Raw genomic sequence first — 283,495 nt, 5'->3', positions numbered from 1 at the left:
GCAATAGCTCAGTTTTCAGAGCCACGTTCCCCTCTACTTTGCAAAGAGGTTACCATGAACCTAATCTCCTCTGACTACAACCCAAAACCTTCCAGAAAGCCATAGCAGAGTCCCAGTCTTGGCTATAAGACTACAGCTAGAGACATCCTCTTCTGCTGCATAAGGTCTTTTTCCCATACATGTATTCAGGGGAGCTTGGCTTAATTAGTACTAATGATGAGAAAACCTACAGGGAGCTGCTGAATTCTGCAAGCAACCAAATATAAAGCGTACTGATAAAAAGCCACTTTGCTGCTGGGCGATGCTCTTCTGCATGTTGAAGAGAAGATGACGACAATCCCAGGGTTTCTATGCCAGATCCACAGAAGTACAATGAGCCAAAGCTGCTGCAAACAACTACCATGCAACTTAATGAGGAGTAGATTCAGTTTTTCCACAAACAGCATTTTAAATAAGCTGGAGTAGGAAAAACTTAACTGAAAGTGCCAACTGTTCAATGCAGAGCGTTCCTTATGACACTATTTAAAATTCAAGCCAAATGATCAGTCTGCCCGCTGCAGTATTTTGGGTAACCTATATCTATATTTGAAACCCAGGAGGTGCCATTTCACCCAGCTGGGCTGATACACAGTGGGTTATGAACAGCTCTGACAGCAGCCACAGCTCAGTGCCAACATTTCCAAGTACTAAGGTGGAAGAGGTTACAACTATCTAAACATTCTCATCTGCCTTCAAGTTTGGGAAATGTTTCCAGTAGAGAATCACTGAACGGATAAGGCTGGAAGGCACCACCGTGGGCCATCTGGTCCCACCTCCCTGCTCCAGCAGAGTCATGCCAGAACACGTGGCACAGGCTTGCATCCAGATGGTTCTGGAATATCTCAGTGAGGGAGACACCACACCCTCTCTGGGCAATCTGCCCCAGCGCACGGTCACTGCACAGGAAAGAAGTTCTTCACATTCAGGTGGAACACAACATAGCAGCTCTACCCAAGCTGAGGTTTGAGGGAGGAACCCTGCTCCACGACAACCTGTAAGGTGGTCTGAACAACAGCTCTGTTTTATCAGGATTACACCACTAAGTAGGAAGGAACAAAGTCAGTTGTGGTAGGTACTGAAGTGCCTTCTAAATATAAAGCCATTTGAAAGCTTGTTTCCAAGCCACCCTTTTGTTACTACACGAACAAGGATTTTGTTTCTTTAAAATTGAGCACAGCCAACTGTTGACAGAGCTGATGAGGCAGGGGAACAAATGGATCTGAAAGAGAGATCTCCATCAATACTGGGACTTTAAACAGTGCAGTCTGTCTGTAGGCGCCAATTCATGCTTCCTCCATGATTTGGCAGCAGCAGCTGAGGATGTTTGTCTCCAGCTGACCACACTGCCAGAGGTCCCATTTCACAGGACAAATCACCACCCCAAGCACAGCAACTCCAGTAACTCAAGCCTCTGCATTTTCCTGACACTGCCATCAGTTCTTCTGCCAGACACCCTGCAGAGAATCAGGAGGGACAGCTGGAGACAGTAACCTCTTTAGACAACTCAGCTCAATCCAACAGGCACCACCAGTCAGGGCACCAGCCTTCCTAAATATCAAGCTCATACACCACAGATGAGCCTTTCTCAAGGAGCCAGAGGATGGGCTTGGGCAATTAACTCCAATGAGCCTGCTGCCTGGTAATGACAGAACAAGGTTAAAACATCATTTGAAGCATTTTTCCTCTAGCTGACTAAACTGCTTCATGAGATTTGATGGCATTTTGAATCTGACTTCATCAGTATTTTTGAATGCTATCCTTAAGTATCTTTACTTTTTCTAAAGAATAGTTTATGCATACCCTTAATTCCACAGTCTCACAGAGAAGTTGTTCTGACCTCACCTGCACAAATGTATGCACACACTTGTATATAATCCCGTGAGAACATAAACATCACTTCATAGCTTATTCTGTGTTATTTATTACCTTATTCTACAAAACAACTATGCAGCACATAAATCCCCAGCATGTCTTGGAAACTGTCTTTATTAATGCAAATGATGACATATTAATAATCATGAGTTCAAGCCTTTTCTCCCGGCTGAGCTGCTTGTAAGGTTTATTCTCAGAATCATTTAAGCCCACACCATACATCTTTGCATGCTTTAACACACCACCTTATCATATTCTTCAACTACCTACCATTTCACAGGCTAACTTCTCTAGTTAGCTGGGAACAAACAAAAAAATCCAAAGGCATGCCAATGCTTTTCAGATCATTAGCTCCTATAAAATTCAGGCATTTACAACAATATGGCTAGAAAATTAAAAGAATACTGTAATAAGCTGCAGGAATCCATGTTCTAATTAATAAACAGGTTTGTGTCTTCAAGCAGAAACAAGCATTCACTGTATCAACACTCAATGTCAAATGAAAGCCATAAAACTGGGGGGGATTACATGAAATCCATCTTTGACTTTTACAAATGCTGTCAGAATGCAAACTCTGTGCATAAGATGCTCCACAGCTTTCATGGCTTGCCTTTCCAGCTCCTGAGGCCAAGACACAGCACTGTTGCCTGAGGACAGCCATTATCACACGAGCATCAGGAGGAACGGAAGGGCTGCTACCTCCAGCCTCACTGAAAAGATTTTCATCCTGAGCAATCAAGAGGGGCGGATGCAATGATGCAAGGCAATTTCCAATGGCACCATCCTCCCACCCTGGATATTGATCTCTCAGAGCACATTCCTGACACTACAGCATCCATTTTGAGTTCCTGCACTTCCACAAAACTTCTCTTCCAAAGAAAACCAATCCTGAATCTAATGACTACAACGCTGTTTGTAAGCAGGGATCCCAAAGTTTGCAGGAAGTAAAATACCCTTTGCACAGTACATGTCAAAGCCACATACAGTGTTCCTCCTTAAATTCCTTCCTCTTGAAACCTAAGGCCACAGGAAGATGCTCAGCAGAAAGTGAGGGCAAAATGTAAAATGTCTAATGATCTGATCACATACCTTTATCACAAGTACAGCCCCCAAGACTTTGAGGTCTCTAGTCCAATATCCTGGTCAGAGCAGGGGCAGCTCTTTGACCAGACCATGTTGTTTAGGGCTTTCTCCAGCCTGTTCTTGAATAACTCTGCGGATGGAGCTTGCACCACCCTTTGGGGAGCCTGCTCTAAAACTGGATTACCCCATGCTGCAGGCAGTGACTGCTACACAGCAAGACATGGAACCTCATTGAATAAACCACAAATAGATCCTTCAAGATATTGGGGGGGTGGGGGGGGGAAGCCTCAATAACAATCACTGTTCAAAACGTTTTGTTTAAAAGCCAATTCCCAAATTCATCGAAAGACTGCTCAATACTTTTAACAGACCATTTATGAAAATTCATAAGTTGAAATTCAACTAAAAAGCCTCATCTAATCGCCCGCAGATGGAGACAGGTTTGAAGTACTAAGAGAGCTTAATGGGAAAAAGATCTTCCTATGACAAAATAGTCTGAAATTAGTAGGAAAAAAATGAGGTCCCACTGGTGGCCATGCCACTTCCATTCATTAACCTCCCAGTTTCAAGTTATTTAAGTTTTATCCCTCATATTGATGAAAGAAAAAACTTCTCTCTGTAGCAACACCATGGTCACCAGAAGGTTTACTTTTCAGGTCAAGACTGGAGAGAAGAGCAAATAAGCTCTTTTCTGATGTCAGTCCCTGCTGGCACCAGCAGCCCGTCCTGGGGACTTGGATGGCTACATTACAGGGCTGAGTGTCCCTGAAGTCTGAATTCAGAGATCAGAGCTGACCCCTGAATAACCCTTTCACTGGGTACAAGTCACATTTAGCTTCTGCTCAAGGAACCCAGACCACAGCCATGAACTAGGAAATACATCAGTTCAGCACTCCAGAGAAAGATGGGAAAGTAAGGGAAAGGCTCTGCACTTCACTCAGCTCTAATTAAACAAAAATCCCATTTCAGCCCCAGACAATGTCTCATCTAGAGGCCAAAACTTCAGATGAAGGAAGGTAAGAGAACCACAGGAGAAGCACAAACTTCAAGTAGGTTCAGGGAATTATACTTCAAGTTTCCTTGGTAATTCTGCAACTTAATTTTCTTTATCCAAGCATTTCTCTCTCCCTTCTACTTTTGGGAACAGTTCAAATAAGACAGATTCATCCACAGTTTTGAGCTGCCACTTGTAAATAAGAGTCCATTTAAAAATCTATTTAACAGGCTATAAGAAAAATCCAGCCCTCCTCATTTCTCATCTTCTCAAGGAGCAGCATCTACTGCACTCAAACATAATCCTGTAAAGGATAAACCCACTTCCATTTCATTCATTTATATTTACCTCCAAGATAAAGAAGCACTGCTGGTCACAAACTTAATATAATGGCTCACCTAATCCTAGCCAGCCCAAGCATTTTAAAAAAAAAAAAAAAAAAAAAAAGAAAATTAAAAAAAGAAGAAAAAGAATTCTTGTGGTAGATACAGAACTAAAATGTATCTTGTTAAAGTCTGGATCTGAGAATTTATATGGACAAGTAAATTGTAGTCCAAAGTAAAAAAGGGAACAGAAAAATTAAATGGTTCAGTGACTACACAAAAAACTCGCTCATAATAGATTTTTTTCTTTTAAGCTCACCTTTGAAGAAAGGATTTCAGGTCATGTTACTGAAAGGGTGAACACAAACAAAAATGCAATCTTGAAACAGACTTAATTGTGCTGTTTGGATGCTACGAGATACCTCTTCACACCTTGGTCATTACTTAGAAGCAATGGAATAACGAGCAAGCAATGAAAAAAATAATGGACACTACAGGTAAGATGCAGTTTTTGAACACTGGATCATGATTTAATAGAGGAGTTCACTAAAGCTTCTGCAGCCAAAACCACAAGTTGTTTATTTCCCTCTCTGTAAATCACTGAGCCTTTAGATACAGTTAGCATCAGCTATCCAAAAACTTTAAAATGTCACTTTAAGATCTTTCAGAGAAATGGTAAACTAATCTAGAAGAATTTGAAGTCTGAGTCGATGACAAAAACCCACACAAAGCCCCCCAAACCACCGGAGCTGGGAATCATGGAGCAGGGAGAACCAGCTTTCTGATACCCAGCTTTCAGAGAAACATCTCGTTGTAGTACATTTCTTGGCTTTTCCTGTTCTTTTTCTCAAATATGAAAGACTGCCACATTATTCTCTAAGGCCTCTGACAGTGGTAAAGCAATTTTCTCCATAAATCATTGTAATGCTAACACAGCAGTTTACAGACTCATCTTTAAAAGAAAGCCTTTACATTTACTGCCACTGCCAGCAGAGAGAAGGAAAGTTAAGCTCTGACAGCTGTTCTGTCTGGGGGCATATTAAATGGAAAATTTATTCCTTGGCCCAATTCTAACAAAATTTAATATACTTGTGAAAACTGTGTAAATACTTTGTACTTAAGAGAAGTGAGTGCATTAAAAAGCCATTTAGCATATTGAGATACATGCACATTCATACTGCAAGCGTGCTGAAGTCCCCTGGATGTTCCAGCAAAACTGAGTAACCTGCAATAGAAAAGCCTCAAATGTTCTTTCTCTGAACGTTCTTCTTGATAATCTGTTGTTCTTGAAGAAAATAAAGGAAAAAGGAGAAAAGGTTGGAATTTTCCTGGTTTGTCTCCTCATTCCAGAAGGCAACTGGAGCTTTCCTGAACATTTAATCAGAATTTTTTTAGTTTATTTTAGTAAACATACGTATGTTTAGAGTACTTTATTAGTCCACAGTAAGTCCAGACATCCATAAACATTCTTACCACAAGGTCCTCACGAGGGTAGTGCTGCTGCCCAGTTCCAGGATTTTTTCAGCCTATTTGTACATAGTCTTTGATTACACTTTTCACCCTGTTAGCATAAACCCAATTTTATTTCACTTCTAAACACCAATGTTTTGCAGATAAGGAACATTTACATCTTTCTCCTCTGTGAACCTAAAGGTAATACATCTTAAAAAGCTGTTTAAGCCAGCAGATCTTTTGGAGTCCAGTCTGTGAACTTCACATAGGGTTAAAACAATCAAACCAAACACTCCTGTATTCTGTCCATCTGTAACAGCAGCTTATTTAAAAAAATATAACCCAGCCAAATTTAATTGCAAGGAAGTTTAACTTCCGGTCAATTCTACTTTTATTCCTAAGTATACTTAAAATATCCCTTTAAATACTTCCTAAAAAATTTATTAAGATTTCTTATGTATTAGTCTTGTATTAACTCGGTATTTAAATCCATTTGTCTCAACAGCAACAGCTAAACACCAAGACTTACCTTCTGCCATTTCATCACTGTTTCTTACTGCATGCCCAGGAAAACCTTTAAAGATCAGTGCAGTGGACCAAATAATAAAACTTTTCACAACACTCTAAAAGCATAATTTCACTTTATAAGTACCTTAATTTGGCTCATCTGTGAATACCTAAAAGCTGCTCTTACTCAGTTTCACAGACTCTCTGAACTTGAGGCTGTTAGTTTAAATGAAAAGAAAAGGTGAACAGCAGACTGTGCTGGCTGACACATACGATGTGTACATTCTCCATGAACGAATTCTGACTTTACAAGAACTCTTTGAATAGCCAGAAGCCAACAAGAAGAACAGGAGCAGCACATTCAGCAAAGCTACTTTACCAAAGCACTGAAGGATGTGCTCAGATGTGAACTGTCTTACTCAGCCTACATGCTAAAACCCCTAAAAATTTCTCAAACACTTTGATAAATAAAAAGCATGAGCAGGGGAGAACATTGACTTGGAAAACAAGTTATTTTTCAATAAAATGCACTTAATTACCAATTCTAAGATGGGCCTGGAAGAAGGCCTCACTGTATCTTTATTATAACAGTAACACACATACTTTCCAAACATATATTTCACCCAAGAATTAGGATGCCTTCGAACAGGAGTGTGATTTACTGTCCTTCCAGCATTTTCTAACCAAATACCACAGAAATGCTGCTCTTGCAGAATGTCAAGGAGAAGAAAGGGCAAAGGAGCAAAATCCAATCCGTGCTGAAGCTGGTAGCTGAGAAAGTTTGTCTACACTGCAGTGAGATTCCCATCTGCATTTCATTGCAGCTGGTGTGAACCCAATCAGTGCAGGTTAAGCGTACGTCAGATCCCTGATTACTGTGCTCTGACCCCGGCTAAGACGGACATTATACATTCCTGCTACACACTGCAGTAGCTAAGGAATCAATGCTGCTTTAAACAAAATGTCCTCTGTGCTACACGTGCCTCCAATTTCTTCACATAGTGCAAATTTCTTGGGGTCCCTCACCAAATACTCAAGCTCTTCTGTCACTCTCTGTGTGGCCCCTTTGTAAGGCACCAGATGAAAAGTGAGAAAACCCAAGTTTAATCTATCTATCTTGTCAACATAATGTTTTTTCCAAGACCTCACGTATGGTCTCCTTGGATTTCCTGCTCCCCATATATAAAGAAGGGATGATGCTACTTCTCTCAAGAGACTGCTGTGAAGCAGCCTTGAAATTAGTGAGACGTGCTTGCAAGAAGCTAGAACAGGTCCTGCACATATGCCATGCAGAAAGATTTCCTAGTTAACATATTCCCTCGTTTTTTCCACCCCAAGGAGCTCCAAGCACAAACTACCACAAATAAGCAAATCCCCCAGGGTAGGGAGAAACCAGTTTAAGATCAGGGCTGTGGCAAGTCCCAGCCTCTTCATGTGCTCTCTTACAGCCCGATCCCTAAGGGAGCGGGTTCATGGACCTAACTAGAAGAAACTGATCCTGTTGAAAGACAGTCAAAAGCATTTCACCAGTTATGTGTCAAAATTGGTCCACAGGAGGCTCAGATGAGCTTCAGCAGCAGTACACAGGACATGGCCACCCTGCACAGGTGGGATACACAGGAATTGCTGGCAAGAATGCAACTGTTGCATTGGCTTTCCCACAACCACTCCTCACTAGTGCTCGGCACCGCAAACAGCTTCCGAAGACCAAGACTTCAAGCAATCACAGCTAAAAACAACTCAGCTTTTTAATATTTGCCATTGTGATTGGATCTGTGGTGTAAAACCACCACGGATTCTTAAGACTACCAAACACGATGATTGATTTTTAAAATGCTAGAACTGCATCGCTTAGAACTAAGCTAGCATGAAGACAACAAGGCTTCGTACAACAGCTGCTGATACTGGCACCTCAAAGGTTCTGGATTTGGTCTTGACCAACACCAACAGGAATAAAAAGTACTGCTGAGGTACCTGAGTGCCATCACAGACCAACGACAGTCACAAACTTATCACACACAGTCACAGTCACACATTGGCAAAACGATTTTTGGGAAGCAAGTGCTAAGTGCAGCAGATGTACCAACAATAACTTGCTTCATATGGGCTATTAACTGAGCCTCAGCAGCCCACGTGCCCATGGCCTGCTGCCAGAGCCACAGTGTGTCCTACCTGGATACTATGCTGGAGCCATTGTAGAGGTCACTGGCGTAGGACAGCGTGGCCAGGGGCCGCACAGAATTGTAGCGCGTGAACTTGGACAGACACTCCTGGAACTCATCCAGCTGGCTGGTGGTTCTGCTGTCATCTAGAAGAGGCAGTCATATTGGAGGGGGCAGAAACAGAGCAAGGAGGTAAACTCAACAGTAAACAAAAAAAAAAAAAAAATCAAGGTATTTGTCTCCACGTGATGCTTGTTATTTGGGGAGGACACTTGGTCAAAACCAGGCTCTCTCTCACCTCTAGCATTCTCTGAAGGCATTATGAGCTTTTCAGACCACAAATAAAGTGCTGGGTGAACCTACTATGCTGAGAATCTGCCTAGAAGTCAAATACAACTTTCCTGATAAGCTCATTTATTTTATTCACATTCAGAGCCCATGGGCCATATAGATTATTAACAGAAAACCTTTAAGCATATCAAAATGCACTGCAAAGGACATGTCTAGTTTTCAGCAGGGGTGAAAGTATATTCCTTTCCCTGATCTGTTACGGTATGTTTACATTTGGTGTCAATTACATTCAAAATACTTTTAGCAAAAAATACTTCTCTTGTTATTCCAAAAGCAACAGAGCTAAGGGAGAAGCATTTCAGGGCTGGAGAATGAAGGCAAGCATGAAACCAAAAGGCTCCCTGTACTAGAAGTTTTGTGAAAATTATGACCTTCAGCAGACAAGGTGAAATTGAGCCAGCTTGAATAATGATGATATATATTCTGTGGGAAATGGAACAGTTTACTACAAAAGTTAAAAGTAAATTGCAGTGTAGATAGTTGAAAGTCATTCACTGACTTCTGAGAAGTCCCAACTTTTCTTGGTAGGAACATAATTTTGTTTAAAGCATTCTAAATTTCAGTATTTTGTAAGCAAGGAAAAATTCCTAACTTACAGCAATGCCTCACAGGCAAATCTGGGTTCCCAATACTGTCACATACCCACAGCCAAACATCAGGCAGCACCTTCAGGCTTCTTCACAACCCCCCAGATCTGCAGCAATTCTCATACTCCTTCTCTAATGCTTCCACCCTCCCTTTCTTTTTGCACCAGTGCATTTTAGGGGACCTACAGCTAACACTGCTGGTTTACAGGTACTGCACACCTCATCTCCTGTTCCACCCCAGCATCAGAGAAACCACCCACACACCCCCACCCCTCCCAGAGATCACATTCCACCCACTAGTTAAGCTAGCCTTATCAGCAGCATGAAGAAATAACAAGATCTACTTAAAGGCTTGGAAATACCAGGGTGAAAAAAGAGAGGTTGATCTATAAAAGCAAAATCCAGCCGTGATTTCTTGTGGGAAAACACAGAGAATAATCATTTCTGCACTCTGGTAATTCCTTGCCATCAGAAATTATTATCTCTACACTTACAGGCATTTTGAAGTGTCCCTTATATGCAGTGTTTAATGTTTCATCATATAAAGGAACAGTGAAGGCTAGTAATTAGCATGTTTGGAGTACTAGCATATACATTATCCATGGCAGACAGATGAAAAGGGGCAAAATGAACAAAGTGATGCTCTAAATTAACATCATCAGCACCTGACCACTACAGAAAAAAGCCTGAGAAGCAACACAAACATCAGTCAGCGTTTTTCAAAGACTGTTTTCTCTTTCAGCACTGTGATAGGGACAAATAGCTGCCACCCTTCCATTTCCCTCATTTAGAGATCAAGCACACAGACCTTCTATAATTTTTTCTCTATATGGGCCTGGAAAACCGAATATTATTTCTCAAGACATCTTCCCCTGGCAAAGTGCAAGGCCATTTGATAATTACAGTAATATTAAGTCTCCACTCCCTACTCGAACAATCAGAGGCACTTCTTGCAAAAAGCTTTAAATCCACATTAAATCCTATTTAAAATGTGTCAAAATGCAGGAATGACTTAGGAGAGGAAAACTTAATCAAGTATCATAGGCTACCCCTTATTTAGGAGAAAACCTGCCCTTGCAAATCCTCCGCTCTTGGTGCAGCTGACACATATGAATACAAAAAACCAGTTTCACTGCATTCATATTTATAGTTCCAATTATGAAGAAAGATGCCCTCTACAAGGGAATGCTGGGAAGAGCCCCATTTGTTATCCTTGGTTAATAACTTTTATTTTTACATAAACACAGTTATGCATCACCAAGATAGCACTGCATAACAACATCTCAGTGTGATCTGTGAAGAACTGCATTCTGCAAAGCACCTGCTAGCACTCCACAGGGATCTGGCTGGACACATGCAATGTGCTCCTCCAATATTTCAGATGCTGAAGTAACCTCCCAACGTGCTGCATTCCTTGCTAAAATAATTTTGCTGTGCACCATGAGAACTGAGTCAGCCCGTGCTCTGAAGTAGGTAAAAGATGTTAAATACTTCTAAGAGTGAGCTCCCCTAAGACATGCTGCAGCCTTTATATTTGGAGCCATTTATTAATGAATTTTTAAAGTTACTTTTTATTTATTTATTTTAAAGGGACAGAAACTAAATTCATGGAGAAGAAAAAAGCAGAGGTTTCTACCCCAGCAATCCTGCTGATCTGTTCCTTGGGAGGTTGGTCCTTGCCTTAAGTAAAGATCCTGTGGTGCAGCAACCTCTGCCTGGTTTCCTCTCGTGCCTAAGTGGTGTCTCCCACCCCCTGAGGGCTGGCAGCTTTCCTTGCAGTCTGTCACTCGATATGGGCTGCAGCTCAAAGCTTGGTGGTGCAAATCTCTTGCCTGTTGCAGTCCATTGCCTGAAGCTTTTTTTGCCAAGCTGGTTTGCCCTCCAGAGGGGCTACAGAACAACCCTCCTCACCCTCAAGACTATTTGACCCTCTCATTTCTTAAGAGGGTCTTGTGTGTAATTAAGACCCATGGATACAGTAGGCAACAATTACTCTAGCCGCTGTCACACTGTTAGTCAATTATGAATGAGGCAATCTAGGCAACTTTGAAAACAGCTTCTAATTCTTCAAAACAAGCCTTAAATCTAAGGTGTGCCCCATGGGACAAGAGCACTGCCGCACAGTCAGCTTCTATAGTCCAAGCTATTTGTTAACCAAGACACAATCTAGACAACAAAGGGTAACCTCCAAGTGTCCCCTTGCATGCTAAATACAGGAGAATGTATCCATTTATGTTTACACCTCTGTAGCATTTCAATAGCAGTGTTTTTAACTACTGGGTTTATACCACATCTAGTGGACAGACAACTCAACCTCTGCTTTCAGGCATTTTCATCTTCAGAACAGGCACCAGAGCAATTATTTATTGTAGGTTTTACCCATCACAGTAAGGGATTACAAAGCCATACATGTGCCTGCCAAAGTGACAGGATTAAGTGTTCCAAATTTAGCAACTTCAAAGATTGGTCAAGAATAGCAAAAGGGAATGATCTGAGTGACACAAATACATACAGCCACATTCTCATGCGAGGAAGAAGTGCGAGCTGCTCTCTCAAAAGCAAAGCTTTTCTGCGAGAGGTACCTGCCACCAGAAGTGGAACACTGCACAAGCACTCACCCGAGACACGAGTCATCCTGGTGGAGAAATAGCACTGCTCCAGGTCCTCAAAGTGAGCCGTGAGGCGCTTGCGTCGCGAGGCCAGCGTGCTGTTATACCACGGCTGCTTTTTGGTCTGAGGGGAGAAGGGAGAACACTTCAAAAAGTTAAAGCCAGGCCTGGGTTTCGCTTCCATAGATTTTACCCAATTTTAAACAATATATACGATAGGTTAGAAGTGTAAAATGACAATAAATGAAGAATCTTGGCACTGTCAACAGTTATTTCTTAGGGTCCTATGCTGCACCCCTTAATGTAACAAAAACAAACCCCTGCTTTCAGAACCTTAGCAAATTTAGTGATTCTGGCCTCACACACAGGACAGGCAATCCCAACCCTTGGGGAACCCTGTCTTGCATTTATTCAGATAGACAGCAGAAGCCATCTTCCAGCTTCACAAATCAAACAGACTCTACAACAAATACTCCCCAGATCCCTGGCAGACAGCTCATTAAAAGAGAAGGGGGTGTTTATTTTAATGAGTTACTGAATTATTTCTTTTGAAGCGACTCAGTAACTCTGTAAAACTAAGCAAATAAAAAGAGAAGTAAAAGACAGCATGAAGTTCAAAGGTTAATTGAAAAGAAGTTCATGAAAATCATCACTAAAGCCATTTCCCAACCTACCCAAACAGTAATAGTGAGAGGTAGGAGCAAAGGATTTAAACTAAGTAAGTAATCTTTCCTCCTGAAGGAAACACAGGACATGCAGTACTTACCATTTTAATCACGAGTCGTGAAAAGGAATGAAATCCTCTACTAACATAAGAAGCACAAAGAGCTCCTTGCTTTAATTTCTATTTAAGAAGCCTCACATACCACATCCTCAAAGCTAAATTTTAAAAGATTTAAGAACCATCAAACTCCCTAATGAACAACAACCCTGAGCAAGTACAAGGCCCATAATGCTACTCAATGGCACTGACAAAACCCACTTCGTGTACAACTCCCCCTCAATCCATGCAGGAGAACAGCCTGTTCTCATTACAGCCACCTACCAAGCCAACAAGAACAAAATCAGTTTACAGCCCACTCAAATTTTGTTTGTACCTGTACAAAAAGCAATCTAACATTCTAGGAAAAAAGCAAACCCCAAGCAGTGAATCCCCCAAGTCACCACTTCCCACCCGAAGCCACACACTGACATGGTGGCTCACGCTTGCCTGTGACAGCACCTATGGTCTTCACAGCTTGTTCACCCCAAAGCAGCTCCAACCTCAATACACAACACTGGGAAGTGCTCCTACATCAATACCTTTCAAGTACCATTTTCTAAAATGTTACATCTTTAAAAAACGCTCAATAGAACACTTCTGTAGCCTCCTCCTATAATTTTTGTGTGCCAGCCTGCAATGCCTCCAGTCTCTCTCAGCACATCAGTAGTGATGTGGGCTCGAGACAACTTCAGGCAAAGAACAACGGCTTCAGTCTCAAGTTAAGGCAAGCTGCCTGAGCCATGATGAGAGATACAACCCAAACCCACGCCTGATCTGCCAGATCAGTCCACACTGAGATGGAATCAATCACGTAAGAGTTTGCCTGCTGGGTCTCCCAAGAAAGACCACTCACTGGAGCAGGTCTCAGGCTGGCAACATGGCAACCCAGCTGTGCTGAGAACCAAGCAAGGGGCACTAGCCCATTGTCATCAGACCACCCCCAGCTAAACATTTCAATCTGCTCAAGTTTTGCCCAAAACCAGATCTTCAGTTTCTATGAAGCCTGCTCCGTGGCTACTTTCTAAGCAATACTGGGCAACAGGAGGAAAAAATAAAGGAAGAGAGAAAAGACACCCAAGCAATTTTTATTCGATGGCTAAAACTACTATGGTTGCCCTAGCTGAGGATATTAGTTTGGATTCCTCTGTTATCAAGAGTGATTTTACTGTCTGAACTCCATCAGATACTCTTAAAGAGTCCTCTAACAACTGTGAAAAAGCATCATAGCTGCACACAAGCTCCTTATTTCTAGCAGAAAAAAGGTACTGCCATTAAATACTACCTGCAGAATTGCCCAGGGCCTCAGTGACTTGTCCACCATTTACTTCTGAAGCTCAGCTTCTGGAAGAGAAGTGTCCTAGAGCTCTGTGGTATATAAATTCTTCCCTAACAACATGTCTGTGGGCAATGCACAAAGTAATTATATTGAGAAAGAAAGCTCTGCTGTCCATCCTAGATAACCCTTGCTGCCAGCAGTGCCCAATATATGATTTTTGCTGTGACTGACAATTAGGGAAAACCCTCCCAATTTATTTTATATTCTTAAAAATACTTTTATGGCAAAGTCTTCCTGAAATTAGACTACCTTTGAACAGAAGTGTTTAACTTCAAGAGTTCTCTTTGAACTCCCCATCCAAACATATATTAAAGTTTAATTTGAAAATTTGTACTTGAGAGCACAGATCTTGCACTCTTGAGGACAAGAAATCGCATTTGAGGACAAAAAAGATTATTCTCACACAAATAAGGCTGTCATACAGAATGACTAGAAAGTCTAGGTTGTTTGTTTTCTGAGCTCACCAGCAGGATAGCTATGCTATCAATTTTGGCTTTGAAATAGGAACTACTGAGACAAGTAGTGTCAGTGGAGAACAAATACACCATAGCACATCAGAGTCCTGAACATAAAACCCCCATCCACATTTCACCTGCCCTCTGAAATGCGGTAGAACTACAACACTCTGTTCCAGCAAAATCCTCCAAGGGCCAGAGTAGCAGGAACCACAAGCATTTTCCCACAGACTAATAGACGGAATTTTCTAATTACCAGTTAGTTACACAGCTTCAAACCCAAAACCCTGCATGCAAACATATATGTGCACCAGCTCAAAATCCAGGTGGTTTTTTCTTTACATCAAGTAAGATCCAACAGCACTTCAACCTGTTAATTTACCAGTTTGATGCTGGTGCGTGCCAGGGGCAGTCCACCACCACCAGAGAGCACCCAAGGCACAGCTGGAATGTGACCAACAGTCCATCTGCCCAAATGAAAACTGTTTCACCTTTTTGGAACTGTGAGCTGCGTATCAGTGACAGCTTCCCAGCCCAGCTGAATCCCTCTGAGCTGCCAGACTACAGCAGTGCTGCCTGGAATTCGGGAGGCCTTGCAGATCAGACAGTTTGGAGGCTGCCTGCCAAACAGCTCCATTCTATATGCAACTTTTTACCCTCTAGATGAATTTATAATGGTTTGTAAGGCCCTGATGAGGACAAACGATGTAACTGTGCAAGGCAGGTTTTTTTTGTTTTGAAAGTCAAGCTTGATCTACAGCTATTTAAGCCAATGCAAAGGGTCAGGGATTTACCTCCCTTCCCCAGGGCTGCCCACATGGGAGATGCAGAGCAAACTGTATCCCCTCTTCCATGGAAGAGTCAGCTTTAAGAAATAAGTCTCAGATGTCTAAATACATCACACAAAGTCTCTCACACAACTGGGCACAATCATTCCTACAGCTGCAGTTGCCCATACAACCAGTTAAAAGCATTTTCAAGGCTCCAGCTGACCGGTGCTCTGGAGATGGATGAAGGTGCACCTCAACCCTGCCCAACCTCCACATTCACTCTCCCGTCCCCCCGTGCAGACAGATATATTATCTTACCTGAGAACTGCCACTGAAGCCTGGAGGCTGGCTATACTCGGTGGAGTCAATAATACTACTGCAAAAATAAACGAAATAGTCTGCTTAAATCACTGCACAGCCATCCTTTATCATTTTTAACCTGTTTGCTATTCCCCCCTTGACACTCTGCAGCATACTTGCCTTTGAAATCCATTTTACAGACAGGGAACACAAGGTTATATTTTTTTGGGGTTTTAGGAGAGATTTTTTTTTTTTTAAATAGAGTTTTCCTAGAGCAGAATGCTGTCACACACAATTATGTGTAGTGCAGTCGAATAATTTCTAATTAGAATGCAAAAGCATATCTTTTGTATGAAATATGCAGCACAAGACATTCTGAAAATAACATGCTACCATTGGTTTAAAACTCCTTAAAAAAAATGATAGAAAAAAGAAGTTTAATGCTCTGGCATTTGAATCAACACTGGAAAGGGAAAAGCTAAAGAAATCAGTGTAAGACAGACACTAGTTTAAACAGAAACAACTAAGGAAATACAGAAATAAACTAAAAAACCAAAATACTGACAGCCAGGATTACTATTATTAGAAAACACTACACCACATTATAGTATCTATAATCACACAACACACCCTTTAAATCACTGTTTTAAAAACACAGCATAGACATGCAAACTCAGTGGAATTTAACTTTCAAAACTGCAGAAAGATCTCCTGATCCCAGCAGAAAACAGGTGGTTCAGTGTTCTTTGACATACAGGCAAAATTTCAGCTCCCACAGTAAGACACCAGAGCCAGATTAAAGCACATTTATCACTCAAATTCCATATACTTCCAGGACAGGTAAAGATTAGCATATTAGAACACAATGATTATGCAGAACACATTATGAAAATAACCATGATTTGTTTCTAAAAAATCTTTTCATCTGCCTTGCTTCTGCTGTGTCATTTGACTTGGACAGAGAAGAAACTATCTGGGCTCATTATTCTCATTATTCGCAGTCTTTCTTATGACATAACCTTAGATTTTAAGCATTGCCTGGGGAAGCTGAAGGTTTCTTTAAAAAGCTCCTAGAGCAGCGCTAGAGGTCCTAGTTTTGTCAAAGATGAGTGTACCTATTGCTGCTTATGTAACAGTTGCCAGAACTTATGTGTGAACTTGAGAACCTTGGTCATAAATAAATTGGTTTGCTTGAAATGCCAGGCAGGGCACCTGTAAATCTAGAAGAATGAACCAATGGTACAGCAGTGCTTAATTATTTCTCTGAATGTTTTCAAGCTCCCCTGTAAGTGGAGGGGAGTGGAAACAGAAGATGAGACATAACCACTGGTGAGACTTAAAAAATTAACTTGGAAAATGAGACTGATTTGACTTCGGTTCTAGGCAAGACAAAAAGCTGAAAACAAAGAAAAATCTGAGGGATGAAAATCATTATTTGCTGCAAGCTATTGTACGGGAGAAAACAGCAGAGCTGTTTCAGGCATGGCTGGGGACAATGAACTTTAAATTAGCATGTGGCTTCATGAAATAATGAAACAGGGACAGCAGATCCTGCCAGGAACCGCAGGAATAACACATTCAGCTGGAAAGCGATGAAAAAGTACTCCACTCTGAGACAGGTACAGCAGCAATTAACAGCAAAACACACAGACTTAGAGTGTCTGGTCTCGTTCTGCTGCAGGTTGTCTGGTGATGTAAAGCCTTCAAGAGCGCAGACGTCATCTCCCCAACCAGAGTACGAATTCAAAGACATTTCTGTGCAGTGCCTATAGCTGAGTTAACTCATGTGTGCTTGAATGTTTTTCCTTTCAACAAACACGAAGCAAGTAACCAGAAAATTACAGAAGTGCCCTCCAAGTTCTTCTTTAAAAGCTGTAACATCAGGTTCAGTTTGGAAATTCAGCTACACCGATATGACATTTAAAAACCCAGAACAACAACAACAAAAAACAAGGCAATCCACAGACTATAAATCCCATTACAGGGATGGGAGGAGGTAATTAGAACAAATGGAGGGGAAGGAGGATCAGGATTTCAATAACTGAGTCAGAGTTACCGAGCAACTCATTCCTAGACCAGAATTTTCCCCTCAAACTCCTATTAGGGATAGTTTGTTATTGCTATTAGCCCTGGATAACATCTCAGGGAAGCTTTTCATTCCTACCTTCTGTTCGCACCATTTACTGGGAGCACAAAGCACGCGCGCCTGTTCAGAAATCCACGCACAGAACTATTTGTTCTCTTCCCTTCTTCTTCCCCTCTTGTTCTCTATTAGTATACGAACCAAGCAATATGCAACGCTGTAAACAAGCACTGTGCTATTACCCAATTTAGTATTTCATCATCCCCTGTGTAGGCACAAGAGAAAACACGTGTTTCTTGCAGACAAGGATGTACTGAACATCATAGCTGGGCTAGGTTCTTTTGCTAAAGAACTTCAGAAGGAAGCTGGGGGGAGGCAAAGTAATTTCACATTTTGAAGATGTTAAGAATGGAGAGGAAAAAAGCTACAAACAATGAAAAGAAACAGAAAATTAATGAAGCAAGCCTGTGATTTAGAGGAAGCAGATGAATAAGGGCAAGTCACCAGAGACCAGATAAAAATGAATTCCAAAGAACTCTATTTTCTTGAACTTTAAATTCAAAGGCTAAAGAAGTTTTCTTCATCTCAGCACTAGTCTGTGATAACCTTGTACTATTTATAAGGCACATTAGGAAAGTGTTATACAATTATATTTCATTAGCAGTGTGCTAAGTATGTTAAGTTATATTTTGATTTAAATACACCATTTTAATTCACTGATAAGCTAATAAGTCTCCGCAAGTTCAATATAATTTTAACATGGAAGTGAATCCATCCCCAACTATGTTTGTATTTCACTCTTAGTGGCTCATGGCATCTCTAAAATGCACTTGAGATTAAATATTTCAGTTAAGAGAAGTGAAAAAAGTCAGCCTATTTTAAAACTCCAATCAGCTGTTCTGCAGCATTCCTGCCAAGGAGAAATGTTGCTGAGGTAATTCTTCAAAACTTACCCTTAATGTTGAAAATAAAATTAGTTTCAAGTGGTAGACATTCCTGGAATCTAACTGATGGTAATTCACACCAATGCAATTACTTGAATTATACAAAACTGTCGAGACAGGGTGGGGATAGAAGTTACAGGAGTAACTTCTGGCAACAACTGATGCCTCTTCAGACATTCCTTCACATACTGGTTTCTCTTTTACCACTCAAGGCTACTTCTCAATGCAGGAATGTCACCGAGAAAAAGCTAAGGGGTCTTCTAAAGCAGAGAGAACAAGGCAATCCCACATCCCCTAGCACACACCTAAATATGCAATTATCACACCCCTGGCATGTTGTACCAGGGGGAAAACCCAAAAGTTCAAGACACAGCCAGGATGGAGCCAGACAGGCATAAGAAGGCAGCTAAGAAAGAGCCCATGGTCTCTGCACCCATCATGGCTCCAACCCACTGCCACCTCCCAGCAGACCCCCAGGTGAAGCACACCAATCCACAAAGCACTACAGTATTTTTGATGCTATCTCACATCTTCAAAAGCAGGAACTGAGACTGACTGACTCCTAGGACATGAAATAAATAGGCATAGAGGAATATTAAGAAATTCTCAGTAGACTGAAACCAGTGTAGCTCTCACCACAGTCCATTCCCCCCTCAACTCTTTTATTAAAATGTTATTCCAGCCTTCAACAGACAAAAATGTTCTTTGGGGGCTTGTTTGTTAGCTTAGCTCAAGTAAGAGAGATACATTTTGACTCATAAGTACAATCTTCTGTTAAAAGAGAAAGGTTTCTAGGCCTGAAGGCATCCAACATCTAACATACCGAGCCCAATCGGTGCTCAAGTTTACCCCAAGTGTCAGTGCCACGGAGCAAAACCAATCTGTTTAATAGCCAATAACCAGAAAAGTAGCAGAACTTGACAAGAATCTCATCAGTTTCACAAAACTGCTTCTTAGCAAAACAGAATACCCCATATCAAGAAACACATCTGCACCCAAAGAGAATTAAAGAGGCACAGAAGAGCTGAATTAGAAATGCTGTTCCCATCCATTGTGACTGTATTCCCATCCTTTCCCTCAGGGCCAGTCAGAGCTTCACAGAAATATGAGAGATACTGCTCTCTGTGTCCAGAAATAGCATCTCAGTAGGAAATCCCAGACAATACTGCTGGGTTCCTCACCACAGCACCGTGTCTACATCTCTCTAGGGGAAGGAATCTGGTCGTTTTTTACCTCTGGGCTATTAGGCAAAAAATCTACCAGTACCATTTTGTAACAGAAACTGACAGTTTAGAGAACTCTACTTCTAAGAGACAGCAGAGATGATCACTTAACATAACTCGGCCCCGTTGAAATCAAGAGTTTTCTTGCCACCAAAAGACACACCTGTAAAGTAGAGCACTTCAAACTCTGGCACTTACAACTCGAATACAAGAAGCATCTGCAATATTATCATCAAGAAACCAGACTATGCAATATTCCAGACAAAAGTACACATTGAAATTAAGTTATTAGAAAGGCATTTCATTAAATCAACACAGACAGCAGATAAACAGAATCATTAGGCTGTACATTTTAAATTTTGATCTGAGCCCGTACCTTTAGCTATTCATGCTGACTGGGGAAGCCAGAGGACTCCAATATCACACAAAATTAAGACCTTTCATATGCCAAGCAGAACTGCACAATGTTCAGAAAAGGCAGCATATAAATAACAGTAACATTTTATTCCATAGCAAAGGCTTATGACTCAAGTTTACTAATTCACATGACATTTAAAGCCATCAGTTTTCCATGGCATATGGTTCAGAGCAGATTCTTCACCCAAATGCAGACTTAGATGGCTTTTTCTTCACTTCTTTGTTCACATAAAGTTTATACCAATCAGAAACAGAATAGGAAAATACTGTACAGCATTTAAAACCCAGTTTTGCTTGTCTTTTGGCACTGCTTCGAAAGCACTAGCAAGCAGAGTGCAACATGCACAGCTTGAAATGCAAGTTGAGTTGCAAGCTCCATACCTGTGTGAAGGTGAGGGAGCCTCGAACTGTGGCACCGTGCTGTCCTCACTGACTGGGGAGTACAGGCCGCTCATCTCCTGAAACAGAAAGCCATGTCACATCAGAACTGACAAAACACGCACGTTTAATACATGTGTTCACAGAGTACTGGTGTTTTTCTCATTTTACTCAGCACTTACCTAAAAATCTTTACTATCCCTGACATAACATTGATTTTCTTCAATTTTTTTCAGTTATCGTTCCAAGTGAGTTTCAAAAATCTTACAGCTGTGGCACTCAGTGCTTCAAGAGTGGCAGTTTTGGAGCTTCTACTCCAAAAAACCCAACAGATTTGGTTATCATCCAATTGCCTCTAACCCATCTCCCTTAAACACACAGAACAAGCAAGCTGTAACTGCATTTCTGAGATATGTGCAAACTTATCTAACAGCCTTCACAACTGGAAAGTAAAGCTGGATATGGGTCATGGCAAGAACAGCCACAAAGCAACAGGGCAAAGGTGGTGCCACAGACTTAAAAGAGGATCTATCAATCCTCTGTGGGACAGCTGCACAAGAGACAAACTTCACACATAAACTTGGCTTTGTCCATCCCAGACTAAGTCACTGCTGTGTACCCAGTGTGAGACTGTCTTTCATCTGTTTGGGAAATGGAAGCTATGCAGGATGCAGCAGCTCATTAGTTGAGGGGCAAAGCATTCTCAGGACAATTACTACTTGGGCTTTCAAATTCCTACTAGATGCCTATTAGTTGGTAGGTAGAAAGAAGGATATTTGTGACAAGAGAGATCCCAGGCTTGAGAGTTGAAAGGCAAGGTCACCACCACACCCCAGGAATATACCCCAGCAGCAGCCCACTGAAATGCCTGATTAAAGAGCAGAGAAGCAGGTAGCTGGATGCTCTTCTCTGAGGGATCCCACAGCTTTTGGGAACAGTTTCTCCTAGAGCTCAAGGCTTATTTTACCAGTCTGAAGAAAACATGCTAAGGTATATTTATTTCACCAAAGCCAAGAAACATTTAGGAAAAGAGGTCTGAAAAAATTCCAAATAGCTATCAGATAAATGGAAATTCTGGCAGTTGTCAAGTCATATTTATATTTTGCCAATTCATCAGCGCACGTATTAATTGAGGGAAGAAATCTCAAAAGCTTTTGGGAGGTAGTTGGGAACACATGCTGACTGCTCAAGGTGAGCAAGAAGCGAGAAGCAAACAGGCAAACTGATTCCCAAAAAGGTTTAAGGGAATGGTATTTTGAGAGGTGGCAGTCTGATGTATTCTGAAACACCAGCTTCCTACTCCAGGATCAAACACTAGAATGATTACAGGAAAGGACCAAAGAGGAACCTAAAGACTCAATGAAGACAGGATTGCATTGATGGGTTTACAAATTCTTGGAGAATAGTTCTTAGCAAAAATGTCAAGAGATTCCCATCATTAAGGAATTAAGAGAACTGTATCAGGAGGTAGCAGGAATCAGTTTTGACATGCAGCAGGAGCTGGTTTTGTTCCTGGCCAGTCTCTGCATAACAACCCTGTTGTGAATCCCCAACACCTCCCCATTTTAAGACCTGCATGCTGCTCAGATTTAAACAGCCTGTGCAGAACACTGCAACATACAAAAATCTTAAGTTCTGATCAATATGCCAGCTGTTGATTTCTAGCAACTACTCTAAAATACTTACTACTACAAAGAAATGATTATATAAGAGCTACCAAACTGCAGCCTGAACACATCAACTAAATGAACAAATTAAAGAAAGAGCATCATCTGTTCATTTTCCCATTACTGACTTAAATGCCATAAATTTAACCCAGCAGCCTCACAGCAAGGCAGACAGCTTGATGAAAATGAAAAATTGCCAGAGTCAGAACAATGTCTGGGCACCTCACCTCTACTCGTTTAATATCTTCTTCCAGAACACTTAGCTCCTTCTGGATCTGCTCCAATTGCTGTGGATAAGAGAATGGGAGAAGTCTAAATCAATCTGCACTGCACCAGCACCAAGATAAATTACAGTCTTTCCAGAGAGGAACCTGAACTATCTTAGCTGGTGTGCTACACAATTCAAAAGTCATCAGGCAGGAAGTTCAAATGCACAGATTAACCTAAGTGTGCACACAAACCACATTCAAGACAAAGCTTATTATTTTGAAACAATGCAAAAGGAGAGCATGAGGTGTTTTGATGTCAATCGCAGAGACCCACATTATCCAAAGTAATACTGTTATGCTCCTCTAACATCTCTCAGGCAAGGTGTAACTGGCTTGTAAACACAGAGTATAGAATCACAAAGTGGTCTGGGTTAGATGGGGCCTTAAAGATGATCTCATTCCACGCCCTGCTATAAGCAGGGACACCTTCCACTATCCCAGGCCTGTCCACCCTGGCCCTGAACACTTCCAGGGATCCAGGGGCAGCCACAGCTTCTCTGGGCACCCTGTGCCAGGGCCTCCCCACCCTCACAGGGAAGAATTTCTTCCTAATATCGAAACCCACATTCTTTTACTTTAAAACCATTCCTCCTTGAACTGTCACAATTAGAAAAAAACCCACCATGAACAACATGATCATTTCACCCTTCAACTAAAGACAAAATATTTTGCTAAAAGGTATTAAGACTAATTCTCATCCTAGCTGTTAACCTGTCACTTGCCCATTTAAACTTTGTCATTAAGTTTTTGGATTGGAAAAAACCCATTATGACCAGAGCAAGATTTGCTCCTGGCACTGAGCAAGCACCACGTGGTATCAAGGTATCACTTCTTCCAAAGGTGTGGTACTTACCTTGGATTACACCATAAACTCGAGTCAATTTGAGGGCTATACCTGAAAGGGTCAGAAGAAGACTTCCCCTCTCACCAGCCAACATTTCCTTTCCCTTCCTTGTGCCACATGCAACATCTTCCAGGTTTTCAGTCAGTCAGCAACGTGGCTTTGCTCACCTCAAGTTACTGAAGCCACAGACTTGACAACTGTTTACACCTAAGCAAGGACATCATCTACTTACTTGCTTATTCAGCAGGTAGGTCCCACCCCAACACCCACAGAGCCTATACCCAGCCCTGCAGGGCCCAAACACACACACGCTGCTCTGCGTGAGAGCTCCAAGTCTGGACGCAAACCGACAAAACTCAGCTCCAGTGCAAGTCTGCTTCACTGAGACACAGAAATGAAATAAATAGATGGGAGAACTGGAAGTCCACCTGACTCTCCTGAGCTCCCAGTAAAATTTACAGACAACCAGCAATGTGGCCTGTGACCAGAAGCATTTGCTGATTTAAGTCCACTGAAAGCTTACGCACAACACATTCTCCAAAGACAAAACAAATTTTTGTACTTTCAGCTTTACAACAGAATATTAAACTGCCCAAATCCAAAGTAACTAGTTTGGCAAGACATATTACTCTTAGTATGACATATTCCAAAGAATATCTGGCAAGCTACTCCTGAAAACTTATTCACTCAAGTGCTTAAGTTCAATCCTTTAAGTGTCAGAAGGTTTTGCTTAAACAAAAAAGCACAATTAAAACCCCTCTTATTGTAAAGCATTCCAAATATGTGGGCTTTACATTAGATAATCCACCATTTCAATTCTCCTTTTAAACACTAACAAAAGCCTCTGTCCCTGAAAACAGGAGAAGGAAGGACTGCTGGGCCCACACCTATTTCTAACATGGCTGCTTCTTTGGAATGAGATGACATTATAAATGCGTCCTAATCTCTGTACTCTGAAGGTTTCAGTTTACATTTAATTTGAGGCACAGACAGCAGAAGTTTAATGGTTTAGAACTAGACTGCCACAGATAATTTACAAATCACTACACCATAACAGATAATTCCATTTTCACTTTCGGAACCTACAGCAAGAATAGCAGGTGGTGCTGTAACTCCAAGATTAGTGGTAAAGCTAAGTGACACTTGCACAGCATGGGTCCTGCCTGAACTCAGCTCTAGCAAATACCATTAGTCCCCCACACTCATAAATCCCATTTAAAAAGAAGTTACAAAACCACTTACAAGTTCCAAAATTACAGTGAGGAAATCAGCTATTCTACAATGTACTGGCTCACAGCCAAACTGGACATCTGAAAAATAATTGATGATCGCTGACATCACATAAACAGGATACTTTTTATAGGAACAAGAGCAGAGACCTTTTATTGGCCAGCTTTCATTAACTATTGCACACAACCAAGAGCATGAGATCTGGGACTTTATTTACCAATTCTTCCTTCTAGTTACAACCTACCATAAACTTACCCAACAGTAGCAGCTCTAAAATACAGGCAAGAGTGTGTCATGCTTATTTTAGGAGGGAGTCTTCTCATGCCATCAACATAAAATAAGTTAATGCCCACACTGAAACCTTTGGGGTTTTTTGGTATGTTAGTTAAGTGTTTTAATCTATCAAAGACCTTAAATCAATCCACATTCATTCCAATTAAACTTTGAAAAATGAGACTACTGATTTATAATTGTCAGCCTTTGAGGGACATTTAAGGAAAGCTAAATGAATTATAGTTCTTGCAGTATATCCAGATTTAAGGGCCTTTAATTTAATTTTCACTATTGGGCACAGAAAGCAAGCCAAGTCCTGTCCCAGTGATGGGCAGAATCACGCCTGTCAGACTTTGGATTAAGTCAGCAAAAGCACTTCCAATGACCACTGAAATGTATGCTAAGAGAGAAGCACACAGTATGAACTCTCAGACACAGATGCTTTCCTAGAAATGAAAAGGCCAACATGGACAAGGAGAAGGTCCTTAATTCAGTGGTTAAACCTCATAATTTCAACTCCAGAGAGTGAACTACAATAAGCAGGTGTGTAACACTCTGGTCCCATTTTTCACACATGAGCATATGTACAAAAGAAAAGCTATGACCTCAAAACTTTTTTATAATCCTGGAAAAGGGATTTCAGACTTTCAAGTCAAGAAGCTACCAAGAACTTACACAATGCTAAACACCAGGTCAGGGTCATTTTGGTTTTGGTTGGCCATCTACTAACAAGCATATCTGGGTACAGCACTAAGGTTTCATCCTGGAGCTTCCTGTTTTTCCTGGAGGGAGAGCCTCTTGGGAGGCAGCAACTTCCTGCTTTGTGTTTGTACAGCACGGACAACAAGCAGTCCTGACTGGGCCTCCTGGTGCCAGTTCTAAGTGTTTGCAAAAAGCTAAAAGCTCAGCAGAGCCTCCCAGTGCCACAGACACAGCCTAGAAAAACGCACAAGGGAAGGAACCATACAGCCTTGACCAACTGTCTTTCCAATTCTAGAAAAAGCACAAACAGAACAGCAGGAGTTATTTTCTCCTTTATTTTTTGAAGAAATACTGCAAAATCGGCAGCACTATTCTAACAAGCAGCTTAAACAGCAGAGTGGATTCACGCTTTTTGGAAGCTCACAGCCCATATTATGTTCAGTCACACACCTTCAAGGCTCTGATCCAGACTCCCTGTGCAGTCATCACAATACACACCATAGGTCCACACGAACAGTGTCTATTACCAGAGGGAACATCATCTTCCCAGATACATAAAGCCATTGCACCAACCAGGATGGGTCAAAATGTATCACCTGCCCACCTGAGGAGGATAAACCAGGTAGTTGCTGTAAATAAACCCTTAATTCTGTCCCGTAACTTTATCCATCCAACTTCAGCCTCTTCCTACTTCTTGTTCTCCCACCAACTACTGCTCTTACAAACCACAGCATAAACTTCACTACCAGCCAACAGCTGAAACTTTTCTAAAGGTACCCAGTGGAATGAATTTCTATCTGTAGAATTCAATACCTCAATGACAATACACAACAAGATCAGTTTCTCTCTCTGGAAGTCTTGTCTGTCTCTGGGTTTTCTTTTCATTATTGCTTTGGATGCAGAGCCTTTTACAACATACAGGGCAACTATGGCATGGAGGTCATCTTCAGACCTTAGAGAAATTTTAGTCTTATACATTAAATCAAATATCACTTATTTGACAAAATACCTCTCTGTTACAATGTCTTTGCAGAACTAGAAGGAGGTGCAAGGTTTTTGTTTGCATGAAGACAGGAACACCTGAATCTCCACAAGTTTCCTAAGTGAAATATGGCATCTGAGCTTCTTAAACATGTGGACAGACCATCTATAACACATTATCTGCTGAAAATATTTCTTCTCTCTGATCAATACTTCCTCCAAATTATAAATGCTTCCTCATAACTGGGGAAAAGCTAACAAAAGCCTTGAGAATATCCAGGTTCTTTAACACAGAGAATTCCCAAAGGTAGGAGGAAAGAGATGCCTGGCTGATAAAGTGTGTTTTGTATCTTGAATTTTCCTCTCCCTCATTTACATCCTACAGTATGGAGGAAACATGCTCTGAAGGCTTAGTGATAGGGTCTGATAGAAAAGCCTGATGAGATAAGGACATCTGGGGCGGGGAACAAAGCTGCCTAAACAATTAGACTAATTGCCTTAGAGTCTAATACATCAGTAGTAGGTGCTACTTGGCTTCTTTCTTTGCAAGACCTCTCCACTGCAGCAAGGAGAGCCAGCTATTATATGCTGATACCACTATGGGAATTTTTAGTTTGCTGCTCACACATTCACTGTATCCTTGGGCTTCTTATCAATGCTTTTGGAGCTCACATCTCTCATTCAGCAACTTAGAAATGCAAATAGATTTAAAATACCAGGTAAGTGCAGTGGATAGGGACCAGATTACTCTAGCTATAAATTCTCCTCAGCAGTCCTGAAATGTAACCAAGACCACATGACAACAAAAGAGCATGACTGATTTCTGGTTCTGTCACCTCCTCTTGCTTACTCATTAGTTCATCCATGTGTGTACACGCAGAACACAAGACTTGACAGGTGAAGTGATTAACACAAGGTAATGACATCCCTGGAGAACTCATGCTTATAATTCCCAGCAATTATCCCATAATAACTCCTCTTATTTTTAGTATTTAACATGCTCACAATATGGAGCAAGTGAAGACAGCTGGACAGAGACATGCATTTGAGGGTGCGAAGAACAACGACGATTCTGAAATGCTGAGCAGGCACTCAGTGCCACAAGCCTGAGACACTTCAGGATTATTTTTCTGTCCCAGGATGTTTAACAGCTAAAAAACAGCCTTGTGCATTAGCAGACATGAAAGAGGCCTTGTTTGTTAGACACGAGAGACTTAATGCCACATTGTTAGAAAGAAAAAGCCCAGAGAACATAAAAATGAAGTGACATCTGCCAAGGGAAACATGAACAGACCAAGAGAATAGCACCTGTGTAGCACTTGATTTGTGATACTAATCATCAGGCTCAGTATTCTCCTTCAGTAAGCAATGGTGCTGCTTGACAAATACCATCAGGTAGCTGAGCTAGCAATATTTTAGCAGAAATTATCTGTATGATGTATATGGCAGTGTCCAACTACTCGGAAACATTCAAATCCTGACCAGACAATTAGCAAGGCCTCTTCTTTAAAGTGATGAATATTAAAGTGGGGAGAATTAACTGATATAATCACCTCTCTCACAAAGTGTTCAAGAGGAAAAAACATGTGAACATTTAGAATTAACAAAGTTAAATTTGTGAAAGCATTTATGCAACACACGTATGAAAACAAGAATTTTAAAAAGTCACAGGTTGCTGCATTTGGTTTCCATGGAAAACAGTAATAAACACCCACCACTACCAAGTCATAATATTTCATTATTAAACTTGACCTTCCAGACTTTTTGGGTTCTTAATTTCAACAGAAGAGGCTGCTGGATAAAAAAAAAAAAAAAACCAACAAAAATGCAGAGTGTGCATTCAATTAACTGTGCACACATATGGAAAGGCACTCAGCCATGCTAAGTTTGCCTTACAGACAACCAACTGTTGTGGATGATCAATAAATTCCTCCCCTCCAAAACTACCTGTTATTTGTTTGAAAAAGTATTTTTAAGCTTTAGGCATTTGTTTTCAACCTTTTCTAAAGTAAGACTTTTTTTTTTTTTTTTCCTATTACTATTGCCAAGGATTTGGGGTTTTTTGCCATATTGCTCTAGGTCAAAAAGAAAACAAAATACATAAACTTCAAAAGAAAAAGGACTTGCAAACATCTTTGTGCAAAGAACATGCAGTAAATTCCAGCTTGAAAGATCAACCTTTTGAAAAGTTACAAACAGATCAAAATAGCATTTCTAATAGAAACTCCTGCAGGTGTTGAACCTCACATTTATCTTCTAGAGAAATTATGAAAAGGTGACAAAGAGGCATTTGTCAAAAGACTTGACTGCACCAATATTCTGAAGTACAAGTCTAAGAGACAGTTTTCTTCTAGCTATAAACCTACTCCAATATGCTCAGAAGTCACCATTTCATTAATGCAAGAGAAAAAAAATACATAACTTATGAGTGAAGTAAGCAAGGAGGGTTACAGGTGGTTAATCATCTGCTCTGAACATGTTGTGAAATGTTGTACAAGTACACTAACTCTAAGGCAATACCTGTATTCACTTACAGAAGTACCTTAGTCCCTATGTAAGAACTTGCAGTATGCAGTAAATTAAACCTGTTAATAAAATCTTGCAATGAACAGTACTCAAAGAGGCAAGTTAGGAAGCAAAGTTACCATGTTCCTTTAAACATTTAAGCCAAAACTTAGAAATAAGAACTCAGGGTCATAAATAAAAGAATCTTTTTTATTTATTAAGAACTTATCTTCACAGCTATAGCTTACTGAGTGAAATTGCATTTACTAAAACCAAGTCTGAATTAAGAAAGGAAAAAAGGTCATGTTCCTCCCCATAGTAAGGCTGCTTGTGTGACTCACAATGATGTGCAATATACCACTGTTCCAAGGTCCACACATGTTCCTTGGGCTCCCTCCTCCATTCTTAAGCAGTCACCTCTCACAGCATCAAAAGAAACTATGGCGAACTTTGCAGCTCTGATAACCTTTACTGCATTGTTAACATGGTCACTTAACCCCCCCTTCTCACCTTCCAAGCCACCATCTCAGCCTTTCTGCAGTCTGGATACACCACCACTGTCATAACCCAAACAGTAATTGCTCTATTATCCCCACAGAACTCCCTCCAGCCAGGGGTGCTTGCCACAAGCTCCACCAGCTACAGGGAGGACCTTGTCACTTACCAAAAAGGAAGCATCAACTGGTGTCATTTACTCTGTGTGTAAACTGACTGCCCAAGACAGATTTTGATACGTGGAGCTATCCTACTGACTGGTCTGTATTTTCCATCCATCTACCCAATGATTTCTATCTTTCTTACCCTTATCAAGTGAGAGCAAAGACTGCTACAAGTCTGACAAGTCCTCATTTCCCTCAAAATAAATGGCAAGGCCAGACACTAAGCGCTATGGCAAGGACAGAACTGACAGGCCTGCACAGAAGTCTTTTGAGATGTGACAGCCTGCATTTCATGTTGGAATATAAAGGGGGGTACAAAATAACATTAGAGGAAGTCTTGGCAACAGGGGGAATGCATAAGCAGGGATATGGAGGAGCTGAAATAAACTATATGTCCCAATTGCCTTCAGGATGTTCCGACAGCTGTTTTCAGAGGATCTGCAGCCAAAATTAAGTTTCTTTAGCCTTAAAAGGAGATGTTAACCTTTAAAAATTATTACTAAAGAGATACAGATGCAGATTAAATGGGAAAGGTTTCCCAGGTACTGAAACGCACATAATCAAGGTTGAAAGAGACCTTCAAGATTATTTAGTCCAACCACCACCCCAGCACCACCATACTAACCCCTAAACAATATCCCCAATCCATATCCAGATGCCTCTTGGACATTACCAGAGACCGTAACTCCACCAGCTCCCTGGGCAATTTACTCCAATACCTGACCACTCTTTCAGTGAAAAAACATTTTTCTAGTATCTAATCTGCACCTCCCCTGGTACAGCTTGAGGCCATTTCCTCTCATCCTTTCACCCGAGACATGGCAGAAGAGCCCGACTCCCCCATGCTACAACCTTCTGTCAGGTGGTTACAGAGCAATGAGGTCCTCACTGAGCCTCCTTTTCTCCAGACTGAACAACCCCAGCTCCCTGAGCTGCTCCTCCTAAGACGTGTTCCAGACCCTTCACCAGCTCTCTTGCCCTTCTCTGGGCTTTCCACAACCCTTGTTGGCTTTGGCCATGGATATCTGTTGGTGGACAGACTCCAGACTTGCTTTGGAATGACTCCATAACCAGACCCTCAATGCATTCTGGACAAGGCTTCTTACACCCATCACATTTAAATGGTTTCAAGCTTGACCTTACAGTCACACTGTTGGGTCTTGTGTTCTTCACATCTTTTCTTAGAAACCATGGGCCACAAGAGAGCTCATCGTTCTGCTGTGTTCATGATCATTTTTCTAGGTTTCTGGGATATTTGTGGTGTTAGGGTTTATGCATTGCATGACCTTATAAAGGAAGAGTCCCAAACCATGAAAGACTGTATATGTGATTATAGAACTCTCTCATATTCCTTGAGACACTCATTTTAGGACAAATAAGGAAAAAAAGCACAGAATATTCATTCTTTTGTGTCACCACGTTAGTCATGGTATTTGATAAACTAAAGGAAAAAACTTGGTAGTGAAAATAATTTCACTCCTTCCCAATCTTTGATGTTTTTTCTGTGTTGGGAAAACAATCTTGTTTCAAGAACTTGACGTACATTTACACCAAAGAGTCTCTATATTCCCACATGCTTCACCAGTGTGAGACGAGAAGGCAAATGATTAAAAATTGAAGCTGTCACACATAAAGAGATTAATTTTCCTTCAAACCCATGTGTCCTCTGTCTGAGATTTCCCCAAACATGCCTTGAGTTGTTCTTTGCAGAAATAATGCCAGGCTAACACATCACTTCAACAGAAATGCACTGGGAGACAGCAGCAGACACCGCCTCACACACTGAAACACAAAGGAAGTTACCTCTCGTTTGTTTCTCCTGGCAACTTTAAGAAATTCCATAAGGATCTGCAGTTGGGCAGCATGGGACTCCTGCAACACAGTAAATAAGGAAGCATAACTCTTCCATGGACATTAAGAGAAACAAATATTCATTTTACACACAGAAATCCACACAGCACAGAAACATTTAAAGGTTAGCAAGAGAAAAATAGCTTAAGGCAGTTTTAAAAATGGTAGTTTTGCTTTATCTCACAGGTCTTAAGGTTTTGTTTGGTTCACAACAAGCTTTTATGCAAAGGCAGCAGTCCTTGTAACAGTTCTTACTAATAAGTTGAAAAGCTTCTTTTTTTCCCTTTGGCTACTGCACCCGGAATTGATTTTGGAATACAGGTTCCTCAGAGACTCATTGGCTACCCCGGAAAATCATCAGCATCCACTTCGTGATCAACACACCAAAGGATGAAGTATTTATATAAAAAAACCGCCTTCCCCAAAATAAACATTTATGTTTATGTAGAAGTTACTGCTGAAGAGTTCTCCAGAGTGGAAGACAGCAATAAAGTCACTGATGAAATGAAACCATCCCTTTCTAATGTTTTCCATAACAGGTTATTTACCTCAGCCATCAGCATAGTATTTTCACCCAAATTGGCCAAGAACTTCACAGGACATGATAAAGAGAACCACAAGAGGAAAGAAAACTAAGACCTATATTCCAGCATTAATGCAGCCCTAATCATCTCCCAGCATTCCAAGACTTATTTGCACAACCTATCAAAATATTTGTTATTAAAGGACTGGGAACACACACTCAAAAGGGATCAAGACATAGGAGCACAGAGAATCCATTAAAGGCAGAGGGCACAGGGAAAGTAAAGACATTAGAATGCAAGAATACTACTTTTCTGAGGTTATTTTCTCACTCTCTATGCTCTGACAATAATGAAAGTGAACAAGTAAAGCTAGGCAAGAAAAATGCTTTCAAATTGTTCTTTAAATGTCAGGTGTGGTTTCGCTTTTTAGGCTTAGCATCCTTACAAGATATTCACACTCAAAAATACTCATCCACCAAGTCATATGCCTTCTTTGCTTCGGATTTGTCATAAATAATACAAAAAGGCTTGCAGAGAAAAAGAAAAAGTAAAGTTTCACCCTCTTTTTCCCTACCATAACTTCACTGAACCACAATAAATATATTTACAAGTCCCCATGCAGGAAGGCAACATAACAATTTTGCTAATAGGCAAGCGTATTTTGGGGTTACTTACTCTCCAGCAGAAAATCAAGTTGTAATTATTGATTCTGTAAGAGTGAATAAGTTAAGCCATTCCCAATACAACTTTTCCTCACCTGTTTTAAAGCACTGTCAAAATCCACCCTGCTACTCAAAGTTCACTGGGTCAAATTCTGTAATAATCCAGTCTAATTTACAAGGTCTGGTTCTCATAACTTAAACAGCATGGAATGGCCAAATACACAAAGAACTACCCCAAGCCAACTACACTTCAGTTAAATCATACCAACAGCTTGCTTCGTATTGGATAAATCTTCAAACCAGCTTCATAAACAAGAGATCTGAATTTTTCTTTCACGCATTAAATATTGAAAAAGCCTTCAGGAAAGGTGGCCATTCAGATGCTGTAGGTTCCAGCAGAAACTAAAGGGTGTGATCCTTTTCACACCCTTTAATCTATATTCTGGACTTCTTCATGCTTATTACTAAGATCTGACATTTACTTGTGCAACAAAATTAGCAAACTTCTTCACGTGCTTTTCTCTGTTCTATGAGTCACGGTCACTTATCCTTTTCTATTTTTTCTGCTTGTTTATACAACCCTGCCAGCAACAACATTATAAGCATGTTATGTGCATCCCAGCTGAAATGTTACTTCACTACAGAGGTCAGCAAAACGGTCACCTTTTAAACACCAAAACACAAGAGAAAATACTGAACAAATAATTCACCAATAGAATCTTGCTTCTGGGAAAAGGTATCAAAAGGAAAAACTTCTAAGTACACAGTGTTCATTTAAATAAGAGAAACTTCTTACTGCTTCCAACTGCTTCTTCTTCTGCACCAGCAGCTCCAGCATCAGGTTGACATTGGCTAAGTCAAGATTGTCTTGATCGGTTCCCAACAAATCTTGAATTATCTGCCACCTGTGGCCATTCTAAAAAGAGAACAAGAGGTGTTGGACAGATGGTGAGTCCAAGCCATCCAGGGCTATATAAGCCATCCAACAACGGATATTGAAAGCAACACAGCAATATTTCATCCCTCTGTAAAACTGCAAAACAGTTTTCATGTATCCAAATTCCCAGTTCTCCCATGTGTACAGGATATGGCTCCTCTGACCTACTGCGGAACTGCTTATCTTATTTTGAATATATCTGTGCTTCATGAACGCATAGTTGCTGCTGCTGGGAAAAGATTATTTCACAGCAACAATTTTATCTGATTTGTGCCTCAGTTTCTGAGAACATATTTCTGTGGGGAGAAAAAAAAAACAACTCCACATTTACCCAAGCTTAGTTGCATTACATCTGAGATACCTTTATGTGCCAATACCTTTTAATTTTTTTAAACCCAAGTAATAGGTAAAACCCTCATGCTAAACTCAAATCAAAGAAGGTAGTATCAGCTTATTTGTTCTACTGTTGCCTCTCACACTACTCCTCCTAAGCCTAAGGGAAATGTGAAAGCTGGGAAGAAGATGGAGCTCATCAGGTTGATCTCATTTAAGCTGCTTGGAGCTGTGGAGGACTCCTCAGAGGGCCAAAATACTACTACACAGCCCATTCTTCCCTGCTCTTTTCTCTTCTTCTTATCAATAAAGAAAGAGGAAAAAAGGTATCTTTAAGCACAGGAAAACCTGAATAATAGGTTAATGATAGTACAGCCTTACATCAAAAAGCCTCATGAACCAACAGGAACAGATGAAAGGTCTAAAGAACATCTAAGAAACAAGGCTGGATTAAAAAATCCTGTCCTAAAAAATCTATGACACTAAATCAAGACATTTAAATTGGAGAGAATTAGAAATGCCAGCCAGTCTAAATTAGGTATTTTCTCAGCGGCTGTAGCCTTTATGTATTAACTAGATTAAGATAAATAAAATACGTAACATCCATATAGAACACACAACTTTTTCTACAGCTCTCAACAGAACCTGTGGAAACTACTCAGGCAAAAAACTCAATTTCCATCTGCAGTAACTGGAAAACAACCCATGATTTTTGAGCAAGTGAACAGGATTTGAGACACATTTTAACATACTAATGCACTAGTTAATTGTACTACTGCTAAACTACTCAGAGGCTCAAACATGCCTTAACATGATTTCTTAATGAGACCCATTGCATTTGCTGCAATGTGTTCTTGGATGACTTCCTTTGATACCAAAAGTAATACAAGGCACATTAAAGAACAGGTACAACAGCAATGTAACTCTTTTTATAGATGTCTGCAATTTTTATTTGCTGCCAAAAGGTAGGCACAACACTGTTTGGGGCACGAAGTCATGGTAGATTGTCCACTTTTTGGTAGTTGTCAAAAATAGGTGCATCTACAGGCATAGCTTTTAAAGAGTAAAACCAGTTTCCAAGAAGCAATTGTACATGCCTTCAGGTCAGTTGTGTGCACTTCAAACCATACCCAGCTTATGCATATTTTATATTAAATATGGTATATGCATATTTTATAATGAATATAAAAACTTACTGTGAGTAAACCAATGAATCTTTAAAGAATGCTCTTTTCAAACACTGACAGCACTGGTTTCTGCAACACAGCCCCTAAATTAATACCACTTTAATATAAGCTTTTAAAAACAGGGGCTCCATGAGTTTTAATATTATTTTGCAATCTTATTTATGAATTACAAAAGACAAGGATGTCAGACATAGCAGGACAAAGTTTTTTGCAAGTTTTTTGGCTCATGTCATATATTCTTTTCAATCTTAATGTACAAGAGCATCCACTGGTGCTGCAGAGAGGTTCTGATGGACTGAGGACACAGATCACGCTCTGAGATTCCATGACATGAAGCAAGTCTAGAAGATATCCAGGCAGTTTTCTGTGGCATCTGAACCAGAACAGCAGACTCCAAACGCATCTTTCTCCCTCTTGTGGTTGGTATTAGCCTTCCCCCAGCTTCCCGATAGAACACAGCTTCTCACATGTGATCAGACAAGCCCGTGGCACTTCTAATCACTCACTGCTCTCACTGAAGCCATAATTTCCAACACTGAACGAAAATGATTACCTTTAAACAAGTGTACTTCCATGGGCAGTTTCCCAGGTTATATGCAATACATCACAGGACACTTGCCTATGCTAACACAGCTTGTCTCTACACATATTGCTGGCAGGAAGAACAGGAGTTAACGAGGTAGAAGGGATCTACTGCCACTGATATTGGTATTATGCCCTCTTAAAGCAAGTTAAAGCATCAGCTCAACAGTGCAATCTCTTGCCAGGTGCCAAGTCATTACAATTGCTGCACAGAATCATTAAATAAATATAAAAGTAAAAAAGTTGGAACATACGGTGCTACTCACTGAATGGTCCAGTTTGAGTCTTTTCTCCTCAGATCTTTGCTTCTGTTTAAGAATTAATTCATTAACTAAAAAACATAAATAAGATGTCAAAGAGATGAAGTTCACCAAACCAGTATGAAAGATTCCACCTCAATATTTTTTACTTTAGCTATTAATTCCAAGATGTTTATCAGTAATTAAAACAGTGGAAGATGTCTCCACTTTTTTCCTTACCGATTTATTCCTCGGCGGTTTGTTGTAATATACATAAAGATTTTTTACAAATCATCAAAAATACAAAGCCTACACATTCTCCAAATTGATTCAGTTCCTTTTTCTAAACACCCATGGTTCCTTGAGAAAGTTTTTCAGCTCCAAGGCAGAAGTGTATCACAGAAGAGTAGGAGGGAGATAAATCAGGTAATGTTCTATTATAGGTAAAAATAAACAAGCACAGCTGAAGAGCACAACTTTTTCCTTGAATTACTATGTGCATTTTTAAAGATATATTTTTGCTATAATTTAATTTTACACCAATCTAGTGAATGGTGCAAAGAGGAAGATAACTTCAGTCCTTTGCATACATATATACACAAGCTCTTCCCCCTCCAACACATGCCTCAAATCCCTGGACACCGGGGTATGGAAACACTCTTTGGCCCAACATGTACTCCAAGACCTGCCTCAGCACCATCTCCAGCACAACATGATTAGGTCTAAATCAGAATGCCCACTTCTGAAGCATTCCTTGGCTACTGTGACTTTGCAGACATTTACTAATAAATGGGTATCTCAGCACATGAAATCAAGATTTGCTTTAATTTGGGGTTTCATACTGCAGTGTGTTTCCTTCGATCTTTTCTCCACTAAACTAACTTTTAAACTGTATTTCCACCTAGCAACATTTCCTCCCTCTGTAAGAAGCAATTAGGATTGCATATAGGTGTATGTATGAATATTTTCTCTGTAGCTAATTTACACCTACATCCATCACATGGGCCTCACTACAGCAGCCAAAATAGCACAGTATCTAATACAGCCTCTGCCCTTTCAGTGTCCAAGCTTTGTAAACAGGGCATGTTCTTTATTATTAGGCAGAAAAGAGTGCAAAAAAACAAAAGTAAAGAGAGATTCACATCTCTAGCCACAAGAAAAACAGCTTTGCTTTTCATAGTATGGAAACAGCAGCAAGTTAATCTCACTACTGTCACTCAGCACACAGAGCTGCTCGAGGCAGTGCAGTATTAGCAATTTATACTACTAACCTTCTCTGTATAAAAATGACAACCAAAGGGATGATATTTGGATTCTGTTTTCAACATCCAGAAGACTGTAATTTACAGGACAAATTTAGAAGTGCCTGCCTTCCTTAACAAAGATGTTTCTCATGCGAGCAAGCCTAAAGCTCACCTAAGAAGTTGGGATAAAGATGATCTATGTTGTCCACAACATAGTTGCATTTGGGACATCTGTTATTGTCCTCCAGGCTCTGGTGAATACATTTATAGCTGTTCAAAAACACAAAAAACAAAGCAAGTGAGCCCACGTGAAGGAACAAAGCATAAGCACAAGGTAAGTAATATCAGCCTTAGACAAGGTGCACTGTTTGTGTTGCCAGCTAACAACTGTGCTGCCAAGAACCTACAGTGGAGTCAAAATGTTCCAGTGTTTGAACTCAGAGTGTGCTACAGCAGAAAGGCAGCAAAGTTTTCTGGCAAGGATTACAAAAGGTAGTCAAGTACTCCACTCTTATTTCGCTGAGGATTACTGCAATGTGGATACTTCAGCCCCAATACCATCTCAAATTCATGCTCCCCACTACTTCCACAGGCAGAAGTAGCAAACAGATTGAATTATTCAGAAGCAACTCTTCTAGATTAGCCAAATACTTAGCAATCTACATTAAAAGCATTTTAGGTAGCTGAGCAGAGGAAACACCTTCACCAACTTCTGGTATTTCCCCCCACCCACGGCTGCTTTTCTCACTATTGGTGACTTAAGAGGTGCTCTTTCTTGAGCTGAGGCACAGAGGAATGAGAAGATGCACTTTAGCATCAGGTTTAAGCATCTCACTAAGAACCTGCCTGATGTCAGCTCCTGAGAGACACCAGGTGGTAACATTGCTCCAGTCCTTCTAAATAAAGATATTTCAATGCTTCTCATCTTGGACCTCTAAAAAGTTACAGGTCACAGGGATAAAGTGCTACCACAGAGGGCACAAAATCAGCTGTTATCTCACCTGTTGCAAGTCAAAACTCCTCTGAAAGTTACCTGAATCTGCTGCTTGAGGAAGTACTTTATACAACTATGATATCACTTCTTATAAAGTTTATTTCTAATTAGCAGACACTGTAAGAGTATAACATAGACAGGACACTATAGCACATCATGGTTCAACATTTATACCTCCCATATATATCTCCCTACGGGAGAGGAGGAGCAGCAGGTGGTCCCAGGAATGCCCCTGAAGGCTCTTACACTTCTCCATGAAACATTTGCTCCTCGTGACAGCCAGAGAAAACATACTGAAAAGTAAGTGGGGCCAGGCCAATTCAATACAAGGAAAGCCTGGAGCATATCCTCTCTTACAAGGTTTAAAATAATTGCAAAATACAATGTACAAGCCGCTTCAAACTGTGCATAGTCTTGCACAAAGGCAAGGAAGAGCTGCCAACATTGCTCACAACACTTCTATACAGGTGATGCCAATAGAGGTAAATTAACAAACTGTTCTGACTTGGGGTAGTGGGTGTTACCAGCAGTTTATGAACATTTGATTTCTCTACAGAGGAAATATGGTGGCACAGCACTATTTCGTTAAGACACTTAGTTGTTTTGGTTTTTTGTTTTTTTTTAATCTAACAGGTACCCATCTTCAGAAAATTTATTTCAACCTCTTTCTTCAGTGTAGGGACAGAAGACAGAAAAGAAACAAACTCAGAAGGAAACGGAATCACAGCAACACCTGTCTGCACATGCTGTAAGAGATGGACATTTTATGCAATACAAGAAACCAAATATTACCAGAAGCTGTGTCCACATTTCGTCATGTAGGCTTCCTCAATCATATCAAAACAGATGGGGCTGAAAACAAAGCAAAACAAAAATCAGAAAGACGTCTTTTTTGTGTTAAAAAATGAAGAAAAGTATTATTAATTCAAAGCAGCCACCTAATTATGCTTAGGTAATAATTTTCTATATGTAAAATGAAAGGACACAGTAGTGCAACAGCAACCAAGCAGTATAAAGATCAAAAGGGCAATCAACAGTTCTTTGAACTCTCAATGATACTGCAGTTTGGTACAATTAGAAACCAGGTAAGTGTTCACTTAGAAGCTTTTAACACCTGCAGACAACCCAAACAAAGCCAGAGAATCTTCAAAAAGCAAGGCTGCAGAAGAACCTTCTAACTAGCTGTACTAGGTTTCAAACAAAATGTAAAAACCCCTGATTTTTTTACATGAATAGACAATGTATTTATAAATTATACCAAAACTAGTTTCTCCTTCATTTTTTTTCAGCCAATAGCTATCTATAATTTTAAAAAGTGGCACAAAGAGGAAGGGCAGATCAGAAATAGTAATGACGTCATGAGAACAAGGACTAATAAGTGGGTGGAGAAGGTGCCAGCGAGGGGGTGTGCCTGCAGAGCACTGCCAGGGTTGAGGCTGCAGGAGAGCAGGATTAAACCAACAGGCAGCAGGTGATACAAAGCCAAAGATGGGAAAGGTAGAATAACTAGTTAGTGACCGAAGCACAGCCAGATCTCTGGGAGGGATTGCCAAGAAGCAAGCAGGGACCTGAACAGAAGGATGTGCAAGCAAGCAGTGCTCCACAGAAACCTGAGCATGACAAGAGACAGGAATCCAGTGAGATGGGTAGGGGAAGAAGGCTGGCTCGTCAAGTGTCTCTGATATGTTTGAAAGGAAAATGAAACACAAATCAAAGAAGAGGAGAGCTGCATCCATCATACTTCCAGTGACTCCTACAGCTGCTCTCCCTGATAACTGGTGAGATATGCTCTCATGTACATATTCATCTCCAGGTCTTGCCAGCTATCCAGCAAGATGCCATGGGCAGCAACATCACAATTCTGCACGTAACGCATGGATCAGCTGTGTCACAAGCTTCACCTTGTTTCCAATGCCTTACAGAGATCCAAATGCTCTCCTCTCACTCCCACAAGTCCACAACAATCTCAGTTCTGAGAAGCTTTCACCAGCACTTGCTTTCTTCAGATACAGCCTCCTCCCACCTTCTGCCAACAAGACAGTTCTCACCGAACGAGCTGTTAATAAACTGTTAACAACTTCTGCAAAGCAGGAATCTTTATTGCATCCAAAACCCAGATCAGACTGAAAAAAGCAATGCTTGTCTGAGCAGGGGAGAAGAGCACCTCCACAGAAGGCATTCCCCCATTCCGTAATCTATTTTAGAGTATACTAGTGCTTGTTACCCCAGTGGGAAACAGTTACAAAAACAGGAGGGAGGAAACACCTCTTAAATACTTATTAAGCCCATAGAGATGAAGCTGTGGGCTTGCTATTGCAAGCCCCCGCTCTGAATCACCCTACTGGAAAACGTGGTTGTCGTGAAAGGTTTGTCCAGCCTAACATACAAGCCAGGGTGTCTTAAATATTCCACCAAATTGCCTGTATAGACACAACATAAAGGCAAACGAATCAAGCCAGAATGCTACTCTCTGAACCAACTGAGCCATCTTGAAAGAGGCCTCAGCACCTGTCTCTCTTCCACTCTGACAGACCTTTCTCTACACTTGTTTTGAGTAGCACCAACTTCAGGAGCTCAAGTCACCTTTTTCAAGTTATTTAGTTTCAAGGCACTGTTTAGTCAGAATGAATTATGACCAAGCTCAGCCAACGCGGGTGGATTATTAGCAGGAGAATAAGGCATCTCTGAATTCTAGTAGCTGGCCTTTAAAAGAGGAAGTCAAAAACTTATGGTTACATGAGTATCTAAGGGTAGTTTTTCCCCACTGGCACCGGTGGGGAGCGGTTTAACTTCTTCACCTTCTTCTAGTGATACTGTATAACTGAGGTATATGCTCTGTGTGTCATGTTAGAAACTGCTATTCCCCACAGGGCCAGATGTGATCCTTCCAGCACACTCCTAACACCCTGCAGCAATCAACAAGGCTCCTCTGTCTGCAGGAGAACATCACAAATTAGAGCTAAAATAGGAAGATTACCTCCTAACATGCCAGGCACACGAGATCACTGTTCCCAAACTACTACTTCACACCAGTTTGATTGGAGAAGTGACAGCCAAAATAGTTGAGAAAAAGCAAACAGAGCCAACAAATGTAGTTATTCAGTACCAGGGACATCATTTAATAGTACTGAAGTTTCCATTAAGAACTGTTTCCCCCAAAGTGCTCCCTGATTTACAAGGGGAAGCAAGATTGATATATTTTAATACTTACTGAAGCCAAGCTGGCTGCAACACATGAAAGTTGCTACGCACCAGTTGTCTGAAGTTAATCTAACACAGAGGGAAAGTTAAGAAAGAAGTGGAGTGATAGGGACTTGAGGCATACTGCAGTTTATAGTACACACTGAAACAGGGAAGCAGAAGCATGATGAAATCAAGACTTCTATGTATGAGGTAGCTTATTTTCTACTTGTCTTAAGCAGCAGAATCAGGTTAAAAGGATGCAGATGACTTCAGCAAGTCAAAAATGTCACTGATCTCTAGGAAATAAGGCATCAGTATCTGATGAAAATTATTTTTTAATCCAGCACTGCAAAGGCTTACCATTCTTTCTCTGCAGGGCAGACCTCAAACATTTTAAACATCCATTTTAACCAAGTTCATGGCTCTAAGTTTTGCCAGTTGTTTTCCAGGCACCTCTCAAGAGTGCTAACATCACCCTACTGCTACACAAACACCTGGCTGAAGTGGTCACTATGAAATTTAAACACACTTCAACAGCAAACAAGATTCATTATAGTGCCTGCCTCCTATTCAGCTTCTCTGTGGTGTAATTGGAGACCAGGACTTGCTGCAGGCTCTGTCCTTCCCATGGAAGGTGGCCAGATTAAAGACCACTGCTGCTAGAATCTCCTCAATAGGAAGCTCTAATATAACAACGGGTAGTAAGACTCCTTGTACATGGTATGCAAACAGCTTGCTGTGTTTTTAGTTTGTGACTTCAGGGCAGATCTGCAATATTCCTTACTAAAACTGCTTTCCAGACCACAAACATGGGAACAACTACACTCAGCCCATGCCTGGATTAACAGGTAACCAGCTGAGGAAAGAACTGGTTTTAAAAACCTACGAACCTGCAAGTCCAGGTGGCATACAGCCCTTCCCACAGCTGAGCTGTGGTGTTGGGTGTACGCCTCCAGATCAGCATGCAACACCCCCTCTGCCATATATTATTTGTGCCAGAGCTCAGAAACAAGGACTGGTACGAAGCAGCCATTGGAGAGACGAGGAAGATCCGCTCCATCCAGGGAGCAAAGCAGAGAGTAACTGGTTTGAAAGAGGTTTAGTCAACCACTAATTGGGAGGGCTAATACAAGGCCTGGGAAAACTAAGCAATTACATTGCTGGGCAGGAGAAAATCCTCTGATTAGAGGATTCCCTTTCAGACACTCTCCAGGCAAGTGAAAAGACACCTGGCTACAGGAACAGCACAAAAATACCTTTATATTCTGCTTCTTGCACTACAAGAAATGAACTTTTCCCTTTTATAATAAAGTTGTCCAGAAAGTCACACCTATTTGCACTCCCGACTGAAGTTACACATTTCCAGGCAGAAACTGACATACGCCACAAACAGGACGCATTTGCAAACTCCTGAGCATACACTTGCTAAACATTTCACAACCCAAAGTAGCAACACATGCCAATGTTTACCTTAGAGCCTCTGCCTCACTTGAGACAGTGCTTTCAGAAGACAGGCAGGGAAGTCGCACATATTAACACTATTGAGGGCATTTCCACTTGCACCTTGACTTTCAAAACTCACCAAACTTCTTTACTCTTTCCCATCTTCCATCTGCTACAGGCATAATCTGCCACTGAGTTTACAGCTGTGGCTAACAGCAACTTACAGCTCATGTTCATAAAAATTATCAGGTGTTCTCTGCATCTGGCAGCATCTTGAATGTGTCCTTACAGAGGCAAAAAGGGCATATGAGAAACTTCTGTTTCTCACACTGAGATATGTAAAGGTTGTTTAAATCAATTATTTAAACTTACACACACACCTGCCTTCTTGGACATTGCTCAAAACTCCAGAGCTGTCCAGTTCAGTTTATTTCTACATAACTGTACTGCTAACTCAAATAAAAAAGACGGACACTGTAATTTGAAGCTAGAACAATAATAAGTAAGAACAAGCCCTTTAGCCCACAGAAACATACAACAGTGAAAAACCCAACTATAATCATTGTCTACTCTCAAAACTTCTGATCCACACTTCAGTATGTTCAATGTGGCTCTTGTAAATACCAAGAAAAGACATTTTGCCCTGATTACTACTAGGCTGATTTCTTTCCTCTCACTTGTTCTGTCAGCAGTGCTTCTCAATGAGGAGAAAACAGCTAATTACAGGTTCTCCTTGAAGCATGCGCAGTACTTACCTGCAGAAAAAAAACCAAGAACCTCAGCTTTTTGAACCATCTAAAAATATGTCAAGTCTACAAATTGGTTATGGGTGCAATTTCCTTTGCAAACCCTTCATTTCTACAACAGACAACAAAATAGGAAATAAGAGCTGACTAGAAAGGGCAGGGAGCCATGCTGGCAGAACACTACTGCCAGAGTGTAAGAGTAGAGGGAACAGAGGAGAATGGGCACTTGTAAATGTGTTCACACCCCATGACCAGAAAACCTGTGAGCAACAGAGCTCACATGAAGAGCTCTTAAATCCACCTAACGGCCTAGAGCCAGAGCAGGCCATCAGCTGATTACAGCAGTCCTCTCATCCCCATTCTGCTACTGAGCAAACGACTAACTACAATAGGAAGCAGTAACTTTTGACTACTACTTATTCTTAATAAGAATTACTTACTGTTTTTTCTGCCACTCACTTCTTAGCAGCTTCAGGTTCTCACTTCAGTAGCAAGGGTATTTTTTATCAACTCTGCTAAACGCTTTACAAGCTGTAAAGTTAAGCCTACAGGGTTTTGAGGCAATACCTGTCCTGTGGGAGATGCCTCACATCCAATCCTCACCTGTAAGTCAGAGCTGTCAAAATCATCTTGGAAGCTGTGGCCTACTTACCTTCTTCTTTTTTTTACTGTTTTCTTTCCATACATGACTTTCCTACAACTCGATCTTTTTCCCACTACCTCTTCCCTGTTTGCCTTTCTCAGATTCAAACATACAACCTTACTTCCTGTTCTCACATTTTAGCACATCCAACCAGCTACAAAAATCAAACCTAGTCCTTATGTTGGGAGGTTTGAAACCCACCAGCAACGAGTTCTCTTCAAAACTGCAAATTGCCAACAGTCCTCAAACCATGTCGCAGTGGGCCTTAGTTTACCAATTCTGTTGAAAGGTGATTTCCAGCTATGAGCTACAGCTCTGGCTGTTAGAAAAACAACATCTGAAAAATGTTTATCCCATCACAGAGGAAATTCCCTACTAATCTGGTTTTAGGTGCCTGCCTGACACAAAACTTGTTGCTGTTTCAAACTAGACAACCTTTCCCAGCAACACAGGCAAACCAAGCCAGCTTTGCTGGAGCTATCAACCATCACGAAGCTCCTTGGAGTAGGAGACGGTGTGCCCCATCCCGAGGGGTACTAAATCCTTCACTGAATCCTCTTCCAAAGACAGAGAGCTCCAGACCACTCGAGGTCACATTGTCCAGGAAAACAAGGCAGTTGCTGTGTTGTCAGTATGCTGTGAGGAAACATCTCGTGCTGCAGGGCCTCTCCAATAACTTGGGTGCACTCAAGGAGGAACCTGCCAAGAATAACCTGATTTTGCTTAAAAATAGAGAGGGTGGAGGCAATGCTGCTACACAGGGCCAAAACCAGACAAAATCAGAGAATCAGTTAGGTTGGAAGAGACCTCTGAGATCATCAAGTCCAACCTATGACCCCACACCACCACGTCAACTAGACCAGAGCACTGAGTGCTACATCCAGTTGTTCCCTGAATAGCTCCTGGTCCAGGTTGCTGCCTCCCTGGGCAGCCCATTTCAACATATAATCAACCATTCTGTGAAGAAATTCTTCTTAACATCCAACCTAAACCTCCCCCGATGCAGCTTAAGGCTGTATCCACGTGTCCTGTTGCCGGCTGTCAGAGAGAAGAGTCTGATCCCCACCTGGCTGAAACCACCTGTCAGGGAGTTCTAGAAAGTGATAAGGTCCCCCCTGAGCCACCTCTCCTCCCTAGGCTAACCCTCTCCCCCCCCAGCACCCTCAGCCGGTCCTGGTGCTCCAGCCCCTTCCTCAGCTCCGCTGCCCTTTTCTGTACCCACTCCAGCACCTCCATATCCTTCCTGAATTGAGAGGCCCAGAACTGGACACAGGACTGGAGGTGTGGCCTCGCCAGAGCCCAGTACACAGGGACAATCACTTCCCTAGTCCTGCTGGCCACACTATTTCTGATAGAGGTACAAAAGAGGGTAAACCCCAAAGCCAGAAACCCCGGAGGGCTGCAGGGGTTCCAGCGCCAGGAGGGGCTGCCGCCCGCTCCCTCCTCCCGCCGCTATTCCACACTCCCCAGGCTTCCCGACGGCATGGCGGCGCCCCGGCTTCCCCCAGCGACATATCGCGACATATCCCGCTCACCACACGAAGTCGTTGCTCTTGTCCTCGTAAGAATTGATGAGCCCGTTGCAGAGCGGGGTAAGCAGCGGCCTCTTCCTGCCGCCGCCCCCCGGCGCCGCGGAGGAGCCGCCGGGCCGAGCCGCCCCCGCCGCCAGGCGGGCCAGCCCCGCGCCCGACCCCGACACGGCGGCCGCCACCAGCACGGGCCGCGCCGCTGCGCCGCCCGAGGAGGACGAGCCGGGCGCCATGGCCGCCGAAGAGGAGGAGGAGGAGGAGGAGGATGAGGAAGAGGAGGAGGAGGAGGCCGGTGTGGCGGCGGGCGGCACAGCGGGGTGCGGCGGGCGGCTGCCCGACATGCCGAGGCCGGGCAGGGCGGAGCGGCCTCAGCGCATCCCCGTGCGCGCGGGGACAATAAAGTTCCTTCAAAGAAAAAAAAAAAAGGAGGAGGGGGGCAAAAAAAAAAAAAAAGAAAAATGAAAAAAATCCCACACAATAAAAAAAAAGAAAAAAACCAAAAAAAAACCCCCAAAACGGCAGCCCCGGCGCGGCGCTTGTTCAAGCTTTATTGACAGGCGGACAGCGCGGCCGCGCGTGCGCGGGGCGGGGCCGCGCCCCCGAGGGGCGGGGCGGGGCGGGGCGCGGCCGCGCTCCCCTCACGGGGCAGCAGGACCCGAGGCTGCTGGGGATTGGAGTTTTCTCCGCACAGCCCCGGCCACAGGCGCGGCAGCCGGCTCGGAGCCGTGGGACCGGCCGAGGGGTGTGGGCCAGGAGCTTTCCAGCCCCGCCTGAAGCCGCTCCCCCTGACACCGCGTCTGGTGGTGCACAGTCCTGAGGCGCGAGTGTGTTGAGGAGCGGCTGAGGGAGCTGGGGGCGGCTCAGCCTGGAGAAAAGGAGGCTGAAAGGAGGCTCAGAGGGACCTTCTTGCTCTCTCCAACCACCTAGAGGTTGTGGCCAGGTGTGGGTGAGGATCTACTCCTAAGCAACCAGGGATAGGACAAGAGGACGTAGTCTCAAGCTGTGCCAGGGGAGGTTCGGGTTGGACATAGGGAGGAACTTTTTCACGACAAAGGGTGATTTTGTATCGGAATGGGCTGCCCAGGGAGGCTGTGGGGTCACCGTCCCTGGTGGTGTTTAAGGAAAGACTACAGGTGGTACTCGATGCCATGGTCTGCTTGGCAAGGTGCTGTTGGGTCACTGCTTGGACTCACAGGTCTTTTCCAAGTTAATTGAGTCTGTGGTTCTATGGTCTCCCTCAGAGCACTGAGGGGAAGGCAGTGAGGCCTCAGAGCGGAATGTGCCAGGCTGTCACTCAGAGACCCTCCTTGCGCACCCTGAGCCCCAGTGCCACAGAGAGATCCCCTGAAGGCCAGGGCTAACCTGTCTCTCACAGGAGGTTCTTCACCTGCAGTTACCCCTAAGACGTGTACCCCAGAAGGCAGCTGTAAGCGTGCTGAGCTTTATCCTGAGTGTCAGGTGCCATCCAGCCCCACAGAAAGAGATGGATCCGTGGACTGAAGCCAATTGTGTGAGATTCAACAAGTGCCAGGTCCTGCACTTGGGTCACAACAGCCCGAGGCAGTGTGACAGACTGCAGGAGGAGGACCAGGGGGTGCTGGTCAACAGCAGCCACACCTCAAGTGCTGTGTCCAGTTCTGGGCCTCTCACTGCAAGAAAGACTTTGAGAGGCTGGAGTGGCTCCAGAGAAGGGCAACAAAACTGGGAAAGGGGCTGGAGGATGAGTCCTCTGAGGAGCGGCTGAGGGAGCTGGAGGGGGCTCATGCTGAAGAAAAGGAGGCTCGACCTTATCACTCTGACACTCCCTGACAGGAGGCTGTGGCCAGGTGAGGATCAGGCTCTGCTCCCACATAACAAGTGACAGGACAAGAGGAAATGGCCTCAGCCTTGGCCAGAGGAGGTTCAGGTTGGACATCAGGAAGGATTTGTTCATGAAAAAGGTTGTTAAGCACTAGAACAGGCTCCCCAGGAAGGTGGTGGAGTCACCATCCCTGGAACCTAACCCTAACCCTAACCCTGGCACTGTTCAAGAAATGACCGGACATGGCACTCAGTGCTCCAGTCTGGGTGAAAAGGTTGTGATCAGTCACAGGTTGGACTCGATGATCTTGGAGGTATTTTCCAACCTAAACAATTCTACAATTCTGTGAAAGATGTCTGGTATTGAGTGAACAGCTTTTCCCAGGCTTGAGCCAGCTCTCTGCTGCCTGGGTGGGTGGGAATCCCAATGGTGAGGACCACAGCGGGTTCCTGTTTTCCAACAGCAGGCCTGAGTTTTACAGAAGCAAGGGCAGACCAGTTTCTGCACAAGTTAATTCGAAAATGTTGATAAAGGATGCCCCAAAGATGCTTTGGGTGTTATGAGAAACGTTGCCCCCACATCCAGCCTTTTGCAAGCCAAACTGAAAAGTTCATGAAACACAGCACTTGTCAGCTCCTTAGCTTGGCCAGAAGAACTCTGGAGAGATACCTGCTGTTCCCTTTCATTTCTCTTTCAACAGCCTATGGAAACATACTGCCTCCTTTGCATTGAGTAACTGTATTGTCTGCAGTCAGCTTTCCTTGTCTAGAGTTAAGGAGGCAGCTGGTGAAACACTAGGGCATTCCCTGAGCAGGGCATTCCCCGAGGAGGGTAATCGTAAACCCAGGTATGGGAAAACGCCCAAAGAGATCAGCGCTGCAGCACTCCTCCCAGTAGGGACAGCAGAGTGAGCCGTAAAACCAGTATGGGAGCTGGTAAAACTGGTCTGAGAGAACAAAAAGAAGGTGCTTCAGGTAGGCAGTATTGGTCGGGAGACCTCACAGGCATGCCGCAGGCTGGCAGGGATGCTGGATGACAGATGTCCCAAAGGGAGCCTGGCAAAACACAGCTCTGGATTTACCCTGGAGATGCGGCTGAAGGGGTAGAGCTGTGGAGTGCTCCTCCTGACCTCCCCTGTCGGAGGTGCTCGAATACCATTGGATATTTGCCTCTGTATGTTTACCCCTCACGTTGGGAAAAATCCCCAAGGCAGTCAGCAAGACCCAAAATGTCTCTGAGGAATTCGATTCAAGCCAGGAAATTCAAAGGCAGTTTTGCTGTGAGATCCAGGTCATTAGTCTCACCTTTATAAGCTGACGTCTGCTATTAGAGTCACTCCCATGATTTAACTCTTCGTTGCTGTTATTAAAAAACATTTTAAAATATAGTTTTGGGGGTTCTTTTTTGTGTTTTGTTTTGGGTTAGGATTTTTCTTTTTTTAGCCATTGTGTTCCCATGCTTTCTGTAAATCGCCTTCTGACTGGCGGGTCTCAGGACTAGCTCCATAAAGTCATTGAAATTCCCCTTGTCTTCAGTGGAAGCAAAAGAGAATTGCTGTTATTTACACCTTTCTTTCAGCCTGGCTGTCAGTGTCTGTGTGCATCTGATTTTCTATTGCTAAGAGAAAGGAAAGCCTCATTTCCTGGTCTTCCAGAGGGATCAAAAGCTTTATGGATGAGCATCTACAATGGACTTTCAGAAGTCGTAAGGAGTAGTACTGGCAATAGCACAACCCCGTGCTTTGCACTGAAATACTGGCCGATCCTTGAAAAGTCTTGCTGATGGCATTACTGACTGTGCTCCAGGGAGGAAAAAATGACACAGGCAAAAGCTGTTAAAGATCAAATATATGCCCACTTATGCCTGTATATAACTGGCCTTCACAACATCCCCTACACCCACAGCCCTGGCAATGAGTGTGTTACCCAGCACTTCAGTACCCGAGGAAGATCTTCCTGATTCCTGAGCTTTAGGATACCATTATAAGCTCTTGGAGACCCTCTAAGTGAATGCTTGCTTTTCACTGCCCAGATACACCCGGAGCAGCCTCTGGCTGCTGGAGACCCTTCTTTCCTGGGGTTACCTTGCATTACCAGTTCCACGATGCATGTATGCAGCCCAAGGGAAGGTCAGATGCTGCTTACTGGAGATACCTGTGTGTTGTGTCGGGAAGAAGGACACGGATAAAGTCTTCCAGCTTTAAAGTTCACTGCAGCTGGAACAGTGATTTGTCAGTTATCTTCTTGTTCTTGTTAGCACAAAATGAGCTCTAAGAATTAATTTGATTTAGTCCAGGTATCAACAACACTGTGATTACTCTCAGTGGCCAGGGTGCAAGGGTGAAATGTGATAGATCAGCTGTGAGAGGTTTCTCTGTCTCCTCCACTCAGCAGTGTGCCTCTGCACTGCCTGCAGGCCGGAATCCTGCATTGAAGCACAACTCACGATGGGCTCAGGACAGAGGGGAAAGTCTCGGTGTGGGGACATCTGCACCCTCATGTAGCACACTCTTCATAGAGTCCTGCTTCCAGAGGATTGCCTGTGTTTCCTCACTTAATGGAGATATGTCTGTCTGCCTTCAAAGGTGTGTGGATCAAGCAAAGGAAAGCAAACATCACCCATTCCCAAGTGGCCTGAAACTTAGGCTGCAAACAAATCAGTTTCTTTGGGATAAGCTGTCTCCAGCTATAGACCTCATGGTTATTTTACACAAAGAAACTGGTATTTCTGACAGATGTACATTTTGATAGGCTGGCTGTAGGAACCTGATCTTACTCTTCTGTATTTTCTAGCCTCTGAATCCAGTCACTGACAATGTCCCAGCAAAGTATCAGTTCTGATCCTGTGCAAAGAGGGAAGACACACTACCCATGGCATTAAAGGAAGGAGAAAAGGAGAAGACAAATAGTGTGTAGGTGAATGAACTTTAATAGCAGTGTAAGATTGTGCTCTTTTGGGTACATAAATCCTACTTACTACGGCCCCTGAGTTTGCGACATTTACAGCTGCAGCTCCATTTACCTGTGCAACAAGCAGCTGCAGCCATGATGTCCAGTGGCAGCACAGCCACGGGAATCACTAAGGATGCTCTGCACGGATCATCCCTCCTCTTGCAGGGAGACGGAGACTTCTTCCACACCGAATGATACATGGGCCGCATGTCTGGGGGAAGTGACAGCCACCTCCCAGGCTCCAGGCTCCGTTCCGGACTGCTGATGACTCATTAGGAAAATTGCTTCTGCTTCCGCTTCTGAGCCTGCTGCTGCCACCTAATTTCCACCGGGTCCGTTAGTCCATTCAGGAGCTCAGCAAACCCTGCTAGGAACTGCCACCCTGGCTTGGGAATTGCTGCTCCAGGGGTTATTAGAGAACTTTTATTAATAATCATTGCATTAACCACTCAGCTAGTCAGTGATAGAAATGTCATTTCTCCCATTTTATAGCTGAGAAAAATGAAGCACAGACAGATTCATCACCTGGTTACAGAGTCAATAGGAATTCTTAATGCTCCATAAATCTGAAAATTAGGCTGTCAGCATCTTCTGGAGTGAACCTACAGCAAAGCTATTCAGGAGACCTAGTTCCTACCCATCAGGTACCTCCTTCCCCAGTTTACTGGGAGAAGCCAGGACACACCTCTGAATTTCAATTCCTGCAGTCAGGCACAGAGACGTGGGGGTCTTGACGGGATGGAGGAACACAGCTCGGTGCTCCCTGCCCACAGCAGACGTCTCCTCCACAGTGAAGAGCCCTGAGGAGGGGCCATGATGCACTTAACGACCATGCTTTGATACAGGGCTAGGAGGTAATTGCTCACATAAAAATTCAGGTACGTGTCTGGCCATCACCCGAAACTTGACTGTGAAAGATTATTTTGTTGTTAAAATATACAATTTAGGTTAACTCAGGCTGCTTGGGAGATGAGAACAGCAGGAACTGTGGGGGACTGAGTTGGTTGGTTGTTTTTTCAATTTCTTTTCTAGTTTAATAGTACAAAAGCAAGTAGTGCTAGGAGGGAGGATGCTTAGAGACATCTACTCTATTTAAGATTATACAGAGTTCTTAAAAAAAAGATTTTTTTCAATGCTTTATAACAACACCTTTGCTACTTGCAAGATGAAATTGGATGCCTCAGCCTTAGGCTAGCTCCAAGCTGACATAGGGATTTTAAGCAAAATGGTTTAACCCCTTTCAGAAACAAGGAATAAGCAAAAATAAAGTATTTAAATTTATTGCTGTGTATAAAAAGTTCAGATCTATTAAAGAAAAAAAAAAAAGAAAGAGGTATATGGTAGAAGTGTCTTCTTTGCACTGCGAACAGCTACATCACTCTGGTCTTCTGAAGAGAAATTTGACTTGATTGAACTAAAATGAGGTTAAAATAATTTGGTGATTCTTTCGTAATACTGAAATACTGTCTTCAAACTTCCCAGGCTCTACAGAGACCTGAAGAGAAATGTCCATGAAACTGCTGTTTTAACGTGTGTGCGCTGAAGCAAAGCTACAGGGGAGCCTGACCTACAGCAGCAGAAACAGGTACCTGATTCACTGCTCAAAATTATGAAATTCCCCTTACACAGGAAAAATAATGATACCATCTCATTGTTAGACACCACACTGGAATGGATGTGTCTGGGGGTAGAGTGAAGGTTCCCTCATGGCACATCCTTTTGCTCCAAGAGTGTTTGACCTTTTATTAAGAGTAGGTTTTCTAGGCAAATATTAACTAAACCCTCTGCTCGGTATAAGCATGGATAGAGATGGTTTCTCACGCACACAGGCTTGACCCAGACTCAGTTTGTACAACCCCAGGTCTGTCTTGGGATGCTGAAGCTCTGCCAAACTCTCTGGTTCTCATGCAGTGCAGCGGCAAAGCTCAGCTGTTCCTCACCTGCTCCCACTGACACCCCCCAAATCTGGCCAAACTCAGCCCCTGTTGTCACTCCCATTTAGCTAATACACCATGTCTAAATACAGCCACAACCAAAGTAACTTCTTGTCTAACTGTAATAATCATTTTAATAAAGATGATTTTGGTATCTATCTATGTCTAGGCTGATTTCTCTCTCACAAGATGTGATAACATTGATGTAGTTATGTGCTCTTACAGTATGAAACAAGTCTATTTAGCAGACTGCATTTGGGTCTTTGAACGTGAGCATGTGCTGCTATCTCTGAAAACTCCCTCCTTTATTATCATGGAAGGCAAAAGTCCTAGAACCACAGAATGGTTTGTGTTGGAAGGGACTTTAATGATCATCCAGTCCCCCTTTCCATGGGAAGGGACACCTTCCACTAGACCAGGTTGCTCCAAGCCCCATCCAATCCGGCCTTCAACACTCTCAGGCTTGGGGCAACCACAGCTGCTCTCTTTCAGCAGAGGAATAGAGGAGAGGCAGCATCATACCAGGTGTCAGGACCTTGGGGGCACCAAAAAGTGTTGATTGCCTTGAGCAGCCTCATCTGGGACCTCCACCCACACATCCTCTAGCAGTTGGCCCAGGCACTATATTTAAGGTCATCCCGGGGCTTTTCTCCTTGCCTGAGATGTAGGGTGATGATGCCTAACCCTCTCTACGGGTGGGACCTGGTACCTCTGCTGTAGGTACCTGGTTGCCATTCCTGCCTCATCTGCTGCTGCCTCTGGATGGGCCTAGGACCTGGCTCCTCTGCTGTGTCTGACTGGTGGACTCTGTTACCAGAATCCAGCCCTCCCTGCTGTGCTCAGGCTGGACCCTTCTTGATGAGTGCCCTGCTGTGCTGGGGTTACCCTGGGCTCCTGGCTTGTCCCCTGCATGGGGCAGCCCTTGGCTGCTTCCCCTGCCTGCTGTCTCTTTGCTAGGCTGGGTGGATGGCAGGTGACAGGGGTTAGTGCTGCAAGAACCTGCCCAAAAGAGTCAGCTGTCAGTTTGGGGTAAGCTGTAGATGGCTGGTAGAAAGTCATAGAATCTTAGAATGGTTTGGGCTGAAGGGGACCTTAAAGATTATCTAGTTCTAACCCCCTGCTGTAGGTAGGGACAACTTTCAATAGACCAGGTTCCTCCAAGCCTCGTCCAACCTGGCCTTGAACACTTCCAGGGATGGGGCAACCACAGCTTCCCTGGGCAGCCTGTTCTAGTGCATCACCATCCTCACAGGGAAGAATTTCTTCCTAATATCCCATTTAAACCTGCCCTCTGTCAGTGTGAAGCCATTCCCCCTTGCCCTGCCACTCCAGGCTCTTTTCCAAAGTCCCTCTCCAGCTCTTCTGGAGCCCCTTTGGACACTGGAAGGGGCTCTAGGGTCTTTCTGAAGTCTTCTCTTCTTCAGGCTGAGCACCCCCAGTTCTCCCAGCCTGTCTTCATAGGAGTTTATTTTCCTTTGTTTCTCTGTTTCTTTTTTAAGCTAGTCTATATATATATATATATAAATTTCTGTGGTCTTGTTACCTGCTTTGAGCTGCTGTAGCATCCCTGCAGTGCCTCAGTTGGCCTCTGCCACCCCTGTCCCCCCCAGCCCTGTGTAAGGCAGGGCACAATTTGGGCTGTCGTGACCAAGGAGAAGCTGCCCTCACTGGGACAATCTTCAGCCCCGGAGCTGAGGGTGCCTTCATGGCAGCAGCGCTCTACCGTGCCGGTTTAGCATCAGGGCGATCAGCCGGAGTGGGGAAGACATGGTTTTGAGAGCAGCTTCTCAGTACCAGTGCTTGCCATCAGAGGGCAAACTCAGCCCAGGTGAAGATGCTCCGTACGCGGTCATTGCAGCTTGCTGCTTCCCAGACTCATCTCTGCGAGGTAATGACGAAGGCAAGAGGCCATTTACCGTCCTTCTCGCAGGGGACGGACACAGCTTCCCATCTCTGCCTGCTGCCGGGAAGGGCTCTGCTCCTCGGTTCCCTCGAGAGCAAATCTTGCTTTGCAGGAGCATCTCAGCCAACAGCAAGAGGCAAGGATAGTGCTGTGAGCTTCGAGTCAGAGCGGTGTAACACAGAAGGGATTCCCGGAAAGCAGCAGGTTTGGGCTTTAACATCCCAAATACAGCATAACCTTCCTACTCTGGCTGAATTTGTATTTATGGCTGAATATAGACTTTGAGCAGCACTCTGCTTGGTGCTTGCTTTCTGTCCAGCATCTTGCTGCTCTCCAGAGCCCACCGGTGGGCATGGCTGTACAGCCCTAGCAAAACCAGTGGCATTAAAGTAACCTCTATGGGAGTGGTGCCCCTCAAGCGTTTCAGATGCATCCTGGAGGAGCAAAGTGTTCTATACCGCTGCAGCTCTGACCTCTCCCAGGAGCCCCATCTGCTGGCATGTGGGCCCGGCTGCCAGCCCAAAACACTCCATGCTTCCCAAGGCATTTGGGGAGGATTTAAATCTTGCCAGTTCTCCCCTTTGCCTCTTCCAATGAATCTCAGTCTTAATCCACACCCCTCCCCTCAGTAGCCAGAGGCTTCCTTTAAAAAGCTGGAGGGCTTTTCAGAAGGGAATAATGAACCAGACGCTTTCCCGGTGTCTCTCTTTGTTTTTACAGCCCTGGGTCTCCCCTGAGGACAGAGAGTCCTTTGTACTGCATGGAGTCCCCTTACAAAAAGGGGCTTGTGAACAGAGCATCCTCCCATTGGGTACCACACCACATGGATTTTTTTTTTTCCACCTGTCCTCCTAGGCATAGCCAGCGTCAAATCCCTTTCTGTGTGTGTGAGGAACTGAGCCAAAAGCTTTAACCTTGGAGATGCATGGTGGATGCATGTCAAATTGCTCAGTGCCATCCTGCTGCCCACCCTCAGTCTAGCTGGAAGGTAAACAAAGGGTTAACCTGGTTGTCATCATCTCCTCTGCCCAGTTGATATTTGGAGTGAAGCCACATTCCAGTTTAAAGACAGCTGATAATTGAATAAACTCTGCATCTTGAGTGAATGTAAAACCAAGACAGGAGCTCTCCCCATCAGAAGTCAATACGTTTCCTCTTGCAGGGATTTTTGTCCGGAGCTAATGCTGCAGCTGCCCTTTCCAGGGGATGAGTGCATGTTTGGGAGCAGTCAATTTTTGCCTGCCTTAAGGCTTTAAATTTAGGTCTCTGTGTGCATAAAGGAGATTCCTATTTCTATTTCCTGCTAAATGTGAAATCTAGGGCTACAGTCTCAAATGCCCTTCAAACCATTAAGCCTTAAGTAGCTTACTGATGGTTTGGTGTTGTCCAGGATCCTTGCCCAGGTAACAAGGAAAGAAAGGCAGAGAGTTGCAAATACAGCTCATGTGCCTTGTTATGTTTATATCATGGTGTGAATGGAGGAAACCAAGGTGATGTAGCTAATTGACATCATGCTAATTAAATATTGCCTACTCTGCATGTACCATTGCAATAAATCACTCCTAGTTTCAGGTGGGAAATTTTCTCATTGTCAATACACAGATAGACTGTGGACCTAGAGAAAGGTGTTTCCTGCAAAGTTGAGGCTGGTGATTTATTGAGCTCTGTAAAATATGTTTGCTTTGGTCCTTCTTTGTATTCACTGTTCAGTGATATTCAAACAAATGCCTTTGAGCCTGGGAACCAGCAGCTTTTTGGCACATGTTCCTTTTGCAAATGGGGGCATTCACACCAGAAATGCGGTTCTACGATTTCATAGCCACGTGGTGGGTAGGCAGGGATGTGCCGTGCAATCTGTGCCCCATCAGAAATACCTGGCACTGCTTCTGTTTCAAACTTCACTAACCAAAATAATTGCATGGAGCTGTTTACTGTCAATCTGTTGCCTGCATGTTATTAATAGGAAAGATGGAGTGAATAATTAGGACTAATGATTAGAGAAAGTTGTCATCTGTTCATGAATAGTTTGAAGAGAGGCAGTGTTCAACAATTACTGGAAAAAATGACTTATTCCTTTTTGGAAATGTGTTTTCTATTATGCCAATACATAAGCACCCACACATTGGGCCAACATTCAGACTTCAGCTTCCCCCAGCCCCATTTTTGGCACTCAAACTGGTGTGATGTGACTGCCAGAGGTGCTGGGGATCCCCTGGCCCATTGAATTTCCCTACCAGGCTTTGGAGTCATGTGCCTTTAGGAAAGCAGGGACACCTTTCTAAAGTCCAAATCACGGTCTGAGGATCACAGAATGGTTGAGGTTGGAAGCAACTTTAAAGATCCTCTCATTCCAAACCCCTGCCATAGGCAGGGACACCCTAGACTGGATTGCTCCAAGCCCCATCCAGCCTGGCCTTGAACACTTCCAGGGGCGAGGCAGTGCTCATTCATGGCTTCTCTGGGCAACCTGTGTCAGGGCCTCATCACCCTCACAGTTAAGAATGTCTGCCTAATATCTAATCAAACCTGCCCTCTGTCAGTTGGAAGCCATTCCCCCTTGTCCTATCATGACGTGGTCTGGTAAAAAGTCTCCATTTTCTCATAAGCCTCCTTTAGCTATTGAAAAGCTGCAATAAGGTCTCCCTGGAGTTTCTTTGTCAGGCTGAGCAAGCCCAGTTCTCTCAGCCTTTCCTCAAAGGGGTGGAGCTGCATCCCTTGGGCTCTTTTGGTGACCCTCTGACAGGCCCGTGTCTGTCTCTTGCTGGGGACCCCAGGGCTGATGCAGTGCTTCAGACAGGGTCTCACCGAGCAGAAGGGAGCATCAGCTGCCAGGCCCTGCTGGCCTTGCTGCCAGTGATGCACCCAGGACACAGTGGCTTTGTGGGCTGTGAGTGCACATCACCCACTGCTACCCCCAAGTCCTTCCCTGCAAGGCTGCTCTCAATCTGACTTTGGGCTCTTCTGTTGGGTGCTGACAATCAGCTTGTGGGGATGGATGAATCTTGGTTTTCAGTGGCCTCACAAATACCAGAAACTTACTGTGTGAGTGTAGAAAAACTAGCCAGCAAGGGGAGACCAGGGAGCTGGGGCAGTTTACCAAGAGCAGAGAAGACTGAGGAGAGGGTATAGAGGCTCCAAATATATCCAAAACCGCCCCAAAAGGGAAAAAAAAGTGTCTCTTGAGAAAAAGGTGAGAAGAGATTGGTTTAAGCTGCAGCAAAAGAGTTACAAAGAATGGAGGAAACAGCTTTCTGCCAGTAAAGTTAGTGAAACACAAGGAGATACTCTGGGAAGTCCCTGTTCCTGGCAGAAGGATCCTCGATGAGAAAGGCCAAATAAGGTTTGCCCTGTGGTCCGGGGTGCCCTGCCTGTTCCTTTCCCACTGCTGGCTGTGAAGATGCAGCCTTCCTCATGCAGCAGCTGTGGGGAGTAATGTGTGGAAGTGGACCCTGGAGAATGGGATGTTCAGACACTGGGAGAGATCTGCAAAGGTGCAGGTGGGCACCAAGAGGTAGGATTAATTTTATCTTGCTTCAGCCATCCCAAAGCTAGTTATTGCAGCAAAAGCTATTGCCCAGTGTCCCTCAATGGCCAAAGGACTGAATGAGCAGCTGTGTGCGAGTTATCCATCCCATCTGTGCCAGTTGTCCCAAATACCTGGGATAAATTAACTCCTCGATTGAACTATAGCTTGTCTTTTCACTCACCAGAGAGGGAGCCTGGATGATTTTCTGGCTTTACACAACAAAGCAAACCAACCAGTCTTACAGATATGTGATGTGAGGTGCATTCACCTTGAGCATCACAGGGATTTTCCATCAAACCACTCAGGTGAGGTCAGGTACCCAGGGCTCTGCTGAACCTGTAAAAGCCCTCTCTAGACTGCACCAGGCGTCTGACCGATGTCAATACCCCAACCCTGTGCACCATTCCTTCTCCTCAGCCACCCTCTGCTCACCAACCCTTTTTTGTTGAGTCTGGCTCTCCAAGTCTGGGGCCTGATGAAAAAGATCATCCCACAAAAGTTCAAATGTTTAAATCCATTTGCTTCCAGACAGGAACCATACATGGGGTGTTCACTATCCCAAGAGCTGTAGAGCCAACTAATTTTGTGGTGGGAAAGCCTGCCAGCACGTTGAAGGCTGAGGGAATTCTGTGGAACATGTTCAGAAAGCAAATGATTGATTCATCATCAGTGGTGGAGAACTGATTCCAGGAATTATGTGTGTGCCAAGCTGAAGCCTGTCGAAGCCAGGGAAAAGGCATCCTTGAATTCAGGTCATCAGTCAGGGCTGGGAAATGCATGGAGGCCCTGGTACAGGAAAGCTTAACTTCCAGTGCGTGCTCAAGCCTAACTAACCTCCGTTAACGTCAACGGTGATAGAATTAAACATGAGGTCAAGATTTTGGATAAGAATGGTTTATGGCCTGGAGGCTTACACGGATGAGAAGGTCAGACCAACAAGCCAGGGCGTTCGATATTGATCAATCTAATCAAGGAACTCCTGCGTAAGCTGCCACGTGAATCAGGGAATAATTCAGGATAACAGACACATCTGAGTAATTCGTGACCTACTGGCAGATGATTCATGCAGACAGGCAACATCCATCAGCTGCATTATTCCTCACAGAGGTCTTCTTGGAAGGCTTATGGGTCTGTAGGTGGCCCCACCTCCTCGGGGGCTTCATCAAGGGAGAAGCTGGGAGCAGGTGGGATTGTGGGGATGCCCCAGCACCCATTGCTGCACGGGGCAGAGCTTGTCTTTCACCCACCAGCAGCCCAAGAGCTTTGGGCAAAGAGGGATCTTCAGGTTTTTCAAGCTGTCTTTGTGAAGAAAGGGATCGAGATGAGGGGGGTGTAACTGTAGACTCCATATCCTGTCCCTGTTGTGCCACACATCTCCCACGTAACCTTGTGTGGATGTGCTTTATAACCTACTTTCCCACTGGAAGCATCAATGCATGTCTCTGCTTTCTGTTCCTTGTGTAGTCTGCAAGATCCATCAACTATATCCGGGTGTTCACCAAGAGTCATCATGGAACAATACCCCATATACCAGAAAAAGCCTAGTTTGGACCTCTGAAACTGGGAGCTAAAGTATAGGACTCAAAACCTGGAGAAAAGCAAGCATTGTCATCTCTGTTCACCACAAAACAACTACCTTTCGAGTAGGTAAATGCCTACTCCAGGGACACGTTGCCACGGGATAAAACACCTGCCTCACCTCTCCAGCCCAAATGCACAGCAGTGCTAAGGCATCACAGCTGTATCCGTGTTAGGGTTGTGGTTTGCCATGCTGTATCCGAGATTCTACATTGGACAGGGAAGAGTTTGAGCCTGACACCATCAAATTCCTGTTTGACAGTGAATCAGCAGTGCCTTTTGGGAGCGTCCTTTGGGTGCACTGCACCTTTGCTCCTCTTTGTGGGCCAGGTGATGCCAGGCAGTGCCAAGCGTTCCAGAAGCAGAAAGTTCCTGTTCCCCTCAGAAGATGTAGTCCAGCTGTTCCACCTGGCTTGAAGTCACAAAGGGGAGAGGGTGGCCCCAAGGCATTGGCAGATGGGGCAGGAAGTGAGTGTTACGGGGTGACAGGGCTGGGATACAGCTGGAGAACCATCAAAGAGTCAAGGGACAAAGCTTCCTGAGATCCCAACGGGAGACCTGCACTGGCTCCAAGTGTCCAGGGAAATGTCCTGGACAAAACAATAATCTGTGGGACTGGTTCTTTGGCAGAAAGTCTTGAAATAATTGCAAATATAGCTGCAACCAGAATCTATGAAAGACCAGCAAGGAGAAAGAACTGTGTTTACATGATCAGCATCAGGCCTGGAGATGCTAGGACAAGGAAGGGAGGAAGAAATCTCTTTTCTGCTGTGGAAAGCACAGTAAGGGGAGACAGCATGTCAGGTCCTGATGGAGTTTGGCCGGGGCCTCACTTGTGCCAGGCTCTTGCAGAAGGTGCGAAAGGACTTGCAGGCATCCTGCTCACGCTCTCCTTCTGTGGGATGCACCAGCACAGCCCCCAAACCAGGGTGATGGTACCAGCAGGATGAGCATGGCTCATCTTTCTTTTCCCGAAAGGGCTCCTGCTTTGCCTTGGAGATGGGGAGCAGCTCAGAGCAGTATGGAACTCTCCATCCTCACCCCAGCACACAAGCATGGACTTGACTTTTGTTCATTTCTCACAGTTTTGGTGCATTGTTTGTACCACCTTTGGTGCTCTGGAGCCTCCTGCTTAGGGGCTGTACCCTGTCCCTGCTATCTGGCCTCTGTCTGCGTGCTCCAGCGTGGCAGGTAACCATCGAGCGGCTCCCACTTAGCTTTAAGAGTGGCTATAAAAAGGGCTTGACAAGATCAAATGCTAATAGAAAGGTTTTCTGAAGGTCGAAACTGATGTGCTTGAGGGCATTCGTGACTGGGAGATGCCAGAAGAAACCAAATAACCAGTTCATTGTGGAGTAAATAATTGGATTTTAAATACTCTCCGGGAAAGAATTCTGGGTGGGGGAATACTCTGCTAAGTGCTTGGAAAGCTGCTGCTCTTCTAAATCTTCACTTTGCTTCAACATGTATAGAGCACTGTCATTCAAAGCTACGGATAACAAACAGGGGACTTTCTTCCCTGAATTTGTCTCAAGGGTGTGAAGCTTCAGCACCTACAGCATCCAGCCCCCATGGTGTCCATGGATGGTATGGAAAGCAACGTCCCACTGCTTGTATCCTTTGTTGCCCCCTATTTTTGTATTTGGAGAGGCAGCAAGCAATGCCCTGGACCCTCACTGGCTGGAGGAGCTTTGGTCACAACCCTGAGTATTGTCCCTTCCCACACTGGAAGAAAGGTGCTACCGGCAGAGCTACAGCTCCCTCCCACCCGGTTGCAGCACAGAACAGTGCCCATCTCCTGGCATGGAGCAGCTGTATGTCCCTATTGACTTCTGGAGGTTAGCTGAGTGCAATTCCACCCAAAACATGACCTCTGCCTCCTTCTGAAATGGGGAAGAGGATGTCAGTATTGCTCTGGCATGTTGGGGATCAAGAGCTGTAGCATCAGCAACAACTAGGAAGCACCCAAATGGCTCATTCAAGCCCTGCCAGCATCCACGTCCTCACCCTGACTGATGTTGACTGTCCATAAGAACAGCAACCACGCCATTGCGGCCTCAGGGCTTTATCCCTGTCAGCACCTGGGCCCAACTATCCCAATTTTTAGTCCATGCTGGTGGACAAAGGCTCCCTCTTCAGTGATTTCTTTTTGCAGAATAGATGCCGAACCAAAAATGGTCTCAGCCCTGCTGACATCGACCGCAGCTGAGCAGGGCAGCCTGTTCTGCAGTGAGTCTGTCTGTGGGAACACAGGACCACACAGCCATGGCTACACAGCTCTTGGACCAGAGCTGACCCCTAACCAGCCATGTCTGAGCACAAGTGTGGGCCTTGCCCCACAAAAGCCATGCAGATGTGCCTTCGGGAAGAGCTGGCTCGGATCCTGCAGCCAAGCATCCTCAGGCTGCCTGGGGACCAGAAATCCCCAGCTGTCCTGTGTGTGATCCCCATCTTTGTGCTACCGCTTCTCCCCCCCCATTTCTCCTCTCCACCGTTCTTTCTCCGCTAATGCATCCAGCATATAAAACTGAGGTTTCCAAAAGGTCTCTGAACCCAAATAGACATCGAGGGGATGGAAAGAGAGGGAAAGAGAAAGAGGCTTTTTGAATATTGAATTAAGGCTGGCTCCAGTATTATTGGATTCCCATAAGGAGGTAGCCAGGGAGCCCACTGCTTTAGTGTCCTATGAATATTTCATTGCTTGACTTAAGCTCAGTGAAAGGTGTTTCTTTGCACAAAACCACCTTTTTGGCTTGTGGGTTTCTCTCCAAGCACGTGGTTGTTGTCCCTGCTCTTATAGCGGCTATGCAATCAACCTGGCTTGTGGACAGAGTCATCTGACGCTACAGCAAGCTAAATTTGTCAAACCTGGGTGATCTTTTGGCACAATCTACCCAGGAATTTCCAGAAGACAGTCATGGCTCAAAACATCTTGGTGGCTCACTGGGTCAGACTGCACGAGTGCTGCAGCAGTGATGCTCAGTACCTGTGTCTCCATCCAACCATGGTGATGTCGAAGAAGGTGCGTGGTCAGGGAGGTCATTTCGTCCCACTTCAACCTACCAAGTTGGCTGCAGAAGTGGGGAAACAAGTTGTGCTGCCTGGTACCCAGCTGTAGGCACTGGCCTGAAGGGCCTGGATCTGCCTTGGTTCCTCAAATTTTAGGTGCTTACCTAGAACTTCCCTGGATATTCCAAACCACGAATTTCTCAGGCTGGAAATCATTCCAAATTGAGCACTTTCACAAAAATTTGTGGGTGTCCTGCTTTCATGCAGGCTGCAAACCACATTCACCAATGCAATGGAGAATCCCGACATGAGCATTGCTTGCCCACTCTGCACAGATGGAAATGGTCTCAAATACTGCAAAAACACCTGATTTTCCCTCTCCAGGACTGTTTTTTGGAAGTGCTTCTGCCCTACTCCTATCACCCTGTGCTTGTCCTCCCTGACCCAGGAACTTCCTCTTATATTACCCAACTGTTCAAGCTCCTGCTCAGAGATGGCAGTGGCAGGAACTTTTTCTTTGTTAGATGAGCTCAGAGGTCTCCTAACCACAGCCCTTAACACCTTTCCTTGCTCTGCCTGGTGCCATCTCACAGATCTAGAGTGATTCAGGTCTGGAGGAGGTTGGCTAATTCCATCGCTTTCTTCTCTCTTTTTTGTCTTCTCTCTCTCCTCTGCCCGCCAGTCTAGAAATCCTCTTCAAAGGCAGAGGATAAATTAATGAGAATTAATTGTTTACTTGTAGACAGGGCAGATAACACTACTTGTTACTGAGATTGCCCAATACTTCCCATTAAGGGGCTATGTTTCCCAGTACCCAGAACAATGACGAAACACAGACATTTAGGCAGAAATTGTCTCCCAGGGGTTTGCCCCAACCTGAATTTCTGCGGAAATTTTCAGCCAAACTGGGCCAGTTTTTTCCAAGAGAGAAGGGAAAGCCATTTGGTTTGCCTGTGGCCAAACACTCTTCCTGAATCTCCTTGGGAAAACTCTTACACCCTGTGCTTCACCTGAAGAGGTGAAATTTGGAGAAAGAACCCTCTTGGAGCGGACCTGCAAACCCCTCCCGGTTTCCTTAGAGGGACACTGTGCCTTTTGTAGCTTATTTAAGCTTCTAGAATTATTTTTCTTAGTGATAGTTTCAGCAGTGGTCACCCAACCCACTGACCAAGACGTGCCCACCATGTGGTGTGCAGCTCCAGTGCCATCCTCCCTGAGCCATGTCTTCTGCAGGGTGGAGACCCTCCGTGTCTCCTCCACGACTGAGTCTCAGCACTCCCCAGTCCATGGCTGTGGGATTAAACAGTCCCCACAGAGCCCAGGATGGCAACAGACAGTGGGACAGAGAGCACGAATCCCACTTCTCCTTGCTGGGCACCTCCCTGCTGCAGACGAGGAGCTTCAGCTTATCACAGCTGTTGGTTCCCAATGAAAGATGAGAAGAGAGGTGGCAACACATTTTCTGAACTAATTCCCAATGACCACAGATCATAGAATCACAGACTGGTTTGGTTTTGAAGGGACCTTTAAAGGCCATCTTGTTACAACGCCCCTGCTGCGGGCAGGGACACATTCCTCTAGACCCGGTTGCTCCAAGCCCCATCCAACCTGGCCTTGAACACTTCCAGGGTTGTAACATCCTCACGGTGCTACACTTTCTACAGGGTGTGGGACCTCTCTTCCCCATGTGGCAGGAGGGCAGCACGCTGCTAATTCCTGAGACACCCCCTGAGCCCCTCTGCAGCATCCCAGGCAGGGACAGTGGGGACCCAGGGTGCAGCTGCCACTGTTGCTTACCCATGTGGCACAGGAGCAGCGTGATCTTTTCATCTCAGACAAGAAGATGATGCCCCAAGACAACACCACTGCTTTCCTTTTCCAATTTAACCAGGAGAATTGAGAAGTTCTCTGGGTTAACTGGGCTCTTTGCACACCGAGGGCACAGGGTCCACGCGCTCCACAGCACGCCTGCTGGCACATCCAGTCCTGATTACAACTGCAAATCCCTTCAGAGCCCACCTTGGTTCTGCCCATCCTAGGCTTTAATTTTCTAGGAGGGTGACGACAGGTGGCTCCGGCTGACGTCAGTGGAATTGTGTTAGTGCTGCTGAGGACCAGGCCCGTGTCGTCTGCTCCAGCAGAGCCCTCTCGGAGCGCGGCGGCGTGCGGAGCCGCTCGGCGTACATTAGGGTGGGTGAGATGGATTGCTCAGCTCATAACTAGGACAGATAGATAAGGATAATGGACGGATGGCCAAAGAGCAGCCATGCTTCAGGCAGAGGAATAAATCGCTTTGATTGTTCGTATATAAACAGGCCGTACCAGCAGGACTCAGCTTGCAGAGCAGGGTGCATCCAATTTAAGCCCTACGATTGTGTTTAAGGATCTAGAAACCATTCAAAATGGACTTTGTTAATTGAGGAAACCCCACTTACAGTGCTCCTGAGACAGAGCCATTGTCACTCAGGGCTCAGCTGAGAGCCCCAGTCCCTCTGGTCCCTTGGGAACCTCCATCCTGAGACACCCTGTCCCTGTGACACCTTTCCTGGGGAAGAGGAGGTGTCCAGGAAAAGGAGAGGCGCAGAGCCCTCCTGCTGAGGGAGGCTGACTGCAAGACCTGCCTTCCAGCTGCCTACCTGTCTGCACCAGCCACAGACCCCCAGCTATCCTGGGAACAGGAGGGGTCTTCAAGAGGCTTTGCAGAGCATGAAGTGCCCTTAACTTCAAAGGATGCTCAACTCTGGCATCCCCAGAATCTGGGTATGGGGTGGTAGGGTGATATGGGTCAGTATGAGGGACATACCTCCAGCACCTGGAGATGGGGCTGTGGGGTGTTACAGGGCCACTGCCAGGGCCACTACATCTCCAGCCTGGCCTCTTCATGCTGCTGAGCGCTGCATTTACAGCAGCCCATGTGCTCGGTGGGATGGCAACCACTAGGCTCTCAGGCTGTGACATGGGACATCTTTCCCACCCACAGCAGTGGACAGTGTGTGCCTGGTTTCAGCATTTTTGGTACAGCAGTTGTGGCTGTTCCCGTGGGTGTCTGATTGTGCTGGGATCCATGCTGAGCACATGTGGAAATGCTACAGTGGCTGCGGGTCCTAGAGGAGGAGACCTCCAGCCTGTGCTGGGGTGGGGCAAGCTCTCAGTGCCCATCCAGGGCCAGACACAGCCCATGGCCTGCTGTAAGAGGAGCATCTGGTGTGCTGTCACTGCAAGGGCTGAGCCCACACCAAGAAGCTGGCCAGTGTCCCTGCAAATATCCTCGCATGCCCTGCACTAGGTTGGGAAAGCCTTTTGGTGTCCATCGACACCGCACACATCTGTGTCTTCCTTGCATATGCCCAGGTGAGTATGGCTTCCCTGGGGACTCCCTCTGAGCCTCCACCCCCAAATAACTGCGCTGTGGGTCTGGTTCATGGGGCTGGGCTGCCATGGCTGCTCCCCCAGGCCAAACCACAAGGGCCAGCAATTAGACTCATCTCAGTTAGGCTTCGCTCACAGCACCAGCTGCCAGCTCGTCCTTGGCATCCAGCTCCAGAGATGCTTCTCACTTCCCTCTGAGGACTGAAGCAAGCCCTGAGAGACTCCAGGAGCCAACCTGGTGTCTATCTTTTGATCCATCATTCTCACCATACCTTTTATTTGCCCTCAGCAATGGAGCAAGCCAGGATGATGCTTCAGCCATCCCCTCCCAAAGTATTTGGGGTCCTGGATGCAATTCTGCTCCTTTACCAAAAGCTGATTCAATCCCTTCCCACCAGGCAACCCCTCTGTCTGCTTGCTGCCTTAATATCCCTTAGATCAATCTCAGAAGGATCCAGTAACATGGAATGGCAGATGGGGAACAGAGCATGAATATTAATTAGCAACGAATTCCGAACAGAGGACTTTAATTACATTAAGAGCGCAGGCTCGGAGGCAGTGACTTACTTCCTGCTGTAAATCTGTTGACAGGTCATTTGCCACAGTGGTGTCAGTGCTCCTTAATGAATGAATATATACATTTCAAGTGCTGGTGTATGGGAGAAATAGGGTCTTGTTTCCAAAAGTGGCAACACAAGCCTGCACACCAGCGAGAGGGCTTTGCCCGTGGGGAGGATTCGGGGAAATAATGATTAGTATAATTACCTGGTAATCACATACTACGTTCTGGGAGCCAGGAGCTCTGCTCGTGGGGCTGGCAATCCCCGGCATGAGCCAGACCTGCTGCTTTGTCATATGTGGTCACTGGGGGGAGACCAAGAACCGCAGCACCTTCTCCGGGGCCGGTGGGTGCCGGGTCCCCGCCACGCTGGTGCGGGCGATGCGCCTGGAGCGCTGCTCGCCGCGCTCGGGGCTCACGGTGGCCTCGCGGTGGGGTGCGGACACGTCTCAGCTTCCACTGCTGGTGGTGCTTTGGCAGCCTGGCGGGGGAAATCAGTCCTGTGCGGGCAGGGGGTTAGCCGGAAAACCCATCCAGCCAGGATCCCCTCTCAGCCCAGGGGCAGCAGCAGGTTGGAAAAGCACGTTTTCCCCAGAACGGTTTAATCCCAGGAAAAATACAGCCGATGCTGAAGGCCTTCTGTACGAGCAAAAGGGTCTTTTTGTTTTAATCCCTCGAACTAGCATGGGACAGCAACGCTGCCAAACAGCCTCTTATGGGGACAACTCTTTCTTGCGCTCAGGGATTTTGCTGGATGAGTTTGGTCTGAGGTTTTCTGCTCGGAAAACCAGCTTGAATGAAGAGGGTCGCCTGAGTGCCAGCATGCCAACATCCCAGCAACATGAAGCTTTAGCTTTATCTTTCTTCTCAGCTGCCTTCAGTCTGCGGAGCAGCACGTTCCTCCCCAGTCCCCGGTGGCAATGCTGGAGAGCCGTGCTCTGTCTAGGGGCAGCACACAGGCACAGACCCCTTTGGCCAGTGGGCAATGCTCAAGGGACTGCTGCGTCCCTGGAGCTCCTCCTGCCTGGCCCAGTGCCCCCAGGCCTAGTTGGGAAGCGGTATGGGACATGACATGTTTGCAGACTCTCCTAGTGAAGGCAAGGAGGGAAAGGATCGCTGTGGGTGATGGTGGGAGAGCTGCAGCAATGGGCACAGTGCCGTGGGCTGCAAGAAGGAGATGATGTGGGATCTTGAGCTGCAGGGGACTCTCCAGCAGCAGATTCAGGAGCTGGAGGCTTGCACAGGAAGGACATGGCACAAACAGCCTCTCCTCTTCATGTTTAACTGGCATGACGGTGGGTTTGCCTCCAAAGTGGTAGATGACTGATTTTGTCAGCTCTCCCCAGACTGGGACTCCTGCTCTTTTCCTGTGCTCCTTGCCAGCACAGTGAGGCTGGCAGAAGCTGGAAGTGCTGCTGGCCAGCTCTGCCAATGGCATGAAAGGAGATCAGAGATGGCTTTGAGTAACCTTCCTCAACCAGGGGTCACTCATGCATCTACAGCTCCAAAAGAAGTCACAGAAATGGTTGAGGGGAAAACCTGACCTAGGGATAAAGATAAAAGAGCTAATTAGCTCTGACTGAGCTGAGATGAAGACTGTGAGAGCAGGCTACAGAGATGCAATGCGTTTTAGCACCGAGGAAGGTTCTGGTTTGGAAGGGGCGGTCCTTGCCAGCAAGATCTTGTCCTGACCAAGGCTTTCATACCCATGTTTTGCCCTCTTCTGCTCAGCAGCTGTGGTGAGTATTCCGGATTGAGAAGGTTTGGAGGTGGCACCGGGGTTAGAATTGGGTAAAAAATGCCACAAACATCTCAGGAGAAAAGCACCAAACATTCTTAGAAGGTTTCTCTGTGCTCAAGGTGGGCCACAGTGGCGGACCATCATCACAACACCATTGACAGAGACACTGAAGGGTTCAGGAACACAAACCCAAAGACTCGAGGGCTTCAGCCAACTGGCACAGGAGGCACAGCATGGCAGGACACATCCCAATGCAAGTCTTACGGGAAATGGAGGAACCCAGTCTGGTTGCAAAGGCTGGAGGGAGGCAATGCTCTTGGTACCTCCATCTCTTGCTACATGTCTGGACTCACAGGTACCAGGATGCCACTGGCCTGGGGGTGCACACCTGGGGCTGCTGCCACTTCCTACAATGCAGGTGCAAAACCACACTGTGGGCAACATCCAAAGAGCAACCCAAAAAGCAACTGAAACCTTGCTGGATAGTGGGTGGTGCCAGAGTGCATCTCTTGGTCTCTTTCCTGCTCCAGTGACAACCAGGAGGTGTCATGTCCCCAGCCTGCAATAACCACTTTTTTCTCTTGCTTGAGAAGAACGTGTGTGTGTGTGTGCCCATCCTTTCTTCCACATTTTAACCAGGGTTCCAACCTGCCCCAAGGTGGGTCGTGAATGACCTGGGTGGAGCAGGTCCACGGCACAGTTGTGAGCTGGAGGCTGTGAGCTTCCTTGGCAGCTGGCACATGGCTGCATCCCCCTCTCTACCCTGTCTGTGGCTCTTCTGGAAAGTCTATTTTTATTTGTCTCTTCTAAAAATGAATGGGGAGGACAGACGTGTTTCCTTGTTGTGATGAACTTGTCCAAACCCCAAATACTTAAAACCCTGCTGGCCAACTTTTAAGAGCCGAGTCTGACTCTTCCACACTTCTTTTTGTTGCTCATTGCCAAATGACAAAGCAGGTTCTCTGCAGGATGGAGGATGTCCCAATGACAGTGAGTTTTTGGACCAACAATAAGGTGGCACCTCTAATTCACAGTGCCAAAAATCCTGCTTTACCCTGAGGACAGGGACAGCAAAGTTAAGTGCAGCCCCTTTGCCTCCACCCAGCCACTGTGCTCATTTACTTCTGCTCCCTTTCTTCTTGCTGCAGTTGTTCCCTAGCTGGGATCAGATGAGAGATTTTAAAGTATGAATTTTGAGGAACCGCTGAGCTCTGCATCTGCGCTGGGGTGGCACAAACCATTTCTACCTCCCCTCGTCCTTCAGATACCAGTGCCAGATAAGGTGTTCACTCCATGTCTTATCGACTGGCTCCAGCAAATGGCTTTTCTGTCTGGGTGACACATGGAAAGTGCCTGAAAATGCAGCAGCAGAGTGAAGGCTATCGGGAGGCGGTGGAGGTTTGTACAGGTAATTGCTCTGACCCTCCTGCAAGGAAAGTCAGATTGAGGAAGTGATGCCATCGTGTGAGCAGCATTTCCAACAGGGATTAACAGGCAGGGGTTGGTGTGGGCACACGGACGATGGAAATGCAGCAAGGCCGTGTCATTATTCCACCTGGCCACCAGAGCTGCCGCGAGTGTAGTGCTCTCCTGGAGCTCCTGCCAGCAGACTTGGCTCTGCTGGGGTGGGATTTTGAAAGTCTGAGCCAGTCCCTGCTGTGTTTGTACCAACGTGCTCCTCCTGTCGGTGTCTGCACAGCTCCTCTGGGATCCTGCCTCTGCTGCAGGGACAGGAGCTGCATGGCATCCCTTGGCAAATGCTTCCCACTGAGCTGGGATACAGAGCTGTGCTTGGACTAACTATCCTGACTTAATGGGGCTGAAACTCCCCAACGACAGGAGCAGAATGGAAGTGAGAAGCTGATTCCATTTCCCCCCTGCCTTTTCATGTATGCTTTTTCTCCTTGGCTGCTGGCAGAGCTACGTTACGTAAAGGCAGATAAGCCCCTGCCTTTTGTCAGCAGTTGGAATAATTTTCAGTATCTGAGACACCCTGTCTGGCAAAGGTCATGCCCTGTTCTCTAGCAGGTCTTAATTTAGCACCTGCAAGTTCTTGGTGAAGTGTGAAACTTCAGGATGCAGGAAGATCCTTGGAGGCTGTTGTGTAGGGAATGTCTTCCCTGCGCAGAGACGTGAGTGAGCTGCTGAGCATCTTCACCATCCTCACCTCCCAACTGGAAGTAAATGCCTTTTACTGGAAGCTTGCAAGAGCCATCCAAAGCACAGCTCTGCTGCAGCTCAGAGCTCCGGCATGATGTCCAACGCTGCTCCAAAACAGCTGCATCCGATGGTGATGCAGCGAACCGGCTTCCAAGCACCTTAGGTGATGCCCCTATGACTGCCTGGCTAGTTGGCTTCCTCCGTGGACTCCCTGCCTTCCTGCTGCCCTGGCCAATCTACAGGCTGCATGGCTCAGAGCACAGGGGAGGAGGCAGCTGTGAGGGATGAGGACGATGCAGCACACATATCCTTTGCTGTTGTTCAAATTCATTCCTTGGCTCCATTGCCAAAGGAGTTCGGGTTGTGTACATGGCTTGTTAAAGGCTTGAAGGCAGGTACAGCTGAATTCAGCAGAGAAATTGTTGTCACCAAACTCATGGGACTGAACAGCACAGGGAAACCTCACTGAGTGTTGCAGGATGAGGGGAACCCAGCCTCCCAGGCCGTGGAGAATCCAGGGGAGTGCCCTTGGGAGGTCTCTGTCGTTGTCTCTCATCCCTTACAAGATGTGCCCATCTGCAAGGCACAAACGCACAGAGGACAGGACTTTAGACAAGGGCATGTAGTGAGTGATAGGACAAGGGGAGATGACTTCAAGTGAAAGAGAGTAGGTTTTGATTAGGTACTAGGAAGAAATTCTTCACTGGGAGGGTGGGCAGGCCCTGGCACAGGGTGCCAGAGAAGCTGTGGCTGCCCCTGGATCCCTGGAAGTGTCCAAGGCCAGTCTGGACGGGGCTTGGAGCAACCTGGGATAGTGGAAGCTGTCCCTGCCCATGGCAAGAGGGTGGAACTAAATGATCTTTACAGTCCCTTCCAAGCCAAACCATTCTGTGATCCTTTGATTCTGTGGCTCTGGAGCTTTTGCTGCTGGATTTGCGGTGTGCGACTGTGGACTCCTACCGGCCCTGGCACCAGACGGCAGCTGCACACCAGGGCTTATCTCCAGACCTACCAGGAGCAGGAAACTCAGCGAGTTCCCAAACAAACCTCTGGTGCGGGAGGCCAGCGTCTCTGACCTCCGGGGGTCCTGAGTGTTTGAACAGGCTCCTAATCTGCTTGGGAAAAGCAGGAGAACTGGGGAGGGAGAGGAGGGAGGGCTGGGGCTGTGCCCTGAGCGGGGTCGGCTGTCGCTCGTGGCTTTGATTGCTGAGGCTTGCTGTCTCAGGCTTGCGGGATTTGGCTGCCTGGCCGTGAACAAAAAAGCTGGATTCTCCCAGAGCCTTTATTCCCATGTCAAGATCACTGGTGGTTTCCCGAGGAGGAGTGGAGGGAGAGGAAGGCTTTTGCTGATGGCTTTTGACAGGCGTGGGGAAAAGCAAGGCTCAGCCTCTGCTCCAGCTGAAATCCCAGAATCATAGAATAGTTTGGGTTGGAAGGGTCCTTTAAAGGTCATCTTGTCCATTCCCCCTATAGTGCACCCCATAGCTGCCCTTCACCTTCCCCCAGTGTGGGCTGGACCAGCCCTGGGTACCTCACTCCTGTGTTGGGACCATCCCAGAGCCCTCGCTCAGCATCTCCCTTTGATGGGGCTCCCCCCTTTCCCCTGCCTCCCTCCAGAGGCTCCTGGCCCCCTGCTCCGTCCCAGCATCAGCAGCCTGTCTTATCCAATCCCTGCCCCAAACACCCCTGACTGCGGAGACTGACAGCCCAGAGGGCCCAAAGAGCAGGGACATGCCAGGAAGGACAACGAGAGTGGAAGGGTTGAGGAATATCCCGCCAAACTGACCCTCTGACACCACTCTGCCCTCCTCCTTCCTCCCACCCAGCATCCTTCTCCTTGCTCCTGAACATCAGCAGCAGATTTGAACTGCAGCAGGACCCTGCCTGGGAGGAGCATCTCCATGGAAGATCCCAAGGCTGTTGCATTCCTTGGCCAAGACCGTCTGGCTCTGAGCTGTGATCTCTAACAGATGCCCACTCTGCTTCCCTGAGAGACAGAAAACATGCTGAGGGCACATTGCCACTAGCCTGTCACCCTGGAATCCCTGCCTTCTTCTCTTCACAGGTTCACAGGCAGCAAAATCATCTCAGTGACCAGTTAATTGGGTTTGTTGTTGTTGTTGTTTTGGTTTGGTTTGGTTTTTTTCGGTTGGTTGGTTTTTTGTTTGTTTTGTCTGTTTGTTTGTTTGCCTGTTTTTGGAAAGCAAATAAAAATTACCAAAATGACACGGATTTACTCTGTAGCCCACAGTGGTGCTGGGATGGGAACAGCATCCCAGCATGTCTGCTCCCCAGGTGCTGAGCCAGCCCAGTGATGTGCCCCCATTGTCCTGGTGTCCTCATCCTCACCAGCCCCACCTTGGCAGGGATTGCCAGGGGAACCTGCCTGGGTGGAGAGTGCTCAGGAGCCAACATGGGATAATGATTCATAGCCTCAGCTTCCTGCTCAGCTCCGGTGGCTCCTAAATCTGGACAGCCTCAGGCTTGGACAGGCAGAGCAGGGGAAGACAGGGGCTTGGCACAGCAAGGAGCCTTCCTCTGCTCAGGAAGTGGGCTGCTTGGTGGGCTTTGCAGCTCCTGGTGCATCCCAACCCTGTAGACAGCAGAGCTATTTGTTTGTGGGTGTCGTTCTGTCAAGGGAGCGGCTTAGCCCAGGCCAGAGCCTGTATATAGAGTCCCTGCCTGGGTGCACTTCTGGAGGGTTTTATTGCTTTGATGCTGGATTCATCCCAGCTAGGCCATCCCTGAGGAGGCAGTGCTGCCAAACCTCTCGAACGGCAGCATACGTTGCTGAGGGTCTTGCTTCTTTGGAGTACCTGGGGAAGAATGTTGTGTGGCAAGAGGATAAACAGCCTCTTAATAAAGCCACCACCATTCAAAATTAGCCATCCCCTGGGATCCTTTCTTATCAGGCCCTGGTAGACAGGGCTATCGGGAGCCTGGTTCATTCCTGAACAAATACGCACTGCAAGCAGCGCTTGCTGGCGTTGGCCCCAGGACAACACTTGCTGGGCCACCTCACCAGTGCCAAGCCCTGAGCTGGGTTGTCTGCATGCCCCCACTGCCAGTGGATGGGCACTGGGTCAGTCGGTGCAGGCAGGAGAGCTGCAGACCTCTTCTCACCACCTCCCTGCAAGCAGTGGGTGTTGGTGCTGTGCTTGGATGTGGTTCACGCCCCAAATGTCCTTGGGAGTTGCTTGAACACCTTTGCATGAGGCGTCCTTGCTCTGCCTGGCCTTGTTCGCTCCCTGGTGTCCTCCCTTCCTCTTCACATCCCGCCAGCCCGGCCTTGCCATGCCCTCACCACCTCTCTGTGTGCTCACAGCCACCTTCCTCCTTCCCCAGCAGCTGGAGATGCACTCTGCTCACCCCTCCTAACCCTCAACCTTTTCCAGCACTGCATTTTTCTATCTCCCCCCGACTAAAAGCACCAGTCCCCCACCCTTTTTCCCATCACCCTCCCACCCTGAGAAGACAAAAAAACCCGCCCAACCCCACACAGCCAGCTCCTGCCGTTTATTCTTAAATCCCTTCCCTCCTGCCTTGCTGGTTTGAAAGCCTGTACCCTGGAATGGGCCTCCCAGCTTTCGCTGGCAACCCTGCTTCAGACTGACCGCCACAGATAGTGTTGGGGAGTGAAAGAAAATAATATATAAAATAATAATAATAATGAAAAGGAAGAATAAAGAAAACCCTCTCATCTCGCTGTATCTCCGTGCTGAAGTTTTCCCAGTCTCCCATGCCATGTGCTGGTGTGAGGGAGTCTTGGGAACAAAAAGGAAACTTTGGGGGTTTGTTTTCTCACCTGTATGCTTTGAGAAACTCTCCCCAGCAGCGCTGGTGCTGTACCCTCTGGCAGAGGGTGGATGAGATGCTTCTCACACTGCTGCCCACTCCCTCGGTGCACTCGTAGGGGTTTTTTTGGCTTTTGGATGTGGTTTGCTCAGGTAAGGCACCTCCAGCCCACCTTTCTGCATGTGTCATTGTTTGGGAAAGGAAAAAAATAATAAAAGAGAGAAAAAGCAGAAAAATCTCTTGCCGAGGAGGGACCCTGAGTCCAAGACAACCTCTCCCCTCGCCCGGGGGAGGGCTGAGGGAGGGTTTCCCCTCCTTCCAGCTTCTTTTCCTCCCCTCTAGGTGATGGAGATGGGGGATGGAGGCGAGGCGGGAGCTACAACAGAAGAAAACACGGGCAGGGGCAGGGCAGGTGCTGTCCCAAAACCCGAGGGCGGGAAGGGGGTGCGGAGGGGACCCGGCGGCCGGAGGGTTGTGTCCCCTCCGCATCCCCTCCCCGCCAGCATCCTGGGCAGCGCCCGGGAGGGCGGAGGGAAGGGAGGGCGATGCTCCGCTCGGGGTTTATTAGATTGGACATAATCATCTTTAAATAAGGGCAGCCCCCCCTCCACACCCCTCCTTGAGGTGGGGGGGGAGCGGAGCGCCTCGGGGCTTTCTAGATAAGGGCGACTAACGCATCCCCCGCTCCCGCAGGCAGAGCCGGGCAGCGCCGAGAGCCGCGCAGGGTCCGCCGTGCCCCGGGAACCCCGGCTGCAGGCAGAAGGGGGGTCCCCGCCGCGGTGTTCTCGCCTTCCTTCTCCTCCTCCTCTTCCTCCTCCTCCTCCTCCCGCAGGAGCAGAAGGGAGGAGAGCGGTGCCGGGGAAAAGTTGCGGCGGGGGGCGGGGGACTGTGCCCCGGCGCTGCCGCCCGCCGCCCCCCTGAACACCCCATTTCCCCCGGGGCCACTCGCCCCCCACCTCCCACGCCCCAAACTTCGTTCCCAAGGAGGATGCTGCGCGGCGGGGCCCCCCTGGCCGCGCTGCTGCTGGCGGCGCTCAGCCTGGCCCGCGGGGAGCCCCCGCCGGTCTCGGGGTGCGGGATGGAGGCTCCGAGCCGCCGCGCCGCCCCCCCGCACCACCCCTACGGGCTGTACCCGCAGGGTCCCGCCGCGCACGGGGCGCTCGCAGCTGCATCCCCGCGGGGCCGGAGACCGCGGGGAGCCAGGGGAGGAGGAGAAGAGCCGGGGGGCGAGGCGGACGGCCGGGGCCGGGGCCGGGACCGGAGCCGGGGGGAGAGGCGGCGGGGCCGGGAGCCGCAGGTGCCGGACCCTCCCCGGGAGCGGCCGCTGCCCGCCCTGTACTTCTCGGGCGGCCGGGAGCAGCTGGCGGCGCGGGCGGAGGCGCTGCCCGCAGTCCCGCGGGAGGAGTTCACCCTGGAGCTGTGGGTGAAGGCGGAGGGCGGACAGAACAACCCGGCCATCATCGCAGGTAAACCCCGGCAGGGAGGGATGGGGACCCGACACCCCCCGACCCTCCTCGAACATCCGCACGGGGCACTCCCTGACTTCCCCGCTCTGGCAGGTGACACCCCGCGCCCACACCCGTGTTCTCAGCACCGCAGGCGTGGAATATTCCTCCTTCCCTTGAGACCAAACCCTAAACCATCCCCTCCCCTCTGTTCCCACCCGCCCCGTCCTCCCAGCCCGCCTCCCCACCCCAACCGCCCCCCCGCCCCCCCATCCCGCCCCGGCTCCATCTCGTTTTTCCCTCTTCCCTCGCCGGGAGCTGGAAGGTCCCTCTGGGTGATCCGCTCCCCCTGATCCTCGTCCCCTCCGCCCCAGCCCACCAGTCCCCCCTGCTCGGGGCACGCCGAGGCTTTCCGGGGCTCCCGGCGGGTCCCCGGGGCGGTGGCCGCACGGTGGCAGCCGCGCCGCACTCACGGCCCGGCCCCGGTGCGATCCCCCGGGCTGCGGCCCCGAGGGCTCTGCGGGACGGCTGCGGGGCAGGGGGGGACCCAGGGGCTTGTTCCACCGAGAAGTGCCCCCTCAGGCGCTAAGGAACAGGCAAGGGGTGAGCGAGTCCCATGAGGAGCAGCTGAGGGAGCTGGGGGAGCTCAGCCTGGAGAAAAGGAGGCTCGGGGGGAACCTTATTGCTCTCCACAACTACCTGGAAGGAGGGTGTAGCAGTTGTCTGCCTCTTCTCCTGAGTAACAAGTGATGGGACAAGAGGAAATTACCTCAAATTGTGCCAGGAGACGTTTATATTGGATATTAAGTAAAATTTCTTCTCTGAAAGAGTTGTCATGCACTGGAACGGGCTGATGGAATCACCATCCCTGGAAGTGTTAAAAAAATGTATAGATGTGGTGCTTAGGGACGTGGTTTATTTGTGGGCTTGGCAGTGCTGCGTTAACTGCTGGACTTGACCTTAAAGGGTTTTTCCAACCTTAACGATCCTATGGTGGAGAAGCTGAGGAGACAGAGAAGACTGGCACACAGGCACAGAGTGGGGCAGGTGTCACCTCCTGCAGCGGTGCTTCATTCAGCTGTGCCGGCATGTGTGTCTGGGTACAAGCTGGGCAGGGCAGTGCAGGGATGCTAGGAAGGGCTGGGAACAGATGGCAGTGCCAGGATGTCTGGGGTCCCCACAGTGCAGGCCCCCGTGTTTCTGTGCTGCCCCAGCCAAGCTGGTTGGGGAATCCCTCTCTCTATCCTAACTCTCCCTTGGCTTGTGATCATTCAGCTGAACCTCCCTCTGCTTTGCCTGGCCCCTTTCATTGATTTACCTCCTCGGTTGTAGGGCAAGAACCACACCTGTGCTGTGGAAGAGCAGGAGGCACAGGCTGGAGTCTGTGGCAGAGGGGAGAAACAGACGTGTTCAAGCAAACTCCCTGGCATCCACCTCGCTGCCCGCCTTCCTGTCGGCATCCTTGATGCCTCCCTGCTGGCAGGCAGCACCTTGGGATGCGTGGAGCACAATTCCTAGTCATCGCATCAGCAGCACAGCTGTTTGCATCTGGAGGTCTGGCCTGCAGGTGCTGGGTTTTGAGTTTCCCAGCTAGCCAGCAGAGTTTTTTTATTATTATTTTTTATTCTATATTTTTAAATTTTTGTCTGGAGGGCGGGACAGTTGTTAGTGCTGAAAGCACCACCCGTGAGCACTGGCATTCACTCGGGTAACATCCCCCAGCTTCCCTGCTCCGGGGTTTGAGTCAGCCCCAGGAACCTCCGGCTGCCTGAGTCACTGTTCACTTCCCACTGTCTCCCTGCAGTTGGGACCAAGGGGCCCGGGTGTGGGTGGCCAAAGGGGGACAGCCCCGTGCTGCTGGCATTTTGTGTGAGCAGGTGACAGAAGCAGCTGCCAGCCCTCGGCAGGTGCCGAGTTTCCTTCTGATCTGCTGCTCCTGCTCTGTCGAAAGAGAGGCAGCTGAGCATGAGGTCATCCAAAGGTGCAGAGGAGCTGGAGATGCTCCAAGTGTCCATGTGTGAGGGAAGGCAGGGGCAAAGCAGGGCAGAGCTGAGCTCTCCCAGCATCAGTGCCTGGGAAGTAAGGCCAGGCTGAGCAGCTCTGATCATGGAAAGCAAGCTGCTGTGGCTGCTTGGATTGAAGGCTTGGGAGTTGGCGCTTTTTTTCTCCTAGATGCCACATTTTGCCTCAGGGCCACCCTGGATGGGGTTGCTCATCCTTCTTAGCCACAATTTCATGGGGGGATTCCTGCTGGGGTATAACCCCAGTACCCTGGCACAGCCACTGTTAGGGAAGGAAACTTGTCCTTCTTCCTTGTCCTACTCATTTTGGGCAGCAGATGAGAGTCCTTTCATGTGATGCTGTTACCTTTCCTACCTTTTTTGTCTCCCCTCCATCTATGCCTGCTCTGCTTCTGGGGAACCCCAAGGGATGCCCCTTTGTGCCAGGCTGAGGTTTGTTTTTACTCAGATTGTAGGTGATTTTGTTGGGTCAGATCCTTCACCGGAGACCGTGCCAAACATCTGCTAAATCCAGATGTCCTCCTTGGGTCCCTGAGCTGCAGACCCTGAGGGATGACCATGCATGAGGGACCCTGCAGTTCCCACTGCAGAGCCTGAGGGATGACCATGGCTAGAGGCTCCTGGCCTTTGTCAGATGCTCTGGAGCTTTGGCAGCCAATTTCCCCCAGTATCTGGGTCTCAAAGCACAACTGAAAGCTATCCCTTGTACTGCAGAACTCCTGGCCCCAGTGGGAGAGGCTGCCTGCACTGTGGTTCTTACGAAGTGGCACACTTGATCTCGTGGGCTTTTTCTCCATGACGTTCCCTGGCATGTACCTTCCTCTTCAAAATCTTTGTGCTGTTAACAACAGCTCTTGTTTCAACCCCCAAAGGTGTTACCTAAGGCACAGGTGAACAGCATAAACCAGGCTAGAGCTCCCCTTTCCCACCTGAGGGACCAGAGGCAGTGCTGTACTTAGAGCTGCTGAGGAGATACCTCGCACTTCTTCTACAAACAGCTCTTTCCCTTCTGGTGGGTTGCCTCAGGACAAAATACTGAGCTCCTTGGCAAACTCTGGGGTCTTGAAACTGCTCCTCTGATGATTTGTCATGAAGGCCCTTGAGAGATGTCAGGACCTGGTGCTTGACCTTTTTTGTTACACTATTCTGCAGCCGCTGCTGATGTGGAGGGGTCATCCCTGGCCATGTCTAGGAAGCACCAGCTGCTGCTTTACTGAGTTTCCTCCCCATTGTAGAGCTGGCCTTGGCCTTACTTACATCCCTTTGATGAAGTCCCTTTGAAGACTTTGATGAAGTCCTTATACCTGGTTCTGGGCTCACTTAAATTTCTTTTGGCCAATGTTGAACCCATCAGGCTTGGCTTGGCTCCAGCGTGGGTTTGTGAGGCTGATAGCTCACACCCACCCCAGGGGCTGTTCCACCCCTGATGCTGTTTTTCCCATTTTTGTCTTAGGGTTTAATCAAATTTGGGGCACTCTGAATCATTTCCAGGTGAACTGCATGAGTTTTCCCAAGGGAGAAGGTACCAACCCCTGTTTCCTCAACCCCAGTGAGAACCAAAAGATGGCTCTCGAGCGTGCAGGTCTCAGCACCTTTCAGCCAGCACCCAGCCCAAAAGTACTCCCCAGCTTTGCCTCCTCACTTCTGCAAGGCTCCTTTGCTCGCCTCCTGCTTTTTGGCTTCTCCCTGTCTCAGCTTCTCCTGGTCTTTCTGCTTCCCTTTCACAATCCACCAGAAAACAAGAGCTGGCCAAAGCCCATCCGCCCACGGAGGCTTTGTGCGTGGCTGCCTTTGTAGTGAGCAGTGACAGGGATCCATGCCCAGGGTGGTTACGGCCGTGGGATGGTTTTGGGGCCACCACCCATCTCGCCCTCGATGAAAGTGATGGATGGAGGGAGGGGCGCTGCTTCCTGGGTTGCAGCAGGGCTTGACGTGACCTTTGCCAGCCGTGTTTATGAGGGGGAAACATGGGGTCATGGTAACCTGGCTTCAGACACATTCCCTGGATGAGAGCCAGGAGATCCTGCTCCTCCTGTTCTCTTCTACACCTCTGCTTCTCTCTGCTGGCCTCTTCGGAATTCCAGCAGCAGGTGGGCCATCCCCAGGGACAGGCAAGACAGTGGCACAGGCAGGAGTGCTTTGTTTTGGACCATGGGGTCCTGATGCCGTGAAGATGGGCAGGCAGTATATGCAGTGGGAATGGCACAGCAAGGGGTAGGAGAATCCATGCAGCAGGAAAAACAGGACAGAGAATAAGAAATACCCCAGAAGGAACATGAAAAGAGTCTCTGGGCATGGCAGCAGGTTTTGTCAGCATTGGGACAGTTTGTTGGGGTGATGAATGGGAGAGCAGGGGGCCCCCAGAAGACACCACTGGTGGGGCTCAAAGAGTGACTTCAGGCTCATTCACCTCAGCCAATGACCTGCATGAACGTCCTGGCTGTGGTGGTTCAGGAGCCCAGAGGCATTTATTTCAAGCAGCAGGTCCCTTTACCCTTGCCAGTGTTTAAATGCCTTACAGGCACCGATTCCCAAGGGCATTTGGTTCTTCGCTGTGGGCACTCAGCAGTCTGGGGGAAAGTCAGCACAGCTCCAGGTCTTGCCCAGCCTAAAATAGGTTTGCAACATGCTTGGGTGCAGAGGGAGAGGCTGCTCCTGGGAGTGGGTTTATGTGCAGGTGACCTTAGGGGCTGAGGACTGCACTCGCCAGGCTGGAGGCAGCACATCCCTCTCCAGCCCTCTCCCGCCAGCACTGGAGGCATGACTGGGAGGGAAACTGGAGCATAAATGAGAGCTGTAAATCTGCCTGGAAGCTGTTGGGGAAGCAATCCCTGGGGGAGCCTGTATTGCCTTGGGTTGCTGTGCTCTAATTCTTAAAAGCTTTGGCTTGCAGATAAAAAGCTTAGCCTCTAATCCCATCCCGCCAGAGCACTCCTACGGAGAGCGACTCAGAAACACCTTGCTCTTCAGCCTCTCCTCCCATCCACGCTCTTCCTCCCCTCTCCATCCTGTCTCTCTGGCTCTGCCATTCTTCCTGGCTGCTCCACCTACTCATCCAAATGATTCTGAGTGGGGGCTGGGGTGTCACCCCTGGTGGAGCACCCACTGCCCAGCCTCTGACCACCTTCATTTCCCTGCCGCGGAGGACCCGGCTGGTGCTCCAGGGAGGAGTGGTGGTGCTCTCTGGTCCTTACCAGCTCCCCTCTCTCTCTCCATCCCTGTCCCTGACCTGCTGCAGGTGTCTTCGACAACTGCTCGCACTCAGCCAGCGACAAGGGCTGGGCGCTGGGCATCCGCGCCCTGCAGCTCAGCGGCAAGAAGGACGCCCGCTTCTTCTTCTCCCTGCGCACGGACCGGGCAGCCACTGCCACTGAGGTGACCTCCCACCACCGCTACCGCCCTGAGGCATGGACACACCTGGCCGCCAGCTATGACGGGCGGTGGATGGCCCTCTACGTGGATGGGGTGCGGGTCGGCCGTGCCGGCGGGCAGGAGGGACCCCTGCACAGTGCCTTCATGTCCTCCTGCCGCACGCTGCTGCTGGGGGGGGACGCCTGGGGCACCACCCACACTTTCCGGGGACACCTGGCTGGGCTGGCCCTGTGGCGTGGTGCCTTGTCCCAGTCCCGCCTCCAGCGTTCCTTTCTAGAGGAGGTGGCAGAGGAGACGGCAGGGCTGGCTCTGGCCGCTGGCTTTGCCACCCCGGAGGAATGCTGGGTGCCTTTTCGGGAGGGTGCCTTCCCGCAGCAGTGGGTGCTGCTGTCCCCGCCATCCCCCATCCTGCGGCCCCTGGGCCCCCCTGCCTGTGGGCAGACCGCCTGCGATAACGTGGAGCTGGTGTCCCACTACAACCAGCACTGGCCGCTGCGCAGCTGGAAGGCGGTGCGGTACCGCGTGGTGAACCTGGCGGAGGATGACGGCGGGCGGCCCACGGTCAGCTGGGAGCAGATCTGGCGGCAACACCGGGCTCTGAGCGAAGCTTTCCGGCCCTACAACATCTCCTGGCAGCTCAGCCTGCTGGACGTACACAACTCCTCTCTGCGCCGCCGTGCCGTCCTCCTGGGCTGCGAGCCCAGCAAGGTGGGCAACGAGCGCTGTGACCCCGAGTGCGAGCATCCCCTCACGGGCTACGACGGCGGCGACTGCCGAAGGCCCGGCCGCTGCTTCTCCTGGAAGCGCCGCGACGGCGTCTGCCACGTGGAGTGCAACAACATGCTGGACGACTTCGACGACGGCGACTGCTGTGACCCGCGGGCCACCGACGTGACCAGGACCTGCTTCGACCCCGACTCGCCCCAGCGGTAGGCGTGGGGCTTGTGGGGGGTGGTGTGTCAAGGGATGGGATGCGCCCTCTCCCCACCCTCTGCTCTGCATCTGGGTGTTGCTTCTGACCAGTGGCTTTCCGGCGTGGGAAGGCAGAGGGGTGTTTTCCCATGGATGGGTGGGTGTGTTTGCCATCAAAAGAAGTAAATCCTATGGTGTGACATGGCACCCTCTGTGAAGCCCTGCCAGTAAGTGTTTTTTCCCCGCAGGGGGATTCCCAGTGCAGAGCTGCCAGCCTCTGATTACATGCCAGTGGGACTGTGGGCATCCCTGGGGTGGGCAGAGCAGCCCGTGCAAAGGATATTGCTTACCCTGATCCCCTGCAAGGCGTGTAGCTGGGGAATTGCTGCCCTTCCCCACCTTCCCTGGATGTGTCTAAAGTCTGATTTCTTCATTTGTGTTCAAAATGCCTTTTCTTGAGTGCTGGGGTGGAGAGAAGGAGGCAACCCAGCAGTGCAAGATGTGAGGCACAGGATTTGGAAAGGTGTGGGTGGGTGTGCCTAAGCCTTCCTGAACCTTGCCCTGGGGGAGTGATGTCTGCAAGGAGATTCCCTTGGTTGGAGAAGGCCGTGTGCCTTCACCGTGTGCTGCAGGTGCAAAACAACTTTAAAACACACATGGACTAAAACCCACGGAGCATCAACATGATGCATTAGGGGACTCTTGCTCTCCCCAGGGGTCTTTGGAGTCAGAGCAGGGGGTGGGATGGAGAGGAAGAGCCACTCACGTGATGGGGGACCCTGGGCTGTTGGGAGCAGCGTCCTCGGTGCAGTCGGTGGCTTGTACCCACCTGCCCTCCTTGCTGGAGCCTCTGGAGTGCCGACAGCCCTGCTGATGGCTTCCAGCACTCGGGGCTCTGCCAAATGTACTTTCTGGATGGAGATGGGGAAGGGGGAAAAAAGCCGTGGCTTTTCCTTTTTTTTAATGTTTCATTTAAAGCCATTTCTGTCTCAGAGAAAACTCATTCCGTGCTGTGACAGGCAGAGGTGCCTGCTGGAGCGGGAGTGGTGCAGCACACGTGGCAGCATCTGTGGAGAAAAGCTGCACGGGAGCGTTTTAGGGACACATCTGTCCTTTGATCTTCTTCCTCCTTCGCTTTTCTTTCCCTGGGCTGTGGGAGCAGAGAGGCTGTAGCCATAAATCCCTTCTTCCCAAGTCTGTTTCTTCTCTCAGCTTCTTTCCAGGCAGGACACGGAGGGAGGAGGGAAGCAGGTGTCTCTGTCAGCGGTGAGGGAGAAGAGCAATGCTTTCCCTCCTCCCTTCCCGAGCCTTTCTCGCCCATCCTTCAGTTGCCTGAGAAAACGTAGGAGAGAGATGGGGAACCTTTCCCAGCCACACAGAGAGCCATCACACCGTGTCCCTGCCCAAGCAACCCTCTCCAGATGTTCTCCCACCTCTGGAAGTCTCTTTGGTGACAGCCACCATGGCCACCCTGTGCTCACCTGTCCCCTTGTTTCCCATGCTGTGAGCCAGCGTGGCAGTGCTTTCCTGACCACGGGGAGGTCCTCCCTGACGAGGGAGACTTGAGCAGATGAAAAGCCTGCTGCACAACAGCTCTCCACTTGTGGCGGCCATCAGCACCCAACACCACTTGGCCTTGGCTTTGGCAGGGCAGAGGCTCTGTCCTTGCCTCTGTGTGCAGTTAGAGAAATGTTTTCATCCTCAGGCAAGAAGGGCTCCACCTTAAATTGAAATTGGCCAAATTTTTGCTGGTATGAATCAGGGCTTCCATTTGTCAGGATTTTCCCCTGAAAGTTGGGAAACAAAACAAACCAAACCAAAACAAAACAAAAAAACCCCTAGCTTCTGTGGGAAAGGAATGGGAAAATGGGATCACTAGGGGAATAAATCTTTTGCAATTTTCTTTCTGCAGACCTCATTGGTCTGCACAGAGGACAAGAATGATTGTTTGTAGACCAAACTCAGAAACATGAAATCCAGTGCGCCTGGCATTTGGGAAATGAGGGGGCATGAGTTGAATCCTGCTGCCACTGAGGTCTTCTGAGCTGCTTTTGGCCGGCTTCTTCAGAGAGCACAGAAAAAAGGAGTCACTGAATGGTTTGGGTGGGAAGGACCTTTAAGTGCATCCAGTTCCATGGGCAGGGACACCTTCCACTAGACCACATTGCTCAAAGCCCCATGCAATCTGGCGATGCTGGTGGACATCCACCCTCGCTGTGCTCATCCCTGCTGAGGATGGTTTCTGGGGAAGAATGTTTGTGGGGAAGCCACTGGGAAACTAGGGGGTGTGTGTTTGGGAAAAACCGAGGTGAACTTGTGCTTGCCGAAGAGCGTGGCCGGGTTGGTGTCAGGTTTGGTCCCCCAAAATTGGTGGGTGAACCCCAAGACACAGAGGCAGGGGACCTCAGCCCGAGGGGTTTATTCAGGCAGAGCTCCCGCTGATTGAGTGCTGCTGCGTTTGCTGTAAGGTATTATACTTAAATGAGCAGGGCAGCTGGCGAACTTACAGAAGGATTTTTAGGGTGGAAGCCAGAACGGGAGAAATAATGTGAAATAAAATTTAACAAACTGCGGAAAGGCGGCACAATGGGAGCCAGGTGCTTTGATGCGAGCAACAGCTCTGGGGCTGTAGCTGAAGGAGAGCAAGCTGGCTGCTGCTCACCCAGACATCTCTGCTTTCCCACACCTGTGCCAGAGCCCAGGAGGGAGCTGTGGCTTTGGGAGAATCAGGGGAGAGGGAAGCCTCCCCACTGCAGGTGATCTCTGCATCTCCTTTCAGATCAAGATGGCAAGACCAAAAATCTTGGGATCTTTTTTCATGGATTAAATAATCTCCATTTCATTTCAAGGCTTTCACAAAGAGTGGTTTGGGTGTGAACGTTTCTTAGCACAGCCAAAAAGAATTGGATTGAGAAAGTCAGAGTGAGACACTGGGCAGCTTTTTACCAGCACTGTAGAGAGATTCAATGTATTTTGGTGAAGGGTCTCAATACTGTGTCTTGTCCTTCACAATTGTGAGCACTCAAGCAAAGCTTTTTCCATCTTCACATATCCCTGATTTAAAATTCCCTCTTGGGCTGCAGCTTAGAGAGAGGTAAATTAGAGGGAAGGGCTGAGGAACAGCGATGGCTTCAGTGCTTCTTAGCTGGTGAACATCTCGTTATACTTCCAGGGCTACAGCTGGTGCCAGCTTATACCCTCACCCAGGGGAGGGAAACGAGGTTTGGAAAGAAGGATTATTACTATTTTCATTACAAGGGTGTGTAGTGACAGACAAGGAGGGATGGGTTTAAGCTGAAGGAGGTCAGGTTTAGATTAGATATTAGAGGGAAATTGTTCCTTGTGAGGGTGGGAAGGCCCTGGCACAGGGTGCCCAGAGAAGCTGTGGCTGTCCCTGGGTCCCTGGAAGTGTCCAAGGCAGGGCTGGATGGGGCTGGGAGCAGCCTGGGGTAGTGGAAGGTGTCCCTGCCCATGGCAGGGGGTTGGAAGGAGTTGATCTTTAAGGTCCTTTCCAAACCGAACCATGCCAGGGTTCTGTGAAAACTGTGGTGGGAACGGAGCCAGCTGTGGCCAAGGCAGGAGCTGGGATAAGGGTTGGTGCTGAAATGGTGTCAGCGGCCACTGAATCACATTGCTGAGTCTCTCCTGCACCTCCTCTGGTAGCAGATGGAACAAGACAAGCCCTGCTGAGCTGGGAGCCAGCTGGGCCACCACCCACGGGTGACACCCACCAGCGGGACTGTGCGTTTGTGGCTGGAGGGAGGCTTGAGCAAGACCTCGGGTGAAGAGCTGTGTGTAGACATCCCTGCAAGGCACCCCACACAAGGCACCCTTACTTCCCAAGCAGGGGCCATGGGAAGCAAGTCACAGACTTCCCACTCACCCCTGGGCCACGTTATGAGGAACAAGGGGACAGGCAACATCAGGAGAGCTACTGACTATCATCCTTTACCCAGTTTTATCCTGACTTCAAGTGTTTTCCAGGAGTTGCTGGCAGTCCAATGTCAGGGTCTGGAGTAAAATTTGCCTTGATTTTCTGCAGGCTCCCATCTTCTCACAGAGCCTGAGTGCTGCTGTAATTGGTCCTCTTGGAAGGAAAGCAGCGACAGCTCATTAGCAGCAATTAACACTCAGCAAGGGTTCCCCCTCGGGCACTTAGTCAATGAGAAGCTGGTGTGTGACACAGTTAATATGAAAGAAAAACCGGAGGAGAGTCTGGAGAGCAAAGTGGGTAAGGGCAGAGCTGCTGGGCCTTTCATCTTGTTGCCCAAAGTAATGGCAGAAATAACCAAAGTGACAAAAGGAGGTGAAAACGGACGAGGTGTCTCCAGGCTTGGTGGCCTCCGCTGGCATGACCAAGGCTGTGATGTTAAAATGTACCTGATTAACTGGACACTTGATGGGCTTTAACGCAAGCTTAGCTGGCCTCCCTCCTAAGGGACTGGTGCTTAATTGGGTTAAGGCTGCTTGGGAACCTCCTGCAGTTTAATCCTTGTCTTCAAAAGCTGATCCAGATTAACCTCACTAAAAGTCTCTGGTGGACAGCCCCTGAGGAAGAAAGAATTGCTCTGAGCCATCCCTGGGCACCTGAGCAGCCCCTCGTCAGGAGATGTTCAGCTGAATGAGGTTGGACCTGAGGGTGTCCAATTGAGAGCAGGTGAGGCAATGAGGGGCCAGAGCTGACCTGCGCAGACCTTAATCCCAACCAGATGGTAAACCAGCAAAAACAGCATTCAAATTAGCTACTGCCTTCCCCTTCTTCTTCCCTTGCTACAGGAAACCTTAGCAGGTCTTTCATAGTGCAAAAGAGGGCAGGTATGTGCAGAGTTATTGCAAAAGTAAAAGCGTTGGCTACAACCTCAGGCCACTGGCGATGTTGCAGAGAACAGACTCAACTGGAGGTGGTAGGTGTTTGCTGCTTGTGGTGGTTGGATACTGGAAGGGTGCATGGGAGAGGGTGTTTTCAGTGATTCCCACTGCCTGTGGAGTGGCAGAGACTACGTTGGTCCCATGAAGAAAGCATGGTTAGGAGGTTCTCTACTCAGGACCTGAGCTCTGGCTGCTTTTGAGCTCCCGCTGGCACCTCTTGGAGTCCTAGTGGCATGTATGGCCAAATATTGTCCTGGTGTATCCAAAGAGCCAAGCCTCAAGTGCTGGGCTTGGGGCTTTTAAGGGGTGAGGAGGGGAGTGCTTTGGAGACCCCAAAAGTGGCAGTGATGGGTTCACTGGCTTCTGAGCTTGCTGCTTCTCCTCTCTAGGATACCTGCTGGGACTGTGGGGGTGCAGGAGTAAACAGGACTTTTTGCTGGAGCCTGATGGTTTGTTGGTGGGTGCTTTAAAGTTTCCTGAGTGCTTGGATTTGAGCTCATTGGAAAACTTTTCCTTTCCTTCTAGGAAAGTCCCTTCTCTCTGAGCTTTCCTGTGGATTAACAGTTTTTAAACTTAGCAAAAATAGGAGGGGATGTCTTTGGTAGAGCCCACGTTATCAAGTGGGCAGGATGTCTCCCAAGTCACCTGCCTGTGGTGGGATTTGGAGGCTGCATCCATGTGACTGTGCCTCAGCCCACCCAGAGCCCTAGCTTGGGGGTGAAGACCCCAGATTTGCTTTTGACCTTCTCAAAGTGTTGGACAGTCTGGAGATGGATATTCTCTCACTGGAGGGTGTTTGGCATGTTACCACCCTTAGTTCCAGGAGCCCAGCAGTGGGATTTTGCTCCCAAGAGGGAAGACTTGGGATGGTGGGAGACTGCACTGCTGTGGCAGAGGAGGTGGTGGTGCCAGCTCCAGCATGGACACTCCCTCTGAGGCACATGTGTCAGAGCAGGGTCTGACTCAGCCCATCCAGCAGCTGGAGGGCAGTGGGACTGTGGGAGTGACCTCTTTCCAGAGGGAAATAACCAAGCACTAAGGTGCCAAGGGCCCGTGCAGGCTCTCGGGAGCCCTTTCCAAAGGCAGAGGGCTCCATGTGATACCCACTTCTGGTGGGGCCAGAGCTCTCTCGTGTTACCCCACGGGGCTGGAGGAGCAGCACTGGAGCATAGCCAAATCCATCTCCAAGGGGTGGCTCCCACTCCCATCTTGGTGATGTGCACAAATCTTCCCTGCTTTTTTTGGGTGCTAACTTAGGGAATAACATCACGGCGATGCGCTCCTTTTCTCGCCGAGGTCGAAGGCTCGGGGGTTAATTTCCAGCAAGCCTCTGTGGGAGGATGAGTCTCCCTCGCTCCCATAAGCCTTCCAGTGAGCCTGGAGCTGCCGGGCTGTGTGCTCCTGGAGGAACCTGCTAGGTCCCCCCAGGGGTGACCACATCTCTGTGGGAGAGGGAGAACATGATCCGCGTGTGAGCGAGGGCACAGGACCCCTGCCCAGTGGCTGTAGGCAGCCCGGGTGCTTTCGGGGAAAACAGCTGTCCCAGATGTGAGCTATTGTTCTAGCAAACACCACCGACTCGGGGGGCTCACTTGAGGGGGGCCGATTGTGTTGGGATGGCAATTGTGAAGGAACAGCATGTGTCCGATGGCTGGGAGGGGTCACTCTTTGTTAGGCCTCCCCAGGGCTCCTCCTCATCCTCCTGTACCCTCGCCTGTGGGTGGAGGACGCCAGCTGAGGCGCTGGCCAGGCCCGTGAGACCCCAAGAGCCGAGGTGGCAGGGGCTCGGCAGCCATCTGGGGGGACACCCCGGCGGCTGGCGCTGGCGCTGCCTCTGGGATGATTTAATCTTCCTGGGTTGGCAGCCTGAGCTACGGCCACGGGAGTCCTTAAGTGAACATACTGCTCTTAGTTTTCCTTGGCCCAGCCACCACTGTTATTTAGGAAATCAACTCGCCCCTTTCCAGAGGGCAGTGGGGTGAGAGGGAAGGAGTCCAGCATCACCCAAACCCACTGAGATGGTGTGAAGCAGAGGACTCGCTTTGGAGGCTTTAAGAAGGATGAGGATGCTGAATGTTTGTGACTGCTGCCTCCCAAGGGCTATGCCAGGGATGAGAGGCAGCCTTGGATTTTTATTTTTCTTCTGTTAATGTATGATTGTTACACTACAGAATTTCGCCACTAAATTATCTTGTGTCCTTTTTATATCTGTGAGGAAGGCATTTTTAGAATACTGGCTTGTGCACTTTGTGCTCTGGCTGGGACACCCAGTTGCCTGGATCTAAAAATAAGTTGGAGGCTTGGGACTTGGTTTTACCCTAAAAAAAAAATAAATATATGCACATAAAAAGCAACTTGGAGACATTTGGCTTGAATAGATTTCTCTTCTTTTCCTCTGTCTCAGTGCCCTGTCTGACCAATATCATGTTTGCAAGGTTTTGTCCTTTAGTGAGGAGTTTAGGGTGAATGTAGCAAAGTTTTCGATCTTTTGGGAAGACTAGGCATTGCCATTGTGGTGAAGAGTGCACGAGGAGGGGCTTATTGACCACAGGGCTGTGTGTTTCCTCTTGAGCAGTTAGCTCAATGCCCTGGGAGCATCATCCTTGCTCAGCACGTTGATCCACTGCTGTCAGGCCTGTTAAAGCATCCTTATCCTGCCAGTGCCCAGGAATTGGAACAGAAGTGACAGGCCAGGGACTGGAAGGGTGGCACCCTGGTCTTCTGCCACCCTTTTATTGCCTTCTGCTGCTGGCCTGTGCTGCCCTGCTGAGGGATGGGATGCCCATTGCAGCTGGCTGCAGGCTCGTCTTCCCCAGCCTCACAGTGTCTGTGGTGCCTTTTCTGCTGCCCTGTTTGTCAGGGAGGCTGGAAGAAGGAGAGAGACTGATTTTTTAAAATTTTTTTTTTTCTTGTCACCTCATCTGTTTTTGGAGATGGCCTCAAGCTCGGGGTTCTGCCTTCTGCATCTGTGCAGAAACCAGTTTGTGGTCTGGCCCCCGTTTGCCAGCCATGCCTCCTGTCAGGAGGTGACCAGGCTGCCTCCTGAGACACATTAGTCCGTGTTTCTCTCCAGCCTGGACTGATTCTAGCAGAGATCTCCACGGCCTCCCTCTCTGAGGCCTGGTGCTGAAGGTGATGTGCGCCAGTCCCAGCTCTTGGGCTTTAGGCACCTCCTCACTGCCACATGTGCTGTAGGGTCACCTTCACCATCTCACCCAGTCCACAGCTCTCCCTCTTTCCCAGTAGCTGAGATCTGCCCTGTGAATAGCAGGGTGCTGTGGGAGAGGAGGAGACACTTGGGAAGAGCGGGACACTTGCTTTCCCTTGAGCAGCAGTGAGATGTGGGTGCCTAACTCCTCTGAGCTCCTGTGAAAACCCTGCACAGCAGAGATTGCATCTTTCAGGATGTTTGCAAATGCCTGCCTGTGCTGTGGGCAAAGGTAATCATCAGCCAGGGAAACTGAGGCACAGAAGTCTTGGACATCTTCCCCCCAGTTGTGCAGCAATGAGGTGCTGCCATTAATGCTGGCCTCCTGCCTCCTAGTCCCTGGGCAGGGAAGAGAGGCCTTTAATGAAAGGAGAAGAAGCTGTTCTGTCCTGCCTAAGTGCAAGCACCAAAGCTGCACAGTTCCCCTCTGTCTGGAGGGCTTTAAGGAGCCTCCTGGCACTGGGGCACTGCTCGGCCATGTGAAGCCCATGCCGTGCTGGGGGAGCCCAGGAGAGCTGCACCCGCTGGTGTTATCCCCTCTCCCTGACCTCGGCAGATTGTGAATTGCACTATAAAAATTGATAGTGAAATTTGGGTTCCTGGCGACCCTGGGCTGTGTTCCAAAACCATAAGGTCCCCCCCTAAGCCTGGAATGTTGCTTTATCTTTTTGTTGTAGGCAAAAAGGAAGAGAACCGATTTACAGGTCTGTTCTTGTGGGTTAGGTGGGACAGGGCTGATCTGTGCAACCTTAGGCAAAAAAGACCTGTAAAACTTGGTCCTGGCCTGGGATGTTTTTTTTTTTTAAATTTTGCTTTGAAACAAACAATCCAGGCAGAAAGGGAACCATCCCTGACTGACTTTGGCTTGGAACTGGCTCTAGAATAACTTGCCACTGTTGAGTTCTGCCTCCCAAAACCGCACAGGGCTGCAAACATATTTCTCCATTTCCCCTGCTGCTTCTTGCTTGCCCTCTCTCCGGCACTCTGTGTAACTCCAGCCGGCACTGGCATTGCCAAAGGAAGGTGAGTGCTTACCCTGTGCCGTGGATAGCAAGTCTCTCCCAGGTTGTTGGTGGGTGCTGGAGCTGGGATGCTGCCTGTGCTGGGCTTTGGAGGGCAAGGCTGGACTCCCCTGCTTCCCTGAGCTGCTGCTTCATTGCCTTTCTCCCAGGCAGGGCTCTTTTCCTTCCCCTAAGTGGTTCCAAACTGGATCTTTAACCCTTTTTTTGAATTCTTTCGACTAACTAAGTGCAACTACAGCTCTTTCCGCGTTTTCAAGGATGATGTGTCGGAGCAGCTGTGGCTGCCCCATCCCTGGAAGTGTTTAAGGCCTGATTACTCAGGGCTTGGAGCAACCTGGTCTAATGGGAAGCATCCCTGCCAATGGCAGAGGGATGGAATGAGATGGTCTGTCAGGTCGTTTCCAGCCTAAACCAATCCATGAGACTTGAGCATGGAAGTGGGAGACACATTACTGGGGTGGAAGCAGCTCGGGAGCTGCAGCGTTTGTCTCCTTCGCTTATTCCACTGATGAGGAGGAGAGGCAACAGTCTGTGGCTCTGAACTCTCTAATTGCTGCTTCACTGGGATTTTGAAGGGGAAGGTTAGAGGGATCCGGAGAACAGACGTCCCTTTGAAATCTGGGGATTTTCAGGTCCTTGGGATTTTTTTTTCTGCTTTGTTCTAAGGGATCTTGCCATGATGGTCACCCAGCCCTGCTGTACTGCACACATGTCCTTGGATCTCCTCTTTGCAGAGGCTGAACCCACAGTTTTGTTTCAAACAGGTAAAAATCTTGGGCCTCTGTGCTCCTGTAGGCTCACAACGAATGCAGTCAGAAAGGAGCTGCTCCAGTGATGGGAAAAATGGGGAATAACTGCAGCCTTGGTAGTCCTTGGAGGGCTGTTGGGGGTGATAACCCTAAATACGTGCCCTAGCTGGGGCAGGGAGGCTTCAGTCAGTGCTCTGTGGAATAAATATCAGAGTTTAGTCTGTCTGTTGCTTCCAAGATTACTTCTGAGCACTTAGTGCATTCCTTTGGAGTTCACTCCTGTTGATGTTTTCGATGTGTGTTAACCTCAGACAAACCAAGATTTCTGCCTGGGAATTTCCCTGAAGGATTGTCAGCCTGTAGGTTGGGTTTAGACCCAAGAGTCTGAGGCACACACGTCCCTCTTCATCTCCCAAGGAGTTTTCCTGTGAGCAATGGGCGCATCATCCGTGAGCGATGGTCCGTGCGTGCTCTGCTCCCACCGTGGGAGCATCTGGGAGCCCGGCTGTGCGCAGAGACCGGCTCTGCATCATTGCCTGGTCTAATGAAAGACATCCCTGTCCCCTCGTGGGGCTCAGATGGGCCGCGTGCTTTAGGATGATCTCAGCCGTGAGGAAATGGTGAGCCTCTCCGCAGAAGAGACGGCCATGATTCACTCAGATAGAAATAGAAAGCCCAAACAAGCAAATGGAAACTCCCTATTGACCAGGTTCCTGCCATTTAAATGGGTGTTTACTACCTATTCCAGTATTCATTTGAAAATCATATGCATTTACTCATACAGGCTACAATCAGATGGTTTTTAAGCCATTAAGGCCCATTGGGTCAATAACCAGCATTTTCAAAAATCTATTAAATCCCCATTTCCGTGGAAATAGAGCTCTTACAATTGATCATGGCTACCGACTCCCATTAAAATAAACCCTAAATGCTATCAACTCCCCCAAGATGTAGAGCACTAAAAGACAGTTTGCCAGGACAAATTTATCCCAGGGGAAAGTTGATGGCCCATTATGCTTAAGCAACATGAGAATTGTCATATAAGTCAGGAAGTTTATGGGACTTGCGTGAATTTGTCCTCCCTGAGGGGGTGAAAAGGAAGGTTCATGGGTTGAATCGCTAGTGCTAACACAAGCTCCAAGCCAGAGCCCTGCAGGAGCTTTTTGGGAACATTCACCTTATTTTGTATTAAATTTCAAGTGTGTGTAGACTTTGGTTGGTTGGCAGAAACAAATGACGCTTTAGGGCTGAAGTGTTGTAAGAAATGCTAAGTATGTGGATCAGTTCTTGGTGGCACAGGGCTCCCTGTGTTGCCTAGGTCTGCACAGCAGAGGTGCTCCAGCCCTCTGATCATCCCCGTGGCCTCTCTGGGCTCTCTCTGACAGGTCCACATTTTCCTTATGCTGGCAGCCCCAAACGCTGCAGCTCTGGGACTCTGCAGGTGGCGTCTCACAAGAGCAGAGTAGAGGGGAAGAATCCCCTCCCTAGCCCTGCTGGTCACATGCTTCTTTCCATGCATGGGAGGCAAGATCTGTGCCAATCTTAAAAGCACAGCAGAGCAAGCCCAGGTGTCCCTGCTGAGCACTGGGGCTGGAGGGTTACAGCTCTGGCAGGCCCATCCTGGGAGGTGGCCCAAAGGCCTGGGACCCATCGATGTGCCTGTTGCCCCCTCTGAGAAAGGGCAGTGGTTTTCAGGACATGCAGCAAGTGCAGAAGAAAGGTGTCCCAGCCCTGGCTCCCACATCTTGGCTTGGCAGAGAAGCATGGGGAGCTTTGTGATCCAGCTGTCCTTCCAGATTAGGGCTTTGCTGCTTACCATCTCTACCAGACAGCAGCAGCTCTCAGGATGCAGGCTCGCTGCCGGCGTCAGCTGAAAGCTGCCGTGGCCCTTGCAGGAGAGGTCAGGTAGTCCCTGCTGAGCCAGAGGCCATGCTTCCCTTGTTTGTCTCCCTTCACGCCTCCTTCAATCAGCTTCACTGCAGCCCTCTGCTCCCTCCCACAGCCCTGGATTTCTCTGCTGTGTGTGCCTGATCCAGCACCCCTCTTCCTGCTGCCGTTGTCTCCCCAAGGCCTCTCTTGCCGGCGATGATGTCTGTGCTATGGGGCCATGTCTAGATGCTTCCATGAGGCCACTGCGAGAACACAGCCCTTCCCCTCCAGCAATGTGGTGATGTTGGGTGGTGTTTGTGATGGGAGCGGAGGAGACAAGGCAGTGAATTAGTCCTTTCCTCCTTAAGAGAGTCTAATTTGAGGCAGGTGGCGAGGAGCATGTGGGTTCCTGGGTGAAGCGTGGACAACTAACCCTAGAACTTGTGGGACTTTGTCTTGTAATGGGTTCTGTGTCAGACAACTTGGGATTATTGGTGGTTGGCCTTGGTGCTGTTTGCAGTGCAGGATTGGCTCCTCCAGGAGCTCAGGAGAGAATGACTACAGGTCTATCAAACAGCCACAACCATCAGCCTTCTTGCATTTTTTCGGGAACTGGAAAAGCAACTTGAACAAAATGCTGGTATCTGAGTCCTGATGAGTATTTCTCAAAAACCTTTTTTCCTCCAAAGGTATCCTAGGGCTAGTAGTACTTCAGTCACACCCAGGAAGCCTACCCAGGCACATGGGATTCCCAGCACAGCCATCCCAAGGGACCTTGGGCAGGCTGTGGTGCCCATCACATGCATGGCAGCTAGCAGCCGAGCGAGGCAGTGAGCCAGCCCTGCCCTCGGGGTGCAAACATCACAAACCCAGTGTTTTTCTGTGACCCAAGCATTTGATGCACATGTGCACCCTGCTGGCACTGGTGTCCTGAGGGTGCCCACTGTGCTGTGAGAGCACAGCTGGAGGTTAACCTCTGCTGAGGCTTATTCTCACGTGTTCAACACAAGTGGGGGACCATCCTTGGTTCAAACCCCGAAACATGAGTACCACATGCAAGCAGCCTTGAAACTGGTCGCTGCCCTCTTGCTCCTCACGTAAGCTGTCAGCAGAGCTGTAACAAGATCCAGAGAGGAAAGCAGCATGTGGCAGAAAAGCAAACAGTCTCTGGGCAGGCTGATAGGGAGGCATTAACGTAGCTTTCCTAAAGTCAGGTGTCCTGTTGTGATGCCAGAGGCAAAGACAAGTCCTTGGTGCCTGGCTGTGGCTTTGCTCTATGTTAGGGAGAACCTTGAATGTGTAGAAGCCAGCTGTGATGGATGTGGAAGTCCTGTCAAATGCCTCTGAGTCAAGATCAGAGGGGTTGTCTCCAAGGGGCATGTTACAGGAGGGATCTGCTACTGACCTCCAAACCAAGACGATAAGGCCAGCAAAGCAATGTTTGAGACATTTAAGCTCTGAGTCGTCAGAACCTCATCCTTATGGGTGACTTCAGCTACCCAGATGCTTGCTGGAAGAATGATACAGCAGCTCACAGGTCATCCGTGAAGTTCCTGGAATGTGTAGAGGACTGCTCCTCATGCAAGTGTTGGATGTGCCAGCCAGGAATGAGGCACTGCTGAACTTGCTGCTCACAAACCAATAATACCTGTAATAGCTCGGCTAGTGGCAGTCTTGCCTGCAGTGATGACAGTATTGTGGATTTTGGATCCTGCTGTGCTGCTGGTGGTTAGTGCTAAGATAGAGGTTTTAGATTTTTGAAGAGTAAATTGTGTCTTGCTCAAGGCTCAGCTGGAAGGGATTAGCTTCCATGGAGGCTAAAGGAGTGCGTGCTGGGAGTTTTTAAAAACACTCTCCTAGAGGCACAAAAACAGTTCATCACCTTTAAAGGTAAGAGAACCAGGTGGGAACAGGTCTTTAGAGAGAGGACAACCCGATCAGCCTGTTGTGATCCTTGTTCACCCTCTCAGACATCACTGCATGTACAATGTCAGCTGTTCTCCAATCATGGGCCCTGTGCATCCAGGGTGGCATTTCCCCTGCAAATGTGTTACATCCACCGAGTTTTGTTTATCTATGAATGTTTGTATTTCTGCATTCCTTCCTTTTGCGTTTTTCCCCCTGCTCTGTGTTCCTACATCCCACACTTCCAGAGATGGGACTTGCCACCTCCCCAGTTGTTCATCTTCCGTGCAGTCAAACTGAGACTTCAGTCCCCATCCAACTGCTGCCACCTTTTTTTTGTCTTTACCTTGAGCTCTGCTCCACTACCACATGTTTAAACTTGGATAAAGGTGGGGACCACACTGTAATTTTGTCCAGGGATGCATCTCAGTTACACTGAGCTTCAGCTCCACTTTCCCTTCTCAGCAGATCTGCTTCTTCCTTCTTTCGCCCTTATTTCTAAAAGGATCTTTTACTCTTTGTTTTCTCTGGAGTCACCTTGATTTCAGAGAATTCCACTTTACCCCGTTCTCCCTGACGGCTCTGGTGGAGCGGTGTCTGCTGGTCAGTCCTGGTTTTCACTTCTTCATTCAAGACTTGTATTTGTCCCTCCATTTAAGTTGATCTGAATCAACTCATCATAAGTTCAGGCCAAGTTTTCTTTCTCTCATCTGCTCTTTCATAATTTCTACACAGCTTACCAAAACCAGGTCTAAAATAGCATTGCCTTTTGCTGATTCAGTGATGATTTAGTGAAGAACTTTTTAGCCAACACTTCCAGGAATATCTGGGCCATGCCATTGTTAGCAGCACTTAGTCTTCAGCCTACCTCAGGGCAAAATGCCCTGCAGGCTTTCTGGTCTGACACTAATGTTATTATCTTTCTTTCCCAAATCTGACCTCAAGAAGCTGCCTACTGCCCTCTGACGTAACAGAGCTGTGTGCTAGGGATCTGCAGCCTTCCAGCTCCCTTTCCCCTGTGAATCTATAGGGAAGGGTCACAGCCTTGAACTACACTGTGTCTTTCTGATCCCATCTGCAGCTTTTGCCAGTGCCGCTCTCTGACCCTTCAGCGTCTGCTACTGCTTCAGTCCCGTGCTCACACATGGAGGTTGAGAGTTAATTCTGAATCCAACAGGAATTGCTCACGCTTAAGGGAATCTCCTGATCCTGAAGGATCCTGTTTTGCCCTCTCACCCTCTTTGACATCTTGATACTCAGCCACCCGTGCAAGACTTAAATTGTGCTGCCAGTGATGGCTGCTTCCTAGGCTGCTCTTCTACTCATGCTGTCAGTGCCTCAGAGGTGGATTTTTCCAGGCATGTCCAAGAACTGTGTGATGTCCTCATCCCTTGTGGACTCAAATGCTCTTTGGCAGGGGTCCAGCCCCCAGTGAAGTTGATGAAAGACTCCTGAGCACTACAGAGGGTATTATTCCAGCAGTGTTGTGCTTCCCGTGATCCCAGGGGAATGTCTGGCTCTTTCGCAGCCTTCCCTTCCCATCTTGCATGTGTTTTGTATCTGGCTGTGTTACCAAAGCCTGTCCAGATGAGAGTCATTTGGATGTTGCTGCCTTGTCAAGTTGTCATGATGCTGGCAGAGATGTTTGTGGCATACCAGCAGAGTGCTGGACTGGAGTCAGAGCTCCCAGATGTGGTCATGGGGATGCAAGTAGTCTTAGTAAGTACAAAAGGACTTAAAAACACAGCATCCCCCCAGCTGCATTTATGCCAGAAATTTTTGGGCAGGTAAACCCAGTGTGATGCAGCTGCAGTTACAAGAATGACCATCAGCCTCGTCTGGAAGCAGACCAAGTAACCCATCTGGGTGCCCATCTGTGGCCCCGTGTTTACGCTGTGGAGGTGGCCTTTTCTGCCTGTGGTAAGGGAAGGAGGGAGGCAAGGCTGAGATGAGAACAGGGATGAGGGTTCCCAAATTCTAGCAAGGAACCATTCATTTATGCAAGCAGAGAGCCCGGCTCTGGATGCTTGCCTATTTAGACCCCCTGCTGGAGAGTCACCATGCAGAGGAGTCCTTTGGTGGGCCAGAATGGAAGATGCTCCTCCAGATGGAGAGCCAAAGTGAGTATCTCCCTGCGTGGACAACACGAAGAATTTAGAGTCCTCTCTCACAAAGTGTTCATGCTGCTTGGATCAGCACCTGTCCTCTTGGCTTGAGCTGTGACTCAGAGACAAGGTGGCTGTGTTTGTCCTTAACCCTTTGCAGCCTTGGAGAAACGTGTTACCCACACACTGAAAATGTTATTGGCAGACTGGTGCTCATTTCTGGGAAGTCTGAGGGTTTCCTCACTTGTCAAGCAGAGGTTTGGGGGAAAAGGGAGCCTCTCTGCTTGCAGGAAGTAGGAAGAGGAATTTCCTTGCAGTGGTTGAAGGACATGAAAGCAGAGCCAGGAATCCCCTGTGACTTTTTTAGGCTGTATGGTTAGCTGGAGCTGGCTGGGTCTCAAGTATTTTCCAGTTGTCCATGGAGGGCACTTGGACAGTTTCCACCCAACCCCACTCCCACATCCCCTCTGAAAGCTCTGCTGGGAAAAGACTCCTATTTTTGAATTGCAGTGGAATTCCTGTGGCATTACACGCTGCACCCTTTGCAGTACCCAGAGAACTCAGTTTGATTTATGGTACTGCAGGGGGTATGTGCTGGCCTTGCTTTTCTTTTGGAGGTGCCATCTCTTGCCTCTTGCTGGTTGGGGCCACTTTGTGGCCCCAAGGCTTCCTGTTATGATGTAAAATGTGCCCCCTTGCCCCTCTTCTCCCACCTTCTCCCACGTCAGGCTTGTTTTACAGCTTCACTGTGCTTTCTGCTGCCCCACGGATTAGCAGATCCTCTCCTCCCTCCCACCTGTCCACCAGCCATGGTCCTATTGTTGCTCCCAGGAATTTGTGCTGGAAAAGCTGCAACAGCTCTGTCTCTCCTGGGTGCATCAAGTTGTCTGCTGTGACCAAGCCAGCCTAGAGGCTGACTTACAACCATGGTTTAGGAAGGTGCTGCCTCCCCTGTGGTCAGGACAAAACTTTCCAAGGAAAAGCATGAGAAAGGAATGTGAGCTCTCCAGGGATCATGGGTGGAGTGTGATTTTTCTGCTGCTCAGAAAGGAAGCTTTGGGTCTTTAATAAGGTAAGGTCTAGTGCAGTAAGAGCTTACCATGCAGATCTACAGCCATTCAATACTTTCCCCTTTGATATGATGAGGTGACACAGGGAGGATGGAGCAGGACTCTAAGAAGGCAATTGTCAGGAAGCCATGGACACAACTGGGAATGTGAGAAATTTGGATTAGACTTGAGGAATTATTTTTAACTTGAGGATGCTTTAATACTAGAATAGGTTGCCCAGAAAGGTTTGGAAACCTCTGTCCTTGTGGCTGTTCAGGCCCCAGCTGGGCGTGACCTTGAACAATGTGATCTAAATAGGCCAGTTTTTGAATAAGGGGGCCAGCATGGCCTGTGGAGATCCCCTCCATCTGCAGCGGGGTCTCTGACTCTGCTGTTCTGTGGTCACAGTCACTGAGGCTGCTCCCTCTTCTTTTCCTTTTTTCAACAGCAAGAAGCACCACAGGATGGCAGCCCCTGGTTATGTGCCGTTCAAGTAAAACAGGATGCAGTGTGGTGCCCTAGAGTCAGGTCATCAAGCAGTGTCGTTCAGCAGAACTCTGAGCCAATATCCCCTGTTGTGAGGGAGTGCATCGTTCCTGGACTCATCCCTTCAAACACCGTCATTTTGGATGGTGTTCATTCCCATACTCGTGTCTAATAATGTCATTCCATAGCCCTCCCACCCCTAATCTCTCTCTACTGTTGCACATACTCTTCTTCTTCTTGCAAGCTCCACTCTTCCAGGGCTGCGAGTGCTCCCCACCAGGTCCAGGCGTTATCCCCACACAGCTGGCTGCTCGCCACTGAGCTTTGGATGCCCTTGGAAAAACAGTCACGTGGAATCTGGCAAACCTGATGTCCCACCTCTGTCTCCTCTGTCCTCTGCCCTACTCTTCGGGCTCACTTTGGGTTTTGCTCCTCGGCTGATAGCTGTACCTTTGTGTATCCTTCTGTCCTTCCTTTGTGCTTCCATGCTGGACTGCGGTGCCCATCCTGCTGGAAATACCATCTCGTTTGGAATACTCTAGTCTTGCAGGCATTTGGAAAACTGTTTGGGAAGCAGAGGAGAGTGCTGTCCTTTAGGCTGTTTGTGGAGACCAAAGGCTGCTCTGCCTTCTCCTCAGCAAAAATCCCCGAAGCACTGAAGGAGAGGGAGAGCATAACCTTGGCAGGAAGCAAAAGGCTCAGATGCCAGTGGGATGCTCCTTGTCTAACCTAAGGATGCCAGCAGGAAATGTAGATTAAGGGGAGTTGGAGTTGCCCATTCTAGAATTGTTCTGCTCGCATCTTTGGGGACGTTAGTGGGATATTTGTGCTTTCTGTGCCACAGGGGGTGAAATTAGGGTCCTTTCTTCTCCTTGCCCATCCAACCCATCCGAGCAGCGCTCAGAGCTGGAACTGCTCCCTCTAACCCTTACACATCCCTGAACCATCCAGATCTCTCAATGGAGGGAATTACAGTTATTTATAATCAAGCCTTGACAAAAAATGTTGCTAATGTCAAGGGAACGGCAGGCGACAGCCAGAAAAACATCATGTCTCCAGAAGAGGGGCTGCAGGAATATCCCTCTGAATAGGGCTGACGTCGGCTCTTGGAATTTGGATAGCCTGGAAGGCTTTGGGGCTATTTTTCCGAGATATCATAGGTCAGGAATTGATGTTATTTTTAAATCTGTGTCCCCCGAGCAGCTCTGATGAGTGAAGGAGACTTTCTCTCCCCCCTCCCCCTCCTTATGCTCTATTTCTATGAAATTTTTGCTTCTATTCCTTCCGAGTCATGCCACAAGTATGTCCTTCAGGTTTGTTTATTCTTCTCACTATCTATTCCTCCCGGCCTGCTCCCGTCTTGGTTGGGTTGAAGGGATGGCGTCAGCGTGGCGCGTGTCTGGGATGCTCAGGCGAGACATCACAGAGAAGGGATCGAGTTCTCCTAATTTGTCCTTTCCGGTGGGGAGAGTTTTCTCTCCACAAGCTGATGTGGCTGGGGAAAGTGTTCTGGGAATGCTGCTTTGTGGTGGGAGATCTCGGGGCCTGGTGAAGACAAGCTGGTCATCTCATCTCGCCGCATAGCCCAGCCAAGATTTTTTTGAAGTAACTGATTCTTCAGAGCTCCTGGGAAGGTGGGTGAGATGCCTCCAGCCTGGGATGGTCTTTTGAGGCTGACTGGTAGAGGCAGTCTGAAGATCCTGATTATCTGACACCTCCCAAGTCAGCAGTGGCTTTTGAAAGCCTCTGCTATTCTAGGTCCAGGGAAATAGCCCTTGGGTTTACCCAGCTCTGTTCCACATGCTGCCCTGCTCTAGTTTATTTCTGGAATCCTTTCTTTTTTCATTTTTTCCTCCTCCTCTTCAATTTGCTGTAGCAACCTCTCTCTTTCTAAACAAGCCTGTTGGTGTAGCAGCAGCTTGACTAGGGATCTTGCCATTTCAAACAGAGCATTTGCACATCTCACTGGTTTCCTCTCTCACTTCACCTCTCAGATGAGAACGTGCCTTTCTCCCTTTAGCCCGTGCTCAGCTCCAGCCTTCTGTCTGTTATCCCCCATGGCGAGGAACACTCTAATGGGCGTCTCTGCTAGTGGACACCACCAGCAGCAGCTTGTTCAAAGACAGCTGGTGCTCCTTCATGGCGAGCCCAGTGTGGAGAAACGACTGTGCTGCCTTCATAATCCATCCGTGCAGCTCAAAGATGCCAACTGCTCCTGGAAGCATGGGAATAAGTGAAATGCTTTCCACCACCTTAATGTTGCTGTTGGCCTCATGCTGCAGGTTTAGTCATTCTTATGACATATTTCCACAATGGTGTGTTTCCATCATCATTCCACGGTGATGTATTTAAAGCCTTTCCATGAGTTGTTTTTTTGGGTTTTTTTTTCTTGCTCAGAATCTCTTAAACAAATGGCTTCACAAACTGTGGGCCAGGGTCTTCAGGTTTTGAAGACTTAGACATAAGTCATAGAAATGTGGAGACAATGTGTCCCAATCCTGTCTCAGCCCATGAGGTTAGTGGCACAGATGGTGGCAATGGTAGTACTTGATTTACAGAATATCCTGAGATCTAAGGTGACCCCACAAGGATCACTGAAGTCCATTTAGAAGAGTACCTGGCAGCTGCAGCACAGTCCAAGGCCTTACGATTCCATTGCTATTATCATTGGAATTATTATTGCTGATTTTAAGTTAGACCTTGATTGTTTTGCGTAGCTGAGGACATGAACTCCCTAAAGACCAATGCTGGGACTGTTGGTGTACTGGTGAATGGGATACAGGCTTTTGACCTGTGCAGGAACAGTCACACAGAGGGAAGAACGAAACCTAACTTTCCTGGCTGCTGGAATTTTTGGTCTCCAAGTGCTGAGATATGGCACACTGTGAGGATCACTTCATGGACACTCAGACACACCCGTGGGTGTTACTGCTCTGCTGCAGTGCCTAGTGCCTACCCACCTCTCCCAGCCCGTTACCTTCCTGTGGTCTTTAGAAAAGGATGTCTTGGATATCCCCATTCCTGTGTTCTTTCTGCTCCTGCAACTCTTTATTCCCAGCTCTGAAGATGCAAGGAGAGACAGCCAGCAGCATTGTCAGGAGGCTTTCCCCACTAAACCTTCCCTTCGATGGATCTGCCTCCAGAGATTACCCTCTCCCCTCTAAGCTTATTTTGGGAGATTTTGTTTTTGCCCTGCTGGCTCCTGCAGATATCCCAGACCTCCTCTGAAAGATTCAGATCATGTGCAGAGGGGCAGATTGATGTGAAGAGGGCCCGGCTCAGTGCTGGTGAGACCCAGGCAGAGTCTTCTCCAAGGTCCGTTTTGAGCAGAGCTGCAAGAGCATTTTTGGTTTTGTTTCTGGGTTCTTGTTGTTGTTGTTTGTTGGTTGGGTTTTTTTATTTTTTTGGAGTAAATTCCGAGATACCTTTTGCTCATGCTCTTCCTTGTGCAATACCTGGGGATGTGTCTTGATGGGAGATGTGCCTGTGCAGTGCAGTACACCCTTGTTTTTGCCATGTACTGCCATCTCTGGCATACTGATTTTCCTGCGGAAAAGGATGGAATGAAAGTCCAAATAGAATAGAGAAGCTGGAGAAGAGACTTCTTGGCCCCAGCTGACAAACCCTCTCTGCTCCCAGCAGTAAGATTTGATGTCCATTCCTGTCCTGCCCCGTATCAGGGGTAACCCCTGAAAACCCCATTGTTAGAAACAGTTGGAGTTCTGGACTCATTCTTCTCTCCCTCCACCTCAAATTCTGTTTTTCTGATGCCAAACCCCCTCTCGTTTCCCCAGCAGGACCAACCTCTGCATTTCCTTCCTTCTTTCATGTTTTCTCCTCCTGTTTTTTCCCTTATTATCCTCGTTTGTGGGGCTTCTTTTGTCCCCACGGTTGGAACACCTTTTCTGAGAGTAGAACTCGTGAACAAAGCCACTGTAATTAGCAAAACTTCTTCAGACTTGCATGAGTGCCTTCCACCCCCACCCAAAGCCCTCGCCAGCAGAACTTGCGCCTTGCAGAGCAGAGCTTGCAGTGGCACAGGACATCCTGTTGAAATGCTGAATTCTTCTCTGCCTTGAAGCGCTCTCGGTTTCAGAGAGTTGAGGATGTCTCCAGGTGTGCTGCACCCTTTGCAGGATGTCTGTGGATGGCCTCCTGCTTTTCCTCCTCGCTCTGCTGGACTGTGTGCTGACTGTCTCCTCTCCTTTGTCCTTGCAGGGCGTACATGAGCGTGAAGGAGCTGAAGGAGGCTCTGCAGCTGAACAGCACCCATTTCCTCAATGTTTACTTCGCCAGTTCGGTGAGGGAAGAGCTGGCTGGTGCTGCCACTTGGCCGTGGGATAAAGAGGCCCTTAGTCACCTGGGTAAGTGAGTTAGCCCAGTCACGGCGTCTCAGAATTACTGGTTTTCCTCTCTCTTCCTTGACTTGGCAAAAAGAGGCGGTTGTGCTGTGCCTCAGCGTTGGGGATGGTTGATATGAAGGTCATGATAACAGGGTTTGGGTGTTCCAACAGCTGCTGCAGTAAGGAAGAGAGCTGCCTGCTCCCCGAGTCCGTGTGGGTGAGAGGGTGAGGTTACACACTGGCAAGGGACTTCAGCATCGTTATGAGAAACTTCTGGTGGTGAAGGCGGTGAGGCAGTGGGATTACAGGTTTACCATGAGTGCAGGCTCTGGAGAGGGCTCCAGACTTACGTTTGGTTTCTCCTGGATCTTCCAGGTCTATCTTTTAGGATTCTGGAGACAGTGAACTTCACTCTGCAGCTCATAATAGCAAACAGACATAAACCAGGAGTGTCAGTGTTTTCAGAGCTGAGACGGCAGATTTCAGCAACCCCAGCGCTGCCCAGGCAGCAGCCAGAACCAGCCACTTCCGAATCCAGCTGCAAGTGTGAGGATAGCTATCAAATTTTACCATGTTTTTATAACTTGGCCTACTACCTGCTGGAGGCAAGTCCTCGTAGGCTGCAAAACAGCCCAAATGGCGACTGGTTCCCTAGAATGAGGTTGTTTTGTGTGTTTTCTGCTATTTCTGTTGTTTCTCTTTTTCCTGCCCCTTCCTACCACCTCTTCAGTGTCGGGGTTTTCTGGCAAAGCCCTTTACACTTTTCAGTCAAAATGTCTAAAGTGTTTCTCAATAAGTAACTGGAAATAATTACTCCTGACACCTGCACAGCAGACCTAGACCTTCTGCTTTTACAAGTGCGTGATGTTCAACCCTTAAAAGTTTTACACTGCTGTTAAAGACCTGTTTTAAAGTTCCTTTTTGCCAGTTTCCCTCCCTCAATGGGTTTCAGGGCTGTTTTTTCAATAGCATGTGGCTACAGCTGCTTGTTGAGGAAGGCAAATCTCCATGAAATTTATTCTTCCAGCTTCCAGAAATCACTTCCAAGGCTCAGCTTGACAATCATCTGACTGCAGCAAGTGCTTCAGCCACACACGTTCTCCTCAGACCCCTTCCAATGGCTTGCAAGCAGTTGTACAGAGGGGTAATTGGGGTGACTGGTCTCATCAAAAGCTTGCATTTAGCTCCAGTCTCTGCGCTCGTGTCCAGCCAGGGACACGAGAAATGGCACCATCTGGAAATGTTGGATCAGGGTTTTAGCGTGGAGGTTCAGGGGAGAAGGGGTGTTGTCTTGACTCTGGTGCCAGAGCTGTGAAGTATGAAGCTGGATCCCAACTTCTTCAAGGCTCTGGCACGGACTGAAGACTTCAGCTCAAGACTGTCCTTGGTTTTAGATTTAATGAGCTCGGGAGGGCGGGTGGCAGACTCTCTTCTCTGTAAACAGTGAGCTCCACCACATCATCACTTGCTTTGTACCATGCACAATGTATATTATTGTCCCACACAGAAGAAACCTAGGACTGAGGAGGCCATGCATATGTGGCTTTTGACAAAAACTCTCACAAGAGGCTGCTGGAGAATCTGAGTAGATGTGGAAGTAAAGTGGTGAATAAAGAGAAAGGAAAACCTTGGGAGGAGTTAATGGCAGTTTGAGAAAAATTGCTGAGCTTAGGGACCTAACTGTGGCCACGGGTGGAGACAGGTCTATACACAAGAGAGGGGTCTGTCTCCAAAAAGACAGACTCCTTTCCTTGTGCTAGATCTTGCTAATCTCCTGTCTACCCTGACCTTAAAATGTGAGGGTCAGCATGCAAGACCTGCACCCCTCATGCCACTGTCTGCTCCCATGGAGCAGAAATGCCATGCTGATTTTTCCCTACACACAGACAGACCCTCTCCTGCTTTAGTTCTCTGCATGAATCAAGTCGGTTCCTTGACTTCTCTGAGAAGCCAAACTGCCTCTTGTCCCCAGAGAGGCTTGGTCAGATTTTGCTCTGTTTGTTTCTCTGAACTGGACTTTCTTAGATGTTTTCAGCAGAAGCATCGTGAGACTTTTTCTCCTCCAACTGCCTTCCCTTCATCTATTTTAATACTTTGCCTCAGCCCAAAAATCACTAGGTTTTCTTGCTCTCCATCAGTCCTTCTCCAGTTGTTGTTTAATCTGCCCATCTGGATTTTGATTTTCTTATAAACCATTTTTTCATGATCTTTGAGTGTGTTTCTCAAGAGGGTCCTCTTCACCTTCCTGCTGGTGTCATCCCCTTCTGGAAGTCTTCAGTGAACTTTGTTTTTCATCCCCTTCTCTTCAAAATGCTCCTTTGGGGCTACCAGAAATTACACAACTGTTCGTGTGCTGGTTACTTACAGTTCTATTGCTCTTCTCCAGACTTTTTTTTCCTGAGTAAATTTAATTTTGAGGCAGCCTTTCTGAAGGCTTAGGGAGAGTTTACCAATAATACAGCCAACAGCAACTACTTTCAATGAAGCATAAAAGGTAATTACTGGCTTGGAGAGGGCTGAAGTGGTCTATGAAATTTCTATAGACTGTGTTTCAGCTGCTGTGGAGCTCCCAGACAGAGACAACTTGCTGCCAGACAGCAGCAGAGGTAGAAGGGCTCAGGTCTGTTTGCACCACTCCCTGTGACTATACTGTCTGTTTCAGTCTTTCCACCGTAATCACAGTGAGTTCCTCGCAAATTCAGATTTCTTGGAGTCTGGAATGAGTTTTCTGAGAACTTAGAAGTAAATCTTTTTAACTACAAAGCAGAAGGAGTCAAGGAACTTCCTTAAAAAAAAAAAAACCAAACCAACAAAACCTTAGCTTTCTGTGGTGGAAAGCCTTGTTCAAAAAACCCAGCAATGTAATAATGCAGATGCTTTAAACTTCATGTGTAGCTGCATGTGAACTGCATAAACATGGTCGAAAGGCAAGGGAATTGTGAACATTTGATGTTATAAATACCTTCTGTAGTTATATAAGCTGAGGCCAGCTCATATATCTGGCAGAGGTCAGTGGATCCTGAAGGAGGGCCAGCCCTTCCACCCGAGGTACCTTAGGCGATGGCCATCTTCCTGTCTGACTAACTGTCATGGGTTTGTTCCATTAATTGCTGTGACTCAGTGCTTGGGGCAGACTGGCCCTGCAGTGCAGGTTCAGCTTCGTGCCTCACTGTTTAAAGCTCCTGCGGTCACTTGAGGATGTCCTCTGGGACAGCCCTGACCTAGGAATGGCTTGGCTCCTTTGGGAGTCCTTCAGCACTGCCATTGATCCTGGCTGGTAGCAGAGAACGTCCTGGGAGCAGGAGCTTCCAGGGCTGTGTGAGTAAAGGAGGAGCACGCTCTACACCAGCACGGATCATTGGCTGTACTGGTGGGCTGGGAATCTCCTGTTGCGTGTTCAGAGTGGAGGCTTGCCCTTGGGGACGTGAGCAGGTCGTGCAGCTGGCAGGTCTGGCCTGGAGGGACAAGGTGTTGTGGGGCCAGACCTGAAGCTTTCCAGATGCCCGGACTTGGCTGGGTGAGCAAGTCCAAAGAAGTCTCTGGTTCACCTGCCTCAGAGTGCTGGACCCCCTTGATACCACAGGGACATGGAAGTTTTTTGCTTTGTTGTGTAAATGCTGACCTTGTGAACCTCCTTGAGCCGGTTCTCAGGCACTGGAGGCCCAATTTAACCCTTCTCCCAGGGCAGGAGGAGGCAGAGGTGAGAAGGGAATGCCTGATCTGCAGTGGAGAGAGAGGGGAGGGTGGTCCTGTTGGGATGTTGTGAACAATTCCACATCTTGCCTTCACAGCCAGGATCTTGCAGAGGGGAAGTAGAACTTCCTGGTCCGAAGCTGGGAGCCCTCCCAACTCATCAGGGAGCAGTGGGGACAGGGAATGAAGGGATAGGGACGTTCTGGAAGGCAGAGTTCTCAGGCTGTTTCTAATTCTGCCGTTTAATTAGCTGTTAAAATGAGTACTAAAAATATGGTTGTCCTTGTGGAGTGTGGGGGAGGAATGGGACAGGGGAAGCCAGCAGAGAGGAGGGGAGGAGACAGGGTACCCCGGCCTTGGCACCCCTCTCTTGTGACAGTTTTCTGCCTCCCTGTACTGGAATCCCATTTATTCACCACATGGGAAGAGCGCGGGGTTTCCGCAGGGAGGAGGGCTGGGCTGCTTGGTCCCAGGGCCCCCTGCACCCTGGTGCTCAGCCCCTTTCCCTGTGGTTACTGCTGCAGGATGCGTGCGGGGCTTTCACGTCTCATTTACTTGTTTATGAACTCTATTTTCTTTCTGTGTGTGCATTCCTCCTTTCAGACCTTTGGGCAGGCAGCCCCCCTGCCTTGCTCAGGCTTGGGTTTGGCTGTAGAGATGCCTTTTCTTTATTTTCTCTCTTCTCTCATGCCCTGTTTTGATTGAAATGAGAAGCAGGGCTCTTTTTTTTATGTGCCCACTGGGTTTCCCATCAATGGGATGCCCTTTGCTATCTACAGCATTTACCAGGGTGGTAACTGAGAGGGTGATGGCTTCCAGAGACCTAAGAGTTGATAGCACAGAACGTGGAGGTCCCCAAAAGGATTTTTCAACCTCTGTACCTTCTTGTGACCCATCTCCAGGCAACTAAAGGGTCAAGAGCTGATTGATGGGATGCAAAGTCCTCTGCTCTCTTGTCTCACAACTAGGAAGAAAGGGAATTGCAGCTACTTTGTGACCCATCCTTTGCCTCAAGCCCTGGACAGAAGATCCACGCTGTGGGAAGGAAGAGCAATAAACATGAATTTTGAGCTAAGAAACGGTGCCACTTGACAGGTCAGTGGTGCCTCTCAGCCCTTCCATGGGCCACACACGCAGGATGTTCCATAGAAGACGCCACCTTTATTTCTTCACCCCTTGTTGGAAGGGCTTGGGAGAGAACTGCTCAGGGCATCTCTGAAGGTCCCTTTCCAGCCCCCAGCTCAGTGTTCACCCAGCATGGCTCCCCCATAGGAGTCCCAGACCTGCTGGTGCCTTGCCAGAGACACTGCAATCTGAAGAAAACGCTCTCTTGGAAGGAATGCCCCGTCCTCGAGGACATGAGGTAGTCGGTAGCGCACGGAGCTGATCCAGGAGCAGATTTCAAGCAGTCTGTGTGGCTGGAGACAGGATCACGCTGTGGCCACCTGCCAGCTCCAACTTTGCTGGCAGGGCAGTGCTCATCAGCAGAGATGCAGTAGCACAGGCTCTGCCGTGAGGAAGCTGGCACAGTAAATCCTCCAGGGCCCTGCAAAGGAGAAGGGAGCAAGCTGTGCCGGAGCCAACTATTCACCACGCTGCCATCCAAGCTGTCTGGGTTAAAAGCGGTTGTGTAAAAACAGCCTCCCGAGACATGGAGGAGTTGCCTGGAGTCAGCCTGGGCACACACTGGGGTCTGCTTTTAGCACCCCTGTCTTGTTACTCCCCAGCCCTTGCTCCTCCACTCTAAAGCAGCATGGAAAAGTGGATGGAGCATGAAAATGGGAAGAGAAAAAGAGGGGGAAGTGGCCAGTGAAAAACCTCAAAACAGGGAGAAAAATGCGGAGATTCCAAAGAGATTTTAATCTGGACAAAAAAGAAAGGAGGCAAATAAAAGGAGGCCAGTGAAGCCAATTGTTTTGTTCTTGAGCACCTTCTGTGGACAGTTTCCTAGCAGGTGTGGTACAGAGCTGTCAGGACAGGGTGTTCATCCCAGGTCAGGAGCTGGAGATGCTGGCAGTGAGCAAAAGGAAGGCTCTGTTCCACCTGGCTTTTGTCAGTATCCTTGATCCTTGTTCTTCCCATCACAGACGGGCTCACAGGAAAGGAAAAGCAACTTGTCCTGCAGCCACAGGTCAGTTTAGGGCAGGATCACCATGGATCCTGTCCAGCTCCATGCTGTTGCTCTCAGTATGAGGTGGCAGCTCCGGGACAGTTTCTGGGGGACTTGATCTGTGCCTGTGCTCCAGCATCTTTGACAGCTGAACCTGCACCAAACTGGCTTGGGGACGAACTGCCCCTCTGTGTTACCTTGAGTCAGGGGTTGGGGTGCCCCAGTGAAGAGGAGAAGGTTTGTGATGGTTTGTGAGGCTCTCGTTGGGTTCACCTGGTGCACCTTGCTCACATGCAGACCCCTCTGAAGGGGAGGAAGAGATCTTCAGAAGCTGTGTCTTGGGAAATCCCACTCTAAAATACACTGAATTCGGGTCAGGTTTGTGGTAGACATTTAGTGGATTTCAACAGCACCTCATGAGACTTTGTTTACCCCTCAGAGTCTGGTTTGGAGGTTGAAGCCATAGGTCGTGGGTGATTTCTCAGCAGGGGCCGGGGGCAGTGCACGTGAATCTCCATATGGGTTTGTGCTGAAGCTGGCTTCTGGTTGGCACAGCTGGGTGTGCCGGGACTTTGCTCAGCACCTCATGGTCCTCACCTGCCGTGGGAGCTGGTCCGCCTCAGACACCTGTCTAGGCCAGGGAAGGACTTCTGTCCTCTGGTTCGAAAGATGATCCCTGTAAAGTCACAGCACGGCTCGGTTTGGTGCCCTGGCTCCAAACCTCCTGTGGAGTTGTGTGATCCAAAGCAGACACGGAATTACAGCCATGCAAAAACGATGCAGACGGAAACGGTAGCTGAAATGATTGAAGGTGTTGAGGGCGGAATAACGTGGTAGGAGGGGAAGAAAAACCACCCACGATGTTCCAATCCAAGAGGGCAAAGAAGCCTCTTCCTGTCCTACAAGAAGCTGAATATGCCCATCTTTGGGTCTCCATCTGGCCCCTTGTCTGTGGCCTGGAAGCACAATGAGAGGAGTTTCACCTCTCACAGGTGAGTAATGACAATGTCCACTGTCCCTTTCGTGGAATGATGCTCTTTGTACTTGCAATTCCAGGCGGAGTTGTCCTCAACCCTGCTTACTACGGTATGCCCGGCCACACCAACACCATGATCCACGAGGTGGGACACGTCCTGGGGCTGTACCACGTCTTTAAGGGAGTGAGCGAGCGGGAATCTTGTGACGATCCCTGCAGGGAGACCACTCCATCTATGGAGACCGGAGACCTCTGTGCCGACACTGCCCCCGCCCCAAAGAGTAAACTCTGCCGGGATCCCGACCCCACCAATGACACCTGTGGCCAGACACATTTCACGGGGACGCCCTTCAACAACTACATGAGCTACACAGGTACCGAGTCATCGTTGTTGGGACTCACAAGGGGTCATCTTCCTTAAAGCTTGGGTTTCCCTCCCGTCCACCTCTGCCAGTAGTACCTTCCCTCATTCCCTAGCCAACATGGTCCCTCCGGATGTGTTGGGATGTGGCAGGCAGTGCTTGCAGCAGCTTCTTAACCACTTTCTTCCCTCGGGCTGTTTCTATCCATCCCTCCCTTCTGGCCGGTGGGTCCCTGGACATGCATCAAGGCTGCTCTTGTCTGCGTGTGCCTTTGTTCTCCAGTCCTGAAGCTATTTTTATTCTTGTCGTTGTTGTTAATTATTAACCTCCTGACCCCTTTTGGCGTGGCTCCCAAAGGCGTGCCGCAGGGGGCTGGTGTTTCTCCTGGCATGCAGGAGGACGGGGGCCGGAGGAGCGCTTCCCTGCCGGCGCTGGCGCTCCTGCGGCGCGGTGCGGGCGGTGGCACTGCCCAGGTGTCGGCGCTGGCGCCGGGCAGGTGCAGGGGCGCGGAGCTGCTCAGGCAGTGCCATCTTGTGGCTTCGGGGACACACGACACCGCAGAGCCCCGGCAGCGCAGCCACCGCCCGCTGGTGCCTCCCAGCCTTCCCTAGAAGAAGTGCCCAGAAACGTCTGGCCAGGAGGGAAGAGTGCGTGTCGCCGTGCCCCGACCCTCAGCCCGGCCTCTCTTCTCCCGCAGACGATGACTGCACCAACAGCTTCACCCCCAACCAGGTGGCCCGGATGCATTGCTACCTGGACCTGGTCTACCAGCGCTGGGGCCACAGCAAGAAGCCGGCGCCCATCCCGATGCCTCCCATGGTCACGGGGCAGACACAGGACTCCCTCAGCATCTACTGGCTGCCTCCCATCAGCGGTGTCCTCCACGAGAGGTGAGGCTGCTGTGCTTGCCGTGCGCTTGGGCTTGCACGGGAGCCTGCTAGAAGGGACGAGGGATCTCTGTGGCGTGGACCCCCAATCCCCTTCCCACCCTGGTCGTGTCCAGCAGAGCCCTCAGGCACAGGAGCCAGGCTGCTGCGATGGCCCCCCGGCAGATGGGCTCTCCTGCAAGCTTCCTGCTGTCGGGGTGCCGGGAGGGGAAGCCAAAGAGCATCAGGAGGCAAAGCCAGCTCCTAAACCCCAGAGTGCAATCAGGGAATGAAAAATGAGCTTAATTTAGCACTTATTGTATAAAGTAGCTATTTACCAGGAGGAAATGCAGCCCTGTGGTTAAGGCAGGGAGCTCGAACCACAAGAGCTGGGTTTCGTTCCCAGCACTGTCACGGACTCGCAGAGCAGCTAACTGGGGGTAAGTCAGGAAACTTTTCAAGCCGGAGAAATGATGCCAAGGAGCCAGAGTTGTTTGGCTGGTGAGCAGTGCATGGCCACGGGTGTTGAGAGGCTGGCTGTCTTCTCCCCCCTAAAAGGGAGCCACCAAGACCTGGATACACCCACCAGTGTCTCTGTTCAGCAGCCCCTCTTACTAAAATATTTCAGTTTCCGCCAGGTTTTAGGTGGTGAGACTTTATATATATATATATATATATATATATACACACACATATATATATATATGTATTTTTGCTTATGGGATCATAAGCACATACATAAAGAGCTTTTGAACTTATTTTGAAGCTGCTTCATAAAGTTGTCTTTTGTAATTAAAAGGAAAATGCTGTTTGAAGGCAGCTGGGGCATTTTTGGGTCGGTGTTTGCTGACTTTTCAAAGGACGGGTGCTCTCTGCAATGGGCTTTTTGCTCAGGAGTAACAAGAGCATGTGCAAGAGTCACCCCACAGACAGGAGAGGCTCTGAGGGCTGGCAAGCCTTGAGTCATCCAAATAAGCTGCTTTGTTGGGGGATGAAGTGATTTGGGAGCAGGAAACCATGGGTCTGTAAGGGGAGGCACTTTTGAGCCGTCCCAAGTTGTCACTCATAACTGGCTCAGGAGCTGATCCATTGTGGGAGTCCTGCGTCCCCTGAGATGAACTGGTCAAGGAAAGTGGCTGAGGCTGGCCCTGATAATAGAAAGGGGCCTTTATCTTTTTTGGAGAGCGCAGGAATTGACATTGTTGTGACTGGTTTGTATTAAAATAATGCGGGAAGCCAAAACCTGACTCTGGGTTTAGCAGAGAGAGCCTTAATTGCACCCACTCTAGTCCAGAGGCATTGCCCTGGGAAGCGTGGGGTCTGTTCGCTCTGACTGGCGGGGAGGGGACAGGTTTTTCATCCAAGACTACCCAGAGAGCATGGAGAAGAGGAGAGGTGAAATCCAGCCTGTCCCAGGGCCACCCTTATTTCCCTGTCTCTGAAGAAGCTTTATTGCAGCCAGGGAGTTTCTGAGGCCTTAGCTCTGCTGTTCCACCGTGCTGCCTGACGGCACCTGGACAGGCGTGGGTGGAAGGTTTGACATGGCAGTGTCTGTGCTCTGTCAGCAGGGAGCAGGACACGCTCTGTGACAGCTGTGCCGAGGACGGCACCTTCCGCCAGTATGTGCACGAGGCCTCTTCCCCGCGGGTCTGCGACTCCTCTGGCTACTGGACCCCAGAAGAAGCAGAAGGTAAAATGTCTCCTCTCTTTTGCTGTCTGTGAATCCCCAGACAGAATCTTGCTGGTACAAGAAAACAATTTTATTTATTTTTTTTTTTCTTTTAGAGAATCAGTTGTCTTCCCTTTGCAGGGATTCTGTAGTGCAGGAAGGACTTCTTGGTGCCCAGGAGAAACCTGGTAATTAATGGCCAGCTGGCTTTGGACAAACCAACTGGCACGCCAATATTAACCCAAATCATTGTTCAGACAGGTGTTGTTGAGAGATACTGACCAAAGGGAGGAGGAGCATGTAACTGAAATCGAGCTTAAAATACAGATTGTGGGACCTCAGGGACGCTCGCAGACTTTAATGTAGTCTTGTCCAAAGAGAGCAAGAGGAGCTCTGTGCTGAGTCTGTGCCAAGCCCTGGGCAGCCCATTCCTCCCCAGCAAGGCGAACAGCAGCCGGGCATTACAGCTTCTCTTGTGCCGAGACCCAGATGTTGGTTTAGAGACCCACCTTGTGGGCACGCTGGTGACTTTCAGGGTCACACAGCTGCCATAGGAGCTGCTGGGCTTTTCTTGCTGCCTCAGCTCCTCCAAGAGCAGGGCAGAGGAGGCAGGAGACATGGGGAGCTGATCCTGGGAGCTGTGTGAGGTGCATGTGCTGCTGCTGAACCACGCAGAGCTGGAGGACATGGTTCTGTGTGTCTGTAGTTATTCACAAATGCTTGTTTGCTCTGATAAAAAGAGAGAGTTTGTGGGTTTCAGAAACTTGTGTTAAATGGGTGAAGGCTTTGAATTGGTGCTGGGCCCTAAGAAATGCTTCCAGTGGCTAATGAAGACAAGGGTGTTTCTATTACAGAATGATAAATTCCAGTGATCCTTTCTGGGTCTGAAAGGCCAGCACTCCATTTCTCTTGCTGAGTGCTAATCCACCGTCAGGGGAGGCAGGCTGGGGCTCTGAGGTTAGCCTGGGCACTGCTCTGGAGGCTCTTCTGGAAAATCAGCCTTCCAGACCTGCTTCCCTGCTTTGGACCTGGTCCCTTCCTGATTATGTTCTGGCATGTGCTTGTGCAAAGCTTCAGTCTCTGCTCTGCTTGGAGCATTCAGGTGCCCTTGGCAAAATTTCTGCACCTGTGGGACTACAGAGCAAAGCTTCATGCTCCTCAGCTGCGTCCAGGCTGTCCCTGGATCGTGGCACTGTGTCCAGCTGCAATGTGGATACCATTGTTCCCATCTGAGGGGGCTGTGAGACACCAGACCTGCTCAGCCTTGTGTATGTGTGCAAGTACCCAGCAGCTGGGAAACCAGGGGGGATTATTGCTTTCCAGGATGTTAGGGCAGGTGCCACCAGTTTAGGACATGCCTGTAGTGGGTGAAAACCCACACGGGTGTGCAGTTACAGCCTGGAGATGGGTGAGGAAGATCACCCCTGTGGGTCTCCTCTGAAGCCAGCTTGCCCCCTGGTTTTCACCAGCTTCCTGCTTGTCCCAGGTCCTCCCGACGTGGATCAGCCCTGTGAGCCCAGTCTGCAGGCCTGGAGCCCGGAGCTGCACCTGTACGACATGAACATGACGGTGCCGTGCCCCCAGCCGGACGGCTGCATCCTGGAGCTGCGCTTCCTGCACCCCGTCTACCCCGACTCTCTCACCCTCTGGACCACGTACCTCTCCACGGGCTCCCCCAAGGCGCTGTCTGACATTGAAATCCTGACAGAGCAGGGGGAGTCCATCCACCTGGGCCCCCTGGACACCTTCTGTGACGTCCCCTTTACTGTGAAGCTCAATATCCCTAAGAAGATGTCTGGGGTTAAGATCTACACCTTTGACGAGAGGATGGAGATAGACACGGCCCTGCTGAGCTCCGTGCCCCGCAGCTCCCTGTGCTCGGCCTGCCGGCTGATCCAGTACCGGCTGCTCCGTGAGCCCCCGTTTGCAGACGGGTCCCCTGCCACCCCCCTGCAGGCACAGCGCCAGTTTGTCGACACGTGAGTCACCAGGCTGCTCTGTCTTGGGCTGAGGGGGTGTCTGAGCCAGCTTTGATTCCCTCCTGGTGTCTTGTGTCTTGGAACCCCTGGATGGTTTCACCTCTGTTTTGGTTTTCCTCCTGGGAAAATTCCCTGCACTGGGAATTACTGCATCCAGTGCCATTGAGCAGGCGTGTGGCAGGCCCACCATGCCAGCACAACCCTTGTGCACGAGCCCAGGTTAACTTAGAAGGAGCTCATTAAACCCAGAAACATTTTCCCCATCAATATAACCCGTAAAATTACATTTTCCCCAACAATACAATCAGTAAAACATTTCTCCCATCAATACGACCAGTAAAATGATTACTCAAGCTAATGCTGCTTCTCCCCAGCTAAAACCCTTGGGAAATAAGCAGTGTGTCCTAAAAGACTCTCTTCCCACATGCTCTGCCTCTGGCTGAGTATGAAGACACGTCAGATTGTGATACTGCGTGGACACGCACGTGGTATCTATAGCTGTGGCGAGCAAATCTCAGTGTTGCAGACGTTGCTGTTTCCCTCAAGTTCTCTCCCTGTTCCTGCAGGGAAGTCGTGCCTGGGCAGGTGTACCGCTACCAGGTGCAGGTGGTCTCTGGGACAACCTCGGGAGAAGCCTCCCCGCCGCTCGTCCATGTGCATGGAACGCCCTACTGTGGGGATGGCAAGGTGACCACGTAAGTCGAAAAACTCAAGATCTCAGCTGAGCTTCTGTAAGCTGTCGGGTCATCCTGCCCCAGAGGGAAGCGGCAGGTGGTGGGTCCTCCACGCACAGGCACACAGCTGAGGATGCTGCACTGAATCCCCGCAGCAGACCGAGCTGTAGGGCTTGTGTTTTGTAAGGTGCCACGTGCGCAGGGGATGGAGGTGGTCTTTTCGAGAGGCATGCCCTCCCTGGGGGGTCCGGCCTGAACAGCCTCTGTTCTTGACTTCAGTGCTTGGATTCTGGCCCATCTCAGTGAACTGTTGCAGAGTCTGACCCGAAGGAGCTGCTTTTGGCAGTGGGCAGTGCAGCTTTTCACACAGGGCCCTGCAGGAGTAGGTTCTGCAACAAGTGCAGTCCCACATGGTGAGGTGCCTTTAGAGAGCTGTCCAGTCTCTGCTCAGAGACCCCAAATTGTGGGGAATGCACCACCTCTATGGTGAGAGAGCCCAATGCTTCAGCTGCTCTGTCTGGGAGATAATTATTTCGTATTCTAGCTTCTACAGACTTCAACTTCCAGGATACTCATGATCACTTTCATTTGAAACCAGTTTTCTTAGCAGTGTGAGGAAAGGGAGAGGAACCTTCTGTCTCTCCCTTCTACCTCCTTCTCCAGCTCCCACTGAAACCCCAGCCCCATTTCAGAATCTCCTGCCCTCTCCAACACTTGCTTTCTCCAGCAGCACATCTTCCTGATGCTTAGTTCTCTACTTCTTCCATTCTCCCATAGCTCTTGCCTCAGGTCTAAGAGGAAAGTCACAGTACAATCATGTTTGCTCCCAAATGCTGTGATTTTAACCTCCTTTTTGTCCCCTGGCAAGGTGTTTTCTCTTGTCTATTTAATTCCACGTGTGGCTCTTCCTTTCGAACTGCTTGTGCAGACAAAGAACCAAGACAAGGCTCCTTGCTCATGACTGGGCAGGAGCACGGGGGTGTTGAGTCAAAGGTGCTATTAATACATCTGGCTGTTGCCCTCTTAGGAGCCTGGAGGAGGAATGTGACGATGGGGACTTGCTGGATGGAGATGGGTGTTCCAGGAAGTGTAAAAAGGAAAAAGGCTTCAACTGTGTCGGTGAGTCCAAGCGGGTTGAGACAGGTCCCAATGGATTGACTCCTTTCGAGGTAGGAGTCAGAACTGTACGTAGTTCACCCTGCTCCTTGGAGCAGAGGGCGATGCACCTCATCGCAACAGAGCCTGGATTTGCAGCCGGAGTGATCTACGGATCTTGTCAGGCCCTTGTGGTGGGAAAACCCCAGGCTAAAGAGACTGCAAACCTCCTGTAACAAGGTGTGAGTGCCTGGAGCCTGGTTTGTCAGCAGCTCACCCCCGTTCTCCCTGCAGGGGAGCCAAGCCTGTGCTACGTTCACGACGGGGACGGTGTGTGTGAGCCCTTCGAGAGGACCAGCAGCATCCTGGACTGTGGCCCATACACTCCTGAGGGATACGTGGATCTGTGGGCAGCGAAAGCCTACGCCTCCCAGCAGGATGCAAAGTCCTGCCCTGCTTCCTTGGTCACTGGAGAGCCTGTTGTGAAGGTGAGTGAAGGCATGGACAAGAACAAACCAAAACCACTCACTTTTCTGGGAAAGTCTGTGCTGGGGAAGGCACAAACAAAACCAGCTCTGGAAGCATTCATTGATTACTACATTCCCGGCCAGGGAGTGAGTGGAGGACCTGGGCGTTTCTCACACTCCTCTTGCATCAGGCCTTGAGTTCAGGAACCGCAGTTCATGGAGAGGTGCTTCATCCTGGCAGGGAGCAGCTCCCTCAGCCGTGCATTTCACTGAGCAGTGACCACCCCATCCCACCAGCCAAACGCTCAACTTGGAGCGTGTGACTTGTCCCACTGTTGGCTTAAAAAAAAATCCCGTAAGTCTAATACCTTATAAGGTCAGGGCCTGAAAGGATGAAATCACGCACACATCAGCGTCTGTACTGTGCTCCCAAGCCCTCTGATCTGAAGCCAAAGAAAAATCAATGGGGGAATTCCCATCTTTCATATGGGCCTTGGAGCAGAGCCTGGAGGGGATTTTGCCTGATCGGTGTTAACGTGGTGTGTATGTTCTTTCCTAGCAGGCTGAAGAAAGGCAAGAAATATGTAAAGAGATCATATTTAGCCCTTTACACGTGTGTTTCTACTGACTTGATATGAGGAACAATCTTCTTGAGACCTGCAGCATGATTAAACTGCGCAGATATACATGTCTAATGAGGTGCCTTGGGTTCAGGTGTCTGCTCCTTAACAGTGACACCTGTATCTCCCAGGTTTTGTCTGCCAGGCCTGTGGAGCTGTCTGGGGTGCCACAGAGCATTGAATGGAACAATTCATAACACAAGAGTGTTATTCAGGCAAATGAATTGTTCCTTTGTATCTCATGAGCCCAGCCAAAATCAGGATGCCCTGGTCTCACTACCAGCTCACAGCTTGGCTCACTGTTTGCTACTCAGCCCCGCAGGCACCACGAGATGCTTGAACAATGCATTTACAGCACTCCAAAAATGCTAAAGGCCTTCTGTGCACATGTGTGGGCAGTGAGATGTCACTTAGGAAGCCACATCCTAACTTGTGTGGGCAGTGAGATGTCACTTAGGAAGCCACATCCTAACTGTCTTCATGCTAGGAGCCACCTCGGGGTCCTTCTCAACATTTGTTGAATCTTCCTTGAGGTTTTGTAGGTGCTGTTTTTCTCTCCTTCTCTTGCAGCCTTCTGGGTTGACATAAATCTCTTCTTCCAGGTGTGTAAATCCCGCCTCCATGAGGTGCCAAAGGACCTTTTGCAGGCTGCTTGGTTTCCCTGTGCTCCCAGCCCAGAGAATGCTCAGGACCCGAATGAGAAGATGCTCTTGGGTGATGAGGGGGTTTGGCTGAAGGTAAGTGAGGGCATGTGGTCAGGCACAAAGGATTTGTTTGTCTTTACCCAGCACTGGTGACAAAACCCATCCTTTTCTGTCGCATAGGAGCTAGAGCAACTTTTAAAACTACTCATATAGTGCTTCATGTCCTACTGAACTCCTTGCAAACCCCTAAATCCTGTGTCTGGATCTTACACAGATGCCCCATTCCCACTGTGAACAGCAAACCCATCCTGGGGCAGATTGCAAGGAGAAGGACTGCATGAAACCAAAACACCACAGAAATGCCTCGAGGCTGAGAAACAACTTGCTCCTGACCTTCCCTCGCAGTCAAGCTGTGCTTTAATACCCACCAAGGGTAGGCACAGGCTATGTTTGAAGTCCTAGTTGCCTTTGGGTCCCCATGGCTGGGAAGAGCAGCAGAGGGCAGCTGGATGCCCTCTGCCATCCTGAGGGGTCCTGAGCACCCCAAGCCCACAGCAATCAGCTGTGGCACACAGGTCCTTCTGCTGACTCCAGACCAGAGGTGGCACTTCTATGCCCCAAGAGGCTGGTCCTACAGCCCAGCAGGGGCTCAGGGGGCTGCCCTTGGGAGGGTCAAACCCCTCTGTCCCAGCAGGTAGAGGAGAGGGACGGAGGAGAGCTGAGGGCTAGGCCACTGGGATTTTTACAGTGTTGGGTTTCTGACCACAGGCACAGTTTAGAGGTTTTGTGGCTGCTGCCTCGTGTTGCTGGAAAGCCAGGCTCTGGTATGCTGCTCCCTCTGTGCTCCAAGGGGCAGCTTCCCTGTTTAGTTCAAGGTTCTCTGGAGAAGGCCTCTTTCCCAAGATGCTCAGACAGCTCGGTGAATCATCAAACCAGAGTCAATATAAACACGGGTATTGCTCTGAGGTCCTCTGTCTCTCCAAAGCAACTTTCTTTAACCTTCTTGCAATTTTCCCTCTCTTCCTCATCTGTGTGCTCACAACCCACTTTCCGGCTGCAGTCTCTGGCCATGACAAACGTGCCTCCTTCCTTCCTTCCTTTGCTAAGGAGAAAGCAGTAATCCTCCCCCTCTGCCTTACCTAGATGAAAGCTGGCTTTCCACTTCTCAGCAGGGGTTAAACATGTTACAGTTTTATTGGAGCTTGTGGTCAGTTCTCTTCCTCTGTGGATGTTTATACTAAAGACTTTCATTACTGGTTCTCCGTGCTCTCTCTAGGAGTGCTATTATTTTCCACCCATAAAATTATTTATGGACTAGTAATAAATATGCCTTTCTTTCTTTTTTTTTTTTTTTAAGAGTTGGCCTGATTGGTAACATATTGGGTTAGGAAAGAGAGCTTTTTGTTGACAATTTGCCTAGCACAGCTGCCTGCCCGGACAGGAATGGTGCTGTTGATGCACATGTGTACCCACGTGCAGGGCGTGTTTGGTGCCTGCCAACTGCCAGGGCCATCTTACAGCTGTTGCACCTGTGTCACCCGGGCTAGAGCTGCACCACAAAACTCATCAGATGGCAGGAATCGTTTCTGAAGAGGTGGCACCAACGAACAAGGGAAAGGCTGGCTCAAAGGATCGTGGAACGGTTAGGGTTGGAAAGGAGCTCAAATGCCCTCTAGCTCAAACCCCACTGCCATGAGCAGAGGCACCTTCCACTAGACCAGGTTGCTCAGAGCTCCATCAGACCTTGAGCGTTTCCAGGGACCCACAGCTGCTCTGGAAAAGCGGCGCTGGTGTTTTACCACGCTCGCTGTCGTGCCGTGATTAGGTCGGGGGCCAGAGGTGTGTGTGTGTCTGTGCCACCGAACGGAGCATCTGCTGTGCCCCTCGGGTCTGTCTGCACGTGGGAATCGTTACCATCTGCAGATCTCCAGCCATGCTTTGTTCTCAGTTTTTTAATACATCTGACGAGAAAAGACATCATAATCACATGTAAGCAAGTCAGGGTGTGTAATGCAGGAAATTGAATAGGAAAGGGGGAGAGAGAGGGAGGGAGAAAAATTAAGAAGATAGCCTGCTGTGGCCAAGCACATAATATGTATTGAAAAGGATTGGGATGTTAATCAAGTTAGCTGCTGTTGGCCTAACTTGGGGCCAGTGTCTTTCGGCCTCATGCGGATGTACTGTAGAAAGGGAAGGACTGAACTCTCCACCCCAAGATGTAGTCCTGGGAAAGCCTCACCTGACTTCTCTAACTACCTCTCCTCCCCTGAGGGACCACGCTTGGAGGCTGGGTTAAAATCAGCCAGGTCCTTGGGGCATCACAGCTGTAGCTCTGTCTTGGGGGGTGCTCCTTGTCTGTGAGCACTGCTGGCTCTTCTCTCTTTCTTCTCCTCCCTTCTTGCTTTCCTGTTTCTTTTCCTTCTTCCCCCACTTACCTCACCAAGGGAGACAGGGGGATATACCAAATAAAAATGTTTGAGCCCTCTGGTCCACTCCTTGCAGCCAGGTCAGTCCTGTAAGTGAGCGAGCCCTGGCTAAGGGAGTGAGGAGACAGCAGTGGGGCCTCTCTCGCAGGGCTTTTGCTGCTGAGCACCTCCCTGCAGGGTGGGACCCCTGGGCTGGAGCCCAAGGTTTTCTCCTGTTCCTGTGCGTGAACAATGCCTGACGTGGCACAAACCACCCTGAGGCTAGGCTGCCATCACAGATTGCGTGGTTGTCCCCTCCATTTGCACAGTCTGCTCCTTGGGCTGTGCCTGGCTGGCCAGGACTTGTCTTCTTTCCAAATACACCTTTGCCTCGAATTTCTGGGCTTCCTTCACGCCAGCACTCGACAAAAACGTGGTGTTGGGCAGATCTTGATCAAAACACATCTCGGCACTGGGGGGAAGGGAGGGTACCAGGGTGGGGGAGAAAAACATTTCTGTCTTCTCACTTCCAAAGAACATCTGCTCTGCCATGACTGATACCATGAGAGTCCCAGCTACTTCCAGCTGCCTTCAGGGTTGTAGACAAGTGGCAAGTTGCTGGCTCTCCCAGCAGGCAGGGCTTCTTCCCACAAACCTTTCCACGTGTTGGCTGGTGGACAGTTTGCCGTATCAGTGGGTACTGGGGACATTCTTGGGCTTTGGGGTTTTTTAATTGGAAATATTTTGGTGGTAAGGCTGGTAGCTGTTTTCTCTGGGTGCCTCACTTGCCTGGCCAGCTCTGTGTGGGGTGGGAGTCAGAGCCTGGTGAAAGGAGACCAGGAAAGAGGTTATCTGAGTCTTGCTCAATTTAAAGAGTAGCAAACGTGAATGCTGTGAAGATGCTGTAAATTTATGTCAAAGTGGGACTGAATAGGTGAGGAGAAGGCTAGCAAAAGGGAGAAGGGAAATTAGGAGGGAAAGGACTGTTTTGGCTCCCTCCCTTCCCCCTCCCCTGCCCCCACCTTTGCGCCCATTTGCAGCCCTGCAGGGTCTCTGACCCCTTATGCCCGCTCCTGCTGTCCTACTGCTCTCGCTCTTTCTCTCTCTCGGCTGTATGGGATCTGAGAAGCTGTATTTGGTGTGCCTCTGCTCTCAGAGTCTCTCCTGCCCTCTCTCCTAGGTTTGCTTTGAGAGACCTGCAGTGCCCACCTCTCTCCTGGTCTTCCTGGCCTCCTCTGGCACTGTCCCAAGCCAGCAGCACAAGCCGGTGGTTGCCGTCCAGCTGACTGACACCGATGGGCGGAACCGCTCTTTAGGTGAGCAGCCTGTGGGCTGTGACACCAGCAGGGACACCCGGAGCCGCCACCACGGCTGTGATCTCTCACTGCTGTCCCCTGCCCCTCGTGCAGGATCTTCTGCCCTCCAAGCTGGTCTGTTGGCATGTGGGGGGTGCAGATGTGAGCCAAAAGCAAATCCCCGGAGCTGGGCGAGTCTCTTCTCTCTTTGCCCTGTCTCGCAGGGATGTATGAGCTGTCGTGTCAGCACAACCCCCTCGTCATCGATGTGACCCACAGCCAGGAGGACCCATCCCCACAGGTGTCTTCGGTGCTTCTCAACTTCTCCTCTCCGCTTGTGGGCGTCGCAGCCGTGGCCTTGCGGACCTTGGCTCAGCCTGGCTCCTCTGACCCCCTCACCACCTGCCTCCTGCAGCATGAGGAGGGTTGTGGCCATCGGTGCTACAGGTACGGTCTCCTCAGGGCACGTCCCAGTGGCCGCCCAGGGTCTCCTCTGGGAATTTGTGTTTGAATTCTGGAGTTTTTACCTTCTCATTGAGTGCTTTGCAACTATCCTCAGATGGCTTTTGAGGTATTATTGGGAGATTTGATGTAACGAGTCTCGATTTGCTTATCTTGCTGGAGCGAGTGGGAAGGCAGAAACTCAGATTTTGTGCGTGGCCTCTGTGCCTGTACAAAACGGCGCTAAAGGACAGGTTCCTGGTGGGAAAACCAGGAGAAGTTTGAAAATGGCTGAGAAGTTGTCACTGGGGGGTTTTGCTAAAGCCTTCCAAAGCAGCGAGCGAGGGGCGGCGCTTGCAGAAGGGCACCGCTCTCCGAGCGGGTTGTGCTGGCAAAAGGACGGGCGAGGACTGGTGTCCAACACAGACTCCATTCACCCAGGCTGGAGGAGCGTGCTGAGCAGAGCTGGAGGCCCAAGGAGGGGTGATGGGATGGTGCTCAGCCTGGGTGCTAGAAGGGTGGAGGGGATGACGACAGCCAGATCTGCCAAGGGTGGCTTCGCTTTCGGGTCACAGGCCCCCTGAAGGTACCCGCATGTGCTGATCCAGGGCTCCAGTTCAGCCAGTTACTCAAACCACACCACTGGGAGTTCTGATTTTTGAGTTGAGCTTTGGGGTTGTTAAGCACAAAAGGGCTTTGTCTAGGGTCATCTCATTGCTGCTCTTGTCATGTTCCTTCTGTTGATGGCTCTGGATGAATGAATGTCCCTGATAACAAATGAGTGTGTGTGTTTTTCTTAAAGTCTGTGGGATTGTGGTACAATTGATTTATGTAGAGTTCTGGAAGCCATGAATATCCTGAAGTGGCTTTTTACTTTTTTTTTTTTTTTTTTTAAGTGCATGTGTGATTTATACAGAAACGTAAATCTTAGTGAGTCAGAATATAAATATTATTCTCAGCCTTACATTAAAAGATCAGTGTTCACCTGAAATGCAGCGTGTTTCCTCCTGGTAGCTGTTACAGCAATGTACCCACATACTTCTAAGACCCTGGCCAACTGATGTGGTTTTTCAATTACATTTTCTCATCCCTTAAAATAATTTGGCATTCTTGTTGCTTGAGAGCTTCCCCCTTCCCCTGAGAAGTGGCTGGAAGGAGGAAAAGACTCACTGGTCACAGCTGAGCAGTGACTGGTGATGAGGAGATGCCCATATAGGGGCAAATAGAGAGGAAAATAGATGTTTTCCTCATAAAAGTCTCATTATAGCTGAAGCACAGGCCAGTTCCCATATTGCCAAGGCACACCAAGCTGTGTCCCTTTTCCAGGGGCCCAGCAGGATGCTCGTGTCTCCTCTTCCTCTTGTTGCCGTCCCATGGGCTCCCCATGGCCTTGACTTCGCAGCAATATGCTGAATTGCAGGGTATGTGTGTGTCCTTAGCAAATACTCGAAGTAAATCAGATTCCCAGAGTTTTCAGAGTGAAAAAATCTATCTAGAGTATTGATTTTCAGAATTAAAGTCTCGAATATTCGGGGGGAGGGGGGGTTAGGCTCTCAGCCTCAAGTGGCCATGCTAATAATAAAGGATCTTCCTCTGTTAAGTCAGGAAACATTCAAGTATCCCCCCTTTATTATATTTTTAAAATCTGTTCCCTCTCCAAAGGGAATGCTTTGCAGTATTTTTAAAGGCTAACAATTCATTTCATATAAGGTAGATGGACTCTGGTGGGGGGGCAAGGGGGGGGAGACCCCTATAAAAATCCAGGAATAGAAAATCTTCAGAGGCTGAGAGACATTTGAGTGTGAAAGATCGCAGACCATCCATGTTCTTCCTGCACAGAGTTGAACTGACCGTCTGCACGCACCCAGCCTCGTGTACACAGTACGTGCGTGTGAGGGCTTTCCTAAAATAACCTGAGAAAGCACAGTAACAAAAGCAGCAAAGCAATGGGGTCTCCTGCCTTCAGCCTAGAAATGCTCCTTGCCAAAATAATAAATATGTGACAGGTTGGTATTTCTGTAGCATCTTTCATCTTGAAGGATCTCGCAGCGCTTTGCGGGCTGCAGAAAGCATAGAGATGGTGTTTATGCTGATCAAGTGCAGCTTTCTCCAGGCCAGGATGCAGCAGGTGTTTGACTCCAGAAAAGCACATGCTTGTTTTGAAGAAAGTGTCACCTTCTGCTTTGGGACCCACTCGAGGTGCTGAAGGTTGGCAGAGCGCTTGCAGACCAAAGCAGTGTGGTGTCCTCACTGTCATCACCAGGAACCCCTCTCTGCTGTCTCTGCCAGCAGATATGGGGCTGTCTGTGCATTCTGCTCCCAATCACAACCTTATGAGGTCGAGCAGAAATCAGACTTCTAACAAGTTTCCACCCAGGAGACCCAAAGTCTCCTGGTTTTCATCCTTTTATTTGCGTTTTTAAGCTGAGCCAGGGTCCCTCCTGTTTAACTTGGTACAGGCTATACACTGAACCAGGGGAACATTTTTCATTTCCTCTGCTACATTTATTTTTAGCTTGCTTTTATTTCTAGTGTGTTTTATTTTATGTTCACATATGCTGGGAAATGCCTGGGTGAATTCACAGGAAGGTGCTACAAAAGGCGATCTGCTTTGCGTTTGTATTTCCTGTACGAATGCCCTCCTCTGCTTCCCCAAAAGTGGGTGTAAGGCATCGAGGGGAGACTGGTTTGGATTCCTTTGGTATGGAAAATGGATGTGAGGGAGAGAAAATTAGATGGAGGGAGGGAGTTGTTTACGTGTTTTCAATTGATACACTTTATTCAGTAGAGAGGGCTGTTTCCCAAACAGGTTTTATTTGGTTTGTTTTCTTTCTTCCAGGCATCAAATTTATGTAGGGTCAGTTTATGAGCTGCATGTGTGATGGTATGAAGATTTATGGGCACCCTGGGTAGACATGCTGGTGTCTTATTTCACAGAAATGTAGAATAGTTTGGGTTGGAAAGGACTTTAAAATCCTGATTCTTTGCCTCTGGCTTAAGGTGCCCTGTGGATGGAGTCCCCATCTTTGGAGGTATTTAAAACGCCAGTAAATGTGGCACCTGGGGACATGGTTTAGTGGTGGCCTTGAGACTGCTGGGTTAATGGTCGGACTCAGTTTTAGAGCTCTTCTCCAGCCTAAACGGTTCTATGTTTCCAGGGTCCTGATGGCCACCTTTCCTGGGGAATGGGCTCACCTCTGCCTCTGAGACCTCTGGAGGGTGCTTTTCCTCCAGCATCAAAGCCTGTTGACCTCTGGCACTTCTCTTGTGGGTCCCTGGCTGGCTGATGGGCAGCAGTGGCCAAGGCTGTGCTGTAGAATGTGTTACTCACTTTAACTGGTGGCTTTGCTGTCCAGCTGGAAGGTGTCACAGGTAACCCTTGGAGGGCCAGGCACCATTCCATGGACTGCCCCATCCCGTTTGCTCTCTGCAGCCTAATAAGTTTCTTGAGATCAGTGCTCTGTGTATGGGTTTTTTTTGGGGATGCTCAAGAGGTCTTCTGCCTTTCCCTGAGAGGAGCCAGTCTCGCCTAGGGAAAAATATCTCCCAGCACAAGTTTTTCACCAATTTGATCTTGAGTCGAGCACAGTAGCTGAACAGCTTTGAAACAGGGTGCTTGGTGTCACCTCCTGGAAAGGAGCACCCCGGTCTGACACACTTGTTCCAAGCAGAGCTGAGCCCTGGCCCTTCGAGGGAATGTGAGTTACAGCACAGAGCAGTTGTGCGAGGTGCAAGGCACCTTTCCTTTCTGACCTTGCCACAGGCGTCACCTCCCAGTGGTACCCTGGAACCTGATCTTGATTCCTTGTTCTCTTACGAGCACGGACCTTGCATGAATCACACGAAGCCTTCTGTCCTTCCCATGTCCAGTGGAGAAGGGAGCAAGCACCGGGAGAGCCCAGGTTTGCCAGCAGAGCCCTCGGTGTTCGGCTACAGCCAGCCTCTCCCATTCTGCCCTGCCTTTCCTGATGCCGTACACAGGCACAGGGATTCTTCACAGGAACTGGATTAAATGCATCCTTCAGAAGGTTCTCTCATCTCCTGTCACGAGCTGCAGGAGGTGATGAGTCCACCATATCCCCTGCTGAGCTATTCTCATATCCAGTAACCCTTTCTGCTGAGAAGGTGCCTCTGATTTCAAGATGAAAGTTGTTGCTTTTGTTCCGTCCTTGTCGGAAAGGTCTGAATGCCTCCTGCCAGCAGAGAACTCTTCTGTGTCAGTGTGTCTGTACAGAGCCATCACATGCTCTCACTGTCTCCTCTCTGTCATGATAAATACTTTTTCCTTCTTAAATCTTACAGCAGAAGCCTTGCAGCCCAGCTATGGCTTCTGCTTGCAGCTCCCTTTTGAAATCCCTCTGCTATTTTTATGTCTTTCATGGTGATGGATGTGGCTCAGAAATTAATACCTCTGGACAAGATGAGAAAATGAGGTAGAGTGTGTTCCTGTGGAGATCTGATAGGGACAAAGATGTTCTTTGGGTGTGGCCTGTCCTGGCTTGGGTTGGGAAGGTGACTAGACCAAACCTGACATCCCATTCAACCTTGTTTTCTGTATCTCTACACAATTATTTTGGTGTAGCAAACAATAACAAAAAAAACACAGAAAGGAACTGCCTGAAAATGCATTAAGATTTATCTACTCTTCCTTTTTTTTCCCCCCCCTTTGCTGCTATGGCTACAGAGGGCCAACAGGTCATTTGATGTCTTACTGGGGCCTTTTCGCTGTCTCTGAGGCAGATGACAGCGGATGACTCACAGGGATGTTATTTTTTGCAAAGTTTCCTTTGGAGTCACGTACAGAAGCAAACACCTTTTCTTGAGATGGCAAACTCAGTGCAGATTGTAATCAAGAAGCCATCACCACCGCTGGGTCTGTACACGCAGCCTGCTCCCACAAGGATGGTTGCCATCAGGTTGACTGGAAAAGTGGGACCTTTCACCTTCGCGGGAAACACGCCCGAAGGGAGACATTCCCAAGTATTTCCAAAACACCTTTTCTCATTTCCTAGCTATTCTCTTTTGCTAGACCGCACTGGAGTAAACGCCTTTTATCTCACTGATGCTGGGTGTTACAATCCAGACTCCACCAGAGTATGTGCAGTGACGACTTTTAACTTCAGGAGATTTGGCTGGAGCCTTTACTTTTCTGTCAACATCTCCTATAACCCCCCTCTCCCAAAAATTCGCACCATGAGAAGAACTTACAAGTTTCTGCTGTTGAGAGTTGGAGCTTGATGATAAGGGATGTTTCAGCAGCAGTCTTGGGGTTGAAAGCTTGAGCAGACACTGAAGCAATGTGCAGATGATTTATTATACTTTAGGCAGCTGCACTGCATTTGACTTGGCTTAAATTGACGTGGGTAAATCCATCCGTGTTTTCTGTGTTGCATTAAGTAATTGCTGTAAAACATGAAATTTCAGCTTTTGAGAATTTGGGATTTGTCACAACAAAGTAGTATTACCGTACTAGCTTTGCCACCACTGGCTTAACACGCTCTATTGCTGCTTTTATTCTAGAAGGATGAAGGATTCCAAAGGAAAAGCTTTGCTCTAGTTTATAGAATTGTTCCCATTTCAGAACAAAGCTCTTACCGTTCTGGAGCAGTTAGGGCCATCACTAGGCAGAATTTCACAGATTTCCAGACCTGAAACTTTCTTTGATGTTTAAGTTGTGGGACTTGGTGAGCCCAGGGTATCGTGCAGGCTTGTGCTGACATGAAATAAGTTAGGAGAAAAACCTTGATATTTTGTAAAAATGTTGTTGACAAATCATTAGTTTGAGCTTCAAAAGATGCTGGGATAGAAGTGGAAATTTTTTTTGATGTTTTGGGCAGAAAAAAAGTAAAAAAATATTGGCTTGTCCCACGTCTTATATGGCCTGAATCAGAAATGGGCAGAAGTCAAGAGTTTGCAGCTGTGATGCAGGAATTTCATTTATTATCAAAAGCAGAAAGAGCTCCTTCATGCTGAGATCAGAACTGGGCTAACTGCACCATTTCCTTGTCCAGCCTTTGTTAGGGTGTTCCAGGGTCTGGGAGCTGTCATTTATTCCATCACTTTACCCGAGCCCTGGCATAGCATGTGGATCATGATGGGGCCAGGTCACAGGGCTTCTTTTCTCTTTTGACCTGCACTCGTTCCCCATCAGACTCAAAAGAGTCCTGGCCCCAAGTACGGCAGTGATAGCTGTGATGATGCTGATAAAGGAAGCAATCAAGGCAGTGTCTGCAGGATGGGTTGATATGTATTTCTTAATGTTATTGATATATTTGAGAAAATCAGACAGCTTTCAGTGATGTGAGCTCCTCTTCCGGTCTGGAAGAGCATCACCAGACTTCAAAGCTAGGTGTGGGACAAGCACAGCTGCTCAGAATTTGAGCTGCTTGGTCTCGGATCATTTCCAAAACAAAATCTAGGGGGTATTTGTAGGATTAGGGGTGTTGTTAATCACAGAGAAAACAGTGCTAAGCTAGTCATCTTTGGGGACAAAGAGAAAGGTAATTTTTCTAACCCAAACCTTTCTATTATTTCTAATGCCCATACAGAACGTGTGTGAGTGTTTATATATGTGATGTACATAAACAGAAATATTTTGCTGTTATGACCTGCAATTATCAATCTCTTATGCATAACTACCCTATGTAACATTTTGTATTTATAATACGTAAGAAACCTGCTGATAATCTTGATCTACTTTCTACCACACTGCTGGTTACGTTTCTGAACTGGTGGAAAACCGAAATGTCCCTGGTAGCGCTCAAAAGGATTAGCGCTTCATTTAATTGTTACTTAATAACAGCGTTGTCCCGACTGCCAAGGCTGCCCCAGACAACGTGCTGTCTCTCCAGCAGCACCAGCAGAGCTGCTCCAGCCAAGCACTTGGCCTGGATGCATCTGGAGGATGCCACGGCACGCCCTCAAACCCGTGCCGCGATGGGCGCGAGCTCCGTAACTCAACACCCTGACCATGGGCTGTGAGGGTGCTGAGGCCCTGGCACAGGCTGCCCAGAGAGGCTGTGGCTGCCCCATCCCTAGAGGTGTTCCAGGCCAGTTTGGAGGGGGCTTGGAGCAGCCTGGTCTGGTGGAAAGGTGCATGTCCTTGTGTACCTTTGACTGGTGAGGAAGGAGATGGAATGGAGAAGCGAGGCTGGAAAGAGGACGTGGGTGCCCAGAGACAAACACACAAGGAAGTTTAGGACAGTGGCTCAATCCACTGGGCAGTGGAACTGGGGACAGGAGCAAGTAGGAGCCAGGGGCACAGGCAGGGAGCAGAGCAACTGCCCAGAGAAGGTGACTGCGGGAGGGGAGGGGAGAGGGCTACAATTGGTACCAGATGCCCTCAGAAGCTAATGACCTGACAAACGCTGCACTCATAAAACAAATTCTTTAAAAAGGAAGCAAATGGAAATATAAGCTAGTGAAAGAATTTGCAGCAGCTGCCCTGAAACCATTTCTCACTTCATAAACAGGTCTGCATTGAAAAAACAGCCCCTTTCTTCTTGTTCTCCTTTGTGGTCCCCTCCTGTGCCCACCGGTTCTTTTGGGGCTGTGGCCTGCAGGTTTCCACCATGTCTTTGGCTCGGTGGACTTGTCCAGAGTCAACAGCACATTGCGTTCCCTTAACGTCTGCGTCGGTACCGATTTGGTTTTTTTGGGGGTTGCTGGGTTTTGGTTTTTTTTTTTTGTGTGTGTGTGTCTTTTGTGGTATTTCTAGCTCTGTGCATCCTTGGCTGGAAACGTTGAGTAAAGGCAAGAGGCAGAGGCCTCTGCCTCGCCGGGAGAAAGGCAGTGCCTGAAAACAGCCGGCAGCCCTGTGCCAAGCGGGGAGCAGAGGAGAGCGAGGCGTTCAGGTACAGCTCCCTCCCTTCTCTCCCCAGTCATTGCCTGAGCATGCAGCACCTCTGTCCCTGACTGAGGAGGGCTGGGGTCAGGTGTTGCACCTGTATCACCTGGTAACAGATAAAGCCAGGCTGATGGAGCTGTTGTATTTCCCTACGTCTTGTCCCAGTTCCATCCCAGGTAATTAATTGACTGGCTGCATTTCCCTGATGGAGACCGTAACCCTTTGGCCAGCACTGGTTCTCATTATGGAATTGGGATGCTTGAATAGTCAGTACCTAATGACTGCTGCAGTGATGAGGAGGAGGAGGTGTGGGCGATGCATTGCAAACCAAGGAATGGGTGATGCATTGCAAACTTTCCTGGGACCTCTTGCACCTTGCAGTGGTGCCGAGGGGAAGGTTATTCCTCCCTTTAGCTGCATCTCACCTTGGTGGCCGTGGTTGAGGCTGTGGAGCTGGACAGGTGCATGTTGAGATGGTCTTGATCCCCAAGAGCCTGGCATCAGCATGCATAGGCTTGGGGTGCTGTGTTGGCCTGTGGGAAGAGCAGAGGTGCTGAAGACCATCAGAGCAGAGGGGGAAGGTGACAGGAGTGGGGTTGAGGAGCCAGTGGTATATCCAGCTCCTCCCTTCCACCACAGGCTGTGGTGTAGCTGTATGGATATGAAGGGGGACTGCACAGGACCTGAGGAACATCTCAAAGATGATTCCCTAATATTTGCAGAGGTTTCCTCTTAGCTAAACCTTTCCTTGGAGTTGGATTCTCCAGTATCCTATAGAGAGTTTGCCATATCTGATTCAAAGGTTAGACAAAGGTGTAGCTTCTGCCTCCCCTCTCCTTGTCACCTCCCTCCTTTTGTTCTCTTGGTCTACCTGCAGTGAGCCCCTTTGGTGCCCGGCAGCGTGCACACTCTGTGCCTGTGTGCAGGCAGCACAAATTTTGGAATATCGTTGAGCTGTGCCTCCTTTCATCAGCTTGGAAGAGCATGGTGGAGGTTGGTGAGAAGGTGTGGGCTGGGATGAAGTCCAGCTGAAACAGAGTTGTGATGAAGTACTCTCCTGGCATCATTGTCAGGAGACTTCAAGCCTGGAAGAAGCTGGAGCTGTGAGGGATAGGTGTGCATCTCTGGGCATCTGTGACCCGCTGAGCATTCATTCCACGCAAGTGCCTCCTGGAGAGAGCCCTTCCTTGCTGAAGTAGTCCTGAGAGCCACTGGTTGATCCCTTCTCTGTTCTCCTCCACAGCTGTGCCCACGGTGCCTGCACAGGATCGGGAAGCTGTACGCGGCCACCGCTGGCTCACGCTGCCACCCTCAACTGCAGCTCCGATGGCCCGAGGCACATGACGTGCACCGTTGCCTGCGAAAAGGGCTTTGTCCTCCACTCCAGTGGTGGGAAGAAGCTGGGCTCCACACAGGTGAGTGGGCCTCAGGATGGCCCATGGGACCAAGACCTAGATGAAAAAGATTTAACCCCCCTGAGGTGGCTGGAGAGAGCACAGACCACTTTGCTCCTCCAGCCCCGACCTTTTTGCTGCTTTCCCAGCAAATCCCAGCTCAGTGAAGCTCCAGCCAGCCTAAAGGCTGATGCAGGGAATGTCCCAAGTCAGGGTGATGCACCCCAGCAGAGAGAGAGGTAGATACTTTTGCTCTCCAGACGGACGTTGCTTGGAGAGTAAAACGTCCCTGGGATGTTTTCTCTCTTAAAGCTGAAGTTAGTGGCTCAGGAAAAAATGAAGTCATTGCAGAGCAACTATATTTAGAGGCAGCTGAGAGCATGGAGAGCTTTTCTTCCTTTGTGTTGTGTTGCAATAATGGCACAGAGGTCACCGTGAAAGAGTTTGTCCCACTTTGCAGAGGGTTGGGGGTTACCTCATTAAAGTCACGAGCCAGCACAGCTCTTAGTTGTTGACTGAGGAGACCTGGGATGATGTGTCCTTGGGAACTGAGCTGCTTTGGTCCAGGCAGTCACCTTGGCAGGGGTGTAGGGACAGAGTGTCCTGTCCTTAGGCTGTTTCTGGAGGGGGGAACAGGAGTCTCTGGGGCTGAGCTGGCCTACATGCCAGACTGAGCGAGAGCGTGGGCTTACTTGGTTCAGACAGAAGTGGGTTGGGCCACGTCAGCAGGGTGACCCTTCCTCTCCTCGGAGATCTGCTTGTGACACATGGCAGGCAGGTTTCCCACGCTGCAGTGTTGGCCAAAGGAGAGGTGGGCACTGGGAAATGCACCAGGACAGCTGGAGATGCGCTGCTCATCACTGGGAGGTCATTAATTACATGGCCACGGGGTCTGTGGGCCAAGGCATGCCCAGGGAAAACAAAATGTTCCCATTCTCCGAAATGAAACCACACAAAACAAATCTGCCTCGGGTGACAGTTTTCCTGTGTTTGGCAGTGAGATGGGAAACTTCTGAACAGAGCTTTACCCCAAGTGGCTGTCACAGCAGAGGGCAGCTTGCAAGTGCCTTGCCCTGAGCCCTCCAGGGATGTTGCAGTGATGACTGGCTTGTGACCCTGTTTAGGAAAATGCACACAGCTCTTCTCCTAAGCATCCTCTCCACCTAGTTCAGCTACCCTATGATCCTGCTGCACACTTGGGAGTGCTGGACTCAAATTTAATGATGTCCTTCAGAGCCACCACATCCAGGTTCAATCAAGACGTGGTGGTTGGGAGGATAAGGTCATGTGCTCGGCTGTACTCAGCCAGTGAAGGGACATCAGGAATATTGGTCTGCAGCCCCTGGCTGAGGGCTGCTGGGCTGGGGCTAGCAGTTTGGGAATGGAAACCATAGAACAGTTGGGGTTGGAAGGGACCTTTAGAAGATCACTTGGTCCAAGCCCCCCGTTGTGGCTAGGAACACCTTGCACTAAACCCGGTTGCTCACAGCAAACCATCATCCACCACTCGGTTTTGATGAAGCCTGTAGCACATGTTGACCATATTTAGTGGTGGGACCATGGTGGTTTTTGATGTCAGGCAGTTGCCCAGCTGAGTAAGAGGGGCTGTATAATTAGGATTTGTAAATGAGGTTATATGATTTCAGTGGGGTCTGTGGGCTGAGGCATGAGGGAATTGGTACATTTAGGGGAAAACAATCAACAGAAGAGCTTTCTGACAACAGATGAAGTAAGACTTGATCTTTTAGGGGAGGAAATTGCAGTGCACAGAGCTGGGAACAGCTTAGCTCAAGAGGTTTCAGTGTATCTTGAAGGGATTTTCCTTTTCTCCTTAGTGTGGCCAGACAACATAACATGCACAGTGGCCGGATTGTTACCCCAAGGCACATGTGCTGCTCTCACACCCCACACATCTCCCTGTGAACAGGTCAGGGCTTCGTGATTTGTTGTCTGGAGTGGGGAGAAAGGGCACACTGGGGGAGGAAAAATGTTGGAAAGCTCTCCTCGTCCTGAAACTTGGCTCAGACCTTTCTGCTGTGGTGGCACACCTGTAGGTCAAAGCTCCCTTCGGGAGTCTGATGGAGCTTTGCTTTTTCTGCAGCAGGAGGTGGTGCTGACATGCAGTTCGGGACAGTGGGACAGATCTGTGACTTGTGACCCCGTTGACTGCCGTGTCCCTGACCAGTCCCACGTGTACTATGCTGAGTTCTCCTGCCCCACGGGGACCACCTACCTGCAGAGGTGCTCCTTCTCCTGCATCCCCCCAGCCAAGCTTCAAGGTATGGTCTGGAGTGTCGAGACAGTTAACCACCCTTTTTGATGCTACCTTTCCATGCCTGTCCCAAGCAGTTCAAACAGAGCATTGCTACTTGGAATTTCTCACTTATCCTGGCTTCTGCCAGCTGGATGGGTTCTTGTGATGCTTCCTGAAACTATGGGTATCCCTCCCCCTGGAGCAGAGGCATCCTAGTGTGGGGATAATTCCCTCTGACTCCCATCCCCTGGCAGGCAGCCCTTATTCATCCACCTCCGGGTGTAGCAATGTCCTCTCCTGATAACTGGTCCAGCCTCCAGCATCAGGGTGATGGAGACAAGCAGCATGCAGGCAGACAGGACTTCAGAGAGCCAGAAGTGGCTCTGTGCCTGGTGGCTCTGGGAAAGCCTGTGGTTCAGGGGGCCTGGGGCTGTATAAGGCCATAGAGACCGATGCCCACAGCTGCAGAGAGGTCTGGGAGATGTTCACCACCCAGACACACCATGGCCTGGCTTTCATTCTGCCGACTCCATCGGTAGCCGCAGGAATTTTTTAAGCCAAGTCAGAGAAAGAGAGCTACTGTTCTGTCTATGCAAGGGCTGAGCTGGATGGGATTTCAGGGATAATTGCCTTGACAGCTTCAAGCATTGGGACTTTGTGAATTTCCACCAGTGCCTTTGCTCTGAAAAATCACATACAACAAATCATTTTAATGGGTGCCCTATTTTATGGAGACATTTATAACTGAAATGTATGAGAATTGTTTACTTCTTTTTTTTTTTTTTTTTTTTTTAAAGTTAAATCTAAGGAGCAAAAACCGCAGAGAATTAATGTCTCCTTTCATGACAGGGAGGATGGTGGCAGATCCCCAGAGTGAGCTGATCAAAGGGTAGCGTGCGAATGTCATCTCAACAACACAAATTCTGCACGAACTGATGCCCATTGCCTAGGGTTGGTCAACTGAGGGCAGAGCTTTAATCTGATCTTTCACTCACAGCTGCAGTCACTGTGAGGTTTGCCGTGGGCTCCCTCAGTGGGAAGGCATCCCCTTGATGGGCCCCTGGGTGACTTCCAGCATGATGGCTGGAGGTGCTTGGCCAAGGCTGCCAAGCCATGTGGGGAAACTCTTGGAGTCCAGCTGACACAACTGAGCCATTGAGGCAGGGACATGCTCCATGCTTTTTCCCCCCCCAAGACTTGCATCCTTATAAGCAAGCTGTCAAGGCTAATAAACGCTAAGAACAGGCAAGGAAAGGATGACATGGCTGTGTGGCACTCGGAGGTGGGACGTGACCCTTGGCAGCCTTGACCCATGAGGAACACAAGCGTTGAGTAGAGATGTGAGCTTGTCTCCACTCCAAAAGCATTTCTGTAGGAATGTTTGAAGGAATTGTAGAGCAGCCTGGCTGCGCCACAAACGTGCTGATCCAAACCTCTCAGTAGGAAGGGTCCCATTCACTCCAGTCCAGCTCTTTTTCTTGCTCAGTAGTTCCCAGTGAGCTATCCATCATCCACACTATGTGGGTGTTGTAGTCCTGGGCACTTCCCGCAGGCACCCAGAGCCGAGCAGTTTTTGGCCACCCATTTAGCTGGGTCTACCAGGGACAACAAAGAGCTGGGCTGTAATGCTCAACCCAAACCTCTAATGATGGGTGGTTTGAATTCCCACCAGTGAAGCCTCCCACATCTGTCCTTGTGGCATTTTCCATCCTCTTGACATTCAGGTTGCCCAGAGAGGTGGTGGATGCCCCATCCCTGGAAACATTGAAAGCCAGGTTGGGCAGGGCTCTGAGCTACCTCATCTGGTGGAAGATGTCCCTGCCCATGGCACAGGGAGGTTGGACCAGATGGCCTTTAAAGGTCCTTTCCAGCCCAAGCCATTCCATGGTTCTGTGATCTTGCACTGCACCTGTAGTAGGGTATGACAGCTTGATCAGCATAGGTAAGGACAAGCTGCAAAAAGCACTTGGGGACAATGAAGGGGGGCTGAACTGAACATGACAGAAAGGTGTCTTACACAAAGGCCCCTGGCTGTCCTGAGGCACCACTGAAGAAGGCAAGTTTAAGGGAAAGATCTGGGGAGATTTGCAGAACCAAGGTCCTTTTTCCAGCCTCTAGAAGTTGACCCTTCCATACTTCTGTCTGCATTCAAGTATTTTCTGCTATAGCCTGACCAAGCAGGCGATGGAGTCTGCGGTCTTCATGTTTGTTGCCCCCTTTGGCATCAGTATACACTCTAACAAGAGGACTTCTGCTGGTTGCTCTGAACTCCCCTCAGCGGGGCTCCATCCCTGGCTCAGCTGTAACCCCACACGCTGCTTCTCTTTTGGGGTCAGGAACAAACCAATGGCTCACCTGCCTGGAGGATGGTCTCTGGTCGCTGCCCGAAGCCTACTGCAAGCTGGAGTGTGACGCGCCTCCCGCCGTGGCCAACGCCAAGCTCCTGGTCCCTCGGTGCCTGCAGGGGAACCACGATGTGGGCTCAGTCTGTCGCTATAAGTGCAAGCCTGGCTACCACGTGGCTGAGAATGCAGCGGACAAGCCTAAGAAGTAAGTCTGTGGCAGGTCTGTTATCACCGTTTCTTTCCTCCTCCCAGTGTGCTCAAGGAGCAGAGGTGATAGGATGATGGCAGTCTCAAAGACCTGACTTGATAGGTAGAAGGCAGAGCAGCTTGCTGTGATGACAGAGATTTCTCAAAATGCAAGAGGCATTCCCTGGTCTGGGTGAACCCGGTGGGAATGAGGTGCTGTTGCACACACGTGTGGGTTAAGCGCTTTGACCTGAAACAAGCAGATCTTCCTGTGCACCTCACTGGTGAAAGTTAAGCACCAAATTAAGTGTTTGCAGACTCTCAGGTAATTAGACATTTACAAGATGTTGGCAGACTCCTGGAGCTCCTGTCTGTCCTAAAAGCGGTAAAACGTAGAACAGAGGCACTGCAAGAATGAATGGCTGCCTTTTGTCAGGGCTAACATCTCACCCGCTGTGCCTCTCAGCTAAATTTAATCTGTAGCATTGGCATTTCAATGGGGGAAGATTTTTCCTGATGCTTTGGGGAAAAATTCCTGGTGGTTCGCTAGCCCTGCTCTCAGCCAGTGTCGCGATGCTGGGGAGTAAAGCAGCGTTTTGTCTGTGACTCCTCCAGCCGAAGTCCCCACTGGGTTTGGTCACTAAAGATTCCCTGGCACTGGCCGGGTCCTCCCCAGAGTCTTGATTCTAGCCCAAATCAGGTAATTATGTGTTAATTGTTTAATGCCCCCTTCCAGTTTTAATTGGATGCAGACTTCATCTCTTCTTTGCTCTGGGGTAGAGTTGTTGTGCAGTGGGAAACAGTTGCCAAATTTCTTGCCTTGTAATGAAGGAAGTGGTTTCTGTAAACAGCTTTTCACAGTGTTAGGAGCATTTCTTGGGCCAAAGGGAGCTGAGCAAATGGTGATTATGGCTGCAATCACATGGACTGCTTTGCAAACTCTAGAGCAGCTTTCATGCCTGTGGCACTGCAGGCACTGGGCATTCAAACAGATCCACTCAGCTTGCAAAGTTAGGCCCCTTCTTGTCCTGCTGCAGCAGCTGCTGGCAAAAATGATGACCCCTGGGAGATCCCGAGGCTCCTCTGTGTGAGTAACTTCCACGTGGGTCTGAGCAGCCTGTGAGACAAGTCAAGGAGAATCATGCGAAGTGGTTTATGTTTTCATAGCAATGTGTGTTGACATCACATTTTCACATTTGCAATTGTCATTGCTTCTCCTTCATCTCTGACGGTGGAATACAAAAACCACATTCACAAAACCAGGGAAAGTATTGCTTTCCTGTCATGCAGACTAACTCCTATATGAGTGGCCCACCCCAAGTGAAAACCTTTCCTTGGACTTGTAAATGTCATTGTACCGTCTCATCAGGAGCTCTTGGTGTACACTCAGCAGGAGTACAAACTCCTTGGTGGGGTGTAGCAGCTGCTAGCCATTAAGTCAGTTCCTGGATTGCTGGAATTCCTTCTGGTGTCTCAGTACTGGCAAGGAGAGGGTGGGAGCTGCCCAAGTGAGAGGTTGGTTTCTTTGATCATGCCAGTTTTGGAGAGAGTGAGGTGATGGAGAGTTCTGGAAGCAACCAGCACTGATGAGGTTCAAGTTCCTGATGTACTGGTGTGAAAGTAGGGTCTGAGCTGGTGGCTTGGACATCAGGTTTTTGGGGTTTTCTGCTGTCTCTTTGGGCTCAGAAAACTGAGTTCTTGATCTATTGTCTCCCTGTTGTCCACCAACCCAGCAAGCACAAGCCTTGCTAAAGGATTTAGTGCCATACAGGTGTCGATGCACGGAAGGAAGCAAGACTCTCTCTGTGTACTATATATTGGACAAAAGTCAAGCATAACCTGTGACTGACACTGAAGATTCCTCATGCCCACTAACTAGCTCACCCTTGGAATTATAGTCAGGCTTCCTTTGATTGTTCTTCCAGCTCTAGCTTTGCTCCTCGTGTGGAGGTGCCCACCTTATGCGGGCCTGAACCGTGGTTGGGACCCAGCTGTCTGTGTGCAAGCCAAGATGATCTTGGACGCAGAAGTTCATGCAATTCTCTCACTTCTGTTTTTTCAGTTGAATTTTACTTCAGAAGCAGTAAGGATGCTTAGAAGGGGCTGAGATCATAGTTGAAATTTCATTTCCCATAGCTGAAGTGGAAGAGAAAGGGATGAAGAAATCAGTTGTCTCGGAGATGCTTTTGTCTATTAACCTGGGTGAGGAAAGGCCCTTGGGAAATCGCTGCTTGTCAGCAAGGGATCCTTGAGGAAATACTGATCGTGTAATCAAGATCCTGCCAGAAATTTGCTGCCTTCCTGCTGGCAGGTTCATCTGACTGACAATGCTGACATGAAGGGTAAAGCTTCTTTGACTCTTCCTAAAGGAGATCTGTTATCAGCCTGGAGAGGCCATGTAACAGCCTGGATTCCAGCTGCCAAGGCACTGCACTTCTAATTCCAGAGGAAGGGTAATAAGTGGAACTTAGCATGCACAGTTGGACTTTGTGATGGGAGCTCTCTGGCTTTAGGCAGGACCTGTTCCGTGGCAGTACCAACCCATCACCTGGATCACACAAAGATGTGAACTGTCAAGGAGAAATGTTCAGCATCACCCAGAGCTGTAGCATTGAAAAGCACTGGCCTGAAAGTCAGGGGTGTCAGATACTTTGGGGAAAAGGGCATCACGCCCACAGTGCTCCTTGCTGTTGTTCCCAGCATGAGAAGTGCCATCTGAAGCAGATCTCTGACAGGAATAGACAAGGTCAGGTTGGATGGGGCTTGGAGCAGCTTGGTCAGGTAGAAGGTGTCCCTGTCCATGGCAGGGAGGTTGGAACAAGATGATCTTTAAGGTCCCTTCCAACCCAAGACAGATCCATGATTGTGTGATAATAGCTAGGAGATCCTTTAGAGGAGCACTGTGATATTGGGAGGATGCTCTCATTTTGGGGACCTAAGAGGTCAGACCCTTCAGAGGACTTGTTTCACTTGCCCATTGTGGGATGATTCCCTGGAGAGAAGAGATTTGGGGATCTCCAAGCAGACTTTGTGAGGGGTTGAGCTCCTTCTGCTAGCTTTAGGGAATGAAGCAAAGAACCATTTGGGCATTTTCAGACAGATTTGAAAGTCTCAGCCTGCATTTTGACCAGAGATCGAGGGAGCCCAGCACAGTCCCTAGTGAGTTTCCATGGAGATGTCGGTCCCTCTTCCTTCTCCCCCTGTTCAAAAACTGCAGAGACCATGGAAGAAGGAGAGGAGGTGGGAGAGTGTGGAGGAGGAAATGGGGACTGGAAGGAGTCAGCAGACTGGGAACTGGAAACCAGAAAGTTCACAGCTGGGCAAGCAGGACGGCCTCTAACCCAGGGGCACTGCAGCTTAGTAGGGCACCAGGCACAGGTGAGGTGGGCACAAAGGCACTCGCTGCCTCTGCCCATATCTGGCCCCTTGCAGATAAAAGGCAAACACACACAGCTGTGGGGGCCAAAGAGCCAGGTGAAGAAAACCCAGGCTGTCAACCAGGTTCCTCTGTCACTTCCACCTCTAAGGTCTCTGAGCATTTACAGCCCAGCTTGGCCAGGCTGTTCGGAGCACAGCAGCAGAGAGTCCTGCACACTGGTGCAGCTTCCCTTCCATTTACTGACAAATCTCTCTCTTTTCCCCCGATTCTCTTTGAAGCCATAAGTCTCCTGCCATAGAAGATGAGGCTTCAGACTCATTTATCACCATTCCTGCACAGCAAACCCGCTCCCCCCAGGCTGGCTGCCTCAGAAGATGGCTGGATCCCTGCCAGGCCCTGCATGCTCAGCTCCTGGAGCTGGGCAAGTGCTCATGCCTTCACCTCAGAGACAGCCCTCGCTGGCCTCAGATGTCTCCTTGCCTCCTCTGTCCACTAGGCTTGCCTGGTTAGAGAGTTGACTCTGATTTTCCTGGCTTCCTTGTTAATCCTCAAGATGTGCTGCTGACCCAGATCAGAAGAAGTTGGGGGGTGGGAGGGAGTCCGGAAATGTCAAGCTCCTATGAAGTTGTGTGTATTTAGGTATATACTTTCTTTCTAAAAGCCTCTCCCTTCCCTTCTCCACGCTTCCACATGAACTGCTTATTTCCTATATGTGGGAGTGGTCCACACCCCACTCTCTACCCTGGGCTCAGCCTGGGCTGTGTTTGAAGTCTCTGGATGGATGCTGGCAGTGGGTCGAGCCTCCAAGAGCAAGGTGCTCTGGAGGGGGTGCAGGTTAGGGGGACAGGTGTGAGAGGCCATGGGGAGAGGTGTGAAAGGCCGTGCATGGTGCTGGCTCCCACTGGGGTCACTCCAGCACCACATCAAAGCGAGGAGCCCCTGTGAGGATGACGGGGCTGCAAACCACAGCCTGCACCTGTGCAAACTGCAGCTGCCACAGCGTGTCCTCCCCATGGCTGACCCACCTCCCCAGGCCTTCCTGGGCACAGGGCCTCCGCCACGACTGGGAGAGCAGCAGGGAGGCGCAGTGGCCGGTGAGAAGTCGCGTGTGGCTGGGATGCTCCTGGTCTTCAAAGGAGCTGCCTCAGTGCCTGAGGTGTTGCTGTTGCAGGGACTTCCCGCTACCAGTTTGCTTCTATCTCCGTAACCCCCAGTGCTTTCCCCCTTGCCAGTCCTACAGCTGGATCACACCCCGTGAGCCAGGAAGTTCAAGAAGGGGAAAGTGCTACTTGTGGAGCTGGATATGCAGCATGGATTAGTACTTCTTGGCACGTGCCTTTGCTTACCTTGAACGTTAGGCAGAGCAAAGCATTCAGTCAGATTTGGGAGAAGGCAAAGTCTGATGGGGACATCTTTGTGAGGCAGTGGCTGTCATCCTCATGGAAAGGGCAGGCAAATGAGAGAGTTAAATGAGGAATGGACTGAAACCACAGATGCCTACAATGGAATCCAGAGTCCCTCCGCCTCACCAGCTTTCTGAAACACTTCATAGTTGCAGCTCCCTTAGCTAATCCAAGGCTGCTGCCGCTGCTTGGGTGATATTGCGGCAACCCTCACTGCTCAGGTGGGCTGGTGGGAAGATTTGTGCAGAGCTCTGTGCCAGTGGACTTGCTGTGGCCCATTCCCTACCCTGCCTGCCTCCGTGTTACCTGCTGGAGCCCGCATTGACCTTGGCAGGCACCCACTGCCCCTTTATACGGTCTGGAGAAAAAACAGGTCCCTGATTTCTGAAGGGAGAAGGGGACTCTCCAAGAGCTGCAGTGTTGCAGTGGGGATACTGCAACACGCATATATCAAACCAGGAGTCCCGTGGAAAGGAAATATATATGGACAGACAGATTCTTGATAGCTGTTTCAGAGATGTTTATTTCTCCAGCCGCATGGCCGGGGCTCTGCCGAGGAACTGTTCTAGTCACGGGACCAAGGGTCCTTCTGCCCGCGCAGGGAACACAAACCAACCCATGGGAACGAGGCTGAGCAGGGACAGGGAAGCCCCGTGTCTGTGCCCTCAGGGCCCCTCTCCCAGGGCTACACGGCGGGGGAGGGACCCCAACACCTCACCCGTTTTATTTTAATAAAAGGAGAATGAAAACAACTGGATAAACATAACAAGAACAGTTTCAAGACAAAACAAGCCACCCTCCTGAGTCTTTAAATGTCCAAACAGATTCTGTGGAACATCTTAGGGCTGACAGAAGGGAGACAGAATTCTCTGAGCATGCTTTGTGGGGAAACTGAGGCAGGAGAGGGTTTAACTTCTTCCCTCCCCCTTTTCATCCCCCACTCGGCATTGGAAAGGGATTTTTGGGGAAACAACTGGCAAAAGCATGGTTTTGTGAGGGAAACCATGGATGAAAAAACGGATTGGGAATACACTGGGGGTAATAGGACATAGGGTAAAAGGGAAAGGTGGGATTAGGAAAGGGAAACTGTAGGGGGGGCTTACAATGGAGATATTGTCTAACATGACTACGATTTTTTGCATATATACTGCCTTTTACAGGAACACCATCAGGCCCAGTGACCTGCGATGCTTGTAACCCTTTTCTCCCTAGTACAATATTAAATTCCACCACCTCTCCATCTCCCAAGCTTGGGATGCATTTTTCAGGGTTATTCTTTTTAATAGCAGTTCTATGCACGAATATGTCTTGCTGGTTGTCACACCTTGTTATAAAACCATAATTTTGCTTAACATTATACCATTTTACTATCCCTAAGATCTTAGTTACTATGATCTTTTTCCGAGTGGCTGCTGTTTTTTGTCTCGCTGCGTCTTTGCTCTCTCCTTCGGTCGCTCCCGTGTTGGAATTGTCGGGGCTGCTGGTGCCTGCGCGCTCTTCCCGGGGTCGCGTTCGGGGCTGCGCGGGCCGGGCCGGGCAGCGCCGCTCAGTTCTCCGTGCGTCGCCTCCTCTGGTCGCAGCTTCGCTGCCAATGCCGGGCGCTGCACCCACGTCTCGGCCGGGCCCCCGAGCGACGATCCCCCCGCGCCCTGCTCCAGCGCGTGTTTCAGCTGGGCGCGGCTCCGTTCCACCGCCATCGCCTCCAGCCGCCGCCCGCGCGCCGCCCCTCTCGGTGGGGCGTTCACGGGGCTCGCTCCACCACGCGCTGCACAGGACCGTGCGGGCACCGCCGGGTCCCGCCGCGCCTCGCTCCGCCACCGACACTGCGGCTCGCGTGGCTCCGCCCGCGCGCGGGAACTGCCTCGCTGCTGCTCGCAGAGCGCTCGGTGCACGTGGCCTGGGCCGCACAGTCCCTGCGCCAGGCTTCCCTTCGCCAGGACACAGCTGACGTTGCTCAACAGTCTCGGTAACTAAATAATATTCACGAAAATATTCTTCCATCGGCATATATTTTGACTCAAATATTAACTGTGTCCAAACGGTTTTCCAAAAGCCCTTGGTAAGAATTAAATCCCAAGAAACATAGAAAAAGTTCTTAAACAACCATGCCAGGAAGTGTTTCAGTTCTTTCTGAGCTTGAATCAAGCTAAAATTTACAAATCGTTGTTCAAGAATCGTTTTAAGTTTAAGATAAATGTCCATATGCGGCTCTGAGAGCCAAGAGTCTTCCCACGGTTCCTCCATAGTTTAGATACGGAATAGCAAAGCAAAACCAAGAAGAGGAATCCAAAGTTTCCAGGGTTTACTCACACAAATCAGTCGCTTAGGGATCGGGGATCGTTCTGCTCTCAATTCTCCACCATTTGTTGCAGTGGGGATCCTGCAACACGCATATATCAAACCAGGAGTCCCGTGGAAAGGAAATATATATGGACAGACAGATTCTTGATAGCTGTTTCAGAGATGTTTATTTCTCCAGCCGCATGGCCGGAGCTCTGCCCAGGAACTGTCCCAGTCACGGGACCAAGGGTCCTTCTGCCCGCGCAGGGGAACACAAACCAACCAATGGGAACGAGGCTGAGCAGGGGCAGGGAAGCCCCATGTCTGTGCCCTCAGGGCCCCTCTCCCAGGGCTACATGGCGGGGGAGGGACCCCAACACTGCAGCTATGTTAAAATATGAGAATGCTTCAAAAGCCTCTAAAATATCTCATCCATGAGTTCCCAGCAGAAATCTGACAGGGAGCACCCCTGGTCTGGCAGTGGGGTGCAAACGGGGTCCCCTTGCTTCTCCAGGCTGCGTGACCTTGCACCCTGTGTTGAGGGGCAGCTGGGTGGCCCCACACAATGTCGTGACCCTGCATCAGGTGTTAGGGGGCACATAGGTGGCCCCAAGCTCTGTCAGAACCAGGGGCAATTTAGTGCCTTCCCCCAGGAGTTCCTCTAACCCCTGGCGGCCCTCTGCACATACCTGTGGCAGGCTATAAACTCCCTAACGTGGCGCCTGGAGCCCTGCCTGCTGGCACCCGTGGTGGGAGAGGGCAGGGGCAGGCAGCTGGAGTGTGCTGTCTAGTAGAGGAGGTCAGGAGTGCGGGAGAAGTCTCGTTAAGGATGGAGCAATCAGCTCTGGCTCAGGTAAAGCCCATCAAGGTGGTGACACATCCTCTGCCGAGAGAGCCAGCCTGATGCCTCACCAGTTTTGATGCCTCTGTGTAAAAGATGTGGTGTGTCTACCAGTGCTAGGGATGGGAGACTGAAAAGTGGGTGGGCTCTGCTCCTGGACTTCCTTCTCTCCTTCTTCTCTCCTTCTTCTCTCCTTCTTCTCTCCTTCTTCTCTCCTTCATAGTTTGTGTCTGGGCTGTTTTAGCAGCACAGGGTGGTACTGGTGTGCTGTGGCACGGCAACCCCTTGGCAAGAGTGGGATTGACATATCTGGCTGGATTACAAAGAGGAGCCTCAGGAGTAGCTGGGCACAGGCCAGAGGATTTTTACTGGTGGAGGCAAACTCCATACAGCAAAGTATGCAGCTACTGGCGATGGGACAAAGCAGCCCAGGACCTGCAGGGACTGTGGGAGGAATGGTTATGGGGCACCACAAGAGGGTAGGGAGCAGTGGGGTGGCGAGTGCAAGGGAAATCTTGCCAGTGCCCCTAGATCAATGCAATCTCCCCAATGAGAAGAAGAAAAGGTCCTGGTTAAGTAGGGGGTGTCCATCTGGAAGGACATGCCCATGATGAGGGATTGTATGGTGTGGGAAAGTCCTACACGTGGCGGGGCGTGATTGCGCTCCAGGAGAGGTATCTTCAGTCTGTTCCTGACATCTGTGGGAAGCCTGGTACAGCCAAGATGGAGTGTTTGGGGTTCTGCAGGCCAGTCTGGTGTCTGTGTTTCCCCAGGAAGTTCCTGAAGGTCCAGTGCCTGGAGAGCGGGCAGTGGGAAGAGGGACACTGTGTCCCCGTGGTGTGCAAGCCCCCGCCCCTGGTCTTCGAAGGCATGTACAACTGCACCCAGGGCTTCGAGCTGGACAGCCAGTGTGTCCTCAACTGCGAGCAGCAGGAACAGCAGGTGAGTGTCTGGGGGGAGGCTGACATTGACCACACCTCGTGTATCAGAGCACCTGGGAAGCGCAGGGCTCCCTGTGTCCTGCTGTGCAGAGGGGCCCTGCAACAGTCTGACCCATCCCCAAGGCCAAATACCCTTGTACCACCAAAGAGCAGACCCTCTACAAGCCCAAAACTGTTCTTGCTGGGCCTCAGATGGCACAAGGTGCACCACTGCCTGGGGATGCTCGCCTGCTCCCTGGGAACCTTGTCTGGAAAGCAGTGATCCTAAGCAAGCCGGCTCATGTTGGGTGAAAAGGGTCAGAAAGCATAAGCAGGGGGTTTCCAGTGGCTTTTGGGAGCTGCTCTGAAAGCATTCACTTGGGATGATGGGCACCACACTGCAGCAGTTGTGCTCACCAAGGGGTTTCCCTGGGGATGGAGGCTGCTGCCTGCCAGCCCTTCCACCTCATATCTTACTGATGCTTGGAAGGGGTCTTGTCAAAAGAAGTGTGGCTGATTCCCTCTGGTGGGATCCAGCAGCAGCTGGAACACCATTGGCTTTTGGGTCAGTGCACATAGGCTGGACCAGATGGCTGCAACCCAGCTGCCTCGGGGAGCGTTCATCTGGACGTGGCCGGCGGGAGGGCCGTCCTTGCACGGTGCTTCCCAGGGACGGGCAGTGCCCAGGCAGGCCGAGTAATGCCAGCCACTCTCCCTCTGCTTTGCAGGTTCCCATCGTCTGCACTAAGGAGGGCTTGTGGACACAGGAGTTCAAACTGTGTGAGAGCTTGCGGGGCACCTGCCCACCACCCCCGGAGTTGAATCTTGTGGAGTACAAGTGTGAGCAGGGGCATGGCATAGGTGAGGGCAGATGAAAGCCAAACTTGGTGTTGACTCAATCGTCCCAGGGAGTTGGGAATCACAGTGACTTTTCCTGTATCAGTCCCCACAAAATAAAAAAAAAAACAACTTGTTTCCTCTTCTGTCATCTTTATAAATGCAGAGCCAGGGGTGGCTTTAGCCTTGTGCTCACCCTGGTTGCACTCTTGGGCAAGACCCAAAGCTAAAGCTGTCTCCAGCATTAAGCATCTCTCTTTTCAGAAGCAGCAGGGATTGTCTTTAGGGTAAACCCAGCTCTTTGCCTTCATTTTCCTGATCTGTAACCCTCCATCTTTCCTAAGGTCTCTCCACTTGCTGTGACTATTGCTGTTTGCAGGGTTCGTGTGACAGGTCCTAGACGAGAGCCATAAAAGCTGCAGTGACAGCTGAGTGTAACAGGGCACTTTCACCAGATGAGGGACCGCATCCTCCATTTCTGTCTGCAGGACCTGGCTGCTTTGTGCTTTCAGGAAAAGCTGCAACAACTCAGCCGTAGTCGTTGCATCTGGTCTAGCATCCCTCTGGACAGGATGCTCGAGCACAGCCCGTGTTACTCCGAAGCAAACGCACCAGCAAACCAGGCTGAGGAGAGTCTAATGACAGGGACTACTGAGGTTAAGCTCAGGACAGACCTGACATGAGGCTAGGATTAGGGCTGGGATCACACCTGGTTTTCCAAGGTGGTTTTTGCAGCTTGTTTTTCCTCCTGGGTCGTGGAAAGGCAGTGGGAATTCTCTGTGGTAGGAAAATTGTGAAAGACGCTTCTTAGCATGTCAGCAAACATCACATAACATCCAGGCCAGACTTATTTTCATGCTGGGTCCCATGTCCTGCCATCAAGGTTGGAGTCTTTCTCTTAGGCTGTGTTCAGTTTTCCTTTCGTCTAGGAGAAGAGAATTGAGCACAACTCCTGGGGGCTCTTGGATAATTCAGGATTTGGGGAAGGAATTGCTGTCCCAGGCTGGGAGGAAAAGGGTCCCCTCCACGTCTGTCTCTACTATCACTGGTGGCCTCCTAGAAGACATCGATGCTTTTTAGCCATTAGAGTATGCTAATATGAGTATGCTAAAATGGCATCCTGGTGAGGTCCTCAAGGCTCTCCTTCCTCCCACAGGTGCTGTGTGCATTCCTTCCTGTATCATTCCTCCCAGCGACCCTGTCATATTGCCCAAAAATGTCACTGCTGAGACAATGGACCACCGGCTGCAGCCCACCAGAGTCCAGGTAAGAGGGGAGATGAATTCCTCTAGCAGGGGGGTTGCTGGCAGCATGGAGAAGGAACCTCCCTTCCTCTCCATCTGGTGTTTGAACCCAAAATCCCTGCCTCAGGTGGAGAAGGGTCAGGCTTGGAAAGACAAGCAATGGGTGCTGCTACGCCTCCTCCTGCTCTCCTATACCAAAGTTCAGCACAGCTATCAGCTCCCCAGCCAGCTTTCAAGGAATTGCAGGATACCACAATATGTGAAGTTTAATGCAAGAATCCCACTGATTTTTCAGGACGTGCTGTGTGCCTAAACCTGTTAAGCTGCTGTTTATTGTCAGCCAGTGTGCTGGGAGAGCAGAAGCCGCCTCTGGCACAGTGTGAGCCTGGGTCCCCAGCTACCTGGCAGCGGAGATGCAATCCCAGGCAGGCATTTCCCTGCCAAGGAAGAGGCAGGGCACTGTCAGCTGAAAGGTGTCTCCAGCTGCCAGGACCTGTTGGCCGGCCGGGTGCCTCTGCTGCTGGAACAGGGGAGCCTTTCCCTCCCCACCTCTTACTCATTTTGTAGGCAAGGCAGCTCAAATAGCTCAAATAGTTTGGATCCTCGTGGCACGACTTTACCAAAAAGCAGCTCTGCCGGGGTAATATTTCTTAAAATAAAAATGAGATGTATAAGGAAGGAGGTGGAACAAAGAAAAGCAAACAGTCTTCCCAGGAGCCAGTGCTCCCATCCAAATGCTTTCCCCTCCTCCTGGGAAGCCGCAGGAGGCCCAGCATCATGCCTGTGGATACTACCGTGCGTCGCCTTGAATCAGACCCACGGCGGACGCTGCCGGGGGGGTGAGGATGCCTGGGGCATGTGGGATGGTTAAGCACGAGCCTTGGAAGGAGTCCTTGCCTTTGAGGGATCGGATGGCTTGGCCCGTTGAGGCAGTGGTGTTCGGCTTCCCTTTCACCACCGCTGCAGGCTTTCGTGCAAGGGAGGCATTTTGCAGAGAGGAGGAGGAGGGAGAGGAGACGCTATTTTAAGAAGTAGCTCTGTCCTCTGCCAGGACCTCTCTCCCTGGACTGTCTTGTTTTCCTCTCTGTCCTGGCTTCTGTCTCCGCTCCCCACTTGGCTCCCCCAAGCCTCCAACAGTTTGCTGTTCCCGGGAGCTGCCATGCTCCATGAGATGGAGAGGATGGGGCAAACAACACAAGGAAGGCACAGTCCCGTTTTGCTTTCTGATTCATTGCATCCCACAGCTGAGCAAGTTTGTCTCTCTGCCCTGATTTCCCAGCCTGGAATAGGAGTATGCTAATATGAGTATGCTAAAATGGCATCCGAGTTGCTCAACAAGCACATACGCAACAACTCCACGGGGTTGGGATGCACACATCCTCTAGGCTGAGCAGGAACTGGTGGGCTCTGGAATTCCCCAGCCTTTGCCCCATTAGGGTGGCTCCCTCTGGGTCTGCCCTCCCTGCACTGGTTGAGGATGGCCAGGACCTCATCCTGCTCCAGCCTCATTACAGTCTTGACCAAAGATGCTGCAGAAGGACCTGCAGCTGGTCCTTCTGTGTGGGCAGAGCTGCCCCATCCCTAGCTGCTGTGCCACCTGGGAATGCTGGAGCCTGTCTTCCTGCTGCTGGACCTATCAAAGAAGAGGCTGGGAGAAAACACACCTACCCCTCAGTGCGATTCCCGTGCTGTGAAGGGCATCCTAGGACACTTTCATAGGCCAGACGCTGTTTTATGGGGCCTCAGATTTCAAAGCCTGCCCGAGCTTTACAAGGAGGAAATTGCATGTGCGGTGGGGCTTTTCTTCCCCCTGTGTAATCATGAGTGTTCCCCACAAACCCCAGCTAAATGAGCAGGGCGGTGTGTTCCAGGGCCGGGAAACCGAGCCCTTCACATCTCGCTCCTGTGTCCATCTGGCTGTAGCAGCTGAGTTTGTGCCTTGTAAATACCAGTGAGAACCTCAGAGTGACCGCGAGTCCCGTGTATCTACTTCAGGTCAGGTCTGGGGAGATGAGTCCTCCCAGGATGCAGTTTTTGGAGCCTGAGCAGGGATCCATGAGCCAATTGTTGTAGGCTCTGAGTGATGACCAGCTGAGAAGCTGGAGAATTCAGCATCACACAGAGACATGATGGTAGGCTCCAGCCTCGTGTGGCTTACCCCCAGCAGCAGCTCCTGGCCAAGTTAGGCACTGTGGTGGCACTGCCAGCCAAACCCACTTCTCAGGTAATCCCTGTCCTCTCCTTTTGTCCTCTTCCAGTTTTGTATCAATATAGAAACATAGAATCACTAAGACTGGAAAAGACTTTCCAGATCACCAAGTCCAACCAATATACATCCACACACACACACAGACACATGTATTTGGCCTCTGCCTTGAACAATGTACCCTGCTCCGTGGGTTCAGCAGCTACCCTGGGTTTGGTGGGCCTCAAAGGGTGCAGAGAGGGTCCTGGGGGTGTCACTGCTGTTCTGCCCCAGAGTGAGCAGTGCAGTGTTGTAGGAGACCCTCTAGCTCCAGAAAGCACTGCTGGCTGTTTTCCTCCCTCCTCCACCTCGCCTAACCGCTGTCTTCTCCTTCTCTCCCAGAACATTGTGTGCACGGGCAGGCTGCGGTGGTACCCGGACCCCTCCGCCATCCACTGCATCCAGTCGTGCGAGGTAAGCCCTCCCTGTCCCCAGCACAAGCTGTGCCTGCTCCTTGCAGGAGAACTCCTGGCAGTGAAGACCTGCTCCAGCACACACCAGACTGCTTTGACCTTGTGTTTGCTCCGAGCTGGGCCAGGGCTTGCTGGATGAGCGGAGATAGCAGAGGAAGCTATCCTTGGGTAGGGTCCCCACAGCCAGGGCGATGCTGGGGAGCAAGAGCTGCACAATAACCCATTTCCTTCCTTGCCTGCTTCTTGTTGGCCAGCCCAGGCAGAATATTCTAGCAAAAGGATTTCACTGGCAAGGGGTATCCCCCAAAAGCCTGAGCTGGCTCCAAGCTGGAATATTTCCTTAACCAGAACCGCAGTTCTGGAGTAACATGGGTCCAGAAAAGCCCTGCATGGCTCACCTGTCCAAACCAAACAATCAGGATTTCCAGCCTTGTACATGCAAAACAAACTGCTCCTGAAGAATCTGCAGACAAAGAATTCCTTGCAGAAATTGGTTAGCCACTCATTTAGCTTTGAATAATGACCAGGCAGGAGAAAATCATAGGCAGCCTGGAGTCAGTTTGCAAAGGAAATTAAAAATAGGCAGTCTTTGTCAAGCACTAGTTGTTATTATGATTGAGGATAAAAGGAAAAAGGGGGGAAATTTTGGAATGTTGTATGCTGAAAATTTGGGATTTTTACCAAAAGGGAAAATGTAAATGGAGTTTGCACACCAAAAATAGCTTTGGGGTTTGCTGATTGTATTTTTTCTTGTGCTCATTTCAATGCGAATGATTGCTTTTCCTCACTGGTTCTGCCGAGCTCAGCTCTTTGTCGACTCAAGTGTGGGGGAAAGGGCGATTTTGCAGGGGGCACGTCCCCAGGAAGGAAACCTTACGGTCAGCAGAAGGTGCAGCAGTTATTTCCCAAAGTCAATGTCTGTGTTGTGCGTGTCTACTGCGAGGCACAGGCAGTAAGAGTGGGGGAATGAGGTGCTGCGTGCTAGAGAGGTGTTTGGTGATTGAGTACCAGAAGTGAGTGACCCTCTGACACTTTGGGAGTTCTAAGCCTTCTAAACCACGTCTTTTAGCACAAATCTGGTGTAATGTGTTTGAAATGGGATGGCTCAAGTGGAAGAGCAGACCAGATGGTTGAGTGGTTGTCTCTGTGGTGGTTCTGCTCGCGAGGGAGAACTTCTCCTTGTGCTCTCTGGGAGCTGGTCCTTTCAAAAAAGCAGATGGAGTGTGAGGTGCTGCTTCTTCCCTTCCTGTGCAGCTCAGGTAACACAAAGCTGACACAAACGTGAGGATTCTACCTTAGGCTCAGGTACACCAGACTGACCCTAGTGTTTCCTCCTCTGGGGTCCCTGTGCTTCACCTTGGCTCTGTGTCTTCAGTGAGAGATCCCGTAGGGAATGATGAAAAATGCCAGCTTATTTGTGTGTGTGTGTGTGTGAGAGAGAGAGAGACACACACACTGAGTACCTGCAGTCCCAGTGTCTCAGTGTAAGTCACTGCGCTCTCATCAACCACCCAAACGTGCTCACGGCCAACAGGGGCTCTTTCTGTTCCTGTTTGCTTGTCACACTCCTTTACTCTTAGAAAGCAGCCCTAGGCAGGACTCTTGGCATACAGGAGGTTAACCAAGCCAAAATGCTGCAGTGTCCCACCAGATGATGGAGAGATTCCATGTTCTTCATTACCCTTGTAGACCTTTTAATGGTTTTTCTGCTTTCAATTATTGTTTTATCAGGAATGACCAAGCAGGCAGTACATATTCTTCCAACCGAGGTCTCACCAAAGCCCTGCACAAAGCTTCCTTGTGCTGGAAATGTCTCTTTTGATGGGACACAGGACTATATCTGTTGTTCCTGCAGTTGCATCAGTCTGGCAGCTCAGACATCCTGAGGTCAGCAAGTACACCCAGATCTTTCTCTTCCTCCTTTGTTTCCAACTGATGAGCACCAAGCTAACAGCAGATGTTTTGCCATCAGTGCAAGAGCTTGCCCTTCAATTCTATGCAGGAGAATGTCATCCTGTTTCTCTTCCTAGTCCTTCAGGTCATCTAACTAATTGTTAGATACCCTGATCCTCCTCTGTGGAACAGTGCCTTCTTCCTTCTTAGCAGTTTCATTAGGGCAGGCCTATTTTTAAGGTCACAGTCACTCACTGTAACACTAATGAAGATTCATCCTCAGTTTCTTTCACCCTTATGCTCTCCTTTTTGACACAGCTCCCAGCCTCCTCCTCATCCCTGTTTTCCTTCTCCTCACTTCTCACATACATGTCTTTGTTTATTCTTTTCCTTATGTTTCCTCCTACGGTGCTGCAAGCTGTTACGGTTGGACCAGTAATCCAAATTTTCCTAGATAACATTTTTTCCCCCCACATGAGTTTCACAGCAGTCATTGTCTTGCCATAAAGAGTAACTCTTACTGAAAGAGTCTCATTCAAAGAATTGCTGCTCCTCGGCACCAGGAAGAAGGGAGATGTTACCAGTCTCCCTATTTGACCACAGAACACCCTGAATGTGGTTTCTACCTCATCCATGCTGACTTCCATCCTCGTTCCTATTCCTCTCCTGCCCTCCTCCTTGTGACCAAAACCACTGCAGTTCTCGGAGGCTGTTTCACTTCCCCTGATCCCTTGGGGATGTGGAGGCATCAGGCAGCGGCAGCAGGGTAGAGAAAGAACATAACCTGTACTCTGTCCTCACTGTGTGGTGGCCCCCCTCACACACATGGTTCAGCTTCACTTGCCATGTCCGTGGGTCATCTTAGTCCCAGGTTCCCTCTCATTTCATAGGAGTCCCTCAGTGGAGACACCTCCTTTAAGAGCCCAGACTCTGCCATCGCTGGGCAGTGAAGTGCTGTTCCAGGGGACTGTCCATGTCACCTCAGGTCTGAGTCCCCCCTTGGAGATTCCGTTGTCTCTCCATTGACTGCCAAGTGTGTGTTGGATCAGGGAGCTTTCTCTTCTGGATGCCTCAGTGAGCGGAGCAACCCTACATAAGAGAAATCCAGGCCACCTGGCAGCTCGTACCGTCTCTCCCTGGTGGAGTCACTTCAGGCCGGGGCATGGGAGCAGTAGCCAAGGCTCAACCTTCCCAGCTCCACCTGGAGCTCTGCCTCATGTTGGAAAGTCCAGGTCACCGTGCAATGGCGTTAGAGGGACTCTCGCTCATCTCTATCCCGCGCTGGCGGCGGATCAGCCTGCCTGCTCATCCCTCTCACTCCTCTCCCCACCTCCCTTCTCTTTCTGTTAATCTGGTCATCCATCCGCCTCCCGCTCTCTTGCTGTGCCTTGCCAAGTTCCCCAGCGCTGGAGCAGCGAGGCACGTACTTCAGGGAGGGAGGGAGGGATGCAAACCCTTCCAGGAGCCCGTCAGGAATACAAGTTAGCGCTGAGCGCACTTCGCCTTTCGAGGGCCAGCGGAACATCTCGTCCCCTGCCATCAGTAGAAAAACAGATGGCGGCACCAAGGGAGGGGGCTTGGGGCCGTCGGGAGAGGAGAGTGGAGGAGGAGAGAAACCCCTCCTCCCCACCGTGGTTTGGGAGGAGGTGGTTTTGGTCCTGGTGGTGTGTTTGACTGCCATGAGGGAGGTGTTTGCAGCATCTGGGTCACGTTCTCCTAAGCCCATCCCAAGGTGATCACCCATGATGCGTCCTCCTCCTGTGCTCAAAAGCAGGTGAGACTGTTGGCTTCAGAGGAAGAGACAGCATGTACAGAGATCCAGGTTGCTCCCTTGGGCTATTCCTGCCGCGGTCCAAAACAGTCTGTGCATGAGCGTGGCTGCTACAGAGCACCTCCTAGTCTGTGCAGTGCCCTACCTCTGCACCCTTCTACCTCCCACCACAGAGGCTCCTGTGCTTCACATTGTAGATGTGGTTAAGGTGCAAAAGTTCACTTATTTTATCATCATTGTGCTTACCCAGTGTTGTTCACAGGACGGGGTAACCACCACTGTCCTGCTCAAATGCACTCAGAGAAAGCTAGGCTGCTCTTGCAGTGACCAGAGTGAACGTGGGCAGCTTTTTTTGGGCAGCCAACACATTGTGCAGCGTGCTGGCCTCATTCTCACCTCCAGCTGCACGTCATTATGTGCAGGTAGCAAAGGGATAATAGGAAGGGACCTTTACTTGAGGTCTCTGCCTCATGCCCTGGATGAAGATGGGCCATACCAGAACACTGTTGTGAGCATGAGCTGCTGGGAATTTCTCAGGTCTTCCCTGCACGAGGACAAGGTCTTGCTGGCCTCTCATGCTGCTGGTCACGTTATCACAATCGTAAAACGTTAATCTGTTCTCTGTTTTGTGGTTTTCCTGAGGTATTACAATGGAAATGATTAAATAGGGACTGAAGTGTGTTTGTGGTTGCAAGTTGTTCCTGAGTCTCCCGATCCAACAGGTAGTGAAGGACCCCGAAGGATCCTTGGCTCTTCCCACCGGCATGCACTAAACCCTCACTTGGCACATCTGTGGCTCGTGTCCAGCATTTCTCAGTCAGAATTAACCCTTTTGAAGGCACATGCAATAAGGGTGGTGGGAAGTGTCACCGAAAATCTGCTGTTCTTTCATGAGATGGGAGACAGGGTGAGGCTTGTTCCCTGGGCAAGCCTTGCAGCTGGGGTCCAGCTGCCTCTGCTCCTCAGTATCAGCAGGGCCAGGGACCCTCTGTTCTCCCTCATCCCAGGCTTGGGGGTCTCTGCTTTTGTGCCATGGCAAAACTCAGCACAGGAAACTGGCAAGGAATGTGTGTTGCTGGTGGAACGCTCTGCTCCAGGAAAGATTCTCTTCCGTGCTTCTGGGGCTTAAGGCAGCGAGGACTACAGGCACGCCAGCCACTCCAAGGAGCGTCTCTAGAGCAACTAGAGCAGCATGGCCAGAATTTAGTCACCCTCTCATGATTCACACGTCACCACTCTCTCCTCTCTTGGACCAGGCAGTGCTGTACCTTCCACCCTGCTTTCATGCAGCCTGTGCAGATGGTGGGGGAGCATAAGGAGCAAGGACTGCAGGTAGTGGTCACTTCTGGATCAGACCTGGCCTCTGACTGGTGAAGGCAAACCCCTTCATGCTGGGGAGGTGGAAGGCAAGACAGGGAGTTCTTTACATCCCTGCTGGGTACATTTTCATGCTGCTTTTAACATGGGCAGTGTGGGCTGCTCAGCATGGGATATAGCCTTCCAGGGGCTAATCCCAAAGAAATCTATTCCTCTTCCAAAAATCTCAGCTGAGGCATGCTTTTCCTAAACAGTCAGAAGATCTCTGTCCCCTGCACACACATAGAGGGTGATTGTAGAAGCATCATTTCATTAAGTGACAAAGCAGAGGGAAACAAAATGATCACACAGCAGCACGGTGCAAGGACAAGGGACAGGTGCCCCTCCCCTACCTGCAGGGACAGACTCACAGGACCCCAAAAGATGGGGAGGTATTTTGGCATGGGTAGGGCTCCAGCACCCAGACACACCCCCAGTGGTGGTGGAGCCCTGAAGAGGTGGGAGCAGCCTCAGCTTCCCTGAGCTGCATTGTGCCAGCACTTGGGATGTGCTGCTTCTCTACCCTCTCCAGTTCGGGTGCCTTCCCTTCATCCCTGCCCAGGTCCTGCTTTCCCCCCTCCCAGCAGTCACAGTCGTGCAGCCGGTGCTACAGACAGAGTGGAAAACCACTGAAAGCACCCGCCGAAATAAAAATCAATGAGTCGTTTCTGATAATAAACATCCCCAAGCGTAGCCCAGCCAACTGCTCTTCCAACACGAATATTCATTCCCCTTCAGCTCCTTCATCCCTTGTACATTGTTTTTCTTTCTGTTTAAGATCTGTAACAAGAACTTGGCAGAAACCAGATACAAGTGGGTCAGGAGGCCCTTGTGGTTTTCAAGGCTTGTTTTCCATAACCCGTTCTATCCTGTAACATATTTTGCACAAAGGGCTTGGCAGCAGATCTAATCCATGCAGCAGGCAAGCTGCTGAGGGCAGGATGGCAGGCTGGTGCTCGTGGCATGGGAAGTCCTGCCTTCCCTTGTGTGTCACAGCAGTGTCCCTGTGAATGGTGAGCACTGGGGACTATCTCTGGGAGCCACCATGCTTGCCAGGAGCACTATTGGCACACAGCAACTTCCCCTGCTCCTCTCTCCCTGTTCCTTCCTGCTTCTGTTTCTCTTCTCCTGCTAGCATTGAGATCAGGGTGTAAAAAGGACAAGGCTAAGGAGCTCACCATGAATAGATCATAGACGTGGATGTTTTGATGGAAGCAAAGGCCTGCTCCGATGCGGTGATCTACACAAGCTTTTCATCCCTCTCTTCCCTCTTGTCCTTTGGACTGTGCAAAGACCTTTCTGCTGAGACGTGAGGCCTCTGAGCAACACAGAGCAGGACAGGGATAAGGAGACACATCCCCATGCAGGAGTCCAAAGTGCCACAGCAGAAGCATGTCTGAGCCAAATTCTGGCCTGGGACACCGGAGAACTTTCAGGCACCATGAAGGCAAGGACCCGCTCTCCTGGGATGGCCATCGACAGCAGCCCACGGAGCCTCTGTGCACTCCCTCCCCCCTACAGACACCAATCCTGCACAACCTCAGCACAAACTGGTTCACATGAGCCCGGCTGTCTGCAGGAAACCCATGTCCAAGGGACCCCACTGTCCTGAAGAACACCTGGAGCTCCACACCAAGACTGCTGGGAGCTGGTATGGTAGCGCCAGTGATGGTCCACGAGCTGAAACCAGGCAGCAGGATGTCACAACCCTCCAGCCCATCACCTCTGCCCTGAAGTGTTTCTTCAGGCGCATGGAGCATGTTCTCAAGCAACAAGCCTCTGTTTCTGTAGTGAGAGTTGGGGAGAAGACACTGGGGCTGGAGACCTGAGATGTGATATCAGCAAGGTGCGTGCTTAGCTGACGAGTGCCTCAGGGACACCAGCAGGCTCAGAAGCAGTTGGAATTTCTCTGTTTTGCTTTCTGTCTGTGTCTGAGGTGATGGGGCAGGTCCATGATGTCTCCAGCAAGCCGTGCTACAGGCATGTACCTCCAAGGGACAGCTGCCACAGTTCGAAAGGAGCAGAGGGATGGCTCAGGGGACAGGAACTGGAAGACATAAAAATGGGCAATGAAGTACTAAGTCTGTAGGATTTTGTTTCTCTTCTTCGGGCCACTTGGTCCCAGGTTCCTGTTTCCAAATTTCTAGAGATCTCTTCCTCTGGGTGGTGCTCACCCTGCTTCCCTCTTTACAATGGGCCAGGTAGACCTTGCTCACTGCTCAGGGCACAAAGACATCCCAAAAAAACTTTCTGAGCATAAGCCAGACCTGTTCCCTCTCTGTCCCTCTCTGTTTTTGAGAGCCGATTTCCTCCTTGTGCCAGAGAGCCTCCAAAAAGAGAGAAGGAAAGTGAATGTGCTCGGGGTGTCAAGGGGGGGAGAAAAAATAAAATAAAAGACACTGCAACAGAGAGAGGGCCAAGAAAAATATTTAATCCAAACAATGAACATTGTCATTTCCTCCCACAGTCTGCATTCCCAGTCAACTTCCCTGGGCAAGCAGGGAGAGCCAAGAATGACCGGGCGCTCTGCCTCACCAGCGTGAATGTGTGTAAGGAAAGGGCTGTGTCCTGGGGACACGGTGCTATAGCATCCCTTTAGCCAGCTCCTGTCACATCTCTGGCCTTAAGGACTGACAGTCTTCTGCAGGGGAACAGTGGTTTGCAAGGGTGTTGGAGGGATTGGGACAGAGATGGGAGGGGGAATTTTCAGGGACCCAAGCTGGGGTGGTGGATGTATTGGGGCTTTAAGTGAACCAGATGTTTAACAAGGCTTTGGGCACTCTTCAGGTCCTCCCGGGGGCCTCCCAGAGCTTTTGGAAAGATCTTGCTAGCGGCTGAGGTGGGGAGGAAGGAAAGACACCCAGCAGGGAGAAGCTCCCCTATGCCTCTCGGAGGGCTCCTGCAGCCCCTCCATGCTTTCCTTTCCCCACACACCCCGCCTGTCCCTCCCTGCCACGGGCAGCACCTTCACCTGGGACATGGCTTCTCTTGCTCCAGACCCCTGGAGCTGTAGCACTCTGCAGCCCTGGGGCAACGCAGGCTCGTGTCCCATGGTTCTGTGAACCCTGGTTTGGGCTGACATCCCTCTGCCACCAAAGGGATGGGGTTTCCAACTGAGCTTCCCACCACTAGTGACTCGTCCATCTCAGGAGCAGAGTTACCGGTGGCGAAGCTGAGGCACGAGGCGTGAGTCCGAGGGCGGCAGCAGCAGCAGCAGCTTTTCCAGGGCTGGTCCCTGCCCAAATGGTGGTTCCCCTGTTTCTCTGGGGGTGCTTTCAAGGCAACAGCTGAGGAGGGCAAAGACACCTGCGCCTTCTCAGCCACGTGGCTGTGTCAGCTTGATGCTCAGAATACCAATTCCCAAAGGGAAAAATGAAAGGACAGCAAAACCCAGGCTGACTTAGAAGCTCCATGAAAGCAAACTATGCACCCTCCTTGGATGGATCAGCACAGTCACAACACCCTGGACCAGTCTGGGAGAAAGCATTTTGCTTCTAAAGGCTGGACTTGACTCCCTGAAACTGGGATTTGGCCTTTCAATGGCTGTGTGCAGATAGAAACGACAAGCACTTTCCACCTCAGTGGTAGATCAGGGGAGTCTTTCAGCTCCTCAGTTACACAGCTGGCCAGGTGAATGCTGATTTTTTTTTTTTTTTTTTTTTTCCTTCTCTTTATTCCACCTTCCTCCAAAGCATCTGGAAGGGGCGATGGCCAAAAGCAAGGTGCTGGGCCTTCAGGTGTGCTCAACCAGAGCAAAACCTGCATTCCTGGAAAATAATGTTTCCCAAGCACCGGCAGTGTAACACTGAAATATGTACAACACTGATGGGATCTGTGATTGAGCCTTCATGATCCACCTTTCCCTCACCTGTTGCACCTTTTTGTGCTCTTTCACACTGAATCAACCTACGTGTGAGGTGGATTTGAAGAAAAATGCCTGGAGCCTTTCTTCCTCACTGATGGCAGGGCAGCAGCCCTGAGGATGGAGCCAGCCTGGGGACTCTTCAAGGGCTGTGGAAAAATACTGTGCACAGGCACTGTACCCTGCGTGACATCTCCCAGCATCCTTGAGAGATGGACCCACTGAGCACTCGGAGATGCTTCTGGCTGGCATGCACTGGGATCTAACCAGCCCTTTCTCCCATCCTTCCTCTGCCTGCAATATTTTTCCCTCTTCCATTCTTTTCCCTCCTTTGATTTTTTCTCTTTTCAGCTGTGCCTGCTCCCAGCTTTGAGAGCCTCTGTTTTTTTAGCCTATTTAAATTGCCAAGCCCTTGATTTGCTGTTACTATTTTCGTGCCGGCAGCACAGGGCCCTGGCCCAGCAGCGCCAGATGCTGCACCTCCACGTGCTGACACACGCCCCGCTGCAGCTCCTGTCTGAACAAACAAGGAAGATGGATGGGCGAGCGGGAGATCCGCTGACACAGCCCGTCTCCCTGGCTGCCTCGGTGGCACGCCGCCTGGCCCAGCAGCTCCCCACCACTCAACACAGCGCAGAGCGGCTGCTGCAATTGCCTTATTCATTTTTTCCCTGTTTATAAGAGACATTTCAACCAGCCCACGACCCCCCCAGGCTGCAGGGTGCGTGTTCCGGCAGTTGGGACCCAGCTGACCATTTCCCTGGATCACATCCGTCACCTTTGTGTGGCACAGCTGGGCATTGGTGTTTTCCTTTTTCTTGGCAGCACCTTCCGACATCGTCAGGTGGTTTTGCGAGTGGCCTTCTCCCACCGCTGGCATTGCTTTCTGTAGAGCCACGCATCTCGAGCACAGGCTGAGCAGAGTCTGTAAGGGTCTGCTCCCTCATATCGCCTATCCTCGGCACATTGCATCGCCTGTGTCCTCCCTTGCCATGATTCCTGCAAGGCCAAAATGAGACCGATGCAAGGACAAGGGCTCCTGTGCCCTCGAGGGTAACCAGCACTTTACTTCGCTCTTTCTGCTTGCAAAGACAAAACCATCTGGAGGTTCCCAGTAAGGCAAAGGCACAGGAGTCACCATGTTCTCCAAACACTAGGCAAGGAGCGGGGACAGAAATCCCCAAACCCTGTGCCTGGCTCTCCTGAGCCTCGAGTCCAATTAGTCATTTTTTATTTTCCCTTCATATGTTTTTCCAATGTAATTTGGAGCATGAGTTGTTAAGTTTCCCCAACAAGTGTTGCCATAGGAGCCTGTATTTGTTTAGGGTGGGGTACGGGCTCTGGCTGGGTGAGAGGAGGGGGCAGTTAGCCCTGATAGGTGTAGTGAGAGGCTGAGAGCCTCTCCTTCCCCATCCTGTCCCTGCCTCTGTCCTCCCCCCACCTTGCACGCAAGATCTGGAAATCGTTTCAGACCTGTGCAGCCAGGATGGGCAAACCTCCCCATAATTGTATGGAAACTACCAAAGCGACGGGTGTTGTTTTGCCAGTGACTCATGACATATGGAGCAAAGCTCAAGGAAAAACTCCACCGCGGGGAAGGCTGCAAAAGCAAATCACACCCAGAAGAGCCTTCCCCTGCCAGCGGCCCTGGCCAGTCCCCTGACTGCATCCTGGCACCTGCCAACCCCGACATCCCTGCCCTGGCCCTCCCGGTGCTCAAAGCTGCTTCGAGACTAAGAAACCTTCTTTGATCACAATCATTTAAGACCCACCTGATGCTTTTTAGTGGAAGAGGAGTGTTAACACTGTTGCCTTGAAGAAAGTGCACCCTGGTCTCCTCTGGATGTGGTTTGTGACAGCAACGATTGGGGTCAAATCCTTTTTTGTTTTTGAGCGAGCTACCTAACTCGGCTGTGCCTCAATTTCCCAGCTGCAGGAAGGTGTGCTCTTTCTACTGCTCTTCCGAGGTCTTCCAGGCTAAAGTGATCTCTCTGTGGCTGCCTGAATTTGGCCTGTGGCCTGTGCTACTGATAGCAGAGACCAGACTTGGTGGTTTGCCATAATCCCTGCTGCTACTGCCTAAAGTGTTAGTAGCCTGTGTTGAGCCCATTTCTGTTCCTTGTGAGTCACAAGGACAAAAAGCCACATGGGTTCTCTGGTTTTGGCATGGTTTCTTCATGTGAATTTACTGGCGTTATCACCAGGCCCACATGTTGGCTTTGGCACAGGGGGTGCAGGGCTGTTGTGGGGCAGTGGTGTTTTTCAGCAGGCTGTCATTCAGTTTAAGGGTGCTACATGTGAATGTCCATCATCAAAGGCTGAGTCTGGGCATTTTTGGGAGTCTGGTTGTTGTGTGGGGCCAACCAGATCCAATGAAACTAGTCAGCTGTTTCCATGAACAACGGGATAGCCAGGTTTCCACCAAGAGTCCTGTTCAGTCTGGAGAAGACTCTGGAAACCTTAAAGCACCTTCCCGGACTAAAAGGGGCTACACAAGAGCTGGGGAGGGACTTTCGGCAAGGGCATTGAGCAATAGGATAAGGGGTAGTGGCTTTAAACTGAAAGAGGGTGGGTTTAGACTTGATATTAGGAAGACATTTTTGACTCTGAGGGTGTTGGGACACAGGCACAGGCTGCCCAGAGAAGTTTTGGCCACCCCATCCCTGAAAATGTTCAAGACCAGAGTGGACAGGACACCTGGTATAGTGGAAGATGTCCCTGCCCATGGCAGGGGTGTTGGAATGAGATGGTCTTTAAAGCCCCTTCCAATCAAAACCATTCCATGATTCCACAATTCTGATAGAAACCGTCCTTCTGGAGGTTGGCCATGGTTGCTGGGCCAGCAAGTACCATCAGAGAGCCCGAAGTGGAAGAAGCATTTAATTGCTAATCACCCTATCAACGAATGGCTTCTCCATGCTGTAGCTCGTTCAGCTGCTGCCTGGCGGTGCTGGTGTGTATCTGTGATAAATAAACCTTGGCTGCTGACCGCTCCTGACCCTCCTTGCAAGTGCTGCCCTGCTCGCAGCCGGTGCACGGGACAGTTTTCCAGCCATCGCTGGCTGCTTCCCAGCCCCAGCTGCTCGTTTCTCTTCTCTGATCAGATGACTCATGTAACTAAAACAACAAAAAACTGGTTTTCTGAATGGCTGCTTGTGCCATTTAACATTTCTGACACGATTCCATGATCCTCTAGCTGCTGCCCTTGGAACACCCACTACTCCCATCCAGACCAACTGGGATATCTGGTGCCCTTTGGCTTTGAAGAGGGGGTTGTGTATGGTGGAAGTGGGCACAGGGGCCTTGCTGAGGACCTGGGACCTGTACTTTTGGGGGCAACCTTATGCTTTTGAATGACCTTTCACAAAGCTTTGTTCCTCTCTGCCTTAGCCCTTCCAAGCAGACGGCTGGTGTGATACCATCAACAACCGGGCATACTGCCAGTACGACGGCGGGGACTGCTGCTCCTCCACACTGTCCTCCAGAAAGGTAAGAGAGCACCTCCCAGGGCCTTGGCCAGGATCTATGGATTCAGGGGTGACTGCTATCGACGTTCTTTGGCTTTCCTGGCTGTGGAACTGAGCCTGCAATGTAATTCTCCCATGAACGGAGAACAAACCCATGATTTTAAACCAAAGCCAGCTGAAGCTGATGGACATCGTTGCACTGATTAAGAGTGGGGTTTGGACACAGGCCAGTGTGATTGAAGCTTCAGCCCAGCTCCCCCTGAGGTTCATGGGATTTCCTCTCATTTTGGGAAACAAGTCCCAAAGAAATGACTTCCACAGGACATAGTGCTAGACATGGTGAGTCAGAAGTCACCTTGTTGTGTAATTGAGCTGTCTCAGGGGATTTTTGGTATGGTCCACTGGCATCTGCTACAAATGATGTTTCCTCCCCTCTCTGAGGAAGGAAGAATAGTGTAGAGGGAGCAACTTGGCATTCAGGTTGCTCAGACCCTTCTTTGTCTCCCGTCACAACCTTCCCTCCCACCTAACTCGCTATCCAGCACTCACAGCCCATTCTTCCTAATCATATCCAACAGCAAAACAAATCACAGGGCATGAAATAACTTCTCACTGCGAAAATATGTGAATTTGGATCTTCTCATCTTTGTTGTGGAGCTCAAATCATTTCTCCTTTCATCACGCATACATACACAGAGGAAAGAAAAAATAAAATCCTGGGAAGATCCACTTGAGATAGGAAAGAAAAGGCTTTACACCCAAGTGATGAGTGAAATCCCCACAACAGTATCATGACATCTCGGAGCAAGGCATGGCCAAAATAAAGGTTGGGTTCACAGCGGAAAGTGGAGGGGTTCAGTCCCATGGCTCTCAGGAGACCCAGACCCAGCTTGCATCCCCCACAGGTCCCAGATCAGCTGCTCGACAAGCCTCTAGCACATCTCTGTTAAGGCAGATGGAGAAATACAGGGTTTAAACATCACAAGATCCCCAAAGCACTCCAGCCCTTCCTTCACTGATCCAGTCTGTGAAAAATCAAATGTGTTTTCACAGTAAGAAAGACTCCTGGCTCTGAGCCTGGTGTGTATAAAACCTCTGAAGGAAACTCTTTTCTCAGCTCCCATGGCTCATCACCAGGCCACTGTCAACCAGGAGTCAGATGCTCAGCGCACGCCCTCCCTCCTTTCTCTGCTACCACCAGCTAAGGGGACGCAGGCTTGCTCAGTCACATGCAGTTGTTATAGAGAAAGTAACGTGCAATGAACCTCCCTACCTGCATGGGGTGTCTCAAAGCTGCCCAGCTTGTGAGTGGCCCGAAATGAACCCACTGCCTGCCCCACGGAAGGCTGTTCCTGCTCACAGAGCCTCTCTCCTGCCTGGCTTTCCTTAATCCACCATGCACAAGGACAATACACCCTCATGTTGGGCAGTGTGGAGGTCAGCTCTGCAGCTGGGAGCTTGGCTGAGCTTCTCCAAGAGCTGCAGAAGACGAGGCTGCATTATCTTCATGCTTTGCTGGAAGAGTCACAGGTCCACAGGTTCAGACGTGGATGAAGGGGGTTTTCTAATAGGGACCAAACCTAAATCTAGAGGTGCCTCACCACTGCCAGCCCTAGTCCGAACATCTTACACCCATCAGGGGACACTTCTTCCCAGGGCTTGACATTGGGGGCACAAGATTCAACCTGACCTTTGGCCACAAAATTTGAAACACGTTAACAAAAAGGAAAAGGCTAAGAACAAAACTCAGCTGGAGACAGGTTGTATCAGAGCCCATTCCCCAGCGAGCGCAGAGCCTGGCCATGCCAGCAACTGGGCACAGCCCAGAATGTCCATTTGTCCACAGCGGGGCTGGAGAGGCCTTGTGGGGGTGCGGGGGTGTCTCGGGGCGGAGGCTGAGCTCTCCCTTTATCCCACAGGTGATCCCGTTTGCTGCTGACTGCGACCAGGACGAGTGCACGTGCCGCGACCCGGCGGCCGAGGAGAACCAGTAGCGGCAGCTGAGGGGCCTCTCTCGGTCAGGCAGCGCCGCAGGAGCGAAGGGGCAGCGGCGGGGCCGTGGGCATGGCGGGGCAAGGGGCAGGAGCGTGAGGGAGAGCCGGGCAGGGGGATGGCGACTGCACACGGAGGGCTCGAGTCCAGGCCACCAAGGAGCCCAGGAGGGCAAGCACGTGGTCCCCTCCCCATCGCTGCTCCCTCCAGAACCCACGCGAGGGGCTCAGGCAGGGGTCTGGTGCCACCTCAGCCACACGCTGGGCTAGGGTCCACGCCGAGAGCCCAGGTGCTGCCATGGATGGTTGTCCTGGTCCGGCTCCTGGGTGTCTGTCTTTGCTCTGGATTTTGTCACTATTCACCCCTCTCTGCTGTACAGGCTTCTTTTAGCAAGGTCGAGGTAGTTGTGATCTCTCTGCAAATATTTAAACTTAATTATATCTATATACATATATATAATATATATATAAAAATATATATTATATTTTCTTTGCTCTTGATGAAGCTGAGAAAGGATATCCTTTATCACACACCCATGCTGCTGTGAAGTACAAACCGTTGGGAAAAGCACAGGAGGAGCAGGGATTTTCCCCTTCCTTGCTGAGAGGGAGCTGGAAGGAGGACAGAGAGAGAAGCCAAACATCCAGGCCATGCCAGAAGAGAGCTCCCCAGGCGTGGAGGCTCCCACCTCAAGGTGATTTGGGCATCTTGCAGGGACCAAGTTTTGCCCTTGGTATTTGCCAATGCTTTGCCTTGTTCTGCTTAGGGTGTGGATCAGGATCAGGAATCTGGGGTTGAGAAAAAATGTTGCTGTGCCCTTGAATCATCCCAGTGAGCACAGCAGATTCCAAGGGCACCACAGGCATCCATCACACATTATTTTAAAGCCCTCTGGGCAGGGTTATGTGTCCATGGGGATCACTGCATGGTCAATAGGAGCAAAGACTCACCATGCTCCCTCCCTGTCTCACTCCCCCAGCCACTGCACACCCAACTGGACGTAGAGGCCAAACCAACGTAGCTGTGTGATGCTTGAATGAAGGATGCTGAGGCAGTCCTTCTTCTCTTCCCCCCACGTCTGAGCTCCAACTGAGTTGTGTTGTCAGCAGCTCTCAGAGGAGACTAGACCCTGTAATGCCAAAGGGACCAAAAAAAACCTGTCAGGAGACTTTGAGCATCATGTCTCACTGAGATTTTCCTTAGCAGAAGTAGTATTATTATCTCTGTCCAAGCCCCTCACACTGGACATACAATTGCTGACTTCCAAGAGGCTCCTGCTCCTGTAGGCAGTAAGTGAAAATCTGCAGATTCAGTTCTGGCCTCAAAGAAGCCCAGCAAGAAACTCTGCCCCCCATAAAATTGATTCCCAGAAGCTCAGCTTGGACCCAGCCGCATAAAGGCAGCAATAGGGAAGGTGCCTGGCTCCAGCTGGGAGTATCATGGATGGTTTTGTGCTGCAAAGAGGCAGAGAAAAGGGATAGAAAAAGGAGAGGAGAGCAGAGAAGGGACCACAGAGTTGGAACTCACTGCAGTGTCCCCGGGTGAGCTGCAGGCTGGGACCAAAGGACTCCAGGCTGCCTGGCTGTGTCCTGCCTGCATGGCCTGTGCTGTTGGATACAGGCTTCAAGCCGGAGTTTGTCTGGTGAAGGAGTGGTGGAGAGAGGGTGACACGGTGTGGAGAGACCAGGAATTTTCAAGGCATCGTTTGGCTTCCACTAGCTCTAGCCCATGCTGTTCTGTCGGGCACTGCCTATGGTTGTGTTTTACTGGAGGACCCGAGTAGGGGCAGAGGTGCTCGGACATCCTGCCAGCATGCAGGCAGGAGATGCCTTTTCCTTCTCCAAACCCTTTCCTGACCCCATCTACTTGGCCTAGGCAGGGATTTGAAGAGAGGTGGGGGACAATGAGCCCCATCCCCTCTTGCAGTAGGGACGCCGACATTTCTGTTCTCGTCGTGCACAGGTGACGACACCCCAAAATTCACCGTCAGCTGGGCAGAGAGCAGCAACATTTTGTCAGATACCCACTTTTCAATAAAAAAACAGCTCTCAAGCAACCCAAGGAAATTCAAATAATAGCTGGCCCAACACCCCCAGGATGTGCAGCTCGGGCAGCCTGTCCTGCTCCACCAGTGCAGGAAAGGGGAGACCCAGGGGTGCCAACACAGCAGGAGTGGGGTCCTGGCAGCCCCCACAGGTGGGGACAGCAGGGACGTGGGATGAGCGTGACATGCAGAAGCAGAATTTCAAGTCCCAGCATCTTGCCATGACAAACCCTTCCCTGCCTGGTGTCAGCATGCCTATGTGTTTATATGCCAAATTTTTATCCTCTTGGCATGAAAATCCCATTGTTTTTTTTTTCTCTGCTTGCCTGTGTGTGCAGGGAAGGGACTGTGCCCCATGGAGAGGAGAACTGGGGGGTTGGGATGGGAAATGCTGGCTTGGCTGGTAGACATTTGTGCTTCTCATGACCAGACAGCTTCTATGTACTGAAATATTGTTCTTCTATAGCGACACTGAGCGGTTTTTGTCCCCTTTAGGGTTTTATTCACAACGGAGGCTGCTGCTATTTTTATTTTTTTGTATTTGATAATTATTTTTTATAAAAATCTATGAAAAATAAATAATCTTCTCATCCTCCATCTCTTTCGCCTGCTTGATTCACCCAAAAGGGGGCCAGGGAGGTGGTTTGCCTGTCCCAACACCTTCGGTCTGACACATTCTGCTCTTCCCAAACCACGGACTCTCCCAGAACAGTCACAGCCCAGCTGGAGATTTCCTTCAGGTTTTGGGGTGTGTAGGGACACTCACCTCCAGTGAGTGCCACCCAGGAAGCTTTTGCTGTGCCACCAGCTGCAAGAACACTTTTGCAGAAGGTCTTCTGCTGGTTATGCTACAAACTGGGTCAAGGCTGGTCACTTTTTCTGATTAATCCACTTAAAATGTAGTGAAATCTCTGTGTGTGTGTGTGTGTGTGTGTGTGTGTGTGTGTGTGTGTTCACGCCCCACCTCCCTGGGCATGGGGAGCAGAAGGTGGCTCACACTAGAGCCAGAGGACCATGTGGTATCCTGGCAAGAAAGTTAAAACCCAGGACAATAAAGTTACTTTAAGATTTGGGGATTTTTTTTCTTTGTTTCTTTAAGCAACCAGTAAACTTCGTACCTATGGGCTGAGAAACCCCAAAAAAGCCCTTGCCCTGTGTTTAAACCCCACTCTTCTTCCTCCAGCCATCTCTGATGCCCCTCATCGGTCTTTTCTTGGTGTCTGGTCTTTGCACAGGGACTCAGTCCCAGAGGAGGAACAGCATCTCCTGGTGACCTCAAATGTCCCCTCTAGGGCAAAGCTCCCCAGATCATGCACTCTGGAGAGCAGCCAGATTTGTTGAAAAGGAGTGGTCCCTGCTGCCCCCTGCTTTCTGGGGATGAACAGGGCCTGCTGGCCAACACCAACCCTTCCAACACACACACATATCACCAAAGCCTTCCTAAAAACCTACCAGTGTGCTGGTGACGTGCCCCTTACAGTCCACTTCACCCTTTTTGGGGTGGCTTTCTCCAAACCCCCATGGATTGCAGGCCAGATGAGCCCTGAGGAGATTTTGTGATGAGCCAGCTGTGCTGAGATCTTCTTACACAGCAGTTTAGGCTTGCAGCTGCACAAGCTGCTGCCAGACAGACCCTCTCCTCCTCCTCCTCCTCTTCCTCCTCCTCCGTCTCGTTACATAGCCACAGCTTATTGTGCAGTGAGCTGGTGGTTAACTGCATGGAAAATAGCAGAAGGAAAGTATCGGGGTGTATTTTTAGCTTATTTTCCTGCAATTTAGCACTGGGAAAAGAAAAAAAAAAAAGTCAAGTTGTTCCATGAGACTCGATGAAGTCTGGTTTCCTACAGATTCGTGTGCTACAGCCCCTAAATTCCCGCTGTGTCCTCCCAGGTGTCCTGTCTGTCTGCCTGCAGGAACCCCGGACTCTCCCTGGTCTTCCACCCTTCTGGCAGGGCAGGTGGCAACACACGCTGGGCTTGGCCAAGGGACCAGCCCTTGTACGTCCCGATGGCCTGGCCATTAGGCACAACACAGCACTCTGAGTGGCTTCTGGCATCCTTGGCAGACCTCACCTCGGTTCAGGCGCTGCTTTTCACATTCTTTGTGGGATGTTAACACTCGTGTTGCTGCTAGTCCTCTCTCAAAAGTCTGCCAGATGGACTAGGACATGCTCTGGGGGTGGCTGACCACCAGACAGCACCATTCCATCCCCCTTTTATACTAAAAGAACGGCTGAAAGAGGCTTTTTTGGACGCTGCTTCCAAGTTCCCAGCCTCTGTGGAGGCTTGCAAATCAAGGGCTGAGAGACCCTTGCCGAGGATGCGTAAATAAGTGTGGTTTTTCCCCCAAAGGTGACTGGAGACATCTTTACCTTCCCAGGTCCGGCACAGCAGGTGGGCAAGGCGAGGCGCAGGACATGGCTCCATCTGTGTGTGCTGAGTGGTTTGGGACTTGGCTAACCCAGCAGGCAGATGGGCTAATGCTAAACTTGTGTGAAGACTCAGCCGAGTTCAAAGGCTGGGAGTGTTTCATCTGTGACCAAAGATGACATCAACTGGACCAAAACTATAAACAAACACTCCAGCTTGCCAGAGCCAGGGATTACTAACAGCTCCGTTTAATAGTCAGTTAAATTATCATCTGGAGTTTTACATAGTGTTACAATGATTTTGTTGCTGTTGTTTAAAACCTTGGTTTTTTTTATTATTCTCTTTTTTTAATTAATCCAGAAGGGTTTTGTATTTCTTGCCACATGGCTATCTCACCCTAAAGCACCCTACTTTCAATCTACAGTAGTAAAACGTCACATTAGAGTTTTAATAGAACATCAAGGAACATGAATTGTAGCCATCTTTGTAAAGAAAAGGACCAAACCGTCTTTATATGTTAAATAACTCCACGACAAGTAAAAGGTAGTAATGCTATTACAGGGGTACGGACGCAGCAAAGAAAAGTTAACGACCCAGAGGTTCATCTCAGGTGAATGATTGCTCATTAATTCACAAATAAAACAAAAAGAAAGGGCAGGGGGTGAAGGAGGTTGCAGAAATGGTTGGAAAACAGTTCTTGTCCAGTTTTCATGTTGCTGGCAGCTTGGGAAGAACTGGGAGTCCAAGACAGAAAATGTTGTGCAGGCCCAGCAGTAGGACCCTGCAGCAGATGCGGGTGGGGTCAGCTCTGCAGGGAATCACAGAGTCATAGAATGGTTTAGGTTGGAAGGAACCCTAAGGACCATCTCGTTCCAACCCTGCTGCCGTGGGCAGGGACACCTTCCACTAGGCCAGGGCACACCTGTTTTGGATGGGCAAGCCCCACACAACACCTGTTGCCAAGGCCAGGCCTTCAGCCACGGCGCAGCCCCCCATGGCACATCGGTCTGGTGCCCCATGGTGGCTGCTGGCATCTGCCTGAGATGGACTCGCGTGGTAGCTGAGAGACTCGGGCAAGAAAATCCAGGCTTGGGCAAGGCTCTGACTTGCAAAGCCAGAGTGAGGAAACCAAGAAGGAAGCCCTCACAAAGCCAGGGTCACCGTGAAAATGCCCCACAGCCGTGCCACGCTGGCAGGCCCCGCCAGCACGGCGGCTGCAGGGGCACCACGGCGGGCAAACGGGCAGAGCACAGCCCTGCCAGCAGCCTGCACAGTCCGTCATGGGACGAGGATGCTGAGCCCCATCCAGCTGTGCAAGGGTGCTGCCAAATGACTTTGGAGGGGTGGCTTTCCCCTCACCCTCCAAATCCCAGCCCATGGGGAAGCCAGGGCCCAGGGAGCAGAGTCTGGCCCAGCTGGCTGATGATGCTGCAGGGCTTCGGTTGCCCATGCAAGGGCTTTGAAGTGTCAGCACAGAAGCAGAACAGAAATATCTGCAGAGCCTCAGTGTAAATCTTGGGGCCAGATGAAAAAGTAACCTAGGCAGGTGTGGATGCATGGGGTGTCCAGGGTTTTCCTGGCAGCGTCACAGCGAGTGGCTGGCAGACGGCACTGCTCCCATCCTTGCTGCTGCACCTAGCAAGCAATAAAAGAGAGGAGTCTGCTACCCAAAGGAAAACAGTCTGCATTTCATATAAAGACCATGTACATGGTATTACTTGGCGAGAAACCAGCTGGCGTCTGGGCCAGAGCAGCCTTCGTTCAAGCATCCCTTCGAGGCGTTGAGCAGAGGTGCCCTTTGCCCAGGCCTGGATGGCTGCCCAGCTGGAAGTTAAAAGTTGTCTCAGCATCTGCTGGGATAAGCAAAAGGACAAACAGAATTGTCTTGGCCAAGAGTCTCTCTGGCTGAAAGGAAAAGGAGTGATGACGCAGTACAGATCGCCTGCCTGCATATACCTGTGCATGGAGGTGGCACTTGGTCTTGCTCTGAGCCCTAAGCACTTGGCAGCATCAGGCACATCAAAATGTAAGGACAAACACATGAGAAAAAGCCAAAAGGATCCAGGAGGCTTCCTTCTTGCACAGAGCAGACATTTGTCTGATGACCCCTGCTAGACACATTCATTACAGCAACGATACGGGGATGCCCAGGTCATACTGACTGCTGGTGGCTGCTCCCAGCCGCTCCCCAGTCCAGGCCAGCTGCCCCTGGAGAGAGGTCTGCCCATGAGAAGGAAAGAGCAAAGCACTGTGTGGTCCTGCAGGAAGATACTGAACTGCTGTTGAGAAAATACAGGGACGCAGCGCTGCTGGCAGTGACTGGGTGCAGACCACAGCCGCCTCCCTCTCAGCACCATGCAAATATTCAAGCCATGTCCTTGGCAGGTAGGAGGAGGAATGAAGCAGAAAATCATATGAGACAGCCTGAAGAGTGTTCCTGCCAAGACTGAAAAAAATGAAAAGGAAATTTCTCTCTACAGGCATCGTAAAAATCCCACTGTAGGGCTCCAGTCTTGTCCGGATCAAAGGTGCACAGCTGGCAAGTCCAGAGCTGCCTCCTCTGCAAACCAGGCAGGAAGCTGAAGCTAAAAGGAACCTGCTTTCTGCCTCCAACACCATCTGCAGTGACAGGGATGTGGAGAATCATTTGCTCTGAACCAAACCGAGTGTCCCAGTACAACCCCAGCTCTCTGGCTTCAAAGAAAAAAGTTACCAGAGGAAGAGGCAGATGTGAGCCTGAACACAGGCAAGAAACACCCCCAGAAGCCTGTCCTCCATGCCCTCTCTGGGACCAGAACCTTCAGGGCCATCCTGCACCACGCACTGGGGTATCCTGCATCCCTCTCCCCTCACCACGCAGAGCCTGGGCTATGCCACTGGTGCAGAACATCTTGTCTGTGCCATCAGGCTGCTGCTCCCCTTGCTGGGCTCTCCTCAGCAGCAGCTGGATGTTGCTTCAAAGTTTTTATTGTGGTGGGTAAAAAAAAAAATAATAGGAAGGATTTTAAAGTTGACTTCCTAGGAGTGTGGTCCCTCAAGAAGAAAGCTCCCTGAGGCCAAGCTGCTTTTGTTCTGGAGGACTCTGCATCTTGGAGCACATGTGAGTTTTGACCATGGCAGAAGAACCTGAGGAGATGGGGTCACGATGCCCAGCGGTGACATCACGATGCAATGGGGTCTCTTCACCCCAGCTGATGACAGCACGCCAGCTCTGCCCATCAACGGCACCGCTGCTCGCTCAGGTCTCACCCAGACCTCATGCTTTACAAGAGCAACAAACCCCATCCCAACCCTGTTGGCCATCCAGTGGCTGATTAGCTCAGCCACAACCATAAGCATCTCAACCTGACCTGCATGCTCTGCCTCCATTTTGCCTGCATCACCTGCTCTCCCATCCTGGCTGTGTCACGGTGTTTCTCCCATGACTGGTGTCCCCCACCCTTGGGGACAGTTCCCACAGCCAGGGCAGGGATGGGGCAGGAGAAGAGGGCTGTGCCCTCCCAACCTGCCTTCTCCACCAATGCTGAGGAACCTCTTGGCAAAATGAATAAAACAAAACCAAGAAAACTGGGTCCCACAAGACTTCTAACTAGAAAGGCTTTTGGCCAAGTTGAAGAAGAAACTAATACTGAATCAGTCCTGCACAGAGCAGCCAGTTTTGCTCCCCAGTCCAAATTCTTGCCTCCAGAAACATCAGTGACACCCTCCCCCTCCATGGGTCCGTGTGTAAAACCCTCAGAAATGCCCATGGGAAGGCCAGCCTGAGAGCAGGTGCCCAGAACCCTCAGTAGTCCTTGTCACCATAGTCATTGTAAAGGACACTCAGCGTCTGCTCCTCGCACGTCTTCCTGAGGTCCCGGCTGAGCTCCGACCAGTCGAGCCCATAGGGCTTGATCTCGCTGTAGCGACAGGCGAGGTACTTGAGGGATGAGCGCTGGAGGCTGATCTTGGGCTCCTGCAGGAGGCCATTGCACCAGCTGCTGAGGTCCCCCAGCTGCGAGAGGATGAGGCCAGCCTTCCTGCAGCGAGGGCGGGCAAGGGGAGATGCCAGGGGGGCGATGGACAGCGAGGGGTGGCGGGGGTGATGGAGACACCATGGAGAGGATGGCGGGAAGGGCAGGAGGTATGTATGAGGAGAGAAAAGTAAAGACAGTTAAGGACACCATGGCAGCTCCTTGAGGGAGAAGAGATAATGCAAGAGCAACTGAGCAGAGCCTGATGCTACCAGGACAAGAAGGGATGGCAGGGCTGGGGGGGACACACCATCCCCAAGGCAGCACTGCAAGCTAAATCTATGTGAGAATAGCCCCTACCCAGGGCAGAGATACCCATGTCACCATGGCAGTGCTGGGCCTGCTGCACTGGTCTTATGACTCACACTTCCCTGTCCTGTCCCCTCTTCTTCCACCATGTGTCACCCACACAAGGCCAGGTTTGCTGAGAGTTTGTTAAGGAGACAGTCACAGGTGTAGCTGTGAAACCCCCAGCACCTCCTTGGGGTGGACATCACCAAGGGCTCAAGTGGCACCACCTGTCACTGTTGCAGCTACTGGACCCCAAACGTAACAGGATGAGAAACTGGGAGCCAATAGCACTGTGGGCAGTGGGGATAAATGCTAAAGAGTGTCAGGTGTGACATATATGGCCAGCCCAGAACAGTGTCACCATGTGTGTCCTCTCCTGTAAGTGTATGCGCTGCATAATCAGGAGCTATGCTGGTCACTCATGGCTTGGTGTAGGACACAGAACCACAAAATGGTTTGGTTGGAAGAGACCTTAAAGATCATTTTGTTCCACTCCCCTGTGCCATGGCAGGGACACTTTCCTCTTGACCAGGTTGCTCCATGCCCCAACCTGGCCTTGAACATTTCCAGGAATGGGGCATCCACAACTTCTCCAGCGCCAGAAATGCACAGTGCTGGGACCAGCACGCCAGGACACCCCAGAAGATGAGGGAGATTGAAGAAAAGAAAAAATCCAGATCAGAACATCATGCCTGGCTCGTGAGGGTCTGTGTGGAAGGCTGAAGGTGAGATAAAAATTGAGATCCGCATAGGATGCGATACCACAAGACATCAGTACAGCGAATGACACTCCTGCCACACGACTCTTAATGCTTAGCAACAGTTTAGGAAACCTGTCCTACAGGACACTGTGCAAACCAGAAGGGATACACTGGGACATACATCAGACACATCCGAAAAGCTCTGAGGGAGTGGAGGATGCGGCAGAGCTCCCTGGTTCTTTGCACGTGCGTTTTGCAGCTTCCAGTTGTGGAGAACCAGATGAGGAAAGGCAAGTCACTGCAGCAGCAGTCTGTGAAAAGCCACAACCCAGCCAAGGAAGCCTTGAGAGATGGTCAGGTGGCAGAGGGAGAGGAAGTCCAGGATGAATCCATCTTCCGCAACAGACATACAGCACACCCAGAGCATCACAGCCTCAGTGCAGGCTTGTCCTGGTAGTGAGAAAGCGCTAAATTACCAGTCTCTTGTATTGGATGAGACATTGGAAGAGCACAGAGAATCATGGCCAAACATGACCTAAGCAGTGTTCTCTTCTTTGCAAATTTCTCCTCTTAAAATCATGCTTCTAATGTTTTTATCGAGAGAATCAGTTTGTACAGATAAAATACATTGTGTTCATTTTAAACTTGTCTCGCACTTTGGGTGATCTCCAGGGAATCTGGCAACTGTGGAGGCAGTGGATTCAAATGAAGCATCTTGAAGGTATCTCACGTGCCTGGAAACCCAGACAAAAGTTTAAGTGATGAGCTGGGATAAGTTTCCTACCCAGCTACAAGGTCAGTTGGTGGGTTAGAATACTCAGGGAAGAGAAGATACATCCCCTCGGTAACTTTAACTCAGCCTCTGCTCAGCCCAGAACAGGCAGCAGTCACAAATCATGATGCTGAAGGAAAAAATCCCATTCTTACTGGACATTCTTACTTAGGATAAGCAGGGAGGGCTGGTTTGACAGCTCACGGGCGTGTGTACCAACCATGAAAGAACATGCACTGCCTCTCCAAACCTCCCTCCAGGCCAGGTACAGCATGGCAGAGCTGCTTGGAGAGGAATTAATTTACCCCAAGTCCAGCCAGAGCCAACCTTGGCTTTCCTGGAGAGCAAACCTTTCAAGGTTTGGATGTGGCCGCAGCTCCAAGGGCCCAATCTGGAGCCACTGAAAGGTTGTCCAGTTCTGCAGCCACATGACATCTGCCACCCCAGAGCTCATGTCCAGGGCATGCCAGAGAGTGCTTAGCATGGTGCTGGCTCTGGAGACAGCCACCCAAGCTGGCCAGCCGTGAGAAAATAGCCAAGCGCTCACTTGTCTTGGTCTCTGCATCTGACACCTGAGCAAGGTGCCACGAGTGCCTCTCCTCCTCCAGCATTACAGGTACCCTCATGGGAATGTCTACCTAATACCATCCCACAGATTTTGGCTCAAAGCCCATAGGCACCACCAGACTTCACTAGGCTTTGCACCAAATCCAGCTTCCACTTCTTGCTTTTTTCTCCATTTCCTTTCCTTATGCAAAGACCAGGACTCTCTGCATCCCTTCTCGGACCGTGAGGGAGCGATTTGCTTTCGTAGCCTCGGACAAGTTATCTGTGCACTCGTGACAAGTTATGCTTCTTCAGTCCAGTAGCCAGCACTGCCAAGAAGGGAGACAAGTGCACCCCAAATGAGCAGAGTAGGAGGAGGCCTGGATGTGTGGAGAAGGAGGGACATGGTAGAGTCAGTCGCGTGGGTCCACATCCAGGACTTCAAAGGAGCATCAGTAACAGTCAAACAAACACTGTCTGCTGGCTAAATAATGTCATCTGCAAGTGATTTGTCCTGTCACCACCAGTCTGGGTGCTTCGCCCTCGCAGACGATCAAACAGGAGGTCTGCTTTCCAAGATTTGTCATCACCAGAACCCGCTGCAGCTGCCTAAATGCCTCTTTCCAAGTAGTGCGAGCTGCAAACACTTCATCAGCAACTTGCGTCATCCTATCCTAAGCGCTCCAGCATTTCCAGAGGGTGCAGTTAACCCTCTGGCTCGTAGATCCATGCAGCAAATGGTATCATTTGGGCAATTCAGTGGCATTTCTGGCTGCTCCGTGCCAATGCACCTCTGCCTCGCTGGGCTCGAGGAGGCAGCTTCCAGGTCGTGTTCTGGCTGGTCCTCGGCTTCCTCGCTGGGGCAGAGAACAGCAGTGGCAACTTTCAGCCTCAGTGATGGCAGCAGCTCTGTGACGACTCCAGTCTGCCACGTAAGGAATTTTATGTACTCCCCATGCAAATCACCACAACAGATGTCAGATGGTCTGTGCAAACTGGGGCTGGATTTCACATCTGGAAGTGGAGACAGAGCAGCATCCCCACAGCTGGGACCGAGACAAAGGTGAGACGTAAGTCCAAGCCTGCTGATCCCACTTGGTGTCAGGGGAATGAGGCAACCCTGGGCAGAGGAGCTGCTGGGAGCCTCTGCCCTAGAAATGGCAGACATCTGTGCTGGGATGTCGCTACTGAGCTTGGAGGTTGTGCCTCAAAGAGCTCACATTTCTTAGGACACAAATGGGAAAAGCGGAAAGAGAAGAGACCCCAGCTTCGCTCCAGGGCGTGAAGGACCTGGGCATGACCAGGAGACAAGTCCAAGGCACTAAGTGCAAGACAGGCACAACCTATTTGCTGAGTGTCTCTGACTGACTAGCAGAGGTTTGGAGGACAGAGAATGTACAGAGAATCTCCTGTCCTCTGCTAGAAACACACGAGTGATCACCTGGAGAAGCAGGGCTGGAAGACAGGCGGTGGTGAGACCAGCAAGAGGAGGTATGGGAGGCCATGGTGTAAGGTGGAGGCCATGAATTTCACACGTAGGAGCTCCTGTTGACGTACATTTGAAAGTAACCCTGATTTCCAGATGAGGTCACAGCTCTGGTTCTTTGGAGGCCAGATGCTATGAAACACCACTGCAGCCCACGCAACCTCTCAGCCCAGCTTGCTAAACTGACTGGAATCATCTGCGTTACTGGGAAAACACGCAGACCAAAGCAGATGCTGAAGGACACGGGGAGAAGGGAACATCTGGCTATCTCTACAAGCCTGGGACATTCTCAGGCAGCTGGAGGGGCTTCAGTGACCTGGAGAAGCCTGAGGAGAAGATATGGTGCCCATGAAGGCACAAAGGGACTATTTCAGACAGGAAGAGCTCAGGACAAGCTCCTCCAAAACCTGCTGTGGCAGCTCAGCACTGCCTGGGCACCAAAAACACTCGTGTCACCCCCACACAACCACAGATGTGGACCAAAAGCGAGGAAATACACAATTCAGACCTAAAGTCAGTCCTCTGCCTGCTGGGGACCACAAGTTGACAGAGCTCAGCACACAGAGGTGCATTCAACTCAAGCCAAAGCCCAGGAAAAGGCAGAAGGCAGAATCCGATCTCCACTCCTCAAAGGGGCATTATTTTCCCAAGACCTTCTGCCTTTTTGCCTGCGGCATCAGCTACCAAGGGAAAAAGAGAATCCCATCCCTTTGCCACTCTGCACAGCACGAGCATACTTGGCCACACTCTAGGGACAGTGTGGGGCTGAGGGGATGGACAAGGGCGCTGGGTTGACAACGGTCAGCCACTTTCCACCTTGTACCATGTTAATGCTCCTTGCACGTGCACAGCATCCAGCAAAACAGAAACCCCACTGTGACACTCTATCACCCATCATCATATCATGAGACTTGCTAAAGAGATGCCTTCCTGGCGGCCAATATCCGTGAGGGACAAGCTTGCTGATGGGCAGGCCTGCCTGCCTAGCCAGCTCAGCTCCCAAGCCTACCTGGGCCCCAGCTCATCTTCACAACGCCAGGTGAACTCCCCAAAGCTCTCGTAGTGCTGGTTGTAGTGGTAAAGGACTCGGTGGAGGCTGGGGGAGCCCAGGTCCAGCAGAGTGTTGTAGGCTGTCTGCTGCTCCTTGCCACTCGTGTAGCCGTTGAAGAGGTTGTAGATCTTGTCTGCTATTTCTGGGCAGAAGGACAGGGGGTGTTCAGGGGGGTGCAAGGAAAGGCATGAATAAAGCCCACCAGGGCTAAAGCTCACTTCTAGGGAAACCAAGACCAGAACCAAGATTTGTCCAATGAGTTATGATTTATATCGTATCAGGACAAGGTCCCAACGGAGGAGCAACAGACTAGACGGCCTTCCCTGGACTCAGTCCAGGTTAGCTTCCCACAATTTGGTCTAATTAAGAGAAGAAATGGGTGGTGCCATTGGGTAGCGTTAGTGCAACACCATTTATTCACTTTTGTTTTCAGAGAGGACGTATGCCTCCTGAGGCCCCCCATCTCAGCCCTCCACACCACGTGGCAGCTCCTGGGCCACTGTGGGTGCAGGAGATGTTACAGCCAGGACACGAGACAGTGGGGGCCGTGCTGGAAGGGGGAACTCCCTGCTGTCGGTCCCAAGCACCACAGTCCAGCAGCTCCCTCCATCTCACCTTGAGCTTTCACATCATCTACCACAGGGCAGGGCGTCTTGACCGTCACATCACTGGACCTGGAACGTCTTCCTGTGTTGTCGACTCCCCAGAGTGTGAACCTGGATGAGAAGGGAAAAAAACCGAAGCTCTGGGCTCCCAAGACCACACGGAAATACATCAAGGCAGCATCAAGCAGGATGACCACGGTCAGGGTGTCGGCGCTGCCACAGGCGTGGCACAGGGCACTCACATGTAGGTGGTGTCGGGCTCCAAGCAGCGGATGATGAGGGAGATGGTGGAGGAGAGTCTGTCAGGCACTTGGGCTGGCATGGCACAGGGTGACTTGGCACCAGAGATGATGTCATCCACGAAGCTCAGCACCGTCTCTAGGGAGAGAGGGGAGGATGTGCCACTGGCGATGACACAGGTGTCCCTGGGGCTGTGGAGAGCCTGTGCCTGCTACCACACAGGCTGCCTGGTGCCAAGGGCGACCAAGGCTAATGCATGAAGTTGGGGTAAAGCTGGACCCATTGCTTTTCTAGCAGAGTTCACCCCCATGGTACGGAGCTGCCCCTTCTGCAGCATGGTGGGCAGGAGAAGGGCTGCTCTCTCTTCCACAGGATGTTTGACTTGTTGCAGCATCCCCTTGCAAAGAGGAACATCTCCATCTTCTAAAATCTCCATCCCACTCTCCCTAGAGAAGCAGTGGAGTCACCACTCACCTGTCTCCACCTTGGAGTGGTCCATTCTGTCGGTGACCTTCTCCTGGCGGAGGAGGTAGTCGACGATCTGCACCCCAATGGGGGGCTCCGAGTGGCCCCACTCCAGTACCACCAGTGTGCTGCTGGGCTCATGTACAGTGGAGAGACGCAGGCTGCGGGACAATTTTTGCATTACTCTCTCACAACAAAATTCAAAGCCATTAACTCACAGCAGAGAGCAACCTCAGGAGAGAAGTGGCTTCCCCTCCCTTTCTCCTCTTGGCTCTGGGCATGCTGGTCCAAAGGACTCATTCACTGGGGTTGCTTTACCAGGGTGGATCCACAGCCAGTTCTGCAGTCCTCAACTGAACTTCGAAAAGACACTGCAGCTCTGTACTCTCTGCCTGATTTCCAGGTCACCCATCAGTTTGCAAACCCATCCCATAAAGGCACACAAGCCCCATAAAGGCACACAAGCCCCACCACCTCCTGCCACCACACTGTTGGCCATCACCACCTCTTTGCAGACCCATCGCACCAAAGAGCCACGTGTGGAGACCTACATGGGGTGCGGGAGAGGCGCACAGGTGGGCAGCCCGTCAGCCCCGAAGGCACTCGAGTCACAGCGGCACCAGTCCTCGATCACATCCCCGCTGCCCGAGCACCACAGCAAGCTCATGGTGGCCTCCTGCAGGAGCTGGGAGAGAGGAGAAGGGGTTGAGCACCGAGCAGGCGAGCTCCCATCCCGCCAGCGCTTGTGCCAGTGTTCATCCATCCCCTGGTGGGCTCAGCACAGTCCATCCACCCTGGAGAGCAGGGCTGGCCAATGGGCAAGGGCTGCCACGGCTTGACACGATGCCATCTGGGCAAGCTGCCTCCAAAGACAACCACGACACCATCCTGCCACCCCTCCTGCCCACTCTGCCACCCCCAGCACGCGGCTCCTCACCCGCTGGGTCTGGTTGTTGGTGACCAGCTCGTAGAGGGGGGCTGCTTTGGTGACCTCCAGCAGGATGGGCTCGGCTGGCACGTCGGGGCTGGAGGCGGCGTGGCAGAGCGGGCAGGAGGAGGGGCAGCGCCCGCGGCTCTGGCACTCCATCCGCACGCCGGCTGCCATGCGCTTGGTGCCAGACTCCGAGAGGCTGGCGATGTACTCGGGGAATGTCAGCACCTTGGGGTCCCGCTCCCGCTCCTCTGACTCGTCTGAGGGGGAGTTGCCTGGAGAAGGGGGGAAAAAAGTGACACCAGGGTGGGCTCCAAGCCATGGATGATGGAATATGAGGGGGCTGGAGCTCTGCCTTCCACCCAGGAGAGAGGCAGTGCTTCCAAAGAGCCCCCTGTATCCTTAAGAGCTGTTTGCTCTGTGGGGATGGAATGCTCACTGGTGTTCAGAGGAGGAATCAGGACTGAAAAGCCCATCCTGGCCTCTGGGACTGCAGGTCCTCTGGTCTCCCGGTGCCTCAGTTTCCCCAGCCCCATCCCTACACCTGGACTGGGACAGACCACCCTTGCAGCAGGCCCCCACGAGAGGGAGCCTCCTTCACGTGGCTGGACACTCGTGAAGGACCTGCCTGGGCACTTTCACATCACACTGACTCCCCACAAGAGCCCCCTGCCGAGCCGCTCTCCTGCAGAAGCCCTCCTGGCCCTACAGCTGAATTCTCCACTCCTCTCCTTCGGATCCCAACCAAAACTGATGCCACAGAGTGCTTTGGAGACCAAAGAGTGTCAGGCCAGGGGGAACAGCAGTGATGCTGACCTGCGGCCCCCCTGCAAAGGTCTGCAGTCAGCAGCACCGAAGAGCTCAGAGTGAGCAGGGAAGACCTGCCAATGATGCCTCATGATGCCCAGAAAGCTCCCGAGGTGGCTGCAAACCCACCGAGCCCCCATCCAGCCCCTCCAGCCCTCTTACACTCAGTCCCCACAGAGGGAAATGGAGATGGGGAGCAGGTTCTACCCTGCCAACCCTCAGGTGACCCTGCAACCTAACAGGCTCAGAAAACAACAGTGCAGCAGGAAAGCATCAACAGAGTCTATGCTTTTCCCAGCTCTGCACAAGGATGCCTGACACTGGGTGCCACCGTGTCCCCAAGGCACAGGGCAGCGAGCCAGACCCTGCACTCAGTGGCCTTTTCTCCAGCATTCCCACAGCAGCAAATATTTTGGCACAAGAGTCCAGTATCTTCAGCCCTTGCACAGAAGTCAAAAAGGTAAAGTCTGCCCATCGCTGCTGCACCCTGGGTAGCATCACCCTGCCATGGCGAGCCTTGCCATGACGGGAAACAGTGCTCTGCACACAAAACCCCTGCCAAAGGATGGCCCTGGATTTATACAGAAGAAAGAGGGGCCTAGAGGGACCACTGACGGCGGTTGGTGGGGTTGGAGGAAGCTGAAGGATGACCAGGCAAAGCCTCACCCCCAGGGCAGGCTCAGGCCATCGCTAGTGGTGACCTGGCATGGGCTGGCTGCTGTGGGAGCCACCATGGAGCACGTCCATGGCTCAATAGAGAAGTCACCCGATAGCAAGGATCTGTGGAGAAACGGGCCAGCACTAGCCCGTCCTCGAGGCTCCTGCAAAGAAAACAAGGCTGTTAAAACAAAAGCTGGGACACAAAAGTGTTGCTCTGCTCCCCCAGGAATCTGGAGATGGATCACTTTAGGCTGGCTGTGAATTGCAGCTTAGCAGGCACTGAGAAAAAGAAGAGGAGCCGGGGAATGATTTGTCTCTTGCAATTTCTCAATCAATATCCAGCCCCTGACATTTGCAAACAAAAAGCAAAGGAAGGAAAGTGGCAGGTGCTGGAGTGAAACCGAAATGTGATATTGTGGGTAGGAAAAGGCTGCCAGACCTGAAAAGCCTCCAAGCAGGAAAATCAAAGAGGAGGAAATTGCAGGAGAATAAAAGAAGTACTTGCAATCAAGAGGTGCTACATCTGGAGACAGCCTACAGCCAAAACAGCAACGGGTCTGTACTCTTCCTGGTGGGCTTGTGAAGAAGTCCAGACTCCAGGAGGCCTGAGCCCACAGGGTCCAGACTCAGGCTTTGAAAGAAGCCCTTGCCACACACGAGCCCTGGGGACATAACAAATGTCTCTGTGGCTGGGACATAGCAAGAGCAGCACCACAGGCTGGTGCCAATACTGAGAATTAGGAAGCTTCATGATGGAAATGATGCGTCTGTCATGGTGCCTGTGAGCTCCAAGCCCACACTGCTTGCACCTGGGAATTCCTGGGCAGGAGCAGCAAACCGAGATCATCTAAAAAGCAGCAGCTCTGCTCAGCATTCCCCATGTCCAGGCTTGGGAGCTGGCTCTTGCTTGCTGCCCAAGCCTGGCTGCTGCAACCCACCATGCCCAGCACAGGCAGGAAAATGCCTGCAGGCAGCTTTGCTGAGGCCAGCACAAGAGACTGCAAAATCACAGAATCTGAGAATAGTTTGGAATGGGAGGGACATTGAAAACCATCTCGTTCCAGTTTCCTGCCAGGAGCAGGGACACCTTCCACTAGACCAAGTTGCCACGGTCCTGAGGACAGATGGCAGCAGGCAGGAGTTAGGCTGCCTCAGCTTTTGTAAAGCTGCCATTCCAAGCAGGCACCACCTCTTCTTCCACTGGGGATCCCTCACAGCTCACTGCAGCCAGGGCACCGGAGGGGATGCAGCAGTGCCAGATGCCCTCTGCACCATGAGGAACTTCCCAGCTCCCAACTAATTCCTAGGCATTAAAAGCACAGTGCTGACAGCCCGGGAGAAGGAAACACATTGGAGGGAGGAAAGTCTGGCTGTGGGATGCAAGTGGAAGAGAGCAGATATGGCAGAGACAAAAGGAAGGAAAGAACAAGATTAAAGACAACAGTTAAGTCCAGAATGAGGCAGGATGGCTTGGCGGGGTTGGTGCACTTGTTTTTCATCTCCCTGGGGCTGTGCGTATTGATCTTTCTCTTTGGCCTGGACCAGTGCCTGCTGCAATCCATGGGAATCCTTTGTCTGGCTCCAAAGGGTGCGAGAGCAGGGTGTAAGTGAGACAATGACGTGGGAGACGCAGTCCTGGCACAGGCTGGGCACTTTCCTTGCTGTGCCAAAAGCAAACCCCCGCTTCCCACTCCCCTGGGGTGGCTGTGAGTGCCCTTCCCAAGGGTAAGCAGGGCTCCTACCTTTGCTGATGTCCTCATACTCCAGCCAGAGCTGCCGCTGGACCTGCCTGTTGGGATACCAGATGGAGCAGGACTCCTCGAAGCCGTACACTGCCTCCTGGATGTAGTGGTTGCCAAACTGGTCCAGCAGCGCCACGAAATCTCCACGGGAGGTGGCTCCATCCAGAGAGTGGAGAGCATTGCTGAAGGCTGGGAAGCAGATGGAGGAGACGCCCAGTTCCCAGAGCCCACCAAGCCCTTGCCACCTCCCTACACACTTGCGATGGGCAACCAGCCTTTGAGCCCATCAGCTGCCAGCAGAAGGCTACGTCACCTCTTGCCATCCTTCCTCCCCTTATTCCGCCTGTCCCTGCACACTTACACTGGGAGATGGTCATCTGGTTGAGCCGGACATGGTACATGACGGACTGCACCTTCCAGTGCTGCAGGAGGGGGTACCCAGACACCTCGCTGAAGTTCACCATCCCTGCCAGAGAAAGGACGCAGGGACTCAGTGACACTGGCTAGCCATACCTCACCATGGGCATGGCTGCAGCCCTTCGTGCCCGGGGCAACACAGCCAGCAGGGTGGGAAGAAGCCAGGGAAAAGGGTTGTGTACACACCACATGCCCCCAGGGAGGCACTGAGAGCTGAGGGTCAGGTGGTCCCCAGAAATTAAAATGATGGCTTTGAAGGAAAACACATAGGCTTGTTTCATTCAGCCGTCTGGGGCTCTGCGCTGGGAGATAATGAGCCTCCTCCTGCATCCCCTCCTGCTTCCTTCCCAGTGCCCACTCCCAAGGCATGCCCAGGTGTGCTAATTATTTCACTAATGAGAGCTGCACTTTTTAATGAGCTGTTTGCAGGCCTGGGAACGGTCACCGTCACGCCACGCGTGCCCAAGTGTGACCGGCCAAGAGACCCTGGGTCCCTTTCGGCTGGGACTGAGCTGAGTGAGCAACAGATGGACGGGGAAATGGCTCGCCTGTTGATGCTAATGCTCCCTCAGGACATTATGGCAATGCTGGGGCTGAACAGGACCCAGGGCTTGTCCTTCTCCTTCAAAGACATCCCATTCTTCAGCCATGTTAGCTGTGAGAAGCCAGAAATTCATGGAGGCCACGGGCTGGGTGGCCACTTACTCCTGCCCAAGGCCCATGGCAGCTCAGCTTCCACGAGCAGAGGGACAGAGAGGCCACCAAGGCTCAGACAAAGCCCCAGCACGGGACCTGAAGGGTGCTCATGGCTCTGAATTTGGTGACCAGAGCATCCCCAGAGTGCCACAGCAGGATGCTGGGACAGGCCACCCCCTCCCTCGCAGCTCCGGTGCTGCACAGCCCGCACGTCACGCCTCCGCCCGGCAAACTCTGCTGCTAAACAGGCACCCAGCAGGAGTTCAGGAGGATAACAGCGGGCATCCCCCCCTCTGAACAAGAACTGAAGGCAGAGGATAAGCAGGATAAGATCCTTTGCCTTCCAGCGCCTCTCTCTTCAGTGCTGGCTGCTGCCGACAGCTTCAAAGCCTTGCTCTTCCATGCAAAGTGTTTATGTAAAAACAGCCCTTCCTTACTCAGCAGCTCTGCCTCTCGTGTATTCACAGCCATATCCAGATCTGCTTCTGACAAGCAGAGAATATTTTACTTATTTTCCTTTTTTTCCCCTGGTTTTTTTTTTTCTTTTTTTCCCCCCTTAATCAGCCACAAATGCCAGCAGAGCAGTGGGAAATGAATAGGATAATTTACTGGCTTTTACCTCCCCAACATAACTGCCAGTGAAGTGCTGGTCCCACTGTGATGCTGGGGCTGAAGTGGCAGTGCCTTCCTTACGTCCATGTCACAGGCAGGAGAGCCCCACTGGCAGGCAGGTGTCCTCCAGCACCTCCAGGCAGGGTGGAGCATCCCCAGGGAAGCAGGAGTGACCCACCCATCCAGCTCTCTTGGGGAAGCTCAGCCCCGCAAGACCCCACCGGCACCCTCCTCCCTGGTGAACCCGCCTGCACGCACACCTTCATCGCCATGCACCCTGTCAGGGCAAGCAGCACCCACCAGACCCTGGATACAGCCCATGGGTGCTCCCCAAAATCCTCCTGGAAGCTCTGCCAGGCAAAGGGAATGCACAAGGTCTCATATGAGACCAAAACACCTTACTAGCCACATCCTATGCTTAGTAGCTCCTTGATGCCTGGGTCCTTTCAGCCAACAGCAACAAACACCAAGGAAACAAAGGTTATTTATGGGTGCTGGCAACTTGGAGAAAAGGCAGATCCTTGAAGGCTCTCTGGGAACCCACGATAACTTATCACTCATGGCCCGTGATGCTCTGGCACAGCAAACCAAAACATTTTGGCTTGGTGGCACTGGGTTTTGAATGCTTCATTACATCAGCAAAGAAATCAAAGGTAGCTGGAAAACTTTTTTTGCCTTTGAAAAAAAACCCCAAGAAAAATCCTTTTGCAAATGCCCCAATATTTGATGGATATGCCCCAATATTTCTACAATGCCCCAATATTTCTACACCCCACAATTAATTTACAGCCTTTGCCTCTCCTTCATTTTTAATGCCTTCCTCTTAGGCTGCTGGTTCCTCTACGTGCAGCTGAGCATGGGATGCTGAAGCCAGACTGGATATATCCCATGGTAGATACATCCTGTGGGAGGTTCAGGTGCTGAAGCTGGACAAGCTGGCAGCTGCCTCACTGGGAGAAACACGGATCCAGCTGGACCCACTCACCAGTGAGGAACTCAGGGTCGGGCATGGGGTCGGAGAGCTCCTCTTGGCACTGGTTCTCCAAGGGCACTGTGGCCACCACCAGCCCATCCGGCAGCTGCTGCTCCAGGCCCCGGGCAAAGTTGTTCTGCCTGGAAGTGGATTGCAGAGAGAAGAGCAAGGTTGGAGGACAGCAGAAATGACTGGGATCATCCCTGCCAGCGAGTGACCCATCCCAAAGAAACACCTGGCACTTCTCCTCTCCTTCAGGCACAGATTAAAAAGATGTCTGCTCTTGATGGCAAGTGTCAGATGCGCCCTCCCCACCAGCCTCTCCATCTTCTGCAAGGCGAAGCCAGACACAGATGGACCAGGCAGCCTGCTAAGGCTCCTTCCCATGCCTTCTTCAGTGAAGTCTGACCCTGCTGGGGTCCCCTCCCTACGTCTGCAACTCACCTGAACGTCCCTTTGAGCACCTGCCCCGGTGCCACCTCCTTGGAGTGGTTGTTGTAGCCATAGAAGATCTCCCCGAAGAGCGTCTGGTTCATGGGCAGCTCGCGGGGCTCGCCGCAGTCCCCCACCTCTGGGCACGACTCCGAGATCAGCTGGCACGACCGCCCGTCCGTGCCCAGCTTGTAGTCCTCGATGCACCTGGGAAGCCAGCACAGGCCCCACTGTCAGCTGCAGCCCCCCGCAGTGGGGACAGCCACAGGAACCGAGGAGACCCTCTCCATCCCAACCCTACAAGCTCGGGGCGGCAGCAGCAGTGGACAGCAGCACCTTGGGGGTGTCCCCGTGGCCAGGGAGGTGGTGGGTCACTCACCCACAGAACATGAGGATGTTGTAGAGCAGGGGGTCTTCGGGCAGGGGGACCATCTGCTGCAGGCACAGCTGCTCGCAGCCCCCGTTGAAGCCATCGGAGCAGTCCACGCCGATGTGACGGTCATAGCAGCCCGTGCCATCCTTCATGGGGCTCAGCCCCGTCGGGCACTAGCAGGGTGGGGGAAGTAAGAGGTGAAAACCCCTGGGAAGAAATCTGTCTCTGGGGCTGAGGTGGAGGGCAGGGCTCCAGCACTGCTCTCCACTGGAAACTGCAGCCTGAGCAGTGCTCAGGGGCTGCAGGGAGGACAGCAGCAGCACCATCCATGGCTGCAGATATTCCTCCTGCACCAAAGCCTCTTCGCAGCCCTCAGGAGCGTATCCCCTGAGGTGGGAGCCCTCCAAGCCATCCCCCACCAAGGCAATGTGCTGGTATCTCCAGCAACCCAGCTCTGGTGACCAACAAAGCAGCGCTGCCCTTTCCAAACCCACTGTCTGTCCACACAGCCTCGTCACCCCAATGCCCAGCTCTGGTGACATTGCAGCAGCGCACCCCAGCCCCACAGATTTGGGGCAGAGCCGCTGTGGTGGTGCCAGGGCACACACATGATTGATATGGAGCCTCCCACAGAGCCAACAAACAGATGAACTCTTATTGCCTCGTCTGTGTGTGTGTGTGCAGCAACAGAGGAGATGCCAGCCCAAAAACATCTTCCTGCTACAAAATGAACCTCAAAATATCTACCCTGAAGTGGCATTAAGGGAGGAAGGATTCCCTCTCTGGCCCCCCCTTCCTTGCTCACGCACCACACAGCCCGTCGAGTCCAGCTTGCGGTCCGAGATGCAGCGGAAATTCTTGCTGCAGCCCCCGTTGTCCCGGGAGCAGTCACGAACGGGGCCAAAGGAGTCGAGAAGGACCTCCAGGCTGTCGAAGGAGGATGAGGTCATCAGCTCTTCCCTGCGAGGAAGAGGAGGAGGAGGAGATGTGTCACTGCTTCAACGAGACGTTGTGGACGCATGCACGACCGTGGCTGCTGCGTGGGTTTTTCCAGAGCTCAGGTTTTCCTCAGGCTGACAGTGAGCTGGATGGCAGCCAAACTTTTAGAAGGATGCAGGAGCTACTGAGATGAGGAGGAATACTGCCAAAGGCTCAGCTTTGAAGGCACTAAACAGGGGCAGGTTAATGGATGTACTCATCTCCACCTGCAGAACGTGGGATGGGGATCCCAGCTCTGTTTGCTGAAGGCCCTCCTGAACTCCCTCACCCTGCTGTCCCACCTACCTGACCTCCACTGCATCCTCCATCACCGTCATGTCAGTCTTGCACTTGGCTGAGGGGTTGATGGCCAGCTCGGCCGGTGGGATGACGAAGCTCTTGCTCAGGGGCAGCCACATGCCCTCCCCCAAGGTGTAGGTGAACCTGCCGGGGAGAGCAGGGCACAGGGGGAAATGCTGAGCCTGGAAGGCTGTCTCTGCCCAAAACCAAGCCCTTGAGCCTCCCTGCTGCCCCACAGGGATGCCAGCCCAAACTAAGGTGTGTGGGCAGGGTAAAGTGGGGTGGCTCCTCCAAATACACCCAATGATTCCCAAAAATAGCGTGTAAGTTAAGTAATAAAAAACAAAAGGCACTTTCATTTTCCATAGAAACCCTCCTTCAGAGCCGAAAACTCAACCCTCACCATGAACAGAGAGGAGGAGCGGACTGCTGGGTACCCAGCACCCACATGGCAGCTGCAGGGGCATCTTCCCAGCCATGCTCACGTGTCCCCAGGAGGTGGCACAGGACAGCCGTGCTCAGCCCTGCCAGCTGGGCCTCCTGCATGAGTCGTATTTAAGCCCCAAAATGTGCTGAGCAGGTTGGCTTCACCACTTACCGAAAAATCTTGTCAGAGGGCTGCTCGCCCAGCACCAAGTCAAAGCCGCGCTGGAAGATGGTGTACGGCCACGGCCTGGAAAAGGAACCCAGTAGGATCACACCGGCCTCGTGTCCCCACTGCCGCTCACAGCCCAAAAGGCTTCCCCTGCTCAGCCCCCAACTCACTTGCAGAAGGGTCCTAGGGTAGGATGACTCAAACCAAGCTGGGACAAGGGGATAAAAGAGCCTCAGATCTGAGATCTCAATTTTGAGGTCCCTGAGACATCAGATTCTCATCCCAGCCCCAAGCTGCCAATAGGCCAGTGGTGTATCGCATCTGGTTTTTTTAGGGTACTCCAGCCATCCCCACATCCCTTCATGCTTGGTACCACCCGCCTGCTCCTGTTTTAGGGATTTGCATCACAGCTATGGAGCTGCAAAAAGAAAACCAAACTGCAGCTGGACCCTCTCTCTGAGAGGCTTTTGCCAGGGAGCACATCAAGCCTGGGACCGCAGTTTCACCACCTGCCTTATTACCCTCGTGCTTCATTGTTCCAGGAGGGGGAGCTTTGCAAAGGGGACTGAGAGGCAAGGTGGAAGCCTGGAGCCAAGCAGGAGGCTGGAGAGCTGATGGCCCCGTGCCCTCCATCCCTGCTGTCGTAGATAGCACAGGGTGATGAGTGACGAGCCACTAAGATTTGGAGGCCAGTGCTTTCAGTGGGACACCCGTGGCCACGACACCTTTGGGACATGAACCCCCAGCAGCACAGCCCTGCTGGCAGACTGTCACTTGCAGAGCGAGACTGACAGGAGACCCAGCCATGGTGGGCTTTGAATCAGGCAACATGAACCCTGCTCTCGAACCCTAAAACTCCAAATCCCCTTTGCAAGAGCTCAGAGCTGGGGAGAGAAGGAGATTTTCCATCCCATCGCATCACTGCTGCTAAAATTCAGAGTCAGAGTGTCAGGTGCCAGTGACAAGCCCAGGGATTTTCTCTAGAGGCTCTCCTGCACAAGCACTTTAATTTGTAATCTGAAGTTATTTCAGCCAGGACAAAAATAATAACGATAAAGAAATCCCGACTGCAGGATTACAGCACGCCTTCTCATTTCTTTGCTGGGATACAATGCCGTTCTCCTGCCCAGTCAGCTGGGAGCCGGGGATTACATTCAGCCCACAGATCGGATTGCCTTGAATGAGGTCAGCTTCGGCCAGAAAGAGATGTGCTCCTTGTGTCTTGCCAACACCTCGAATGCTTCACGCCTCCACCTTCCAGTGCTCCTGCAGATGGGTTTTATTCTTGCTTCTGAGGAGCATGTCGGGCCGGGAACAAAAGCAGAGGCTGTACAGAAGCGAGGTATTGTTCCCCCTCAACTCGGGTGGAAAAGTGGTTGTGGAGAGCTGCTCTTGGCTTGCAGCAGAGCTCAGAGCTGGGGCACGTGCTGCAGAAGCACGGTGGCTGCCAGGCCTCTGCCTGGTGGCACGTCTGGGAGCCCACAGATGCCAACACACCCAGGACATGGAGCCAGTCGTGTGTTTGGACCCGCCTGGGAGATTGAAATCAGCACCCAAGGCCATGTTGTGTCCACCCAGGATGCAATTCCCAAATGTGGCTGAAATTCTTGTAATCATAAGAGTCCCAGAATGGCCAGGGTTGAAAGGGACTTCAAAGATCACCTCATTCCATCTCCCTTCCACTAGACCAGGTTGCTCCAAGCTCCATCCAGCCTGGCCTCGGACACTTCCAGGGATGGGGCAGCCACAGCTTCTATGGGCAACCTGTGCCAGGGCCTCAGCACCTTCACAGTGAAGAATTTCATCCTAATATCTAATCAAACTTGTCCTCTGTCAGTTTGAACCCATTACCCCTGGTCCTAACCCTACATGCCCTTGTAAAAAGTGATGATGGCTTTGATCCAGGGAAGAGGTTTCTGTGCTTCAGGGACTGTGTGGCATCTCCCCAGCCTGCCGCACTTGTCCCTTAATTGGGGTGAAAAGAAAAGCCCCTTAAATGCAATGTTCAGCCTTTAGCTACATCCCTACATGGCAAGAGAGAGCCAGTGTTGCCAGGCACCACTGAGTCTGTGAGGACATGCACCTTCTGCAGAAAGGCCCTGAGACGTCCTCCACACACGAACTCTGGCTCAACGAGCGACACTCACCCATCCTCGTCTCCAAGGAAGCTCTCCAGGAGCTCAGCACTGGTATTTCCACCCACGCACTCTTGCTGACTTGTGCCTTCTGCTGCAGAGGACAGGGCAGCATCTGCTCCCCCAGGCACCCCTTACCTCCCCCACTGTTGCCTTTTGCCCCTGGTGCCTCTGCCACTGTTTCACCTCCTCCTTCCTCTGCGCGTGTCCCCACATGGCTGCCTCCCTCCCCACATGGATGCGTCCCTCCTCACACTCCCCACACGGCTGTCCCCCCGCCTGCTTTCTGCAATCACTGGAGGCACCTCACTGCTCTGGTTTGGGTTGTTCTCGGTGGGCGTTTTGGCTGAGTGGTCTTCGGAGCTCACAAAGAAAGGTGGGACAAATCAGCAGCTCTGCAGCTGATCAGGTTGGATTAAATGGGCCAGAAATGACAGCTCTCAGCTCCCTGCAAGCCTTAGCACTCAGGCAGGCATCTGAAACAACAAACTGGGGGATTACCAGGGCAACTGAGAACCACCAAATTCCCCACACTCAGCCAGCAACTTCCCAAGGCTGAAGTGCTGCCAGTGCATCCCCAGGATGATCTTAAGCCTCTTGGCTTTTCCAGATGGACCATTATCTGGATGCTTTGCTCCACATCTGGGCTTGAATGGAAGCTCACAAAACACCTGCTAAGCCCTCCAAACCTGGAGCTGCTGGTGATGCTTTGAACCAGCTCAACAGGGCCCCGGCCATGCTTCAATTGCAGCCCCCAGGGGATGAGGCAAGACTGACTTCTAGCATCAAGAACTGTGCTCCAGCTTGTCTTCACTGCCTGCAAAACTCTTCCAGACAAGATGGGTGGGGTGAGGAATAAGCCCAGCGCTGGCAGGATGCGACCACCAGGAGCTAACCTGGAGCAGCTGGTTTGAGAGGAGCTGGCAAGAGGCTGGAGGGGCCGCAGGAGAGGGTCTCTGCAGAAGGCACGAGAGGCTGCTGCACGGGAGTGTGACTGAAATGTCACCGGAGGAGAAAGCAGTCGGTTGGTACACACTGCAATAGGTGACTTCACATCTGGTCCCCTGACCTTCTGTGCTCTTCAGGGTTTCCAGCCAGTGTGCAGCACAAGGATGGCCACGCCAAACCCCATCGTGGCCACAAAGCACCAGCTCCAAGCGCCTGCCAGGACAGAGCTGCACCTGCTACCCCACCCCTTCCCCAGCAGCTAAGGAGCTCAGGCCCAGGGTGAACAGACCAGAGCATCCCCACAGCCCCTCCTGCACCCCAGGACCCCAAAGCGGGGACCCACGGAGACCCAGCAGCTGGGTCTTGTTATAGATTGTATAGCATCAGTTATCTTTCTTTCTATTATTACTTTTTTAGCTGGACCCAGCACCCAGACCCCGACGGTGGAAGAGCAGCGAGCAGATGTCACACGAGCACCTCGGCCCATTGTGGCTCCTCCCCAACTTCGCTTTGCAACAGCTTTGCTCGGCTTTCAGCTGCTGGTGCCTCTCCCCTTCCCACCCCCCACCCCTCCCGCCCTGCCATCCCTTGCAAGCAGCTCTTTATTATTAAAAATGCTAATACCGGCACTTTCTCCCTGGGCTGCCCGTAAATCTGCGAGGAGAATGAGGCGGGAGGAGGAGGCGGATGGGTGGTTTGGTGAAAAGGATCTGAAAGAACGAGGAGCTTTTATCACGCTGTCCTTCAGCTTGCAAAGCCGAGGCACATAGCAGGAGATGGAGAGAGGCAAGGAAAAGAAAAAACAAGATAGAAAAAGGGGTGGGGAAAGAAAAAAAAAAGGAAGAGGAAAAAAAAAGACTTTGGGCAGGAAAAGTGCTGTCCTTGTCACTTCAGTGTGTCCCTCGCTCTTCTGTGGGATGGGGAGCAGATGATGAGCGGGGATGGGATAGGAGGAGCAGGGGCACTGCCAGGATGGGGATATGTGTGTGCAGAAGAGGCGGGATGGGGACGGGAGGGGACGGGAGGGGAGCTGGGTGAGCAGGGCACAGGCTGATGCACTAATTCGAGTCCTGTGCTGGAGTGCAAAAACATCTGCAAGGCTGCGGGCGGGGGAACAGGACTGGGGTGGGGCAGTTTGCCAGCTGTTACAGAAGGATGAGAGCACCCAGCCTGACATGTTCACCATGTCACCTTAGACTGGCTCAAAACCTCCCCAGGCCAGGGTGAAGCCCATTACAAGTTGAAAGAGCAAATTGATAAAGACTCCTTCAATGCAGAGCACCTTAAATCTCAGCGCGGGAGGCTGAAAAGAGCACCCAGGGAACTGCTTGTGTGGAGGGGAAAGCCACGTGTGTGTGTGATGGATCTAAGGGCTGGGATGAAAAAGTACAAATGCAGGCAGGTAACAGTTTATTAACTAAAGACAGAATGAGCTGGTTTGATTTTTGGCGAAGTTATACCACAAAAAGAACCACAGAAATTTGGTTTGATGAGCAGAGATGAAGCAGGGCTGGTAGGACTGCTAGAAACTGCATCCTACTCAGGAAACATTAGAGTAAGAGCCGAAAAGCAGCTAATTAACAATGCATATCAAAGCAGGGAGACAGACTGTGAACACACAAGCAGCACCAGACAGATTTGTTTAAAACAGCTGAAGAGCAGCACACACACACCAAAAAAATGACAAAAAAAAAAAAAAAGAAAAAGCAGCTGATCAAATGTATCTGCTACCCATGATCAAAAAGACGTGAGTTTTTGAAAAACTGAAGAAGGTTTAGGGTCCGGACACGCTGGGTAAAAGATGCAGTGCGGAGGCGTGGATCTCAGCCTGGTACCCAAAATACACACAGCACAAAAAGCTTCTCACTGCCATCACCAATGAAGTACAAAGATGAGCTCGCCTTCATGAGCAAAATTAGATGCTACTGAGTGAACAGACACCGAGCCAACTTGTCAGCACTGTAAATAAAAACAAACCAACGGCAAAACTAGCTAAACCAAAGGGTTGAAATGAGTTTTCAGATAAAAAGGCCACCCTGGGAAAACAGAAGAGGTCATATCCAGAACACATCACTCCCAAGTTTGCCAAGGGATTTGGCAAATCCTGCTCTGTTGACCAAGCACCAACGTGGTTTCTCTGGGGACTGACCCGTGGTGGCAGCACATCACTCCAGCATTGGAGGGCTCAGAGCATATTAGACAAACAGTGGTCAGAAACGATTCAGGCACAGCTGATCTCACCTTGGCATGGGGGCAGAGAGCAGGAGATTTGCAGACATCTCTTTCAGGAGAGCCTGCAGGCCACCCGGTTGGGCTGGAGCTGGGAGTGAGCTGGTGAGCCCAACAAAAGACAGCATGGCAGCTCAACCTCCACCCCAAAAACCAAAAATACCAGCTTACAGCTACAAGTTACTCAGCTAAACAGGCTCTGACAAGATGGTTCTGCTAGGCTAAAGAGACTTCATCACAGTCATGACCATGTGGAGGCCAAAGGTTCATGTAGAAGAGACCTCCAGCACAAGCCCTTCCAGGCAGAGCTGCACTAAGCAGCACCTGGACATCAGGAACAGATAGCAGAGCAGGAAAAAAACTCTCATTAAACACCAAGCTGCCCTCAGCATCACGATGCTTAGTGTGAACATGCTTTCAAGAGCCCCTAAAAATAGCAGAAGCTGCAGGTAGGGATGGTGAAGTGTGGTTTCAGCTGCTACCATTTTGCGAAACAAAAATCTGATGAGTTCAAGGGAGAAACACAAAATGACCCCGGTTTCAGGTGGCTTCAGAGAGTTTTCTACGGATAGTGACACTGCAGCATTGGAGCCTTCTCAAGAGCCCAGACAAGGGCAGAAGGACTTTGACAGCCCCACCATGGTCTAGGGCTGTGTTGTACCTCAGGGAAAAGGAGAACTGCCAGGTTTCTCCGCCCCAAACAGAAAAATACTTTGGAAATGCTGCACATGATTTGTCATAGCCAACTCCGGTATATAAGAAGAAACACAAGAGAAGATGCACCCTAGCCAGGTATGGATCCTGTTGCAGGAGAAAAGGCAGAGGGAAGGCTCCTGTGGGAGCATCAGGTTGGAGACGGATCTAAAAAAGCAGCCCCAAATCCCCCAGAGGAACAGAGGAGGTCCTGAGCACCTTTCAGGTGGGCACTGCTGAGGCCAAAGCTGCGTCAGGAGATGCAAACAGGTCCAGGGGGCTTCAGGAAGGTATCAGTCCTTCTTGCCCTTGGCTTCTCTCCAGCTTGTTGCCATCTCTATTTTTTCCCAATTTACCTGAAAGCAGCATCTTTTTCTCTGCTTTGCCTTAAGAAAGCGAAGCAGCTAAATCAGGAAAAAGCTAGAGAAGGCAGTGTGCATGGAGAAAAAGCGTGAAGCTGCAGACCCACGCCCAGGAGCGAAGGAGAAGCAGAGGGTCAGGAAGCCAATGTTTCTCCACAGTGCTTATCCCATTTTATTACTAGCCTCGATGGACAAAGTCATTTGCCAATCTGCTTTTTGCAAGGTGGCGGGCAAAAAAGCTGCTCTGATGGAGGCAGAGACTGGCACCAAAGCCACGTGTGGTCATGGGTGGCTGTGGGCTCTTTCCACCCACTCTGAGACACTCCTAAACACAGCATATCCCCACACAGGCAAATCCCTGGCAGGGGAATACCCCCCCACACACCCCAGCCCATCGCTCAGTGCCTCTTACGAGATGGCACAGAGGAGCTGGGGTCACCCCTCCTGGACACCGGTCCCCGGGGACAAACAGGACAAGGAGCTGTATTTCTGCCTGTGTTTTCCTGGCCCAGCAGAGGTACCTTGCAGAGGTTTGGGGACCATCACCACACCACGTAGCACATCCCCAGCATGGGGCCACCCGCGCCATGAACATCACCCCGGCTCAGGGCACCCAGAGCAACAACTTGTCCAACACAGCTGGTGCTCCACGCTGGGTTTAGTTGCTAAATTGCCTTTAAAAGGATAAAAACCAGAGAGGGGGCTGGAGATGGAGCAGCAGTGCTCCCTCCAGGGCTGCAGTTCAAAGGGACACAGTGGGGCCGGCCGGCACCAACAGCCCCCCAGCACAGCCACACGGAGCGGGGAGATGCCAAGCCCAGCCTTTGATGATTTTTCTCTCCCCACTGTGAAGACTAATAACTTCAGAGAGGGCATCCTGACACGTGCAGGGCCACCAGCGATCCAGCTGCTGCATAATGAGGTAAGGGGATAAAGAAGGGTTTGGAGGTGCCATGGGACCTCTGAATTTGGGGGTGTCTTGGCTTTCTGCACACCACCTCCAGCCATTCCAGCTGCACCTCACAGACACGTGAGGGTTGGGGGACAGATGGAGCACGCCCTTGAGGGTCAGAGAGAGATGGGAACTTTTGGAATGCACCGCCGAATTGGTGCTGAAACACCAGAATCATTTCCCTTAGCACCTGCAGGGGTGTGAGGCTGGGAGCAGACCGTGACTCCTCTGTTCCCTCAGCCACAGTATCAGAGCATCTCATTTTCCCAATTTTCAACAGGGACCTCGACCCGACCTCAGCCCTCCTCTGATGCCTCCCACACCCGAAAGGAAAGCCCCACAAAGCGCAGGATGCCCAGGATAGCGTGCACAAGGCGGCAGGGGAGGAACAACCTCAATCTTCTCCAGGGGGTGTTCACTCTAAAATGTGACAATGGCCTCTTCTACATCATTCCCGATTATTTCGAAGAACAGAAATCCTCACCTCCCACAGACCTGCTGCAGAGCCCAGCTGTGTGCTGACCTTACAGTTCACTGAGGTGCCTCTAACTCTGCCACCCAAGAAGTTACCACAGCCCCGCTCTGCTGCTCTGGAAGCCCAGCAGCTCCGTGCCAGGACCCTCCAAGCCGGGGCACTCACCCCTGGTTCGTCCCCCACTCGTTCCGGATGCAGAGGTGCTTGTGCACAGGGTCTTTCATGTAGCCTTCATAGCAGAGACATTCCCCTGTGGAGACAGGGACGGGAGGGACGTGGGAGAACGCACCTGGGAAGGCTTTCCATGTGCTCCCCTGCCCAGTGCAGCCTGCAGCCACCCCAGGGCACCCGGCAGCTCCAGACTGCACACGGAGAAGGTGAGGAAGCACCCACGGCAGGGTTCAGGAGGCAGAGGTGAGCTCACAAACCCACCCCAACCTCGACGACACTTACCAGTCTCGGGGTCACACTGGTGCTCACAGGGGTCGAGGAGGCGCCGGGCGCAGAGGTCCAGGGCCCAGGGCCCACTGGAGTTTTGCTGGGAGAAGAGGACGACCTGTGCTGGGTTCAGCCAGTCACTGGCATCCAGCTGGCTCCCCTCCAGCAGGATGAACCGGCTTCCTGCCACCAAGACAAGGGGAGTCAGTGTCAGCAGCCTGCTGCTGTACCCTGCACCCCACGATGGTCCCCTGCATCCCATAAGGGACCCCTCCATCCCGTGCTGTTTCCCCCCCATCCCGTGATGGATCCCTCCATCCCCTGCCCATTCACTCCATCCTGAGACAGTCCCCTCTGTTCCACAAGAAATCCTCTGTCCTGTGCCCATCCTGTCTGCCCTATGACAGCCCCCTCCATCCCATACCTGTCTTCTCTATCCTATGACAGCTCCCTCCACCCTGTGCCTTTTCCCTCTGTCCCACAGCAGCCATCTCCATCCCACACCCCTTTCCCTTGGTCCCACACTGAGGTCTGATCCCTCTGTCCCACAGTGTCCTTCATCCCATGATGGTCCATTTAATCCCATATCCGTTCCCCTCCAACCCACAATAGTCTCCTTGGCCCTATGCCCACCCCCTCCATCCTGCACCAAGCCCTGTGTCCCCCAGCAGCCATCTCCACCCTGTGTCTGTCTCTTCTGTCCTGTGCCTATCTCCCCCATCCTGTACCCCTCCATCCCTTGCTCCCAGCATGGTATACCCTCCATCTCACACCAGACCCCTCTGCCATGGACCCGCCCCCTCCATCCCATAACAGCCACCTCTGTCTTCTACCCATCCCCTCTGTGCTGTGCCCACACCTTCCACCCCATGCCCACTGCCTCTGTCCCACACTGGTGCCCTCCATCCATGCCTGTCCCTCTGTCCTGCCGCCATCCCACCCATCATTCCCCCCCTCTCCTCCATTAGACCTCACAGAGTGGGGCAGGAAGAAATGGGGAAGGCCACGGGGTGCTCACCGTCAGCGATCAGGTGCTCAGGGACGTGGAGGGTGATCTTGACGACCAGGGGGCAGTTCATGTGGGAGGAGCACACCAGGCTGATGACACAGCTCGTCACACTGATGAGGGTCAGCGTGGTCTTGTTCACAGGGCTCCGGGGGGACCCCACTGCAAAACACGGGAGCACAGTCAGACCTGACACCTGCAGGACCTGGGAAGATCTCCAGGTGCAGCCAGGGGACCTCAGGATGCAGAGACCCTGCCCAGCCCCCAGGAAATCCAGCATCAATTGAACCAAATGGAGTCTCTTTGGACTTTGAAGAGCATGAAGCAGCCTTTGCCATGGGATTCTCCAACCCTCTCCCCGGCTGTGACCAGGATCCTCCTGATCCCCCAGAGCCCTGGCTCTTCCACACCCTGCACTGCAGCATGCTGAGAACTTTGCAGCAGCAGAGCTTTAAAGCAAAGCAGAGATATTGAGGGGGAAAACAGGCAAATGCAGTATCCTGGTTTTCCCCACTCCTTCTTGGCACTTCACTCGGGTTAATTTTGTCATGACAACAGGCTCATGGATGCTCTTGAGAAAGCACTAGAGAGCCCTAATTGCTCAGGGCATGCAGGTCTTTGACTTTTAATCTTTCAGCTGAAGAAGCTGAGTGGGAAAAAAACTGGCTGGAGACAAAGCCTGAATCAGTCTCCCAGCACCAGCTAAAGGAGATGGCTCTCAGTCTCGCCACTCCCAGAAAAACAAGGCATCATCCAGCAAACAAGGCTCAACGAGGGAAAACAGACACTAACTTCCCTCTTGGGAAGAGGAAAGCTCCCAAAGGGATGGTGCAGGGCAGTGGGGCAAGACTCCTGCCTGGGGCCCGGGGCCGTGCCCATCCCCTGGTGCACGTACAGCTGGTGTGTGCACGGTGCTGGAGCAGACCCCGGCAGCGCCGTGCTGAGCGGCAGCACGGGAACGCAGGGGCCAGCCTTTGAAGCGTGTTCCTCATTAATATACACCCGTGCCCGGCAGCAGCCTCCAGCAAAACATCAGAATACATTTCATCCTCTGCTGAGAAGCTCCACCGGAGAGCAGCAGCAGCCTGCTGCGGAGCAGGGACCGGTGCCTGCCTGCGGCAGCCGCGATGGCACTTGGGCTTCCATCTTTCTGCCAATGCAAAGGCTCCACACCCAGAGAAGCAACGGCAAATTAAAGCCAGAGGGGTCACGGCTCGTCACCCACCTCGGCTGCGCCTCCGGCTCCGCGAGGGGTCCGTGTAGAAGGTCAGCTGGGGATCGGTGTCTGCCTCTGTCCCCGAGTCCCCCTCGGGGTTGAGAAATGCCGAGCCAGCTGCAGGGGACACTGAGTGTAGTCATGGAGGGGTTGGCACCGTGCCACCCCACACCTTGGCACCCTGCATCACCCTTTAGGGAAAGCCTTGCCCTAAAGACCAGAAGCCTCATCTGCCAGGTGCAGCAGGGACAGCATCTGTTCCCCTGCCTACCACACACAGCCTGACCCCCCTGCCATGGGTTACCTTGCAACTTTTCCCCATGGCTGTGCCATGATCCTGAAATATTTACTGGGGCAAACACCCTCTGCATCTTTGTAACCAACCGGCCCAACATCATTTGCATCCTTGCAGGCAGCACATTTTCTGCTTCTCCCCAGCCAAATCCTCTTTTCCACGCTCTCACCCAACTCTGGCCCTGTTTCTCCATCCCAGGGGAGGGTGGGTTGCTGGAATGTGGGTGGGTGGAAGCCCAAGGCAGCCCATCCACCCCGGGGACCGCCCTACCTCGTGCTTTGTTGTTGATGCGCTTGCGCTGGCTGCTGGAGGTGTGGGACAGCAGCGTGGCCTGCTGGTGGTTCGAGTCCACGGGGCTGGTGGCAATGATGTTGTCCTTGTACTTGTTCATCAGGGACAGCTTGGCATTATCACTCCCTGAGCAGGAAGAATTGAAGAGAAAATATTTCAGGGATAAAGCGTTTTAAAAGGGAGGGAGGTGAGAGAAGGATTTCCTTGGATCCATCTCTAGATCATCCCAAGGTGATCAAGGTGCTGAAGCCAATGAGCTGAGCTGCCCCCAACGCACACTCACGAACACCTCAAATCCTGAAGAGGACTGGCATCTCCACCAAACTAGCCAAAAGCTGAGAAATTAACAGCCGCTCAGGGCACTTCTTCATATGCAGGAGAGCATTAGGCACCACACCATGGTATTCCCAAACTATGTCTCAGCTGAGAAGGCTCTAGCTGGATGGCTCAGTCAGTGATGTGGCCAAAGAACAGGTTTGTTACAAGCCTCAAAGAATCCCTGCTGGCGATCAGAAGGCAGCATTAACTCTGAATCGTACTGATGGCAAGTATAATTTTGCTACTAAAAACCTCAGCTAAAGAAGACACCAGAAATCTGGGGATACAAGAGGGAAGTTTGGGGGTCACGATGGGATAGCATGGAGGGAACCCCATTCTGGTTCTCTCTCAGGCTGCAGGAACCACAGCCTTCCCCCACAAAGCCACATTGTCCCAGCCATGTCCCACTCAGCAGGGACTGCTCTCAGCTGGCCGCAAGGTCTCCCAGCAGTGGAAGCGCCTTCAGGCGACCACCAACATCTCACACCCGACGAAAACCCGGAGAAACGGGGAAAATGCTCAAGGGAAAACACGTGCCCGGAACTGTGGAGAGAAGACGTGTTGGAAAGGACCCGGCTCAGCCCATGCCCACCTGGTGTGAGGTCCATGCCGGCCTTCTCATTGCAGCCCTGCAGCGAGTCCAGGGTGCGGGTGACCTGGCTGGCGAAGTCCTCGCCGCCGTTCATGCACTCGCGCTGCAGGTGGTGCCGCAGGTCGGTGATGTCGTACTCGTAGCCGTCCAGGATGGGCGTCTCGCGGATGCTGAGCGTCCCGCTGGAGTTGTGGCCCTGCACGCGGGCGTTGCGCAGGCTCTCCCGCCCGTGGCCCCCGATCAGCACCGATGGGATGTAGTGGATCTCGTTGGCCGCCTCGGCGCTGGCGCTCTTCTGGGGCTGCGGCACGCGGCGCCGCTTGCACCACCGCCGGCGCGTGTAGAGGATCATCACCAGGCAGAGGATGGAGAGCAGCAGGGCGATCATCCCTCCCTGCGGGGCACCAACGAGAGCAGGGATCAGCCGGGGACCGCCACCGGCCATCCCCTGGGACACAAACACCCCAGGTGTGCTCCAGGGTGGCCAAAGCAAAGGAATTGGCGAGGGGAGCCTGATCGCACCAAGAGTGTGCTGGCACCGGGAGCACCCAGTGCTGGCCAAGGGCTCCCAGATGGAGCCTGCCTCAGGCTGGACCACTTTTGAAGTTGCCACCGAGGCATGAAAAAGCAGCATTTAAAGCAAAGCGCGTCTTGTTTCACTCTCCTGCCTTTGAGAACAGAGATCAGCTTTATTCCAGGCAAATGCTCCTACGGGCACTTTTTCTGACCCATTTCCAACCAGTTTCAGTGCTGTCACTCTCAATCTTGGGAGGTTTTCCCAGGGTATCCGGCAGAAATTGCAGTGCAGATTAAAAGACATCAAGGCTTGGGACAGGCAGATGACTGAAGTGTTGTTTGGGGAACATCTTGGGGGGAAGAGGCTGAAAAAGCTCCTGTCCCACAGGGACAGACCCCAAAAGAGCACCTGGCATCCTGCCATCCTGCCACTGTCCCCAGGATCACCCTCCTGCAAGATGTCACACAGAGAGAGGGCGGTGAGATGAAAGCCCCAAACTGGCCCGTTATGCACAGTCCACCACAAATTATAACAATAATAACAATAATAACAATAATAACAATAAAAAGCATGCGGAGCCAGCTAAGAGCTCAGAGTCCATCCACAGCTCCCTGCTCTTTCCTAAGCAACAGGTGATCTTGAGAAAATAAAATAATAGTAATAATCTGCTCCATTAGGATAAAACATTAAGGGAATTATTGGATGAGAAGCAGGAGAGGCAGCTGGAAAAGGAAGTTTAATGGCCATTACAGTTTAATCCACTTTCATTTCCAGAATAATGCAGCTGTGATGTGAGGGTGACCCTCCCAGCCTCCTTCCCAACTTTCTCTAAAAACAAAAAAAAAAAAAAAAAAAAAAAAAAAAAAGAAAGAAAGAAAGAGGAAACAAACTCCAGGGATTAAGGAGACCAGCAGTCCTGCAGAAGAGGGGGGGCTGGCTGGCATCCTTCTGGCCAGCAGCCTACAGCCAGGAAGCTGGAAAACCTTTCTGGGGCTGAAAACTGGCCCTGGATCGTAGAAATCAGAGAAACCTACAACAGTTTTGATTGGAAGGGACCTTAAAATTCATCTCATTCCAACCCCTATGCCAAAGGCAGGGAACCCTTCCACTGTCCTAGGTCACTCCAAGCCCTGTCCAGCCTGGTCTTGGACACTTCCAGGGATGGGGCAGCCACAGCTGCTCTGGGCACTCACTCTCTGCCAGGGCCTCAGCACCCTCACAGGGAAGAATTTCCTCCCAATATCTAATCTAAATCTCCTCTGTGTCAGTCTAATTCCATCACTGCACGCCTTTGTATAAAGTGCCTGGCACAGTCACGCAGAATTTTTTGGTGGTGAGTGAGCGCCTGTTTCTATATCGTGCTCCAATCCCTACGAGTTCCTGTGATCCATAAATAAGTGGGGACTGTCCCCATCCCCACCAGAGGTGGCCTCCTCTGTCATGGCTCTCCATCACCCTAGGGAAAGTCCACCTGCAGGTGGGGTGACGAGCAGGTAGGAGGAATACCAGGGCATTCCTGGCTTTCCTTCACCCTCTGAATGCAAATTCAGTCCCCCAAGCAGCAGCGAGCTCTGCCATACGCCTGTGCTGGTGAACAGGAGACACCAAGCCAGAGCTCGAACCTGGTGGATGCTCTTTTTTTTCAGACAGTGGCTGTGGGTTTACAAAAGAGACTTATTATTCCACTGAAACTGAATTTCTTCTGCCCTGATAGTCTGAGAGCTCAGACTATCCCTGAGAAAAGCAGCCTGTGGACCGCTGAGATTTCAAGAGGCTCCGAGAGGAGGATGAAAGCCAGAGCTGAAGTCTTCCCCACCCACTGCCTGTTGGAGAGGGTCAGGGCATCACCTCAGAGCCCCGTTTTCCCTCCACAGGAGCACAGAAATCCTGCTCTGTCTCATTCCCCCCAGTCTGTGTGATGGCTGTCAGAGCAGCCCTGCACTGGATGGGTGTGGGAGCGCTCCTCACCCGGTCCCCGAGCAGACCTTGGTCACGGTGGATGCAATCCCTCGCTCACACTTCTCCTCTTGGCAACCACACAGCGAAGAAAGAAAACCAGCCTTGAGAACTCCACGTGATCCTGACTCCTGGCACAAAAGCCAACCTCTATCAGTCACAGAGTAAGGACGCTGTCGGAGCGGAGCCGAGGGTGATGGGGAAAAAGAGGCAGAAGAGGACTCAATCTGTTTGTGCACGTTTTGGTGTGACAGCAGTGAGCTGCAGACATCCTTTTCATCAGCTCGACAACAAGCCTTGATCCAGGCACTCCTGCCTTGATCTTGGGATACAGCAGTGCCCAAGAAGACCAAGACCACGGTGGGGCCAGCCTCTCCAGGGGTGATGCACCCTCCTAGGAGCAGCTGGGAATGGACAGCAAAATAGAGGTAGTGGTGCAAGATGTTTTTGGGAGTGGCTTTGCAAACGATTTTTTTTCCCTCAGACTAATCAAGCACAAATGATGGAGGAGAAACCTGGCCTGGGGATGCAATCTGGAAGAGCAATTGAAGCTCTTATTAGGGTAGACACCATTGAACAGCCTGTTTGCAGCCTCGGCAACCCATTGGCTCTGGCTAATTATCTTCCAAGTGGCACAAAAATTGTAGAATTCTTCAAATTTTTTCCAATGTAGCAAAAAACCCCCAATCAACACACCACAGATCTTCCCCCAACACACAGATCTCTCCTTTCTCTGCCACCAAAACCTTGTCTCTGTGTATCTGGGTGGGGGAGTATCGCTGTGCAACCTCGACACATGAGACGCTCTTGCTGTGAAACGACGGCCGCGGGGCTGCCACGCTGATAGAAGTGGGGGTGACAGTGCCTGGTGGCACCGTGACACCTGCTGTGCATCAGGGCAGAGGGCAGCAGGCACCGTGCACCAGGCAAAGGGCTCCTGACAAGTCAGTGTGAATTAACCCTGGGTTAATGTGCTTGAAACCCTCAAAGCACAGAACCCCCGGGGGCAAACGTATTTTCGAAGTGATGCAAGCTAAGGGAGAGGTTTAAAGCAGCCTGTTCAGGCACTTAGCATTCACCACTCAGAGAGGTGCCCAGGGCATCCTAACCACCCCAAAGGTGGGCACAGTTCCCCATCCTAGGGCAGCTGGAGCCAGATGGGAGAATAATTGGCTTTTCATAAGCCACTGTATTTTCTACAGGCTTCTGGACAGCTAAACGGGGGCTGCCTTCCCATCACATACCATGACAGAGATGTGGAGGATCCTCAGCTCCTCCTCTGCCGACTCAGTCTGGGGTTCCTCTGTGGGGTCGAAGCCGGGCAGGTTGGGGGCCCCGTCCTGGTGGTGGATGTGGAAGAGCAACGTGCCATTCTCCAGCCACTGCTGCCGCCAGCGCACCAGTGGGATGTCATCCGTGTTGCCTGAGATCTCTGCAAGAGCAAAGCTGGTCAAGGGGGAAATGTGGAGCAGAGGGTTCGTGGGAGACATTCACCTCTTCCCAAAAAAGTTGGTGGAGGGACCAAAGGATGCACACCCTCCGGTCACCTCCTGCCAGCACCGTGGCTGCCCCTACATAACCCCACAGCCTGAAGGGCTAAAGCAGAGTAAAACCATATTTCTGGGTATAATCCAGATGTAGGCCTCTCCAAAAATGCAGCTGTGGTGCAGGGAGAGAGCACTTACTGACAGCAGTAACCCAGCAGCATCCTCCCAGCTCCAATTTGGACAGGTTTCACCCACACACTTCATGTTAAACGCAGCTTCAGACATTGGGAGCACAGGATACAGGACAAATTCTCAGCAGCACGATGGGATCATTGGGACCACATCACAAATTATTGCAGACTAAATACTTCCCATGCTTTGTGAACAGTGAAACATGGTCGTGGCTGCCATCCCACCTACATCTCTGACTTTGAGGCAATTTCAGAGGTTTTCGGTTTTCAACCATTTTTTACAGCTCTCCACCCAGGACTCAGCCCAGAGACCTGCAGAGGTACCTGCAGCTTCTGCCCAAGCAACCCTGCTCTCCCTAAGTATCCTTCATTTCAGAGTTTGGGGCAGTGAGACAGATGGACACAGCTGGGCTGAGGTGCCACGGCAGGAGAGGACACCCAGGCAGGAAGAGCAGCTGAGGACAGGGACACGACACGTTCTCCAGGACACCGAATGCCAAATCGAACCAAATTCACGTGGCTGCCTCCGAAATTTCAGGGACACCCTACAGCTGGGTCTCAGCCAAAGACAGGGTGGCAGCAGCACATTGCTAGGAGAGATGGACACCCTTTCAGTCACTGCCTCCCTCTCAGACCAGATCAGCTTGATCCCCATCTCACACCACCCTGATCTCAGCCATCAGCTCGAGCCTGCCATTTGCCAGTTAGCTGTTTTTCATGGAAATAGCAGATTTTGTTGGGATGACCATAAAAAACACGATGAGCTTCCCAGTGATGCGCAGCTTCCCCTCCTGTCTCTGCCCCATTGATGGCAGTGGGAAAGAGCCCGTCTGGCTTTGCAAATTATCTTTATTTTGCTTGTTTCATGCTGCCTTCAAATGAAAACTGGAATTCAATTACAGTGCTGAAAAACAACATTTTAAATTTGCTGTTAATTAATTTCATTAGGCTGCCTTAAGTGAGCTGGCTGCCGGGGGAGGTGGGGAGGGGGGCCAGATCTGCATCAGGAGCCAGGTTCATCCTCCCAAACTGATTTGATTAATCAAAAGAAGCATTAGCCACAGCAAGTGAATTGGCAGACTGTTTGTGCTCAGCACGGGCCGTGCTCCTGGCGGTGATCAGCGCACTTGGAGCGTCCCGAGCACAGGGATGCTGAGCGCTCCACGGCGCCGGCGGGAAGCAAAACCCAGAGCTAAGTCACCAGGAAGCCAGAAGCACTTCTGAAATTCCCTCTAACTGCTGAGCTGTGTGTTTGGGGACACAGATCCCCCCTTTGAAAAGCCGGTCCTGGGAGCCGGGACGATTTGGAGCAGCAGATCTCCTCCTCTCCCACATGGTCTTTATTCATGGACTGAGAGGGGGAAACAAGCTAGCCCGCTTTCCCAACTCCCCAGGGCTTCTCAACGTCGAATGAACCAGCTCAAATGGAAGAAAACACTCTCCCTGCACCTGCCTGCTAACGTGAAATTAGGAGTAATTAAGGCAAGAGCTTTTATGCACAACAGGAACTCAACGTTCTGACATTTGGAAAAAATGTAAATACCAGCATTTGCTCCATTGTAAAGAGTGAAAATAATAGATACTAAGTATGTGACATTGTGACATTTAGAAAGCTAGAGTTAGAGATGTTTTCCCCCTGATCTGACATATCATTGTAAAAGCAGCACCCTTCATCTCATTAATATTTGAGAAGAAATCCTTGATGGGAGTTATTTAAATGATTAATAGATTATAGTAAATTTCAGCCTTAAAATAGGTTGTCATAATTTCAAATTTATTTAAACAGGCTTATTTTTTAAAAGAAAAATATATTTCAATAAAAAATGGATTCCTGTTTTAGACGAGCACAATCCAGCCACAGAGCCTGAGCGCATTCTCCTCTTTCACCAGACACCACGACGGGGCCCTGCAGCATTGCACACAAGTCACAAGCGCAAGAGACAACGGAAAACACCCCAGAAATCAACCGCCATCACCTCAGACTGGCAGGCTATGAGCCCTCCATCGCACTGCAGGACAAGGCTGCCCCACCACCTCTGCTCCTGCCCTGGCAAAGGCTCTTGAGGCAGTGCCTGGGTGAGAGAGCTTCCTCCTTGCACCTTCTCCTCCTCTCCTCAAGTGTGTTAGCAACATGTCAGCTGCCTCTATCCTACTCCATTTCTGCTTGAAAAAATTACACATAGAAATGCTTTCCTGCATCCGTGAAGCTCTCTTGGAGCTCTGTTTAAGCAAGACCAAGACAAGACCAAGACCAAGCTTCCTCCCTAATGTAGCGTCTCTTTACTCTCTCTTCTCCCAGTCCAATGGATTTTACTTTTCCCTCTGTCTTGCTCTCCAAGCAGACATCTCACCACCTGGTGGGAGATGCTGCGGTGACCCCTGTAGGCAAGTGGGATGATTTATCTGGATGTCCTAGGGTGCCAGCTCTGCTGTGGAGCTGGCAGATGCCAACCCTGCTGACCAGGTTGTACAGCTGGGCCAGGATGTCCCAGAGGAGGCAGAAAAGTAGGCAGAAAGCCAAAACTAAAAAAAAAAAAAAAAAGGGGCAGGGGGGAGAGGAAAATTTCAAGTTCAAAGTTTGAAAGGTATTGATGAAAAGCCTGGTCCCTGCATGGCTTTCATTAAGGCCTTGGATAGGAAGCCATTAGCACTGGTATTAACTTCTTGCACCTCTGTTAAAAAATAGCCTGTCTGAGTCAGAGGTTAATAACAGTAGGAGGCCACTAATTAGGCTGTGCTGCATTCACCTGGTATCAAACGTGGCCCAGGTCCTTCATATCTGCAGGAGCAGCAGCCTCCAAAGGGCCCGGCTGATGCTTTCAACATCCCGGCCGCGGCTGCTCCCCTCCCAGACCATCTGCGAGGGGAGGGAGCGGGGAGAGAAAAGTTCTGCAGGAGCAGTTGGAGGAGAGGACGAAGGACCAGACTGAAGGTGCTGGAGGTGTGGGGATTTATACCTGCTTCATTCTTGATTATCCCAAACAGCCTCATTTCCCTTGGGACAGCTGTCCCACACAGAGCAAACCCTGTCCTTCTGGAGGCAACACCTCTGCACGTCCCGATTTTGGGAGGCAACACCCCTGTCACAGCCCAGTTCTGCACCTGAGCTGGTGTGGTGCAACATCAAAACCATGGCCCATGAGCCCGGTGCTGACATGGACCCATTCCCACGTCCTCATGCCCCCATCGAGACCTGGCATGGTGGCACATGAGGAGAACAGCTCTCCTCAAAAACTCACATCAGCATTTTGATGAAAAAAACACCCAGCAAAACAATTTTCCTCTCCATTTGGAAGCGTTTTGCACTAATAGACGCCTCCAATAAGTCAAATGAACTCTGCCATAATGCTGGTCTCCGCAGACTCATTTCATACAGCCAAGCACAGATTTGACTTGGACTTGTATTTCCTCGTTAACATTTAAACCTGCCTTATTTTCCACCTGGAACCTGACTGCGTTTTTATTTAAGTTCCCCATTAGCTAAGGCTTTTGCTCCATGCCTAAACCACACATATCCTTCAAAGGGCTCGAACTCAGCTAAATCCAGCCTTGCACTCCTCCGAGGGTCTCCAGTGTCTGAAGTGACTCAGGAGACCTCCCCACCATGAGTCACTTGCTCTCTCTGTTGGGACCTCAGGCCTTGATTTCTACCAATTCAGATGTCAAAACGCTTATCTTGATACTTAACTCATTTATACTTCCAGGGTTTTAGTGACAGATCATTCATGGGATAATATTCATGTTTTTATGGGCCTGTTTAAGAAATTCACATTCATCACTGACTATCCATATTTCATTTGCATTTTTTCCTGTCTCCAGTCTCAGGTAGGAAAACCAGCTCATTCTGCAGGTCACTCTGCCTTTTCAAGACAACCCAGCTTTTCCATACCAGCAAACATAAACCTCACTGTATATATTAGGAACCCGCTTCACGGGAGAGGGCCCCTTGGGGGAAAATCTCCAAAAGACTCATGGACATGGGAGAACATAAAGGTTCAAGGAAAAGGCAGTGGTGATCTCCCTGGAGCCACCCTCAGGCTAGGTCAGAGAGATCACCCCACCGCAACGCCTGCACGTGAGGCTGGTACACGTGAAGCCATGAGGTGCCACAGCAGGGCTGACAGCTAACCAGGTGTCTCCTCGGAATGCAGGGTGCCTTTGCTTTTGGGAAGGTCACCAAGGAGCTACATTTCAAAGCTGTGGCCACGCTTTAGCCTTGAACTGGGGTTTTTGTCCCGGAAACACCAGAGCTCTAACCCCTCCCTTTCTTTAACAGCAAACCCTCCATCACTCTGGGAGCTGCACAGCCTTTTTCAGAGCAAAGGACACTGATTCATCATTAGCGGGCCTCAGGCGACTGGGTTTGCCCTGCAGATGCTGACCCTACAATGTGACAGCCCCCGCTGCTCTGCCCTGCCCCGCGAGCCCAGGGGCGTGCCCAACCACACCTGTGCCACATCCCCCCCAAGGCTGTTTCTCCATCACGTTGGACCTAAAGCTGGGAGAAACAGCAAGCAGATCGGGACATTGGCTGGTGTTTGAGTTTCACTCCGGTCTCATTACTTTGGTCCCATCTGCCGTAACTGTGAACTACTGAGGAAATGTGGGAAGAGAGGCGGATCCACCTCCTGGACCAACACGCGGGTGACATGGTCATGTTGGGAAGAACCCAAATGCCCACCCACCCACGGCAGGGAGCAAAGGTAAGACAAAGAGAATGTGTGACTCCAATGCCAAGATGCAATGCTGATATAAAAACCCCAGAAAGGACCATGTCTGTAGTTGACCTCTCACCCTGCAATGCTATCACATCACCTCTTCCAGAGGGAAAATCAGGTCTCCGTGGAAAGATTCCAAATGATGGAGAGGCTCCCAGTCAGCCATGGAAAATTCCTGCCCTGGCTAAATTGTCTCCCAGCAAATCAGCGAGAAGGAGGGCACAAACCCCTCAGCTCAGATGGTGCTCACCTACAAACCGCAGAACTCCACCAACACAACCACTACCACTCCCAAATGGTGAGCAACTCGAGAAGAAAACCTTGAGGAAACCAGAGGAGACCCCAACTTCTTATAAAAGCTCTTGTGCATCAAGGAAATTAAGGGCCAGTAAATTCTGCTTGTGCCCTGGAACCACTTTGTCAGAGGAACCAGTAGGTGCACCAGTAGACATGGGTCACCCAACACTGTAAACCAGTAGATAAGGGTGATCCAATTTGATGGACTCATTTCAAAGAGCACTTGACAAAATCCACCCTCAAAGTTTCCCGAAGCACCGAAGTGGTGTTGGGATAAGAAGAAAAGTCATCTTGAAGCCCACCAGGTGGGGGAGGAGCAAGGGTTTAGTTTTCACAATGAAAGGAGGTTACCAAGAAGCCTCACGGAGATCTTTGTCAGGCGCTCAGCTGCTCAGAAACACTGGAAGAGGAGGCGAATGACAAAGTTGGTCACCAAGGCTAAATTTAGTCTTCTCAAAGCTAAAGCTGAGAAGCGCAGGCAAGGAAGTAGGCAGGTGAAACTCAACCTTGGTGAAAGCAAGCTGATCTGGAATCCTGCAAGTGATATTGAGGCCAACCATCTCGAAACGGAGGAGGCAAAGCTTGGCAGGTTTGGAGGAGGGGTACAAGGAAGATGAGATGTTGCAAATGGCTTTGCGAAAAGGAGAAGCCAACTGTGTTAGGACTCCTCAGTGAAGGAAACAAACGACAGAGTGAGGACATGATAAAAGCCTATAAAGCCATCGGGCCTGTGGAGAAGTGGGAAAGGAATGGTTATTCACTATTTCTCACTTTGCAAGGATTTACTTGGGTAAAAACGAACAAAAGGTTCTTTTTCATCCACCGCAAAGCATGAAAGCACCGCGAAAGGTACTGAATTCAGGGAAGGCAGAGCCACCAGCAGCTATTGAGCCAGAGAGCCCAGAGGCACATCCTAGGCTGAGAAATCCCTGCAGCACAGACCTCGGCAGCAGGGAAAGGACCATATAGAGAAATGCTGCGGTTTTAACATTTTTTTTCTCAATCATCAGTGGTGGCTGGAGATGCCAAGGGACAGCAAACCATTATCCCCCACACTGCCCAGTGACTGCAAAGCCAGCCTTGTGCTACCCAGGCCACCATTCAAGGATGCATCCCGCATCCACATGTCCCTTTGGGAGTGGTTGAGACCCTCTGCTCCCCCAGGCACTGCCTCACAGGAGGAGGGGGTACCCCAGGGCAGCTCCCTCCTAGTGACAGAGCCTCTCAACACCCCCTTTCCAAATCCCAGCCCCCCGTGCTGTCAGACCCTACAGACCCAAGACGCTTGCCAAGATTCCCTTCAGCTTTCAAGCCAGCCAGCAATCTTCACAGGGAGGCAAAGGACTACTTATATCCATCATGGACTGGCAGGGAGGTAATGGCTGGCCACTCCAGCCCGTCTGCCAGGCACTTAGCAGGACATCGGAGCACATCGTACAGGCGAGGTCAGGCAGTGGTGGTGGGACCAGCAGGGGACAGTGATGACACGGACTGCACCTCAAGGGTAAACTCCAGCTCACTCCTGCACACTCATCTGTGTAAGTTCTCATTGTGCCGAGGCCAAGAGGTCAGGAAAGTTAGGTGTTATTTTGGCATTTCATTTGGCTCAGCACAGGAAACAAGCGCAGCCACTTGTTCCTCATCTCCTGGGGGGAGAGCCATGGCCTGTTGATTTTCTGAGGCGTGGGATGGATGAGGTGGCCCTCCCAGGGAGTGAAACAGGACCAAAATAACCTTGTCTGCTCTCCTATCCACAGCAAGGCAAAGAGCTTTTCCAAGAAGTAATCCTCCTCTTCCTCCCACCTGCCCTGAAGGGAGCAAGGCTGGTCTCGGGGGAAGGGATGGATAAGGCAGGCATGGGCTGCTGCCAACTGCAGCCTAACACCATAAACTCTTTGGTGTTTAGGAGCTCTTACACGATTTCAAGCTCCATTTTCAAGTTTGTGGGGAGGCTTTGAAAGATGGAAAAGGGAGAATGAAAGGGAAAAAAAAAAAAAAGAAGAAGGAAGAAAGATGTAGAAGGGGAAAAAGTTAACTGTGCTTCCTGAATTTATCACTCTTGAAAGAAGAGCTTGTCAAGACGGCCAGAGACCAGCCAGTGCATGGTGATCAATGGGAAGACTTTTGGGTCTAGTCAAGCCTGTTTGAGATTTACGGGACCTGAATAGGGACATAAATCCGTTGTCCGCCCGATGAAAATGGAGGTAATTAAATCTGCAGGTGTATATAATTGTCATATTGATGATCTACATAAATCAGCGGAGCCAGCAGAGGCACAAAGCACACACTGGGCACAGAGGAGCTGTTTGCCCACCTGCCTGGCCAGGGGAAAGGGCTGGTGGGTGCAGGACACAGCCTGGGGGCACCCACCTCACCCATCTGGCTCTGCCCATCGCCGTGGCCACCACCACAACCTCCTCCTCCACAAGAGACTCCCTTCAATTGCCCCCACAGGCAGTAAAAGCAGCAGGACCCTCCACCCCCTTCATCCACCTGCAGCCTCATGCTGGCTACTACAGAATCTCCTGTGACTGCAGGAGGGTGAAGACAGGACCACAAGCATGGAAAAGCCCGGCCGCGGACATCGTGGGGGGTTCTTTGCAGCTGCTTTGAAGTTCTGAGCCCAAGTGCAAGTGGGGCACTGACTTGATCTTTTAGCAACACTTCTTTTTTTTCTTTTTTAATTTATTTTAACCTTTGTTATTTTGGGAACTTTGAAGCCTAAGCTGCTCTGAGGCAGCTGCCTTTGTAGGAAGGACAGAAAGCGCAGAGCGGGGATTTGAAAGAGGGAGAGAAACAGGGAGGGGAAGAAATGGTGCTTCACAGCTGAGGTCTGCAACAGCTCCTTCGCAGCTTCGCCCACATCCCAACAAACCCACCCCGAGAGGCACTTGGGGCCCTGTGGGAAACCTGGACGCAAAATGACCGTGGTGCCTTCCACTTCTCTAGCACTGTGAAGCAGAGAAACCTCAAAGGCCTTTGCAGACCTGCACACACCTTCTCCCTCCGTCCCAATGTCCCAGTGGGACGTCCCTGTGTCCCCGGGGTGGGTGCAGAGCATCCTCTCCAGCCGCCACAGCCCAGCCCCGCTCGGGGCCACGGGGGTGCATTTCCTCCTGCCCACCGGGGTGCATTTCCTCCTGCCGTGCCACCAGGGACAGGGACACGAGGAAAGGCTTTCCTGTCGTCTCCACCAGCCAAGGCCCTTCACACGTGCCCGCGGGCCGACGTCGCACCCCAAGCTGAGCGCCACGTATGTGCAGCAATTGGATAATTAAAAATTAAGGGAGAGCTTCTGCATTGCAGTCCGAATTATGTAACAGCGCTCCTGGGTTCCAGCACCCATCAGCTTTAGTGCCCTCACACGGCAGCACGGCCCTGCCTGCATCCACCTGTCTTTCCAGGTAGGGCTCGCACCCTTGGCAGGGAAGTGGAAATCTCAATGTCACAACCATAGGCAGAAAGTTCCCTTGCACTTGCAGAGGGAAAAAAAGAGAAGGAAAGTCTGCTTATTCTCTTGGTCCAGCGCTGAAACTGGAGATGGACAGAAAAAAAGGGATGGAGTCGGGGTGCTTCAGCCCAGCCAAGTGCAAAAGAGTCACCCTGGCCAGGACAGCACTCCCATGACCATGACCAGGGAGTTTCTAAGCGAGGGGCTGCTGTCTCTCACTCCTGCACCAGAGAAGCAGCAGCCCACTTCAGTAAACAAGCAGCAAACAAAATCAAATCAAGGAGAGGAGTCAGCTGCATTTTCAGCATCTCAAGAGCAAAGAGCCCTGCTGGACTCTGAGCACCAGTAACTGCAAACTCCTGCATTTACAGCCACGTCTTTGCCTTAACCCTGCCAGTTCTGGCTGCTGCTGAGCCCAGGGCTCAACAAGCCAGCCTGCCACTTCCTCCTGCTACCTCCTCCTGCCTTCTCCTCCTGGCACCTCCTCCCTTTCTTGGCCAGAAACCCACTGACTGCACAGCCATGTCCCTTGCAGTGCTATTCCCAGGACCTGGATGCTGCCACCTGGTGCAAAGCCAGCCATTAATTCCTGCTGTGATCACTCTAAAGGGTGCTTCACCGGGCTCTGTGAAGCCACCAAAGGTGCTGTGGCTCACACCCACAGCCAGTGGCTCTGCCATCACTGCTCCTAGTGCCCCTTGGCTTCTGTGTGGCTCCTGCAGTTATTTGCTCCCTCCTGGCCCTGTGCCTCTCCTCCCTCCTCATGGTCCTTCCTTTCCTGCCCTCCCTCCATCTCCCCGGTGCTTCCCTACTGCTGGCACGGCGGTTTCACATCCACGCTGCCTTTCACCCCCCAACACGTGAAAGCTGGGAAGACCCAGCCCTGAGCTGTAATTACAAGGAGGTCAGATCCATCCCAGGCTGCCCATGCCCCCGCCATCCCATGGGGAGACGAGCTGCATTTCCCAGGAACCGCCGCATCCCCCACGCAGCCACCAGCCTCAGTTCCTGCAGGACACCCCTTTCTCTTCCTCCCAGTTTGTGCCACGGGCTGTGGGGGCATGCTGGGGCTGAGGCTGAGCCCTCCAGAGATGTTAGCCAGAGATGTGCCTTGCTCTGCAAGCACAAAAAGGTGGAAACGTGTCAACACCAGCTGTGGAAGCCAGCCCAAGCGCGAGGCTGACTCCCCTCCCCAGCTCACAGGCATTCCCACCATCCACGGAGGGGGCTGAGCTATTTCTCCTGCCCACCAGGTCTGAGCACGCCAGGACCACGGCACACCCCGGAGGAGAGCAGCTCCTGCTGAAAAACTATCAAGATTGGTTTCATCTTTTCCTGGAAGGATGTTTCAGGCACTGACTCGCTTGCAGGTGCTTGGACTCACATCTGAGGCCACAGAAGCTGCACCTGGGCGTGAGCTGGGATGAGATCCTTGCTCATGGAGCAGCAGAGACATTGATAATTCCTCCCAGATTCACAGGCCATACATGTCATGTCTGCAAAGACAAACTCCTGGCTTGCCCCCTGGGCCAGCAGGGAAGCCAGCAGCTCCGTGGCAGCAGGACGGCTCTCGGGTCCCCTCACTGCCCCTCTCCAGAGCTCTCCCAGTGAGGCAAAAGACAGAGCCCAGCTATTTCTGGCTCAGCAACACAGGAAAGGGTGGGAGGTGCAGCACAGGGATGGGAAAACAGCCCTGCATTGGCACAACCACCACTGGGAAAGCAGTGCCCAGGGGAGCTCGGGGCCAGCCCAGGGCGGTGGGAGGCAGGGCAGCCTCTCCAAAAGTCCAAACAGGAGATTTCCCAGAGGCTGCAGGCACTGGGGACATCATTAGGGGAGCAAACGGGCCGAGAGCACCGCAGCAATTTACAGACCGCGCGGCCACTGCCGCACAGTAGAGGCTGGCAAGAAAATTTGGGAGTGGGATGTCTCCCCCCACAAGCATCCCCCTTCCCTACCGAAGGCAGCCAGCTCGCCTGATCCACACAGCAGCCACTCTGCCATGATGCTGCCCTTCCTGCAGGAGAAAGGGCACCACCTCATCCTGCCACCCTCACAAGGACAAGCCCCCCCGGCCCATGCTGAGCCACCCATCCCCACGCTGGAGCTGCAACCCGCGGTGCTCTTCCGTATCCTCGCCCCTCCTGCAGCGCGTCCTGAACCCTTCGCCCGCACCATCCCCTCCCAAACACTCCACGTATGCAGCCACAAAGGGTGCTTTAATCCTTAAGCCACCTCTCCTAAAAAACTGCCCTGCCTCCTGTCCTGTGCTGGAGCAACCCCCGTTGGAGGAGGGCACTTGGTGGCTGCGGGGCAGCGGCACCGGGAAGCACCGGGCACCTGCCAGCCCGGGAAAGCGGTTCCCAGCACTGTACCCTCGCTCTCCCACTCCCCTTGGGATGCCAAATTAATTGCCTTGTCTCCTGGAGCTTTTAGCTGGAGCAAATAAAAGAAAAAGGGGGGTTGCCAAAACCCATAATAAGGTCTCCAGTTCCTCTGAGCTACAAGGGCTGCTTTAAATTTCGGGGTTTTTTTCTTTTTTTTTTTTTCTTATTTGAAGGAGGTTTCCATGGTAACTGTCTCCCATCACACAAGAGCCTGTCCCGGGGATATTTCGGGGTTGCTAATATCTGCCTTCCCATGCAGCCACTGTGTTGTGACGGTGACATCGCAGCTGGGTCCTTTCAGCAGGGCAGGAGGGCAGGGGTGCAGGAGAGAGGAAAAGGAGGTGCCGCTCCCGAAAAACAAGGTCAAGATCCTGCCTGTACCTGGTTTACCCTGCCTGTCAGGCAGGCCTCCATCCCAAAGGGCTCTGGCAAAACAGGTTTTGCTTGGACCACTGCCCTGATTTGGGAAGCACTCACAAAGCAGTGCAGCCCTCACCGGGCCAAGCAGACGTGACCTGTCCAAGTAAGAGCAGGGGCACAGCCTCCGTGGCACCTTCTGCCACCTTCTCCTACCCTTCCTCCAACCCTTAGGAAGAAACTCTTCCCCATGAGGGTGGGGAGGCCCTGGCACAGGGTGCCCAGAGAAGCTGTGGCTGCCCCTGGATCCCTGCAAGGCCAGGCTGGACGGGGCTTGGAGCAGCCTGGGATAGTGGAAGGTGTCCCTGTCCATGGCAGGGGGTGGAATGGGATGAGTTTTAAGGTCCCTTCCAACCCAAGCCATTCTACAGTTCCAGGATTCTCCAATTCCCTTCTTCCACCAGGTTAGTTTTCAGCCGGACCAGCTCCCTGCAGGAGCAAAGCCAGCTCTCTGCATCCCCCAAGCTGCTTGCTCTGCTACGCTTGTTAGCCATCCTAATTACTGAGATGCGTCAGAGCTGGCCAGAAAAGGGGCTGCGTCCCCTCTTGCATCGGGGCTGCGGACCCCAAACTTCTGTGACCCGTGTGCCACCACCAGCTAGAGGGTTCCTCAAGGATCCCGTACTTCCCTTTGATTATAAACATCTAAAAAAGCCCCTGCCCACTCCCCAGTGGATCTCAGGCTCTGCAGGCAGGAGCCATGGAGGGATGGGGCTCAGAGCCCTTCCTCAGCCCATCACCAGCAAACGAGACCCCACAGCAAAGCAAGTGTGGGGTCAGCTTAACCACGGACCAGGCTCCCACAGCAAAGCAAGTGTGGGGTCAGCTTAACCACGGACCAGGCTCCAAAGGGCCCAGCACCAGGTGAGCATCCATCCCAAGGACCCCCTGCTGCAGGGCAGGAAAACAGGATCAGAAATCCCAACGCAGCCCAGAGGAGCAGAGCACGCTCTCCTCTGGGTGATTTCTCAGCCAAATGCCATAGTGGGACAGCCAGAGCCTGGCAACCAAAAATCTTATTCCCTTATCTAGACAAATCCCTCAGCTGCTGCTTGGGGTGAGCCACCGGCCACAGATGCAGAGATGCCAGAGCCCAGCAGCTTGGAAGGAGAAGGACAACCAGTCTTAAGTGACAGAGCCGTCATCATCCAGGCACTGCCTTAATCCCACCAGGAAAAAAAATCCTTCCTTTGAAGGACTGCTCTGCAGCAAGGCTCCAAGAGAGATGGTTTCAGTCTCTGTCTAGCTGGCTAAGCAACCATGAAAAAAAAGTAAGACATGGTAGAATATAAAATTAAACAGAATGAAACAAAATAAACTAGCACACAATAAAATAAAATAAAATAAAATAAAATAAAATAAAATAAAATAAAATAAAATATGGGATGCAGCTGATGCCACTGGCACATGGAGAGGAGGGCAGAGGTGAGACAGTGGCATCAGGGAGGCGTACGGCTGCCCAAGGGCTCCCTCCAGCAGCGGAACCACAGCCAATTGCAGGGGTGTAAAACCTACCACAAATCTTTGGGGGTCTTTGAGGAGTGCCCACATGGGCAGCCCGGCCCCCCAAACTGGGACAGGTCTCAGGGCAGGAACAGGACCAAGCCCGAGCATCCCTGCCTGGACGTGGGCTGCAACATTCAGGAAGGGAGACGAAAGAGGGGGCCAGGCCCCGCAGCCCCCTTGGCTGAGTGCTGGCTCCCTGCCCGCCCTGCCAGACCCCAACACCCCCATGGAAAGGCCAAGCAGCCCCACATCCCACTCCCCCCACTGCTTTCTGGGTCAGCGAGATCCCGTCCCAGCCCCGCTGCCGCTGGAGCCAGCTGGATGCGCGGTTGCTGTGGCAACGGGTTCCCAGAGACGAAATCCTTATTTCTTACTTTTTTTTCCCCTTGGTTAAGGAACAAAAATATACAAGAGGCCCTGTATATCCACCGTGCCACTGAAACCTCCGTGCCCAGCGAGACAGAGGCAGTGGGCACAGCATGGGGGCAAAGGCTGGGGACACAGTGTACAGCGTGCCCCCAGCACCCCCAGCCTGGCCACAGGGGACTCCCTGCTCCTCCCCGGGGTGCTGTCAGCTTTCCTGCAGCATTTTCCACCCTGCCACAAGGTTTGAAGGGCTCCTGATAGCTGAGGCTGCTGCTGGGCTGCACTGCCTGGAGGAGGGCATGGTACAAGGCATGGGGTGTCCCTGGTGCTTCAGTGGCTCTGAGCAGGTCACCTCACCCACTCTGGACCCAGCTGGAATAGGGATGTGGTTACGCTGCATGGCCAAGAAGAGGGGCTGGAATGGGGTCCCACCAGCAGTTTTCCCCCCATTATTAAATCAGCTATTAGATCTTGCTGTTAGAGGAGCCTGTCCTGTCCCACCAGGTGCTCCAGGGCAGGGCCAGGGTAGGATGCATCCCCTTGACAGATCCCTCTCCGCTTTGCTGGGGACTCTGGAAGCCCCCATCCCTTGGTGACAAACATCTCACACAGCAGAGCAGACACCCAGCAGCACTCTGGGTGCTACAGCAGTGTTCCACCACCAGCAGCAACCACTCCAGGAGGATGGAGGAAGAAGGTGGCACCCCTGGATTTTCAGCAGACATACACCCCAGGCATCCATCTCAAATTCATGGGAACAGGGGTTCGGACCCCAGCCAGGTGATCAGCTGCTGGCAGCAGGAAGGAACTCACTGAATCCCACTGCCAGGATGGGTGTTGCTGAGGGGCAGGAGGGCGGCTGAGATGGGGTGTTTTGGGTTCCCTTCCCCACCACAGCTCCTGGGACCTCCCCAGGCAGATTCCCCCACTGCCCTCCAAGCAAGATGCCAGCAGCTGTCCCCACGCCGGGCCTGCCAGAGCACAGATCACACTGGCGGGTTTCAGAGCACGCGACAGTGTCCAGGATCAAAGCCAAGTTCAATTAATGGCTCACAATCTCATTAGAGAAATTATTTCAGGATCTTGAGTAAAAGTCCGATATATCCACTCCATTCCATTAGTCAGGCTCGTTTAGTAATTCAATCAATCTAAGCAAGGCAATTGAGCTCCCCTGGTACAATTTAACTTGGTTATTCTCTAGGTACTTCAGAATTTCTTGGTATTTGGTTCATTATTTCACCATTACGCCAGTTTCCAGGTGCAAGGTTCACACTGTGGGCCCCAGGGTGGAGCCAGCCCTGCTGCAGCCCTCTGCCATGCCCTGGTCTCTCGGGATGGTGACATGTGATGGGAAGGGGGCTGATCTGGTGGTGACACCCCTGGGAATTAAGTCAAGCCAGGGAATGGCACCACAGCACCCCAAGAACTGCTTCCCACCATGGGGAGCTGGGACCAAAGGGCTGCCCTGTGTGCCAACAGCTCCGGGACCCACAGCCAGCATCCAGATCCAGGTGAGAGGAACAAAACTCAATGGGATGCTCCTCTCACTTGATGTGGAACTGGAAAAAAACCCGGGGATAGATAATGCAACCCTGCAGCCCCTTGGTTCCTGCTCCCCTCCTCCGGGGCCTTTTAGGAGCTGAGGGTAGAGGGCAGAGCAGGAGCAGCAGGGAGGTGTGTGGGACGAGGGTGAGAGCCCATGGGTGTCACCTCTGGCCGCTGCCCCACGCAGCCTGGCCGGAGAGCCGGGCCGGCCGGGCGCTCCGCTGGCCATCGCCCCGATTAGCAGCAGCCACATCCCTGCAAACCCCCTGCTATGCTGTTATTAACCCAGGGAAGTCAGGGCCAGAGCCTCCAGGGGTAGAGCCAAGAGCTTAGCTAGGATTTAACCAAAAATAAAAAAAAAATTGATTGGATATTTCGGGGGGATATTCAGGAGCAGTTAAATATGCCCAGTTCATCGGTGCCTTTGAAAAATCTCACCCCTCTAAAAAATTAGAATTGATTTTGTATTTAAAAAGGAATCTATTTAATTTAAAAGTAAGATAATTTGAAATCATGACAGCTTGTATTAAGGCTGGAGTTTATGATAATCTATTAAAGTCATTGAAGTTAAGAACCGTCTCCCATCCTCTGCTGCTGAGGCTCCCGAGAGGGCAGCAGGGAGTGGAAAGTCGGGAGATGAGGGGCTGCACTGCCCTATTTCAGAGCACACCAGCTGGGCTGGAAACCTGGAGAGGCAGAAAGAGCTCCTTCAGCTCCTCCACACTCAAGGGAAAAAAATGAACAGGACACAAGAAACCATCCAGTATTTCATGATCTCAAAATATCTGGCACCCAGAAAGCACGAGTTCAACCCACCAGCTCCGCTTTCTCATTCCTCAAGTCAATTTTACACTCAAAAAGGTATCTCAAGACTTTACTTTTCAAACATTTATTGCATTACAGAGAAGGTGAAGGAATCAAAGACACCGTCTTTGGCACGGCTTTTAATTGCATCACAAATCTCCGTCGAGCCCAAGGGGCTGAGGGAGGCCAGCATGCTCATAAATACCCCTCTTGCTGCTTTACAACCTGCAAAGGATGGGGCCCAAAAAAATTAGCAGCCTGCAGGAGTGTGAATCCAGTTAATGACATATCAGATGTGGCTGGATGCTGCCGAGCCAAGCAGTGAGGGAGAAGGGGGTGTGAAGGCGAGCGGACAGGGAATATTGAGCTGCAAATTAGCATTTCTTAATGGCCAACAACCCAGCAAAACACTTCCTCCCTTCCGGAAAAAATACACCCAACGCAACAAACACGAGACGAGATGAAAGGCCACTGCTCCAAATGAAGGCTTCCCTGATCTAAAGCAGGATGAAAGCAGGTGATTTGAAATGCAGGCAGCCCCGTGCGCAGCAAGCGGCCCCATCCCGGCTCCCACACCCTCGGCACATCCCGAAAATTCAGGAGGTGGGAGAAAACCCCGCAGCAAAATGGGGAGATGGTGTTGGAGTCCCTCTGGGGAGAAGCACAGAAACCAGTGTGGGGTTTGTTGGCAAGAGCCCCGAGCTGCTCCCAGGCAGTCGCAGGCAGCAAGGCAGCACGAGCGCAAGCACGGCCCAGCGCAATTAAAACTCGCCCCACTCATTAGCAAAAAGAGCTACAAAGCCTTTGTCCAAGCATCTCACCTGATCCTAAACCAGGGGTAGTAACCCCACAGACAGCCCACCTGCTTCTGGAGGAACAGGGGAGCAGACACGGGGTCTGGGAGATCTGAGTACAGCCGTCTGTGGCACCGGGGCGGACACGGCAGGGAGAGTGAGCCCCAGGAAAGCTGCGTGGACAGCAGGCAGCAAGCACTGCCTCACCCTCTCGTGGAAAGATAAATATAAACCTCATCATTAATTTATGCTACCAAAGCTTCTCACCAGGGGTTAGCAGGGGTCAGGAGTCACTGGTGTTTTTGGCACGCCCACTTCAACAACCCCCCCAGCACGTGAGTTTTAATGAGCACCACAGGTGGCTCTCCAAGGACCCCATTCTCCAAACACCCCAGCACACCTTTAGTTGGGAGAAAGATCCACGTATCCATCAGTGGGATGCCTGGTTTGGCCACTGGGGCAGGGAGGTGCCACCAGGGCAGGGGAACCACCCATGCCGGTATCCATGAAAACTAGCTCGGAAAACAAGCTTGAAAGCCCTCAGATTATTTAGGAGGAATTTGAGAGGGACACCAGGACTGGAGGCAGGGCTCCCTGACCCAGAGCCTTTCCCAGCTGCTCCCCTCACTCATTCCCCTGCCACGGCCCCAGCCTGCTGTAGCCACCTACCTGCATGCTCCCACCCTCTTTGAGGGGAAACTGAGGCATGGAGAGACCCCCAAGGGAGCTGATCAAGAGCCCACGCAGCAGAGCCAAGGCGCCAGTGCCATGAGCCTCTGTGAAGCACTTCATGGTGCTCCCAGCCCAAACCCAGGCCCTTTCTGATCAGGGGCAGCACCTGGGTCTGGTCCAAGGTTCTGTCAACCAGCGTGGAGCTCACCTTCCCTTGGGAACCCCTGCCCTGGGCACGAGCCCTGGATCTGAATGCCACCAGAGCAGAAGAAGCAGCTGCCCAGCTGCCCTTGGTTCAGACACCAAACCAGGCCACGCTCAGCGAGTGTGTGGGGATCATCACCTCTCCAAGACATCATTCATTATACATCCAAACTCAGCGAGGTGAGTGCAATGAAGGGGTCTGGTGTTTGCCAGGAATGGTGCAAGCAGCACTGTGTGAAGCCACATTCGTGGAAGGATGCTCAAACACACCCTCCAGAGCTTGTGAGAACACAAACGGCCACCCACAGAAGTCCCAGGCACCAACCTGACACAGCCATGCCCCCAGCAAGTGTGCAGTGACAGCACTGATGTGGGTTTTCTGGGCTGGGGGGCACCCAGATCCAGAGGTTGCAGCCTCTGAGTTGCCAAGTGTGGGTCTTGCAAGACTTCTGTGCATTTCAGAGTTTCTGCCATGCAAAAGCAGTGTCCAGGCTAATAGTGGTGGTGGTAGTAGTAGTAGTAGAAGTACTACTAGTAATAAAAATGATAATAATAATAATAATTTTAAAAAACACCCCCACATGGTAAAGCAGGACAAAACAGTAACACCCACAGATGGCAAAGTGACCATGCCAGCTTCAAAGCAAGCCCTTTCCTCACAGGAGAGAGGGAGATGTAAGATGACATTCCCCAGAAGTCACCAAGCTGAACTCCTGGCAAACCCCACAAGGTGCCCCCACCTGCCAGCCCAGCCCCAGCCCCAGCATTCCAGGCAGGAAGACTTGCCCTGGGATCATCTCTGTGTCTCCACAGCTCAAACCACTGCATGCTGGGCACAGCACCATGCACCCTCACGTTTTTGGGGGATCCGTGTCCCAAGCAGCAATGCCCCAGAGAGCCTGGCCAGCACCAGGACACTGAGGTGCACTGGCACAGGGCTCGTCATCCTTGTATTTGTCTGGCAGCAGAGACCAGCAGGAGGCAAAAGCAAACCCCTGCCAGGCATCATCAGCGCAAGCCCTGGCTGTAGTGGGGGCTGCCAGGGCAGGCAGGTTCTTCCCTGCACTGCCCAGCATGTGGCACCTCACGGATTTGAAAAATCCCTGAGGAAAACCCTACAGTATGAGCTGGGCTCATGCCCAGGAACCTCCTCCCGATCCCCACCCAGGTGTTCCCTGCTGGCGGCACCCGAGGCCCCGGGGCCTATCGGGGTCTGGCTCCACGGGATCGGGTCCGAGGGGGCCAGGGAACCAGCGCTCGGGTGGCCTTTGGGGCATCAAGGTGGCGGGGCTGGCGGCCGTGCCCGCGTCCCCCTGCATCCGCAGCGCTGCCGCCTTGTTGCCACAGCAACGCTCTCCGGCCCCCGCTGCAGCATCCCGCGGCACGGGGCTGGGACCGGGAGCCAGGGGCGCACCACAGCCCGCTGCCCCTCCCCACACCGCCCCTGGGCTCCCGCAGAACATCCCCGGCTGTCCCCACACAGCCTCCCCACGGCATCGGCAGCCCCACGCCTGCCTCTGCCTTTCTCCCGGGGAGAAGGGGGATGCCCACACAGCAGCCAGTGCTGCCCCATGTCCACCCAGCGACCAGAACTGGGGGAGTTTAGCACGTGGAGGGGTCCACAGGCCATGGAAGCGATGAATTGCTGGGAAAAAAAAGCCAGTCTGGGGTCACTGCTGTACACAAGGGTGGTACAGCGGGGCAGCGTCACATCAAGCAACACACCAGTGCCTCATTTTTGGGCCAACATCCAAACAAGGGTGGCATTTTAAAACCTTCATGGGACACCCAAGGTGCACCCAGAGAAGCAACAGATGGACAAGGCTTGCAGAAGGAGGCACAGCCAATTTTGGGGCTGCTGGGAAAGAGATGGTGGCTTTTGCCCAGGGCAGGACATTACATGTGGGCAAGGAACTGATGTTCTGCACCAATGTCACCAAAAATGAAACATCTCAGTGACTCGTTCCAGGTGGTGAGGAGGGAAGCGGGTCCCTGTACGCACAAGGGGTGCAGGCCTCGCTCTGCATAAACAAAGGAGCAAATTGTTGGCTTTTTTGGTGGAAGAAAACTTAAGAAGCCCATGAGATAAGGGCAGATGAGCCTCACCAAGTAGATGAAGAGCAGGTGGGAACCACCCAGACCATGTGAATAGGCCAGAGCCTAAAACCTGGGGGCAGAAGCACTTGGAGGCAGCACACACAGGCAGGATGAGATATATTGGGCAGCAGAGTAATTTTCCATCAGGCTGCAGGAAAGGTGACTCTCTGCTCAGGGGCAGACAAAGCAGAAACCCTGGCCTCCAGCCGGGCACGCTGGGAGCAGGCCGTGGGCTTCCTGCCAGCACAAGCCGCCGGTGGCCATCGATCGAGCCGGGGACGAGCCCCGTGGGTGACCACCTGGGCATGCATCGAGCACCCCAGGCCTGCAGCATCTCCAGCCGCGATGCTGCAGTGGGTGAACCGGCACCGGGGAGAACCGGCCCCGGGGCTGAGATGCTGCTGCAGCGGGGTGAACCGGCCCCGGGGCCGAGCAGCCGCAGGGCGCCCGCCCGCCGGTGCGGCAGGGAGGAGCCCCGCCGCCGGGGATGCTCGGGGCCCCGCCGCGCTCCCGCAGGCTCACCCAGCACGAAGTAGGGCAGCTCCGTGTTCTCCAGGTCGTCCACCACCACCATCTCGCCGGGGAAATCGTTGCGGACCGAGAAGAGCAGCTTGGGCTCGGCGGCCGAGGGGCCGTGCATGATGCTGAGGTCGTTCTCCCGCAGGAAGGGCAGCGCCGACACCGTGATGCTCTTCAGCTTGCACTCCAGCTCCTTGGCCGCCGCCTCCGCCGCCGCCTCGGCGGGGCCGCTGCCCGCGGCCAGGCAGCACCCGGCCAGCAGCGAGCACAGCCTGGCCAAAGCCATCTTGGAGCCCCGCGCCCGCTCCCGGCGCCGGGCGGGAGGCGGCGGCGAGGGGCGGGGACCGCGGCCCGGCGCCTCCCCGTGCGGCGCGGCTCGGCACGGCCCGGTTCCTCCGGCCCCCCGCCTCTCGCTGCCTCCTCTCCCCCCATTCCCCCCCACCAATCCCTGGGAAACCGGGAGAGCTGCGGAGCGGTGCGGTGGCGGCAGGGACGCGGGACTGCCCGGCCTCCTCCTGCACTGGGAATAGCGTGCGGGTACCACCCCCCCCCCCCCCCCACCCCGGGAGAAATTACAGAACTCCGAAATCCCAGACTTCAAAAATCCCAGGAGAAATCCCCAGACCTCAAAAATCCCACGAGGTGTCATGGAAGGCAAAGCCCCAGAAGAAGTCACTGACCTTCAAAATCCCAGAAGAAGTCACAGACTTCCAGAGTCCCAGGAGAAGTCATGGACCCCAAAGCCGCAGAAGAAGTCACGGACCTCCAAATCCCCCAAGTCCATGTGTTAAATATATATCATTGTCTGTATGTGTAAACACACATATACAAATATACATATATACATATGAGAGTGTGTGTATATATATATATATATATATATATATATATATATGGAGTGTAAGGGCAACCCCAAACCTGCTGGATTTGGATCTTTTTTGCCGGATGCTTTTTATTTTCACTCTAAGTGAGCACAAAGCAGCCCTGACAGCTTGTCTGACAGCCACACCTTGCTGCAGACACCTGTGGTCCCCCTGCAGCCAAAATCTCCTGATGGAAATGTTCTCTTCTTCCACTGTGGGGGAAATGCCCAGTCCTCGTCCCAGCAGGAATATATGGCCATGGTTGCTCTGGGACAGGGTGTGGAGGCATCCCTGACCTGGAAGCAGAGCTCCCACCCGAAGCTCCACACCATCTCCTCACAGGGGACATCGTTCCAGCCCACCTGGCACCTCCAAAAAAACCCCCACACAGCAGATACTCGCAAATTTTTGTATTTTTCTTTTGTGGAGCTTTCCACCTCCTCTTGTGAGGGCTTCCCAAAATTCCCCCTCCCTCATGTGTGCCAGCTGTGAAGCTTAACACGCCCCAGGGTCGGCGTGGAGGGGGACAGTACTGTGCCCCACGCACCCCAAGCAGTGGGTGCTTTTCCCCAGACTGATCTGTGACATCCCTGTATTTTTACCTTCCGTGACAACTCGGGCAGGAAGAACTGTGCCCACCAGAGATTACCCACGTTCAACAACCAGAGTAAAGCACTGAACTGAGCCAGTGAGGATGTAGTGGGGTGTGTTTCAGCAGTGCTGTCTCCCTCCGGCGCCAACTGGCTCGGGATCAGGAGAAATCAGGAAAAATCAGGAAAAAAAAAAAAACAACCAAACAAAAAAACCTCCAAAAATAAAGAAACCAAATGGGGAAAATTTGGGAAGGAAAATCAGGAAAAAATAAGGAAAAACGAGCAGAGGTGTTTTGTAGGATGTGGCTCTCCTATTGTGTTCCTTCTGGGGAGCACAGGGAAATCCCATTGGATGACTTCCACAAGGCCCTTTCACTGCTCTTCTTTCACCAGGCGACCCAAACTCATTAAAAGGAGCTTTTTCACTCTGAAAAATAAAAAAAAAAAAAAAGGTGCCATTGCATTATTTAGAGGGTGTCTCCAACAAGGCTCTTTCTACCCTCCCGTTTGGAAACGGGATGCACCCCCAGGAGCGCTGCCCCTGGAATGCCTAACGACGCGTGGAGAGGAGCGAGGAAGGGGCTCGGTGGGAGGTGTGAAGAATACAGATGGATAAATAGAACACACGTTAAAAAACCAGCCGAGAGCAGTAAATCTGGCGTCACTGACGACGTCCTCCTGCTGCTCGCCGGGAACGACCAGCCCATGAGGCTGCCCAGAGAACCTGTGCACGTGGATCCCTGGAAATGCTCGACGCCGGGTTGGATGGGGCTCGGAGCAGCCTGGTCTAGCGGAAGGTGTGGCTGACGGTGGCGGGAGGCTGGAAGAGGCGATCCCCAGGGTCCCTTCCCGCCCCGCCATTCCCGGCTCCCTCACGCCGGCCTCGCGACCCTGGATCGGCGGGAGGAGGCAGCGGGAACGCCCGCCCCGCCCCGCCCCGCCGCTCCCGGCCAATGGGAACGCGCGGGGCCGCCGGCGGCGCCTCTGATTGGCTGCGGCCGCTGCATATATTATGGCGCGGCGCGGCGGCCCCGGGAGCGCGGCGGACCCGGCGGCGGCGGAGGCTGTCGTGAGGGCGGCATGGTGTGGGCGCCGCCGGGGGCCGCCCGGCCATGGGGCAGCGCCCGGGAGGCAGCGGCGGGGCAGCGCCCGGGGCCGCTGAGCCCCAGCGGATCGCAGCGGGACGGGACGGAGAGGCGGCCGGTGCCCCGCCGGCGCTGATTTGGAGCCTGGGGTGAGTCTGCGGGGTCGCGGGGAGGAGCTGGGGGACGGGGGTGAGCCGGCGTGGGGATCCCGCCGGTGGTGGGGTGGGGAAGGAGCGGTGCGGGGGGAGCGGCGGCCCCGCAAGGGCGGGATCCCGGGTGCCAGCGCCGGCTCGCTCGGTGACCTTGGTCAAGTTGTGTCCCCGCTCGGGGCTCGCTTCGCAACCTCCCCGGCGAGGTCGGGTGTAGGGGAAGGCACCGCGTCCTTCCCCGGGCGGGAGCCACCCCGGCGCGGGGCCCGACAGGTGACGGACGGCTGCGACCGGCCCGCTGGGACCTGGTACTGGCGGGCTACCGGGATGCCCGGGATGCTGGGACCTGCCGCTGCGTGCTGAGTGCGCTGCTCGGTGTGAAGTGCCGGTGTGAGACAGCCCGCGCCCGCAGGGACCGGGGGAGATGCCCCCGCAAATGTTAAAACAGACATTTCTCCGATGGGCACGGATCAGTCAATAGCCTGTGGGGGAATCGCCCGTTCCCCGCACCGCAGGGCCCCGCTCCACCACCCCGAGCATCGGGTCGAGCAGTGGGTGCGTGACCCGTCGGGAGGTGTTTGCTCGCCTCGGGCGCCTCGCCGGCACAGCACCAGCAGCTCCGGGAGCCGGGGGGCCCCGCTGCGAGGCTCCGTTCCCTTCCCTAAACACTCGTATTTTCAATAAGAAACGAAACTCTGGGTCTTTAAAGCGCTGGAGGGCATCAGCTCTCGGCGCAGCGATGCTCACCCTGCCGTGTCCCTCCCCAGGGGACCCGCGTGTCGCCGCCCCGCAGCGGCAGTGGCGGGTCCCGGGGTGCCCCCGCTGTGGTCCCGGGGCGGACACGGTGAGCCTGGGCGCTGCGGGGCCGGGTGGGACCCGCCGGCAGATGTCAGTGTCCCCTCTCTGTCAGCAGCCAGGAGGGTCCCTGCCAGCCCCGGAGATGTTGCAAGGAGGCCCCTGCACTTTTTCCGAAGCGGAGCTGTCTTTGGTGGCCGTTCAGTGACAGTTTGGAGACCTGGCGAGCAGCAGGGTGCTGGAAAGGGGAGTGGCCCCACTCTGACGCCTCACAGGAGGGCTCCCTCTCTCTGCCCAACACCAGCCACCCACCACCTTATTTGTCCTGCGCCGCTAACGTTGAGCTACACTTGTGCATCACTGCCCGTCCATGACACTTGTCACCCGTGTGAAGGCAAGGGAGGGAAGGGAAGCAGCGTTCCCCACCCTGCACTGTCCCCAGCTCCTGCGTGAGGCTGGTCCTGGGCATGCAGGGTCTGTTAGGGGGAAGGAGCCATCCTCCCTGGGGAGGGGGCTGCAAGGCTGCTCTTTTCCCCCATGCCCTCGTGTGCAGGGATGCTCTTCCCTAGTCCCAGAGATCCATCTGCAGGGATTCTCAGCACATGGTGGGGAAGCCGGAGCTGCTGTTGCCGTCGCTGTGCTGGGGGGGGAATTGTATTTTGCACATTGTTCTATTTAAGAAGCTTTTTGCCTGTAGGTGTGAAAGTCTTGGGTGTGCAGAGCCAGAGGGCAGAACACCTGGCACTGGTGCGACTCGCTGCACGCAGCTGCCATCTCCCCTGACAGCGGCCCAGGCTTCAACTCATTTGATGTCTTATGCAAATCCTTGGCTCCCTGAGTCCTGGGATTTTCTGCTATTTTCCTTTACTCTCATCTTCAAGTGTCTTGCTCTTGAGGATGTGAAGAAAAGCTAATAAAAGGAACCCAAGTCGTCGAGCCCTACAGGTTTTCTAACTGGTCTCATGAGCTGAGAGGAGGGCAGCGACTTGGAGTCCCTCGGCTATAGCGACTGAACAGGCTACCGGGGGTGGCTTGCGGGAGCCCAGCGAGAATCTGTTCGCAGCCACCGTGGTGATCTTCATCGCCGCGGCTCCAGCAGGACGGACGGCTCCGAGGTGGCTGTCCCCATGCTGGCTGCCTGGAGCCGTGGCTCCGAGGCCGGCTGCCAGGTGGCTGCCAGCACCCCGCCGTGCCCGCTTTGCCAGCGATTACCGCGCTGCTGTCACTCCGGCGGTGCCTGCTTCGCTCTCTTAATTACCCCGGCCGATCAATGGGGCCCTGGCGCTTCCTCAGGAGCGTGCGGATGCGAGCCCGGCGATGCAGCTCCTTGCAAACCACAGTCGAGCCGGGGCAGGGGAGACGGCGCAGGCAGGGAGAGGCAGGGCTGGCTGTAGGGGAGGTGGGTCCCACAAAGCCCCAGGCAAGACGGGTGGCTCCGGAGCAGTGGGAGCATCCTGCAGAAATGGAGCCCTTTGGGACTGTCTGTCCCGAGGTGTGCAAGCGGCAGAGCAAGAGGTGGCCTGGGCGCCTGCGTGAATTCATAGGCATGGCTCGGCCGAGTCAATCCACTTGAGAGGCTAAACTGCACTTAGCCTTTGCCCAGGCTCTTTTAAGTGGCCTTAATTTGATAAAGCTTTTCCATGTTTAATGAGAAGGTGACTCAGTCACCCAGTTTGATGTTCATTCCCACTAAAAGGCATCCCCAGGGAGCTCGAGACCCCTCCCTATCGCTCCTGCACGGATGCAGCTTTGCTCCCACTGTGCCCCAGGGACCAGCCCCTGCGGCTGGGCACGTCCCACAGCTCTGCCACCAACTGGTGTCCTGTACCTGCCACAGGCAGTGGGGTTTATTTGGCTCTGGGCTTCAGCTCAGCGTGTACGGAGGGAGTTCCAGAGTCCATCTGGAATCTCCCTGTGCTTCCCAATGGCACCTGGCAAATACCACTGCCCTCTCCCCAGTGTGTGCTTCCCAGTTTCTGTATCTCGAGATCTGCTCCTGCAGCATGAAAGGGCACAAATCAATGTTAATGTCCCTAACAATTAGCTAACGTCTTAATTATCGAACTCAGCCTGATTAGGTGAGCTAATGGTGGAGCACGTGGCTCTGGAGATGCCGTCGGCATGGAAGCAAGCGGGACCTCGGCAAAGCTCCGATGTTAGCCTGAGGATGTTGTTGCTGTCACTGTGAGCTCCAAGGGCAGTAGAGAGAGGCTTTTGCAGCTCACCTGAGCACCCCCATCCCCATCTCGCTCCCTCCTTTGGCCTCTCGAGCCATTTTGGATGAGGACGCCACTGCAGAAGTGACCCCGCTGCCATCCCCAGGGTGGGGGGTGCCTCTAGAAATTGCCACAAGCTCTTTTTAAGATGTAGCTCGTGACAAGTGACAGTGTGGGCCATGCATCAGCCATCACTGGGGGAACACCGGGGTGTTCTGCTGCAGGCAGCGGGGACACACCGGGCTGCAAGGGGCTCGGGAGGACTTGGCCGTGAAGGAGGTTGTGGTCCTAGGAAAATTTGCCAAGAATATTTGCTTTGGAACTCTTCTTCCACTGCTTTGGGATTTTTATGGAAGGGGGAAGAGGAGAAAAAAATTAACAAGTTGGAAGTTTTCCAACTTTTGTGATGCAAAACCCTAAATCAAAAGGAAGAAGAAAGAAAGAGTTGTCAGATGCTTCTCATCAAACCTTCATTTTTTTGGATCAAGGAAAAGTGAGTAGAAAGTTATTTCCAGCTCTAGTAGTAAGGTCAAGGGGGTTACTTGTTTCTAAAGAGCTTTACTCTCCCCAGCATCCCAGGACGATGCTGGTGTGAGCATGTGGAGGTGCACCCCGAAAAGCCTTGCCCCAACCCCACGGAGCAGCAGTGGAGCCCCCCCTTCCCCCCAGATCAGAGCCAGTTCCCCCCCAGCTGTAGGGACTGGGGACTGTACAGAGCTATGGCAATATTTGCACATATTTATTTTATGTAACTCCTGATCAATAGGAGGAAATAAATTATCCCAGCTGACAGTGGTGCAGGAAAGCTGCTCCGTGGGGACACAGTGCTGCATAGCTCAGCGCAGCCCCCACACAGGCTCTCCTTGCCCGTTCCTGCCTGACTTGGGACTTCCAGTTCCTGTTGGCAAGGATGCAGGCGTGCGTCAGCGCCTGTCCCCAAGCAGGAGGCTCCCTCGGAGCTGCCGGGATACACGGTGTAAATAAGAGGGACGTGTGAATAAAAGCTCACTTAGCAAGGCTGGAAACTTTGCTTCATTTCAGGAGGGAATCTTCATTGGTTTTGCACCAGTTTGCCCCAGCCAAGCGCTGGAAATATCAAATCCTATTTTTAATGCTCTGTAGTAAAACATGAAGTAGCCACAGGGACACATCCCGTGCTCAGCCTCGATTCTCAGAACAAGCTCCCCAGGGAAGGCATCAGAGCAGGCTGAAATGGTTTCTTGCTGGTCTGGGGACCACAGCCTAAGGGAAAAGGTGACCCAGAGCGGGTCTATCCATAATATCCATCCCCTTGATGGTGAGCCAGATGTTTGCTGCCTTAGCTGTGGTGCTGTGGTGGGAGAGGGGATTAGGAGGGGAAGGACAGCATGGGGAGCCCCTCTTGGCAAGGGCACACAGAGGTGCCCCCCCAGGGTGGTGATAGCAAAGGGCTGGTTAGTGCTGGTGGGAAGCAGTTAACATCTAGGAAGGTTTGATGGAAAAGACAGTGCTCTGCCTGGTGTGTCCCACCCCCAAAAAATCCCCTCTGTGCTTTGAATCAAAGGAAGGATACTCCCATGCCCTTCTGATTTACACCAGGAAAGCCTCAGGGAGGGCGGTGAGATGAGTGGTGCAAAATCATCCCTGCCAGTCTGTGATGGTGTGAAGTGGTGATGGATGAGGCCGATGTCCCATGGCACTTGTGGGAAAGCATCCCCTTCAACCACTTAAAATCCCCTTTTACATCCCCTCTAAGACCTAGGCTGTTACAGACCCCTGTGGGGGGAGGGACACAGCCAGGGAGCAGCCCCTGCCCAGACCCACCTCAGCTGGATGTGGGTCAGGAGCCACTTAAAACCCATGGATGATGGCAGGGGACGAGGAGATGGGGTGTGTTTGTGAGGCAACAGGCAGAGTCCCACTGCACCCGATATTTAAACAAGGTGTTTTGCTGTCGCAGCCATATTTAATGCTACAAGCAGTGTGTTTCCATGGGCAGGGTTTAGAAAGATGCTGTCCAAGGATGCTTTACCCTCAGCTTCTCAGCAGAGTGCTGCTTTCCTCCTTGCTGTGTGGGACAGGGATCAAATCACGGAGGGTTTAGCCTCTGGCCAGTATCTAAACCATTCATGGGGTTTGCTGCCAGACCCTGGCTCCCACCATTCCTTCCTGGACCTGGCAGCTTATCCTGGGTCAGCACAGCAGCAGGACCCATGGCTGCAGGCAGCATGGACCTGGGGGGCTTTAATCTTGAGCTCTGAGGATCCCTTTGGTCCCCAGGCCACATCAATGTTTAATTGCACCAGCACATATTGCTGGGGAGGGGAGCAGGGTGCAGGTCTGCTTCAGGCAGACTCTGCATCCCATCTGCCTGCTTCCCCTCGGGCCAGCTCTGGTTGCAGGCAGGGAGGATTACGGGGCAGCCAAAATGCCTCAGCTGCTCAGCCACCACCACACGTGGCAGCACGAGCACCTCTGTGAGCCGCTGTCATCGGGTCCTGCCGCGTTTTGGGGGTGTCAGGTGCTCCCTCCAACACTTGAGGCACAGAGTGAGGAAACCAGCTTGGCATTGCCTGTCCTCCACCGCAGCATGGGGGCTGACGGTTTGGGCCAGGATTTGGTCACATCGTGGCCGTGGGGGACTCCACGTGCCAGGAGCAGGAGGCAGTGACTGCGCTGTTATGTGGCTGCCTGCCAGGCTGAGAGAAACCAGGGTGACATGTGAGAAAAGAGTGTGGGGGAACAGAATAAGCCCCGCCTGATGCTCCTGCCCACCCCACTGCCCTGGCACCCAAACCTGGTGATGCGAAAGTCTCAGCTTTTGTTTAAAATTCACAGGGCCCCAGCCTTGAGGGCTGAGCGAGAAGCTGAGAAAGCGTAATCAAAGGGCACCCTTAAGGGTTTAAAAATAGAAGAGAGGGAGAAAAAATTTAAAAATCATATTATTACATGTTAAAGCATGGTGATTCATCCAGCAAAGCCCTGTTGGGAGAATGCAGGGTTGGTGTGCGCTCAGCAGGGACAGGCATTTGGGCTCCAGGCCCCCACCAGCCACCTTCCTGGAATAAAAACCATCCTCCCTGGCAGCCCTGCAGCCATGGGGTCCCTGCTTTGAGGCAAACAGCTGTTGTTGCCTCACAGCACACCTTGATTTGGCCAGACCTTGCAGCTCCCCAACTCCCACTTTCACTGGCAAAGGTTCTGGCCTTGTGGTCGCTGCTCCCAGAAAATCTCCATCTTTACTTTGCACCCAAAACACCACTTCCATCAGCCTAGCCAACCTTGGAGTGGACATCCATCCATCCATCATCTCAGCCACTAGCAAGGACACCATGAGAAGTCTGACATCAACCACACATGGTCCAGTCCATACCTGGAGAAGCTCATTTTCCCAGCTCCCCATGATTATTATTGTTAGGCCCCCCGAACTGAGCTGCACGTGCTCATGACGTGCGTCCCCACAACGCAGGGTGCAGGGGCAGCCCGCCATCCCCACCGCACGGGCACCCCACAGCAGCAAGCTTGGCTTGGCAGGCTGATGCACGGCAGAGAAAAGCATAAAGAAAAAGCCAGAAATTCCACAAACAGCCATTAGCCAGGATTTCATTTAACTTCAGCAGCACCCAGGACCCCCAACCCCATAAACTCTTACTTCCTATGGCATGACCAGTCCGTGCCTGATGCGTGGCTCTCCCTGGAGCGCAGCTTTCCCTCTGTCAGCATCCCAGCAGGCGTTCCAAAGCTTGCGGCTGCTCCTGGTTTGTATCCCTGCCGCTGTCCTCACGGGCTTCCCTGCTCGGCGTTGCAGGACGGGGCCGTCCCGGAGGATCGCCGCGGGGTGAGAGAATGAAGAAGCCGGCCGGGCAGCAGCAGGATGGGGCGGCAGGACCTCCCGCGTGCTGACGGGCCCCCGCCGATGCTCCCGTGGCCGCTGGCCCTGCTGGCCCTGAGCGCCTGCTGCCGCTGGGGAGTGGCCGGCGGGGCGGGCAGCACCGTGCCCCAGGGCCATGCAGCCCCGGCGGCTCCCTCCTCTTCCTCCTCATCCTCCTCTCCCTCCGTCCGGGCACCCCTCGACTGGCTCCTCACCGACCGGGGACCCTTCTACCGAGCTCAGGAGTACGTGGACTTCATGGAGCGCTACCGGCAGGGTTTCACCACCAGGTACAGGATCTACAGGTGAGAGGCTGCGGGCAGCCCGGGAGGGGGCTGCGGGGGCACGGCAGAAGGGAGGCAGACCCTCTCTAATCCACGCGAGCAGACCCCCACGTGCGGGAGGAGGCTGTCCATCGGGTGGGTGGATGTGAGATGCTGCTTTTCCAGGGAATGTAATAGCAGCCCCCCCAGGATGCTCGTGGTGTGGCCAGGCTGGGCTCCAGGCAGGATCTGCCCTAAGATGGGAGGGATTTGGGGCACAGGTTGAGATGGAATCAGCCCTTATGGCAGGAGGATGGGTCTCATGCGTACTCCAGTCCCTTTGGGCATCCTCCACCTACTGATCTCCTGCCCCGAGGTGGAAACTGGGAACAGCAGAAGGGGCAGTGTGCATGTGGTGTCCACCTTCCAGGCCCTTTGGACAAAGATGCTCTTTTGTCCTTTTTCCATGCACAAATCCATCTTTGTGCCAAATTACTGAACCTGCCTAGACTGGCAGTCCCCCTGGGGCTGGAATGCTGCTGGGGCTCGAGAAGAGCCACCCTGACTGACCCCCTGGCGTGTCCCCAGTGCCATCAGCCCACAGACTGCTGCAGTGGGATGCTGGATGCATGGGGGCCGAGGCTGGGGGAGGGTTTCCTGCCAGCAGAGAAACAGGTTTGGCAGCAGTAGGGTCCACTCACCACAGCAAAGGGCCACCCCATGACAGCCTCTGTGGGAAACCCACTCCACTCCACAGCCTCCTGGACCTAACTGGGACTGTCACCTCTGGCTAATGAGCCCTTTCCCCTTCCACTCCCCACCGGTGCTGAGCCCTGGGGGCTTCAAACAGTGGAGCAAAGCCTGGCCACTGCCTCCCGGGAATGCAGACGTGGGTGCCGGGATTGCAGCCTTGTTATGCAGCCCGGCACCCCCAGGGAGCTCCTCTCCTCTTCCCTGTGTGCTGACGCTGCCATGCCGAGGGACCGGCGTCCTCTAGGGATGCTGCCGGTGACGGTGGTGGGACAGGAAGCAGCAGCCAGAGGGACAGCAGCCGGCTCACACCTCCCCGGAGGCAGAGAACCTGCCGGCAGCCCTCGGGGCTTGCTTTGCCTGTGGGATGGAAGGGGGGAAATTGGCAGCCCGGCCCCCCCGAGGGAGTGTGTGTGCAAGAGGAGAGGCAGCACCCCCCCCCCCCCACCGCCTCATCCCCAGCTCTGCTACTGGCCCCAGCATCCCATCTTCTGGGCCCAAAAATCATGATGGGAGGCAACCTGTCATCTGCCAAGCCCAGCAGCTGCTGCTTTGCACCCATCCCTCCTCCTCCCTCGCTCTCCATCTTTTCCCATCCAGCCCCAGCAAAACTGTCTGAAAGCCACCGCCTGGTTTTAATTAGAGCAAAATGCCAAAGATTAGGCTGAAATTTGCTGCCGGTTGTTTACGAGGCCGTAGGGTTTTGGAGGCTGGGCAAGGCTGGGGGGGCACATTCACAGCATCTGCGGCTCTGAGGGGACCCACCACCAGCCCCACCACATCCCAACGCCTCCAGCTTCCCACAAAACGCTGCTGATATTCAAAACCAGGATACCCCCAGGTGCTGGATTTTCACCTGGATCCACAGGCATAGGGCTGGAGGAGGGATGAGATCTAAACAGCCCAATGGGCTGGAAAAGGGTCTAGCCCTGCCCTGGGCTGTGATTAATGCCTGCCGGAGGTGCTGGATTAATCAATATCAGGCATCTCCGCTGCTTGTAGCTCTTTATCACCATCAATGGCTCAGGGAGGGACGGTGCTTTTGTCCTGGCTGGATCCGTAGCTGGCAAGGGCATGCAGCAGGTCCTTCACTTCCGATGGGGAGGTCGGGGTGATTCTAACTGGAGTTTTCCACCTGTCCTGAGCTGGAAATCGGGGACAGAAGGAAGGAGAGCATGCGTGTGCCACGGCCAGACCCACCTCACACCCTCTCCCCACTGCTGCTCTCCTCCCACAGAGAGTTTGCCCGTTGGAAGGTGAATAATTTGGCCTTGGAGAGGAAAGATTTCTTCAGCCTACCACTTCCCCTGGCCCCCGAATTCATCCGCAACATCCGGCTGCTGGGGCGTCGGCCCAGCCCCCAGCAGATCACCGACAGCCTCATCAAAAAGTATGGGACACACTTCCTGCTGGCCGCCACGCTGGGAGGTGAGTGCTGGGGGTGCCCGGTCCTGCTCACCCCCCTCGCTCAAGGGCTGCGAGAGGAGGGGAGTGGGGAAAGAAGCACTGCGGGAGAAACACGGCCAAGAAAGGGAACGGGGGGAGCCCCAGCAGCCTCCCAAAAGTCTTGCCTGTCCTCCCCCCCAGGAGAGGAGTCCCTGACCATTTTTGTGGACAAGCGCAAGCTGAGCCGGAGGGCAGAGCCTGCGGGGGCGCCTGGGAACAGCTCGGGGGTCTCGCTGGAGACCCTGCACCAGCTGGCAGCCTCCTACTTCATCGACCGGGAGAGCACCCTGCGCCGGCTGCACCACATCCAGATCGCCACGGCCGCCATCAAGGTAGGCGAGGGGGCTCGGAGGGGACAGCGCTGGGACACTGCGGCCCCACGCCTCACCAGCGGCCCCTCGCTGCTGGCCAGACCTAAAACCAGCATCACCCAGAGAGCAGGGAAAGTTAACATATTCCCGTTATTTATGGGAAATTGGGCACGCTAATAAAGGCAATTTTTCAGAGGGCTGCAGGCGGGGCTGCCGCCTGTCAACAAGCTAATTAGCAGATAATTCGTTCTCCTCTCCGCCCATGGCCATCCCTGCTACGAGGAGTGGGGCATGGCCAGCGTGGTCAGGGATTATCTGCAGCACTCCCAGCGGGGTAGCGCACCCTGCGTCCCCTCCTGTATCCCTGACCACCTGCCCCTCCTGTATCCCTGTCTCCGCCTTAGGTGACAGAAACACGGACAGGGCCACTCGGCTGCAGCAACTATGACAACCTGGACTCGGTGAGCTCCGTCCTGGTGCAGAGCCCCGAGAACAAAGTGCAGCTCCAAGGTAGGGCTGGGCTGGTGGGGATGTGGGGGAGGACAAGTGCTACCGTGGGATGCTTGTGGGTGCACAGGGGGTTGCAGGGGAGGATGCTGGCACGAGATGCTGCTTCTAATTTTAGGGCTGGGGAGGAGGGGGGATGAAAATAATGAAAGCTGGGCAGGATGAGGTTGTTGTTTGTCTGCCAAGAGGAGCCAAGATCGATGCAGAGCCCAGACAAGCGGCTCCATAGCAAATTGATATGATAATCGTGCGAGGGTGGGAGCCCGGGGAGGGGGGAGGCTGGTGCCCTCCTCGGCCGGGTGCTGTTTGAGGGGCTACGTGCGTGCCCTGATGCTCTCGGGGCCGCTCCCGCCCGCAGGGCTGCAGACGGTGCTCCCCTCCTACCTGCGGGAGAGGTTCGTGGCGGCTGCCCTCAGCTACATCGCCTGCGGCTCTGCCGGGGAGCTGGTGTGCCGCCGCAGCGACTGCCGCTGCCAGTGCCAGCCCGCCTTCCCCCGCTGCAACTGCCCCGAGGCCGACATCCAGGCGCTGGAGAGCAGCCTGGCCCAGCTCGGGCGAGCCTGGGAGAGCCACCACAGCCAGTTCGAGGAGTCAGGTGAGGCTGGGGAGACCCCAGCAAGCATCTCCGTCCCCTTGCGAGCAGCCCGGTCTGGGTGGTGCGTGTCTGGGGGTGTCTTCTCACCGTGAAGACCTCGGAGCTTGGGTGGAGGGAGGTTGCTTTCAGCGCCACCTTCACCGCTTGCCCTCCGGGGTCTGCTGATGCCGTCCCCTTCTCCCCACAGAGGAGTTCCAGGCCCTGGTGAAGAGACTCCCCACAGACCGTTTCCTGAACAGGACGGCCATCTCCCACTTCTGGGCTATGGATCTGGATGTCCAGCATCGCTACCAACAGCTGGGCACCAGCCTGAAGCTGCTCTCCAGGAAAACCTACCGACTCATCCGGCGGCTCTTCAACCTCAGCAAACGCTGCCACCGGCAACCTCGCTTCAAGCTGCCGAAGGAGAGGTAGGGTGCCATGGCATCCCTTGCTGGGCACGCTGCCCCGTGCCCTGAGCGTGGCTCAGAGCCAGGGCCCACCTCCCTGTGGTGGGGACTGGAGAAGCTCCCACCTGGGAGGGATGCCTGGGGGGGAGCAGGCAGCAGGAGCGGCTGTACCAGCTTGGAATGCAGCCCTGAGAGATCAGGTCCAAACCTGAAGGTGAAAAATGGGGTTTGGTTCATGGGGGGGCCGCCAGCAGAGCAGGAAACAAACCCAAGATTGGCACTATTCCGTCCCTAGGGAAAGTCAGTCGTGTCCCAAAAGATGCCACCTAAGCCTCTGTTCCCCCGTGTCTCCTCTGCACCAGGTCCCTCCCTTTCTGGTGGAGCCGCGCACAGTCGCTCCTGTACTGCAGCGAGACCACCGTGCCTGGGACCTTCCTGGAAGAAAGCCACAGCTGTACCTGTCCCTCCGAGCAGCCCTCCTGCCAGGGCTCCATACCATGTGCCTTGGGCGAGGGGCCGGCCTGCGCCAGCTGTGCCGAGGATAACAGCACCCGCTGCGGGACCTGCAACCACGGCTACGTGCTCACCCAGGGCTTCTGCCGCCCTGAGGTGGCCGACTCACTGGAGCACTACCTGGGGCTGGAGACGGACCTGCAGGACCTGGAGCTCAAGTACCTCCTGCAGAAACGGGACAGCCGCATCGAGGTGCACTCCATCTTCATCAGCAACGACATGCGCCTGGGCAGCTGGTTCGACCCCTCCTGGAGGAAGCGCATGCTCTTGACCCTGAAGAGCAACAAGTACAAGCCCGGGCTGGTTCACGTCATGCTGGCCCTCTCCCTGCAGATCTGCCTCACCAAGAACAGCACCCTGGAGCCCGTCATGGCCATCTATGTCAATCCCTTTGGGGGAAGCCACTCAGAGAGCTGGTTCATGCCTGTCAATGAGGGCAGCTTCCCAGACTGGGAAAGGACTACCGTAGATGCCTCTGCCCAGTGCCAAAACTGGACAATCACCTTGGGCAACAAGTGGAAGACCTTCTTTGAAACGGTCCATGTCTACTTGAGGAGCCGCATCAAGTCTCTGGATGACAGCTCCAATGAGACAATCTACTATGAACCCTTGGAGATGTCAGATCCCTCCAAGAACCTGGGGTACATGAAAATCAACAGCTTGCAAGTCTTTGGCTACAGCCTGCCCTTTGAGCCGGACGCTATCCGTGACCTGATCCTCCAGCTGGACTACCCCTACACCCAGGGCTCCCAGGACTCAGCCATGCTCCAGCTGCTGGAGATCAGGGACCGGGTGAACAGGCTCTCACCCCCTGGCAAAATCCGCCTCGACCTCTTCACTTGCTTGCTCCGGCACCGGCTCAAGCTGGCCAACAACGAGGTGGCGAGGATCCAGTCCTCCTTGAGAGCCTTCAACGCCAAGCTGCCCAACGCGCTGGAGCAGGAGACGGGCAAGCTGTGCAGCTAACGGCTGGGAGCACTCAGGCCTCGGTGCCGGCGGGCTGCGAGGAGAGACTTCCTGGGGAGGAGAGAGAAATAACCACCCTCAAAATTTAAATCAAGGCCTTACCTTAGTGCCAACTGCGTGCTTCCATGGTACACCCAGCAACTGGCCAAAGAGACACAGGGCTCCAGCAGATGGAGGATGCCAGTGGGACCAAGGAGGAGGGATGGCTCATGCCGTGCAGACTGGCTCTGAGTGCGGGGACGATGCCACCGTGGCCACCACAGAGGTGGCTGGGGAGGCGTGCCGATGGCCCAGGGGGATGTGGCTTGGCCAGAGGCAGCTGCTGGTCCTGCCAGAGCAGGTGCCCAACCCACCATAAGGATCCCCCAGTGGCAGCCTCCTCGCCACCCCAGCTTTTGTAGTCTTTTTAAGAGGTTTCTACTGGCACCTTTGCCTTTGCATCCCCCGTGATCCATCCCGCAGCCGTGCCCTCGCACACGGTGCTGGTGGGGCCCCACAGTGCAGGCCCTCGAGACCCCGCAGGTCTCCCCGGGGCCTCTCCACGAGCACCTCGTGTCTGCTGCGGTGCCGAGGCGCCGTCTCACCCCTTGCCTGGGAAGGACCTGGCACCTGCGCCGGGAACGCTGCAGTCACAGACACCGGCGGAGACCTCTGGGCCACAATTCCCCATGAAACAAAAAAAACCCAACAAAAAAAAACCTAATGCAAAAGAAAGAAAAAGAAAAGAAATGTTTTATTTATGTATTTATTTATTTGGTTTGTTTGGGACAGGTTTTTTTAAGCCTATTTATTTGGGGAGTGTCATTTCTTGTCAGTGGCTCCAGCCAAGAGACATCTTAGTAAAATGTATCTGTTTAATATATTTTTTAAAAAATGCCTTTTTTGAGCAAAAGAGCAACCAAAACCAACTGAGATTAAAAAAAAAAAAAAAAAAAGAAAGAAAGAAAAGAACAGAACAGTTACTGTCATCCCTAGCCCTGGCTTTCTCCGTGCTGTGTGGCTCCCCTCCCTCCCTTCTTCCCGGTGCTGCTGCCGCTGCTGTACTCGGTGCCTGACCGGAATATCAAGCAGTGGAGCTGCCCGGCTGCCAGATGGGAACGCTGGGTACCCAGACAAGCAGAGCTCACCGCTCCGGTGGCTGCCCTCATTCCTTGGCCGAGGATGAGCCAGAGAGAGGAAGGAGCCGACCCTCCGAGCGCAGTGCCCCAAGGCAAGGCGTGCGGACGGAGGGGGTGGTGCAGGGGAAAGGAGAGGGGCGGGGAAAGTGTATCAGCTTTCTAATCCTCCACAGCTGGCAAAACTTGTCTGCTTGGATGCTGCAAAGGCGGTGGAAACCTGAACTCATCCATCCTGTTTCTGTCACCCGCCTCTCCTCCATCCTCGGGCTGGGCAGATAAAGAGATAAGCGGGAGGAAAATAACACCGGGAGAGATAAAGAGACAGACAAGAGGAAAATAAAGCGGGGATAGATAAACCATACTTGCTATTTATATTCCCTGTCTAATCTATCAATCCATCAGGCAGGCTATTGTGGTTATAGCAGCCCTCAATCTGTCACCTAGTCTTCTGTTTTCCACGCATCTGTCTTCCTTTGCCCACCTCTCCTCTCTTTCTCCCAGTCCTAAAGGGGAAAAAAATCAGGCGATTAAACACACCAGGAGGAAATGAGAAGTCAAAGCCATCCTCTGGGCTCCCCGGGGAAAGCTGGCAGACATCAGCCTGGGGATGGGAAGGGTGCAGGCGGGAGGGCCAGCAGTGCTCCTGAGCAGGCAGGGCTGCCAGGCACGTTCCCAGCCAGTGAAATTGTTTGGGCTTCTGCCGTACATCTTCCATCTCATCTCCTCTTGGTTGCCCAGAGAAGCTGTGGCTGCCCGATCCCTGGAAGCGTCCAAGGCCAGGTTGCATGAGGCCTGTAGCAACCTGGTCTAGTGGAAGGTGCCCCTGCCCATGAAAAAGGAGCTTTAAGGTGTTTTCTAACCCAAATTGTTCTAGGGTTCTCCCCATCCTCGTGTGGGCCATGTGTCAGGCTGACATTCCTTGACTCCATCCCATCTCCTCTAGACAGAGCATTTCCTACCGTGTTTTTCGGTGCCCTGAACCAGTCCCACGTCCTAAACCCACCTGAACATGAATGCAAGAGCTGTCGGGATGACTGGCAGCACCTCAAGGAGCCTCTGTCCAAGGCACAGTGGGGCAGCTTCCACCCATCAAGGGATGGACCCCAGACTTCTCTGGCTTCATGTAGGCTCCAGATGGAGGCAGGTGCTGCCCAAACAGTCCCGTGTGTGAGGACAGAGGGGGATGAAGGCCATTTGCTTTTAATTTGATGCAAAAAATAAAAAGGGTGGAGTAGGGGGAGGCAAGCAGCTGCAAGGGTGAGCCATCAGCTCTTTGCATCCTCAGCAGATGCCTCTGGGGCTGCACCTCTCTCCACAGCCCCCAGCAAGATCCATGATCTATTGCCCAAAAGCACCAAGTTTGGCCCGAATTGCCAATTCCCATTCGGAAGGAGGCTGTGCGTGGCATTCCAAGGCTGGCAGCTGGCACAGCCGTGTCTCAGCACAAAGCACCCCATTGGGAAGCACAGGGACCGGCAGACAAGGCCTTGCTCATCCTCCCCCAACACCATGGGGCTGCACCCCCTCTTCAACCCAGCGGAGAGAAAGACAGAGTTGGTTCCTTGAATTTGGCTGCTAAATTGCTGTATTTTGGGTGAGAGCTGCTTCCACCTTTTTTAGGGATGTGCTTGAGTTAAAGGAAGAACAGCAGCAGCAGCGTGCATGCCCTGGGAGGGTACTTCCAGGCTGCGTGGGAATCTCAGCTGGAAGCAGCAGGGTCCTCCCATCCCTGTTCAGCAATTAAGGCGCTCAGTGGAGGTGATTAAAAGGATGAGGTTAATAACTGGAGGTCAGCATTTGATTACCTGGGAGTGCTTTGCCCTGCACAGAACAGCGCTGATGGCAGCGGGGCTGGCTGAAGCACCAGCAGGATCTGGCCTCAGGATGGAAGCAGCCAGCGTGCCACCCTGCACCAGGAATTCAGCATCAAAGCCATTAGGTTTTAAAAACTGGTGTGTTTGGGGTTGTCCTTTTCTAGGCTCTGTGTTTATACGAGATTCTCTGCAGTATGAAAGCCAGAAAATGGCCTTTAATGAGCTGAGCTCCTCACTTGCTTGACTGCAGACACTGGTTCCCTCCCGACACTCTGCCGGAGAAAAGGAGGCCAGGCAAAGGCCAGGATGTTTCACCCCCAGCCCAGGCAGCAGGATGGGGTTATCTGTGCAGCTCTCCCGGGGCAGAGAGAGCTCATGGCCCCCAGGTTGGGGCTGGTCCTGCCTCCATCTCCCACCCTGAGGCAGCCAGTGATGGGCTGTGATGGGCTGCACCTGAGCAAGCAGCTCACAGCTCCACCTGTGTAACCCACACCCTTTTCCCCCTCCTGTCTGCACCCCTTTTCTGCAGCGCCCAGCCCTGTGTGCCATCAGGTGCTGCCTTCGGCCTCCTGGCCAAGGGCACCTCCACATCAGGCTGGCCCCAAACAGCAAGGACAGTTTTTCCATGAAGAGCCAGGATGGAGAGAGGCTGTGAGGCTAAGTCTGCATTCTTGCTCCAGCCTGCCTCAGTTTACCCCTTGTGGCTCCCAGCTAATGCCGTGTCAGAGAAGAACACGGATGCACAGGAAGGAAAACATCCCAGGGGAGGAGAGAGAGCTGGGAGGGTTCCAGGTGACATGCTTCCCTGGCAGAAACTCTTTTGCTTTGCATGCAAACAGCACACTGGTGCAGATGTTGCTTTTAATCCATCCCCGTGGTCTCTGACTTCGGGCTGCAGGATGGGCAGAAGTGGGAATCAGACGTTTGGCTTGGCAGGAAGCTTCACGCTGAGCATTTTGCCCGGGGCTTCTCTGGCTCCGTTGGCCACACGGAACCACCAGGCAGCTGCCAGCAGACCTGCTCTGGGTCTGACAGCGTTTCTGGGGGAGGCAGGAGATTCCAAGCTGCCTGTGGCCCTCTCTGCCCTAGCACGGAGCCGCTCTGGCTCCTTCCTGGTGACTCAGTTTCGCTGCAAGTACCAGAGATGCTCCTGGGCACACGTGGGATCACCTCTCCCTCTCCCAACTAACCCAGCAGACGGTGGGATGTGATCCCCGGGAAATGGGCATCCCTAAGCCGGGCAGTGCCGTGGCCCAGAGCTGCTCTGCCAACACAAGCCCACAGGAACTTGTCACCGTTCTCTCCACACACCAGGCCTGTGGGTTGGCGGGGTTTGCCACCAGCCCCCCTTGCTTCCCCTGCCTCTCCAAAGCCCAGCGACATCTGCACAGCCAAGAGGCATCCCAAAACCTTGCCAGCTCTTTTTAGCCTCATATTTTTGTTTTTCCTCCCCCTTCTCCTGACAAGCTCAGAAGTGCAGTCAAGGTGGCAAATTAGCACCAGAACCTCGTTAATTGGCAGGCAGGAGCCTTCTCCTGCTGTTTGGGCTGTCATCAGCTGCTTCAGCACATTCTCAGCTTCTCTCTCTTTCAGTCTATTTTCTCCCTTCCACGGTGGGCTGTTTTTCCTCTCTGCCATCTCTTTCAAAGCCATCGAGGGCTCTCATCCCCCCGTGCCGTGCTCCCTGGTGTTTTCTCTCAGGAGAGGATTTACAGGGCCTGTGGTAAATGGCCACTTCTTAAAGGAGCATGAGGGGAAAATTAACAACCTCTTGAAATGGTGGTGACCTCGGCTTCTCCCTCCTTCTTCCTCCTCCTCAGCCTCCCACCACAGTCTCTGAAGGAGGTAGGACAATCAGCACAGAGCAGGCAAGAGGGAGGTTTCTGCAAGCCCAGGCATGCAGGAGATGCCCCAGCCACCCTCCTGTGTCCCCACTAGGAGCTCAGTGAGAACCTGGGATGACTCAAGCTGGTGGGGACCTCAGGAAGCCCCAGTCCCAGTTCCTCAGCTCACTTCTTCCCTCCCCACCAACTCCTCCTTAAGCAAAGATGGAAAAGCATAACCTCACCCACCCAACCCCACTGCCTGCACCAGCCTGTGGCCTCCTCCAGTGCCCTCAGCTGCTCCCAGCTCTTAAGGAGAACCTGGAGACCTCTTTAGACACCATCAAATAAAGTCCCTTCACAGCACCCCATTCTGCAAGTGGAAAAATTTGCAGAGGACCAGGGATGACGATGGCAAATTGCTTTCTCCTCCCTGAGCTCATGGCTGGGAGCTGCTGCTGCCAGCAGCAATATCCCCATCCATTAAATACGGGTGCCCTGCCCTGGAGTGTCACCACAGCCGGTGTAAATCAGCCGTGCTGGAGCCAGGGACACAGCAATCCACAGCCAGGAGCCCAGCTGGAGGACTTACCTCATCCACTGCACCCTGACCCCCGCCCGGGAGAGAGCTCCCCTGGGGCCCTGAGGCCTCAGAGCTGCCCCAGGACAGTGCTTCCCCAGGACCTCTGGGCTGTGCTCCTGGACCAAGGGCTGAGGTGGTCACATTTTGGTGGGACGATGGGGTGAGGTCTGGAGGGATTTTCCTGTAGGGCGGAATAAAATCCCAAACGAATCTGCAAGGCAGACCTTTTGCTCCTGCTGCGTATGCCAGGAGTGGAGACTGGCTGGATGGAAAGAAAGAAGGAGAAAAATCAGTCAAATTATTTTTAAAAGTGCTCTCCCAGCCTACAGGCATCCTCTTCTCTGTACACAAACCCTCCTGGGATACGCAAACCCTCCCAGCCCATCTGCCTCAGAATCAGCAGTGCTTGCTACATCAGCTACCACCTTCCAGCTTTTCCCTTAAAGTGATTCCCTGCAACGGTTCCTCACCCTTTCCTTGCCCCTGGTGGTATCGATCTGCTCAGGAAGGTGGGAATTGAAGGAAATAAAGGGTCTCAGGTGCCTATTTCCCCACCTGTAGCCCATTTTATCGCTGGGAGAGCCCATGCCACTGAGGATTTATCTCCCACCTTGTTTTCCCAAACTAGTTTCTGTGGTTGTTTCACCAGCATAGCAGTAAAAAAGTGTGGCACATAAACCACCCCAAATAGTGTCCAGGGATGTGAAATCCTATAAATCCCAGGAGGCTGCTGGGAGAAGAGTGTTGTTCAGATCGGGCCTGCTCTATTCAAGTCATCTCCTCGCTGGCCATAAATCAGGGGGCTCCTCCAAAGCCCACAAAACTCTGTTAAAAAGAGATTCCTTCTCTCCTGAGCCTTGGCAGTGGTGTTGGGAGCAATGCTCTCAGAAAGGCTCCTGGGGGAACAGAATCAGTGATTACCCAAATTAGTTTCTAATAGCTTTTATCTCCTAATTTCTACTTTGTCAAGTGCTAAAATCCATTAATAATCAAGAGACCATGTGGAAAAACATTTAACATCCCAGCTGCCAAGAGCTCCCACCCTGTCACACTCCAGCACAGTTACAGAAGAGGAGGAAAAGCATAAAGTATTATTTTTTCATCTTAAATCCAACTCTCCAGTTAAACTGTCTCCTGCTTTGGCTGATCAGCAGGATAACGGGACAAATCCATTCATGGAGCAGTAGATCCTTCACCTCCCACCATGCTCCTCTCCTGCCTTTGCTGGACAAAGATTCCCCATATGCCTCGTCCCTCCTTCCTGGAGGGACCCAAAGGTTGGTGGCCAAGGTTTGTAACACCCTTGATGCAGCCTGTACTTGCCATCCAAATGCAGGCAGGATGCTGCTCTCCATGGAATAGGCATGTCCACACAGTCCTCCGTGGATTGAGGTTGGGGTGGACCATTTCCACCCCAGGGCTGGTTCTTTCCAGTCTCCAACAGCTCTGCCAAAATACTGCAGCCCTTAATCCCAGCCCCTTAAGTCTCTCAGCTTTATTCATTCTTTATCTCGGCCCTGCAGAGCCGACCTCAGCCCTCCAGCCACAGCTCTCCCTGCTCAGATGGAAATCCACCCCACAGCTCTCCCTGCTCAGGTGGAAATCCACCCCACAGCTCTCCCTGCTCAGGTGGAAATCCACCCCTGCCCTGCTTCAGTTTGCATCACCACCCCTCTCCTAATCACCTGTTTGAACAGTTGAATGGGCTTCTAATAAAATATTGCATTTCTGAAGCTCCCCATGATGGAATAATTCCCGCTGGCATCCCCGGAGGGATGCACGCAACTGCTGCCCGGCGTCGCCCGTGGCTTTCCCTCTGTGTCTGGGCTGCTTCCCCAGCAGCAGCATGCTGGAAAGAGGAGGGAAATACAGCCCTGCATCCAACCCAGAGGTTGTTGCCTGAGCAACGGCAGAGGTGGGCACAGGGATCCAGGAGGCACTGCCAGAGGTGAGCTTTGGACATGATTGCCAGAGGGTGCCAGGCACGCTGTAGGGAAAAACGTAGGAGCAAGGAAGGAATTGGGGTGCTGCTGCATGAACAGTTGGCTGTGGGACCTGCTGGGAGCAGGGAGGGTAGGGGAGGCTGAGGGAGGCTGAGCAGGGTCAGTGCCTGCAGCATGTCTCATCCCAGCTGTGTGGCTGTGGGTGGTGTTGGGAGGCACAATGCCAGAACCAGGGCGGATGTGGGACAACCTGGTTTAAAGAACACTGTTGTCCAACGTCCCCTGGCCTTACCACATTTCTCCTTCGTCTCTTGCCAAGAGGATGGTGACCTGAAGAAGGAGATGCAGACGCTTTTCTTTGCAGCTTAACCATTGCTCAGAGGCAGAATCAAGAGTGACTGACCCAGTACAGCAAACCCAGTATCCCCAAAGAACCAGTAAGTCCTCATTTCCACCTGACTGGGCATCCATCAGCCTGCCCAAGGCCTGATGGGCACATGCAGACCCTGTCCTGAGCCCCTGTGCCTCACACAGCCCGGGCTCAGGTGCTGGCCTCACAGAACTGAGCACATTGCAGTAGCACCGTGACCACCTTGGGGCTGGACCCTGCCAGCCAGGATCTGGCCTTTGTTAGGACATCAGTCCCTTAGTGGCTCTCCTGGTAAAGGCTGGCACATCACTACCACCGTGCACATTCACCCCCCTGCTTCCTTGTTGTAGTGGTTTGGTCCAAAATACTCATTACTGTTTATCTGCTGTGAGATAAGAATTAGGAGAAATGCAAAACAGGCACCAAACTTGAAAGACTATAACAAAGTTTATTAACAGACCTAAAAGAAGAAGGAAAAAAAAAATTATACCACCTTCAGAACTCTCCTCCTCCCCCCACCTTCCTCCCTTCTCCCACTGACAATGTTCAAAGACAACCCTTAAGATGTTCAGTCTGTTTACCACTTCTATAATAACCTTGTTCAGTCCATTTAGAAAGAGAAGTCTCTTCTTGCTCGTGCTATGAAAACATTATCACAACGAGACAGCCGCCCACTTCCAAATATTGTTCAGTCCATTTAGGAAGAGGAGTCTCTCTGCCTGCGTGTGAGTCCTTTCCCCCGACTTGCAGCTTTTCCCGCAACTGCTTTCGAGGGTCCACTCTTGAAGTTTTTTGGGGTACAATTTTAAGGTTGAGCCGTTCAGAAACAAAAACAGAGGCCCTTCTCCTTCCCTTGGAGCAAAGGGTCTTCATCATCTTCATCGTTAGGACTATCTCTGGGAGCATCTCTAGGGACTGAGGTTTTCTCCTTTCCCATTTGGAGCAAAAGTCCTCATCTGGTTCATCTCTCCCTGTCCAAACTTCTCATGAAATTACAGCTGCGTCAGCATCTCCTATCTCAGCGCAGGTGCTTTTGCTTACGAGTTGAACACTCCACCCCCCATATCTTCATGAAAATACAACAGGATACTCTGATATATCATAGCTTCACAACAGACTTTCAGCTTTAAGCATCTCCTCTCTCTCTTCCCTCAGGTTTTCAGCTCTTCACAGCAATAAAAGGGTTAATCTCACCTCGGCCTTGCAGCTTTGCAGCTGGAATGTTGAATTTTTCTTATCGCAGTGGAGAGGGGGGAGAGCCGAGCCGCTCCGGCTGCCCACGGCAAGGCAGTGGGGGGGGGTTCCATGGCTGGAACAGGCCCATCGGCTCCAGGATGGCCGTGGCCCGGCCCGGCCTGGCCCAAGCAGGGCCTGGCCGGGCCCGCTGGCCCCCACACGGGGCCCGCAGCCACCTGTCCCAGCGCCGGAAACGAGAGAGAGCTTGGGGGGGAGTTTGTCTATTCTTAAATGTGGATCACAGAGGTGGTCACAACTTTAAGTGGCTCAGAGAATTGTCCATATCCAAACTGGCCAGCTGATAGGTTCTATCAGTTCCCAGAGGAAACTGTAAGCACCCCTTAGCAAGGACATCCCTTCCGGGACTATGCTTGCTAACCTATGACACTTGTCCGGAAGCAAGGCTGGGCGTCTGGTTATGGATTCATTCCTGCTTTGCTCTTGGCTCACACATCATTAAAGAGCCGCTGCGATGTTGGCTCAGGAGCTGCGGGCTCCGCGCGCTCCTGAGCCACCCACTGACAGCTGCTCTGTGGTCACAGCCATACGTGGACTTAATGGATGTGGACTCCACCAAGGAAACCCTTCTGGGGCATCCCTAGGGATGTGCAACATCACCCAGGAGCAAACCCCTGCGTGGGCTTTCTTACAAAGTGGTGGAATCTACGTCATCTGATCACGAGGTGATGGGATGCTGAGATGGGAATGCTTTCCAGGGTTTTGCCCCTAACCAAGAGAGATTTAGTTGCTGGGGGTGGGGGTGTAGTAAGGTCACAAACTGAAATATATCCAGACACATACAGTACGTAAAACTACAGTCTGTTTCCCCTCTAATTGGTAATAAATGTAAATGTTTAGTTATGCCTGGCTTGGGAGCTATGAAAAACACATCTGGCTGGCTGGTTTTCCTGCCTGCCATCTGTAGCCGAAAGGAAAAGCAAGAGGTGCATGTGCGAGCACCTGAGGAAGGCGGCGGCAGCAGAGAGGGAGTGGGAGCAGGAGAGAGGAGGAGGAGGAGGATTGCTGGAGCAGGTTGGCACCAGAGGGTGGTTTCTGGACAGAGCTTTTCCCTGCTCATGGGGATCTCCAGGTTTTGCATCTCTGCTCGATTCTTGCTCCTCTCCCAGGTAATGCAACCCACAAAGGAATGGCTCATGCCTTCCAGAGCTGCTGACACAGAATTCCCTGGCACTGATGGGGGAAACAAAGCCAGAAAGCTCCAGGAGATCTCCTCCTGGCCATTAATTACCATTAACCAGAAGCTCTGATTAGATCAAACCTTGAGCAGTGCCTTATGCATCCCTTCATGCAACACGAAGACCTCACAGCTGAAACAGTCAGACCACGCTGGTGAGGAAGGGATGCTCTGTCCCCCCTGCTCCTGTCCCAGAGCCATGCTCAGGATGTAGCACCATCCCCACCAGTTAAAGACTGGGAGGAAACCACTGACCCAGAGAAGTAAATACAGCCCCTTTTTAGCTCTAAAAACTTTCTCAATGCCAGGTCCCCAGGGCTGGGGAAGTTTGGAGAGCTGAAAAAACTACTGAGTGCAGAAAAACAGGTTTGGTACAGAATTAAGCACAGGGGGAGGCGTAGATTCCCCCTCTCCACTGCACCTGGTTTCCTGCCCTCTCCCAGAAGCTGCTCCAATGCCATCACCACCATTCCTTGCTGGACTCACACCTGCCCCATCCCAGCTGGAGTTCTGGGCACCCAGCAGCCTTCCTCCTCCTCCTCCCCTGCCCGCCTGGTTCACTCTTATTCTGGCAGCGCCGCCTCTTACTTTGAAGCAGGCTTTTCTTGGAGAAGCAGCTCCGCTTCCCAGACCGTCCCCAAAGAGCCTGCGAGTGCTCGCTCTCTCCCGTCCCTCCTCCTGCCTTGATCAAGGCTGAAGGCTGAAATCCAAGTGCATTGATCAAAGCGGCTTCTTCGGGCGAGATTCACTGGCGAGGAAAAGCAACAGTTGTTGCGGAGCTGCTCCAAGGGGCCAGCGGTTCCTTGCCAGGAAAGGGATGGAAGGAGGTGGCAAGGACTCCACGGCAGCCAGGGCAGCGCAGCAAAGGGGTTTTCACCCGTGGTGAGGTGGTGGGCTGCCACAGGGGAGGGGGAAGCCGCCTGCTCCCAAAGCAGCCAGATGTCCTTCTTCTGAGCCCTCCATGGGAAAGACGCAACTTTACATGCGGCTGGGGCAGAGATGAGTACCGCCTGGGCACGGTGTGCCGTGTCCGAGGTCTTTTGCCTGGAGACAAAAGCCCCCCGTTCTTAGGGGGCGGCCTGAAAGCAGCTCGGACTGCCCGCAGCCCTGGGAGAGCCGAGCACTGGCAGGCCCAGCCGGCAGGCCCTGCCTCGGCGCCGAGCCCTGGGGCCCGGTGCCAGGTGCTCCTGCCAAGGTGAAAGCGGAGAGATCAGGCAGCCAGATGGCATCCTCCCACAAAAACAACCACCGGGACACACACCAGCTCATCTGCCACCGAGGGCTGGAGCCGGCCCGATGCGGCTGCCCTGAGGAGGGTGCCCCAGGAGGGGAGGGGGCAGCGGGAGCAGGGCCAAAGCCCGGTGTAACTCAACCAAACCCATCTGCAGTCCCCCAGCAAAACACACAGCCTTCAAAACACACAGTCTTCAAAACACACAGCCTTCAAAACACTGGGACAGGCCCTCCTGAGAGGTCACACCGGCCCCCGGTGACCGGGGACACCCGCCTTGGTCACTGCTGCCCGGCTGGCCGACAGCTGGGGCCACAGCACCTCATGCCCTGCTGGAGTCAATCCCCACTAGCTCCAGCTCTCAGAATCCAGGTCTCCAAGGTCAGGCCGTCAGCACGTGCAGCTCCAGGAGATTTACACCAGCCGTGAGGTCTGTCCATCTGTGGGAAAGGGTCAGGTGTGGCTGGTGCGGGAGGAAAGGCCAGCAGTGACATTGGCATGCTGCTCCTGGCAGCCTCCAAGCCGCTGCAGCAGCTGCCTTTGAGCACTTTTCATCTAATTCAATGAAAATGAGATGTTCGAGTGAATGAAGATAATTTAATAATGAATAGCTCCAACTTATCGGAGAAGCTCTCCATCCCTGCCTGACAGTCGCTGCCTCTAAGTGCAGTTTAATAAGGGAATCACCATCACTCAGCCCTGTGGTAGCAAATCAACATTTCGCTACTCAGGGAAAAGACTCTGCACTTTCCTAAAGGGTGAAGCTATTTCTCAGGGAGCCTAAACTCTGCTGGGCTTTAAAAGGAAAAAAGAAAGAAAAATAGGAAAAAAAAAAAAAAAAGAAATAAAAGGAAAAAAAAAAAAAGCAGAGGAAAATAATGAGCCAGCAAAGCAGCCCATCTTCAGAGGCAAAATGTAATTAAAAATAAAAGCCAGCTTGAAGAAGGCTGTAAGTCATCACAAGCAGCAGCCAACGCTGCAAGCAACAGCAATGCTGGCAGAGCCTGTGAGCACACAGGGGGTCCTGAGGCTGCACTGAGCCAGGGCAGCATCTCAGCAAGACATTTCCATCCATCAGGGTGCTGCATTTTCCAGCCAGGACTAAGATGTCCCCGCTGCTCGCCATCCTCCCCGGCTGCCTCCGTGGCTGGGACAGGGCAGCATCATCCACCTGTGCCAGCTCTGGGGGTACACTCCCAGCCTCCAACACTGCGGAGAAGTGCTGCTGGTCGTCTCCACCCAGAATCACTCAGTCTGTACAGCAAAACCAGAAAATGCCCACAGAACATGCTCAGTGATGATGGATTGAGCTGGGAAGCATCCCTGCAATGATAACAGGACTACACACAGGTCTCGCCAGCTGGGCAGGCAGCCTTGTGTCCCCATCCTGCTGCCCGACAGCAGGCAGCCCTCATCCGTGCTGGGAAATTCCACCAGCGAGTTATTTCCTCAAGGCATGGATCTGCATCCTACCCAGCATCGATCCAGGCAGCGGAGGGCTGCGTCCCGCCCGGCGCGGCCTGCTGCCGCGCGGGCAGAGGGAGGTGTGAGGCGCGGGATGCCAGGCCCTGCGGATTCCTGCTGACACCTGCCAGCGTTGAGCGCTGAATTATTAATTGCATTTCCAGTAGCAATTGTTGCTCGTGCCGATGGAGTTGGACTAGACATCACAAGCAATTAGCAGCCCCTCCGCTGGTGTTGCCGGTACCTGCTTAACGCTCCGCTCACGTCCTGCGTGGGCTGCGGCGCCGGGAAGGGGAACCATTCCCATCTCTGCTCGGAGCCGCCACACGCCCGGGCTGTGCACGGTGGGCACGGGCAGCAGTGCTGCCACCAGCCAGGGGCCAGCCCTGCCGTGGCGCTGGTGTTGTCCCCTCCTGCCGCCGTGTGGAGGAGGACATGCTGGGCATTGGCTGCTGTGCATCCGTGTGCCACCAATGGCCATCCCTTGGAGGCACCAGGGCCTCAGACAGGTCTCCTGGGCAAGCAAAGCCATGAGCAGGAGAGGTGGGAGCTACAGCAGAGGAGCCAGCTCCAAGCCCAGTCCTGGGCAGAGCGATCTCAGGGCCAACCTCACCTCTGCCATGGCTCAGGTGTTCAATCAAATTAATTTTTATCATAACCAAAGTGACTGGTCAGTGGAGTCCAAGTGGGCTCTTCCTGCTCATTGAAACCGTTTCATAGCTCAATTTTGGGAGCTTATTTTCCACTTCATTGAGTGCCATGTTACTGCAAATGAATATATTCCTTGGTTGGTGTGATGGAAAATACAGCTGTAAATGCTTTCTGCTTCATTTGGGTAAAGAGCTCCAGATAGGACTAAGTATAAAGAGAATTTAAATGCTCAACTTCATTAAAAAAGTTGTTTCCCATTCTCTTTCTTCCTGAAAATACAGGGCTGCTAGCGGAGAGAGCAAAAGAAGGCTTTAAATTTCCATCAGTGTCATGCTAACCCAGATCACTCCCCACCCGTGACTGATGGCAGACGTCTGCCAGGAGCTTGTGCTGCAGAGGCTCAGACGAGTGGGAGGAGGAAGGCAGAGGATGGGATGCCCCGTGCTGAAGCCCAGGGTCACGCCATGCCCCTCTGTTTACCTCTATAACTACCTCTGTGAATCCTTTCAGGCAGTTGTAGAGAGCAACATGGTGCCTCCTGAGCCTCCTTTTCTCCAGGATAACCACACCCAGCTCCCTCAGCCACAAGAATTGTGCTCCAAACCCTTGTCCAGCTCTGGTGCCCTCCTCTGAACACGTTCCAGCACCTCAAAGTCTTTCTTGTAGCAAGGGGCCCAAAACTGAACACAGGATTTGAGGAGGATTTGATGCCTCAGCAGTGCCAAGTACAGGAATGAAGTGCTGCCTCTTCCCACAGCCATAAGCCCTTCTGGCTTGCTGTCCTTCCCAGATCCCTCTCCAAGCTACTCAGCAGCCTAGCAGACTCCTTGGTATCCCCCTAGGCCAAAGCAGGGAGAGGATCCTTCTGCTCCAGCTGGGACTGGCAAAGTCACCGAGAGCAATCCCACGTCATGCAAAATCTGAACCGATTTCTGCCCTGGAAGTAAAGGGCCACTGCAGCCCAGGGAGACACCTCAACAAATCTTGGGAGTCTTGAGCCTTCCAGATCCCAGTGGGCCAGGATGTCAGGTTGTGCTCTGCTCTTACCCAGTACTGGCAGAGTGAGGGGAGACTTTCATCTCAGCTAAATCCAATTTTAACCCAGGAGGAAATGCACTCTAGGTTCCCAGGGTTTACCCAGAAACCAGTCATCTCAGCAGGGCTGTGGCAGAGCGGGCAGGATGAGTGATAGGCAGCAGGATTACAGCTGATGGCAGGATAAACAGAGTTCACTTAAATCACAGGATAACCACCTATTGCAAGTTTGCTAGATTTCTAACTGCAACTTCTTACCTCCCAAAGTGGAATTGGTGGGAATGAGTTCCATGTAAGACTCACAGAAATAACTGAAGTTAATCCAAGCTTCTATTTGAGTGGAGAAGTCAGGAGCAAAGTGACGTCCATGGCTCTCCAACCTCTAACAAGCTGCTCCACACAGACTGGTCAAACCAAAGGGACCTGGGTCCAACAACACCATGGATAGTAAGAAAGAGCCACAACAGCCTCCCTGACCAGTCTGGCACTCTCACATCATCCAGCTGGAATCCCACCATCCACTACGCCACAACCTTCCCTGGCATCCACCACCATTTCAATAGCTGGCAGCAGGTGTGAACAATTACCACCCAAAACCTGGATGAAGGACAACGTGATGTAATTATCACCCTAATGCCATTTCAAGACTATCAGCACGGGCTGGAAGTAAAACTTCAGCTGAGTGAGTTTAATAAGCATACCTAATGTAATATTTGCAGGGAAGAGCCGGCTGGCTTTAGGAAGGATTAGGGTGGCTTAGCAGCTTTGTGTAGCTTTACATGGGATATTTCACATGCAACAGATAAAGCAGGAGGAGCCCGTGACAGCCGCAGACCCCGATCGTGCCAGCATCCTGTAATGCTGCCTCCCATCTCCTGTTAAGTAGGAGATTACATGCTCAGAGACCTGGTGGCACTGGATCCTTGCTCTGGTTGCCTCCACCAGCAGGGTCCCCACCCTCTTGGCCATGGCCAGACACTGTGTCATCTCGCAGGCAGACAGCTGAAACCTGCTGAAGGCATCACATCGTTCTCCACCAGTGCACAGCAGGCTCCAGGCCTGCAGATCCATCCTCCTTGGAGGTGCTCCCCCATCTCCGCCCACTCTGGATGGGAAGAGATCCCAGAGGGACCTGGGACTGGGTTAACTGGGCTCACAGGAGCCCAGCTCTAGGTGCACCAGCCCCCCATGGTGTGGTGAATCCACATTCCCTCTCCACTTGATGCCTTCTCCAGCCTGGGAGCCTTCACCAGCTCTGACCCCCAGAAGTGACCAAGCCCCTCAAGTCTTGTTCCTCCCTCCAGTGGGAATTACTACTGCCAGGGAAGCAGTGGGTAAGGAGTCACCTGGGGTTTTCAGCTGGTCCTGCTGGTTCCTGCACCCACAGGGACGGAAATCACAGGGAAGGCAGGCGACTGCACGACAGCTCAAGGGATCTACTGCACGTGGCCAAGGCCTGAAACACCCAGCCACAGGGCACCAGGAAGTGAGGGTTTTATTCAGGTCTAGAGACCTTCCTAAGCCTAACAGGTATCCAAAATTATTCTTTACGAAGGACTGAAAAACAGAAAAGAGCTTCGCAAGTCTCAGGTTCCGGTGTGGTTATCCAAAGCAGAAGGTGCCTGTCAGCACCTGAGAGCACAGACTGCCCTGGGGCCAGCCAGGCCTTAGGTAATATCCTATATAAAGCTCCTGCCTCCACGTGCTGCCCTGGAGAGCTCCTCAGAAATGCTGCCTTGCTGCCTTGAGATGCATCAGGTTTTGCTTGGCTTTGAACCACCGGGTCACCTTGTTGTTAATTAATGCACCGCTAAAATTATGTTTGGGGGCTACTAAGGTTTATTGGGTAGAAAATTATTTCAAATACAGAGAGCAGGCAGTAAAGACTGGAAATATGTTTTCAAGTATAAAGCTAATTGCTACAGGGAATCCCTCTGGGATCCATTTGGAGCCCTTGCTTTTTTATTTCCTTCCTCCGCTAACGACCTGGCCAAGGTTTGTAGAACAGCGAGCGCACAAGTGGTTGCTGGTGGTGGGGTGCCCTGCACACTGGCAGCTGGCACGGGGGGATCCACAGTGTCCCCACAGTGGTCCTCAGCCACGTGCCCTGTCACAGCAGACCAGGGCAGCCTGGCAACCACAGAATCATCGTTAATGTTGGGAAATAGCTTTAAGGCCATCGAATCCAACTGTTAACCCAGCACTGCCAAGCCCACCCGGTGCCCACCCACCCACTTTTGGAAGGCTTGCAGGAATGGTGACTCACCACATCGCTGTTCCAATGCTCAACCACTCTTTCAGTGAAAAAAATTTTTTCCAATATCCAATCTAAACCTTCCCTGGAGCAACTTGAGAACATCTCCTTTTGTCCTGTCACTCGTTACCATGGTGGCAACCTTGCTGGATCCAGCTCTGCTCTCAGCCGTGGGGCTGCTTGTCATCCTTCTGTTCTCTGGATGAGCTCAATGAGCCACGGGAGAAGCCTGTCCCACCCTCCTGCTGACGTGGGTGTTTCTGGAGAGGAACCCCAAGAAAGGGATCTGCTGCTCCCAGGAAAGCCTCATGCAAGTCCCACAGACACACCAGTGCTGGCAACTGCACTTCAAGTCTCCATGAGTCCAGAAGCAAAACTGTCCCGATGCAGCCTGGAAAGTAAGACTGGCCTAAGGCCAGACCTGTGACCAAAGGACTTTGCTTTAACATCCCAGAGGCCCCAAAGTACCTGTTTGTCTGAGAAAAGACGTCCTGCCTGATATCCTGCAAGCCTCCAGCCATCCCAGTAGGAAGCAGTGAGTCCTCATTTCCAGGGAGGGGTCCACTTCTCACAGGCGCATGTAAAGTAAAAATGCAGTAACTTCCCAGCCCAGGCTCAGCCACAGCTGGATCAGCAAGGGCCAAGAGGGGTTACCTTGCTGAGGGTGCTGAGGGGCAGGGGCTCCCTGGCTCTGAAACTCCAAGGCCAGGCCCTGCTGCCCTGCCCCGGGCAGGGACACCACACACGGCTGCCCGGAGAAGCGTTCGCACATGCCTAAGTGCTTTTCTGGACCACAGCCCGAGAGAACTGAGGGGGCTTGAGTGGCACAGATGGCATTTTTCTTCTTTCCTTTTGTTTTTTTAATTTTTGCCCTGATGGTGCCCTCTGAGATGTAAGTAAGTGCACGGTGGTGACCCCGACAGGTGCCCGACCTGGACACACAGAGAACAGTTCTATTCATAAAACCATCTTGTTCCCCGCTCACTTTGGTGATGGGGGAACACACTGAACTGCCTTACTTGCTACGTTGGGCCACTACTTTGCTCTATTTAATTTTGCTTCCTAGAAGAAGCATCTCTCCCTCTAACTGCTCCTTACTCCAGTGCCTCTGAGGCACGCAAGGTTCCAACACAAGCCAAGCATCAGGATCCTGCTCCCAGTCTGGGCTTGGAGGGTCTGGACAGCACCAGGGCCACCAAGGAATTTGGAGGTCTGCTCACCTACCACCGGGAGATTTTGATGGTCCAAGCCTGTCACAGCCACAAGCCAGGCAGGGCAGGCTGGAATCACTCAGAAACTGGGATTTGCTGGTGCTCCCTCTTCCCCTGGGGAAGCAGCGTCCCTGGGAGCGTGACAGCAGCCAGCAGTGCTGTGGAAGAGATGCTCCATCTCTACCGAGTTGGCCAGCACAGAGAAATGAAAATGGTGCCATGATGCCCAAAACCACTCACTCTCTAGAATTTCCCCTTCCAGGAAATACCAACAGAAAAAAACCAATTCACAGCCAAAACCAACCCCCTTAAAAAAAAAATCCATTTGTGGTGAGGGAGGCTGTGCCCAGCAATCATGGCCAGGCTCTGGCTGTCATTCCTGACATGAACACACTGGAATACAAAACCAAATAATTTCATCACCACTGGATTTTATTTCACTTCCTGCTCCCATGGCTGTCTCTCCTGCCTGGACCAAAGGCTTTTGAGGCAGGAACTGGCTCTCCCCAAGAAAATCTCCTATTGCTGGTGCTTACAGCCTCCACTCGGGTTGTCTTGTGCAGGGCCAGGAGCTGGACTCAATGATCCTTTTGGGCCTCTTTCAGCTCAGGATATTCTGTGATTCTACGACTCTGTAGCAGGGGTGCTCCTGTCATTAGTAGCCAAGTGAGGGACCACATACACTTGAAAGCAAAGCACAGTTCCAAGACCTCTTCATCTGCTGCAGCCCGTGCTAGGCAGCACCGTGCCCAGCCGGCATCACCTCACCGTGCAATTAGTGTGGGGTCATAAACCTTTCCTTTGACCGTGCCCTGAGCGTGGAGCTGGTGCTTACAGGCTCCCTGACCCCGCAGTTCAAACAGCTCGGTCTCAGCCTTGGCAGCAGGAGCACGTCAGCTCCAGTGCTACAGAAACAACTCGCTTTGAAATGCAGATCCTGCCCCGCTTTGTTCCTGCATCTTTGTAGGTGCCGGATTTACAACGCCCTCGCATCTTGATCACTGGCCTTACACCAAGGCCCCCTGCACCGCCCGTGTGTGATGAGCTCTTGTTAGTGTTCAGGACCACGCAAACCCCAGGAGCCTTTTGCCTCCCTCGGCTGCTCTTGACTGATGCTCAGGCAGGGAGATGTGGTGGTGCAAAGCCCGGGGTCAGCAGCAGCCGGACGGATCAGAGGACGCTTTTCAAGTTCAAGTCCTTGGTTCAGAAAGCCGCTCAGAGGAGCAGCTGTTCACGTGTCTGTCCTGGTGCCATCGCAGGGGAGATCACGAGTGAGAGAAAATCACTGCTCACGCACCAGCAGCTGGAGATACCAGCCCCCCTCCGGGCATGGGCAATCCTTTCACAACGGGAAGCCACATCCAGAGAGCTTCAGATGGAGATGGATTTGGGATCCCCGCGATGCCGACCACCTCCCCCCGATGCAGGTGCCTGCCCCAGCCTGTCTCCCCTGTCCTCGACCAGCGAGCGCAAGCTGCCAAGGGGAATGTGGCTCACAGTCTGCTGGCAGGCGCCCCATCCTTTTCAATTACGTGCAGTCCAATTCCCATCACGAGGAGGGGAGCCAGGAGGAAATGCCACCGAAGTCAGCAGAGTCGTGCTGCATGGTTTGGAGCGAGCAGGAGGAGATGCTAAGCCTGGCCTACACGCATCATCCGGGTCTCTTATATCTGCCCCGCGCCGGCTCAATCCTCATTTAAATGTATGGCATCCGTTCCCAAACTAGCAGGAGGTGTTTATAATTAATAAGAGGGATGTGGGGAGATGTGTCCTTTTTTCTTCTTTAAAGCCAAACATCAGACAGTGTTCCAGCCTCTGCTCCCTGTGATGCAAAGCCTGCTCCAAAACCTGGTCCCCAGCTGCCATCCTAAAAGCCAAACCACAGGGCCTTGGCCCCAGCAAACATCCCCCATTATAACACACAGAGCTGATTTAAACTTTTCCCAGGCTAAAGCCTTAATGATTCGTGAGCTTGGAGCCTTCAGCCCAGTTTAGCCCACTCACAGAAGTGGGCACTGCACTGTCTGGGGTGCAGCCAACACACCCCAAAACTCTGGCAGCCACCAGCCCAGGGAATGGATGCTACAGGGCTGTTCCTGCTGGCCCAATTCCCACATGAGAGGAATGAGCCCCCTTTTTGCGACCTGTCCTCGCCCCAGGCTTAGGACAGCATGGAAGGGCAGATCAGGATATCCAGCAGCCACTCAGGATTTCCACCCCAGCACTTCTGTTAGACCTGGAGACAGGGCCATGCCCCAAGCTGTAGGACAAGCCCATGGGAAGTCCAAGAGCCACCACTGTAATGTGGCATGGGAAGCGACCAAGGAAGACAAGCTGCTCTGTGAATTTCTTAGGGCCCTGTAACAGCAGAGAAATTATTCCAGAAAGCTGTAAGATCTGCAGAAGCCTCCAGGCACCAGAGGGAAGCCAAACAAAGCCCTGTGCTCCCTGTTGGCTGGCCAGGGACATTGCTCCCTGTCCTCAGATGCAGTTCCAGCTGTGGCCACTCTCCACCACCTCAGAGAGAGACAGGACCACCACCAAACCCAGGAGCCAAATTAGGCCCCAGGGGAGACGAGGATTCCTCCCTGGACTCTGAGGAGGACAGCAGACGCCCTGAAGTGAGGGACTAACATATGGCAAAGACAGCACAAAGATCAATCCAGTCTCGCTTCAGCACACCAGGTACCCAAGGACCCCTCTGGAAAGGCTCTGAATGAATAATCCTTCCCATGAATATCAAGAGCTATCTTGAAACAGTGGCTGTCCCTTCCCACCCACCAGCCCTTTTGAAGGCCACTCCAGAAGGATCTCTTTCAAGCATCAGAAATTACTTTTAAAATCCAGTCGAAATTTATTTATGGCCAGCTTATCACACAGGGACTCATCTTTCCTGACCAGAGTCCTCACAAAAGCCAGTGCATTAACAGCTGGTGTCTTTCAAACCCTACTGGGGGTTACACCTAATCCCACTTTCTATAAGCCTGGGATGCAGACAAAGGATTTGCCCTGTCCTGAAGGGGGACCTTTGGTAGGATCCCCAGCCCTCTCCTTCCTCTTGGGAGGAGCAGGGAGGCAGAGTGACTGGATATCTTAAAGCCTACTTTAACACCCCAAAAGGATGTATTTGTAGACTTTGTAGCTGAAGCACCATCAATTTTTATTTCTCCTGTGCTGAGGCTATTTTGGGTTTGTCTGGCACTGAGACCACGCCAGCAGAACCCGGCCCTTCCTGTGTGCAGAGCCGAGTCAGGAGGAGCAAACGCAGACACCTGGGATGGGAAGAGGTCCCTGCTACCTGCAGGACGGCATGGCTGCCCTTCCAGCCCAGCCCACAGGGGTTACGGAGGTTCCTTAGGCTCCCCCCTGCTTTCTAAGTGGTTTCTAACTCCCACTTCATCCCAGGACCATTAAGCTTCTGAGATCTCTTGGAAACCTTAAATAAAAAGCCAGAGATTATCAAGAGATTTGTAGCCAGTGGTGGAAGGGAATGCTATCCATCTCCAGGAGTAGATGCTGAGGGGGTGGAAAACCAGTGCCAAGCCTCTGGGACCTCCTGGATATAGAGAGAGTGTCAGGGTGGCTGGGGACCTGGCTGCCAGAAGGACACCACAGACAAACAGCACACCTGGACCATCTTTCATGAGGACACAGGAATTCAGAGGGTCCTTCCACCCCAGTAAAAGTTTGGGATTTAGATGCTCAGCGATATGGTTGAAACAATTTCCTTGATCTTTTATTACCCTGGTAAATAATTTATTGGGACAGGCATTTTAAAAAATCCCATAAAAGACCTATAAAACATATTTATCACACAAAAATAACCCTGCTCCTTGGCTCCAACCAACAAGCTGAAAACTTGTTTGTATACTTCACTGCACATAAACTAACCAATGCCTTGTGACAGCTTTAAGCTTTTTAACAGCTCTCTCCCTTCTGCTTTTTATTTCCATTTTTCTCTCTGTGAATTCACAAGGTAAAAAAAAGAAGAACCTGCCACAACAGGAGAGGCTTCTGCTCTTGGGCAGATACTGACAGTCAGGAGCTGCCCTCCCAGTTCTCCCGACACCTGGAAAATTTAACAAATGATGCTTCTTTTGGCTGAAAACCACAGCTCAAAGTTGTGGTTATTCGGAGTAAGTTGGGACGCAGGGGTTGGCAGATGTGCACAGAGGGATGGATGCGTGTGTGACTGAGGTGCCAGTGGTACAGGCATCAAGCCATCTCTTTGTGCCTCCGTTTCCCTCCTGAGATCAGGAGCACTTCTATCACATTCTGCTGGCAGAGGGCAGGCTCCGGGTTTTTTTTGTCCAAGCCTTGAATAAATGGAGAATTCAAAGAAAAGGCTGAGGAAGGAGTTTTCCCACCCAAAACATGCAGCAGCCACAGGCACCAGAGCTTTTAAGCTTTTTGGCACTCCCTCGGACACCAGGGGATCCAGCTGGATGAAGCCTGGCCAGCAGGATGAGCGCTCAGCCTGCTGCCAAGGTACAAAACCAGAACCCAAACCACACTGATTGCTGCAGGCAGGATTCCTGGTGCCAGGCAGTCGCACAGATCCAGAGGCAGACCTCCCACATCCCCTGCGCTGTGCCCACAAACCCAGACCTCGCCCGGGCCAGCTCTGCTCAGCAAAATGCCAGCACACACAGGTGACCTGGCACAGACTGACCAACCTGGGGATGGTCTGAGGTGGGTTTCTCCTCTTCCCAGGAGCAAGGGCAGCTGTGGGAGCAGCAGTAAGGCCAGACTGAGTCTGGAGCTACCCTGCATCACTCTTCCAAGCGTGCAGAGAAGCACTGGGAGGAGGGGGAGCACAGTCCTCTGGGTCAGCAGCGCTGGCCATCAGGGCTGCCAAAGCACACAGACACCCAGGCACACACAGAGCCTGCTCCAGACGGCATCTGGCAGAGGGAGCCAGGAGCAGTCTGGGTCACAGCGCTCCCCATGCAGGACTTGGCTCTTCCCCATCCCCAGGCATCTCCAAGCCTCCTCATCCTGGTCCTGGTTCCAACACAGGAGCAACAGAATCCAGTTAAAAGCCTTTTAAGGGCTCAGTCAACACCCCAGCTGTGCTCCCCGCTTCACTGGGCTTCCCCTTCTGCCTTCCCAAAGCCCACACTGGGCACTTGAGCTACAGCTGCTTTCCTACCTGTGTGAGCCAGAACGCTGCTGTCCACACTGGCTGGTTCTCCATAAGGCTGCTCTCTGCCTCCACCATGTTCTCTACAGAGAGATCAGAAATTCAGAGCAAACTCAACCAAAAGGGCCATTTGATGAAGAACGAGCTCTGAGAAGGTGCTCAGTGGTCAAAGTAAGCCGTGGCTGGGGTCTCTGCATGCTAGGCATCACTTCTGCCCAGCTCCAGTGCCACCCTGGTACACTTACAGGGCATGGGAGAGCTCATCCAAGCCAGGGAAGGTTCTCCAGCTCCAGTGCAAGCCAGTCTCCCAAGCAGGCTAAAGCCCAGCAGAGCACCAGCTGGTCCGTGCTCGTGGAGGCTGGGATGGGTGGCGCGGATCGGTGGGGCAGGCAGAGCCTTTCCTATCAGATCCCCAGTGTTGTCACTTCTCTCTGACACCTCATCCCCTTCCTAACACTTCCCCGCTCCCCAGTGCCGTCACCACCTTTCCCCAATGCCAGCAACACCCCTGGAGCCCAGCTGGTCTGGACAGCCCCGTGCCCACCATCCCACGCAGCTCAGCACAGGGCCCAGCAGGACACACCACGCTGGGGGGAGGCCAGCAAGGACCTACTGCCCACAGCAGCACAGCAGGGACAGCAGCTTCCCTCCTTCCTCCTCACGGGACCTTCATCATTGCCAGCAGTGGAAGGAAGCAAAATGGGCACCATGAGCTGCAGTATGGGTTAGAGCCCTCCCAGTTTCCTGGGATGGAGATACAGCTGTGGACCTGAATGGGTCCTTTTGACCAGGGAACAGCCTTTCCTGGGGCTCCAGGCTCAACTTTGGGGCCTCTCCCACCTTCACCAAGTCCCACAGCTCCTTTGGCTGCCACTTCCAAACTGCTGAGCACATTAGCAGTTAAGTCCATTTGCAGATTTAAAAGTCAAACCCTGCCACAGGAAATTAAAAGATAATGCAAAGAATTATTTTAAAAAATTAATCTTTATTACTCTCCACTCCCAAGCTGCTAATAAAAAAAATGTGTTCCTCATGCAGTCTCTATAAAAACAGGTTATAAAGCAGAGGAAGAGAGGAAGGCAGATGCTTTAAAAAGGCATCTTTCATCCCTCCGCCCTGCCAGCCCTAACCATCCGTCTGCACCCACGTGTCAGCTCCCAGCAGTTTCCAACCCAGCCAGCCCCCTTTACCCCACAAGGCAATTATTCCCCATTTCCATCTGGTCCCCCTTGTCCTCCCTGTTTTACATCTCCAGGAGATGAGCAATCTCCAGGAGAGAGCAGCCTAGAAGGTGGTTTAATGGCACACCCTCCTTGCTCCAGGTACCTCCAAGCCCTGTACAAAGCAGGATGAATTACAGCTCATTACAGAAAGGGCAGGCACTTGGGAAGTAAACAACGCAGCTATTACAGGTGCCAGCAACAGCTCCACAGCACCAGGGCAGGGCTGACACATGCGGGAAACCATGCCTGAGAGAGAGGTCAAGGATGCTCGGCAGCTCTCAGAAACCACTGAAGAGGCTGAAAGGGAGGTGGCAACTGCAAGAGTTTCTTCTGAAAATGCTTCTCTCTAAGGCTGTGCTCAAGAAAGCAGCTCAGTCCTCGGTATTCTAGCTGCAGCTGCAGCTGGAGCCCACGGAGTCAGAAATGGGGCTGCAAACCACTTCTGTGTCGTGATACCAGGAACAAGTCAGCTGGGCTTTGGTAGGACCAAGAGTCACCACAACTGAGGAGGAGCACCCAATTTAGGATGTGAGAGAGATGAAGAAGCAGCAAACCCACCAGCTATGCCTGTGCTGCAGTAGAAGAAACAGCCACAGGCACAGATCTGTGTCCCCCCAGCCCTCTGGCCAGCCTAGGGGTGGGGCTGGCCAGGAGAAGACCCACCACCAGTGCTCCTGCCAAAGCAGTGCCCCTGGGTCTGGTGGAAACACAGCCAGGCCAGGAAGGAGAAGGTGCTTCACAAAAAGAGAGATGAGGGACCAAGAGCTGCTGCACTGCACCACAAGCACACCATGAAAGCTGCTCCATGCCCAGAGCTGGGCCAAAGGAGCCAGCCTCGAGCAAACCCCAGAACATGCCCTGATGGCTCCAGGGGAGCTGCAAAGGCCAACCTCCCCATCCTCAGATCAGCAGTACAAGCACCAACCCACCCTCAGGCCTCCCCCAGCAGCACACAGTGGGTTTATCCCAGGTAAGGCAGCTCCACACCTTCTCCTCACTGGGGATAAAGGGAGTACTTGGCTTTTTCTGACTGCAGGAGGGGCAGGCGCACCTGGAAATGAAGCGCTGGCAAGGAGCAGGCGCTGGGGGTGGAGGAAGGAGAAAGGCAGAAGCAGAAGCAGGCTCAAGCACGATGAAGGAGAACCCCCTGGGAGGGACAGTGCCTGCGGCGCTGCCGCCTGGGCCACCTGTGGTCCCCAGCACGGGCAGGAGCACAGGGGGACACCGCAGCACGGCAAGGCAGGAGGTGGCTTTCCGAGGGGAGGCTGACTATGATTGATGGTGCCGTGCTGTGCTCTCACTGAGGTAGAAAATTAGAGAGAGATCGCTTCAGATACCGACCCATCTGAGACACTTGTTGTGTCCATCTCCTGTACACAGGCGCCTCTCCCGGGAGCTCTCCCGCCGGCTCGCAGGCTCATTATTCAGAGTGCTGAACTGGGACAAGCAATGCTATTTTATTCCTACTTCTTTTCTGCCCCCAAACTACTGGATTGGAATATTCTTGGGAACATGTAAGGTGCTGATTTCCTTGCTCAGCTACTTGAAGGAAAGTTTGGTTCTCCTCAACTAGGAAAAAGTAGCCCTTCACTTTTTCTTTTCTCTCCCCAACCAAAGCTGGGAAGAGCCTTTATAAAATACAGGAGCCATCTTCTAAGATGGAAATAGCTTCCTTAAAAACAGTGAGTCGTGCTCCACACCAGGATGGATCTGATAGCTGGTACTCTACTAACGTAGCCTTGTGCTATTGTCCTCCTGGCAGGATGGTCCCTTCTTGGCTTCCAATCCCTTTGCCATTTAACCTGTTCCTGGTTTATTGTGGCTGCTTTTGTCCTTCCACTGCTTCTCTGCCAGATGACAGAAGAATTTTACAATGGTCCTTAAGTGGGTTTTAAAAAAATCCACATAGGCTTCCATATGAAATGAAGAAGCCAGTGGTCTAGATCAGCACAGGCTGGTGTGTCTTCAGGAGAGGTGTCACACCACAGACAGGACACCCCTGGGCCCTTGACTTCAAACAGTACTGCCCCTCAGTAGCAGGCAACCCAGACAGGCACAGCATCTGAGCTCACATTCCTTTATTCCCAACATTTCCATGCTGGTCTAGAAATGGTAGAGGAACCTCTCTGACTGCTGCCCAAACAATCCCAAACAGGCCTCACAGTCCTGCAGCCAGTCACCTTTCTTCACACTTCCCCGGAGCTCCAGGCACCTACACCAGCCCAGGCTCTTCCACTTCGCAAGCACGGCTAGAGGAGACTGACCAAGATGTTGGATGTGGGAACTCCCGCCTCTGGAAAGGGCAGGGAAATGGTTCGGTCTCCTTCATGGCTCCAGACTGAGCCCCTGGTTTCTCCTGCCAACTCTCCAGCCTGGGGCAGCTGACCTTGTTCCCATGGCAAAAGGGCAGGTTTCCTTTTTTAGCTCTCGAGAACAGCTTCAAACTGCCCTGCTTTGAAGCCCACCACCCAACACGGATGTCCAGGCCCCTGAACCTGGGAGCCCCTCCCAAGATGACAGCAGCTAAAGCCAACCCTGCTTGTCTCCTTTGTTGGAAGGACAACGATGCCACTCTGCCAGCGCTCTGAGCATCCCCTGGGTCACAGGGCACAGAGGGCAACAAGCAGCAAACACCAAATTCAAGCCAAAGTCTGAAGCACTCAAATCCCTGTAGGGAGACGATTTGGAACAAAGCATTCCTCTTCCTCCCTTCCTCCCACATCCACTAGAGACTGACCCCAGTTCCTGCTACCAATTTTCCCAATGGTGGTTAGTCATCTGCCCTTTGGAAGTCCCTTCTGGGGGTGCAGAACAAATCCCAAAACACCATCTCCCCTTTCCCCATCTGCTAATGGCTTCCCTCCACCCAGGCTGAGCCTCCCCCAGCCTGAGCTAATGGTAGGGAATTAGCATTAAAATGATGGCTTGCTATTAGCGGTGCCTCAGCTCCCCATCACGCTCCAGGAACACCAAATGACAGGCTGTGATTTCCCCACCGCAGTGCAGGGGAGAAGGAACAACGGCAGCCAGAAGTGCTGAAGACATCCAAGGAAAGCTTTAGGCTCATCTCTCCCACCCCAGCAGCCCTTTCCCTTCACCATCCCCGTCGTGCTCATCCACCGCACAGGCAATCCTACAAACAGATGGCACCTGGGCAGGAAAGCAGACAAATTGGCTCCCACCTGCAGGAGCACTAAGAGCTTTCAAAGCCCACTCGCCAAGAGCCCCGCGGGGTGGAAATGCTGGAGGAATCTGCCGTCGGTCGCCTTCCTCGTGGCTCAACGGCTCCGGCTCCATCCTCGCCTGGTGGCAGGCGTACAGCTGGCTCCTCATGGGAGCTGGTGGCAGGAGGAGACTGTCACTGTGTCCTGGATCGAATGGAAGAAGCAATTCAGGCTGAGCATCGATGGAGCGATGCTTTATTCCGTGTCAGCACAACGCTTTGGTTTGGAGGGCTCGCAGCCTGCAGTGAGAGGGTTTTTGTGGGTCCCCACTGAACATCCATCTGCTTGTCAAAAAACGAGCTCAGCTCAAGCTGTCTGCTCTCTCTTCCTGCCAAAGTGGGGGTCTGCCCTCCCAGAAACCTCCCCTCCTTGACCAGGTAACTGTGGCAAGAGCATGGACAGCCTCATTTCATCTTCTGCTTGCCTGCCTGCTCCTCTGAGCCCACCTGGCTGCAAGCTTCTCTGTACACAGGGGTGAAGGAAGCAGCTCACGTACCAGCCTGAAGAAAGCCAAGAGGCAGAAGCAGCTCAGCAAATCCATGGGTGTCAGGGCAGGCTGTCAGCTCCCTTTGGGCTCCTGAGTGAGCCTGCAGTTACACAGCATACATGGTGAACTCCTCCTCGCAGAGCCCCACAGTGCTGGTCACCAGCAGCAGGGAAAGGGGACACAGCCAGGCTGAAATGTGCAGGAGCATTTGGGTGCTTTTGTGGAGTCGTGCACGACTGCTGAAAAATTCCAACGCTGCATTCTAAGCCACTTAAGGTCAAACTGGTGGCCAGCAACAGGATCCGAAGGAACAGCATGAAGCTGTGTCAAGAGAGGTTTAGGTTGGATATTAGGAAAATGTACTTCACCCAGAGGGTGGTTGTGCACTGGAACAGGCTCCCCAGGGCAGTGGTCGTTGCCACAAGCCTGCCAGAGCTCAAGGAGTGTTTGGACAATGCTCTCAGATACATGGTGGGATTGTTGGGGTGTCCAGTGCAGGGACAGGAGTTAGACTCGATGATCCTTGTGGATTCCAACTCAGGATATTCTATGATTCGACAAAACAATGCCCTTCCCTCTACCTCATCCTTAACTCTCTTTAGAAGTACCGGGACCAGCAAGTGTCCTCAAGCCCCAGCCTGCCAAAGGCATTGTCGTGGGCCTAAGAGGTGGGATGCAAAAGGCAGAGGGAAAAGAATAGTAGTAAAAAGCAGGATAAAACAGGTTTCCCCTTCCCCAGCATTCCCACCAGCAGCTGGGATGTGGGAGCAAGGAGGACTCATCTGATGATGGATGAGAGAGAACTGATCCTTGGTAAGGCAGAGCAGGAGCAGAGAGAAGCACATCTCCCAAAGGCGATTCTCACACCTCCTTGGGATGAGAAAAACAACCATGAGAGGCAGCAGAAGCTCTTCTCCCTGCATGTTTGGAATTCATCTCCGGCCTGTCAGGGGGGCCACGATCCAACCGCACATTTGTATATGCACTGAGCCGTACACCCAGCTCGGGCAGACTCCTGACAGATGCAGATGGGAAGGCCATTTTTCATAAAGTGAGAGAAAAAACGGAAACAAGAAAAAATAGCAAAACAAGGAGAGGCTCAGGCATCAGCTGGAAAAGATACAACAGGATCAGGGCTGAGAGAGAAGCAGAGTCAGATTAAACTTTTGGCTCTTCAAGTGCACTAAGAGGCCAGTCCCCTTCCTCTGTTTTCCACTGCGGCCTAGCAGCAGCAGGTGCCTTCATCCTTTTCTCCAGACCAGCTGAAAAATGAAAACTGGGCCCAGAACAGCACCAAGGCTTTGCTGAGCTGGCCCTTGGGGACAGATGCTGGTAGAGGGGCTGCCAGAGCAGGTAGGCACAGGCACCTTTCTCCAAGATCAGCTCCGGCTCAGAAGAGGTGCGAGACAGCCCGCAGAGAACATGAACCATTAACACGTACCTCTGCCCCTCACACCCTGACCTAGCTTAGGCCTGGCCCTAAAGAGCATAGGGGCCCCCAGGGCTCTGAGGGACATCCCTGGCAGACCCCCTGCTGGTGCAAGCCTGCTGGCATGGCAGAGGACCACTCTGTGCAATGCTGCCATGATGGCAAACACAGCAGCTTCCCAGTTCGTCTCAGGCAGTGACGAGGGGCTTCCCTCTGTCCCAGGTCACCATGTGGCCAAGAGGCAGCAGTGACAGCAGGCAGCAGGAAGTGCAGCTCGGCACAGTGTGTGCTGTCCCCTGAGCAGCACCAGGAGCCAGCGGGTCCCAACGCAAGCGAAGGGGAAGGGCAAAGAAGAATTACCCTCACGGAGGGGAGGATTTCACCTCTGCCAGTGACATTCTGCTGTTGTCACCGCCAGCCATAACATCACCCTCTTGATGCAAAATCTAAGTTGACAGTGATACGGGAAAGGAGCCGAGAGGGCAGCCAACTCTGCCCAGCCCTCTTTGTGACCCCCAAATCTCCCATAGCTTCCAGCCTCTGCATGGAGCAGAGCCAGCACCTCATTACCAGGTTACTAAGCAAGTAGATATTCCTTTTCCAGAGCCACAGAATGGTATTTTCTTGCAGTTATCCATCCTTCTGGACAGCTCCGAGGAGGATTTCATTTTGGTCTCTGCTGCATCCTCTTTGGTTCTGAAATGAGAAACAGATGCAGGAGCCCACACCTCCTTTGCAAAACAACACATGCAGCCATAAGCTGAAGTCACCAAACCCTGAAGAGCTTCTGGTGAGAAAGTCCAGGTGCCTTCAGACTCACTGGAGGTGCACTGAGCCCCACTGATCCCTGCTGCCTGCAGCATTTCCAGCTGATATTCGTTCTCTTTGTCCCAGGAAAAGGCAAGCACAGGGCTGGGCAGCAAGGCTTGGTGAAGGTTACTGCTGAGACCTGGCAGAAATGTCACCCAGCAACGCATTTCAAGAAAGATTCATCCCCACGCAGCTTGGCTCCATAATAAAAGTGTCAGAGCAGCTGACTTGCTTCCCCCCATTCTCATTGCATACAGATTTATCCTGTCTCAGGTCTCTCTCCCTCCATAAGCCAGCACGTGCCTTTCCTTTCAATAGGCTGGCAGTGAAACTCAGCCAGCTGAGATCGTAGGGGGAAAGGTAGTACAAGAAAGGTGAAGGCATCATAGGGGGGAAAACACTCAGGAGCCAGGTTTCCCTCTCATTTTGGCTGCTCTCAGTTCTGAAATGGAGGAGGGTGACATGAGAGGTAACTTAACATGGGAATGCTCCAAATTTGTTCTGATGTTCCAGACCAATTCCCCAGCTACCAGGCTGTGTCACCTACCTCTCAGGGAGCTCAAATCCCATTCCTGACAAAACCCATCCCAAAAGGCATAAATATCTCTGAGCCTTCACCCTCCCAGCCAGGGAGCCCCTTCTCAGAGGGCTGTGCATGTGGTGGGCACTCAGGGAGCAGGGAGAGGAGAGATGGGGCTCCCTCTGAGTCAGTCTCAGGCTGAGAACCAACTTACCTTCACCACGGAGACGTGATGTTAATGCAGCACCACAGGCAGCCCCTGAGAGAGAAGAGTCTGCAGGGAATTAAAAAAAAAAAAAAGAGAGAGATATTAATGGTCCTTCACAAACAACTAAAAATACCCAGAATGGCCAGGGTTTCTTTCGGATTTTTTTTCTTTTCTTCCCCCACCTTCCGCCCAAAGGAACGTGCCACACAAATTAAAATGATTTACCTCCAACCTGCAAGATAGGACCAGGCAAGGCATCCTTCAGCTGTGAGTGAAAGAGATGGAGCCTGCCTTTGTCAGGAGCACGCCAGCCCCAGGGAGGCGAGGTGGTGGGGGACGGCAGACAGAGCTGAAGGGATCCTGTTGGTTAATTCCCAGTAACTGGGACAGACAGGTCTGTGCCAGGCACCCAGCTGGGGTCCAGGGGGTGTTTCATCAACACAAAGGAGACATCAACAGCAGAAGTGAATCCTGGGCACCTCAACTGCCTTGGGGGGGATGCAGAGTAGGAGCAAAGGGCTGTGGAACAGCTTTCCCTGGAGCAGAGAAAGCCTCTCCTACCACCAAGGCAGCGCTGTTAGATTTGCAAAACGTATTGCAGGAGGCAGAGGCTGTGATACCTCCTGGAGCCATGGGCTTTATCACCCAAGGACATGGTTCTCCTGGCCCACGCCAGGGCACCCACTCAGGCACGTGCCCTAGCACAGGCTTTCTCCTTGCAGGTGAGACAGACAGTGTATTTCTAGCAGTGAGAGCTCATAGGCTGGAGGAAAACCAAGACCACCGCTGCCAGACTACCAGAGCGCCGCTTTGCTGTGTCCCAGCTGTCTCTCCCATCTCTCCCAGCTGGCTGCAGCCAGCACTCAGAGCACTGCAGCCAGCCCCAGCTCTGCAGTGAGCTTCCCCATCCTGTTAACGGCAGGCAGGCGAGAGGCCTGGCAGCCGAGGTGAAGGGCCACTTCATCTTCCTCACGTTCTCCTCTGCTAATGAAAATGTTTCTCCAGCGTGTCCTCGGGAAGGTTTCTTTCAGCCCCAGCCCTCGTGTGATTGAAGGCTAATCTCTGTTACTCTTGGCTGAATGGCAGCCCGTGAGGAAGGTGATGTATTGTGTTTCCCTTCAACTCGACATTTAATGGTGCTGGCAAAAGAAGAAAAAGCACCAGATGTTTCTAGGCTGAGAGTGAACTCCTCCCAAAGCACTGAGAGGTCAGGGCAGGAAGAGGGGCCTCGTGGACTGGGAACAGAGGGCACCCCTTTGAATTCCAGCCCGCTTTGAAAGGCCACTTGGCGTGCCAGCATCCTCCCTCTCAGAGGCAGTCCAGCTGATTGCAGTGGTCACAGGAGGCAACAGGTCCTCCTGCCAGCCCATGGGACATGACTGGCCTCCAGTGAACTCCCCATCATCAGTGCTGCTCAGCACAGGGGTCTGGGAGAGAGGCTGAGGTCTAGAGTGCAGACTTTTCGGGAGGAAAGCATGTGACAGAGGCTCAGCACTCACAGGTTCCTTTGGCTGGCTCCAAACTTAGTCACTGAAGCCTCAAGATGTGAAGTCCTTCAATCTGCAATGTTAGCTTCCTTTTAAAATGCTTGGAGACCTCCTGATTAAAAAAAAAAAAAAAAAATTGAGAGAAAAAATTAGGGTTGCAATCCTTTTGCTGTTGTGCTGCTCGCACTCAAGGAGACACCTGGCTCCATGACACACTTTCTCCTCTGCTCCACAGCTCTGCAAACACACTCCAGACCGCCCCCACCACCTGCTGCTCTCCTGCTGTTTCTCCCCTCGTTGGAACCACCCAATTGTCTATCATGGCATGTCTATCTAGGCCCTCCACCTGCAAAGCTTTGCAGCTTTTCTGCTCTTTTTTGCCCCTAAAAAACCACTACCAGCATTTGTTGAGGACACCCTAACACAGCATAAACTCTCCTGTTTGCTTTCCCTTCTCCCAGTGGCACTGGTTGTGGGGTGTTTACCATGGACCACACCAAATACATCCCCCAACAGCAAAACCTGGAAGAGGAGAAGAAAGAGAAATTAAGAAAACACACAGGATGAAAAAGAAAAAACTTCCAATTACTGGCAATTAGTTCTACTTGATCACCCACTGTGATCTGTGCCCCAGACACAAATTGCTCTGGCAGGGTGGCACAGCTTGTACCTGCACACACAGTGCACAGGTGAGCACACAGGCTGTTTGGTGAAGGGATTCCAACCTACTTGGGCACCTATTTGGGCTCAGCCAGCTCCAGCCTTTCCGAGGGTCTCATACACACCAGTCAAATCAGAGCTGATGCTCTCCTCCGCTCCCACAAGCCATGGCCCAAGTCCTGGAGCAGAGGCAAGGTGCTTGTTTGGAGCTGAGGCCTGCCATGAGAGACTGCCCAAGGGATGTCCATCCTCATTTCCAGGCTCACCTGTGAGGGTTCTCTGGCAGTTTCTCCTTCCCAGGAGGCATGCCAGCTCCAGAGAGCAGTTGCAGGTGGCACAGCTCTGCCAGAGATGCCTTCCCCCCACGGGAGGACACCTTCTGCTCCCAGCCACAGGGAAGGCAGAGGCACCCAGCATGCTGCAGCAGTGGAGGAGGCACTCAGCCAGCCACTAATGCTTCCTTACTGTCTTGGAGCAAAGGGATGGATTAGCTTTTATTAGCTCTTATGAAGAGCACATCACTCCTGCCCTTTCCTCCTCACACAAGGCTCACGCACAGGCTCAGCTGTGCTGCTAGTGAAGCAGAACCAACTCACCTACGTGCTGGCGGCCCCAAACTCCTCTTGGGTCTTGTATAAATCTTACAGATCTTAAATCTTAAGCAAGCTGGGAGTTGGGATAGAGCAATCCTCCTAAGGGTGCTGCAGGTGCTGCCCAGAAGTACTTTAGAAAAGATGGATGCTTGGCTTTTACATCTGGATCTCTCAGGTGGCACCATGCACGGCCTGAAGGAGGGCACGGTCTTCATGCCAGCCAAAGCAAAGCCAAGGCACAGTCCCAGAGCAGAGACCCAAACCCGGGGCTGTTATCTGGGAGATGGTCCGTGGCTTCCTGCCGCACTGTGCTGTACCCCTGACCCCCAGCACCCAGCCAGCAGCGCGGCTGAGGGATGGTGCTGCTCCGGAGAAGTCTCTCTAAAGTCGCTCTGGGGCTTGTTAGCAGGGTGATAAAGGGGATGAATGGCCTCAGAGAAACGCTCTGTCTCCTGCTGTGGCATTCATTATCCTTTAGCCAGGCAATTCTTCACACCAGCCAGGAGCTCTGGGCTGGCTCGTTTATCGTCCGCGGGGGCTGTTTCCCACAAGAGGCCACGCTCGGCACTCGCTGCTCGCCCCAGGCAGCTCGAACGTGCCTGAGGAGCGGCAGCAGGGGCTGGGGCAGAGCGCTCGGGGCTCATCCCCTTCCTCCCACACAGCCAGATTGGCTTTCCCAAACACTCAACTCCGTGACCCGAGCCACAGCTGCCCCCGTCCCCAGATCTGTGCATTTTCAGCCTGATTTCCCAAGGAGTGCAAAGCATATGCAATCCTGCTGCATCAGTCTGTCCTCTGCCCACTCCCCAGCAACTTCTGACACTGCAAACAGATTTCAAGCTGATGTGACAGAGCAACAGAGGTCTTGGAGACAGCCAGAGTCTATAAATTTCATGGGAACAGACCACCAAACAGAGGAGACATTATTAGCACCTTCCAAACTGTAGTGTATCATCCCTTATTAGACATCAGACAATTTGTGTGGGAGAGATGCCATAAATATCCCAGGAAAGGGAGATGCTCCGTTCAGCACAAAAAACTTACTGGACACCAGAGACTCCAAACCCAAACCGTACATCCAGAGAAGATGGGATTTCATGGATCCCACTGCACACAGGACCAACAGGAGAAGGTTTCAGGCCTGTTTGGCTGATAGGAGAGCCAGCCAGCTAAGATGGCACGTTAGCCTTTGGAAAGCCCATGGAAATGGAATGTGTGCCCTTCCCTTGTCCTTCTTTGAGAGACCAAGCCGAGGTCCTCCTGCATTTCCAGCCTTAATTGCCCTCCCAGACTTATGGATGAGTTCAGCTGCTGCCTAAAGTGGAAGTGACATGCCCAGCTCCAAGGGGAAGAACTGACGGGCAGAGGAGCTCCCTCGCCCCCACAACTCCTCCCATTGCCTTTCCACTGCATGGACAGAGGTTTCACCTTCCAGAAAGATGTTTTATCCACAGACTGCTGCCAGGAAATGCCAGGAAGGCAGCCCAGAGTCCAAGCAGTGCCCAGTGAGCTCTCAGCAGGATCACTGACACATCAAGCTGCCCATCAGACCGTTGACTGATGGGAGCCCGTTCCCCCACACGCAGGGCCTTGCTGCCCACCAGACCCACACACCAGCCCCAGCACGGGTGTCCTTCCCCCAGCAGGAAAGAGGAATCCTCAGAAACCCTTCTTCTTCCTTCTGAAGGCTGAAGGGGACTCACCAGCCTCCTTGTTCTCCCTTTAGAGCCAATCAAAGTTCTCACATCACCCAGTGTGATGCAACCTTGCTAAGGCTGAGCCCGGCATTTCAGGGTTGCCTGCCCCCTCTGTGAGAAAGCCAAACCCTATATGCCATTTGGGGATAGAGCAGGGTGATTCCTGTGCTCGTTTAGGATCTGCACTGATAACCCAGGCGTTATCTGTTCGCAGTGTCATTTCCAGCCTCGGGCATTCCAGAGCCCTGGAGGAAGCTGAGAAGTGACAAATAACCTTTTTCCCCTCCAGCTCATTTGTGACACTATCCCAGCTGGCCAGACACGTTTTGGGACTTCTCTGATTCACCTGGTAAAGGTCAAGTCCCAGGAGATGCCTTCAGCCTAGTGGATCATGTATCACTTGTACGTGTGGGGCTTCAGCTCTGCAAAAAGACAATTTAAACATGTGCTACAGCACATCCTTTATTCAAAAAAAAAAAAAAAAAAAGAGGGATTTACACTCCAGGGGTGGTGACTCCCTGTTCTGCCCAACAAAAGGAGGGATGGGGGCTGAATTCAAGCTTGTGTTCATTAGAGTAGAAGAAAAAAAGAAAAAAAGAAAATCCAGAAATCCAGTCACTCTGTCCTAATTGTTCCGATCCAACCTCTCACAGTGTTGCATTGAGCTAAGGGGCCGCACCTGAAAGTGTGCCAAGAGCGGCATGAAATGTTAATGTTGCAATTAAAACAATATGAATATTGCAGCACTGCTCTGCTGCTTCCCATCCACTGAACAATTCCCACTCAATAGAAGTCAAGTTACATTTCAGGAAATAATGAGGTCTGCTAATTAAGTCTGGCCTAGGAAGACAGTAGTCTTAAAAGGAGAAAAAAATATTCAGATGCCCCCAAAATGTGTACATTTGCTGCTTATTACCTGCAAAGGGGAGTCATTAACGCTGCTCAGTGCCAGGATCACAGGTCAGTGCCACTGTCTTATTGCCCACATCTAGAGGAAGTTCTCTTTGTAATGATGAAATGCATAAGTCATGACCTGCCTTGTCCCCAGGCACGGAGCAGGGAATGCCAGGCTGACATTCAGCTGCCACAGGACAGATCCCAGATTATACCCAGGGAAGGGAATTTTCCTCCCCAGCCATTCACACAACTGAGTGACAGTGACACTGGCTTGAGCTGGTGGAAGCCACAGGGAAAGTGACCCCCGGGTCAGTCCTGGCAGGACAAAGACTTACCAGGATCATCTTGTGTTTTAACTCTAAAAAGAGGCAACAGAGGATTCCCCCCTCTGCCCCCTGCATCCATCAGACACAAGCATGTGTTGCAATAACATGAGGACACAGAACAGCCTAGAGACAGGACACATTGGGTTCCAGGGGTCCCAAAGGAAGCTGGCATCAACACATTGCTCCCACGGCCTCCCCATCCTCTTGTTTTTCAGAATATCCCCAAATTTCTTTATCTGTGGCAGTTGCTGGGGCTGCTGCCACGTCTCCCGTGTTGCTCCCAGCCAGGTAACTGCAGGGAGAGGTTGGGCAGGGAGGGTCCATGAGCATGAGTATTTCATGGGAAGAGCAGAAGACTAGGAACAGGCCTACCACGCCATCCTGCTGATCTGATGATGTGTCTTTTTGACGACGTTGCCTTTTCTCTTTCTCAGAGTTTCGGGAGCACACAAGAACCACTCGTCCTCCAGGCCCGAGCTCTGCCATCACTCCCAAGCTGACCGACCCGCATGGAGCTGTCCAGGGGACACAGAGGAGCTCGCTGTGCAAAGAGGAGGCTACAGCAGCCCAGACCTCTCCAACCCCTTCCCTAACCTACTTCCCCAAACTCCAGAGGAAAACTCATCCAATGGAGGGATGAGGGAGGCCAGTGGAGTCCTGGTTCATTCCTTGGCCTCTGCTGACACTCCAAACTTCAGCCTGTCTTTAATACAGGCAACCCTCGTGGTAAGTTCCAGACAGAGACTGAGCCATGCTAACTGAACTTGGCAAGACAATGATCCAAATCAGGGGGAGCTCAAAGCATCAGGAGGGAAACACTTCATTTGAAAGAGGAGAAAAACCCAGACGAAAAGATCAGAAAGGACTTTCCGGGCCTTGTACTGTCCTAAGGGATTCAGGTACCATTTCTATACCCATCTGTGAGAAGTAAACCTATTTGGCCACCAAGGCATGTCCCCACCTTGTTGCCACCAGCAGCAGCTCACTGTTTTGTGGATGGGTAGGTGGTCTCCTCCCTTCTGACCACTTCTCACTCTATTTCCAGACGAACCAGCACTTGCTGCTACCAAGTGTCTGTTCTGCAATAAAGAGCAATAAACATGCCAGAGTAATTAATGTCTTAACAACTTATTACAATCCTCAGATAATTAATCACAAAAGCTAAACATGCTGTCTCACCCTCCTAATGTGTTAATGCTCTAATTATTATGCCTCAATTAAGGGAAAGTCAGCGTTCCTTGCTTAGAAGTGCATTTTTAATAAGGGTGCCTGAATGCAGGCGAGTTGGAGTGGGAGGCGAGGGGGTGATGGGGGTTAAGGAAGAGGACACCATTTTTAATGAGGCTTCATGGGTGGCTCGAGGCAAGGAATTGACAGCTCCTATCTGGGATCTCACACACGACTGCACGTGTAACTGGGGGCCATCTGTGGTGGCTCCGTGCTCTGCTTCCCGCCAGACTATTTATAGGAAAAGCAGCACGTGGGGCACAGAGAAGGCAGGGACTGGAGATGAGCAGTCACACCACAGATCTGGCCAGCACCAGGCAGCAGAGGTGGCAGCTCTCACAGCAGGCATTAAAGGAGTGGTGGTCTCCTCTATGCAGCCCACTTCTTGCTCTATTTCCAGACAGACTGGCACTTGCCACTGCTCCTCACCCCTGCAAAGCATGCCCACTGCCCAAGCCTCTCCACCCAGCCCTATTTCCGTGGTATTCCTTGCCTCCAATCAAGCTAACTCTGGGACATCTCATGGAGATGATAAGAACAGCCTCAGCCCCCACACACTGGGATTACTCTTGGGATGTGACAAATCAGCTCCTCTGATTTCAGCCACTGCCTGGGTGTTTTCCACAGGTCCCTGTTATCTGAGGGAACAGAAAGCCAAAGAGCACACCACTTGAAAATGCTTGGCTTAGAGATGGGGAAACTGAAGGTTGAAAAGGTGTTCTGCAGGCGGCTTGTGGTGGTTACCAGCCATGAATCTGCCTTCCTCCTGCCCGGCTCTGAACCTCGCTGGATGCTGGGAAACTTCAGGAAGAGGCTCTTGCTGAGGAGGAGCTTGAGCAGACCCTGAAGATGAGCGTAGGGCCTGGACCCCTCACCGTGTGATAGCAGGAGAGCCCTGCTGCCCTCAACACACAGCTGTGCACCCATATGATATTTGTGTTTGGGAAAGACTTGCAGGACAAAGTACAGTCAAGGCAAGAATGGCATCACGTCCATCCCAGCCTGCAGAAGCAGTGACCCTAAAGAGCAAAGGGCTCAAGGCACTGGGATCACAGAACTCTGCAATGCAGCAGGCGTGGGAAGCAGGAACTGAGATAGCCAGGCTGCAGATCTTAGTACCATACAAAAAGCTGCAAGAGAAGAATGGCTGGAGCCCAAGTCTCCCAAACAAAGCCTATAAAAACTTCTTTTTCCAATAAAAAGCTTTTAAAAGAACTCCCCCGCTAAAGTAGGTCTTCACACACAAGAAAACTCTCCCTAAACCAGCCTGGTTCCCGTTCCATCCAAGCCTTTTTAAATTTCTCAGACAAATGAATCACCAGAAGCACTTCCAGCCCAGGTTTGACTGCAAAACGATTGCATTTCTCGAAGAAATAACACACTGTGTAGGTTTGGATGGTTCCCTCTGAGGAATAAGGGAGAGGGAATAAGAAACAAAACAAAGTAAAGCAACCTGGAGGGGACATGAATTTTAAAACCCATGAACAGTTTTAGTTTTCAAATAATCCAAATAAAAAAAAAACATTTCACATAGTTACTTCCAAAAAAATAATTCTGTCACCCTGATTCTTTGGTGAGGTCTCATGAAAAACAAAAGCAAGCTCTCCACCTCTGACACACCAACCTGACAGCAGCTTGACTGGTGAAAAAGGGGCTGAGGCCTCCCCACAGAGGCAGCCTGTGGATTCCCACAGGGATGAGAGTTCCAAAAGAAGACACGTGTGTTGGGCCTCTCTCCACACTGCTTTCCATTCCAGCAGGAGGCATGAGCTGTCCAGACTCTCTGCCATCTCTTCACAGAGGATAACCTCAGACATCCAGCTCTAGTTCCCTGCACTGGGCTGGAGGCATCACAGCTCCTTATTCTCAGCAGCTTCACTTGGCTTTGGGAGCTGCTGCATGGAGATTCCAGAACCCACCCAACCTGCAAGACCTGACCACCCAGGACCACCAAAACCACTGAGATCTAAGCAAGCACAGCCTCATTAGGAAGATATACAAGGGATATGACACTTTTTGAGGAATTAAAGGATATTTCTGCTGTTGTTTTCACTGACTGGTGGAGTGGAAAGTTTTCTACAGATGTTGGCATCTGTGCTGAAGACGGTGGTGCTCAGACTCTTGACTTCTTTTTTTCCAAACACACAATCCAACTCCCTCAGGCACTGCAAGAAAGTGGCTGACTGCTTCTGTACCTCTCCCTTCTCACCAGTGCCATCAGAGGTACCTGAAAATTCGGGGCATTACTTCTGTTCTGGGGCTAGAAATTTTGGCTTGGTTATCCTAGATTTCACTTATTCCAAACTGTGTTAAGCCATCTGAACATCCAGTGCCAGGAGTTCTGGAGAAGTTGCCTGGCTCATGTTGGCATGCTGTGGGGTTGGAAAAAGCTGTTTACCTAGGAGACAGTAGTAACACCCAGCTCCTGTGCCAGGTATGTTCCCTGACATGCTCTGGGCCTCATTTTGCCTGAACCCACCACCAGTATGAGACTGGGAATCAAACCTTCCTCCCAGTACAGTGGACCTCACTCTGCCCAAACTGGGCATGCTCCTATTCCCACTGGAGCAGTCAAAATGGAGAGAGTAATTGCCTCTTTACACCTTTCCCATCTGAACTTATCCTAAGTTTCTTGGAGCAAGTCATTGCCCCAACAGCCCAAAATCTGCTCCCAAACCAGCTCACACAAAACACCTGCAGCCAGCAGCCGTGTGGACACATTCCCAGAGCCCTAAAGCAGGGCTTGAACGGGGAGGGCAGCCTCTGGAGAACAGCAGAGGAATCACATGAATAGATAAAACATGTAATGACCAGCAGAAAAAACAGCATCACTGCTTCCCAGAAAAAGACAGCCAGCCCAAGGGCATTAGAGGGCTGGACCACAAAGTTGGTGCCAACTGAGCCCAGATGCCCCAACCCCAACCCCACAGCCCCCTCCAGCACGATTTTTTTGAGCTCAGCTTACCCCCTCCCTCCACCCCCTGCCTTTAAGACAGACAGTGTGCAGCACGACAGCTGGGAAACCCAATCTGGTCCAAATTTTGTTACAACCCTGCTGGTTTTTATCCTTGTTTACCAGCATTAATTTTAATGGCTCTCCCTACATTAACTTTGTCCTGAACCAGTTGGAGGAAAATTCCTACTCACTTGCCTTCTGGAGAACAGGCTGGGTAATTTTCCCTTGTCATTTAACAGCCTGCCTGGGCTGCTCAGCAATGACAGCCACGTTGTGCACTGTGTGGAGGGCAATAAACTCCCCAAGGCTGGGGCAGAAGCATTTACATATCCCTGAATACACCGCCCATTCTTTGTCCAGTTTGGGTCTTGGCTTGTGCTGGTCCAGCAAATGGAAATTTCTTCCTCCTGCTCAGCAGGGAAAGGAACCTTCTGAGCCTCATGGAAACTTCCTCCTCCTCCTTTTCAACGTGGAAAGGAACTACAGAGCCGGCACCAAGGATAAGTAATGTTTCCAGACAAAGTGGCAACCTCCCCAAGTCTGGGAAGCTCTAGGGTGGGTTTGCCAGTGGCCAGTTGAGCCTCATTTTCCCCTGGAATCATTAAAAATGCCTGTAAAACAGATCTGGAAAGAGATAATGGTGCTAGAAAGTGCATGGAGAATGTTTCAGAGAAGTGGGGAGCAGGAAGATGCCTCTGCTCTGCAATGCCCAACTCGGGCCATGCTGGCAGAGCTGGGCATCATCCAACAGGCAGTTTCCCTGTTTGTGTTGTCTCGTGTCCCACACACCCTTGTTTACAGCAGGGAGCAGAAGGCAGGATGAGGCAATGCCTGACCTCTCTCTCTCATCTCCGCTCCTTCCAGCCACCATCCTGGCTTCCTGCAGGAGACATCACAGCTCCATCCAGAGAGAAAAAGACTGTCCTTCCCTTTGCTCACCAGATGCTGAGTGTGGTCCCACTCCTCTCTCCAGCACAGAGAGGTGTGGTGGCTCAGACCACGGGAAGGAAGAGGAAACACTCAGGTCTTTCAGCACCTTTCTCTCCCCTCTAAAGAACTAGGTAACAGCTCTTTCCACCAAAGAAATGCAAGGGTCTGATTCAGGCGAGTTGCCAAAGTTTTCTGTCTCTGCCAGCATAAAAAAGGGCCGTAGTTAGAGTGAGTGAAGTTATTTGTTGTATCATATGATGCTCATACTTTAAAAGTACAGATGTTCCCTCCATGCTCCAAGGGGTGATTTGGAAGACAGAGGACTCAAAACCTCCTACTCTATCCAACCACGAGCACCTGGGCTGCTGTAGAGGGAGGGTTGCCATGGAAAGATGAGGAAGGCAGCAGTGAGGTGGCTGGAGTATTCCCACCAATTATCATGAAGAATTTTGACTGCTCTGCTGTGTTTCCTGCATCAGCCTAGCAACCACCTCTGAAATGTTTCTTACATGTCTGAGAAGCTTTAAGCAGGATCACACGCCGAGGAAGCTGGGTGAGCAGGGAGGGCTTGGTCACCAGACAAAGCCCCCTGGGCATGGACACCTCAATTCCTGCTCCAGGAAACTCCTGCATGAGGTACAGGCAGTTGGATTGGATAGACACCAGAGCAGGATGAGGGAAGGGGTGACATGCAGGAGACACAGCCAGAGCAGCAAGAAGGAGAAGACCTGAAGAAGGAACCAGATGTCCTACCTTCAAGAGGCAGAACAGGGCAGCTTGTCAATGCTCAATTCAGTGGTCCTGGGTGGAGAATCCACGCCAATGGCCATCTCCTGTACATACAAGTGAAATCATCCATGGATTCATGTCAGAGGGACTGCCTCCACCAGGACTCCTGCTACTCTGCCCTAATAAAACAGAAGAAACGAGACCTGCAAGATGTCTTGCACTAAAAGGTTGAGAGACCAAGAGGCCACAGCATCCTACCCTCTTCCAGTCCCTGAAGTAATGAGAAGGCAGATATTCCACGTGTGCCATTCTGGCCTCTTCCACGAAAAGGGCACTACAAACTGACAAGGAACAGCTTCTGCCCATTCATTAGGTTCTTGGCATTAACTGATTTCTCTCCAACCAAGCCATAAAACCCAAAGCTGCATGCAAGGAGCATCCTAAAATACCCTTGTAAATCTCAGCCACCACATTCATTAATTACAACCCAGTGATAGTTCAGGCCGTTAGTTCTGGATGGTAACTTCATTTATTCCCACGTTAATGCTCGATGTCAGTGGTTATCTCATTACCACTCTATTACTTACCCACTTAATCCATCATTGCAGCCCAGGCCAGGCGGGAGGAGCGGAGCTTGCCCTGCGTCTGTCAGGAGACGATGCATCAAAGTGCAGAGCACCCAGGAATCACAAACAAAGCACTTCTAATCTGCAGCTGAGGTTATAACTATTAAGAGGAGGAAATGACACAGATGAGTGTTGTCAGGAACACAAACACACTCCAACATTGAAAAATTGTGGATATTGAGGATTGAGTTACCTATTAAATCAGAGCCAGAAGCTTCGGAAAGAATGGAAGCAATATTAGCACTCATGTAGAAAAATGACATCAGCTCTGCCCTCCTCCTCCTCGGACTCTCATTCCTCCAAACCCCAGGTTAGATTCAAACAGTTTCTGCCTGTTAAGCAGTTTG

General features: G+C 51.3%; 4 protein-coding genes across 12 annotated transcripts in view; 2 read left to right on the top strand and 2 right to left on the bottom strand.

The window, feature by feature from the left end:
- Positions 1-46,450, bottom strand: part of COP1 (COP1 E3 ubiquitin ligase) — a 126,184-nt gene extending 79,734 nt beyond the window's left edge. The window contains exons 1-11 of one of the 2 annotated variants that reach the window (XM_032117768.1): positions 45,882-46,450; positions 39,124-39,183; positions 37,510-37,607; positions 36,109-36,185; positions 33,612-33,731; positions 31,582-31,650; positions 22,543-22,602; positions 20,652-20,728; positions 15,622-15,679; positions 11,989-12,103; positions 8,443-8,578 (exon numbers count right to left, since the gene is read on the bottom strand). In XM_032117768.1, coding sequence (XP_031973659.1) covers positions 8,443-8,578; positions 11,989-12,103; positions 15,622-15,679; positions 20,652-20,728; positions 22,543-22,602; positions 31,582-31,650; positions 33,612-33,731; positions 36,109-36,185; positions 37,510-37,607; positions 39,124-39,183; positions 45,882-46,216 — 1,205 coding nt within the window. In that variant the 5' untranslated portion in view covers positions 46,217-46,450. The remainder of the gene's footprint in view (positions 1-8,442; positions 8,579-11,988; positions 12,104-15,621; positions 15,680-20,651; positions 20,729-22,542; positions 22,603-31,581; positions 31,651-33,611; positions 33,732-36,108; positions 36,186-37,509; positions 37,608-39,123; positions 39,184-45,881) is intronic. The other variant, XM_032117769.1, reaches the window with a different exon arrangement.
- Positions 46,451-74,892: 28,442 nt separating this feature from the next.
- On the top strand, positions 74,893-164,845 carry PAPPA2 (pappalysin 2). 2 transcript variants are annotated; one of them, XM_032117581.1, is made up of 22 exons: positions 74,893-75,667; positions 80,906-81,968; positions 103,432-103,577; positions 110,416-110,709; positions 111,395-111,587; positions 113,132-113,253; positions 114,719-115,211; positions 115,778-115,906; positions 116,913-117,004; positions 117,275-117,468; positions 118,670-118,804; positions 122,297-122,432; positions 122,636-122,858; positions 131,942-132,113; positions 134,194-134,371; positions 136,683-136,896; positions 145,554-145,722; positions 146,429-146,561; positions 147,694-147,803; positions 150,369-150,440; positions 162,712-162,810; positions 164,708-164,845. In XM_032117581.1, the coding sequence occupies exons 1-22, from the start codon at positions 75,190-75,192 to the stop codon at positions 164,780-164,782; spliced, it is 4,920 nt and encodes a 1,639-aa protein (XP_031973472.1). In that variant the 5' UTR covers positions 74,893-75,189; the 3' UTR covers positions 164,783-164,845. The 2 variants fall into 2 exon arrangements, with proteins under 2 accessions (XP_031973472.1, XP_031973471.1); XM_032117580.1 differs by having other exon boundaries at positions 113,129-113,253.
- ASTN1 (astrotactin 1) lies at positions 159,127-225,079 on the bottom strand. Of its 6 annotated transcripts, none has more exons than XM_032117582.1 (23): positions 224,761-225,079; positions 204,547-204,734; positions 200,830-201,223; positions 199,899-200,045; positions 199,343-199,462; positions 198,130-198,279; positions 197,127-197,294; positions 196,839-196,923; positions 188,883-188,957; positions 188,291-188,428; positions 187,816-187,966; positions 187,013-187,179; positions 186,646-186,840; positions 186,214-186,341; positions 183,865-183,969; positions 183,504-183,692; positions 180,301-180,569; positions 179,915-180,048; positions 179,373-179,524; positions 178,901-179,036; positions 178,669-178,769; positions 178,012-178,195; positions 159,127-160,320 (listed from the first exon to the last, which is right to left on the bottom strand). In XM_032117582.1, exons 1-23 carry the CDS (start codon positions 225,041-225,043, stop codon positions 160,011-160,013), a joined length of 3,969 nt encoding a protein of 1,322 aa, XP_031973473.1. In that variant the 5' UTR covers positions 225,044-225,079; the 3' UTR covers positions 159,127-160,010. The 6 variants fall into 6 exon arrangements, with proteins under 6 accessions (XP_031973473.1, XP_031973474.1, XP_031973478.1 ...); XM_032117583.1 differs by having other exon boundaries at positions 199,343-199,450; XM_032117587.1 differs by lacking the exon at positions 159,127-160,320 and adding an exon at positions 163,414-165,909.
- Positions 225,080-227,273: 2,194 nt separating this feature from the next.
- Positions 227,274-241,527, top strand: BRINP2 (BMP/retinoic acid inducible neural specific 2). Of its 2 annotated transcripts, none has more exons than XM_032118273.1 (8): positions 227,274-227,447; positions 234,246-234,598; positions 236,559-236,749; positions 236,909-237,099; positions 237,483-237,588; positions 237,944-238,180; positions 238,368-238,590; positions 238,932-241,527. In XM_032118273.1, the coding sequence occupies exons 2-8, from the start codon at positions 234,312-234,314 to the stop codon at positions 240,046-240,048; spliced, it is 2,352 nt and encodes a 783-aa protein (XP_031974164.1). In that variant the 5' UTR covers positions 227,274-227,447; positions 234,246-234,311; the 3' UTR covers positions 240,049-241,527. The 2 variants fall into 2 exon arrangements, with proteins under 2 accessions (XP_031974164.1, XP_031974163.1); XM_032118272.1 differs by having other exon boundaries at positions 227,275-227,447; positions 234,246-234,613.
- The last annotated feature ends 41,968 nt before the right edge of the window (positions 241,528-283,495 follow it).

The sequence above is a fragment of the Corvus moneduloides genome, chromosome 9, assembly GCF_009650955.1.
Source record: "Corvus moneduloides isolate bCorMon1 chromosome 9, bCorMon1.pri, whole genome shotgun sequence".
Lineage (NCBI taxonomy): Eukaryota > Metazoa > Chordata > Aves > Passeriformes > Corvidae > Corvus > Corvus moneduloides.
This window is presented reverse-complemented; position numbering and strand designations above follow the sequence as displayed.

What these genes read in the sequence shown, in the direction of transcription:
- PAPPA2 (XM_032117580.1), top strand. Translation starts at nt 75,190, where the DNA reads ATGCTGCGCGGCGGGGCCCCCCTGGCCGCGCTGCTGCTGGCGGCGCTC. An exon ending in GACCCCAGAAGAAGCAGAAG is followed by an intron (nt 113,254 to 114,718) that starts GTAAAATGTCTC and finishes TGCTTGTCCCAG; the next exon opens with GTCCTCCCGACGTGGATCAG. An exon ending in TGTGGCCATCGGTGCTACAG is followed by an intron (nt 122,859 to 131,941) that starts GTACGGTCTCCT and finishes TCTCCTCCACAG; the next exon opens with CTGTGCCCACGGTGCCTGCA.
- ASTN1 (XM_032117582.1), bottom strand. Translation starts at nt 225,043, where the DNA reads ATGGCTTTGGCCAGGCTGTGCTCGCTGCTGGCCGGGTGCTGCCTGGCC. An exon ending in CCAGATGACCATCTCCCAGT is followed by an intron (nt 183,693 to 183,864) that starts GTAAGTGTGCAG and finishes TCTGCTTCCCAG; the next exon opens with CCTTCAGCAATGCTCTCCAC. An exon ending in AGATGATGTGAAAGCTCAAG is followed by an intron (nt 178,196 to 178,668) that starts GTGAGATGGAGG and finishes CCTTCTGCCCAG; the next exon opens with AAATAGCAGACAAGATCTAC.
- BRINP2 (XM_032118272.1), top strand. Translation starts at nt 234,312, where the DNA reads ATGGGGCGGCAGGACCTCCCGCGTGCTGACGGGCCCCCGCCGATGCTC. An exon ending in GCTGGCCGCCACGCTGGGAG is followed by an intron (nt 236,750 to 236,908) that starts GTGAGTGCTGGG and finishes CCTCCCCCCCAG; the next exon opens with GAGAGGAGTCCCTGACCATT. An exon ending in TTCAAGCTGCCGAAGGAGAG is followed by an intron (nt 238,591 to 238,931) that starts GTAGGGTGCCAT and finishes CCTCTGCACCAG; the next exon opens with GTCCCTCCCTTTCTGGTGGA.